Genomic DNA, 288140 nt, shown 5'->3' with positions numbered 1-288140 from the left:
TGCTAATTATTTTTAACAGCTTGCTGTCTACTGGCTGCGTCCCAGATTAATTTAAAACTGCTTGTGTCCAGCCAGTCCTAAAAAAAACTGGGCTTAATCCCACCCTCCTGGATAACAATCGCCCAATCTCCAAACTGCCTTTTATTTCGAAAAACTCATCTGAGCAGCTTCTTGCTGCTGTGGAAAACAATAATACCTTTGAAAAGTTCCAATCTGGCTTTCGTCAACACCACTGCACTGAGACAGCCCTTCTCAAAGTCACTAATGCTCAATTCTTGTGCTGCTGGACTGTAAGTGCTGCCTTTGACACAACTGATCATGGCATTCTCTTAGATAGACTGAGGCACTGGGTGGGCATATCTGGCATTGCACTAGACTGGTTCTTATCTTATCTGTCCAATAGGAAATTCTGGGATTTACTCTTGTCCATGATCACATGCCCCAGAAAGGGCACCTCCTGTTTTACCCATTGTAATTTGCTAAAACTAACTTTGTGATAGTTATCAGCCACATGCTGTAATAGTTTTGTTGTGTCTTTTTCACAGGCCTCTCTTGTTGGTGAGCAGATCATCAAATCATCAACATATTGCAAGAGAGCACTCCCCCCTGGTAAGGTTGGACCCTCCAGGTTTTATTTTAATGCTGCAGCAATGGATATTGAGTTTTACATGGTCTGTATTTCACACTTTGTCTTAATGTTAGTAATGTTTTATATAAAGCACTTTGAATTGCCTCATTGTTGAAATGAATGAATAGATCTGTTTTGTCCTCCAAAAGGACAAACGCGGCAAAAGCGGCTCAAAACATACCAGGTTAGGTTTTCATTATATGTAAAGAAAACAAACAGTTTTGAATGGTGCCCTTTAAATAAATATGCCTTCACTGGTTCATGTGTTGACATCCCATCCTCATCACCAAACTGTGGTGGCACTTTAAAGATGAATTCACAACGAACGAGTTTATTGTAATATTCAGTCACACATTTGCAATTGGACCACTGAGCTTGCTAGGCTAAGAGATACTGAATGAAGTTTAGATAATGGTACTTACATACATATTCTCACCCTTGGCAAGTGTCCTTAAACACACAGTGTATTTTCTGTATATTCACAACCTTATGTCTTGAGAGTCTCTTTCTCACTCTGTCTGCTGGATATCAAGAGTTGCAGATAACACTGGCTGAGAAGCAGAAGGCTGAATTCCAGACCTTGTATGACTTTGCTTTTGACAACAATGGCTGAGAAGCCAAAAGATGAAATCCACCGGAAGCAGAAAAAGGTTCATAGACAGTATTATGTCTAATATATGACAGTATAAAGTGAATACAGTTTTAAACTGCCAATACAATTAACAAGAAATGTTAAGTCACTCCAAACAGAGGTCTGCATGCCCTGATGAATTAAAAGGGAAGGGAAGGAGAAGCATATGGCGAGGTGTCTCATTGTACTTACACTAAACTATTAGTCTACCCCCTGCTCATAAAAGTCTTTGAGCCCACCATGCAAAAAAGGACATGAGTCATTCCAGACATATTATGAACTCTGCCAGACAAGATGGAGGACAGCCTTTGAGCCTTGACAGCGCTCACCCCTTCAGTGAAATTGCCCTCCCTCTTCTTCTGAGAGTTTGTGCAGGGGGTCACTTGCCTGTGCTTCTTTGAAATGACACATAAGTCAGGCCAGGAAAGAAATAAATTCCGCTCATTTACACAGAAAGGCAGAGAAGTTCCACTTTCAATCAAAGCAGCTGGAAGGACCATGCATCTCGGTGACATTTCAGAAATCTGTGAATAAACTTCTGCCCCTCCCAGAGCAGCGGGGTCATGTCTATCAGCTCCATCTTCTCATGTCCAACCTTGGGGGAGGCCTCGACCTGCTGTCCCAGAGGGCAGACATAGACTGACAGACACAGAGGCAGACCCGGAGAGGAACCTGTCGCTATGCTAATGCAGTGGCAGCTATCAGGCGCCACAGTGACACTACCCTGCCCGCCCGACTCAGCGCACTCAGGGGACAGCCAGCAGATTTTTTCACTTCCATAGGCAGCCTTCATTTTCCACACTACTGGAAATTGGACACTGTCATCTGTTATTGAGTGTCTGGGCTTCAAAGACTATCTCCGTATGGGAAAGTGAATGCAGTGCTTTCTGTTATGAGCAGGATTACAGGGTTCTGTGATGGGCCAGTAAGTCATACCTGAAGATAGGCTGTTAGCAAATGAAAGACCTCATTCATCCGTTTTTATTCTATGTGTTGTTTTAATGGAAAGTGGGTTAAAACAGAAGTCTACAGTCCCTATAAAAACTAATTATACCTCCTTGGAAATTATCGTGTTATATTGTCTTAAAATACTAAATCAAAGTACATTTTACGTTTTATTTGATCAACAGAAAAATATCCTTTAACATCAAAGTGAAACACATCTCTACAAAGCTGCTAAATACTTGTTTGCATAGGTATTCATGGCCTCAAAGTCAGTATTTAGTAGAATCACTTTTTGCAGCAGTTACAGCCTTGAGCGTATGTAGATAGAGACCTATCTGCTTTGCTGCAATTAAATCCCATTCTTCTTTCCAGAACTGAAGCTCTGTCAGGTTGCATGGGGAATTTGAGTGAACAGCCTTCAAGTCTTCAAGCCCAGCCACAAATTCCACCACTACAGGACATTAATATTGTTTTTGAGCCATTGTTGTGTAGCTTTAGCTTTATGTTGGGCTCATTGTCTTGCTGGAAAACATGCTGCCACCATCATGTTTCACAGTGGGGATGGTATGTTCATGATGTGCAGTGTAACATTTAGTGTGACATTTAGTCTGATGGCTAAAGCCAAGGGTAGGCTTATGTTGGGATTCAGGTAGGGCAGGTGTGGTTATAAGCAAAATATTTATGAATATTAATAATGGTTTAATAAGAACAGGGCACCACCCTGGGATCAGGGACTAATAACCAAACTTGAAAAACAGTCTCAAAAGGTGGCTGCCCCATTAGAAATGCTGATATTTAAAGTACTATCTTATATTAATAATGGACAGTGAAGGGGAAATCCGAGCACTGACCGTCACAACCAGCTCTTTACAATAGTTTATTTAACTTTAGCACTAATTAATAATCAATAACATCAGCCAACAACCACTATCATCTACTCGAAACACAACAAGCATACAGCAATCAGCAAGCATGTAAAATGCGTGTGTATAGAAGTGTAGGTGCGTGGGACAATAGAGAAGGGGGAAGCGAGGAGACCATGCACAGCACACGTAACCACGTGTGTGCGTGGTCGTCACACACAGATCCAAAATGGTGGGCAGACCCATGAAACGCAAATAAAAGAGGGAGAGCTAAACTGGAGGACACGATCTATTTGTCTTCAAGATGGCATGGAGCGTAACTCCACATTAACTGGGTTATTTGAGATGTGTGTAGATGTATGCAAATGCATGTGGGTTAGTGAAGAGGAGAGAGAGGAAGAAAAGCACACAGAGTAATAAAGGTACAGAAGATCTGAAATGTCATGGTAAGACAATAGCTGTCCCTTTATCACACAGGAACCCGACAGCTAACTTTCATTCAGCAGCTGTGTTACTGGACTTTGGTCTGAAAGCACAGTTATTAGCTTCCACAGTGGCTAAAACTAACAGTTAAACGGCCCAGCGATATGGTACTGATACACAATAGAAAGTGCTAAGCACAAAAACACAGCAGAAACGCAACACGTTACTTTCCACAATAATGCTAAATACAATTCACAACAGATGAAGCTTAAATTAAATAACAGTTATAAAAATCTATCTCTGCCCAGACACAAGCCTCTTACTTTAGATCGCTCTTGATAGTGATTTAATGCATCAGGCCGTTGGGATTATCCTCTCAGGCTTGGATGCTGATGTAGCCGGGTCCCGCGCTGTCTGTGGATTCAACGGCAAAACTGTTCCTTGGGGCGGCAGCAGGGGGAAGCAGCAGTCGACTTTTAGTGGGGAAGAGGGCAGGGCTCAGCAGTTATTCTTCTCTCCGTGAAGAAAAACAGTAAATCCGTATCTTCGTTCTGCAGGTAAAGATTGTTATGTGGAGTATAACAATCGGGATACAAAAAGTGTGGAAACACAGCAAACACTCTGTTGCTTGTTAAGAATTAAAGTTCAACGTTGAGCGCCTCCTTTAGTAACTGGAGTTACAGTGGAAAGACGGGGTTTGACCAGTGTGCTGTGAGTTTACAGGGTGTGATATGATGATGTCATCAGGGCTTCCTGCGCTCCAGTGATGGCTCGTCCAGTAGGAATCCAGGGTTTGGATTCAAGCTTAAATCTTGCACACAGGTGTGACTTAATGGACCTGCAGGGATTTGGTGCTATTTTACTGTTTGGCCTTTGTTTTCCCATTCAGGCCTCTTAGTCAAGGCTTTACCTTTTCCATGTAGGCCTCAGTCTTTGTTCTCCACACGTAGAGGGAAAGGGGATACCCACCTACCACCATACAAGTCTGTGCCACTGCAAGCTCACTGCAAACCAAAAAACACATTACTACATCGCCACCTTGGAATGATATTATATCTGCGTTCTGAGCAGTTTTGAGATAGAGCTTCAAAGTTTTTGCATTCCAATTAGTGAAAGTGATGTGTAGTACGAGTCTCTTTCATACATGAAAATGACAGCTGCCACTGAGCAGTCATGACAAAGAAGCAGAACCCGATTAGTCCTCTTGTGTGAATTCCAAGTGCTGATTGGCTCACAAGTAGACCCAAGTTAGAGTTTGACTTTGGAGATAGAACCTTTGTTTTCCCAAATAAAAAGTCCAAAAATGCATACAACTTAAAACAAACACCCTCACATGATGTTAATAAATTGTCACAGAATAAGAATAACTAATTTTGACAAAAATGTCAGATCGAACCTCATAATTTCCATGGTGACAACATGTTAAAATATGCATAGGTTCGCCACATGCCATGTAGAGGGAGGGTGGCCCTTAACTTGTGCTCCAAGAACTAGATTAAAGAGAAATCAAATGAGAAGTTAGGTAGCCTCTAATACTACAACAAGAACACAAATAAAAGCAAACAAATGGTCCAGCACAAAGATAGAATAAATCAAGAAGCAGGACAGCAGCTATCAACAGGCAATAATAAATCAATTAAAAAAACAATCCTGGGGAAATAAAACCATTGTATTAAAATGTCTACCTGACTTCTATTATACATCCCCAGACGACTACAGGACACTGTGACACAACTGCTCCTAGAGCAGTCACAAAAACATTACTACAAGCAATGATTTAAAAAACACAAAACCAGTGTTAAAATTTAATTAAACAAAATACCTCACAACCTGCAGTTTGTACTCTCTTCAAGTAGGCTTGGCCTGTTCAAGGTGTGAGGGTAAAAACAAACAGAACTGTCAGTGTACAGTGGTTGGAGTTGCTAATTAGTTAGTTAGTTCCAAGCCAAATGTTAACGTACCTCACCACTGCAAAGGAAGAGAAAGAACCATCTTAAATCAGTCAGGTAGCATTAAGTTTGTCAGGACAGCAACTAAACACTACCTGAACTGAGCTTAAACAGTCACACCTATCTAAGGGCTTCCTAAGGCCATAAGTTACCTGTCACCCTACAATTAACTAAAACCCCTTGACTACACACAGGTGATCTATATTAAACCAATCATGTGACTTCTAAAAACCAATCAGCTGCACCACCGATTATTTATGTGGGTCCTATTAAAGGGGGTCAATAGTTTTTTGTATTTTATAATTGTAATTAATTTAGATCACTTTGTAGAGATCTGCTTTTACTTTGACAATAAAAAATATTTGTTGCAGTGTGGAAAAAAGCCACATTTAATCTACTTTTACTCAATGTTGTAATACATAAAATAAATAGGCACATTTCAGTGGCAAATATCACATGACACGCAGAGAAACAACAACGATACAACTTCAACAGCTTTTTCCCATTTCCTCCAGGCATCAGTTAAAGTCACTATAAAATTTTGAGATCCAGTGGATGAATCAACATAATAAAAGAGCAAGACATCCATCATCCACCTAATTACCTCTCAAGCCAAATTAGAAGGTGTCAACAAAAAGGTCAAGGTTGCTTTAGCACCGGTGTTCATCCTCACTAAAATGTAGCAGGACGTTCACCTGTTTTTGATGCTTTGTTTCCTCATGCTTTTCCTGTAGTGGTGGGGCTTTTCACACATTTGGTGCTGTCAGTGGCAAGAAGCCTGAAATGCCTTTAAATCATAACTTAAATAACCCTTCCTGTGACAGCCTTCACAACCTGCGAGGGGATATATATGCCATGCTACCCAGGGCCTATTTAATAATACTCAAGGGATTGCATCTTGGCAAGCAATGATTGTGTTCTGCATGAATAGTAAATGTCACACTATGTACAGGTGTGCTAAATCAACAGTAAACCTTTGCTTGCCAGGAATAAAACACACTAACCCATCAAGATTAAAAGTTTTAGCTCCATGATTAGTGTTCCCTGTGTATTATCACAGCCTCGCAGATTGTGAACTGTGCAAAAAATGCACAACAATCGTCTCCCTTAATTAATCACTGATTCAGTGCACCACCCTGGGAGCACGCTAGTGACCCAAATCAAACATCCCCACAATTGTGCGTGACCAACAGGTGCATTTTGGGTCTGGCAAAGATGCTCATGGTGGATCCTCATGGAAGTTTTTATTGGACTTTGTTAGTTGAAACCCACAGAAGACAATCCACAAATGTGCACCATGACCCACAAATATTTCACTATGCTACACTACAAACATGTATTTTGTATTTGTGTTGTGTAAAGTCATATCCACAAAAATACAGAGCAATTTGCAAATATGCATAACTTACGCTGGAAAAACGTATTTTAATTTCACATGAAAATGCTATAGGTTTTACAAATGTAAATAGTTTCACCACAACAAATACATGTAAAGTGATATTTACACATTTGTAGATCCATTTTTGCCAAAACATAAAAACACAGATACACACACACACACACACACACACCACCATAGTTACCATTGAGGTCTCCATGGTCTGGATGTCTGGATAAAAGTGAATTTTGTAAATTACGTCATTTTAAGTGCCCCTGTGGATATTAAGTATTTGACAGCTGTAATGAAACGGTCAAAAGTGAGTGAATCTATTGAAGCACTATTGTGTAAAAATCCATCTAGAGTTAGATTTATCTCTCAGTAAAGATGTGCACCTGCTTGGGTTACTGGCAGTAACACAGGAAGGTCGGAAAAAATCAGAGCAGTATGAATAACATCAGGCAATTTTGGTTGATAATGTAATTTCTTAAACTTGGTATATATTGTGTGTTGTTTGTAGATCTATGTAGTATACAGTACATTAAAGTGGTCATATTATGTTTTTGGCTTTCCCCTTTCCTTTATTGTGTTATATATCTTTTTTTGTGCATGTAATACGTTTGCAAAGTAAAAAAGCCCAAAGTCCACCCCAAAGGGAGTTACCCTCTTCCACAGAAAACACTGCTCCTGAACTGCCTGAAAACAGCTCGACTGTAGTCCAGCCTTTACTTCTGTAACGTATCTACGTCACTATGTAACATCATGCACATAATGCACAAATTGAGCAGTTTCCACAAGTACACCTAAATATGAAATTAAAATAACGTTAGATACCCTCCAGGCAGTCAATAGGCATAAAGTTGTTACTGTGATGTAGAAACAGTGCACAGTTAAAAGGTTCCATATGAAAGATAAATTAGTTACAAATTAATAACTTACCACTCTGAAACATCTTGCTACAGTCTAGGTTGTGAAGCTGGTTCGGGTTGTTCTGCCTGTTTTTTGGTATCAGACTCGGGTTCGAACATGTACGGCTGAACCGAAGCCATAGTTACTCGCTGAAGCGCCTTTGTTTTGGATCACACTACCTTGCTCGTCAGGACCCGCCCTACTCTGCTTCTGATTGCCTAGTAGTCCTTACCTAGGTACTGCGCATGTGCAACTCTCAACAAAGATCGAATAGAAGTTAAGATGCCTCACTCAGTAGCTGAAACGGAGCGTTCAAGACACACAGAGAAAAGAGGTGCTGCAGCAATGTGCAGTGTTTTTTGAAAATGAAACCATGTAAACCTATTCTGGTACAACCCCAAAATAAAATTATGAACCTGAAAATGAGCATAATATGATCACTTTAATATGTAGGATAGCAGATTTCACCAAGGGTTGTTTGGGCTTGAGTTAATAGGCACGTTAACCAACCACAATGGAACGTAGACACATTAACTAGCCAAATTGAAATGTATCAATGCACAGTAAATATGGAGAAACAAATCTGATCTACTGTATTGTAAAGTGTTAGCTAATGTTATTTCACAGATAGAAATTGTGTTAACTGTTTTTAGACTTGATCTTTAACTTTTGATTTTGCCAAGGACTTCTATTGAGTCAGTGAATCAGCATTTGGTTTCCATAGTAACACTAATGTGACTGGAAGAATTACAACTGTGGTGCTGATTTGTATCAAGCTGCATAGCGGGCCTCTAGGGAATTGTAGTTTTTTGGAAATATTAATGCTTTTTAAAGGATTGGAAATTGTAAATAGTGAATTGAGAGTACACTGGGGCATTTAAGGGATGGTTTACACATTTGTGTAATCAGATTTTAAATATCTAATTGTTAAATGGGCGAAAATTGATTTTAACCATAACCATATTTATTTGTCCTGTGCAATTAATTATATCTATATTTATCTGCAATTTATATATATATATATATATATATATATATATATATATATATATATATATATATATATATATATATACACAGTGGTGTGCAAAAGTGTTTGCCCGCTTCCTGATTTCTTAATTTTTTGCATGTTTGTCACACTTAAATGTTTCAGATCATCAAACAAATTTAAATATTAGTCAAAGATAACACAAGTAAACACAAAATGCAGTTTTTAAATGAAGGTTGTTATTAAGGGAAAACAAAATCCAAACCTACATGGCCCTGTGTGAAATAGTGATTGCCCCCTAAACCTAATAATTGGTTGGGTCATCCTTAGCAGCAACAACTGCAATCAAGCATTTGCGATAACTTGCAATGAGTCTTTTACAGCGCTGTGGAGGAATTTTGACCCACTCATCTTTGCAGAATTGTTGTAATTCAGCCACATTGGAGGGTTTTCGAGCATGAACTGCCTTTTTAAGGTTATGCCACAGCATCTCAATAGGATTCAGGTCAGGACTTTGACTAGGCCACTCCAAAGTCTTCATTTTGTTCTTCTTCTTCGTCTGTCAGCCATACTAGAATGCTGTATCAAACTCACATCTGAATCCATATAAGGTTCAGCTATTATGCAACAGATGTTGAATAAACATTTGCAAACAGTTTGCTAAACTTTTCTCCACTAGGCCACTCCAAAGTCTTCATTTTGCTCTTCTTCAGCCATTCAGAGACCCCACAACAACATCCAAAGAACTGCAGGCCTCACTTGCCTCAGTTAAGGTCAGTGTTTATGGCTCCACCATAAGAAAGAGACTGGGCAAAAATGGCCTGCATGGCAGAGTTCCAAGACGAAAACCACTGCTGAGCAAAAAGAACATTAAGGCTCGTCTCATTTTTGCCAGAAAACATCTTGATGATCCCCAAGACTTTTGGGAAAGCTCACTGCACTCCACGAGCGCAGTGAGCTTCTAGCAGCACAAATGAACCAGCTGCTAAGGGATGGGACACACCCTGAATGGCTTACCAAAGGGCGTACAATACTGATCCTGAAGGATCCCGCAAAGGGTACAGTCCCATCCAACTATCGGCCAATAACCTGTCTCTCCACAACATGGAAGCTCATGTCAGGCATCATCGCGGCTAAGATAAGTGGACACATGGATCAATACATGAGCAAAGCACAGAAGGGCATCGGCAAAGGAACCAGAGGAGCAAAACACCAACTCCTGGTTGACAGAACAGTCACCCAAGACTGCAGAACCCGACACACCAACCTATGCACTGCCTGGATTGATTACAAGAAAGCATATGACTCAATGCCACACACATGGATCACTGAATGCTTGGAGATGTACAACATCAACAGGACTCTAAGAGACTTCATTGCAAACTCGATGAGGCTGTGGAAAATCACCCTTGAGGCCAATGGCAATGGCAAGCCACTTGCACAAGTATCCATCAAATGTGGCATATACCAAGGAGATGCTCTGTCCCTACTGCTGTTCTGCATAGGTCTGAACCCCCTCAGCCAAATAATCAACAAGACTGGCTATGGATACCGACTCAGGAACGGGGCCACCATCAATCACCTCCTCTACATGGATGACATCAAGCTATACGCTAAGAGCGAGCGGGACATCGACTCACTGATCCACACCACCAGGATCTACAGCTCTGACATTGGGATGTCATTCGGGCTTGAGAAGTGCAGTCGAATGGTGACAAAGAGAGGGAAGGTAGTCCACACAGAAGGAGTCTCACTCCCAGAAGGAACAATAGCAGACATTGAGGATGGTTACAAGTACCTTGGCAACCTCGAAGAGGCAACAAGGAAGACGGCAACGGCCAAATACCTCCAACGAGTAAGGCAAGTCCTAAGAAGTCAGCTCAATGGCAAGAACAAGGCCCAGGCAATAAACAGCTACGCCCTGCCAGTGATCAGATACCCTGCGGGAATAATAAGGTGGCCAAAGGAAGAGATACAGACCACAGACGTTAAGACGCGAAAGCTCCTCACCATGCATGGAGGGTTCCATCCCAAATCCAGCACCCTGAGACTGTACGCTAGCCGTAAGGAAGGCGGCCGTGGACTAGTGAGTGTGAGAGCCACTATCCAGGATGAAACATCCAAGATCCACAAGTACATCCAAGATAAGGCCCCAACAGATGACGTGCTCAGGGAATGTCTCAGGCAATGGGGAACAGAGGAAGACGTGCTGGAGGAGGGAACATCATGGGAGGACAAACCCCTACATGGGATGTACCACCGGAACATAACTGAAGTGGCTGATATCAAGAACTCCTACCAATGGCTAGAGCGGGCTGGATTGAAGGACAGCACAGAGGCACTCATCATGGTTGCACAGGAGCAGGCCCTGAGCACCAGAGCAATAGAGGCCCAGATCTACCACACCAGACAAGACCCAAGGTGTAGGCTGTGCAAAGAGGCCCCTGAGACAATCCAGCACATAACTGCAGGGTGTAAGATGCTGGCAGGAAAAGCATACATGGAGCGCCATAACCAAGTAGCTGGCATAGTGTACAGGAACATCTGCACTGAGTATGGACTGGAAACCCCGAGGTCAAAGTGGGAAACACCTCCAAAGGTGGTAGAGAATGACCGAGCCAAGATCCTGTGGGACTTCCAGATCCAGACTGACAGAATGGTAATGGCGAACCAGCCTGACATCGTGGTGGTTGACAAACAGTAGAGGAAAGCCGTTGTGGTTGACGTGGCGATACCAAGCAATGGCAACATCAGGAAGAAGGAACATGAGAAACTAGAGAAGTACCAAGGGCTCAGAGAAGAGCTGGAGAAGGCCTTGAAGGTGAAGGCAACAGTGGTGCCTGTGGTCATTGGAGCACTCGGGGCAGTGACCCCCAAACTGGAGGAGTGGCTACAGCAGATCCCTGGAAGAACACCAGACATCTCGGTCCAGAAGAGTGTAGTACTGGGAACAGCAAAGATACTGCGCAGAACCCTCAAGCTCCCAGGCCTCTGGTAGAGGACCCGAGCTCGAAGGATGAGACCACCCGCGGAGGGTGAAGGACAAAGTTTTTTTTTATATATATATATATATATATATATATATATATATATATATATATATATATATATATATATATGCATATATATATATATGCATATATGCATATATATATATATGTATCATTTAAATTATACTTACCTGTGAAATTATTTTCTGTGCAATTACATTTATTTACACTGCTGTATCCTATGCATTACAGAATCAACTAACTCACAACTGATTTGCATTACCTGATATGTGTTTGGAGAAAATTGTTAATCAGTTGCTTCCTTGATTATATTTACTGGCAATGTTTTGTTCCGAAGCAGGAAATGTGACAATTCCTGTACCACAGCTGGGAAGTATGGGTTGATGGCGGGAAGTAGCTTCCTCAGAGAAATGTTTGTTTTCTTTTAATGGATGTAATCTTATGCAGGGAATAAAACCATTTTGTCTTTCCTGTAAAACAAAGGCAGTTATCGCAGAAAGTATCGCCTCCTTTAGTGAGGGGAAAGAAGAAATGGTATGTCAGTCGTGGAGATGGAGATTAATGGCTGTTTAAAATGTTTCTGAAGAATGTGAGCGGAGTGAGAGAGGAGGACATCTGGGTACCTAGCCCTGTGAGTGCATTCCCATGTCCAACACCTTGGATTACAGCCCTCTGGGTCATTAACAGAGCTACTGCGGGTGTGTTAGAATTGGAAATCTATTCATCTGCTTTTTTCATACTGATTTGTGGTGGCTGACCCCCCCTCCCGTCTTTTAGCGGCAGAATACTGTTACTGATCAGTAACAGTATTCTGGACAGAAACAGTACAGGAAGCAACCTGGCAAGCCTCAACAGTGCTTTGTAAGCCCCTTTAGCTCTCATAAAACTCCCACTCTTCTACTTGTGTGGCAACAAAACTTCACACATGTAGATAACAAAGCATTGTCATTCTTCTTCGTCAACACATCTCTGCACTGGCAGTCGGCTGCTCCGCCATGCTTCAGTGCACAGTGACTGTAGAGAGGCTGGGAGCCATTTCCAGCCATCTCTGAGAGCGTAACAGAGATCCCTTCCAGTAATTAGACTATAAATGGAGCTGCCTGGTTTATCTTCTCTACTGCATTCCCCTCCTCTTTAACACAGTTCTTCTCGATTATCTCAGGATGATTATAGTAGCACTTTCTGCTACCACAACCATTTAAAAAATGCAACAGAGGATTGAGGGAGCAACGTCTGTAGGAGGAGAGGCCTCATGGCTATGTAGTGTGTGATGAGGGGGGTCAGGGGACACAGGGAACACTGACTGACCACTGCTCAGTGTAGCATGGATAGCGACGTAGAGCTGGTAGTCAGAGCTAACCAGCCATGCGCAGCTACTCTCAGACTATCTGTTTCTCTGCTAGAAAGACAGGGAATCGGGTGGAGCTTTGACAGTCACTAGAAGCATGTTTATGGTCCCTTTGATAGAGTCACTGTGTGCGTACCTGTGTTGTATAACATTTTTGTTCCTGGCATTTATCAGACTTGTTAATGCTACCATCGCCTACAGTATGTGTGAGAGGCACAAACTGGTGCTAAGGTCAGCCAATGTTCTGCCATTTATACTTTTATACATACATTTATACTAGCATGGCAGCTGACATATGTAATAGAACCTTGGAGTCTTGACTATTTCATCATGGTTAGGGAGGGGCGAGAGAATTCGGCGAATCAAACTTTCAAATCCAAGCAGACACATACAAGCTAATTTTAAACAGAAAAAGTTTTTACAAACAATATGTGTACATTGGAAAAATTTCCTGTATCAACAACATATGCCAACAAGAATGCCTATGAATGCCTCTTCCTCTTTTAAGGGTTAATTCACCAAAATTAAAAAAAAGCATATTTTATTACTAACCTCTATCAAGGCATGCAGATAGATTTGGTTTTATTTGACCAGGTTTTGAGATATCTCTCTGAGTTTTTTTGCTCCAGCCCAATACAATGGAGGTGAATGGTGTTTTGCTTGTAGTGCCCACAGCATTGAAAAACTGCATTTAAACTCAACAGCAACATCAGAACAGGAACAATGTACCAGATTCAGTTCTCAAACTAAACACAGAGAGAAAGATTGTGAAATGTGTACAGATAAGATCAGTGAAGGGCTGATCGTTATGTTCAGTGGAGCTGAATAATCTCCCTCCTCTTCATCATTTTGTTGTTTGTTCTTGATTTACATGTCTCATTTTCACACAAGACAATTGCTGCCATTATTGCTCATAACAAATAGTACTGTTGCCATTATATTACTTTTAACTTCACTTGTCCATGCCCATTATTATCAAACTGTTCATGACACATCACCATTGAGGGAGAAACTAATAGCAATTTTATGCTGCTGTAATTTGTTCCTAAGTGCTGCTCTTTGCTACTGATTTCACTGACAAATAAAATTGCCCAGATATGATAATATTTATGGTATATTTATAAGTGCAGTAAAAGGAGGTTTTGGGAGAATCAGTAGGTGAAATAATTGCCAGCTGCATGGCAGTTGCCCTGCTGCGTATTGCAGATGAAACTCAGTTCAGCCTGAGTGTGATTCTGTGCAGACGTCCTGCTGCTGATGATAATGGGACGTTGGGCCCTTATTGGCCTGTCAGCTGTTACAGATGTGCAATTCCCTCCTGTAGGTCACCCCTAGGCTGCAGCAGCTGCCTCTGTCTGCTCATCGCTCCTCGCCTACGTTTCCCCGTCCTCCCATGATGGTGGCACTGAACGCCAGCCAAGCCAGCTCGGCCCTCCAGGTCAGTTGCTCCCACATCCGCCCGTTGCCTCAGGATGAGATGGGCGCTCATTTACAACTGTCACACATCATGGGGAAGCTTCACCACTGCAAAACGTTTGCTAATCAAAATCCCATTACTGTTTTTTGCCTTTGATTTCCCCAAAGTCTCTCTCAGACTGGAGGTTTTCAGTAGCCAAGACTGATAGGGTGTGGCAGAAAGCCACTGGCAGCAGGTGATGAATCAAGGGGATGTACGAGCCAGTGTGAGCTGTAATTTTATTAACTGCAGCCCATGATGGATCATCCTCCCCTCACTCTACCCCCCAAAATAAATGTCTGCTGCATAAACAAGTCTTAAAAAAAACGCAGGAGCAAGGTGATGTGGTTGTTAACATTATGCTGAATTCCCCTCTGTCTAATGAGCAAACAACAGTGATGTGATCCATTTCCACGGGCCCCGGCCTTGATTTCCTGGGGAATTATGGGCCTTGGTAGAACCGTAGGGAGAGTGTATACTGATACTTCAGCTTCGGCTTCTAATGTATTCCACTCTCACTCTCCCTTAATGTGCCTCTTCATACATTCTACTTGTCAGCTTATGAAGACCTGTCCATTCCTCTCTCCCCCTCCAAAACATAAAGCATTATTCCATCATCTTTACGTTCCTCTTGGATCGCCTGCAAAATTACCACCATAACTATTCCAAAATAGTACAGGGGTCATACAACGACTGCAGGGAGCTTTCACCTGCCCTTTTTTCTTTATTTTACAAGAGCTAACTTCTTTTTCATGCATTTAAATGTCTGTGTCTTTTCCAACGTACTAAAATATGATTTTCTGACAGGTGCAATGTCATAAACACATACAAATACTAGGCCTATTGCTACAAAGCACAGGAATCATTACATTGCCCAGGGGGGGGTTTCTTTGAAATCCTACTGGAATGAAAGTTAATGTATAAACTTTGGTTGCCACAGCAATTCACAGGACAATAGTCTCTGTCAAGTAATATCTTAAAGTGAGTAGTATGACTGACCGACCAGCTCTGGTGCAAATGGAGCAGGAAAGAATTCTCCATGCATTCACTACACTTTAATATTGAGCTTTTGGCAAGTGTGCAAGTGCAACTTTGCACACAGCAAGGCCATTATTTTCAATGGAGAGTGTGCTGTGCTCTCCTGAGTCACTGCCAGAGCTGCGCACACTGCCTGGATTATTTTATTTAACCATTATTTAACCAGGATAGGTCCTATCGAGATTAAAAATCTCTTTTTCAAGGGAGTCCAAGATAGGCAGTAGCACTAGATAAAAACAAGAGATTGTAAACAGACACAAAACAGAAGAACATACAATACTACAATATATAACATCTCAAGGAACAAAGTGCAGTACAAGCCATAATATCAGTTTAAGCACCGACACCCCAACGATTCTGTCTCCACGTCCTTCAAAATGGATTTAAAAGCATTCAAAGAAATCAAATCATGGCAAAAAATTCTGCAATATATTCCAGTCTGAAAGTGTAGAATACCTAAAAGCCCTTTCCCACTCTCTGTATGAACATTTGATACAGACAATATATAAAAGTTCTATGACCGCAAAGAGTACTGTCCATCACTTAACGCTTTGCAGTTCATGGTGAATCTAAGGGAAGCATGGTAAGTTGTTTCAATCATGTCATGGTTTTCGGTTTGTGTTCTCTTATTTCCTGTTTTATTTTGAAATAGCCTCCTTCCCTCAAGTGTCTTTTAGTGTTGCTTCCTGTGTTTGATTGTTTTCACCTGTGTCTTGATCAGTTTCAGCTTAAGCCTTCTTTTATTCATAAAATAATCAAACTGCATCTGCTCAGCCTCCGTTGTCTGCATTTGGGTCCTACTCCTGCTTTCCTGCTTGACATACCACACCAAATCATGTGCAATGTGGCAGAGGCTTGCATATATAAAAGATGCCCATAGACCAACACAGGTAAAAATGTGGCAGCAACAAGTTTTTTTGTTTTTTTTTTACATTAAAGAGGCAATAAGTAAGATTTGGCCAGAATTGCAGTTTAAAACATTAAAAAAATGAACTAACCTTATCAACATAATGTGAAGAAGTAACAGTTCTGACATCATGTCAAAAACATCTATGGATTGTGTTGCAGAGATATCTACTGTAATTAGCATGCTAAACCACTAGCCCTGGCCCATCCTGTGTTGTAATACCACTTGAGCCTCGAGAGATGATAGTGACGATAGAGTCACTGTAGCATCCAGTCTGCCCTCAGTCCAACATGAGAGGACGAAGAAGTAAAGCTGCACCGAGCTCTTGATGCTGCTGCACTATGTTCGCTTCTCGACCTCTCATTCCACCGCTACCACTATTTGTCTTCTGCCAACACTTGATCTGACTGTAGCATTGATAAGCTCCAACTCTACTGCTTCTTTTATTTGTACTTTTTTTAAGTTTTGGTGTGATTTATTATCACTCTACAGCGACGCAGCATGTTCCCTGCTCTCTGGTCGGGAGCTCCTCCATATAACATTACACACACACACACACACACTGTAATAAAACCTTTGCGAGTAAAGACTAATACTTTATCAATACACCTGTTCAACAAGCATAAACATGTAAACGTGTAGAAAGTGATATTTTAATCTGCTCTGTCTGCAGCCTCTCACAAGCACAGCACGCTAGCTCGGCTAATAGAAAATTGTTACAAGCTAAAACGAAAGCTGTATGTATGTATGTTAGTCTAACTGTTTAGCCATGTATCTTAAAATTTAGCAAATTCTTGTAAACTTAGCTGCTGGCTGAGACAGAGGGGGAGGTGAAATGTGCCCTATTTGTTTGGAGCATGAGGCCAGGAATATTGCCCCTTTTAAAAGAAAAACACAACTCTAAAATAGAAACTTAATTTAAGCTTCAGTTTTTTCACTAAACACTGTACATGTAGCTTCACCAAGCACTGTACATGTGGCTTAAAAGTAAGGGAATCATCAATCAGAATTTCCAGATATTTAGAGGAGTTAACCTTCTCAATGGCCTTTCCCTTAACCACTGAATGGATATTTTGTGGCCTACACTTGGCATTAGAAAATAACATAAGCTTGGTCTTATCACCATTGAGAACAAGTTTCAGTTGAGACAGGGTGTTGTGGACAACATTAAAAACACTTTGCAAGTGGTCAGCTGCTTCAGCAAGGGTTGGCGCACAGCAGTAAATAACTGTATCATCAGCATAAAACTGAAAATGAGCATCTGTCACATCTTGACCCAGATCATTTAGGGACATGGTGAACCACACTGGGCCAAGCACAGAGCCCTGTGGAACACCATTGCCCTGTGGAACATCAGAGCAATGACCATCATATCTGTTGCACTGAGACCTATAAGAGAAGTAGTTGGTCAGGTCCCGGTTGCCCTGAGAGACCTATGTTAAAAAGCCTCTGTTTAAGGATATTATGGTCAACCGTGTCAAAAGCCTTAGATAAATCAATAAGAAGTGCCAAGGAAATGTCATTTACCACCTTCAAAACTGCCGTAGTGGTGCTATGTTTTTAACTAAACCCTGACTGAGATGTGGATAAAATGTAATTTGAATATAAATCAAACCTTCAAGGATCTTGGATAATATAGACAATTTTGAAATTGGCCTGTAGTTTGTCGTCCCTTTTAACAAAGGGAGAACAAAAGCAGATTTCAGGTTAAAATACATAACCTTCATTTAAAAACTGCATTTTGTGTTTACTTGTGTTATCTTTGACTAATATTTAAATTAGTTTGATGATCTGAAACATTTAAGTGTGACAAACATGCAAAAAAATAAGAAATCAGCAAGGGGGCAAACACTTTTTCACACCACTGTATAAGAGGCTGCAATAAAATCAGCTGCCAATTTTAAAAAGTAGGGATCAATAAGATCTGGCTCATTTGCCTTTCCTGTGTTGAGAGCTTTCAGTGCTTTATGTACTTGCTGCCGAGTAAAAAGCTAAATTGAAGACCACCATTCATGGGAACATCGGGACAGGTTTTCACAGGTGCAGAGCAGTATGGATCAAACAGACAGCCAGAAGATATAAAATGTCCATCATAATGCAGGTAGGATAAGGGGTGAGAGATATTACTTACAGAAAGGAATTTAATGGCTTTCCAAAATCTCTTTGGATCATTTAGATTTTCAGTGGTCACTGACAAATAAAACTTTGCTTTTTTGATTGGAGAAGAGCATTTGTTTCTCAGTTGTCTAAAAATAAGCCAGTCAGTGCTGGAACCCCTGAACTTTGCCTTAGCCCAAGTTAAGTTGCGCTCACGAATGACATCCGAAAGGTCAGAGGAAAATCAAGGTTTATCCCCCCCTTAAACTTTATATCTCCTAAAAGGGGCATGTTTATTCATAATATGGGTATAAAAAAGGGAGCTGCTCAATTCTGCGATTTTTTAAATAAACAATTCATGATAAAACCTTTGTTCATTAAAATGTTTCAGATTTCTCTTGCAAATCAAGCATGGTTTTGTTTTAGGAAACCTGATATTCCTAACGACAGCAATAACACAATGGTTACTTAGGTCGTTGCAGAAAACACTGATAACAGAAAATTTATGTGGAACATTAGTCAAAATCAGGTCAACTAGATCGGACTTGTCAGGGCATTCAGGATGTGGGTGAGTGTGGGAGTTAATCAGCTGTGTAGGGTTCAAGGAATCACAAAGAGATTTAAAATCATCAGATACTGGGTTAAACCAATCCCAGTTTTATTCACCAGCTAAAATAATCTCACTGTAGTTGAGCCTAGATAAAAGCTCTCTCAAGGACTGTAGCACAGTGAGTGTGGCGGAAGAAGGCCTTTGTATGCGTAATTGAAAGCCACAACAATTGTACAAAGGCCCTCGGCAATTTCCACTTGCATCGTGTATACACGCATAAAGTACCCTTTGGCATTAGTAGGAGATGCCTTCAGAAACGATGTAATGTGACCCAACCTGGCCATTATAAAAACTGATTAATTCAGCATGTAGGAGTCAGGGATCCTCATACAGCTGAGAAAAGTTCCCAAGTCCAACCAACCAATTAATCAAAATGATGATGAATGGCTGTGTTGTTTTTGTAATTCGACACTTCAAGAACAATTTTTAAGCTCCTGAGATTGTGGTCTTGACTAAATACTGAAAAAGTTAGTGCTACAGACTTGAAACATGAGACTGGCTGACTGTTTCAGCAGTTAAACAAAACCAGTCTTTCTCTAACCTTAACACTAGAACTACCAGGAGTCGCTGTATACCTAAAACTGCCAACAGGTAAAATTTACCCACTATTAGAATGCATGGATTTTGTAATTATTTCTGCTACGCATTGCTCAAACACACTTTGCGCAGACATTCATCACCTTGGGTGTGCACTTCCCACAAACAGCATCCCAGCACTTCAGGCATTTACAGAATGTTTTATTGTATTTGCATTCCATCGTCACAGGTAATTTTCTCTTACGCTCTTCTGCATCTGTGAAGGGCACACCCACGCGTGGTGGCTCTTTTGATGCCATCCACTCTGCGCTGGTGTAGTTATATTTTAAACACAGTATGAATTTAAATGCAGCATACAATTTAGAAAAAAAGATTGACTATTGCACTGTTTTTATTGGCCTACATGATAATGTTGTGATTTACAATGTTTGAAGGGGGCACCCATCTGTGTAGGTGAGATCAATGAATTCAGAATTATCAAATAACTTTAATTAATAAAGTCCCCGGGGGCACCACTCTTCTTAAAGAAGACAAATGATAGCCAATTAATTGATTGAGTCTCACAAAATACACTAAACAATCAATTTGGAATTCAGATTAATAATTAAATTAATAACCAAAATTACCATTGATAGCTAGTAGTGTCACAGCCTGTCATGTCCTCACCAGCCGGTAATCACTCACACCTGTCATTAATCACACACCTGCATTTCATCAGCACTCCACTATAAAAACCTCATCCCACACCTCAGTCAGTGTCCGGTCTTGTTGGAAATAGGACAGAGCTCTGCAGCCAGCTTATTTAACGTCACAGACTCCTACCTCGCTTCATCGAAACGTCCTCCCGGCCTTCAAGCTCCAGTTCCTGATCCCGTGCTTCTCCAACCTCCCGAGTGTGTTTCCTTCAGTCCCAGATCTCCGGTTCAGCTACCCAAAGGATGGTATCAGTAACTTTCCTACACTGTCAGTTTGCATCGTGAACAATAAAACCTCCTGTCTCATCTTGGTGTCTCCGGTCTCCTCTGTCCGTAACAAGTAGGTTGAATGATAAGGAGTTCAACATAGAAGGTTGGCAAATTAATCACTATTGTGCAACATTAAAGAAGCCAGCATAATTATACACAAGCAGTTATTAAAAAAAGATAAACAAACACACAATATGAAGACTAACTTTAAACACTAACAAAAGGTGTGTGTGTTTGCGCGCAGGTCTTGTTCTACGTCCGTATGTCTCGCGTGCACGAGCATAAACCCATGTGATCAGAAACAAAGGAACATGTGAAGCGGGAGCTTTAAAGTTTCTCTCCACCGTGTGTGATTGTGTTTGAGTCAAATTAGGAGGTGTATGATCTGTTTAGTATAATGGTGCCAAGTTAAAAGGAGCATAACATAAACTAACATCAACTTAGCGGTGGCTACCAAATTAACCTAACAGAAGATCACAACAATAGAACCTCAGAAAAACACATCGGTAATGTACATGTGCAAAACTGAACAGTCATTTGCTTAGCTATATACACTGTTACTCTATACCATGCCCAGTTGTAACATTACCCACCCGTGGGAAGGAAAGAGAGGTGGCTTTGGTGCTGCTGTTAGCTGGTGGTCATTCTGTTATAGACGAGCCAAGATGGGAAGAATTGTGGTTCCGCAGTGGAAGCAAATTTTGCTGTGCAGAGCCCACTTTTAGGAAGCTGGAACTTGCTTTGTGCTCCTGTTAGCATGGGAAGTTAACTGTCAGGCTTTGTGTGTGGCAGCTGTTTGCGCTAAACTTTGTTGCAGAGATCTTAGAGGCCTTTGCAGCGCTTTAGTAGATCAGGAGGCTTCGGTTCTGCTGCGTGTTTCTGCAGATTACACAGCGAAGCCAGGAGGAGAGCCACAGTGAAAGATTCCAGGAGAAAGCGAGTGAACAAAGCATCGCTGACCTTTTTATTGACCTAGTGACATCTGGGTCACAGGTCAGACTGGCCAATGCTGCGTTCAATGGCTCTCAGGATTGTGGGACAAAAGAGAATGCAATTAACAATCACTTGTGGAGTACCTACAACAATAATAATGTAGAATAATAATCTAAGGTGGTCTTCCTGCTTGTTTGTTTCGGACTGGCGTGCATTCCAAACAATTTCACATACAAAAATATTTATTGAAAAGAAACAATTCTTGGCTCCTTTGGCTGCGGCTACCGGCATGCGACCATCCCATCTGACTCCCCTGACTGCTCCACTCCAGTACTGGACAATGATCCCACTCTTCCATGGCTCAGTTCCATCATCTTTGACGTATGAAGCCGTTTCAGCTAAGCCTGAAGATCTGTGACTCCTCATGGGTGCAAAGCCCAAGGCAATGGCCATTTCTATTCCTTACCAAGCCCCAGTGGATGCACGGTCACTCGTCAGTGGGGGTGGTGAGAAGGCTCCAGTGAGTTCGACTCCATGTCTACCGAAGCACTGGACTAGAGCCTGCAAGGACAGACATGGTGCAAAGCACCCGCCTCCCCTCCTTCACATCGGGACCTCCCGCTGGTCAACAGGTTTGACATCCTGGATACACAGGACTTTCCTCCACTGGAGGGACGCTCCCACTTTCCAGCAGTCAAGTCTTCCTCCTCCTCTCACTTATTACTGAAAGAGGCTGTGATCAGGAGAAGCTCTGGAGGTCTCACTCGTCCAGAGACAGCAGAGAGCCCCTCTGCTAAGAAGGACGCCGCACCCTCGATCATGAAAATCATAGTCCATGTCGGCACCAATGACACCGCCCATCAGCAATCTGAGCTGACGAAAGCAGACTTCATCCGCCTCTTTGACCTGCTCAACACCAGTGGAAAGCATGCTTTTATTTTGGGTCTAATTCCTACACTGGGTCGTGGAATTGACCGTTTTAGCAGGATCCTCAGCCTTCATACCTGGCTTCAGTCTGTCTGCAGTACCCATGACATTGGTTTTATTCACAATTTTAACTTATTCCGGTATTGTTCTTCCTTATTTGCACGAGACGGTTTTCACCCAAACAAGTCAGGTAATCGCATGCTTGAGGCTAACCTGCAGCATGCTGTACTGTCCTCCTCACATAATTGACTATTTACATCACCTGTTTCCCCTTGCTCTTCTTCTTTCTCTTCTCTGCCCACCATAAACAGCCACACACCCTCTGCTGTCACTAACTCCCCATTGTGGACTGAATATAGTGCTACTATTTGAAGCCTGGAGCCCTCTAGCGCTACTTTTAAAATTCCTTGCATAGGTCCTTAATACGAAACAGACACTGCCGACACAGCAATAATATTAATTTAATAAAGATCCAGGCCAGAACCCTTCCTCCAGTCTTCAGCTCTAACCGCGATTTGGTTGATTCTTTTAACTATCTGTGCTTTGCAACCTTAGATCTCATAGCTCCTCTGAAAAATAGACCAAACTCAAAGACTAGAAAACAGCCATGGTTAAATGACAGTACTCAAAGCTTTAAAAGGAAATGCAGGAGCAGATCAGAGATGGAAGAAATCAGGTCTCCAGGTCCACTTTGTGGCTATGAAAGAGTTATTACTCCTGTATAATAGGATGGTGAAGGATGCAAGAACATGCCATTTCTCTGCACTTATTTCTGCCCATCAGCACAACCCCAAATTCCTATTTAAGACTGTGGATCAGTTAGTTAACCCTGCCTCCCTGTGCCTCTGCTGATTATGATGCTGATTGTGAAAAGTTTCTTTTGCACTTTGCTGGAAAGAGTTAATAAGATCTGGTATAACCCCCAACCCTGCCTTTTTAGATGCGGAACACCCACTCAGGGATTCTTTGAGCAATTTTTCTGGCCGTTTGTGTTGATCAGCATTTACAGTGCAATTAATTTCCTGAACTGCATCTGAATTAATGACAAGCCTTGACACATATGCATGTGGCATTATGTGCACAGTAAACCCTCCAATGTAACAGATTTAAATGTGTAAACCTTTTGCAATCCATGTATAAATCCGACAAATGACTACTAAATCATCTTCTCCTTTTTGTTCTTTAATCATATCACCTTTGAAAGGATTTCCATTTCATCAGCAATGCTGTCCAAGTAGAACCTTGTATCTGTATTCTCTTCACTGCAGGTCTATTCACTGCAATCAATACAAAACCTCTGCTTCTTTTGTTTCTCTTTTTTATTTTCGTATTGCATCCTGCACAACTCTCCAACCTGGTGACTGATGCAGTTGGAATGGGGTGCAGAAGCTGTAGGGAAGTTGTTAAAAGCTTTCACCAGAGGCTGGTGAATTACGGCTACAGCCGAGGACTCAGAAGAGAAGAAGAAGGAGAGCCTTCACTTTATCTCTCCTAGGCCGGGGTCACAGGAGTCACAGGGCTATCATGCATGTCAGGATCTCCAGTCTTTAATCACAGAGGAGACACTTTCCTATTTTTTTGTCAGTCTTTGTCGTCTCTTACTCCCAGATCAACCAACCAATCTGCCAGCTTCCTGTCCAACCTGCTGCTGAGTCAGCTAATGAATGGGTGTCTGAAGATTTGCCCGCTGCACCCTCTGTGATTACACAATTGCCACTGCCGGCCCGCTGCCACCACATTCATGAGGTATCAGCCCAAATTTACAGTACAAGTGGATGACAGAGATCAGTGTGAGGTTCATGGGCTTAGTTATTAATGTGCGCTTCTTCTAGTTGTTTAAAGCCTTGCTGTATGGGGAGCAGTGTTAGGAGTAACGCGTTACTGTAATTCCACTACTTTTGGCAGTAAATAGACATAGAGGTAATTACTTTTTCAAATTAAATAAGGCAATTACAATTACTGAAATTTAAATGGGCTCATTACTTTTGTCTTATCTGAAAATAGTAGACAACTACATAGGATAGAAGACAAAGGAAGCCTGTTCCCTGGATTTTCAGGTTTATGATCTAACATCACCCGACCTTATGTTGGCACAAGACAGTTCTTTGAGCTTGCTTTTCATAATAGTGATTGTAATATTTCGAATTTAAACTGAAGAAACTTGGGTTCTTCAACTCTTGTAGCAATCCTCGGTTAACACACTCTTTGTGTGAGTCTTCTACTAAATCCTACTGTCTAACCACCCTCTGGTGGTCTGGCGTATCAATAACTCCTATCGTTGATAATGGGTACAATGATAGATGTAATTTGACAGTCACTAAAATAATATAGCTATGTGTGCATTAATAAGAGAATTGAAGCAGACAAAGTAACGCAAAAGTTACTTTCCCTAGTAATTAATTTACTAGCACTTTTATATTCAGTAATTGGTAATTAAATTACTTGACAGAAGTAACTAGTAACTGTAACTAAAAACTGTAACTGTAATTTCAGTACCATGCCCAACACTAATGGGGAGTGAAATAAGAATTTCACCAAATCTGTTCAGCTTAAATGTTCATTCTTGATCTTGAAAATAGTAGTTTGACAAAAACCGAAAAAACTCCATCCACTGATGAAGGCCATAAGGTGTGGCTGAAAGCTCCTATTTCGTAAGTGGACCTTATAAAGTCATGTTTGTCAAACAAATCAATTCAGTTTGGAAGCTCAATGCCAGTAATAATCAGCAGGAAGTTTTTTCATGTCAGGAATTGTTTTGTAGTATTACCATGAGAGGAAACTCAGCTCTTGAACAGAAAGGGGAGTAGAAGCCACTGGAGCGATGTTTGGTATGAACACTTTATCATTTGTTATATACAGTATCTGAGACAGTTCCCCAAGTGTTTCCCAATTCCCCAAGTCAGTGGAGGCAAATACATAGGTGAAGCAAATAAAATTGTCCTAAGGATTAAGAAGGACAGCTACTTCTGTTTTTGCTCTGTGATGACAGATTTCAGAGCAGAGATTCACAGATTTTGCGCTTTACTGTAATCAGCTGAAAACCAGACTGCTACAGGTGGTCTGTGTTTCTCATAGTGTCAGTAAACATAGCACTATGAAAACTTGATTCTGTTCCTTTTCTAATCCTAAAAGCGGAGTAAACATACTGATATTCACTGGACCTATATGTACTTTAAATTTAAAAGAATAATTAGATTTTTGGAATTACACTTAATTGCTTTCTTACAGAGAGTCAGATGAAAAGGTCAATACCTGTGCATTAAGCACAGAGCTAGAGACAGGAGGTATTTAGTTTAGCATAAAGACTGGAAGCAGGTGGAAATAGCTAGCCTGGCTCTGTTTAGATTCAAAAGTACTCCTAGCAACACCTCTAAAGCTCATTAATTAATATACTGTATCTCGTTTGTTTAATCTGTACACAAACAGAAATGTAAAAATGGCCGTTTGTGAGTTTTCATGAAGAATAGCTAGTCAGCACTGTTGTTTCTCATGCCTGGATTCCACCGGCATGGCTCTATGACATTGTGTCTGTGACGTGGTTTTGTTCCGTCCTCCATGTCTGTGTGTTTTGCCTGCCCGATTTCGTCTCAGAATTTGTTGATTTGGTCATTTTGCCTTGATTTTTATGCTTATACCATGGGTTAGTAGGCTTTCATTTTTTGTCTGTTTTAATTGTGTTTATTGTTGATATTTGATCGGTAGTCTGCACAGGATGTTTTATTTTAAAAATTGACCGGATACTCTATGCCATTCCTCTGTCTGACTTCCTGCCTGGCTCAATCTGCCCTATGCAGATTCTGTCAAAAGACAAGGTGCGTATTTTAAGCAGAAACGCGCTGTGGCACATCTGGTAGAATCACAAGCATTGTCTAGAGTGGCTGCGATCAGCTCCGGTGGCTGCTGTCATATGTGGTGTAGTATGTGGACCCAAATGCAGATGACCAGGAAGCGATATGAGGATGAAGTAGCCGGATGGCTACAGTGTTTATTGGGGTTAAGTGGCTTAAAGAAAGGTACAGGCAGACAGACCAGTAGGCAGACAGGCAACAAACAGGTAACAGGCAAATAGGCAGATACAGGTGCAGGTACAGGGAAAATGGGTTACCGGCTGCAGTGGTGGAACCAAGGAAGTGAGTCTAAACAAATCCAAAAGGGAGCATGCAAATTCAAAGTCCAGAATCCAAACACGGTCCAAGGGAGACAAAGAATCCAAACAGAACTCATGGTAAGAATGCCAGGGAACTGGGCGCGGAACCAAGGTATAACGTAAATTGCACCAAACGGTGACACACACAAATGTCATGAAAACACACAAGACAAGAACAATTCAATTCAATTCAATTCAATTTTATTTATCTAGTGCCAATTCATAACAGAAGTTATTTCATTGCACTTTTCCTATAGAGCAGGTCTAGACCGTACTCTTTATAATATTAATTACAGAGACCCAACAAATCCCACCATGAGCAAGCATTTGGCGACAGTGGCAAGGAAAACCTTCCTTTAAGAGGCAGAAACCTTGGACAGAACCAGACTCAATGGTGGGCTGCCGTGTTAGGTTTTGAGAGAGAGAGAGAGAGAGAGAGAGAGAGAGAGAGAGAGAGAGAGAGAGAGAGAGAGAGAGAGAGAGAGGTTTTGAGAGAGCGAGGGGAGGGGTTTGGGGGAGGGAGTGTGGGGGGAGAAGGAGGCACAATGCAAAGACCACGTAGAATTATTATTATTTTTTAAAATAATAGAATTGTGATTGTAGTGTTAATATTAATAAATTAGTAATAATGGGAATGACAGCTATTGGAAAAAATAATGTCAGAATCAGTAACAGAGCCAATAACAACAACTGTAGTAGCAGTTGTTGAGCAGGAACACAGGGGCAGCAGGTGGCCCACAACCACAGATTCAGTCTCTGCAGCTCCGGAGGTGGAAATACCTGCTTAAAGCAACAGAAGGAGAGAAATGAGAAAGCACAAAACTACGGGAGAGAGAAGATGCTGAGTTAGTAACATGCAGTAAAAATGCATACAGATGGAGAGAGAGAGAAGGAGAGAGGAAAGAGGCGCATCATGGGAAGTCTCCCGGCAGTCTAGGCCTATAGCAGCATAACTAATCATTCAGGACTCTGGAGCTTGATAACTGAAGGCTCGGGCTCCCATTCTACATTTGGAGACTCTAGGAACCACAAGTAACCCTGCATCCTGGGAGTGCAGTGTTCTAGTCGGATAATATGGTATTATGAGATCTTTAAGATACGATGGTGCCAGACCATTAAGAGCTTTGTAGGTGAGGAGAAGGATTTTAAATTCAATTCTGGATTTTACAGGGAGCTAGTGCAGATAAGCTAATATTGGAGACATATGATCTCTTTTCCTAATTTTTGTCAGTACATATGCCGCAGCATTCTGGATCAACTGGAGAGTCTTAAGGGACTTATTCGGGCAGCCGGATAATAAAGAATTGCAGTAGTCCAGCCTAGAAGTAACAAATGCATGCACTAATCTTTCTGCATCATTTTGAGACAGGATGTGCCTGATTTTTGCAATTTTACGTAGGTGAAAAAAGGCAGTCCTTGAAGTTTGTTTCATGTAGGAGTTAAAGGATAAATCCTGATCAAAGATAACTCCGAGGTTCCTTACGGTGCTGCTGGAGGCCAGGGCAATCCCATCTAGAGTAACTATATCTTTAGATAATGTGTCTCGGAGGTGTTTGGGACCAAGTACAATAACTTCAGTTTTGACAGAGACTTTAACAGAGTTTAACATCAGAAAGTTGCAGGTCATCCAGGTCTTTATGTCCTTAAGACATGCTTTAAGTTTAGTTAACTGGTTAGTTTCATCTGGCTTGATCGATAGATATAATTGGGTATCATCCGCATAGCAATGAAAGTTCATGGAGCGCTTCCTAATAATATTGCCTAGAGAAAGCATATATAAGGTGAATAGAATCGGTCCAAGCACAGAACCTTGTGGAACTCCGTGACTAACTTTGACGTGCACGGAGGACTCATCGTTAACATGTACAAACTGAGATCGATCTGATAGATGGGATTTAAACCAGCTTAGAGTGGTTCCTTTAATGCCAATTACATGTTCCAGTCTCTGTAATAGGATGTGATGGCCAATGGTGTCGAACGCAGCACTAAGATCTAACAAGACAAGTCCATTGTCTGATGCAATTAAAAGGTAATTTGTAATTTTCACCAGCGCTGTCTCTGTGCTATGATGCACCCTAAACCCTGACTGAAAATCCTCAAATAAACTATTGTTATTTAGAAAGTCACACAACTTATTGGCGACTGCTTTCTCAAGGATCTTAGAAAGAAAGGGAAGGTTAGATATAGGTCTATAGTTGGCTAAAAGCCCTGGATCAAGAGTGGGCTTTTTAAGAAGCAGTTTAATTACAGCTACTTTAAAGGACTGTGGTACATAGCCTGTTAATAAAGACAGATTGATCATATCCAGTAAAGAAGTGCTAATTAAGGGTAAAACGTCTTTAAGCAGCCTAGTTGGAATGGGGTCTAAGAGACAGGTTGATGGCTTAGATGAATTAATCATCAAAGTCAGCTGAAGAATGTTGACAGAACAACAATGATCCGACAATGAACAAAGGAAAAGACCTGGACTTAATACCCTAAGGGAGGTGAGACAACGAGACACAGGTGTAAACAATCAACGAGGGACCAACAATCAAAACTGGAGGGAAAGCAAACAAAGACAGGAAGTAAAACCACAAGACACACAAAGAGAGGAACACACTACAAAATTAAACAGGAAATGACAAAACCTCAAACTATAACAGCTGTATCGCAGCCGGGATGTGACACTGGGGACACACAGGAGGTGGAAGTGCCGCGAAGCACCAAGCTAGGTCATTTTTCCTGCGAGCAGTAGCTTGGCTGTTCACACTAGAAGCTCATTTCTCCGCACCGGTCAACAAGCGATTCTGCTCCTCTGGTCTTTTCTAATCACAATAAAGAGCTGATCTTTATAATAACCTCATGAATTTATAACTTAAAGCTTTTAATGTTGTTCTGCGGGGCGTAGCTTGAAGTTAATCACCTTGTGTGATGATCTGCTCAGAGGGGCACACACTGCTCATCTCTCTTGGTCTCTGTTTAGAGACAACTAACAAGTATATGGAATAAGTATGTAATTTAAAAAACAATGCAACTGTAAGGGGGCACAAGCCAGTGTCTTCTTGTGCCTGTCCCAGTCTGGATAAATGCAGAGGGTTGTGTCAGGAAGGGCATCCGACGTAAAACACATGCCAAATTAAAAATGCGAATCGTGACAATGACTTCCATACCGGATCGGTCGGGGCTCGGGTTAACAACGACCGCCACCGGTGCTATTGACCTACAGGGTACCGGTGGAAATTGGACTACTGTTGGTCGAAGACGAAGAAGGCGAGGAGGAAGGTGTGTTTGTAGGCAGAGAGAGGAGAGAGAGAGAGAGAGAGAGAGAGAGAGAGAGAGAGAGAGAGGAGAGGAAAGCTAAGAATGTAGGACTGACAGTAGGGACTTTGAATGTTGGGACTATGACAAGGAAGGCTAGAGAGTTGATTGACATGATGCAGAGAAGGAAGGTGGACATACTGTGTGTCCAGGAGACCAGGTGGAACGGTAGCAAGGCTAGACGCTTAGGAGCAGGGTTCAAGTTGTCCTACCATGGGTCAGATAGGAAGAGAGTTATCCTGAAAGAGGAGTTTGTGAGGAATGTTCTAGAGGTGAAAAGAGTATCAGACAGGTTGATGAGTCTGAAGCTGGAAATTGAAGGGGTGATGTTCAATGTTGTGAGTGGTTATGCCCCACAGGTAGGATGTGAGTTAGAAGAGAAGGAGAAATTCTGGAGTGAGTTAGATGAAGTGATGCAGAGCATCCCCAGAGGTGAGAGAGTGGTGATTGGTGCAGATTTCAATGGGCATGTAGGTGAAGGGAACAGAGGTGATGAGAATGTGATGGGCAGGTTTGGTCTTCAGGACAGGAACGCAGAAGGACAGATGGTGGTAGACTTTGCAAAGAGGATGGAAATGGCTGTAGTGAACACTTTCTTCCAGAAGAGGCAGGAACATAGGGTGACATATAAGAGCTGAGGTAGAAGCACTCAGGTGGACTACATCTTGTGTAGACGTTGTAATCTGAATGTCGTGTCGTTTTCAGGAAGGAGCTGAGACAGACTCTGGGTGGTCAGAAAATGCTTCCAGATGACTGGACCTCTACAGCTAATGTGATCAGGGAGACAGGTAGGAGGGTACTCGGTGTGTCATCTGGAAAGAGGAAAGTGGACAAGGAGACTTGGTGGTGGAACGAGGAAGTGCAGGAGTGTATACAGAGAAAGAGGTTAGCTAAGAAAAAGTGAGACACTGAGAGTACTGAAGAGAGTAGACAGGAGTACAGGGAGATGCAGCGTAAGGTGAAGGTAGAGTGGCAAAGGCCAAACAAAGAGCATATGAGGACTTGTATGCTAGGTTGGACACTAAAGAGTGAGAGGTGGATTTGTACAGGTTGGCCAGACAAAGAGATAGAGATGGGAAGGATGTGCAGCAGGTTAGGGTGATTAAAGATAAGGATGGAAATGTATTCACAGGTGCCAGGAGTGTGATGGGAAGATGGAAGTAGTACTTTGAAGAGTTGATGAATGAGGAAAATGAAAGGGAATGAAGAGTAGAAGAAGTGACTGGTGTGGAGCAGGAAGTAGCAAAGATTAGCAAGAGTGAAGTGAGGAGGACGTTGAAGAGGATGAAGAGTGGAAAGGCAGTTGGTCCTGATGACATACCTGTGGAGGTATGGAAGTGTCTAGGAGAGGTGGCAGTAGAGTTTCTGACTAGTTTGTTTAACAAGATCTTGGAGAGTGAGAGGATCCCTGAGGAATGGAGGAAAAGTGAACTGGTGCCAAGAACAAGGGAGATGTGCAGAGCTGGGGCAACTACAGAGAAATAAAGCTGATGAGCCATACAATGAAGTTGTGGGAAAGAGTAGTGGAAGCTAGGCTAAGGGCAGAGGTGAGCATTTGTCAGCAGCAATATGGTTTCATGCCTAGAAAGAGTACAACAGATGCAGTATTTGCTTTGAGGATGCTGATGGAGAAGTACAGAGAAGGTCATAGGGAGTTGCATAGTGTCTTCGTAGATTTAGAGAAAGCGTATGACAGGGTGCTGAGAGAGGAGCTGTGGTATTGTATGAGGAATTCTGGAGTGGCAGAGAAGTATGTTAGAGTGGTGCAGGACATGTATGAGTGCTGTAAGACCGTGGTGAAGTGTGAATGACATTGTGATTTGTAGACAGAATACAGAATGTGTGTCAATGAGAGGGACCCAGGTGGAACGGTGAGGTTACAGGGAGCAGAGGTGAAGAAGGTGCAGGACATTAAGTACTTAGGGTCAACGGTTCAGAGCAATGGAAACTGTGGAAAAGAGGTGAAGAGGCGAGTGCAAGCAGGTTGGAACGGGTGGAGAAAAGTGTCAGGTGTGTTGTGTGATAAAAGAGTATCAGCAAGAATGAAAGGAAAGGTGTTCAAGACGGTGGTGAGACCAGCGATGTTGTACAGGTTAGAGACAGTGGCACTGAAGAAAAGACAAGAGGCAGAGCTGGAGGTAGCAGAGCTTAAGATGTTGAGGTTCTCTTTGGGAGTGACGAGGATGGACAGGATCAGGAATGAGTACATCAGAGGGACAGCTCATGTTAGATGTTTTGGAGATAAAGTCAGAGAGGCCAGATTGAGGTAGTTTGGACATGTTCAGAGGAGAGACTGTGAATATATTGGTAGAAGGATGCTGAGGTTGGAGCTGCCAGGCAGGAGGTCTAGAGGAAGACCAAAGAGGAGATTTATGGATGTAGTGAGAGAGGACATGAAGTTAATCGTGTGAGTGAAGAGAATGCAGAGGACAGGGTTAGATGGAGGCACATGATTCGCTGTGGCGACCCCTGAAAGGGAACAGACAAAAGGAAAAGAAGATGTAATTTAAAAAATACAATCACAAACAGCAGTGATACTACTTCTAATAAGTGGATGGGCAAAACTTGATATTTTATCGGGGTGGGGGGGTCACTCCAGGAAAACTGGAGGGAGAAGGGCAGAGAAATCAAATGGGTTGGCAAGCATTCTGATATTATTTATCAGAATCAGATCATTTATATCCTATATACTATTAATATATATAATTTATAATAGTTTATCAGTGTATTTGCATGCCAGATTTCCTCGTGGCACGTGGAAAGAATAGACCAAACTATTGCTGCTGAGTGCGAGCTGACCGCGAAGCTCTGCGCTGCAGCGCGCTCTGTCTGAACAGCCCAATTTGTTAACATGGGTGCTAAAAGGAAGCGGGCAGCACTTCGAGGCTGGCAGACAGGCAGGTTCTGGTTTAGACAGACAAGCAGGAGACAGACAGGCAGGTTCAGCTACAGGTGTGGGGTCAGGTTCAGGTGCAGGTTCTGGCTTGCAGGCAAAGGCATGAGTTCATGGTAACTTTGACAAACTGGCAGAGGAACAATGTAAATGAACTGGTATAAGTACTACTGGGCTGACTGGGGGAAAGACATAACAGCTATTGAATAGAACGCCATGAAATTTGGTTCAGACATTCATGTTTCTTTTAGGATGAATTGTGACCGTGTTGGTGATCCCCTGCTGTTTCATCCATCACGTCAAAATTTTAATTTGTCCAACAATTGTGCTAATTGCAAATGTTAGCATGCTAATACACTAAACTAAGATGGTGAACATGGTAAAAATTATACCTGCTAAACAGCAGCATGTCAACATTGTCAATGCATGCCCATAGTCAAGTAAAGTTAAGCAAATTTTATTTATATAGCTCAAATTCAGAAAATTTGCCTCAAAGGACTTAACAATCTATTAACTTTAAGGCTCAAAATACTGTTGTTTAAGTACAGCCTCAAGGAGCCGCTTGCGTGGCTGAAGACTCTTAAGTCCTAAATCCATACTAATTATCAGCAGGTTTGGAGTATGTAGTGTGTCAGCATGTGTACTAAAAAAATTTTAGATTTAGATTTTTGAGTGTGCAGTTAAAAGACACAATTGTCCCACAATGCTTTGAGGAAATGGAGAAGCTGCTCAGAGCTGCAAAAATTGAAATAAATTGGAGTTGGTGGTGAGACAAATTCATTAAAAACCAAACAAAAGAACAGCATTTTTAGAGAGACATTTTGCTCTCTCTTAGGTTTAATTGGCAGTGACTTTCTACATTCGCAGTTTGATTGACATCTGGTGTACACGTTGTATCATTTGCTGTTATATTTAAATGGTAAATGACATTGATTTCTTTTCTGCAAAGTATACTAAAAATATTAGTATATACTGTATGACATACTGTATACAGTTAGTATGTATTATGGAATTAGAGCACAACTTTAGTCTTGTTGTGTTATGTCCATATCTGCTGCTGCTACTTTTGGTCTGAGCAGTCACCAGAAGTAATATTCATGCATCCGTGTCATGTTATACCATCTCATGTAAATAAGAAATAAGTTGTACAAATAAGTTGTACTGAGGCACCAGGTCATGTTTTTAATCAAGGTTTTAATTTATTTTAATCAGACTGACCCCTTATCTTTGTTTCTTAATGTCTTACATGGACCTTTTAACTCTGTGTATAATGTTGTATATTCTCCATTACTGTGCTAAAACAGAATTCTCTTCACATCTAATGTAATATTCAAACAGGAAAACTGGCATGACATCTTCTCCCTGCGTATTTTTTTTTTTTTTTTTTTTTAAGATGAACACAAGCAGATGAAGTAGCAGTCTGGCTTCCTTCCAGTTTGCAGCCTTCTGTGATATATTAATCATGTTTCATAAGACCCAAAAGTAGCAAAATAAAAGACAAAATTAATAAAAGAAAGAATGCTCCAGGGTGACTTGTGGAGCTCTGCCTTGCCACTGCACAGATATCACTATCATTATGCTCATTATGAGTCTTGGCTATAATTGTTTTCAGGTGATGCTCTGCACGACCCATTTATTTCCTGAATAAATCACACATAGAGTCTTGAAGTATTTTAATTGTATACCACAGCCTGGTGGCAACAGACTTGATGGATTTCTCTCATGCCAAGCAATGCGAACAATGAGACAGCGGCGCCTCTGAGGGAGGAGATAACACTGTCTCACTCTTTAAAGATCCTCATTAGGAGCATTTAAATGTACAATGCAGGACATTTGAAAACCAGCGGCGGCATTTAACGATGAGCTTCTCCTTGACCAGGCCTGATCCGACCATGCCTGCCTGCTGTTAAGACTAAACTCTGTCATCAACCCCATCAAAGCCATTACACCTCTGGGTCTCATTCAGCACCAGAATGCCAGTTTATGCATTAGTCAAAGATGTGCACTCAGGGTAAAGGTGTTTAATTTCACATTATTGCATTAATTGTGTAAGACTCCTTCTCATAGAGCAGCAGTAGGAGTGAAGGCTGATGTAAAGGATGAATATAGAAGGATTTCTCTGCACTCTGTTGTTTTTGGACCAGGCTATATCTTGATTTATTCATTAGAACATAGTGTAATAATGTGAGTGTGAGTCACTGTCTGATGTCTAGAGTGCTATTTCACTTACTTTCACTCACGCACACACTTTCTCTCGGTTTCACTCCTACTTTCTCTCTTCAGTCTGCAGTCCAGTGGTGATTACAGGTTGCACTAAATCAGCCACAAGGCCAAACAGCAAAAGGTGGAGGCAAGGAAAGATGAAAACCTCTCATGGCTGGCAAAAAGCCTCTCTCAACTCAAATGTATAGGAAATTAATCAGCCCACAGTGAAAAGCTGCTCTGTGGTGAGAGCCTTGATTACAGTACTAAATTTATATTCCATACATGTTTATTTAGTTTCATGTATCAACACTAGTAACCTTTAATAAATTAGACAGATTATGCAACCATTATCTAAAGCTGCACTGATCAAGATTTATATATTAACAATGGATCAAATAACTAAATGTGTAAAGGTGTTGCTTGTAGTGACAAACTCACAGAGAATTATCACCTGACTGCAGTTCCCTTCCCTTTTAGCATCTTTCAGCTCATTGTTTTGGTTTTATGGAATGCAACTTTACTGTTTTGTTTCAGCCTCATTTTCAGCCACAGCTGTTTCTAAGAAAAAGGCTCTGATAAACCCACTGAACACTACCTTCTCAGCACCAAACAAACAGACAGACAAAGTTAGCGACTAGCTGGTGAACATAATGGAACATTTAGCAGCTAAAGAGACAGATATTTTTTCTTTTTAGACCAAAAACAGAACAAAAAGGAGAGTGAATATTGGACTTACATTCACCAGGTGGCCAGAAAAAGGACTCCAAATTATTTCTAATGTTGCTCTGTAGGCTATCTGCTGGATATGTAAATAGGTAACTGTTTGCCATAACAACTTCAGAAGGTGATAAAATGTAAATGTTGTGTTTGCGGATGGTTGTGCTGCTCCCAGGAGGCCATATAATCTGGTGCAGCTTTAAATAAAGGCTACGTATTTTTAGCCAAACAGTGAGGATTGTGGGATAATAAAAAAAATGCTAAAGTCAGTGAATTGACTCAATAACACAGCGATATCTAACTAACATTTGCAAACATTATCCACTAAAAGTTACTGGTCATAACAGATTAATAAGTATAAATCAGGATGTGTGTATAAGATTGGACAGTCACAACTGATGTCACAAATGTGGGGACAGATCTGTCTAATTAGCCACTGATTTGACACACCAGGAGAGCAAGATGGGCAAAACATTTCAAACCTATCCTTTAAACCCTGATGACAGCCATGTGCTGACATGCTTTGTTGAATGCAGACTCCTCCAGAACATCAGTTAGTCCTGCCAAGTTATCTTTTTGTCACAGAGGTACCTAGTTGACAGGTGATGTAACAGCAGTACTTCTTTTAGTACTTCTTTCTAAGCTGGAAAAGTAATCTTTTTCACCTCTAAAAACTAAAAAAACTGTTATATACTGAATATAGAATATTCAGCAGAACCATTAATACATGGTCTGTTAAATTGTCTCGTGCTGGAGCCTCAGACACAAATTAAAAAGCGAAGTCACCGAATGAAAACAGCATGTAAAACAGTTGACAGAAGCCGCAGCCACAAGCACGGTTTTATTTTCATACTATCTGACAACAGACGCAGCATTGAGCTAACTTTAGAACAAAAACATGTTCATTTTAGACGCCTCAATCAGCGGAGCTCTTGTGTTCCGTTTGACTGTTACACAAGTCAGTTGTCTTGCTCTTATCTGGATTTCTAGCTTTCTTTTAATATCTCTGCCATGCCAAGAAGTCTTTTCATGCGGGTGAACTGGGACATATTCACTCATAGTGCTTAATCTGTTTTGGCAAGATTAGTTTCACAGCGCTTGTTTTTTCTAAGATGGTTCTGACAGCGAGCTTTAAGATGGGAAACATACCACAGGCTCTGCTGTCATTACTGCAGCTTCATTCCTTGTGTGGATTAGTGCTACATTGTTACCTGAAACAGGGCGCAGGTGTTCAAGCGCACATGAAGAATATCTGCTGGAACTAAAAGGAGTTCATGCCGCTTTAGCACTCTGACCTAAATTAATCATTCAGTGCCCGTGCTTCAAAATGTACCTCTTGCACACAAGCTATTGCGTCGGTGCAGGGCAATGGCCTGTTTAGAGGAAAGTACCTGTTCTTCAGATTGTATTGTCTGCACTGTAAAGGTCTGGGAAGCAGAAGCTGTTGGATCACAATTCTGCGCTTGTGATGAAATGGCCATGCATGGCTTGCTGGGCGGCGAGGAGGAGGCTCATGGTTCACTTACACCACATTTGGACCCGCTGAACACTGCAAATATTTGAAATGTCAGTCCATTTGATAATGTCAGTAGGCCTCAGAAAGCAGAATCTGCACTACAGGCAACTCACACTGCTGAATATTAGCAGCTCTCTCCTCCCTCTTCCCCCATTTTCTCTCTTTTCCCTGTTTACTAATCCCTCTCTGTAGCTGCTTCAGTCCAGATTACCAGCAGAAAGCAGGGAGCAGACCGGGCAGGCCACAGATGGCTGCTCAGCCCTATGTAGCCCACAGTGAAGGTAGGTAATAGAGGTTTTAAAAAGCCACAGCAGGACATTTACCACAAAATATCACGATGATATATTAATGGGCCCATGCAGAGAAGGTAATTGTTAGTTTAAAGGAATCTCATTTATATCAGCACAAAGGTGTCACAGGTAAAATTTAAATATTACATTCAACTGGTGACCTCAGATGTCTGGTGTGTTTTCATGCAGATGTGGACTGGTTTGTGGATTGTAGCTTCATATTTATCCTTGCATCTATTTTCTATCTACTCATACAAAATATTGTATTTCAAGATCCTTTCATGTCTTAGCAGTACAATATACTTAATCTAAGAAAATTTGACAACAATTAAAGCTACCTCATTCTAGTCCACATGTAGCTTTTATGGTTGTGGATAGTTGTGAGATTTTGTTGGTTGTATAATAATTACCTGGATGAAAGCTGTGCAGATGAGGGGCTATTATTTAAGTTATACGTTATCATGTTACTATAATATATATAGAATGTTAACATTATTGTTCTGACAGGACAAATATCACACTCAGTACATATGTGGTCACAATTCTTACTCACGATTTGTGTTTTTAGCCATGCTAACGGTGTGGCTCTGTGGATAGCAATGCCCATCAGTCGGTCTACCACTTTGGTCCAGACTAAAATATCTCAACAACTATTGGATAGATTTCCATTACAGACATTCATGTCCCCCTCAGGATGAATTGTAATAACTTTGGTGATCTCCTGACTTTTCCTATAACACCACCATGAGCTTGATATTTTTGGTTCAGAGCAAAACCTCTTGACAGCTACTGAATGGATCGCCATGACATTTGGTTCAGACATTCATGTCTCCCTCAGGATGAATTGTAATAACTTTGGTGATCCTCTGACTTTTCATCTATCACCTTTACTTACCCAAATTTCAATTTGGGTAAGTAAATTTGTCCAGTACTTTGGTTTATGATCAAATACTGCAATGACATTCCCAACAGCCTCAGATGGACTTTGTGTTCAGTGCTGCAAAAATGCTAAACTAAGATGGTGAACATGGTAAGCAGTACAGCAGCTAAACATCAACACGTTAGCATTGTCATTGTGAGGATGTTAGTATGATGACATTAGCGTTTAGTTCAAAGCACAGCTCTGTCTAAGTACATGTTGACAGAGAGAGGGCGGCAACCACGCTAAGGACAACAGTAAAGGAGTGTATTTTAATGGTATCTGAGTTCCCCGATCGCCACACCTCTTCAACATCAGCTTTGAAGTTTGATTATCCATTCTGGGCCAATAAACAATGTTTCTAATATTAGTTAGCTAAACTTGCTATATTTCATGTCTTATTTTAACTGTGTCACATTGCCAACTCATTTCCTCGGTTTTAAGCTACAACCAGCTCTATTATAGTAAGCTTTGCTTTAAGACAAATACAGATGGTGATATTTAATGTTTTCAGTTTGGTGTCATATTGTTATATCATTATTGTGTTATATGTTGGTGTTTTATTAAACACCTTGTTTTCCTTTCACTTTGATAAAAAAAAATGTAACTACTAGAGAAACAAATTCATCACGTCCTGTCCTCAACGGGTACTGATTTAACACAGGAACCTTAGAAACAGCTGTAAAACCTGATATATATTTAGACTGCTTTTCCTATCGACCTTCTTCAACAAACTTCAACGATTTCTTCATCTAAGCCATCAACCTGTCTCTTAGACCCCATTCAAATTAGGCTGCTTAAATAACTTTTACCCTTACTTAGCACTTCTTTATTGGATATGATCAATCTGTCTTTGTAAAACAGTCTTTTAAAATAGCTGTAATTAAACCTCTTCTTAAAAAGCCCACTCTTGATCCAGGGGTTTTAGCCAACTATAGACCTATATCTAACCTTCCCTTTCTTTCTAAGATTCTTGAGAAAGCAGTCGCCACTCAGTTGTGTGACTTTCTAAATAACAATAGTTTATTTGAGGATTTTCAGTCAGGATTTAGAGTGCATCATAGCACAGAGACAGCACTGGTGAAAATTACATGCATACATTGCATCAGACATGGAGCTTCTCTCTGTACTTGTCTTGTTAGATCTTAGTGCTGCATTCGACACCATTGACCATCACATCCTATTACAGAGACTGGAAAATTCAGTTGGCATTAAATGAATCACACTAAGCTGGTTTAAATCCTATCTATCAGATCAATCTCAGTTTGTACATGTTAACAATGAATCCTCCATGCACACCAAAGTCACAGAGTTCCACAAGGTTCTGTGCTTGGACCAATTCTATTCATCTTATATATGCTTCCTCTAGGCAGTATTATTAGGAAGCACTCCATAAACTTTAATAGCTATGCGGTTGATACCCAATTATATCTATCGATCAAGCCAGATGAAACTAACCAGTTAGCTAAACTTCAAGCATGCCTTAAGGACATAAAAACCTGGATCACCTACAACTTTCTGATGTTAAACTCTGACAAAACTGAAGTTATTGTACTTGGCCCCAAACACCTCAGAGACACATTATCTAAAGTATTGCTAGTCATCTAGCTGCTCTAGATGGCATTGCTCTGGCCTCCAGCACCACCATAAGGAACCTCGGAGTTATCTTTGATCAGGATTTATCCTTTAACTCCCACATGAAACAAAGTTCAAGGACTGCCTTCTTTCACATACGTAACGCAAAAATCAGGCACATCCTGTCTCAAAATGATGCTGAAAAACTAGTCCATGCATTTGTTACTTCAAGGCTGGACTATTGCAATTACTTATTATCAGGCTGCCCGAATAAGTTCCTTAAGACTCTTTACTTGATCCAGAATGCTGTGGCACGTGTACTGACAAGAACTAGGAAAAGAGATCACATTTCTCCAATATTAGCTTCTCTGAACTGGCTCCCTGTAAAATCCAGAACAGAATTTAAAATCCTTCTACTCACCTACAAAGCTACTACAACTACAGTTGTTGTTAATGGCCTTGTTACTATTATTGTCATTATTATTCCTATGAGTATCATTCCTATTATTATTACTTTATTAATATGAGTATATATTATTACAGTTTTAAAATTCTAGGTGGAATTTGCATTGTGCTCCCCCCCCCAACCCAACACGGCAGCTGCAGATGGCCACCCACCTTTGAGTCTGGTTCTGCCTGAGGTTTCTGCCTCTTAAAGGAAGTTTTTCCTTGCCACTGTCACCAAGTGCTTGCTCATGGTGGCATTTGTTGGGTCTCTGTAAATAATATTATAAAGAGTACAGTCTAGACCTGCTCTATAGGAAAAGTGTGATGAGATAACTTCTGTTATGAATTGGTGCTATATAAATAAAACTGAATTGAATTGAATATCAGTAAAATCAAAATGCTCAACATACATTACTGTGATTACAACACAGGGACGTATTGTCAGTGATGGCTTTGTCCACTAAGACGAGAGTTGCAGCCACTATGCTTGCCACTGCAAAAACACCATGTGAGATCTGACTGCTAACGTGGACACCAGGCAAGTGTCTGCGGTTTGTGGTATGATTGCATTTATGGAAATAATACTGCATGTTTTTCGAAACAAATATTATACGTTTGTACTATAACAATAGATTGTACAAATATTAATGTGTGCCACCTTACATTCAAACAGCAGAGCAATCAGTCACTGCTTGGGCCAAGACAAACTGGATTCAGAAAGATGATTCCTCCCCCCCGATCCAGTATGAGCAGGTAGGAATCCGAGCACTGCATTAATCACCCTGAGCCACTTTCTATTGTGGTGTGCACAGACTCAGCACCACATAATTATCAGGTTTCTTAATATTTGCAGCATTAAATATATCTATATGATGTTTGGATTGAAAAATGGTTCACTGCAAAGTGTTTATGATCTTGGGTAAGATGCTTTAGTGTGTGTGTGTGTGTGTGTGTGTGTGTGTTCCGATGAGCCTCATCGCCTTTTAGCTGAACATTTTTTACCTTCAGCTATGAAGACAAATGATGTATATTGTCATCTTTGCAAACTTTGCCATCACTGCGTAAAATTCCCTGCTCTTCACATGAAGTCAGATTCACGCTCTGTTTGTTTTATCATCAACTTGAAAAAAGAAATCAACATAATGTGCAGAAAAAGATGAACCAGTCCACAGCCAGAAACTTCAATCCCTCTAACACAGTTAATGATAATTATGACAGACATATTAATCTCTCAAGTGCGGAATGCGAGTGCACCTGAGGCATTCACAGATCAACGCGAAATATTGGGCTCAGTTTTCATTTGGGCCATCTCATCTGGCCTCTGACAGAGATATGAACAACTGAGGCCCAATAAGTTTCCCTCAGGCCTATTTCCCTTTTTCATTCATCCTTAATAGAGGCAATAACAGCACATTCAAAGTGACAACACATCGCACAGCAAGATTAAAAAGCCCGGCTGTTGATCTGCACAAATGTTCAACATGCCATAGCAGCAGGGAAAAATGACCAGAAACCCCAGTGTTTAGGATTATCATCTTTGTCACTGACAGAGATAAAGATGATACAAAACAAACTGTTACAAAACATGCTACATGCTAAGTGTAGAGACTCGAAAAATGTCCTTAATCTGTCACTCACAATTTTCTGAATCGAGCTGATAAAAATATTGATACGCTGATCTACAGCAGGTGGCCTTCATTTGTTACTATGCACAATAAGCTTTACAACCAGCAGCTAGTGCTTTGTGGACTTTTTTGCCCCAGGTTTAGCCTCTCAGGCTACAGACTGCATTATCCCTGATTGATCCCAGACACTACTCAGGACTAAAGAAAATTACTTCCATCTCCTCTGCTTGTTTAATGTGTTCCATTATTATGTGTTTTTACTTACAGTTAATTTTCTCCAAAAAAGATGCTAATATTGATCATCAAATCAAAGTGAGTCAGTAAATGTTCTTTTCAGTAAAGATGCAAATACATCATTATCTATTATAACGAATCAGGTCTCTCTCTATGAAACAAAAATTTTAATAGTTTTAGTTAATTAATAATAATCTAATTTATATAGATTATAATTCTTCTGTTGCATTATTATGGAACGCACAATTACCTAGTACATTATAATGTGTTATATACCCGATTGATTTAAAAGAAAGCAGTTCTTCAGTTTTGTTTCAGTCATTTATTTCTTTTTTGGTGTAAGAACGCCGGCCTTCATTGTGTCCCCCACCACTTACACAACCCCAACCCCTGTCTTCAACAGTTTCCTTTTCACCTTGCTTAATTTGTGAAAATTTGATCGCTGAAGTGTTTGCTGTCTGTCGCTGTCTGTTAGCAATGTATGCACTGACCATTTGTACTGGGAATGTCACGCTTGCGTTGGCTGAGGCATCATCCATACATGATTCTCATGGCACATTCATCAGCTGTTTGTCTACCAGTTGACTATTAATGTCCAATTCATGTAGGTGTATATGTCTCACTATTACTCTGCTGATAAGCTCATGTGAATTTGACCACTGAACTGTTTTTATTTTTCCCTGGATGTACAGATGTTAGCCATAACTTGCTAGCAATGTTTGCACCGACTATTTTGTTTTTTCTGTCCTTTTCCTCCAAAGCCCTCTGCTTTTTTCCCCTTTTGTATCTGTACATTCTGCAGATGTCTCTTTGCTTCACTTCCCACTGCTAGAGCAAATTTGCACCTTTGTGCATCAACTTGTGTCTTAAAGTGACATCATATCAAATTTCACTGCCTGCAAGATTTGCTTTATGTTCAGTCTGAAGGAAAGGAATAGTTTGAGTTAGATGAGAAGATTGATACCACTCTTCTGTCTGTACAATGAATATGAAGCTACAGCCAGCAGCAGGTTAGCTTAGCTTAGCCAGACTGTTTCTTGGTCGCACTTTGGTCACTTTCTGGAGTCTTGTCATTACTGTTGCCAGGCAACCAGCAGAGAGTCCAGGAAGTGACTGTGCCCGGCCAAGAAATATTCCGGGACCCCAATGTGACATTTGAACAGTTTGTTTACAGTTTAAACAAACAAAATATAACATGTTAATTCAGTCTTCTTATCTAAAGTGAATAAAGTGTACTCCCAAAACTACAAATTTAACAAAAATTAAATACACTGGCTTCACCAGTTAGCTGAGGGGATTGATCCTTGGTGGTGTTTGCTCACACATGACTGTACGCATAATAAAAGGAACAGACTAAAATCCTTCCTTCACTCAGAAAACAAGAATTTGGGACTGCACAGACCAAATGCAGCAACACTATGATAACTGCTATAGTAACATGGCTGTGTGTCATTCAGGTGTGGGAGGAGGCTGGCAGCAGAAGGACGAGATGGATCTGCATTACATTCATGTGGACAGAGAGGCCAGCAGCAGCCAGTCTCCTGGGCGGCTGGTGTTTGCAAAGAGCACACACAGACGGCTGCCGTGATTGGATTCAGATCAGGTGTCTCAGAGAGGCTGAGCTCCATGGCAATGAGGGCTTCCTCAGAGACTGCAGCCGTGTGGATCCATCTCTTCCTGCAGCTGCTGGAGTTTACACAGCAGCAGAACAGACAGAGAGGCTGTCTCTGTGGTGAGTCACTGACCCCCGAGGTTTATTTCCTGCCATCAGAGTCACCTCTTTGTTTAACGCTGACTTTTTAAGGAGCTGCACAATATTTCATCCATACATCAGACTTGAATAATAGTGATAATACACTATAAGTTGTAGTCCCTTATATTCTTCTTGTTCTGAAGCACTTGCTGTGGTGTTTCTGCACTCCACCTTCCAAGATCAGTTGGCAGTCAGACAGAGTTCTCTGCTGTAACTTCTTTTTCCTTGGATTTCCTGTTGATTAAGGTTTAGTGTGGGTAGGGGGTGCTCCTTGTCTGTCTAGCCATGGTCATATTACTGTCCATTCTGACTACAGTGATGCTTCTTTTTACGCAGTCTAAACAAACCACTATTGCTGCTGGAAACACTTGCTATTAATTATGTGTTCGTGTCTGCATGATGGCTGGCATTGTGCGTTCCTTCGGTTCGTTGGTTGAGTGCGTCTTCAGAAATAATGCTAAGTGTCTGAATGGTGCAATTAGAGACTGTCCTCCCAAGAGACTGTCCTTGGCAGAATCAGTCGTTTCAGAAGTGCCCTAAAACGATACATTTACATTTAAGTGGCAGTTCCCTCTAGCGACCGTAGTAATTATGAGGGGAGCAAAGGAGCAAGTCAAGTGACGTTGTTATACAGCAACAAAGTCTGCATAGGGAGGAGGTCGGTGTGGAGATTCAGATTTTACATGTAAACATATGAGAAGCTAATAGAACACAACACATTGTTAAAGATTAAACCAGTGGTTCCCAAACTTTTTTGCTCGTGACGTCTTACAAAAATCAGTGTGTGGTTGTGGCACCTTGTCATGTTTCGGATATCTCAGAGATGTTAGCAGTTCCACCAAAGAGACATTTCCCCACTAAACTTCTCGCATGGTTTCATTTAAATGATTGTTTTTAGTCCAAAGAGGTAAAATTATCTAACATTTTACAAAAAAGCAAATATTAGAGAAGTACAAAAAGAAACTTGTTTTTTTCTTCTTTCTTCTCCCATTAATCATCTCATGACCCCTCAGATTTATCTGGTGACCCTTTGGAGGGGCCTGACCCCTAGGTTGGGAACCACTGGACTAAACTACCTAACTATATATAAAGTAGCTAAAACTAGCTCCACCTCGAGCAGCTACAACAGTAAAATGCTGCTCAAAAATTGATGCATCAGTATTAACAATCTAACAATGTCAGATAGAATCGGGTAAAAATGTAACAGTTTTGGAAGGCACGGACAAATGATGTCGTCCAGCTGATAGATACGACAGATCAGATGTGTTGTCCTAGAGGGCATGGACAAATGACGCATTTTGTTGTTTCATTTGGAGGACTTGTTTTGCAATTAAGCCCCTGAACGGAGAGGGCAGTTTATCAGGAGCAGGAACAGCTGAAGGACAACAACAATGCGCACATTCTGACCTTTTGTATACGTTCAAAATGGCATGTGCATGTTGTACCTATATTTATAGCTGACACACTCTTGATCAACCTTTTGCATATTGATCTGCCTGTCTCACCTTACATTTCATCTCCACCTTATCATATCACCTGTGGCTAGCTGTAGAAAACCATATGTATGCCGGTCTGAAATAAGGTGTGTATTCTCACTGCACATTCTGTTTCTATAAATACCAGTTTGTGTGTGGGAAATGGCGTATGCATCGTTTTTATGCATAGGCATCATTTCTACTGTACATCCGGCCCCAGGTGTTTACAACAGCAAGAATAAAAGCCATGTATGTTCACGAGTACGTGCTCATCAAGACCTTTGCTTTCACGTGTTATTGTTCTTTGCACAAGCACTGATACTTTTTGGATGGTCCCGAAGACATTTGGGCTTATTTGTCCCTTTTTCACTATCTGCACCAGCTGTTCACCTGCACCCCCACGTCCCACACTCTGTCATGATTCATCTGCACAGTTTGCCCTTAAAGCATGCAACAGCATGCTGTTAATTCTTGCCGTGCTGCTTGCCTACAGATGCTTGTAATTTGTATCTGCTAATTATGTATGGGTTGTGCTACAGCAAAAATGCAAAATCATAAAAACGACAATTCACTTATCTTAAAAGCAATCACATATTTTTGCTTAACTTGTTTTCTTTATTATAAAATGCCACATAATTTGATCATTTGGTCTCTGCTCTTCATTCTAATTAAAAGCATACACGTGCTAAACACAGAAGGAACTGTATGCTGAAAGAGATTCCACCTTTCCAACTAATTTGAATGGGCACATGTCAGTTATCCTTTATTCGTAAGTTCCACCCAACTCAAAACTATCCAGAAATACATGAACCATTTCCAAAAGTGTTAATGCATTGTTCCTGTTTTAATTAATTTATGTAAAGAGACAAACAGTGGACACAATGTCCTGATCTTTACCAGTCGTGTTGTCCAATTAGAGAGATCTTCAGGAGCTGAATCTATAGATCCTCTCCCTGCCCCTTAATTAATCCAGCCTGCTGTAGATTGGACTCAATTACCCTCTGCTGTTCTATCGTTATCATTGATTCTCATTTTCTAGCAAATCCATTCTTTCATTCTCTTGCATTCGTTCACTCTTTGATAACTATAAAGCAGTAGACAGGAAAAGCAGGGAGAAGTGGTTTGTGGGTAGATGTGTGTTTCAAAGATGAAGACTTCCAGCTGTGTATTGTTCTATATTTCTCTGTGTTGAAGAAGTTTTGTATTTTGGGTATGAATTTGAGGTATGAAGGAAGATTTTTTTTTAAACTAACCCCTAACCCTAACACCCATCCACAGGTTTACTAAGGACAGAGACTGTCCTCCCTAGAAGAATGACAGCATTAGCTGTTTAAGCAAGAGCCACAAAATGACACATGTTTATGTCCAAGTCACAATGCCCTCTAGTGGCTGTAGTAATTATGACAGGAGCAAAGGAGGAAGTCTACATAGGGAGGGCAACGAAACATCTGAATTTGATACGGGAGACTGCTGTTTGTTTCCCGTTGACCATGATTGTTCCCTAACCTTAACCACATGTTTATTTCTGTAACCAAGACGACAAAGGTCCCCACACCTTAACTAAGTAGTGATTTTTAAAGGTTATATTGATAACGTTTTTATGTAGACAAATATTTAAAAAAAAATAATAGAAAGAATAATAGAAAGGTGCGGAATAAAAAAAAAATGAATATAAATAATATAATTATGATTGTGAAAAATCATTGAAAAAATTTTGACGGGTCCAAAATGAATGCTTTGTTTATCTCTGTGTGAGATGTCTGATGTTTGGTTCCTGCTTCTAACAAGGCAACGTTGGTATCACGTGGTATAGTTGCCAATTGGTGTGGAAAACATGGACACTGACCTTAGCACATATTAGCTATTGTAGCTTAATCGTCTGAACAGCAATAACCCATAAAATTACAGTTCTGCATATTTAAACAAAATAAACAACAACTACCGGCAGCCATAGTCCTTAAAACCTTAACTAATGTGTTGTCACCGGTTAGATTGTCAAAATTAGAAAAATAACAGCTTCAGTCCCCGAGGAGTAACGTTAGCATTAGTGACGGCTGAATCCAGTTACCTAACTTTATAGTTCCCTCAAACAATGTAACGTTATAACGAAGATGCGTATCAGAGGGGATTTAGAAATGGGCCAGGGTCTGACATAAGCGATCGCCCACGGCCAGTACAAGTTTATGCACGGCAAGTTGATTGACCAGTCACCAGTCCGTCCGGGCCGGTGGCGGACTGGTCCGCTTATGAAAAGACAGTTGCTCTTCTTTAAGAATGGATTGGGTGTGGGATCCCAATATTTTACCTATGTGTCATGTCGAAGGTAAATTTAAAGTTCAGAACTCATTATAGTGTTTAGACCCAAAACGTGACTGTTATTGAGGGTGTCATCTCATATAGCAGTCTAACGTTAGCCCTATTAGAGACACTTTGCTGAGGTACTTGTGGCTAGTTAGCCATGTAGCCAGGTGCATTGAGCTCAACAGCTATAGTACTCACGTTAATATAAAAATCTGAAAATACTTATATGATCATATAGTCGTCCTTTCTCCCTGTAGCCATTGTCGCTGTGTGGTGTTCGGCTCTTTGTGTATAATTATGCTGGTTTCTGTAATGTTTCATAAGAGTGAGTAATTTGCCAACCTCTTCTATGTTGAACTCCAAATCCTTCAACCTACTAGCTATTAATGGTAATTTTGGTAATTGTGATTCATTTAATTATTAATCTGAGTTCCAAAATGAGAGTCTAGTGTATTTTATGAGACTCAGTTAATTGGCTATCATTTCTCTTCTTTAAGAAGAGTGGTGCCCCCGAGGAATTTATTCATTAAAGCTATTTATTATCTTTGATAATTCTGATAGCCATAAATTAATTGATCGCACCTACATAAGTGGGTGCCCCCCCTCCCCCACCCCAAACATTGTGAACAACTCTTTGGTTCAGTTTCTTTTTGCTTTTTCTACATCCTTTTCTTTTCTATTCTTTCTGGTCTATTCTGCCTCTTCATATCTCCTTTCTTTGCTTTGCCTCTCTCCTCTGCTTTATCCCATGGTGGTCCACATGGGGAGGAGGGGTTTGAGTGACATGCGCTGGCCTGTGCACTGCCTTCAACTCCCTATTTAAACTGCCAAGCCAGAGGGCTTGCCAGGGGAAGTCTTAAAAAAATCTTTTAACCTAATGCCTGACCCTAACTTAACCCTAGCCCTGACCCTAACCCTTTTCAAGAAGATAAAAATCTTTTCATACAGAGGTTCTTTGACTCTCCGATCACAATATGACAATCCGGTTTGTAAAATAGTTGACGATCTGCACTTTGGTTGATTACAGGCAGCTTACACACATCCTCACCGAGTCATAATATTTAGACCCAAGTTGGAGAACTCATCAGCATGTTTCCAGTGAGAGCAGTGCTTGTTATGATTTATGGGCCATTTCCTGCTCCCATTTCCTTTAGTAGGTAATATGTGTCACTTTTATAACACTAAGAAGTTGAAGTGTTGAGGTGAAATGTTAAGTGATGTTTCAGCGATATGCACAAGGAAGAGATTGGCTTGGCCTTAAGTGGATATTCCAGCACTCATCCAGCCGTCGGAGGGATCACAGCCATTTTCTGACTCCAGCATAACAAGGCCGAATGGAGCGTCTGCGTCCTTGACAAGCCCTCGCAGTGCTTTACAGCCTGTGGGAGAAGGACATCCCACTGTACTGTCATGCAGTGCAGTATCGTGTGAATAGTTTGTTAATCCTGTGAGCCTTATTTGGTTTTTATCAGTGCATTTCAGTCAGTTTACCTGCACTTTTGCTTGGTTTCTTGTGGGTGTGCAAGGTGGCACACATCAATATCCCTTTTCCCCTTGTTTAATTTTGGCCATTATATTGAATTGCTTCATTTTTATCTTCATTTTTATTGTCATTTTACTGTATGTTTCACAGAGGCTGCCATGTGTCTTGCAGTTAACAGAATCAAATCAATTAAAGCTTATGTTGAAATAAAAAAGTACAGTATTTTTTGCAATGTAGACATGGCAGACTGCTGTTTCTTATTTGTTTAATAGACAGTCAACATTGGTTTCATTTAACATGATCACAATCATTCATGGGCACTGATGGTCACTCATGCTGTCATTAACCTTTTATCATTTATTTTGTCATAGGCCTTCATGATCATAAAATAGTGATTTGATGGATGTCTCAGTCAGCAGTGCAAGAGTTTAGATCTTTACACAAACTACCTGAAAACATTGACACATAAAAAGCCTTTTTGTGTAAACTGTAATATATAGCCTACACTAGAGGTAAAGTTAAACTCTCCATAGATCGTGTAACAAAGTTAACATAAATAATAAAGACAGCAGTTGTGTGATATTTCAACATTTAAAATCAGTGTTCACAGAGAAGATGTCTTCTTAACTTTCCATCGTGGATAATATTTCCACAAGCAAGTTTCTAAAACAGCAAACAAACACTGTAGTTTCTATCGAACATTACTCAAACAGCAGGAAATTGTGCATCAATTGAGGACTATTTCAGCAGCGGATTAATCCACATTTGAGTATTTCTGGCATCAGGACATTGTATGTAGGATTGGGAAATAAACTACTCTGTGTGTGTGTGTGTGTGTGTGTGTGTGTGTGTGTGTTCTGACCCTGATGATATCATCTGGGTTATTTCAGCTTGGGCTAGGAGACTAGAGCTTCATGACAATAGAAACTGGGCATTTGCCAGGCAGGGAGAGTAACAAAAGATGCTTTTGGTTGCATTGTGGGAAATTGCCCACAATTGGAGCTTGCCCCGTACTAGTTACTAGTATGGATAGAAAATAAAATGTTAAATGGCTACATTTATATAGCACTTTTATCCAAAGTGCTTTACAAGGTGTTTGCTGCTCATTCACCCACTCACTCACAGACCAATGGCAGTGAGCTACCACACAGGGTGCTGGCCAACCATCAGGAGCAATATGGGGTTCAGTGTCTTGCCCAAGGACACTCGGACATGTGGACAGGAGGAGATGGGGATCCACGCTACCTTCTGAGCCACAGCTGCCCTGTTAAATATTTCAGGATATCTACAATGCCAGATCTGGGCCATAGACAGGCATGTATTTGGAGCTTGCCCCCTTACTCTGGGCTAAAAGTCACAATCTCGGCTTATACTGCTTCAATTTGTTGCCCTGTTACAAGGTGGACCCAAGCGCAGGACACGGTGAAGTTAGGAAGGTTTATTGTAGGTAATGGAGGTGGAGAGGAAAAGATGGCTGGCTGAGGCAGAGGGGCGATGGAGGAACGCATGGGAGAAGTTTGCCAGAAAGGCAGTTAATAACAGGCTAGAAATCAACACAAGGAATTGTTTTCTGAATTAACGTAACTAGACAGGCCTGCAGTGTGTCACTACCACAGTAGTTGAGACAACGATCTGGAGAAGAGTTGGGGTTGATATTCAGGGGAGATGATGAGCTGATTGATGGCAGGTCAGGTGTATCGGTTGAGCAGAGATCCAGGAGCCAAGAGAGAGAGGGAGCGCCACACAAACACCACACACACAGACACAGAGAGACAGACAGACAGACAGGGGAGCACAGGAGACACAGGGGAAGTGGGAAACACAACAGAAAATACTGGGGCACGGCCATGGCCGAAACACAATATTGATCACTTTTAAAATCTGTTCCTTGTTAGTCTACCAACCTTATACCTACTAAGCTGCTGGAGTTCCCCTTTAAATGGTTTCTCTGTCCCACTCCAGAGCTTTTATAGTCAGATCGCAGGGCTAACATTTTGAGGTTGTACTTAAGTGATATTCACTGAAATCTATTGTACTCTACTTGGATTTCATTGTGTTATTGTTATACTTGTACAGTGAATTACAACCAGTGCTCTTTTTATTCTTGTGTATAATCTTCTCTTCATGTTTTCAGTGCATTAACTGACTTTGTTGATTATCTTGACTGTGAGACAGCTACATGAATACTGGCTAATCACTCAAACAAATTAAACGAATACATTCTTCTTATAATTTTTTGTGTGTGCATCAGTAAAAACAAACACAATGAGGATAATTTTTACCCTAATGAAGCATATTCCCTCTTACTCTTGTTAAAGGTTGCTCCCAATGACAGCAGCTCCAAGCGAGGCCATTCAGACCCAGAGTTATTTTCACACACCCGGTTTTTTAGCCGTGTTTGCTCATTGGCTGTCACACACTGTCATAAGCTCTTGACTGAACTGACCTTTCAGCTTCATTAACAATTAAAGCCTGACATTCCTCAGTCTATTTGCAAATTAGCATGCAAATAAACTTGGGAATTATGGAAATGGTTTAATATGGACTAAACTTGAAAGAAATGTTGAGCAGATGCAGAGCTACTTGGAAAGTGACTGTTATGCTAATGTGAACCAGTGCCGCAGAAATGGGTTTAGCTGTACAACCAACTGCTGAAAGACCAGTGCTATATTTGGAATCAATAAGAGAGAGAGAGAGTTTTTGTTTGTTTGTTTGTTTTTTATGGGCCAAAGTGCAGTCTGAACAGATTTCAGTTTTCAACGGAAGATGTATAGAGTTTCTGCAGTCCTTTGCCAGGACAGCAAACAGTTGTGATTTTGTTGAGCGGCAGTTGGGCCCCCCTCGTAGTGAGGGTGTAGCAAGCTGATTGGCAATATCAGAGCATATTGGACAGGCTGGGGTATATGGTTTGACCATGTCCTGGATGTAGGATGGGCCTGAGCCATTCGCAGCATGTTAGGAGCCACCGGTAGCCAGTGCAAGGTGTGTAAGAGCAGTGTTATGTGGGAGAATTTGGGTAGGTTAAAGACCAGCATAGCTGCTGCAATCTGGATGAGCTGCAGAGGTCAGAAGGCACATGCAGGCACACCAGCCAGGAGTGTGTTGCAGTAGTCTGGGCACAAGATGACAAGAGCCTGGACCAGAACCTGTGCCATCTCCTGGGTGAGGAATGGACATATCCTCCTGATGTGAGGATGAATCTGCAGCGGGTTGTCGCAGCGATGTTGGCAGCGAAGGACAGCTGGTCATCCAGTGTCACACCCAGGGTCCTTGCAGTCCGAGCCAGGGACACCAGAGTTCTCAATGGTAATGGAGAGGTCATGGACGGGAGATGCCTTCCCTGGAAGGAAGAGCAGTCGTGCAGACATCCACTGAGAGATGTTAGCAGGACACACACAGAGATTTGTGCTGCCACCTGGGTTTCAGACCGGGGAAAAGACAAAATTAGTTGAGTGTCATCTGCATAGTTGTGGTAGGAAAAGCCATGTGAGTGAATAACAGAGCCAAGTGACTTGGTGTAAAGAGAAAAGAGGAGGCTGCTCTAGCAGTGTGGAAGTCCCCTTTGATGGGAAGGAGGGCAGTCTCAGTTGAGTGGCCTTGCCTTAGTGAAGCTATGTCAGTGTACTGTATATGTTATTCTGTATCTATACTTGCGCTACTCTTGCAGAGTATTTAATTTCATATTCAAGATTTGGACTGAAATACTTGTGAAACTCAAATCATTACACACTGTGCAGTTTTCATTGACTGCCACTATACAGTAAAGAACTGTTTGAGGGTATTTCTGTTGAATTTAAGTTTTTCGGAAAGCTGTAGGAAGCTCACATTTCTTGCCTCGATCAATACCCTATGGCATTTGTTTTAATCTGTTTTGTTCCCAGCTTTATTGCTGAAACATTATTGAATGATGTCTGACTGGATCTGATTTAAAGGGCTAAGCCAAAATTGTTCAGATCAACTCAGAAGATTTTGACTATGGCAATGGCTGCGCGTGCAGATGTTGTGGCCTGTGGCGCCTTCAAACTCTGCTAGCTACATTCTTCTTTTTCATTTTTAGCTTTATTGCTTAAACATATATTACCTATGACAGTAATACATCATCATTGGAAAAGGAAGCCTTGGTTTTAAAGAGCAGCAGCCCTTGAGCCAGATCAACCGGACCAGGCAGGCACCACGGCGGCTTCTGTGATCACGTAGGAGGAGAGGAAAGTGAGCCGGGATAGGAGCCATGCTGTCCCAGCTTGGACTTAAGGCTGCTCCTGGCTAATATCTGGACTGAATGAAATGGGACTCCAACTGGAAAAGCAATGGGAATCAGCTACTGTTGTGCCCACATCTTTACAGATACCTATGTATATATGTTTAGAAATAACTAATTTATTTTACCCTATTTTAATATGAATTTAATTATGTTATGTTCTATGTGTGTAGCATGAAGGGACTACAGCCTTTCATTTTGTTGTACAACCTTGTGTTGTAAATTAGATAAATTACCTCGTAAACTGTTCTTGCCAGAGTCCATTTTTCCAAATCTCTGTTTAATAAAATGTTTCAACTGGTAGTCACAATGGACAAAAATTAAACAATTAGACCCATGCTGACAAATGCTGGAATTTTCCTTTAAACACAATTCTGTCGTATAGTACGATCTTAAAGTTGAACCCACAATGCAGAACACTCGTGAGGTAGTGAAGTAAGTCACTCTTTATTGACAAGCAAAGCTGGAGGGGGAAGATCTTCAGAGCAGAGTCTTCCGCATCATCTTTGAAGGTTTCAGGGAAGGTAATAGTAACCTCGGTGAGGAGACTGGTGGTGGAGTGTGGAGACCGGCCGTCAGCATGATCACCAGTACAGAGCAGGACGGATCCCCGGGGTCTGGCTCCGTGGAGAGGTAGATGGGGAGAAGCACAGCGGAGTACCGGAGAGGCAGGCAGGCAAACAGGAATCCAGACAGAAGCAGAGGCGACTGCAATCACCGGCACAGGATAATCCTGTGGCAGAGCAAACCAGGATTAACACGAGATACAAAAAACACACTTAGTAATAGGTACTTAGCTTGAATTTTTCAGGAGCCTTGACATAGTGGTCGTACTAGTGTACATGGACGATCTGGCGTTGGTGTTGTGGGAGAGCCTGGTATTTAACTGTAGAGACTGATGAGTGATTGAAGACAGGTGAACCAGTGATCAGCAGCAGGTGGAGAACCCACAGAGCCAGACCAGGTGACATACAGACACACATACACACACACACACACACATCCAAAGACAAGTTGGGGATGCACAAAACACATCAGGAAGGGGAAAACAACAGAGAACACAGGGCTGGAGGAGATAAGGTGGCAAACTACCACAAATTCAGTACACTCAGCAGTTTTACTGCTACAGTGTTACTTAGTCTGGTATGACCAGTAGCTTATGGTAACTTTAGATAGATATTGCTGTGTAAGTTTTGCTGTTCAGCAAAAGTTACATACTGTAGTCCTGCTTTAATGTAATTTACTGGAATATTCACACTTGGCATACTACTCAATTTCTTATAATTTCTATGACTTAGAAATTTAGCATACCGTTTTTTCTTATTTGAAAAGTGCTATTCAACCATCAATTCAAGATCAGAAAACATATTTACATTATAATTTCAGAGCGGAAATGCTTCCTACTTTAGAATGATTTGAATAACCCAACAAGCACTGTGTTTTTTAAATATGTCTGTCAATTATTGTATCTGCAGCTACTTTAGTACAATGTTAATTTGTGCTCCCCTCTTAACTGTGTGCCCGAAAGCAACATTACCCATGTCATCACTTGTTGGGATGTAGACCCAGCATGTGAACCTGAGGATTTGCTCCAAATATCATTTGTTATGAATCAGTTGTATGCTTCTCTGAACTTTCTTTTTCAGAATGGAAAAGTATGCATCAGTCAAGTTTCAGTGTTGGAGAGGCAGAGCGATGGACCATACAAGGCTCATGTTGTCATTTTTTATGAGGTCATGACTGGGCTCACCAGGCGGCGGTGTGGCTAATTGGTATACAAGGCCACAGTAAAGGGAAATGGATTTTGATTGTCATGCTCTGTTGCCCCACGACCAATTTCCTGAGTCATATTTCTCTCTAGTATTGTTCGACGGCAATAACTCTTAAGAGGCAAGTGACAGGGCCTGCTGGTCTTAAAAGTGATGCACCAAACATGACAGCTTGCAATACTGAAGCAACTCATGCCTGTAATTAATTTCTATCCTTAATTCCTCTGTTGAAATCTTTCAAATGAATTACATACTTAGCATTGCAGTGAACAGTGACCAACAACCATTGATCCACTTTTTCATGAATGTCCAAAAGGTTTTGATTGTCCTATAGACCCACACTTGTCATGGTTTACATTACATCACTGCTGAAAACCTGCTTAAAGTTTGAGATCCATTTCATACCTTTCAGACTGCAATTGATTTTTCATATAACTAAGTCAAATGTAAATTTGAAAATACATGGAACTTTCTTGAGATTGGAGCTGAACACTTGTTTCCTCACCAAGAAGGTACAGCAGAGGATATACTTCCTGCAGCAGCTGAAGAAGTTCAACCTGCCAAAGTCAACCATCTGGTACGCTGCTGCCACTGCCAAGGACAGGGGCAGACTGTAGAGTATCATTTACCAGGGGCAATTCTAGGATCAGACCTTTAGGGGGTCTCAGTTCCTAATGAAAATGTAACATATAACAATCCTCACTTCACTATCTGTCCACTTTCTCACCTGGTTCTTCCTGTTCTGGCTCTCTCTCTCTGTCCTCTTTCTCTCCATCCTCCTCTCTCCCTCTTTGCACTGACAATCACACAAACATATTATATGCAGCTAGAAAATGACATATAATCTGATAACAGATAATGCAAACAGAGTATTTATGATGTAAATGAATGTAAGAGGAGGTTGGGGATAATCCACATTTGATATGTCAGTATACCGCTTAGTAATATCAAATCATTGTGGAGTGCACTGCATGAATGTGGACAAAAGAGTACCTGACTTGGCATTATAACTATGTGGTCTTGACTACCTGTCCACTTCCTGGGTCTCTCTCTCTCTCTCTCTCTCTCTCTCTCTAAGAAACATTGTGACTACTTTAACTAAAATAATAAAATGCATCAGTTAGCTTGTTAGCTGGCAAGTGTGCAATGCAAGCAGACTCAGAGAGCTAATATGAGCTGATAATCTCTGAGCTAGCTAGCGAACATCAGCTAATGTTCTTTGACACTATTCACACCATGGAACTATAGCCAGAGACTTTCTAAGTCTTATATCGACTTTGCTGTAACTCATGATCCACACAAACAGCGTTAACTAACTTTAACAGTACCCACACAAGGAAGTGTAGGAAGTGTAGAACAGCGCTGATTTTCAATTTACAAGCCCTCAGACAAGTTTGCAAAATCTAACAGTGCTTAATTGTAAATCAGGAGGTCCTGGAACACATCAAAAATCCACAGTGCCTGGAGCACATTGGACAACGCCTAAGTGCTAGCTGTTAAAACTCAACAAAATTGTTTTATTTTATTTATATAGCGCCAATTCATAACAGAAGTTATCTCATTGCACAAAACTAAACAAAACTGTCATCACAAACAAAGCATTATTTATTTACATTTATTAATCAGAGCATTCACAATAATCACTCAAAATCAGCGCGGGGAGGCGCGTTACATGTACAGAAAATGAAATAGTAAATAAAATCAATACGTTAGTATTAATATACTTCGAACAATTACGAAGAGAGAAGTCAGATTTCAGATCTGAAGGAGTGGAATTCCATGGGGTCATAAACGGTGTTGCAGTGTGTTTGTGAAAGTTTGGGAGACATTCAACCAAACAATGCAAAACGAATTTTCTTGTTGCTTTATTCAAGTGAGTTTGACCACTGCATTGTTTTTGCAGACTGTGTTTATTTGCCCCAAACAGCCAATGTACCAATTTTTCCAGTGTTAGCTATAAGCTAGCTAGTAACGTACACAGACAGAGTGTGTCCACTCCCCTTTACATGAACAGTGTACCAGTAACGTTACTACTCTAGTCAGAAACTGTCTGCGACTCTCAGCACAATGGTGGGTGTACTTGATTACTATCTCAGCGTACGCTGGTGTAGCATCAGCTGGGTTGGAGTTAAACTGTTTTCTATGTATGAATTGCATTCAAGGCAAGGCAACTGTATTTACATAACACATTTCATACAGAGGGTAATAGTAAGTACAGTGGTGTGAAAAAGTGTTTGCCCCCTTCCTGATTTCTTATTTTTTTGCATATTTGTCAGACTTAAATGTTTCAGATCATCAAACTAATTAAAATATTAGTCAAAGATAACACAAGTAAACACAAAATGCAGTTTTTAAATGAAGGTTGTTATTAAGGGAAAACAAAATCCAAACCCACATGGCCCTGTGTGAAATAGTGATTGCCCCCTAAACCTAATAACTGATTGGGCCACCCTTAGCAGCAACAACTGCAAATCAAGCGTTTGCGATAACTTTCATCTTTGCAGAATTGTTGTAATTCAGTCACAGTGGAGGGTTTTCGAGCATGAACTGCCTTTTTAAGGTCATGAACATTCATTTTGTTCTGCAGCAGGACAATAATCCAAAACACACCAGCAAGTCCACCTCTGAATGGCTGAAGAACAAAATGAAGACTTTGGAGTGGCCTAGTCAAAGTCCTGACCTGAATCCTATTGAGATGCTGTGGCATAACCTTAAAAAGGCAATAGTAAATTCAATGACAAAGCAAAGGGATATGGCGTCAACCTTGTGTAATGTTTACAGTGCAGATCATTGACATTAGGTGCGGCAATACGAGTAATTTAGTGCTGCTAAACTAGTCCACAGATGTGAAATTAAATTATATTGGTGGGATGTCTAAGTTTGAAACTGATCCAGATCTTACCCATTATCCTAGTGATTATTTTGCAGATAAACCTAGTAACCCCCGCCCCCTAAAAAAGAAAAGAACGGGAAAGGAATGGAGCCATAAGATCCAGCTCCATTCAAAGAGCCGTAATTCCCATCGCTAAAACCATCCCAGGAACAACTATCCTGCATTAGTACTACATGTGTACAACCCACTGGCCATCTCACAGCCATCGCTCTGCCCTCCGAGAAAAACAGAAGCAGAAAATAGAAAAGGATTAAAACATTTCAGCGATATAATTTTAATGCGGTGGCCACATCTGCATGCACTCTGACTGTATGTGCTTTGATCTTTACAGAAAAACACTTAAACTCCATGCTGTGCTCCATTCTCCATTAGAGAAATCCTTCTCTAGTCTCAGAATCTATCCAGTTAATTGTCTGTCATGCTTACACACCACAGAAAGAGGATGAGCTGGCATTAAGTCAGCCCACTTGAAAGATGACTTGTGACTTGTGCTTGCACATCATTTGGTCCTTTGAACGCTGATCCAGAGTAATGAAATCAAATGAAACCCCATCAATCCCCCTGAATGTGTTTCAGCTCTATCAATCCATGTTATGACACCCTCGTCGAACACTAACAGTGTCCAATATGCTATTAAATGAACATGACAGATATGTTTCTTTTAAACTAATTGATTTATTAAAGCCTTTCACTGCATTCTAGTAAAAATGATACAAGTCAGCAAGTTTAAATGGCTTACTGATCCTCAAAACTGCACTGTGTCAAGGTTCAAGTGTGCTCTGCCAGGTTATTAGTTCACTATCCAGCAGTGAGTGAACAGCCATCACACAACACTGTCCCTTAGCTCCTACTGGTCATACTGTCTGGTGACAGTCACAGGGGAAAATGTGAGTCCATTTAATTAATTTTAAGTTTTATGGTTAAGTGTTGTAGCTTGATAGAATGATGTCTGAACACTTAATTATCACTAACACTATGTTCACATGCACAAATACAAACAGTATTTAAAAAATGCAATAAATTGTTTTCAGTGGAACTGAAAGTGGAACTCATGCTGTGTTTTGGGGGCCCTGGACTCCAAGCTAAACATGTCTTGCTTTATATATTGCAAAGAAATTAGAACAACATTTAAAAAAAATGTATTGAAGAGGAAATTCTCAGTTAAAGTATAATTAATTTAAGTAAAATATTTTTATAAGAATGACATTATAGTAATAAGTTGTCCTGAACTGAATAATGTAGATGAAAGTGCAGTAAAGTAAATTATTCAATCAAAGGCATAGGAAAACAGAAGCATTTTTAACTCATAGAGACACTGCAGTCAGCTAGCAGTACAGTGGAAATTACTAAGATACGAAGAAAAATACTAAGAGATCTCTTCAGTCACTCCAGACTTTGCTAGATAGTTTGTCTTCACTATCAACAAACTCTTCTGGCATCTGAAACCTGCAAGAGAAAACATCAGCAGTTCAAGCTGAACAATCAATGTGGTCTCCACATAGTACCTATGTAGCCCAGAGCTGTAGCCAGGATCAGGATTTTAGAAATACAGAGTTCATAACTCAATTCTATTTTATTTATATAGCGCCAATTCATAATAGAAAGTTATCTCATCACACTTTTCCTATAGAGCAGGTCTAGACCGTACTCTTTATAATATTATTTATAGAGACCCAACAAATCCCACCATGAGCAAGCAGTTAGGGGAGAGAGAGAGATGTAGACCCACTGAGCCACAAAATATTTAGAAACAGCATCAATTTCAGTTAATTATATTAACCAATGCAAGCAGAGTCGATTTGTATCTATTTCAGACATTTTGCAAGTGAACCACACCTCTAAACTTCAGGATTTTGTTAATGCTACGATTGAAGTCTGTCTAAACCTGTCTAAAAGTGTTTGACATATTTTAAATGCAGTCCTTAAGTGTGCAGTGCAAGTTATAAAATGATGGAGAAAATAGTCAAAAAAGTATCCCGGCCACTGTCCGTATCCGAGCCTGAGAAGACTACGCCGGATAACCCGAATGGACTGAACGCATTAAATTGCTACCAAGAGCGATCTGAAGTACGAGGCTTGTGTATGGGCAAAGATAAGTTTATAACTGTGTTATTGTAACCTGAGCTTCATTGTTGTGATTTAGCTTTGCTGTGAGAAATAACGGACCACCACATCCTGTTTACTGTTTCCTGTTTACCAGTGCCACGGCTGTCAAATCTAAGTTCGCTTGTCGGGTTACTGAGTGATAAAGGGACAGTTATTGTGTCTTGCTTCCTCCGTTTTGGCTCTAATCCCCTTGTTTAAGGCCCAATTCCAATCCGGCCCCTACACCCTGTGCGTACTTTGTGTGGAGTCACACTCGCGGCTGTGGAGGGGGAATACAACGGCAAGCTTTGGGACAGGAAACAGGAACATTTGTCCAATCAACATCTTTCAGATATGGGAAAGGTTATTGTAATTAAATCTAAAAGATAATCTTATACACAACAATGACAAGATGTAGCCTAGGTGTATGGGCAATGACTCATTACATTCATGACATAATAAGCTTGTGAAAGGAAAACTGATAATAAAATATATGAATAAATAAAAACTCACTCCCATGCTTCTTTGGCCGCATTTCTTTTTTTTTTTTGGTCAATTTTTTAATCTGATTAGGTCCTTGGTTTTTTCCACAGTACCTCAAATTACACAACACAGGCAATCAAGTCAAATAATTAAAATCTAGTCTTCTGTTATTCATGTAAACTGCATCTGTGATAATACACCACACTTCTTTTGTGAAAAACTAGTGTATACTGTTTGTTTTCATGGGTATATGACACATCAGATGATGTCCTTTATGGAGCTACTTCTGCCTGGAATATGCTCCCCACCAACACCAGACACATCAAAAACAGATTTGCTTTCAAAAAGTCACTAAACAAAAAGTTATGAATCTCACATAGATGTTCTTTTATTATTGCTGTTCTGGAACCTTTTTGTTGTTTTTGATTTATTCATTGGTGCCATGTGTTTGTGCTACTTATTGTTTCATGTGTAGAATCATCTCAGTTATTATATATATTTGGCTTATATTGCAGTTTCTTGTCTTATTGATACTGTGTGATTTTAAATTGTTGTCTTTTTTATTGTTTTTGTTTTTGTGTGGCGTACTAGTGACTAGTGACCACTTTGTGGAAGCTAATGGGGATCCAAGTAAATACCAAAGAAGAAATCAAATCAACAGTGTAGGCTACTGTTTTCTCGGGTAGGCATGTCAATGGCATGTCCATTCCAAAATACAATGCAACAATATTTCTGTCATGTGTGCACAAAAATAGTCTTTCAAATGTCTGTTTGAAGTAAGGCAATGTATTATTTATCCTTTGGAAGTAACCGCACAGAACTCACATTAAGAGGCATGTGGCATTTTTTCATACCAGACTGTTTGTAAGCCTGCATCAATGTAGACTCTGTGTTGGAGGGCTTTATAACCCACTCCCACTTAATAAGGCTTATTGGTTTGGAAGCGAGAATGGGTAGGGAGAGGGTGTACCTGCATCACATGCTGATTGTTGAATGCTTTTGTTAGACGCAACCAACCAGGGGAAACATTCACCGATTACAGATATGGCAGCCGATATAGTAAATGTTTGAGCTGGAATGGAAATAAACTTTTTCTATGTGGATTGTGCACCGATTTTACACCAATACGACTATGCAAAGGAACTCAGAAGTCAAATCACTTTATTAAAGAATATTTAACTTAAATATCCTTTAACACGTTAAATAATTTAATATATACATTGTCAACCAATTCTAGTAATGAACACTGAGAAAATAAAGAATAAATAAAATAAAATAAATAGCTAAATAAAAATCAGTACTGTTCAGTATCAGTCAGAAAATGCCATGGAAATACTTAAGCAGTACAAGTACCTCAAAATTGTACTAGAGTACAGTACTAAATGTACTTAGTTCCATTCCACCACTGAAACGTTCATTGTATTCAGTGAAAAAACATTATGTTCCAAAATGCAAATGTTACTTTTTGTTAGTGTTTGTAATGTGTCTGTTCAAAGCGTGGTGGTTTATGGAGAGTTTTATATCGACTCATATCGGATAACATAAACGCCGATACCGATATATCCAATATCGTCCGATAATATCAGTCAACCGATAAATTGATCGGGCTCTAGTTTAGAGTTATAGAATTTTAGTGGCTGATGTTTATTGATTATCGATCAGTGCTAAAGTCAAATAAACTTTTGTACCTTTTTTAAAGATTAGTTGTCTGTGGTTATTTGTGTATGTGTTAATGTGTTATAACAGCTGATTGTGACGGTCAGTGCTCAGATTCATCCTTCACTGTCCACCTTATTAATGTAAGTAGGTAATGTAATTCAGAAGCATTTTTGTTACATTTGTTGAAATTCTCTTTACATCCCGACAGCAATCAATAAATGAAACGCTTTGGGAAAAAAATAAAAAATCTGCCTACCTGCATGGAGCATACCTGCTCTACCTGTGCACTCATTGTGCATGAAAATGTGTTTTGGGGGAGTGGCTTTGGAGAGGGGCCTGAAAGGAGGGGTTGGGATTTTTTCAGTTGGAAACTTTCGAAATCTAGCTGTCTCTTGCTAGTTTCTCCATCATTACCTACCATAGCTTTAAATATTGGCATTTCTAAGTGGACAACGCCTTTTTGAGATTGTATTTGTGATCCCAGGGTGGTGCCCCGTTATTATTAATACTTATTATTATATATCATATTATTGATATTCATAATTGTATTAATATTAATAATTATCTTTGCTATTTACTAATAACCAAACCTGCCCTACTGGATTCCCAACAATAATCACATAATACCAACAGCTAAGTACAAAAATTACAGACTGACTGTGATTGTGAAGAGTCAGACATTCCTGCACAGATGATCATATTGGAATCATACACAGATAATAATAACTAGGTTCCTTATCATATCTAAACATGATTAAAACCAGGACACACAGTAAAAGGGACTAGAGTTCATGTAAAATTACTAATTGACAGATGATGCTGATGACATGACACAGACCAGAAGTTTAGAGAAGTTGAATAAAGTAGAATTTAAGAGAGTAAAATATCAAAATATTATATATTATAATGCAGATAATGTGGGGATCCAAAAAGTCCAGAAATGGCCTGCTTTCCTGGATCCTATTTCATTTTCTTACCTGTACCTAAAACAACATGCCACACCACCACAGACACTTGTGTTGTTTTAACGCAGTGCTGTTTACAGTCTTACCACTTCTTTTCACTGGTTCTGGTTACAGCGGTATTCTTCTTCCTGTATGATCAGTCTTATCTGTGTTACAGAATTCACCCAGCGGTTTGATGTCAAACAAAAACTAAAATTTCAAAGAAAAGAACAACAGACTGAATGAGTTGACAACAACAAGGGAGACTTCAGGACTGCTCTCAAGTTTTCACATTCTGCAGAAAGTAGCTCAGCCCACTGAGGAGTGATGAGTTTCAGAGGCTGCTGTGTAGTGTTCCATATGTAATCTCATCCTCAGTTGCTCCCCGGCCTCTGTGGACCTGGGAGGAAGACCCACCATCATTCTGTGTGAGCAGCTTATCGTTTATAAGATCCCTCCCCAGCTCTGCCAGCTCTCACACTATTGATCCACCGGACCAAGTGTTAGAGGAAAGCTTCCGTCATACATCAATGCTCCGCCTCAGTACAGCTGATGAAAAACTCTGGCAGCCCATCTCATCCTTCTCCCTCATCCCTGAAGACGCAGAGCTCAAGTCGCCCCAGCGGCCAAGGACGTCAGCCTGTCCACCCTGGTGGTTCTCTGGCCTCCTTCCACTTGAGGGATGGCCACAGGGCATCCCCAAAATCAGCCCGCGTTAGTCCTCATCTGTCTTCATTGGACTCGCTGTAGAGATCCTCAGCATGCCAAGATAAGACAAAGATTTCAGATATCCATCCTGATCTGTCAAGTGAGATGACTTCCAGTGTCCGGCTGTAACAGCTGGTGACCAAGGACAGAGCCTCCTCTGGCCTTCATGCCTCTCAGAGTAAGTGTGAGGGATGACGCCACCGGGCTCAGTTCAGTCTCTCAGATCAGCCGTGATGTCCAGTCTTGGCCATGGGGATTAACAATCTTCATTTGTCTTAATCAGGTCAAAGGTTTGTGATGAGACAGGATTTAGCAGAAATGTACAAAGACTATTTGGTTTTAGGACTACTTATTTGGTACATAAACAGATATTAGGTGTGGTTATTGACTTTTTATGTTAAATTAAAGCTGCTGTTGTACTAAATCAGACTTTGCTAGCAGCTGCAGCTGGTGGAAAATTTTCTAGTTAGGGCTGTGCCACATTCAATCAATTTCAGCAAACATCCCAGTGTGATTTAATGCAGAAAGTTAATCAAAAAGGAATTACTACTTTGAAGTTAAATATTTATTAGTTATTTATTTATTTATTCCAACATAAAATAAAGCAGTAAGTAACACCTTGGGGCGATAAAATAATCACCCTTTTCGGATTAGATTTGAGGCCACTGATTGGTTAAATTTTATGTCATATGTTAATATCTTTGGCTAAACTGATATTCAGACCCGCCTCCTGTGGGCGATTTCTCCATTGCCCCAGAGCTGTTGAGACATGCAGACAGTAGGAGGGGACATGTAGGAAACACATGTATGTTGCGCAGATGATTTTCTATCATATTTCACACATGTTACTGGGTGAATTCCATATTTCAAACACTCAAATATTTAGAATTTGTTGAAATTATTATTACTATTATTGGGATTTTTTTGTGGCTTGAGGAGGGCAGCCCCTTAGATTGTGGCTGTGTTTCAGCAAATGTGATGCATTCCTCCCTAGACATGTGGTGTACGTATCAAACAAAAGAGCAGGTGTAAAAATAGCACAGAATGGATAAACACGAGCCACAAGGAAGGCTGTGGTTGAAAAGAAACTGAATGAATGTAAAGTGAATTCACTTTTAATCTACAGGAATATCAATCACATCAGACATAAAACTTAAATATACTTGAATTTGAACTTGATGTTCAAATAATTGTAATCATCTCACCATCTCACTTCCACCTGCTGCACTTAGAGCTGTTGAACCTCCTGCTCTGACCTCGTCACTCTATCTTTCTCTCTTCACCGGTTGGGATGGTTTGTGTATATCTTGCGTGTCTTTGATGCGTCTCATGATGTCACTCAATGTCATTCCCAATGAAGCTAGCTTCATGACTCCTATTACATCAATAATATAATTCTCTTGTAAAGGATGTTACTCTGCACTCTTTACTTTTGTGAAGTAAACTCTGTACTCTGTACCACTAAAAAGCTAAAAGTATGCCCACATACAAGTGTAGTTTTGGTATGGGACTATTTCATGGTTTTGGTCCCTTACCTCCAATGAAGAGAAATCTTATGGCAATCTTAGTGTTTTAGTTGCCTAACCATAATCATACCTTGCCCATCTTTTTTTTTTTTTTTTTTTTTGGTCATTAATCATAATCAGGGGTTTTGCAGAATATGAGTGTTCTGTTCAGGCGATATAGTTGCCTCCACCCCATCCAACACCTTTGGAATGAACTGGAACACAGACTATGAGCCAGACCTTATCACCCAACATCAGTGTTGGACTTCACTAATGCTCTTGTGGCTGAATGGGAGCACATCCCAGCAGCCAGATTCCAACATCTTGACAGAAAGCCTGAAACCAGAGGAGTGGAGGCTGTTATATCAGCAGATTGATGTCCATGGTTTTTCAGAATCAGAATCAGAATAACAATTTTTATAACACGTTCAACTATCACATATGGGTGTAATGTTGGGGTGTCTTTTGGCCATGTCATGTATCAGCTTGCGGTAAAACCTGGTGGTTGTAATGAATTCACGAGGCCAGTAGCAGGTGAATCATTAAAAAAATGCAGCTTCTTCATTGCCAGCAAATGCATAGAACAGTGTAAAACCAAACAGAAACAGCATCTTTATCTATGCCTCTAAATTGATTTTCCAGTTGCCAGCTACACAAGCGGTGTGTGTGATATTGAAATAATGGCCGATAGATAGAGAGAATTTCATTTCCAAGTTCCTTTCATCCCAATGAAGGCCAAAACGGGTCACATTTCCGGCACAAAAGGGCCTTGCCAAATGATGCTCTCTTCCTATAAGAGGAGAAGACAGAGAGGGTAATTTCATACTTGTTTAAGCCCCACATTCTCCGGCTGTTCTCACATCAGAGTAAATTGATTTCACTCCTCTTATTGCAGCAATCCTCCAGTTTGCTCCACTCAATGCTGAAATTAATCATGGTAATGTCCCCCCTAAGTGAAAAGAAAATTAATTTTCACTGCCATACTGATCTAAATAATAACGGGGTACAAGTAAGGAGAAAATGGGAAATCATTACTCAGCGAACATTATCTTTATTATTTGTACCCACTTCTGAGCAGAAATGAAGGGGCAGCCATGGAGGAAGTTAAGGTGGATGGATACCTTGAAGTGTGTCTGACTTTCACCAAGTTCCTGGAGAAGGCATTAAAAAGGCAATTGACCATTGATTGCTTGCTAATAGCAGAAAGAGGAGGGTAAGAAAAAAATTGCTGCAACAAATCTATCTTTAAAAAAATGCCTATCCATTCATGCATGTTATTAAAGCCATTGAGCTGAAATCCTCAGTTGAAAGACACAAGATATGGAAGATGGGATCTTGGCAACCCGAATCACCAAAGCCATAACTTATTAATGTGTATTTGACATCCATAAATCAAAATGACACCCTGCTAAAATTGTGATCCAAAGCAAATATCCCTCCAGTCACACGCTGGGCTTCTCCATTTATCCGTTATTTCATTATGAGCCAAAAGTCCTTGTTTTCCTCACTAGGTAATTGCCTCACAATCATTTTAGTCATTTAAGTTTTCTGTTGTATCCATTAAGTCCACATTTACATATTCACAGGATGTAATAAGATGAAACATTAATTATCCTTAATAAGGACAGTGGGGTTTACAGCACCAAAATGAAGCATGTTTACTAGTCATGGTTAATATTAACTATCTGTAAAAACAGCTCTGCAAGGCGATGATGTCATAACAGAATGCCTGTGTTACAAACTTGGAGTGTGGAGTATGAACGGGCATATACCAGGCACAGTGAGTCTAACAAAAGACGCTGTTGAGATGCATTATGGCAAATGTAGGATCCAGCATTTTTGGAGCTTGGCTCACACTAGGGACTAAAAGTAAGACTATCCAACCCTCTGGTGCATGGATTCTGGTCCATGGATTATGTCTCTTGTGAATCCCCAAACTTTACAGAAGTACAATATCAAATTACTGAAGTACACCTTTAGCATGCATAACTGAGGGATTCAACATTAGAATATGTTAAGCAGAAATTAAACAATAAAAGAATTTAATAACATAATTTACAACACTGAGATGATGGGAAAAAGAAATAATGTTGAGCTGCAATTCATTCATTATCTAGACAATACCAGCTTATCCTATTGCAGAATCATGGGGGGCTAGAGCCTATCCCAGCTCCTACTGGGGAGAGAGTCAGAATTCATCCTGGACTGGTTTCCAGTCTGTCACTGGGATGACACATACAGACAGACTGTGGTCTTTGGACTGTGGGAGGAACCTGGAGCACCCAGACCAAACTAACGGGGGAACATGCAAACTCCACACAGCAAGGCCCCAATTTGCTGGTGGATTCTCGCTGCAAAGGAACAGTTCGATCCACTGAGCCACCATGCCATCCTCTAATGTAGAATTTGTTAAGATAATTAATGATGATTGTTTGCCTTGTGAAAACCAATCAAAAAGCTCCACCTCTGCTGTCAGCTTGGGATACCTCAGCATTTCCTTCCTTAGTGTCTGTCTATACTGTATGTCTATAAGCTCAACAAAGTAGCTACACAATCCACAGAGTTACAGGTGGCCTTAGTGCTACAGTATCCTGCAGCATTATCAGATGTGTTCTCAAATCTACAGCCAGTCTCTGCTTAGCCTTCACTGCTCCAAAACTATGCCTTAAAATGGTTCTCTTAATCTTTTCTCCTGCAGGGACAAACCTGCTGACGGCTTTTAGTTTGTGTCATTGACAAATTGATTTCTGACCGTTGTAAAGTAGCTACTTCAGCGCCTGGTAATGTTGCCAGGTGTATTGGTGGGTTTTCCTTGCGACAGACCCAGTCTACATGCTGACTAAACATGCAGTAGGAGGAGTCACTGCCTCCAGTATGTGTTTGGGGCAAACGGTGTCACCTTATCTGTCTGCTGAGTTTATGGAGATGGATACATACAGTGGCCAGTTTGCATCTACACCAGTATAAAGTTTATTTGTATATCCATGAAGCACAGTTACAATCACAGGCTTGCCACATTATAGAATAATATATGAAAATGATCACCTTAAGCTTAGACCCTCAAACTATAAAGAATTAGTAAAACCCCCTAAAAACTCCACCACAAATTCCCTCCAGCCAAGTTTCTTCCTCCTGCTAAAAAACTCACTTCTTCAGGTTGGCTTTTTCTATGATTCCAAGGGTGTGCTCTGGGTGGTGTCTGGTAGCGTCGTGGTCATAGTGCGTTGCGTTTATCTGTATTTTTGAATGTTTTTCTCTCGTATGCGCTTTGCGTTTGTGCTTGATGTTGATGTAAAGCACTTTGGAACCTGTGTTAAAAAAATGTGCTATGTAAATAGTTTTACTTATTTACTCTCTTCATCCTCTGACCTGGTTGGACTCAGAGACAGCCTTGGTGCTCCTTACTGGTTCCTCCTGCTGATGGATTTGCTGCCCTACTCCATTAAGTTTCTTTGTGCTCAGTTCTGAGCCCTCCTGACTTTGTTGCACCTGCTCTAAAACAACCTTAATTCTGTGTGCTGACTTTGTGCTGAAAGATTTGTATATGAATAAAAATCTGTTTTGAAAGTTAGCACTACATGTAATAGTAGATATCGTATTTTATTTTGTCAAATTTAAAGGATAAGTCTGGCGATACTTTATATTTAACAAATCTCATGTGCAGACCCAAACCAACTATCCTACTAACAAGTATTTTGTGTGTAGCCAAAGCCTGATATATCTTCTTCTTCTGTGCCATAGAGCTCCATTGTTGTCCAAAAACTATTATAAAAAACCTCATTAAGGATGACATGCTCCTTCATTACCATGAACACACACACTGTAGTTTATTCTGACTCAATCCCACATACACCGTCCTGCTGCCCCAAACACTCACTGAGGCACCAAATGTGGATTAATCCACCGCTGAAAATAGTCCCCAACAAATGCACTATTTCTTCCTGTTTGAGTTACGTTTGTTAAAAACTACAGTGAGCAGCTGTTTTAGGAATTTACTGAGCCCTTTTTTTTTTATTATATATTTGTAAATATTTTTTAATGATTTTCCTCTTCAGTAAGAACCAATGGACTCAGAGAGACACAGACAGGAAGTCATTACTGAGAGACGTAGAGTTGCGAAGAGTTGGGTTTGGTCTTTTCATGGTATTTGTTGACAAAAACAAAAATGTAGAAAATTTCAAGACCTATACTTTAAAACTTATATTATAATATAAAACATTTTTTTGTGCTTATGCCACATTCACTTCATAGTGTTCAGACCGTAATTATTACCAGAGTGGGGAAAACTGTCCTCCTTAGCTTCATACAAAAACCGAAAAGAACTATTAAAGTGTCAACGAACTGTTGACAAAATTGCTGCAAAGCCACCATCACTGGAAGTTACATCTAAAAATCCATTTTAAATTCAGTCAATTCTGCAAATTAAAATGGAGTCATACGCTGTTTGTTAACCAATACAAACGAAGCTCTAGCGAACGTTCAGTCAGGAAGACTAGACTTCTGCATGCTAGGTTGTAGTTAATTCTCATACCATCCTGCCATTCACTCCACTCACACATGCTCACTCACATTTCCTGCTGTCATTATCAGCTGTTCCATCAGCTGGTCTCATCTATCCAACAGCACAGTGACACACCTTCATCATTAACCTCATCTTACTACCATCAGTTAACATATGATTCTCTCTCTGCCTTCAGTACATTGATGCACCGGTTGCGTGCCCCTCCACCTCCCCATCTTGGCCCAGTCTTCGCAAATCCATCGGCTCATCATTCCATCAACCTGTTCAGCCATCAGCCGCCACCGCCACCAGTGTCCGGACTCCACGGGGGGATTCATTCTGCTGCAGCTCAGGGCAGACGCCTCCATTAACAAAATCTCCCCGCGGAGTCTAATCGCCTAAAAAGACTCTGTCAAGCGGGAAATCATGTTTTAACATTTGTTTCATAAAGAAAAGAAGATTCTTTCTAAGCCTCATGAAAGCTGATTGATTCACAGCTCCATCAGAGATGTTTCTTCTCGGTGTCTCTGTTTGGACCAGTTCTCGGGGGCAATTAACAGGCAGGTCCTAGGCAGTGTGAGAGGAATGGCTTGCAGGGGATAATGACAGATTTCTGAGAGGATGAGGGAAAACAGGCCATGGCCCCTATCTGCCCCCCTATCGGCCCCCCTTCTCTGAGATCCACCGGTACATCAGCCAGGGTTCATGAAGCATGACCAGAACAGGGGCCAGAGGAGGAACATCAGGATGTACAAAGTGTCTCAGGCTCTGCTGCTGCACGCTGAATGCAAAAAAGTACAGCGATGTGTATATCTTAATATCTTTGCCGGGCAACAGTAAAAACAGGTTCTCTTCTATCAATGTATTGATTGTTCTATTGAAGACACATTGAAAGAGAGTGTATAAAGGTCTTATGAAAGCAATTACAAGGCGGGTGCCGTTCAGTGTGGATGGGTAATTATTACCTGAGAAAAGCACCACTGTCCACAGGAAATCAATAATCATAAGCACTCAAATGTAGTTACATACAGTATAGATATTATAGTCTATGCTGTGTCTTATTAGTATAGTATAGTACAACGTGACTCATAGCAATCACTATGGATCTGCTCCTCTACAACCCTGAAGAGTAGAAATGTTCAGAAGTACCTTGAGGGTCTGTATAAAGAGACATAAATCTTCATCAGATTCCTCGGTTTTCCCCTCAGGAACAACACGTTTGTCTCTCTGTTTACAGTACAAGATTGAACAGATAACTGCGTGAAAAACTGGAATTAGACATAACAGGGGATTTCATTGCCACAGGTGATTTTTTTTTATGTATGCCATTTAAAGGAAAATTATGGTTTATTGCAACTTGGATTTTATTTTTGAAACATCAGTTATGATAATAAGCATGGGTCGGTGAGGGTTGATTACATATGTACAGTATATATGACAGTCAGTTACAGTTGTACATATGTATATGTATATGATTTAGCACATCTTTTCATTTGTTGTCAGTAAGTAAGGATTAGTAAGAACGTAAGATTTGTGCTGTTTTATTTTCTCTGAATGATAATAAAATAACTAACAATTTCCAGAATGTTATTTACCTTGAAAAAAAACATGACAAAATTTGATAAACAATTTAATATCCATCTCAGTGCTGCTGGCCTCCTGAGGATGCCCAAACCGTATGTCAGTGTTTTTACATTTGGAAGCCTGTGCCTCTAATGCCTGCTTCCTTTTTTCCTCAATTTTTTTCACCCCTCCTTTACTTTGACATTTGTCTTGTCGACCCTTCTTGTTGGCCGACAGCGGCGGACGGCCGGTAAAACCTTATGGGTTTTCTGATGGCCCGCGGGGACTTGTCCCAGTGTGCCAGGTGGCCAGTACACCACTGGCCAAAGTTGTTGCAGGCAGTCGGTCTGTAAACTGTGATTACAACAGATAGTTTGGGTAATCATTTTATTATTCACCTTTGGTTTTGTCACGTTCAGAGGACCCAAATGCAGCACTCAGGCAGGCAGGTTGGTTGAAGAACAAAAGATGAGTTTATTCCTTACTTAAACGGCAACACAACACAACTCAGAGCAGCTGAGAAGTCCGGGTAAGTAAGCCAACAAAAGACCAACACAAAAAAATAACAGGAGCCCAACAAAGGTAAATCCACACAGAGGTACAGGAAAAATACAGGACTGAAGCTCACACGCTGAACTGGTGGGGACAACCACAGGCACACGATGCAACTACAATCTGACACTGAGCAAAGCAAACACACTGACTAAATACACTCAGGTAGGGGAGACATCGAGACACAGGTGGAACCTGTTCCCCACTTTTTTCAAATAAGCAGTGGTTCTCCAGCCTGGGAACCAGACCAATCTGCAGAGCTCATGTTTCATTTGCTCTGGCAGATGCGTCTGGCCCCCCTCCCATTCAAACGGATTTCCACCCGTTCTGGATTCGGTCAGGTCAATCACAGCCGTTTATCTTATATGGGGCCGAGTTGATACAATGACTGACAGAGAAGCGTTGCCGGTCCAGATTTGAAGTCCCACGTCACACGTAACGCTGCTGTGATTGGTTGATACAGCGAAAGGCACCAGGCTCACGAAACTCAGATCAAATTGTCAAACTAGGCAGTGCTGATCAAATATGACTAAAGATTGTTAATACATTGCCTATTTCCCACCTCATATGTTTTCAGAAACACATTTTAGTGGACTGTTTAGCTGTAATTTGAAAAAGAAATTCTTGCTAATCTAGTACACGTCCAGGCATTTCTCGCATACACAAAATCCACACACTATACAGTTAGAACGCACTACACACTCAATTTGACGTCATACTTAGTATGAATAGTACGTTAGTATGCGATACACACACAGCCTGTGTCTGTGGCTTCCTGTGTTTAGTGAGTGGGAGAGAGCAGTAACATGTTCAGTGGACCTCACAGCAGCCAATCAGAAATAAATGCGCTGTGAAGGCAACGACCAATCACTATGCTCCATTGTTTGCCTGGGAAACCTTTTTTTTTTTACTGTTTAGCCCTGCTTAATTTTTTCAGTTGATTTTCTTGTTTGAAAGTGTTAACAAGGTTTAAGTGAGCGTAAGTCGCACAGTTTGCTGATTTCACCTCTGTTCACGCAGAGTTCAGGTGACATTATTTTGGTCAAAGCCGCAGGATTTCATATGGGTTTCAATTTTGGTGTCAATTCCTCAGAACCAAAGAGCAAACAATGTGATATGATGGAAAACTTCACCAAAAGTGTAACCTCAGTGGACCATAATGCATTGCAGCCTCAGTTACTGTAGCATTTTGAGAAAGTGGTGTAGCTGCAATCACCCACAATTCTGGCATCCATCATAATGGCTGATTTTTGCATCCATGCAAAACGTGCATTTTTGAACAGACAAAGTGGTTCTCTGGGCTTTGTTAAAAGGCATAATCAGGGCAGGTATAAGCAAACACTTGTAAGGTGTGAAGCAAGGATCTTTCCATCCTCCATTGTGCATATAATGATGAGTGGGATGTGAGAGCCCAGGATGGAGGGGATGATCAGCATGGTCCCGTCCCCTGGAGGAACTGACATCAAGCAGGAAGGAGAAAGGGCACCTCTTCCCACATGATTGAGGTGAGGCAGGGCGGTCATTGGACGTGAATGTCATGTTTGAGAGATCAATGGAGTGACAGGAGCCAGCAGAGAGGCACGGCGTGCTGACAGCTCCGGCATGAATATTTACAGCCTTGCCTTTCTCTGCGTCTGCGGCAGCCCGGCACACCCTCTTCTCTTTGAGTTTGACGCATGCAGCCTCTTATGTGTGCAGGTGCCAGAATGTGTGTGTTTAACGAGCAGGTTTAAACAACAGACTAGTATATATATTTTGGTAAATTTTATAAATATCAGCCATGAACAAAACCATAAAAGCCAAAAAACAAAATCAGAATTTTTTGCTTCTACAGTTGAGACTTGCCTTTGTGTAATTTTTTATTTTCTATTTACTCTTATTTTAATTTACTGTTATATGTTATGGTGTTTTATTCTTCCAAAGTCAGTTTATGTCTGTATTTACGTTGGTCATGTTCTTAATATGATCAGCGCTGAATGATGAATGTGTGGATGCGACCGAGGTGTTCTGGATACGGACCCGACTTTGTGAGTCCTTTTAGTGTCCTCTGGAAACACTGGGAGCGTTGTGTGTATTAGCAGCATGTTTTCTAAATGCTGCGCATGTGTTGTAAAATGAATGAAGATGTTTTCTTAATTTGTCAGTGTTTTGTCTTTTTGCACGTGTTTTCTTAAGTTGCAGTGCGTTTGCCCTTGTCAGCCACTGTGTTTTCAGCAGAAAGGTGCTACCTACCCAGCACCATAACAGACAGACAAAGTTAATAATTAGCTGGTGAATAAAGTGGTGAAGTCAACTGGTGAAAACAAAAACAAAGCTAAAATGAAAGTAATACTAGACTTACATTTGTCAGGTGGACAGAAACTGGACACCAAATGAATGCTAAAGTCGCTCTGTGTCCGCTGGATGTGTAAATAGGCAACTGTTTGCTAACAAGTTCACCACATGAAATTTTAGAAGAATTCTCCACCGATTTAGCATCGCACTCACACAAAAAAGGATCAAAATCGATGCAGCCTATACATTACCCACAATGCAACTCAACCGCCGACAGTTCAGTCTGAGATTCGGGTGTGTTTTGCTAGTAGTGGCTAATGTAGCCTCAAGCCGAGATGGGGAGCGGGCTACAGAGGTCTGGTAATCTCACATCTTTCCGACTCCACACCCCCAGATTTTTTTTTAATTTTCAAACTTCAGCCCCAACTGACGCGGACTCAAGTGACATCACCTAAGGCAATTTATTTGGTTTCGCACAGCTCCCCCTGAAGCCACAACAGGCTTTATACAACTGTGCAGTAGCACTCTGCATCGCCTGTAAACAGACTTTGATGTGTAAAATTGGTGGTTCCCCTTTAAGGTGATAATATCTCAGTGTTGTGTTTACAGCTTTGCACACGTGCCTAAACAAGAGCCTAAAAATTCATTAATGCTGTTTAAACTTAATTAAGCAAAACTACAAATGAATTGTAATGTTATCAAAACTTTAGACTTAGTTTCCACTTTCCAGAAGAAAATGTGGTATGTTGCTTTAAATGATTTTTTAATTCTCTACTAACATAGAGCAGTATTGTTAGACTGTTTGGAATAAACACACACTGTATGTGCACATAGACATTGGTCGGATGCAATTAGCAGACACTTGCAGTAAAGACCTTTTGCAATTACAGTGTAAGGATCTGAAATGGTTTCATTTTCTTTCACACAGGTTGTTTTGTAGAGTACATAACTACCTTGCTTCTCTCTTGCAAAGAGGCCCTCATCTGAAATTGGACCACTTATTCGAAATGAGCTTCACGTCTAAGCAGTGTGTACGAGCAGGACAGCCCTCTTGACTGAAGATGCGCTATTAATCCATTTCACACAAGAAGTCTCCTTTCTAATTTTAAGTGATTCTTAGCAGAGGAGGTGAGCACGAGCGCTTCGCTGTAGAGCCACTCGGCCAGAGATCAAAGCACCAACCCCCAACTGGATTAATGGGCCGCTCTCAGGGTGATTACACCACACACACTCAGGTATACACACAGCGCCCTCCATGTGAATTGGATTTCTTCATCTTGTTTGGAAAGGATTAGCCCCCCACCCACACTTTTGACGGCTAACTAAAAATAGGGACGAGACCACATACGTGTCGTTCAGTTCAGATCATCTCAACCTTGACAAAGTGTGGCCGGCTTTAGCTGAAGGCAAATGAGGAAGGTATGAGGATAAAAAGAAATATGGAACACATATCATCCCGAATGTGTTGATATATTGTACAGCAGTATTTGGTAATGGCATGTGTTCATAGTGTCAATGGCTCTGTTAAAGTGACAGGAGTTATCCTGCTAAATTATGACTCTAATCATGATCCCTGCCATCAGTAAAGCTTCACTCTAATATCACTAATGGCCAGTATGGTAATTGTAGCACATTAAATGTCTAAGGACCCACATGATGTCTTTCAGAAAATTTATGACAATGTTTTGGTTTATGGCTTTTCACGCGTTCTTGTCCAACTTTAGTCATTCCCATAATTGTGTCTGACACACTCTGACTTAATGTGTTGCATTAGAGAATGGCACAAACAGATACAGTGTATCTATTAAAAAGCTTAACTGCTTGTTTCTGGATGTGCCAGCGCCGCTGTAAGCTCAGCATTCGCACATAAAAGCCGGACCAGGTGAATAATTTATGATTCTCATCCCTCTCTGTGAAAGTATAACACACTTTGAGTCTGATGCGAAAAAGAAAAAAAAAAATCATTCGGTGTCTGTCGCTGCAGTAAATTGTGAGCCAGGCCTAAATTGTGCATCGGTGAAATTTGAATGTGGAGTTGCATAACCTGGGTAGCGTCTCTGCAGAAGCTGTTCACGCTCATCCGCCGGTGTTCCCCGGCACAGGAAGAGGCCAGCCAACTTGTCTTACACATGACAGCTTCAATCTGCTGTGGGATGGCTGAATAATTCAAAGTTCTTACACAGGACCATCTGGCAGCCCAAAGCCGGTGCGCGAGACACCAGCCTTCCTCAAATAGCTTTTGTAAAGCGAGTGTGGGATGAAGCAGCAGGACCCCTGCACAGGCAGATTGAGCTGCTTACCAGCACACTGAAATGTGCTGTGTCAGACTGATGGCTTATTTGGGAGGATATAGGCAATCAGAGAGGGAGCTCAAATATTGTTGATATGACATAAAGTCCATTTCACTCCACACTCAGGCTGTATATCAGCTCGAATGCCAAATCTCCTCCAGTCTCTTACTCACACACACACACACACACACACACACACACACACACACACACACAGGTGTGGTCAGGAGTTTGCAGACTAACAGTAACAAAGATGTCATTTGAACTCTGACTCTTTGGTTGTTGACATGATAGTCTCCACATCAAAAAACGGCTTCAGTCTTTCCTTCTTTCTTTCTTTTTTAGATTCATTCTTTATTCATTTTTTATAGCAAAAAAAAAAAAAACTATAAATATGTGCCATGCAGCTGCACAGCAATTTATTAATACATACTGTGTTGGTGAATACATAATTTATCAAATATTAATCATTCACCTCCCCCAATCCCCATCCCACCACATTTAACTTAGAAATAAGGAGAATCGATATGGAAATGAGGAAGAATACAAAAGCTCTGCAGCTACAGATATATGTTTGAATATTAACTTATGTATGTATGAGAACATGCACACACGGTCAAGCTTATGCATGCATCCTCAACAACTTTCATGCATATCTTCTCATCTTCGGCAGATTCTGTGGATGAAACTGTGTAGATTCCGGGAGTTTGTGTGTACTGTATATGTGCGTAGTTTTAATGCAGGTTTTTGTGAAGCACTGTATCTGCATGACTACGTGCACCTGCACCTGCATACATACAAGCTTTAGCATTTGTTGATGAAAGAAAGAAGCAAACAGAATAAGGGAGCTGAGGTCTTATCTGTCTCATTTAGGCACATTTAAGTATTCAGTATTCAGCTACAATGTACTTAAGCTGCTACAATATCCAGCATATACTTCTCCCATTTCATAAAGAGCGACTTAAAGCTGCTCTAATCAATATGTTTATATTAGCAATGGATCAAATGACTATGTGGACTGTGCAAGGGCTCCCTCATAATAACGAGCCAACTCGCCGAAAAACTGTTAAACTAACTGGTGGCGATCTAAAATGAAGACAGATTCAGCAGCTGCATGGCTTATTTCTCGCCGAAAATGTTTTTACAAACACATTTTGGAGAACTATTGTCGTAATATAAAGCTGCCTTTCCACCAAAAGTACCAGGAACTTTTATCCCAAGGAACTACTTTTCAAGGAACTGAAAAGCTCTTCAGCCCGTTGTTGTGTGCGTTCCCACCGCGGACTAAAGACCTGGGAAGATTAGGCAAAGTACACTCATTAGGTTACACCCGTCACACAGCTGCAAAACTATTTCATCCTGTGCACTCTCACCTGTTTTAAATACCGAGCTCACCAGTGTATAATCGTGAAATTGACAGCCACTGCTTCCTCAGAGTGTTGTAATATTAGAATATGGTAACACGAGCATAAACGTTACGTGTCTTTTTACATATATACTTGTTTAATCTATTAATCTGCAGAAATATAAATGTGCAAAATGCATCAGCCTTTGTGTGCTTCAGCAGGAGACATGGGACGAGGGCTGCTGGTGGTCGCAGGAGGAAACGCACTGATCTGCAGCCGGCGGTTCACTTTACCTGTCCGTTTCATCTGGAAAACACGGTGGAAAAAAACAACAACTTTGTGTCTCACTGCGGCGACATTAACAAGAAATCATTTTGTATGATCGATTTAGCCAACCCTTGTCTTAAGGAGCACTATGAGCCGCCATGTTGGTCCGGTTTGAAACCCGGGAGCAGACAGTCCACGAGTGAAAGCGTTCGTCCAATCAGGTGCAGCCAGGAAATGTTTCCCTGTTGTGTTTCAGGGGAGGAGAGCACCTGTCAATCATCTATTGTGACATCTAGTGGCACGCCTATCAGGCGTCCAATGCTGGGAAGCGGCGTGACCAAGCCCACAGGAAGTGCGCCGGGCTTTGAAGTCAATGTGACATAGCAGCCAAACCGTGGAATTACAACTTCCAGGTCCGTCACGTGATGCACACTGGCCCCCCAAGACTTTCCCCAAAGACTTACATTGTGAAAGAAGTGGCTGTAAAACGGTGGCTACATTTGTCACAACCCCTGCGAAATGCCTCATTCCACTATCCATTCGATCCGATAACATTTGGAAAGTCTAGAAGAGCCGCACGATTAAATCATTTTCTCCCCATTCAAGTTAGCAGAGGGCTAAACCGAAAGTTAGCCAGCTAGCACAGCCCCGATCCCCGCCTCCGACACTGTATCCAGTTCTCTTTATACATCCATGGGTGCGACCCCTGTCCAAAAGTTGCCCCTGTGGACACCTAGATGCTCCTTGTACTGCACGGCTACAACCACGACTGGACTTTTTTCAAATTTTCAAATGACTTTTCCCTGACTGCTGATAAATTCTCAAACTGACCATCATAACGTTGTACCGGAAAACATGTACAACTAAATAGTGCTAAAATATATTGACATTTAGATGGACTAAGTTACGTCCAACAGCACAAATCTGCTCAGAGGTGGGGTCTGTATTCTGATATCAATGTAGGCCAGTATCTTGCAGCAATAGATGTCCAGGTTTACAAGGCAGACTATCAGTTTCCATGTGGGCTACATAGGTGTGAGACCAAATATACAAATTATAGGAAAACGTGCATGGTAGGCTATATTCTGTATGCCTTCATGCTTGACATGCATCACCGTGCACCCAGAGCATACGGGAGCTCGCCGAAGCGTGCACGTCCCGCGAAACCACGCCCATCCGGGTGAAATACCAAGTTTTTCTGGAGTCCCGCGCAGCCTCCTCCAGGCAGCAGTGCCACGGCGAGCTCCGCGCGTCTCCACCGCCACGCCAGTCCCCGGGATGCTGCAGGAGTGCGCTCCGGCAGAAGCGGACATCAGAAGGGCTTCCTGTGTACTTTAACGGTCCCGTCAAACGAGAGAAAAGGTAACAACCCCGTCGCCACAGGACGCCTGTCACTGAGCGCTCCTGCATGTTCTTTGCGCACCCAGCCGTCCTAGCGCGCACGCCGCACGCTGAGCAGCGCGTCCGAATTGGAGCCCTCTTTACTTCCACGCTACTTGTCCGGTTTAACCTGAACCCACGCGCCGTCGAGGGAGATGTGGAGAGGTTTTCTGACCTCCGCCACATCGCGGCTGTGCCTCCTGAGCGTCTGGCTGGAAGGGTAGCCGCCGTTTCCCGAGGAGGATGCCGAGCAGGTCAGAACCCCACTCATCTCTCCGTAGACTTTTGTTTCGTGCAGGCATTTGCAAAATAGGCCTGCATGCAGAAGGCAGGAGTAAACATATTCAAAAGATTTCTTTCATATCCACATAGTGTCCCCATAATGAGTTTATAGTGACCTTATGGCACTTTATGGTGTGTGTTTTGACTGTAAAATTAGCAGGCTACAGCATTCTTGCAGATACTCGAAATTCTGCTGTGTTATTTCTGTAGTTTCCAAGCCTCATCAGGATGGAACAAGTCTTTTAAATTCGTATTCTTTCGCATGAATGATCAAGTTGCAGCTACAACAAACTTCTCTCCTGGTGCAGCAGCTCGGGGATCAAACATCATGTGCATGTCTGTGCACAGAGCAGCTCAAACCGCTAGATCATGAACTTGCCTCCACATCCAGAGCTTCATTTAGTCTTTTCCTGTTTTTTTTTTTTTTTTTTCCACTTTTCACAGGCACAGTTACTCTCAGACTCCCTTCAGAAGGTGGAGAGGATTAGTTCAAACTGAATGTTCCAGTTAACAGTTCAGTGCCTCAGTGTTTTTCTTACTTTCTCCCTTGTGTTTGTGTCAGTGCACAATTGGTCTTGTTTCAGGCGATTTATTATTGTCTCAGGTACAGGTGGTATTTTCAGTGCTTGCTGCTTGTCATCATTACTCTGCATTAACTCTCTAATAGGCTTTTGCTATTAGTTAAGTGCCTAAAGCTCTGTGGCAGCCTGTGAGAATGAGGATAAAAAAGACGATATTAGGTGTGTTGGATATTGCAGTGCTTTGGTTTAATAGCAACAGCATGATACTGCAGCTTATGTAAGCTCCTCAAGATACTTGGTTATCCCAGTTCTGCACTGTATCTACTGTGTTTCAGACTTGAACATGCACTGCTTGCACCACTGGACTCCACACCACCCAACAGCTCTGAGAGTGCTCTGAGTAAAAATCACTGGGGAATAAAGGCTTGGATACAGGAAGTAGCATCAGTTTCTATCAGTGCAATCATTTTCCTTGCACCTACAGTCACTTTGTAATCTTTCTTTAAATGGCCATGATCTTTCCCTAACCTTAACCAAGTAGTTTTAGTTTCCTAAACTTAACCAAACCTTAAACATAGGGATAGCAGATCAGAAAACGCTCCTCATGCATATATCTTTAAGTTTAACTCAGAACAGAACAATATAATATTTTAACTGTGTACCTGAATGAATAAAATAATAAAACATGATTTGTATTTGAAAAAAAGGAAAATGTAAGTCTAAACTGAGTCTAAATAAAAGCTGTGTAACTGTTAATGGTCTGGGTAGAAATCAGTTTCAACAAAAAAACGTTTGGAATGTCTGTTTAAAAAGAAAAAAAATGAGAGAGCTTTTGACAAAAATCTGAAAAGCTCCCTTGGCCCATTTGCACTTTTGAGACAGTCCCTAACTTCTGTCTTCTGTCAAGTCGTGCACAGTACCAGGCTTCAATATTGGATCATGAGGTAAAAATTAAACCTGTGGAACATCAGTTTATACCCACAGCACAATTAATCTGGTGAAAACTGCTGCAAAGTTACTGAGGATGACCGTGACTGAGCGTCTGAGTACTGAAATCCAAACTATTTACGCCTGTGTTTTTAGCCTATAACCTATAATGTGTTCAAAACGCATATGTGCATATATCAGTAATATATTCTTTTACACCCCTATTTCAGATTAAAGGTTAGAAAATGTGACTATACATCTATCAGTGTTTTACTATCAAGTTCTACATTTACATACACAACAATATACACGAACGAAAACTGATGTATTGATTGTATTTATTTATGTTGTCCCTAAAAGTAGTCAAATTTGAATATATTAAGTCTAAAAATACTGTATCAGCCTAATATCCCACTCCCACCAGGTTGCTAAAAGTTCACAGGCAAAATACAGAGGTCAAGACCTCTCTGTCCACAATAGTAGTATCGCCTGTTTTTGTTGTTTAGGTCAGAGGAATTGCACAATCCATATTTAGTCCCAGTTTAGTCATCTTTCACCTCAACCTAAAGGCAACTTCCACATCACCCACAATGCATCACAGTCCCTGAGCATGGATTTCATCAAAGGATGAGACTAGATGTGTTCCTGAAGGTCTAATTTGAGCTATCGGAGGTCATGACGGCACACAGTTAGCAGCAGCCAGGACAGCATATTGTCCTATTCATCTTAATGACTCCTGTGGGCAGGGCGGCAGCGGGCAGTGAGGAAGAGCCTGAAAATGCTCTCCGATGACCTTCTGGGAGTAACAAATGGAGCGCAGACGAAACGACCGAGCCCGGCCGGCCCAGGAGGCTTCCAACTGCAGGAAATCTGTGAAAAGGAAAGAGAGCAGGAAAGAGTTAGTCTATCAGTCTGATTTTACAGCAGCCTTTCCAGTGCGTCAAAACGGCCGCTCCCTTACGCCCAAACCAGTTATTACATTTCACTCACGTTCGCCTTTGCAGAAGCACTAATTGAATACATCCAATATTCAGGCAAAGACCTACCTACTGTACCAACATGACCTTGGTTACCGGTTCCTGATAACTATAGCGAGCAAGACCCTGAAGGCCCTGAAGCGTGCTGTGTCATCACTCCAGATTCATGATGGTTAACCTGCTACGTCCAATTTACAAAGATGTGTTTGGGTAGCTACAACAGGGATTAATTTCTGCCTTAGCAAGCAATTATGGAGGCAGGAGGTGGCAGACACAGAGAGGAGGGTTGCTCTGTGGGAATGAAATCTAAGGATGGTGCAGAAATTTGTCAGCCCTCCATGCTGACACCCTTATCCAAGTCATCTTCTCTCAGGATATGATATATGACTAAGGTGACTGTAATCATTATTCACAGACTGGTCGTCTTCTTTCCCCTGGCAGGCCTTCCTCCTGGGTTTGATCAAGCGTGTTCTATTATCCCGCAGTAATGATTTGTGGAGGTCTGTGGCACTGTTGCATCTGAAGGACGGCGTGTTGCGGAGCCTTCCAAAACAATATCATAACCCACATCCATTAGCCATATGGGTTCCATTCCCCAGATTTGTTTGATGCAATCTCGGTGTCCTCCATCAGCGGAGTCGCAGTGCAAGCCTGGGATTCATTTAATTAGAAGATTGTTTGTTCTTCTGGTTTCTACACCTGTTTCCATTTAATATTTATCTTGTGGTTAGAATAAAAGTTGAGAATTATTTACATTACTGATCATTCTGACGATAATTTTTTCGATTGCTCATTTAGTCAGTAAAATATCAGACAAAAGTCCCATATCAGTTTCCCAAAACTATTAGTTTTTTCTGGTCCAAAACAGTACAGTATTCACATTGTAGAAGCTGGTAGCAGAGAATGTTTGGAAATGTTGCTTGATTTAAACGATTATTTGATTATCAAAGTTGTCAATTTTCTGGCGATCCATTCGTTGATTAATCGTCTAATTGAGCTTGAAGTTTAATTCTGAAACTGAAAGCTCTGGCAAAAATCTGTTTATTGGATGGAATTTTTTAGTCAATTAACAAATCGTTTCAACACTAGTTAGTATCGCTATAAAAAATATAAACCATGTCTTAAAGGACCAGTGTGTAGGATTTAGTGGCATCTAGAGGTGAGGTTGCAGATTGCAACCAACTGAATACCCTCACCCTCCTGTTCCAAGCGTGTAGGAGAACCTAAGGTGGGCGCTAGACATCACTCTTATTTTCAGGTGATTATACACTAATGAAAACATACTGAATATTATATTCCATTTCTGCCAGTATTTCTGCCAATATCCTCCTAAATCTTAAACACAGGTCCTTTTTAAAGCTACCCTGTGGATTTTTCTCGTAAACAAACAAGTTATGTTTATATTCATTGTTACTCACTAAAACTCATTGTGTTCGTCCTTCAGGTGTAACAAACATGTCATGCATTTCCTTCTTTATAAAACATTTTGCAAAGCCAGTTTGTGAAAGAATTTGAAACCTTCACTGTTTAGCTCCATGTTAACTATGGTAGCTGTCTTCTTCCTTCCTGCCTTTGTTGGTGCATTGCAACGTTTCTTTGCGTGTTACACCGCTGGAACAGCGGTTCCAGTGGAACAGCATGAAATCATCAGCAGGAATGTGAACCACAGTGCCGATGTGCTTGCGTGTGCATCCTCGTGCGCATGGACCCATTCCTACATTGCACCTACTAGTGGTCAAAAACTCCACAGGGTACCTTTTTAACGTTTTACAGATACTTTCAATGTGGATTTTTCAAGTAAGATTTTCATCTTATAAGACTAATGAAATTTGTAAAAGACACTCGCAAGATTAGTTATATATATCTGTGCTGTGACTTGAGGGTAATTCTTGTTTTTATTGGAAAATAATATAAAGTTTGTCTTCTTAAAATTGAACATAGCTGACACCATTTAAAAAAAAATGTATTTACATTTTGTCATAGTGTTGTAAAATCTTTATCTGAAGCTGTTAGATTTGTATCATCAACAAATAATAGTGGGAAAAGATCTTTACAAACCAAAGGCAGGTTATTAACATTCTTTTTTTTTTTTTTTAAATGGGCCAAGAGTAGATCCTTGCAGCGGTGGTCGAGGGAGCAAGAGAGTGAATGAGGAGAGGGAGCGGCGTTAGTGAGAACAAAGCACTGAAACAGATAAATAAAACATTATTTTCTGATTGTTTCACAGCGGTTATGTTCTAAAGCACAAATAAACATGCCCACACCTCCGCACAACCCTGCGGGAAAGATGTTGAGCAGAGGAGAGAGACAGAGACAGCGATGTAACCTGGTCCCGTTGTTTTTACAGAGTCCTGACATCACAGCCTGCGCGCTGTTGGCTGGGGGCTACCACTGCCCAAAGGTTGACGCCCAGAAACGTCCCAAACACAGCAAAATAAGAAGAAACTAAAAAAAAAAATACAGGCAGAGGGCAGCGTCTCTGCAGATACAGACACCGCCACACACACAGTGGGTCATGATGATTGAGAGAGATTATTTTTGTATGAGTCTGTACGTTGTTTTTTAGCAAAATCCTACTCATTCTACCTTTTTAAAGATAACATATAATCAAGTGTATCAAATTGCTAAAAATACAACAAGGGAACATTTCATGTTAAGCAGGGCAGAGAAGATACTTTGAACAAGTTGCAATGGCAAGTTTTCTACGAGATACTTTTTTTCTGATCTGTATACAGAATTTTATTTTTAGTTAAAGGATGACAAATTCTTGAGTAAACCAATTTCTCAAGAACCTTTTAAAAAAACAGAGAAATATAGAGAGTGAACCTTTGTTTGTACATGTATCATGGTCATCACCAGACTTTGTGTTTAACTTTGTAGCCATTTTAAAGCCCCGGGTACATCGCCTGGATGGAAAGTTGATAGTGTGTTTTGTGTTTTATTTTTGCTTCAGTGCGAACAATGACATGCAATAGCTCTCCCTCGCTCACATTTTAAAGCCTTTGATTGACGTTGCGCTGGTGTTTTGCATGATTCCATATTTATTACCGTTGCTGTGTGTGCTGTGTGCTTCTGAACACATAAATAATGACAGCTGTTATGGCTTCCCTTCACCCCCTGCCTGCTGGCTCTCTCTGACTGTCCGTTCTCTTCTCCGTCTCACTTCCAGCTCCTATCAGCCACATCAACCACAGCCCTACAACGAGCAATAAGTTGGAAACACAGAGCAAACAAAGCCGTTGTCCAGGTGGATGAGGTGTCTGGAAATAAAACACGATTTTACATTTAGCGGTAAAGATTGTTTAGGGCCTGTGTTGCTCAGTGGATCGAGGATAATAGAGCCTGACTGTTATGATAAACACATAACATATACCAAAAATGTGATAATATCCCTTTAAATGTGGTTATTAAAGTCTTGGCCATTATATGTACTCAGCAGGACATGTAATGTTGAGCATGAAAGTTCATTCTGTACCTTAGAAAATAAATCGTACATAAGGCCCAGAGTTTCTCCCGAGCTTTCAACCACATCTCATGGTCTTCCACAGCAGATGGAGTTTGCTCCAACACTAACACTAAAATTTTGAAACAATAAAATTAGTAACAATAAAAACTTAAAATATACTTATGAAAGACTCAAATATATGAAATCGCAGCCTGTAAAAGTATAATAAAGTAAAGAGAACTATAATAACCATCAATTAGTGACACTAAAGACATCCTTTTGTATTAATTTATCCTGCATTTACTGTTCTTTTGTCTCTTCTTTGTCTATGTGATACAACTTGAAAGCTTTCCCCAAACTTATTTATGTCAACGGATTAAACTGTGTGGCACAGGAATAAGATCAGGCTTTGTTTACACACACACAATACTTGTTAGTAGTGTTCGTTCGTTGTTGGTCGAAGTCTTTTCATGAGATTATGAGTACAGTGCACACAGGAGACCCTTCACAAACCGGCACGTTTGTGCTGGCCCCAGGTTTGCTGTTTGCCATTTAATTAGTGGTAGGGATCTACACCATGTGAGCACTATATAAATTCAAATACTAGCCTTAAAATAGGAACGTATCTGTTACGTCAGACATCCGGAAGACGAGCAACTGAAAAACGTGGCTGAAACGCCTCCTGTGAGGAAGACATTCTGGGGCGTCGGGGCATTTTGGTCAGTTGGTAATCCAGCTTTGTATACTCCGATATGATGTATCTGTGATAAGCTAAAGTCATTAATACAGAGCTCTAATCAGTACGTAGTGACAGGCTTCATTCTGGATTTCTGTTCACTCGGTGCTCAGTGTTGCATCAAGTCCAGCGGATTCAAGTTGACATGCCTGAACTTCATTGTATTCTGATCTATTTCATAACCAATATACGTCCAACTCGCGTTTCATCTCGTTCATTTTTGCCAGTGTGTCGTGTCAGCTTTAAGCCCAGTAAAGATGTCTAATTTGAACACAAGCAACCAGAGCAAAGAAACGGCAGAGAAAAACTCAAACCCTGCAGTCCTCTCTGTCTGTGTGAGCTTTTTCATTCAGCTCACTGTGTTGCCAAAAAGCTGATGTCTGTCTGCTCCAGCTGTCTGCAGACAGACATACAGAGAGGCAGAGGCACCGTTAGTTCATTTTTTCTCCCGACTTTGGCTTCTGTCGATTCATGGCTCAATACTTTCTCTCTCAGCATTAGCCCTGCTGCTGCTCCTGAAACACAGCCATAAAAAAGACTTACCACTCAAGCTTTATTGACATTCGTGGACATAACGCTGCCATACTAAATACAAAAATCATTCATAATTATACTTCTAGCAGCGAGGCGATTTACTCCGAGTCATTTCAGCAAAGTAATGGCATCTCTAACTAAATGAGAAGCAGGTTCATCAAATTTTGTGGGAAGTGCTTTTCCTGTGGGCAATTCAGAATTGGTAGAAAAAACACAGAATGGCAAATTTCTTTTTTCAACCTGAAAGGTTTTTTCTCTGCTAAAAAAAATACAAGCTAAAGGACGAGATCATTAGAAATGACGGTTTCTGACATTAATGTATCACACAAATGAAAAAAAGAAGCAATTTTAGCTTTAAAAAGTAGGGTTTTTCTTTAGGAGTGAACATGACTTTAAAAGGGGGGTTATTTAAGGTTTGTCACAGGATTTTGGGTGCCGATTTGTCCCAGCAGAGCACCCTTACATCTGAAGCCTGGATTGGCCACACATGGGTCTGCATGTGGGTTTTGTCTGGCTGTCACTGCCTTTGTGTGCACGTAGTGCCAGTGATCCGGGCGCGATGCTTAATTCTCTGCAGCTATCTGCTGCTATCAATTAGAGCTCTTATGGGGAGGTGCTGTCAGCGTTACCATGGCAACCAATGTCTTTGGCAGTGCGTTGCATCCCCTGCAGGGCCGTGGATGGAGCGCTTGCAAGTATTACTGCACAGTACATTTTAAAGATTCAAAATCTTCAGCGCCTGGGGACAGAAACGATAAGCATGAAATACTTAGCAGTGTTGGCAGACTTGTGCTGTTCGTGGACGCAGCTTCTCCTCAGCTTCTTGGCTTTGTATGAGTTGCTGAGGCTGTTTGAATGTTAACGGATAGCTTTGACAATTTGAGGAAGTTGCAAAAGTGTCTAGCAGGCAGAAGCAGTAATTTACTGGAAGCAAGCCCGGAGTTATACAGCATATACTTGCGAATTACCTGCTTACACACTTTTACAAGATGCTTTAGGATTCTGTCAAATGAAAATGTCTGACTTAACAACTTACTATAACTATACTATACTATCTATAACACACTTTATGACCAGTCAAGCCCAGATTTCTTAAAATATTTGGATTTAGTGGTGAGTTTTACATGAGTGTTAAATTGAAATGTCAAGAGATTGTGACTCAGGGATCAGAGCCAGAGCTGCCATTTGAAAAAGCAGAGGTCATGTCCTCTGTATTTGGTCTCAGAATTTAGGGGTTTTAGGGACCTAGAGGGAGTTTATATTCTACAATTAAAACTTGTACATGGTGGGTATTTTACAGGATGGTCCCTGTATCTTTCAAGTATAGGAATTAGATTATTTTTAGGCCAACAAAAAATAAAGGGTTCAGGATTTTCCCACCAGAATTGTATTCCTCTCAGTGAAGAGACAGCATAATTTTGACCAGGGGAGTGTACCTCTCCCTCTGAGACTGTATGTCCAGTATGTGCAGCAGATACTGTACATGGTGCATGATCTGATAGAAAATGATTACAGGTAAATTTGTAACAATATAATACACTCCAATTATATGTTGTTGTTGTAAATAAAACAGCTCAGCTCAGTTGTTGCCTTCAGCCGGGTGAGTAGGCTACTTTGCAAGTACCATTAGCTGCTAACCCTAACGCTACTCATCTTGGGGTGACGCGCTCTTGTTGACAACTTAACTGTCAGCGCACACGTCACCTTGTCGAATGATTGTGGTGCTACTGGCATATTTTACGTTAACGCTGCGCAGGCTCACTGCGGTTTATAACGGATCGTTTGAAAGCAGCCATGTGGCAAATCGAACTGCTCAAACTGCATACAGTCGACCAAAATCTCTGGCCTTCCAGAAATCCCCTCCGATCGTCCGACGTTGATCATTCACGTAATTAACCCGGCGTCGGGACTGCCCTCAAACTGAACTTCAAATGACAACAGATCTGGCAGAAATTTGGCCTTACTTCGGGGTGAAAATCGGGCTAAATCCATACAGTGTCTTCCCCCGGATTAATTTAGACATGAGGGGTAAAAAAGCAGAAAATATATTTATAAAGTTATTATTTCTTTGTGTCATCAAAAAATTCTGAGAGGGGCTTGTGTTGCATTGGAGGAACTTGATTCATGACCTGAGTATTTCTAAAATCCCTGATGTGTGGCTTTGACAGCTGATTTTGACACTTTTTAAACTAAATATCTTTAAATGTGACTGTTTTTAGGCAAAAACCACTACATCAAGTAAAATACAATGAAGGGATTTAGCATATCTCCGCCGGAAATCTACACCGGCAGTGGGGAGAAGCTTTGGAACAGCATTTAGATCTTCATGTAGGGAGATAACATTTTCAGAAAATATAATAGGAATATAAAATTTGAATTCTTTTGGTGGCAGGCTACGGCTCTGTCAAGGATCAGCAGATAAAGAGTGGCCAACCTCAGCCATCCTGGTTGAAGAAGGAAGCATTTAGAGTCTGTGGCTGCCTGTCTGTGGAGAGTGACACTGATGAGCAGTAATCTGAACCTTCATTAGAGTGAGGAAAACACCAGCAGCCTCCTTCTATCCCGACTGTGACTTATGGCTCTCCTTTATCTGATGGAGCACTTAGTCTCTAGCCCAGCCTTGTTTTCAAGTATTCTTTTCACTTACGCCTGATCGATCGCTGTTGCCAAGTGTTAATGATGAGTCATACTATTAAATGTGATGACCTGCGGCCATATTCTATTACCATGCTTTCTTGCACAGGCAGACCCCTGTAATTCAGGTTCAAGTAGATGCAGCAGGGGAAGCAGGTTGGAGCCAACACTCAATTAAAAATAGTCTTCGCACGCATGCCACAGAAGAAGAAATGTTGAGTGCAGTTTAAAAGTTTTAATGCTTTATTGGTTTCTGTCGCCCGGGAAGATTAATGTTTTCTTTATACTGATGCTGAGATAAAATGCTGCTGTACGAGTGGCAGGATAATCATTTACTGAAATTAACGGCTAGTACCGGCCTTTTTAATTCATACCGTTTTCATTTTTCTATGGCGTCCGTTGGGAGTGTGTGGTGCAAGCCTGTATTCAGGCAGAGAGGTTGTTATCCTCATTAATGATATAATGTGACAAAGCAGGATGTGACAGTGTTACGTAATAAACAGGCGGCTCACTGTGCTATTGGCGGCCTGTTTTTAAACTGTCAAGTAAAAAAAAAAAAAAAAAAAAAAAAATGCGATGGAGTTGATGAGTGATCTTTTTTATCAGCATGATGTCAAAGGTCAGTGAATCCCTTTAGAGTTGCTGCCACAGGGGATAATAAACCCACAGGACGGAGTCGTTTCCTCTGCTCGTATGTGGGTCGTCTCAGATGGGGCCTGAGCGACTTTCATTTAATGCCAAGCTGAATTATTACACATGATAAGAGCGAATCAAACACTTTAATTAGAATTAGTGATGTCTGGCTGTTATCAGTTCGTGTTCTCTTTTGATGTAAACAGTTGATACCCCCCCCCCTTTGAAAACCTACATGTGTTTTAAGGATTACTTTGATATGGCTTTTTTTATTGTGTTACAGCGGAGAAAGAAAGTTTCAAAAGTCTGGGGTTCTTCATCCAGACAGAAAACAAGAAAACTATGTGAATGCTATTTATTGACATACATTTACAGCCAGTGACATAGTATAATACAATCTTTTGTTTTCCTTAAGTCTAACAATAGAATTTGAGATGTGGCCTGTATCATTAATGCAATAAACTCCTGTTTAGTTTTATTAGAGAGCTGAGGCTGAGCCAATGCTGTAATCACATCTCTAACCACAAACCACAATAAAATATTAGGAGCAGAATATAGTTTTAGTCACTAAAAATCAATTTTTCAATTATTCTTCAATCAGGCATCAGGAAAACTGTCCTAATCAGTTTCCTTCAAAGTGTCTCTGTACTACAATAATAAGATTACACATTGTCTCCTTTAAATCAAAATGTAAATATAACGACTTTCTCCCAAAAATATGCACTAATCAGCAGGCTGGGGGAGCCTCTAGGTGGCAGTTTAGATGAGTGTACCAAAATCTTAGTAAACTCTGGAAAATGGCCGCTGGACAGACTGTTTAGAACCAGGAACTGCCTCTTATTTTGAAAAAATAGGATTTTTTAAAATTCCATCTCTAGTGGAAATTACACCGTTGCGTTATTTTTTTTTTAAAGAAATCTTTGCACTTTTGCTTGTGTTGGATTGCTGACAGTACATACAGACATGGGAAGAGAGAGAGAGGCCAGAATCGAACTGGCGACACTACAGTTACAGGGCATTCGTCTTAACCACTAGGCCACGAGAACACGTTACGCCCAGATTCTTTATCTGCTCCCTCCTCAGTATGCTTACAGTTCATTCAACTGTAAAATCCAGAGGAGAGGAAATGAATTCTGTGAGTAGGAGGAAGGTAAAAAAAACCCACTAGATTTTATAGGATACAAGCTTTGTTCAAGTTCCATATTATATCCTAACACTATAAAGTACACACTATGCTCAAATGTTCATAGCGTGCTGTTTTGGTCGTTAAGAAATCCATGAAATTTTCAAGTTGTACCGAAAGGAAACAAAGTGCCCGCCCACAGAACACCACTGTCATCTTCAGTTTGAGGCTGTTGGTGTAACCAGAGATCATTTTCTTGCCCGTGAAAGTTTGCATTCCTAAAATATATGATTTTGTCTAGTAACATTAGTTCTTTATTGTGTTTTTAGTTGAACGCATATATTGTACAGTAAGGAATCCTAATAACTACAAACTATATTTTACATACCACTGATATACAGTGAGAAAAAGAAATAATCATGACTTGCCTTTGCTTGTGGATTAATATCCAAGCTTGCAGACTTTCCAAAAGAAGGCAGTCGTCCTCACAGGTTTATTGCAGTCTCAGGTCAGTCCGCTCTGCATTCAGGTCAGCTTTAAATGCTCAAAGGGATTTAATAAAGGACGTGTCAAAGGCCTTAAAGGCTGGAAAACTGGAAATATTCTGCAGTCAAAATAGGAAAATCCTATTAATATTTAATGTGTTCCACTGTGACAGAGCTGGGCTGAGACAGTTTTTCCTTTTTTTTTCTTCTTTTTTTTGTCAATTAGTAATTGTATCAGCTGTAATCACGAGCCAGACCTACCCGCTGTGGCAGGAGGACAGCAGCTTTCAGAAGCCACGGCAGTGTCCCGACTGCTCTTGGGTTTTCAGAGATGTTAACCAGATGAAGGACATAGACATAGGACATAGAGTTTTGCTACATGTACAGTAGGGGAAAGACATCAGCACATCAGTGTTTCCTGATTCGTTGTGCTGTAGACTGTAAACCTGCTGAACTAGATCTACCTGGGGGGAAAAACAACATAACCCTGGTTTAGAACTTAGAAACAGCTGAGTTACTGAATGAACTGAAGTTTTGGATGTGAAAAGACTTGAAGTGAAAGATAAAAATGAAGGTAATCAGAAACAAAAGCTATTTATCATATTTCTGTTTTCTTTTTTTAATAGAGCTCTGGACATCTCTGAGGTTCAGGGTTTAGATGGCTGAAGTATGGACACAGAGGCACACCTTTTGAGACAGGTTTGGGGATGACTGTACAATATGTTATTGGTCATGACGATCTGAAATAGGGCTCAAAGATGAACCATTTTCAAATCAAAATCACAGTTTTCAATAGAAAAACTTACGTCATTAACAGTGCCATACCAAGCTGCAGGAGGTGAAGGTTTTAGTTGGCACCCGTTGACTTCACCAGCTATAATGATAACTGTCAGCTAATTAACGTTCATTTGTTGGTCAAACATTAACAGAAAAAAACAAACAGAAAAACCTCGTGTATGTTCACTGCATGCTGGGGTCTTTACTATTTACACTTGGCCAAAGATGGAGACAGCACTTTGTATAATTTTGGAGTAAAAAAAAAAAAGAGAGAGAATGGACGTTGTCTTTTCGTCGTTCAAAAACACCAACATAGTGGTGGATTATAATCACTTCACATTACCGTCTGACAGGTAGCTAGCCGGTGTTTTGGTTATTGTGAAGTGTAAAAAACAGACAGCTGGTGGACAGAGTTGTCAGAATCTCCTGTTAAACCTTTTAACTGTCAAACCGTATCAGTGCTTGAAGCTTATCACCTTTAAAAGCTTCGAAACAGAACTTTCTGGATGCAAAGCTGTGAAGCTGTCGGTCCTGTCGGTCATCAAACGTCAGACGCAACATACAGGTAGTTCAGTTTTCTTTTTTCATAAAACAGTCACCACACTTGTTTAAAACCAGCAGTTGGTAATTATTACTATGGCTAACTGTGTAGCTGTTATCAGTAAATATAACGCCACATTTTAATTTAATGATTATATCTCATCATTATTGAGTAATTTTAAGTATACTACTTAATATAAAGCTGTTGCCAAACAGATTCATGTTTTATAGAAAACTTGACTTAAAGGTTGGCTTTTTGACCTAATCAACAAACAGCTAGGGCTGTCACTTTTTATTCGAAATTTGAATGTTCAAACATGAAAAAAAAAAAATTTTATTCATACTGTAATTATGTTCGATTTCAAAATTTACAGTCAATAAGCACTACAGTACAGACCGTTTTGAAGTAGTTTACCTTGTGGTCCAGCAGAGGGCGTTCTTAAAATTCACCACCAGCTTGACTTATTGCACGCCCTATTGACCTATCAGTAACCTAACCTAATAAATAAAAATGGAGACTAGCGAGCAAAGCCGTGCTGATCAAATAATCGCCACACCGAAGCGTCTGAGAAGCAGTGCGTGGAAGCATTTCGGGTTCTACGCCATAGACGGCAAAATTACAGACAAGCCTGTTTGCCCATTTTGTAAAAAGCAGCTGACTCCCATGCTAGCTAGCCGCCCAAGTCAGGCAGCGGAGGCACCAGAAATGAGTTGAGCAACGTCAGCTGTACAACCGCGTCTGGAGGCCTACTCAAGACACACTCACACTCCGGATCCTCGCCAGAAGCTGGTGAAAAGGCCATCACCAATAAGATAGCGAGATTTATATGCAAGCATATGAGGCCCATTGGCATCATTTTGGGAGGTTTTCAGATTAAAGAAATAACTGGAGCTGTGGTATAGAATTCGCACCACAATCTCTCCCCTACTTAAAGCCCGTTCACATAAGACCCTGGGAACATAGGGATGGACCCCTTTTTTTAAAGATTAAATACGAGCCCTGGTTGTTAAAGTTGTAAAGTAGTGCATTTTCAAATAAACATTCAGTATTTCTTCTTTGTTATTTGGGAAAAAAAAGTCAGCAACATTGAAATAATCCTCTTTTCAAAAAAATACAACCAACTCTAGCTGGATTCCAGTTTTCTGAAATATGGATAATCCACAGCCAAAAACCCCACTATGATACTATAATGTCAGCTGTCAGTTTCCACCTCATCATAAAACTTCAGTAGTGAAAAAAGATTCAGCAATATGCAACCTGTTACAATAGAGAAACAGGTGCGAAATGCTTCTGTGTCCCCTCAGGACAAGACTTTCTCCTCAGAATCACATACAATAACATCAAGAGGTTTTTTTTTTTTTCACAGAATAGAATGAAGTGGAAATGTGTTTCAAGTCAGGGTACAGAACATCCGCTGGGATGTAACCTAGATGTTTTATCTGCACAGATCTGCTACCATGCCTTGCCATATCTCTGACTCAATATTGTTGCTCTGCTGACCTGGGGGGGGGAGGGGGAACAGAGGAAGATGGATACACTGCATGTGTATGAGCCAGTTTGTTTTAGGTTGTATTTGTTCACACGTGGGGAGAACATTTACACAAGCATCTGGAGACTGTCTGCCTGGCCGATGCTCCTCTTGGGGAAGCTGTAGTTGTATGCTAGGTAGTATAAAATCTCTGAGGCTGCAGTTATAAGTGCTGAAGGAACCACAGCAGGGCCAGAGTTCTCATTCTTCAGTGCTGTTCTGCTGAGTCGCCTCTTTCACTTTCCTCTCACCTGCACAAAGAACAGCGATGAGCCTTTCCCTCCCTCAGCACACACTCGCTCACCTTGTTTTAATTTACTGGGAATTATATCTAAGATATATTAATACACATATATTAAAGTCATTATTCATGTGCCAGTCTCACTGATCCAATTAGCGCCGTATTGTAAATAGCTGTCGATGTTTGTCAGACTGCTGTGGAAGAAGTCCTTCAGTCCTCCACGCTGCACGTTCTGTTATAAAACTGGTCAGATATGAGTGAGCTTATGTTGATGCATTAAGCTACAGCTGCTAACTCATCACTTTATGCATGTTTTCACAATAAATGCATTTTAATGTGAATGCAGTGGTAGGCCTTTTCTTGGAAACCAGAAACGCAGTGCTATTTACGGTAAGTAAATGTTATTGAAAAATGACTTGATACGATTTTAAAAGTACCCTTTCGGCCTGTGACCTTTCATGATTATGACTGTCATGGTCATGAATGACTGAAAATGTGCTGTTTTTTAAATGTATTTGTTATATGCTTAATTTTTGCAATTCTAGTTTACTTGTTTACTACAGTTCGCTTTAATGTTGTTGTCGGAAACAATGGCAGTAAAGGTTTCTGCAATACCATTTAACATTTTTTGACCTGCTAGTAGTAAACCGGCCGGTGCTGCGTTATCTCGGTCAGCCTGGCTAGATGAATGAAGGATAAACCAAAACAGAATAATTAGGAGAATGAAAAAAATATAATACATATGCAAACTGTAAAAAGCGGGAATGACGTTTGGTTGGTGGAATAAGAAATGAAAGCAAGGACAACACAGAGGTCCAGCTCTTTAAAATAACAGTTCGCTTGAAGCGACTGACCTAAGGGTCAACAAATGCATTCACAGGTCATGAGCGTCCTCCGTCTCCGCTGCTCCCTCCATCAAGCTGAGGACACACCGGCATTTTGCATGATTAGGTGCTGCTTCTGCCTCACAAGCACAATGGAAATGAGGGCGGCGGTGGAAGATGAAAGGGGGGAGGCAGAGGAGGAGAGTGTCGAGCAGGGATTGGATTGGAGATGAGTGCGGCCGGGCCACGCATTCTGAAACGGCAGCGAATGCCTGGATCAGTACATCTAAGACGTGGATGAATGTCTCGACCTTCAGTGGTTATCTTCAGCAGAGACCGCTGACCCGCACGTCGCTTTCTTTAATAAGATTTGCTTGAAGCTGCACTAGGCAAGTAAAAATAGACCCATTCTACCAAGTTAAATCACAAAATAGGGCTGCCGTAGAGATCTGATTCCCTCCAATAGAAGTGCTCTATATTTGCCCTAATTTCCCAAATTAAATTCTGGTCGTGGGCGTTATCAGTCACGGGAAAACTTTCCACCCACAGGAACTGTATGGCTATATCCTAAACAGAAGTGAGTGGGTGGTTTGTCTAGAGAGAAATCTGCATTCACCAGCATGATCTGATATAAAGCATTACTGATGGTGTGCGGCATGACTCTTGGATAGTGAAGTTGAGATTTTAATGAGATTTTCACTTTAATGAACACGCTAAACATCATGTCAGTCATTTGTTCATTTGTCAACCTCCGAATCAGAAATCAGTTTATTGCCAAGGAGGTTTTCACATATAATGAATTTGCTTTGTTTGGTTTTTTTGGTGCATAACAATAAGACAAAGTAAGTCAAGAATCATAAATATAAAATAGAAACCATCACTTTAGTTTTTGAGATATTTCCGTCTAGACCACTTGATGGATGGACATGGTCCCCAGAGAACTCATCCTACTCACTTTGATGATGCTCAGATTTTTCCTCTAGCGGCACCATGACTTTGACATGTTTTGCTTGGAGGGAAACTATTGAATATATTTGCCAAGAAATTTGGTGCAGACATTTGTTTTTCCACAAGATGAATTTTTTAGTTATCCTCACAGAGCCGCTAGCATCTTTAGTCTGGTTTTAACCATGATTTGGTGGTTTGTTGTTTGTGATTGTGGTTGTTTTAGGCAATGGCAAGCAGCCTGTTTTGTCAGGGAGGTATGAGGACTGTTGGAAATTTTAGAACAACGGTGGTGCGAGAGGAAAAGGTGTCATTCAAAAAAAGGTGTGGATCATGAATCTCCATAATACAATCCATGGCAGCAGTGATATTTTGCTGTGGACCAAAGTGTTGGAATAACAGACAAACTGAATGACAAGGGGGTTCAAATGTCAAAAATCTGTAATTCAGTAATCATATTCTTTCATCATATTGTGCAAGGATATGTTAACACATACATCTGAATCAATATATACACTATATTGCCCATGTATGATAATATGTATTACTGAGACAACAGACAATCACAGTCAATAAATTAATTCATACTTGTATTTTAACCTTGTATTTCAGTGTGAGACATGTGCAAGGCAGGTCACCAGTCTTTATGGATCATGTATTGTATTCTTGTTTATATTCCTAGCATTAGCCTCCACATATTAGCGCACATTTTGGTTTTCTCTAAAGCTGAGCATCTTTGTTTTTGTTTTTTTGGCACCACGATAGATATGTTGCACAGTGAATGCTTACCGTCCCAGTGGGATGATCATTTTCCACTGATCTGACTTCTGTTTAATGAGGCTGATACATTCATACTCCCCACAGGTGGGTTGGCATTCATAATGAACCCACCTGTGACTTTGCTAACTTAGGCAGTCTCAGTCTTTAGATATAGGTGGGAAATATGTGCTGCTGCGTTGCATTATTTACATCGATTGCACCATGCTTGCTATGCATTTGAGGATGTAATTTCAACTTTCACATTTTCAACAGCCAACGGAGGAGAGATGTTTAGCTTCAAAGGGATAAATCCTGAAGACTCTGTCTGACTTTCTTTCACTAAATCCTCTGTTTAGAATGTATGTATACAGTGCCCTCCAGAATTATTTGCACCCTTAGTGAATATGAGCAAAACAGGCTGTGAAGAAATGTCTTTGCTGTTTATCGTCTTGGTCTTTCACTCAAAATCTTACCTTTAGTAGTTCCAATCATGATTCTTAAGGGATAATTCTAGCGTGGCATTGCCAGACTAATTTGCAAATGCGTATTAGTCTAGAACCACTCAACGGCGCAGACCAAAATGCCTCTGGAAGCAAATGGATAGACTTACAAACAATCAAAGCAAAGAAACGTGTGATGCAAGTTGGGGCGGTGCTTGGTCCTCTTTCAAGCAGGAAAAAAATGGCGTCCTGGTCACACACTTTCTCAAATTACAGCTAAACAGTCCACTAAAATGTGTTTCTGAAAACCATTTAAAGAGACAGTTCACCCCAAAATCAAAAACATATTTTTTCCTCTTACCTGTAGTGCTATTCATCTAGATTGTTTTGGTTTTGGAGATTTGTAATGAGCAGTTCAATTTAGGAACTATTTTCTTTCTACCTACTGAAATTGCTCACAACAAATCTGTGGATCATCTTGAGTAACCGGGTCGTGATTTCTGGAAAGAGACATTGCTGTTGAGTTTTTCAAATGTATTTTTTTTGGCGCTTTGAGCAGCACAAGCCGAGTGCCGTATAGTCCCATTATATTCCAGAAATGCAGACATCTCTACGGCCGAAGTCTCCAAAACTCGGCAACTCACACCAAAACAATGTAGATGGATGAATAGCACTACAGGTAAGAGGCAAAATGTGTATTTTTGATTTTGGGGTGAACTGTCCCTTTAATGCAGGAAATAGGCAATGCAGTAACAGAATCTCGATTCATATTTGATCGGCACTGCCTAGTTTGACAGTTTGATCCGAGTTTCGTGAGCCTGGTGTGTTGCGCTGCATGGACCTGCAGACTGGACGCAGGTTCAGACCTACAACCAGTCAGAGCAGCGAAAGGTGTGACTTTTCAAATCTGGACCGGTGACACTCCTCTGTCAGTCATCGTATCAAACCTTCCCCTATCTTAGATAAACGATTGTGATCAGCCCGACAAGATCCAGGACTTGTGGGAATCTGTCTGAATGGGAGGGGGGCCAGACCGATCTGCCAGAGCAAATGAAACATGAGCGCGGCAGATTCGTCTGGTTCCCAGGCTGGGATAGTTCTGGTTTATTACAAATTGGGTCTTATTTTCATGGTTTACAGTTTCAGTTTGATTTTCTTACTGAAATCTCTGAACATTGTCCTTTTTCAATCCCACTGCTGAAATCCAGATGAGGGAAGTCAGGGAAGTCGATAGAAATGTTCATATGCTCATCTGAGCCACATTCGATTACTGTGCACGCACAGCAACTTAACTGTATTTTTATTTACAGTTATTATTCTCCAAAACAAAGACACTAGAATTTAACATAAAATCAGACATTCAGTAACGGACAGTGCTCTTTGTTGTAAAGATGCAAATACAACATTATCATGAAGTCAGGTCAGTATCAGTATCAGAAATGAAACATGATTTTAAGTAGGGTTAGTCTATTAACAGTTTTTCATACAGATTCACATAGATTTATATATATTTACATAGTATTTCCATTTTTATACTACCACTATTATGCAAGGCACAATAACCAATCTCTTCATAAGTTGTTATTTGATAGATTTGTATAAATGCTGGAAATAATATACATATGTTTTGGTTTCTTTTTCTCAACAACCTCTGACTGCATTTTGTCTTCCCCTCTTGTGAAACCAACCCCACACCCTTGCTCACCCTCTGACTTTGTTGTAGCAATGTCAGCATGTTCCCAGATCTCAGCAGTGACTTTGTTCAACAAGTACAATGTTATCATAATGGATAGAAATGATGGCCAAAATTACAACATAAAGTCCAGGTTGTAATAAACCGAAATTATCCTTTTAATATTAATTTCTCAACGAGTCTTTAGTTGTTTTTTTTTTCTCTTTTAATAGAACATCCACCTTTTTTAAAAGATTCTTTATGAATCTTAAAATCTGTCAAATAAATCTGAGAAATCTAAACTGGCCAGAATCAGACATGGAGAGAGAACTTGGCGTAAACCCTGCAGAAGTCCAGACTTGGCTTCAGCTCACACCAGTGGCCGAGGATAATGGTTTTGGTCGAAGTAAAAGAAGAGTCATGTTAGGCCTCAGCTGCTGTCCATGGTGCTGAATTAGCCTCTCCCACAGGATTATACTGCCTGCTGACACACAATGAGAGGGGGGAGCTGAGGGCATATGCTCATCAGCTTTGTGGCACAATAATGGGTTTTATCGTTTAGGAGAATTCATGTAATGATTCCGTTGACAGAAAGGTATTTATATATTGAAGGGAAAATATTCTTAACCAAACGCTGTAGCTCAGTAGCATGGCTCGTAGTCTGGGCTAATAAGCTGTTACTGTGTTGACAATTTAGCAGGCTACAGCTGCATCCTTTTTTTGTTGTTTAAAGGTAAGTAATAATGAACTAGCATGTCAGTGGTACATTTACTGCCTGTGTAATTGGTAAAGAGATGTACTTTGTGATGGGTAGAGTATAAACCCATTTCTAACCCTGGGAGACCAGGATACCGTGGCCAAGATACATGTCTGCGGTTCTGTACTGCATATTGCATCCTTTCAGTCCATTCAGCACTAAGCAAGAGGAAGTTGTAAATAAATCTGTTAGGATGTGACATGGGCTGCACATAAAGCGTGTGGCTGTAATATTGTTGTATGTGTGGCACAAAGCAAATAGATGACGATCAAGGTCCGGGTTATGAGGCAGAGTTTATATGAGCTCTGTGATCACTGGGATGCATTTTTATACTCCGCTGTAAATAAACTGGTGCTGAGAGTGGCCATGGGCAGATGAGTTTCTGTAAAATAACAGAATAGCATTTTTTTAATTTTTTTTTTTTTTACAAAAGTGGCCATGTTTTATGAAACCAACATGACTCATTATTGTTTTCATGGTCCATAGCTTAGCATTGGGATGAAGGCGCAGCAGGATCCCATTATAATGTGTGTTGCACAGGCCTGTACAATAACAAAGCATAGATCACCGGCTGCCCAGACATGTACGCTGCTCTGCTGTCCTCTATCAGTTGTCAGCTTCTTTTATCATGTGGCTTCTGCTTCCTTTCTGTCATATCACAGACCATGAGTGATGGCTCTGTGTTGAGCCTTAAAGGAATAGTTCAACATTTTAGGAAAATATGCTTATTCACTTTCTTTTTTGACAGTGACGTGAAAGGATTGATATCTAACTAATGTGTGTGTGTGTGTTAAGTATGGAGCTGGAGTCAGGATGTGGTTAGCTTAGCTTAAACTGGAAGCAGAGGGAAACAGGTTCCCTGGCTCTGTCAAAAGGGGAAAAAGTACGCCTACCAGCACCTCTAAAGCTCACTAATTAACACCTACTGTATTCTGAAGTTTTAATCTGTACACAGACAGAAATGTCATTGTTACGTGGTGGTGACTGCGCGCCGCTTCCCAGAGTCTTTTTTTTTTGTCACATTGAGGTTACCAACATGCCTGCACACAGAGGTCTACAAAGAACATGTAGGTAAATACACGTATGTACTGCCCCTCATCAGATGTTTACATTCCTAAAAATAGTACATGCAACCTCAGCTACATTTTGGCACCAGCTAGAAATAACAACCTGGTGAACAATCCCCCTGCAATGCACTGCCGAGGTAATGCAATAAGGAAATTAAAACTAAATCACAGCTATAACGAGCAGCTACTGACGTGTCCACCTCTCATCCATATCGATATGAGTTCAAGTTTATCCCACGCAATGAGCCCCATCTGTTCTTAATTAGCTAACACGAGTAATGTTGGGCAAACACACATCCTGCTGCAGGCTTCATATGACTGTAACATGCATGCTATGGTCATTTGAAGCCTGGCTTATGGCTAATTGGACAAAAACACTGGTCAAACGCATTGTTCAGCATAGTCGCAGTTGAATAAAGATTGGTGTGTGAAAAAACCTAACTGATTCTTCTTTAGCTCAAATATTAATAGTTGACTTTTAATAATATGAATGTCACCATTTAGAACATGATCACTGCAACGCCTTGTGACCTCTGCAGGCTCTAAGGCTCTTCTTCTTCTGCAGTTTTCTCCATCACCACATTGCTTTTATTTTCAGATATCCAAAAATCTCAATGATATTTATTGAAAGGAATATAATGAAATTAAACTTGGGGTTTGTTACTTCATCTATTTGTGCAGTTTTTTTTTACACCTAGTTCCACGCATAGTGAAAATTTACTGCGATAAGACTGATCTGAAATAAGCTATCTCAGCAGTCAGTATTAATGCATTTACATGATATCTGGACTGGGAATGGAGTGTTTTCTGCCCAACAGTATGGTGGCTGTTAGATGCTGTAATGTCAACTGCAGGACTTCAACAGTTGGACATGCTTCATAGAAGTACTGGTTGAATAAATACACAGTGGTTTGTCAAGAGGTTCCATCACATAAGTCCCCCTAAAACCACAAATTATAGTTTTTACATTTCTGTTTGCGTATGGATTAAATAACACACAATGTGATTAGTGAGCTTTAGAGATGTTGCTAGGCATAGTATTTCACTGTAGACAGAGCCAGGCTGGCTGTTTCCCCCTGCTTCCAGTCTTTATGCTAAGCCAGGCTAACTGCACCTTGACTCCAGCTCTGTATTTCACCCACAAACAGAAGATTGATATTGCTCTTCTCATCTCACTTTTGGAAATAAAGCAAATAAGCATGTTTCTCAGAATGTTGTGCCATTCCTATTTCTAAAAACTTCATATATACTTACAGTTTTCACAATAGGAAGTGAAATAGTCTGCACTGCAACCAGCAGGAGGATCTTGTGAGTTTTCTACTGCTAGTGATGCATCACAGTACACAAGACAGGCAGAGCTTTCTTCACTGAAATAACTCCTCATTTGGCTTCAGTGACTTGATGTTTGGCTGCTCATGTTGACAGGATTTACTCCAGGCCCCCAGCTGATGCTCTCCACATTATTTGTCAACACAGCAGAGCATTACTTATTAATGAGTTCTTCATGCTTTATTAAACTTACTGTCATAACACCTCATTGGGGACCGTGGAGTTCACATGGCCTCCTCCCACTGGTGAAAAATAACTCTTTTAAGCTGAAACCTAAAGCTGTTTATTTCTCATATTTACTCCATTTTGCTCACAGGATGTGACATCCCACCGTTTACAGAGCCTGGAGGAAGTTAGATCAAACTTCAAGGAATGGAGCTGCTTGCCAACAGCCTGCCTGATGTGTGCTGTCCATCTTAGAGGAGACTGTGTTGCTTAAGAGGTGTGTTTGGATCTGTCAGGCAGGCAGGGCGTCGGCTTTGGCTCGCTTACTCATCACCATTTATCTTTCCTGTTGATGTCCATTTACAGTGCTTCATGCCTGATGATTTCAGCAATCTAAAGTTATCACCACCTCACTAGCGAGTGCAGTTATGCCAAATGGGCCCAGTGCCTGCCAACAGGACCACAGCTACCCCTGCCACTTCTTATCGGTAGGCACTGCCGTCAACCCCGATTAACCAGCTTGGTTATTTTAGGGCAGGCCTCTCCTCCTGTGTCCCCTCCAGTGTCTCCGGCAGGGCTGCCGTCATCTTTAAGGATGTCACTCACTGCAGGAGGACGCAGTCATGCTCGCTTTGGCCTGGAAGTTCTCTGAAGGGGCTCAGTGCCAGGGTCACATTATCTGAGACCCCTCCTAAGCAGCCCGTCGTGACTTTATGCCAGCTCTGCAGTCACTCTGTCTTTTGAGACTTTTCTAATACACTCACCCCTCTATTTAATCCACTTCAAAGCACGGTGGGTTGATAAATATATCCTCAAAAGCATGTGTTTGTTATTTTTACTGCTGGAATCTTCTTCATCTGCTGTGCCACGATGTATCACCTGGACAGTATAACGACAGAATAGATGTGATCTGTTCTTAATGTCTGCTTTTACACGCAGACAAAGGAGATAATCGCATCATCACCTGAGTGTGGCATGATGTTGCACCATCTCAGCTCGGATGATCAAAGACAAGAAAAACAAGCTAATTGGCACTCCCTGGAGACTCGGAGCTGGAGGATAGATCCAGCCTGTCTCAGAACAGTAAAAATATTCTCTTTGAAATTATGCAATGCTAAAGTTTGCAATGCTGCACAGTATGTCATTTAAACAGGCAATTTAAAAATGAAACCAGACAGAGGATTCTAACATACTCTGTTAACTCCCTCTAAGTTTTTACTGAACTTGCAAAAAATGCCAGCATTACAGAATTAAAGTTGCACTCAGCAAGATTTCTGTACATAAAAATACAGCTGTCTTGTTAGCTGAAATCACAAAGTGAGGCTGCGATAGGGAAGAATGTCCCACCTCCCATAGATTCTTTCTGTGTGTGCCCAAATGAAACGTTTGTGTCTGATATAGACATCTCATCAGCCCACAGGAACTTCTGACTCAAAACTAACAGGACCATACTGGTCCCTCTGCATGCTTTCCCTCTAACTATACATTATAAACTTTACAGTGGTGCTGAATATTGTCCAGACTACTGTTTTGCTTGGTTAGGTTAGGTTAGAAACTTTATTGTCCATGATGTGGAAAATTGTCTTTGGCTTCACCACAATCAACATGGATTATAAATAATAATCACAATAGTAAAAAAAAAAATAGTAAAAACATTGGGAGAGCTTCGAGTTATTTCATAAGCAATCAAATACAGTTCAATAGGCCTATTACCAAAAGGACAAAGTGCAAATTCTACAAACATAAGACAAATGTACAAATTCAGCGAGGGGTGAGGTAAGGGAATGGCCCTGTCCTATTGACTATGTATTTAATAATTTAGTTGTGCTTGGGACAAATGATTTCTTGTAGACATTTTTGGTGGCTCGTGGCAGTCTAAAGCGCCTTCCTGTGTCCTGTCATTTCACTACATTGCACACTGACTTGTCACTTACTTGATTTGAAGTCATACACATGGCCATATTATCCCACTAAGGGACCCCCGTGGCAAAAATGAGCTATCGAATATTGCTGTGGAATATTACATGGTCCAAGTTTTGCTGTGTAATTTGACTAAACACAAATTACATGGTGCATCTTCCCAAATTAAACATAATATCATCTGGAATAATGAGAGTCCTAAAACTAGATTTTGACGACCAAGACCATCTAATAAAGCAGTGCCCATCTGAAGGCCCTTGTCATGTCAGTGATAGTGTGCTTTAGTAGTGCTTATTCCCATATTCCCAAACCAAATCGCTACAAAATACTACACAATAAAACTGAGGATTTTGCAGGCCCTGGAGATCTAGGGGACCGGGACAGGTGCCTACTTTTCCTGGTTGAAAACCCAGCCTTTGTCATCCATCACAGTGAACATTTAGTTGTCTTTTTTTTTTTCCGGCAAAACGACTTTATGTTTGCGTATTAACTGTTGTGAGTAGAGAATCTTTGAAAAATACTGCCGAACAATAAACTTTTCACAGTAAGACATGGACAAATTCACATGACCCTTTTTCACAGTGCCCAATGCTTTTTTTTTGCAGACAACTCTCGAATCTTGAAAATTGAAGTGTCTGTGACCCTTTATTGTGTTTTTCCTTCATCTATTCAAGCATCTAATGGGCAATCTACACAGGCAGTGTTTATGGTGTGTTTTTTATGTCTATCACTCCATCACATTACTTGTAACAATCCACATTGACTCAGAGACACACATCAAACATCACGTTTTTTTTACGGTCAGTGTAATTTTGTATTGAAGCTTAATCTCCACAGGTAGCTGTTCGAATCACATGAATCTCCAGCTGTCTGTACAGTGGTGTGAAAAAGTGTTTGTCACACTTAAATGTTTCAGATCATCAAACAAATTTAAATATTAGTCAAAGATAACACAAGTAAACACAAAATGCAGTTTTTAAATGAAGGCTGTTATTATTAAGGGAAAACAAAATCCAAACCTACATGGCCCTGTGTGAAATAGTGATTGCCCCCTAAACCTAATAAATGGTTGGGCCACCCTTAGCAGCAACAACTGCAATCAAGCGTTTGCGATAACTTGCAATGAGTCTTTTACAGCGCTGTGGAGGAATTTTGGCCCACTCATCTTTGCAGAATTGTTGTAATTCAGCCACATTGGAGGGTTTTTGAGCATGGACTGCCTTTTTAAGGTCATGCCACAGCATCTCAATAGGATTCAGGTCAGGACTTTGACTAGGCCACTCCAAAGTCTTCATTTTGTTCTTCTTCAGCCATTCAGAGGTGGACTTGCTGGTGTGTTCTGCTGCAGAACCCAAGTTCGCTTCAGCTTGAGGTCATGAACAGAGGGCCAGACATTCTCCTTCAGGAGTTTTTGGTAGACAGCAGAATTCATGGTTCCATTTATCACAACAAGTCTTCCAGGTCCTGAAGCAGCAAAACAGCCCCAGACCATCACACTACCACCACCATATTTTACTGTTGGTATGACGTTCTTACCCCTACGGGGATCAATAAAGTATTTCTGATTTTTCTGAAATGCAGTGTTACTTTTACGCCAGATGTAATGGGACACACACCTTCCAAAAGGTTCAACTTTTGTCTCGTCAGTCCACAGAGTATTTTCCCAAAAACCTTGGGAATCAAGATGTTTTCTGGCAAAAATGAGACGAGCCTTAATGTTCTTTTTGCTCAGTCAAGTCGTTTTCGTCTTGGAACTCTGCCATGCAGGCCATTTTTGCCCAGTCTCTTTCTTATGGTGGAGTCATGGAGTCATCACCTTAACTGAGGCAAGTGAGGCCCGCAGTTCTTTGGATGTTGTTGTGGGGTTTTTTGTGACCTCTTGGATGAGTCATCGCTGCGCTCTTGGGGTAATTTTGGTCGCCGGCCACTCCTGGGAAGGTTCACCACTGTTCCATGTTTTCGCCACTGTGGTTCACTGGAGTTCCAAAGCTTTAGAAATGGCTTTATAACCTTTTCCAAACAGATAGATCTGAATTACTTTCTCTCTCATTTGTTCCTGAATTTCTTTGGATCTCGGCATGATGTCTAGCTTTTGAAGATCTTTTGGTCTACTTCACTTTGTCAGGCAGGCCCTATTTAAGTGATTTCTTGATTGAGAACAGGTGTGGCAGTAATCAGGCCTGGGTGTGGCTAGAGAAATTGAACTCAGGTGTTATGTTATAACAGGTGGGGCAATCAGTTTTTCACACAGGGCCATGTAGGTTTGGATTTTGTTTTCCCTTAATAATAACAGCCTTAATTTAAAAACTGCATTTTGTGTTTACTTGTGTTATCTTTGACTAATATTTAAATTTGTTTGATGATCTGAAACATTTGACAAACATGCAAAAAAAAAAAAGAAATCAGGAAGGGGGCAAAAACTTTTTCACACCACTGTATGTTGTAAAAAAATATTAACTATACCTATACTAATAGATCAAGGTCTCCAGTTTCACTAACCGCTTTCAGGTTTCACTGTGGGCATGTATAGCTACAGTGGGCAGGGGATATAAATAAATGAATCAATAAAATAAAATAAAAAATGCAGTTTTCCTCCTCTGTACTTCTCATGGAGCCTACTTGAAAACTAATTTTGTCCATTGAATTTGTAATAGTCAACCAGGGGAAGACTGCTTGTTAGTCCACTGTCCTATCTGCTCTGACAGAACAGCTGGTTCTGACGACAGTGATGCTGTGTTGGTGTGGACTGAACGGAAAGACATTGACCTCTTGAGTTTTGGATAAGGATAGAGGGTGTCATATGTTGTACACATTGTTAAGCTCTCTGAGACAAATTTAGGATTTTGAGTTTACAGAACCATGTGACAAGAACAATAAAGGCACATTCCATTATCTAAATCATTCTAAAATGGTATGGTGAGCTTGGAAAAATGTTCAGCAATAATGTAAGTGGGTGTAATTTGTAGTTAATGGGCTAAAAAAAGCAGAACCACAGACGGGGTCTTTTTTATGAGCAAAACACAAACTGTCCCCTAAAGGCAACATGCAAGAGAAAAATTGACTCACCAACTTTAGACACTGCGCCTCATCGCCTCTGTTGTTGCTTTGATAACAAGAGATTCAATGAGCTTTGCATTGCTAAACACAAAGACAACAGCAGATGTGCTGAGAGTCCCTGTCATTATAGATAGTAACTGTTCTAATATCAGACTGTGATCTAGTGTTCATCATTTAACAGTGTCATTTCATTCATTTATCTCAGTGTCTAAAGCAGTTTGTATTATCTTGTGCATGAAATGCCCTCTACAAATAATGTTGCCTTATTTTGCCCTGATATTCATCAATCACAAACTTGCAACCTACTGATGTGATGAAGAATTTCTGGTTACTGCTCACATTTTTCTTGTCTTGTGGAATTACCGGTATGAGCAGTGAAATGCATTCATACAGTCGGATTCAGATACGGCAAGTGCCTCTCCTGCCGCCTCCAGAATTGTTGAGCCACAGTTAAGCACAAGTTTGAAAAAGTACTTAGGTCTGTCTGTGTGAGCAAAACAGGAAACGGCAAAATACAAAAGGCCCTGCTGGCTTCTTCGTACTAATGAGCCTAAATGGGTCTAAATGTCAGGGAACAAGAACACCTGCCGTAGCCAGGCAGGTCGCTGTCATACTGGTAATAGTTGACTGGCACATACAGTCTGCCACAAGAGCTGGGCAATTACGTGGGCAGACAAACTCCCTTATCTCTAATGAACACTTGCAGACGCTTTAAAAGCGTTCACATCTGTCCTGGCAGGGAGAGTGGGGGGGGTGCTAGTTGTCTCTTACTATCATGCAGTCTCCTCGAAATTGCTTCAGCAATTTGTGTCTTTTTCAGAGAATGTGGGCAAACAGTTGGTCGTTACTGCAGAGGGTTTTGAAAGGTGGAAAAGTTTAGTTGTCATGCTGTTCTCTAACGTATGGGCTTTCAGTCAAATAATCTTGGATTGTTTAAAGGTGCTGTTTTATAGCCCAACCCCAGCTCATAACTTAAGATGACTGAGCTTTTGCAGTCTGGCCCCTACTTCCCTGCCGGAAGATTTGAGACTTGCAGAATCAGTGACATTCTCAAAATGTATTTAAAAAAAAAAAAAAAAAAAAGTTGCAAGTACACCATTTTACTTCCAACATGTCTTGTTTGTATATTTAAATGTTCTGATTTTGATTACTTACCAGTGGCATTACTGGCTACGTTGGAAGAGCGCAGCTTTTTGCGGTGTGTATGCGGTCGGGGGGCTCCTCATCTCTTGTCCACCGCCTGAGTAATCGGTTACCCCTTCCTGCTGCCTCCTTTTGAAACCTAGCTTTACTGTAATTCCCCAGCAGGCTGTGCAGTACTGGGGGGATAGCCGCTCTGGCCGGGTAAGTGAGCAGGGGCGGGGTGTGTCCTGTCGGCTGCACCACACTTGTTTTAGCTTTTGTTTTTATCAGATTTATCCAGTACACAAGTCCGATCATTTTTAACCATGATGCCGCACAGCTCTCCGGCTGGTCCGGACACCAATAACCCAAAAGTAATGAAATGTGAACTGTGCAACATGTTTGTCATAGTACCTGAAGAGGATTTTACTGATAGTGCTTGTATATGCTCCAGAATTAACCATTTACAAGACCTCCTTATTGAACTAAAAGGACAAATGAATCTGCTAACTGAGCGAAATGTCATTTTAAAGGAGCAGTCCAGAATGCAGGACACTTTTAACAGCACTCCAGGACCCTCTTGCCATCACCACCATGCACGCAGCTCTCCAGGACCCCTCCCTGCCACCACAGTTACTCCCCTACATCTCCCCCTGCTCACCTCCCCATGGTTGTCCCTCCAACTCTACCCCCTGGCTTCTCTCCTGGAAGATGGTACCTTGGCGCCAGGGAAGAAGGTCACAAGGACAGCCTTCTTCACACCACCCCTCCCTCCAGCTGTCAAACTGGTTTGTAGCACTGGCCTTAGATGAGAACCGGTGCTCTCAGTCCTCATTGTCTCGCCCTGCCAGTCCCACACTTCCCACCGCCCCCCCATATTTTGGTCTTTTAAATATAAGATCCCTAAATAATAAATCTTTTTTATGTCATGACTTCATTATTTTTAATAATATAGACTATTTTGCTATCACAGAGACATGGTTATCCCAGTGAGACTGTAGTCCTGTTATTGAGGCAACCCCCCCTGATTTTACACACCTCAATCAACCCCGGCTGTCAGGCAGGGGAGGGGGGATTGCTGTTCTTTACAGAAAAGATTTTAGATGCACTCCCATTTAACATAGTAGTTTTACATGAGCATCTTGGTTTTATGGTAAACTCTAAAGATCCAGTGATAATTGTAATAACATACAGACCGCCCAGGCCAAACAATGCTTTTATCCAAGAGTTTGCTGAGCTGTTATCCCATTTTATGTCAAAGTATGACAAAATTCTTTATTAATTTTAACATACACGTCTGCTGCCCTTCTCAGACTTTTGTCACCGATTTTATGGATACTTTGGAATCTTTATTTATAGAGATTTTTTTCATTTATCAGACAAGACTTTAACATAAGCTATTGTTTCAAGGTACAAATATGTACGGAAAGATAAGGAATACTGGAAAGAAACAAAAAACAAAACCAACAACATCATCCAATACAGACAGAACAAGAACACTCACACACACACGTGCATCATAGTGTATTTAAGCATATATAGGACAGACCACCTGATATTCATAGTTTATTAATGGGTCCCAGGTTTTGTAAAATCTCTTAATTGAGCCATTGAGGATGCATCTGATTTTTTCCAGCTTGATGTTCTCCATCTACATCTTTGATCCATTGGTTATGTGATGGAGGGGTTACATCCTTCCACTTAAATAGAATTGAGCGTCTAGCAAATAGAGAGGAAAAGGCAATGAGTTTCTGTAAGTGAGCAAGGAGATTGGAATAATCTGGAACTGAGAATTCACCAAAAATAGCAATTGTAGGAAAAGGCATAATACTACAGCCATAAGTCTTGGAAATAGTGTCAAAAAAGGATGACCAGAAAGGGGCAGGTTTTGGGCAAGACCACAACATACGGTAGATGATCGCTGGGGTCTCTTTGCACCTGATACATATAGGGCTTAGGTTTGGGAAATATTCTTGCAAGTTTAGATTTAGAGAAGTGTAGTCGATGTAGCACTTTGAACTGTATTAAGGCATGTCATGAGCATATAGAAGAGGAATGAACCCTATGAGACATGCCCCATTCCTCATTTGACAGTGGGACCCCTAGATCATTTTCCCATTGTTCTCAAATATGAGATATACAGGGATTATAGCTATCCATGATCTGAGCATAAATCATTGAGACTCTACCCTTATTTAGCATATTGACCCGTAACAAAGAGTCCTGACAAGTTAATGGTGGGATAGTTGGAAAATTAGCTAACTTTTTGTGTACAGTCCCCGATTTGTAAAGAACAGAAAAAATTAATACTAGTCGGTCTGAATTTTCTGGATAATTGTTTAAAGCTGGCAGAAGTGTTATCAATATATAGGTCCCCGATGCTACGTATACCTTTCCAGATTTGGAAGCCTTTGTCAAATAAAGATGGTTGAAAAAGGTGATTGTTTACTATAGGTGAGTGAATAGAAATATTCTGAAGATTTTTTCAAATTCTTCCATAACTCTTAAGGACTTAAGATATGGTTATGATGGGGTTGGTGACATATAATAATAGATCATCTGCATGAAGTGATATTACGGCTTCTGGGGATGAAGTGTCAGATTTAGTATAGATTATGTTGAACAGTCGTCTCAAATTGAAATAGGACACTTTGTCAAACTGATTGATCTGTAGGATGAGCAGTCAAGTGGGTCCTTATTTGTCTTTAATAACAGTATAATAGATGCCTGGCAGAGTGTGGATGGGAGAATGTTATTTTCTAGTGTATCTGTATAAACTGAAAGAAGAAGCAGGGCTAGTTTATCTTTAATTTTTTATTTTTTTTTGAAAACTTTTGTGGGGAAGCCATTTGGACAGTGACAATTTCCTCCAGTGTGAGATTCTGTTCTAATACTGCTTTAGAGTCAGAGTCAATTGTAGGAATGTTCAAATCAGAGAAAAAACTGTCAATTGGTTTATCAGGTTTATCACCCTCTTTGTAAAATCTACTAAGGGACTTAAAGATTAGATTCTCTGCTTGGGTGGTGATTAAGAGATCAACCTCAGTTTGTGATTGCACTTAGTAAGGGTCAACCAGAAAAAAATACATCCTAGAAAATGACTTGTGGACATTACAGAAAAAAAATTAGTACCTTTTTAGTGGGATTTTTTTAACCTCCATGGGTCTATGCATTTATGTGTGTCCATGAATGGCTGGATTGTATGTACTGATTTAGATGACTTTGACATGGAATGAGAGGAACGATCCAAAACCGAGTCCATCACAAGGTTGTAATCACCAGATAGAATCAAGTGATGACTATTCAGATTAGGGATAGAGCTTAACATCTTTTAAAAAAAATGTTTGTCATCAAAGTTAGGGGCATAAATATTAACTAGTACTAAACTGAGTTGAAACAGCTTTCCCACAACCATTACATATTTACCATTTGGATCAGAGATAATGTTTGATGCAATGAAAGGAACATTTTTATGAATGAGTATAGCTGCTCCTCTGCTTTTTAGAATTATATTTTTAATGAAACAGCTGCCCTACCCAATCTGTATGAATCCTAAAATGGTCATTATTTCGAAGGTGAGGTTCCTGTAAGAATGCTATACCTACTCCAAGATGAACCCTCTTTCTTTTCTACTGTCATTGGAACTAGTCGGTTCAAATATATGTGTCTGTTCAATCTGAATGATAAATAACACAAATGAGTGCACAAGCTAAATAAAAAACATACATAATACAAGTACAACTACATTTAACAAGTAATGAACAAGACATATATCCCAGTGCCTTAAGATGGCAACCACCCCTTAAACACTTAAAATGTTGGAAAACCCTAATTTTTGCCCTTCCTGCAGTAACAAATGGTTTTCAAACAGTGATGAACCTCTATCACAACATGGTGTCTGGCCTGCCAGTGTTTGAACTGCAGTGTGGCCGGATAGTACAGACTGAACCTGATCTTCACAGCGTGAAGCTTCTGTTTGGATTCAGAGAAAGCGGCACATCGTTTGTTGATATCCGGGCTGAAGTCAGGGAAAATGTGGATTCTTGATCCATCGTAGGTAAGAGGGTCTCTCTCTCCCTCTCGGCACAGGTCCAGCTCTTGAGTTTGAAAGTGATGTATCTTTACTATGAATGGCTGTGATTTATTGTCATCTTCTCCTGGTTTTGGGGCTGAACTTCTAAGGGCTCTGTCCACACACAGCGTTCTCTCAAAACTTTCTTCCCCAGTATTGGGATTTACGGTGGTTAAAGGGGGGCACCCACTTGTTTAGGTGCGATCAATTAATTATCAAAGATAATCATAAATAACTTTAATAAATAAAGACCTCGGGGGCACCACTCTTCTTAAAGTAGAGAAATGATAGCCAATTAATTAATTCAGGCTCATAAAATACACTAAACTATCAATTTGGAACTCGGATTAATAATTAAATTAATAACAATAACCAAAATTACCACCAATAGCTAGTAGGTTGAAGGATTGGAGAATTTGGAGTTCAACATAGAAGAGGTTAGCAAATTACTCGATCTTGTGCAACATTAAAGAAGCAAGCATAATTATACACAAGCATTTATTTAAAAGATAAACAAAGCATAAACAAACAATGAAGACTAGCTCTAAATACACTAAACTACAGAACAAAGGGTGTGTGTGTGCACGCGCAGGTCTGGGTGCGCGCCAGAAGGAATGTGTGTATGTTTCTTTGTTCTACCTCCGTATGTCTCACGTGCACAAGCATGAACCCACGTGGTCATAAAGAAAGGAAAAAGTGAAGCGGGAGTTCGAAAGTTTCTCTCCACCGGGTGTGTGGTTGTTCCTATTCCGAGCAGATTACACGGCGAAGCTAGGAGGACAGAGTTCAGGTGGGTGTCTGCTGGTGAGCAGGCCACACTGAGAGGGAGACAGCCACGGCTGTCCACCACAATGAAGGATTACAGGAGAAAAGAGAGAGAACAAATGATTGCTGACCTTTTTATTGACCTGGTGATCCGGGTCACAGTTCAGACTGGCCAATGCCGCGTTCAATGGCTCTCAGGATTGGGGGAATGCAGTCTCCTAACCAAAGTTCAGTTAACAATCACTCAAATGAATGAATTCATCTGTGGAGTCCCAACACCAAACTCCTTGAGAAGTAGTTTGGTGATAAACTCCGTAGGCCGTGGTCTATCTGTGTTTTCGTTTATCCCCACAATGCGAATATTCTGCCTTGTGGTGTAATTCTTCTTCTCTCTCAGCACACCATTCTCTTTAGCCAGCAATGCTTGTGATAATTCCCCACTGCTGTCTTTTATCAAACTCGTTCATTCCATCCTCTACATCTGTAATTCTTTGGCCATATATACTCAGTGTCGAGTGTAGAGAAGCAATAGACGCCAGGTTTTCCTCACGAAACAAGTCAACTGAGGCTTGTATAGCACCAATTTTGCTAGTGCTTCCATGTTTTTAGCATTAGCATCTGCTTCCTAGTTAGCCGTGGAGTTTGAGGTGGTGTTTCGCGACAACCTCTTTGCTCCTTATAAGACTTATGTGGCATTCACTTAATATGCTTTATATCAAAGTTCAAGTAATTCCAAGGTTCACAATATATGAATTTATTAGAATTTTGCAGGAGCTGTGGTAGACGCATCTACTTTGTGAACATGCTCAACAGCGCCCCCCACGGAATCTTTTAACCTCACTCTGGCAATACAAGAAACCACACATTAATCACAGTATATCTGTCCGCTGCCAGGTTTTTAACTTTTAACACGTTTTCTGAGCTTTTTACTGCTGCTTCTTTAACTGCCTTTAATCCACATTTTAACACAGAGGAGCTGGTAATCACACCTGTCAGACTGTTGCCCCCTGCAAAGACAAAAAGTAAAATAGAACACCGCAGCCCTGGCTAAATGAATCCACCCAGGAATTAAAGACTGTTGGTGAAAGGAACGAAAATGGAAACATACTGGTTTACATGTATTTTATGATATATGGAAAGGCTCAATGAAGAATTATCAAAAGGCAATTAAAGAAGCAAGAGCATTCTTCTTTTTCTCATTTAATTTTAGCAAATCACTCTAAATCCATAATTTTATTCAAGGTAATAGACTCAATCATCATCCCTGTCATTTTATCGATGCCTCCGAAGAGATGCGTGATAAGTTTTAAAAAAAATTTATTGAGTCAAGGATATAAGGCAACAAATTACATTACCTGTGGTGTACCGCAAAATTCAATTTTAGGTATCAACCAATCAGAGCAGCGAAATATGTGACGTCTGACTTTAGATCTGGACCAGTAACGCTACTCTGTCAGTCATCATATCAAACATGCCCCATATTAGATAAACGGCTGTGATTGGCCCGACTGAATCCAGGACGGGTGGAAATCTCTCTGAATGGGAGAGGGGCCAGACGTATATGCCAGAGCAAATGAAACATGAGCTCTGCAGATTTGTCTGGTTCCCAGGCTAGTATTTGTCTGGCCAGGCATTCTGAATAGAGCTGGTGGAAGTCTTTTGCTGGGTCATCCCAGACATTGAAAGCTTGGTTCTACCTCTGAATCACCACCCACATCTCCGATTTGTTAAGTAGCTCTGGGTTTGAGCTAATTGATGGCTGTTTTGCTCCGATTGGAGAAATTAACCAATCAAAGCTTTGTAGGCAGGAACAGCATTTTCGTACATAGCAAGGTACAGTTACTCAGCTACGTCATTTACACAAATATGGCAACAAGTCTGGATGACATCAGTGCAGCTATACAGGTTGTTGTAAGTGGACTTGCTACTGATTGGTTAGGGTTAAACTAATCAAAATATCTGACTCTTTAGCTGCTTAATGCTCCACTATGTTCATTAACTAGTCTCTAACTTTGTTTGTTTGCTGTTTGGTACTGGGCAGGTAGTGTACAGTGGGTTTATCAGAGCTTTTTCACTGAAAACAAAAGAAAAGTTGTGGGCCCTAAAACCAAAAAAATGAGCTTAAGAGCAGTGCTCTGTAGAGCAGAGGTGAACTGCAGAGATGGGTAATCATTTTCTGTGAGTTATCACTGTACACATCACACATAGCCAATTTACCCGTTGTTATTATGAAAATATTGATTAGTGCAGCATTATGCAGTAGAGATAAGTGATAAAATATGGTGTCTTGTTATTTGGGTGAACTGACCCTTTAAAGAACAAACCTGTAATTAACACATATTCACAGTATAATCAGGCTGCCAGTCTTATCTGTTGCATGGTAGATGAGGTATTGATTCTAACAACAATGTCTTTGTTCATTTATTCATCCACCACGTCCTGATTATGCTTGTCCTTGCATACGCTAACAAGGCTTATTTTCTCTTTAAACCTCAAACCCTATCAGCATACAAGACACTTGAGAATAGAGACTCAACAAACAAACAGAGAGAAAAGAAAAAACCCATTTATATAACTCTGCTTTGACTGGTCGCATCTATGTGCCTTACATATTGCATCAGCTAAGCTCATTAACATGAATCAATATGGAAGCCTACCTAACACGGCAATATGAAAGGGTGAGCCAGAAAGGCTGAAGAGAGGATGATTATATGGAATCTCAGAGTGGGCCTATCTCTGGCACACACACTCCGCCGCTCGCTGCACACCACGCTGTCACAAGACAAGTTGTTGCCAGTCAGCAGAGGAGTGTGTAGACGGCGAGGAGACAGAGAGCAGGTGGTGTTTATTCTCCATGAAGGCGGTGCAGTACGACTGAAGGCCGGGGCTGCTGCTGGTGACAGGGCAGCGCAGCATGACTGACTGCACGGCCTGTGGAAATTATCAGTGGGGGCTGAGGAATAAAGCAGAATAAGCCTGGTGCTATCACATGTCACCGTCCCCTTTGCGGAGGAATATGCATGTCACCCAAGTCTGACAGACTGTCTGGGCAAATGTAACGGTGCCGTCTAAGATAGCAAGGGATTACATTTTTCATTAAAGCTGCACCAGGCAGCCTGGAATGTTAGCAGCTCTGCACATCAACAAGAGGTCACATCATGTAATGTGATGTCAGTAAACTACACACAGCATGCTCACATTTACACAGCCAGATTTACACCAAAGACAGCGAAAGGACAAGAGAGGTGAAAGGTCAGACAGTTTGTTTCAATATTGTTCACTGCGGGGGCATTGTTGTACAGGTGCAGTGCAAATGCAGGCCTACATGTCTTCAATATGTTTTGTTTATTTCTTTCAGTTCATTTAAGAATTGTATTTATTTTTAAAACTGTTTTAGGATTGTATATGATGTAAGATGTAATTTAATGTCATGAGGCCTAACAGCATCTTATTTTGAAACTCATTTGGCAAAAACTGACTTATATACACAAAATGATGTTCTGTGTTGCAATATGAGACTAGAGATGTAATTGATAAGCCTTCTTCATTTACATTTGAAGGAAAGCGCTGTTGTTGTTGCCATTTCTGTTTAGCTGCCACCTGTTAGTGTTGTGGGGAACAAATCTGTTATGGTCTAAAAATGAAATGAATAATCATGTTAAATTTTTTATGTAAACTATAACTGGTAATTTGTCAATGGTGTACACGGTCTTCACTAAAATTTTAGTTGGACCAATAAGGCAAAACTATATGACTATATAAAATGTTAGGCCTCTTGCCTATTACAGCTTTGGTATTGCTCACAGTAGACTCATTTTCTCAGAGTGGACTCCTGCACTGTTCTAATATGGCGTCAGATTGTAGAGATGTATTCCTTCTGAAAGTGTTGACTCTGCAAAAACAAAGATGTGTGGTGATCTTGTTTTTAATCACGTAGCCATTATAATAAAGGCTTGTTAAATTCAGTGTGCCTTGACTTTTTGGGGAAGTTGTTGTTTAAGAATGATTTAAAGGAAGATTTGGCAAGCCAGGCCATTCCACAGCTGGGGGGCCCTCACAGGAAAGACACAGTCCCCTCTGATCTTAAACCCAGACAGAAGAACAGTTAGCAGGTTCTTGTCTGTGGCCTTTAGGCTGCGCTGGTACAGAGAGCAACTCTGAAATATAATCCAGAGCCTGGCCATGAAGAGCTCAATAAGATTTTAAAATCAATCCTAAAACAAATATGTAACCAGTGTAGTGATGCTGTGATGCATTTAGGTACACTTACCTTATGCAAAAACCGGGTCATGGAAAGATGAATGTGAATTTGGTGATGGTTTGCAAAGGCTGCTCTCAGATGTCAAAGCATCCTCAAATACACCGACAGTTTCAAAAAGGTCCCTGCTCACATTTGCTTTGCAAATATTACACAAAAGTAAAGACAACAAAACGTCTGGATTACCTATCTCAAGTTAATTTCCATACTGTACTGAAATGAACTGAAACCAGTAAGTACCATGAAGGTAGGAAACTGTGTTGCATAACCATTGCGTTGCATGAAGGTATTTAAATACAATTATTTTTTTTAAATAAGCTTTCTTTTTTTTTTTTCAAAGAAAATCCTCATTTGTACACATGGATGCATGGGTTTAAGCATCATTAAGTCGGGGCAGTTTAGCAGCATCAAACATACTGAACGACCAAAGGCTCTTGACCTTCAACAAGCATGCTCCTAGACGTGATTGTTATGTGAATACATACATTACATCTTGCACCATTATATGGTACAGTGTCGGTGTTGTTCAGGAGCACAACACCCAGCTTTGTGGTTAACAACTGCTCGTATTTTCTGCTCCATAAATTAGATTGGATGATCCAAGTTGGCTAATCCCTTGAAGACCAGTCGCACTGATCACTGGGGTCATATACCTGATGGGAACAGCTTGTGAAAAGGATTCCAACCATTTGCCTCAGTTACAGGGCACTTATACAGTGGATCTTTGCTGATTGGACTGTGTTGGGATTCACAATGGTTAAAGGAGCACCAAACTAAGTAGGTGCAATCAATAGTGTAATTATCAAAGATAATCATAAATAATAACTTCAATGTCCTCGGGGGCACCTTTCTTCTTACAGAAGAGAAATGATAGCCAATTCTCATAAAATACACTAAATTATCAATTTGGAACTCAGATTAATAATTAAATCAATAACTATAACCAGAATAACCACCGATAGCTAGTAGGTTGAAGGATTTGGAGTTCAACATAGAAGAGGTTGGCAAATTGGCACAAGCATTTATTAAAAAGATATTAAAAGCAAAAACACACAATGTGAAGACTACATCTAAATACACTAAACTACAGAACAAAGGGTGTGTGTGTGTGTGTGTGTGTGTGCATGCAGGTCTGGGTGCTCGCCAAAAGGAATGTGTGTATTTTTCTTTGTTCTGCCTCTGTATGTCTCGCGTGCACAAGCATCAACCCACGTGCTCAGAAACAAAGGAACATGTGGAGCGGGAGCTTTAAAGTTTCTCTCCGCCAGGTGTGGTAGTCTTTAAGGGCCAAATTAGGAGGTGTACGTGTATGATCTGTTTAGGATAATGGTGCAAAGTTAAAAAGAGTTAGTTAGTATGCAAAGACTCTGTCTGTGTGGAGCATAACATAAACTAACATCACAACAACAAAACCTCAGAAAAACAGTAAAATCTGTAACATCACATTTACAAAAGTTAAACAGTCCTTTCCTTAACTATATACACTGTTACTCTATGCTATGCCCAGTTGTTAGGTTACCTGCCCATGGGATTGAAAGAGAGGTGGCTTTGATGCTGCTGTTAGCTGGCGGTCAGTCTGTTATACACGAGCCAAGCTGGGAAGAATTGTGGTTCCTGTGGAAGCGTCTTTTGCTGTGCAGTTCCCGCTTGTAGAGATCGGAGGAAGCCGGTCAATCACCCTGTGGTTGTCCTTACAGAGTTAACAGCTTGACGTTAACTTGCTTCGTGCTCCTGTTAGCATGTCAAGTTAGCTGGCAGGCATTGTGTGTGGCAGCCGTTGGTGCTAAACTTTGTTGCAGAGATCTAGCAGAATCTCGTGTCGCTGCAGTAAGATCAAAGACTTCGGTTCTGCTGCGTGTTTCTGCTCTGAGCAGATTACACGGCGGTGGTAGCAGACAACCGTCTGTTGCGTGCTGGAGGCAAAGCCAGGAGGGAAGAATTCAGTTGGGTGTCTGCTGGTGAGCAGGTCACACTGAGAGGGAGACAGCCACGGCTGTCTGCTGCAGTGAAGGATTGCCAGAGAAAGAGACAGAAGAAATGATCGCTGACCTTTTTATTGACCTGGTGACATCTGGGTCACAGGTCAGACGGGCCGATGCTGCGTTCAATGGCTCTCAGGATTGTGGGGTGAAAGATAATGCAGTCTCCTAACAAAAGTTCAGTTAACAATCACCCAAATTAATGAATTCATCTGTGAGTCCCAACAACTGGCAGCCTTTTTATCAATGCCTCTGTGATTTCAGCTACTAAATTAGAACAATATTGATATACTCATTTGTACACATGCATGCATGGGTTTAAGCGTCATTGAGTCGGGGCAGTTCAGCAGCATCAAACATACTGAATGACCAAAGGTCTACAAATCCTTTCAAATCAAAATCCAAATTAAAATAGATTGTCTTTGATAGATCCATACAGCTCATCAGGGATCAGTAAACCCAGCAACACCTTTCACCAGGTGCCACACAAGAGCAAATCAATCCCAAAGTTCAACCATTTAAGTGTTTATGGAAGCTACCAAGTAATTGGCTATCCTCAGTCATGAGTCTCCTACAAGTCTGCTTGGAGACTGACCATGTTTTATTGGCCCAACTTTAAAAGACCTTCATATAAGACTGGGTCATGCTCCCATCTCAGCAGGACGGGACAGAGACTGGGACAGGCTGATAAAGTTGGAGGGTGCTTTTTTGATGAAGCCTCGGCTGATGATGGTGAGCTGGACTGGGCTTTGATTGAAGGCTGTCACTTTTACAGCTGACCTTGAGTAGAGATCCTCTCTGAAATTTATGGCAAATAATTTTCTAAGGAGTCCCATTTCCAAGATTCACTAACACTTTGCACTCAACCATCACTCTGCCTCAAAAGACAATCTGCACTCCTGACAGGGCAGTCCCATAAAAAAAAATATTGCCAGCCACCTTGGTGTCCTATCCAATTATGTGAAGAGGGAATTAATACTTTAAAAAGCTGCTAGTTTTTCACAGTTATTGCAATTTATGCTACCTGTTTCACAGGCACATTAAAACTGATTGACTTGAGGCATCACTACTTTCTGTGTGGCACCAGGTTGGCAGTTAACTGATGTAATAGTTACTGAATATTCAAATCTTTCTCCAACCTGAGTCTTACTGCCGGCAACAAGGGGAGCTGGAGGAAGTGTATTTCAATCACGTCTCAGCTGAGCTCAGCTGTTTATTATTGTTGCTGATGTTTGTTAAAATACACTGACAAACACCTTTCTGATAACTTTCTGATCTTTTTTTGTTTGACGAGAATGTTGTCCTGAGAGACAGCTGAGCCTGAGGGCAATGCTCTTGATTTACTAGTTGAACTGCACTCCAACGCTCACCTATGGACATGAGCTTTTGGGGAGTGACCAAAAGAGTGAGATCACAGGCACAAACAACTGAAATTAGTTTCCCTCGCAGTTAGCTGGGAATGAAATTACTTTTTTGATCAGTCGTGTAGGTGTTGTACCAGATCGTAGCGCTGAAGAGGGAGCTGAGCCTGAATCAAAGCTCTCAATTTGATCTACGTTCTAACCATCACCTATAGCTATGGTCTTTGGGGAGTGTCCAAAGAATGATGTTGCAAATACAAGCAAACTGAAATAAGTTTCCTTCGCAGGGGCTGAGCTCGGTCCCAGTGTTAGATCTCAGAATTTTTATAACAAGAGAAATTAGAGAGCTGTCAAATTGTCATGTGAATTTTTTAATTGGCAGAGCCCCAAATCGATTACAAAGAAATGCTGATGTAATTCAAACATATTTAACCTATACTTGAGAGAACACCTGTGACCCTGTCTGCATATTAAGCAACCCCAATTTGGGCCCCGACCCCAAGGATGACAAACCGTGTTGAGTATGGGGGCTCTGATATATAATTATCCACTGTACATCAAGACTCCTCAAAATCCCCCTTTTCATTGCTTAAGTTGAACTGGCATATATACATATACTGTAGGTTTCCATAGTTTTCGTTGGAGGTTGAGGTGCTTAATCTTTCCCTTTTTAAAGATACAGATGCAGCTTTTCACCCAGAGGCAGGATATGCATTGTTTGCCCCTGCTTAACCTCACTTTGTCAAGTTACCCTCCTGACACTTGTCACTCATCTTGATGAGCTGTCTACCGAAAAATGTCATCTAGCCTGAGGCTGAGGGAAGAGGCATCTGTAAAGACCCCACAGGTGTTTACTAAAAAATATACGCAGAACCCCTGTGTTTGGCCCGCTTCACATTTAGCTTTGCTTTTCTGACATTTCTTGCTGTTTTCCATCATTCTTGTTGTTCCTATAACGTCCTTACTGATAGTCTCAGTGACGCTCAATGCTGGCCAGCCTACAGAAAATGGTATACACCCCAAAACGGACTAAACATCACTATAAGGCCACTTACATTCATGTTTTTGTAATTTAGAAGAGTTGCATATTGCATTTGGTAGGACTTTTTTTGTAGGATGCTCTTTCAGGATGTCCTTTTGGATTTTCAAAGTGAAGGTTATGGGTAAGGCTGCATTATATGATCTTAATATTATCCTAATTAAATAATTTCCCCCTTTACCTGAAAAATGATCAGTGTAATGATAATAATTTTCCAATGTATCGGTATATGATGTGTTATTTCACATGTTAACCCACTCCTGATATGTTTAACATAATTAATTACAGCATGATCAGTTAAGGAAAAAGACCAAAGGATATTGTGTGTGTATCAAAGCCTGATATATCATATTTCTCTGTGCCATAGAGCTCCATTGTTGTCCAAAAACTATTAAAAGCACATCAATGAGCCACACTGTTGCACTGGGTGACATGTTCCTTCATTACCATGAACACGCACACACTGAAGATTATTTTGACTCAATCCCACATACATCGTCCAGTTTTCTGAAACTACAGTGTATATTTGCGACCTGTTTGTAAAGATTCACGTCTTCACTATGAACCAATGGGTGTGAGTGCAACAGACAGGGTAGGGAAGAGAGAATTTGCATCAATGCACTATTGGTTTTAGTCTTATCCCGAGAAGTATTTTTGTTATTTAGCCTACGGCGGTGTAGTCCCTCATTCGTCCAGGAGTGTTCCATTGTAGAACAGGTTTCAGTCGTAGTCATCTGGACACTGTTTTCAGAATCAAGACGTTTCGGCTCCCATCTGGAAGTCATTCTCAATTGTGAAAATGGTCTGAGAACTCAGAAAAAAGTTAATTAATTAATTAATTAACAATTAATTAATTACATTTCTGAGTTTGAGTGGGAGCCGAAACGTCTTGATTCTGAAAACAGTGTCCAGATGACTACGACTGAAACCTTTTCTACTATTTAGCCTGCGCTTATTAATATAAATAGGGTGGACAAAACATCTGTCAGTATAACGCAATACAATTCAACAGCGCCACTAACTGCAGCCTCCAAAATGATCATACAGTTGAATCACCACCTGTGTAAAACAGTTTCAACTAAAAATGAACATTAGAACCTTTATAAAGGGAGGATTTGTTGTGAGACTGTTTTATTAGACTGCATTAGTTTTAGCTAGGTGGACCTAATAAACTGGCAACTGAGTGTAATGCTGTTATGGCAAAGATGTTAGCAAACAGTGGCCTAGCACCAGACACAGAACAATATTAGTCCAATATACACTCTCGTTTTAGTTTTGGTCTCCACCAACTTCTGAGAAAAAGATCTGTATCTTTAGCCGCAACAATAGATTCATAATACCTTTGAAAAGTTCCAATCTGGCTTTCGTCAACACCACAGCACTGAGACAGCCCTTCTCAAAGTCACTAATGACCTTTTAATGAATGCAGACGCAGGCATGTGTTCAATTCTTGTGCTGTTGGACATAAGTGCTGCCTTTGATACAATTGATCATGGCATTCTTTTAGACAGACTGAGGCACTGGGTGGGCATATCTGGAACTGCACTAGACTGGTTCGCATCTTATCTGTCCAATAGGAAATTCTGTGTTAGCATTAATAACTTCAAGTCATCCTTTTCCCATATCAAGTATGGTGTGCCTCAAGGTTCAATTCTGGGACCAATATTGTTCTCCTTATACATGCTTCCCTTGGGTGATGTAATCCGCAGACATGGTATTTCTTTTCATTGTTATGCGGATGACACACAGTTGTACCTCCCTGTCAAGCCCACTGACCTTAGTACGCTGAGTTCTCTGCAGGACTGCCTGTCTGACATAAAAAATTGGATGTCGATAAATTTTCTTCAGCTCAACTCAAATAAAACTGAAATCCTTGTTATTGGGCCCCAGCACATCACTAAACAAATACTGCCATCCACTGGTAACCTGTCACAACATATCAAGCCTGTTGCACGAAATCTTGGTGTCCTGTTTGATAGCAATTTATGTTTTGAGCAACATATCACTAAGCTTGTCCAATCATGTTTCTATCACCTCAGAAACATTGCAAAAATACGATCTATTTTAAATCTTAGTGATGCAGAAACTGTTGTGCATGCTTTTATCTCCTCACGCCTTGATTATTGTAACAGCCTGTTCACTTGTCTTAATCAAAAGCTCTGACACGACTGCAGACTGTACAAAACTCAGCTGCTAGGCTGTTAACCAGGACCAAGAAGTATGACCACATAACACCTGTTTTAGCCTCTTTACACTGGCTCCTGTTGGTTTTAGGATTGATTTTAAGATCTTGTTGATTACTTTTAAGGCTCTTCATGGCCTGGCCCCAGATTATATTTTAGACCTTGTAATCCCTTATGAACCTTCACGTAGTTTGAGATCTTCGGGCAGGGTCTCCTGTCTGTTCCTGAGTCCAGGATGAAAACTAAAGGGGACAGAGCTTTTGCTATCAGGGCCCCGAGGCTCTGGAACAACTTGCCCGAAGAAATTAGGTTGTCTGAGTCAGTGTCTTCGTTTAAATCTCGTCTCAAAACACATTTTTATCTGAAAGCATATCCTGATTTTACGTGAACTGGCTGTTTATTTTACTGTTTATTTTATTGCTTTTCTGTATTTCATGTGTTTTATTTCTTTATATTTCGTCATTCACTGTGGTATTTTATTTTTCTTGTTGTGAAGCACTTTGTACTTTGTTTTGATAAGTGCTCTATAAATAAAGTTTTATTATTATTATTATTATTACTATGTTCAGCTAGTTGCTAAATTTGTCTGTCTGCCATTTGGTGCTGGGCAGGCAGCATGTAGTTGATTTATAAGTTCTTTTAAGCTGAAAACAACTCTCTGCTGAGGTTGCAAACGGGGTTGTTGAGTGATTAAAACACTAGTGGGCCGTAAACCAAAACAATCAGCTAAAATCCGCTAAAACGCTCCGTAGAGCTGAGGGGAACTGCAGTCTTTCACATTACACAGTCATTTGACCCATTGTTAATAAAAATATTTATTTGTGTAACATTAAAGATTTTGGATGTCTGGACTGGCTTTATGGCTCACTGTCATTGGCTTATGACTTTATTTCCAGACTTTGCTAATTTACACAATCCATATGTGCAGGTGGTGAAGATGTGCCAGGTGAGTCCAGGTGAGAAGGCAAGTGTGTGTGTGTGTGTGTGTGTGTGTGTGTGTGTGTGTCTCCAGGGCGCTCTGTGTGCCTGGCAGCACAGTCGTGTTCACTGTAGCGATTTTACACACAAAAACTATATAACAACTAAAATCGTACTTGATATATGCACAGTATTCAAAGATATATTATTAAAAACTACTGACGCTGAGATAGTTATGGCTCACTACGTGCAAGATGTTTGGTTTGAATGTTTATGGTAACGTGGATCTATAATTAACGTTTGATACGAAGTGAAATCAAACGTTGTGTCTTCAGTTCACCACCTCACCATCTGCGTTGCCAATTTCCCCTGTCTCCAAAATGTTCGTACGCATGGGTCAGAGTTTAATTACAGGTGTGCACATTTTCCCATCAAGTTTGTTTTTATAGATCACAACTATTGCGTGGGAAGTGGCGTACGCCTCTTTCAGGCCCTGTTTTGTGCGTACACGATGGTTATAAATGAGACCCCAGATTTGAAAATATATTTAGGGGGAAAAAAGAGATTTATAATTTCAGTAATTGGACAGATTCCTTTTATTGTCAAGCTCTACTTCTTTCTCGGGGCTCAGTTAGATAGGGCGCTAACTGACACATTCGGTTTGAACGTGACCTGACTTGACCTTTTTTATCCTGCCATCACTCTGTCTCTTTCTTTCTCACCCAGTCTTTCCAGCCTCTATCTGTTCTCACAGTAAGGCCAACCATGCTAAATAAGTTGTAAGTTATAATGACTTGTGTTGCTGTGTATAGTCCTCCTGCCACGTGGCGCCACACGGCTCAGGCTTTGATGAAACCAGCAAGTTTCACCCATTAATAATTACAATCCGGGACACAAGGACATCTGTTTCCTGGGGCTGTATCAGCTCATACACAGTAACCTGATGCAAGAGGGCTGAAAGTGGACTTGTGGTGACACTGCAGTTTTTCACCCAACCAACCTCTCTCTCTCTCTGTCTCTCTCTCTCCCTCTCTGAGCCGCTGTCTCAGCCTGATGCCAGGTCATGTTATAAATTAACGCATTAGCAGTTTAGGTTTGGCTCCCGTGGCCTGATAAAAACAGGTTGCAGAATAGCGAGATCCCCACAGCTGTAGAGGTGGGATAAGCGCTCATGGACACGAACGCTATTTGTCATTGTTAATTATTTGACTGCTATAGCCCCACAAAAGACATCCAAACTAATTACCAAACACAACTAGGAGAGCAGCAGGGGACATTGTGGACGCATTAACACAGGGGATTGTTTTGGGCGTTCTTGGGAAAGAGTTTGACTCCAAAAAACTGAATGACTTTATAAAGTGAACTTTCAAGTACTTTGGGAAAAGGATTACTTAAAATCCTGTTATTTTAATCCCAAGAGAGCAATTTTTTTGCTTGTAATACAGTAATTTTATGAGACTAAATATACTGTACGTCTTTGTTTACCCCAAAATGTATTAGTTTTTTCTCTGTATCGGAGGTGTCTGTTTGCAATATGACAGTACAATTAAAGTCAATTTTATTTATATAGCCCTATATCACATGTGATGTCATACACCACTCCAGGCTTCCTCTCGAGGAGGGGGGGCGTTGGTTCGTTCTTTAGGGTGTACCAGCAGAGATCTTAAGGTGCTAAATGGTTTCTCTCCTCCTTGTGACTTGAAACGTCTTGCTATATGTTCTGAAAGCCCAGATACGTAAGGGAGAATTTTAATCATCCATTCTGTATTGCCATTGGCTGCTGGACATGCCCTCAGACCTGCAGCACCGGCCTCTTTCTATCCTGCTCTTCACTGATAACATGTAGGCGGGCCCTTACAACTGATATGTTGTGTTGTAAACTGTGGTCTTTCTACACGTCCTATGAACGCTGATCTCTGGAAATGCCAGCTTACTGCCCTGTTTGTGTTCACTGGTAAACTGACGTGTGGGTTATTACTGTTGATGTGTCAGGTGATATGAAATCTGAACCAGCTCCATTCGCTTTGTGAGTGGACCTATGAACTTAGAATGAGTATATATATGAGTATATTATCCCAAATGGTCAAGAACGAACATCAACACACAGAGGACAAAAGGTTGACTCACCAGCATTTGTTGTTACATCTGGATTGAAGTGGTTGGGTTGGTTAAAGGTTCAGTGTGTTTCACACAAATACTTCGTACAGATATCGTCCGAACACATCTCTGCTGTCACAGAGCAGGGTAAGACATGATAACGTGACACACTTTCAGATAGTCTCTCCTCAAAACCATTCATGCTATTGCACTCAGTTGTACACACAAAAAATGACAGAAGTAGTTGTGTGAAGAATTAAACTAGAGACCATCCTCCGAATGGATCGCACCATGTTGATGAGTACTGAGTACTCGTGGGTCGGACCACATCCATCTTCAAACTCTTCGTGACTGCATCTTGCACGGTTGTGACGCTATCGCGTTGACAGAATCTGTCCACAGACAGACAGACAGACAGACAGACCTGGCAAAGTACTCAAAACCGCTTCTGTGGTAGTTCCCGCTACAGTAGGTGTCTCCAGGACCACATTTTGCCATGATGACACGCACACAGACACACAAGGTGAAAACAGAGCTTGAGAGAAAAGTTCGCATCTTGCCTGCAAACAAACAAATTTGCCAGCGTGCTTGGCACAATACAATACAATACAGTGACTTACTTGTAAAAACATTACTCCATAGAACTTCTAGTGGTAGAAGTATAGAACCCCCCCCCCCCCGTGTTTTTTACACAGGGTACCTTAAATAAAATGTACGGAGACAGATGCTATGTCATATCATGTGACATGATTACGAAACTAGCTAGTACTGTTACTTAGGGCAGCCAGGGTGAGTCTTTTTATTCTACATCCCCAGTGTGGTCATTTCTAGACACGCTTACTGAGTAATTCTGGGTTTTGTGTCTTGCCAAAGGACCCTTCTGCTTCTGGACTAGTTATCTGTGCCTTGATAAACTACCTGGAAGACAACTGAGCTCTGCTTGAGCACTTTCTGCCAGTTATCAGTACAGCAGGTGCATTGGTTCCAGATGTACAAGCTGTTGGGAAATGCTGTGGGGACACATTCTCAACAAGAAGATTACAGTAATCCAATGAAAAAAGGCAGAAAGGGTAGTTTGACCAGAGCACAAAGTATGAAAACACTTCTTTGTTCAACTTAACCAGCTAAAACTGGGGTGGTGATTCATCTAGAAAGTTCAGTTCTTTAAGTGTGAAGCAATAGGTAGTTGTGTAAACCACATTCTCCGGATAGTTTCTCCAATACTTAATATGATGACATGTAATAAAACTTACATTTTCATCAGAGGGAGCCATTTTTTTTATAATGCAAGATCCTTATCAGCACATCCAACAATAGCTTCCATTAAATGACTAATAAATTAAGTGCCATTGTGCAGCTGGGAAATGTTTGTCAAATTAATCTTGCTAATGCTACTTATAGTAATAGCAGGCATGGATTTTTTATTTTTATACTGTATGCATGTTGTTTCACAAGCATTAGTGGGAAAGGAGGAGTTGTCTCTCAGCTTATTGAGCATTCATCCGTAATGCAGTGATAAAACTATTCTTCTCTCTCTGCCTTTCTCATTCTCTGTCTCTCTGCCCCATTCCCTCTTTGGTGCTTCGCTGTGATACTAAAATTCAGCCATGGGAGAAAGATTCTAATGAACACAACGGGACACTCAGATTAAAAGCTAAAGAGAGCAAGTGCAGAGGTTGACATATAGTATGAATCACTTAAAGGATAAATCCAGTTCATTACAACTTATTTTTGTAGTGTACTCACCAAGTAATTACTGAGATCTCGGACAAGTCCTCAAAACCAAACAACAAAATATGCAGTTTCTCATTGCCTTTAAAAACAACCCATATTAGCATTTTTAGCATTAGTATCTGGTACCCCTACAGACCTTCTTTCACATCAGACACCTTTACTTGTCATAGCAGGAAAATCACAGATGTTACTAATAACATTAACAGTGGCTCTGGTGTATTAAAGTCGAAACGTTGTTTGCTACACCTTGTTAAGACGCTCTAACCTATAACCCCGTGCTGCGGGCCTCATCTCCCCAGATCCTGTGTCTGTTGTCCTGTCTGCTGAAGCACCGCTTAAAGCTCCGAGTTGGCTGATACACAAATATTTTGGTTAAAATAACTACTTTGCTGTAGGCGACCTTCATTTTCATTGTTTAAAGAATAACTAAAGACAACCGCGGTCATCGTAAACAGAAACCAACGTTGACTGTTGGTAGAAAACAGTAAGCGGACATTCTCTGGACTCACAGTCCCACGGTTTGTCGACCTATCCAACCAGCCCAACCGCCACCTTAGATGGTTTTGTGGCTCTGTAACAATGTCTCACTACTTCCACCTTTGCTCCTTGTCATAATTCAAACATAGTTCTATTAAGAATCTGAACAAACTTCTGATTTTCTTTTTTTTTCTTTTTTTTTTTTGGTTGGTCTCTCTGTGAACATGGCAGCATTGTAGCTCTTTGATCACACAATATACACATCACAGTATACGAGCAATCAGACAATCAGGAAGGCTGCAAACAAGCTAACAGTTTAGTCTGATTATCTTTACCACCTAATTGTGAAGTAAAACCAAAAGTGAGCTCACCAGAAATTGGGTCTGTAAACTGTTTAGAAGTTTACATCGGACAGTTTAGGTAATAATTCTACCGTTCAAATTAGTTTTCTCTTCAAAATGAGTTTGACTAACCTCCAGGTTTGTTAACAACTTGTCTTCGCAATGTCACTGCGTTCCCAGGTCTCAGTAACTAACTCGCTGTGTACAATGATATAACCAATAGAAATGATGGCCAAAACTAGTAAAATCAAATTGTAAAAAGTTTTAGCTTGCCTGTGCACCAAGGGGAGTTTAAGAGAGAGACTGACAGTGTGAGGGGAGAAAGAGAGAGACCCAGAAATCAACACTTCATCAGAGAGTGTGAAATAATGTGTTATCTCCTTTTGACTCGCATTGTGTGCCAGCCACAAGGAATCCTGCTCTCTCCCATTTCTGTTCTGTCTCATCCAAGTACAACGTTGCTGTTAATAATTAGAGAGGAGGTGTAAGATGCCGCTGATTCACCAGCTGAACAATCTGTTGCACACAGGGCTGTCTCATTTTAATAATTAAAATGAATCTACTCTCTTGCATATTTGCATAAATTAAATTAATATTTGTTCTGCAAGGCTTGGCAAACACATTCCCGTCACCGCAATGTGTAAGCATGGTCATGATTGGCAGAGTCTGTTGTCCTACAGGAGCGGTAATCTCCACACTGCAGCAGTGATCCCAGGGAGCAGCACAGCTTCACTGCCTTACGTACGACCCTACCGTGTGATTTACTGGATTTCCTCCCAATGCAGGCACTCTTTTACGTGATTAAAGTGCTCCATAGTCCTCCTGGGCACCCCAGCCGGTGGGATTTGACCCTGCACTGCCTGACCTCCTGGGTTAGCCTTCAGTGCTGTAATCACAACATACCGTACACTGGCCACCATCTCCAGCTCCTGACCCCCTTTTTGAAGCGAGAGGAAATGAACTGAAGCACAATATAATTCTTCTTGATTGCTAGTGCTTTGACTTCAAAGTTGATGTTGTAATATTCTCATAATTGGGTATTGCTGCTCTAAATAACCCTGCATGGGATGACTTATAGCCTGATTTGAAGCGGAAAATCAGAAAGAAGTGGCCTGCAGATTATTTCTTGTGTCAGTAATATCATTTTTTTTCTTTGCCCTTAGTAAGAAAGGCATATATTCTTACAATATTCTTCTTTTCTAATACACAAACACTATGCCGATTAGAGCCCAGCCAACACTGGATTTTTGAGCCTTTAAATTTGGTTTGATTTTCTTAAAGGCCAACTGAATCACAATTAGTGATTTACTTTTTAAAGTCAACAATAATAAGTCATTTTAAAATGTATTGTAAATATTTTTTTTAATATTATGACGAATCTTTGTAGAAATATCACAAATGTTTCTTTTTCTCTTAGCCTCTGGGTGGGTGAGCCTGTGCCAAGTAAGAGCCAAGCCAAATGTGTTCTTAGCAGTGGTAATGAAGAGTAAGGACCACACCGGCATCTAAACTGACCAAAATGACATTTGCAAGTATGTTTTTGAGCTGTTTAATATGCTGCAGCTGACCAGCCAATTAGCTAACTAGCCTGCAAACTGTAGCAGTGCATTTCTTTCCAGTGGATGTTTGTTTGTTCACTTGTTCAATTAGCTAAGGTGCAGGACAAGACTTGCCCTTTTTTGTAAGTTGAAGATACACACAAACCTCCTCAGTCAAGCAAGCAAGTTAAAAACAGACCAGAAAAAAGTTGTACGTACAAGTACAAAAGAAACAGCCATGCCAACATCTCCGAATGGCCTCCGTCTACATTGAGCTATATTCTGCCTGGAGAAGCATGTTCCAGTTTAGATAAGAAAAAGACATTAGCAGGAAAGCTAATCTGGGTAGACAAAGTGTGTGATTCCTGTGGCTGTATGATGTGTGACCATCGGTTACATTACTGCTTTATACAAATATGGTTTAAAATTAAACAACTTGATGGGTTGTATGAAAACAAGTCCCTCATGTATAAAGACGGAGAACTAATGGCATTGTGACTGGGGGCTCCATCATGAAACCCGAAAATATTGAATATAAATTTCTCCTTTTGGTTTCTCCTTTTCATTACACCAATGAGTTGTGCTTTATTCTCATCTGTGGGTATATTCTAACTCAGAAAGCTGTTTCCCAACTGGATGCCAGGCGCTGCATATCATTTGTCATGCAAACTAGAAAGTGGGTGAGCCTTTCCCTGGGCTGGGAGCTGAGAATCAGTCAGTTGGTTTGTTCAGACATTTCAATGGTGTGATGGTTTGTAATTTAAAATTTACAGAATAGATCTAAAAATAGTGATTATCCATTTGCTTTGGTCTGAATATTACTCTCTGTATTATAGATACTGGATCTGCGTGTGTGCATAAAGAAGTATCGAGGTGCAAATCACCACCTCTGGCAGTCATGAGGAACAGAGGGTATGTATTGACATCTCTTATTCACACGATACCACATCCATCACTCCTGCTGAGAAGCTAAATAAACTCACTTTTGCTGATATCAGTGGTGCTATTGCAGAGAGATAAACAAACCAATTTCTTTAAAAAAGTAAAGGCCATGAGAATCCATAATGGTTTAATTTACACAACAGTCAGTGCTCTGTTGACACTGAAATGCCAGACATTAAGTTTCATGACATATAGCTACTGTATATGTAGCTTGACGCCAGGGAAGAAACAGTGTCTAGATGCATTCCACCACCTCAGCCTTTCAGGATAAAAGTGGAGAATTTGCTGCTTTCCTCTGTTTTTAGTTCATTGTAAACTGAATATATTTGGGTTGTTTACAGCACACTGTGCTCTTGTGATGGCCATTTTTCATAATCTTCTGACATTTTTTAGACTAAATAATTGAAAAATTCAGCAATTAACTGAGCGATCAAAAAATAGTTGCAGACAATATACAGTATAGCCTAATATAACACCGATAATTTAACTGCAGCGGCCACGCATTATTAATCAATGCAGTGTTTAATCAGACAATGTACCATTTCTCTGTGATTGTTAATTCACAATTTTTATGTCAAAATACTCTAATTTATGCAGGTTTTGTGCTAAATTTGAAAGGGTAATCCAGTGATTTAGTATTGCACTTTCTAACACAGGCTTACTGTTATAAATGTGTAGTCTCCAGACCCAAGCCGAGATCACCCTATTTTTCAGACTACAGAAAGCTCCTCCAGAGCCACAGAAGACATTTTACAGCTGTTTATGCAGGCTGAGTAGTACTCCACATGACGAGTAAACAGAACTTTGTGTAAAAGTGGTTGCCCCCTGATAAACACCGAAGGAAATTCCGACAGGATATAATACCTGGTCCTGTTTTAATGAAGGATTAGTGAGTCTGATTAAAGTAAGCAAAGACAGTATCACTTCACATTGGTTCTCTTTACCTCAATCTTCAGCACTCTATGAACAATTTTGCCTGGATTCTCGCTGAATCTCTTTTTTTGCAGTTGACAGCAGCTCTTTACCTCTTCTGTTTTCATGTTTTTTGGGAGTGACTGCGGAAACTACGCATTTGGTGATATCCCCGTCTATTCCCTCTATTCATAGAACCACAGTTAAATTTATAACTCTTGTCTGGTCTTAAAGGATAATTATAGATAGATTAGAATTCCAACTTGGATCATATTTTCGTAGGTTTGCTCATCATTTGAGTATGTTTGCTCATCATACAGGTTATGATTTTCACACTGCACTTAGCCCAGGGCTAAACGCATTCTTAGAACCTTCTTAGCTCCAGGCTAAGGAAGCTGTTTGCCCCAGGCTAAGAAAGCTTTCACACTGGCACAATCCTGGCACATTCCAAAGTGGGTTAGCCCCGAGTTTGCGGGGTTATCCTCTGATAATCGACTAAACACGGGGCTAAAAGGTGCCAGTGTGAAACGGGGCTAAAGTAATGTAATGTTAACTGCTGTTTCCAAGGTTATGAGTGAACTGTCAAGCTTGCCTGTAGCTTTGTTTTCCTCATAGGCTTCCCAGTACAAATGAACAAATTGGGAAATAATAAATATTTATGTAAAAGTTTAATATTTATACTTTGTGGAATATTCAAGAACAGTCCTAGAAGTTACATCATTTTGAAGGTGGACAACTCGGATTAATATTTTGGTCTAGTCTCTGGCTGGTAGACAGTGGGTGACTGTACTTCCCTCCCTGACCTTGGCTTTTGACTTTGCCCTGTTTACCTGTCCTGCTTAGATGATGAGACCTGCCGCTGCCTTGCCTGGCATGTGTTGTTAGCTTAGTACCAACCTCAGTTGGATGGTGGTGGAGTTGAGCGTAGGTAGGCAGAGCAGTAAACCCACACCATACTCATCCATCAATGTGCCCATGTTGCTCCTCTCTCCCTCCCTGCCTCCCTCTGCCTCTTTCCCTCCAGCTTAGCTGAGCTTTGTTCCTCCTTAAACACATTCTGTGGCACATGATTAATCCTACCTCTCATACCTCTTCTCATGTGTCAGCACCTTCCCTGCTTTATAGGCTTATTCTGAAATGAAGTGACAATTCCGCTCTGAAATATCACCAAATTAAGACTGCTGGCATGTGTAAACAACGCAAATATACATAAAAAACCATAAATCAAATGGAGGGCGATGCCTAACTCGCCCATTTAAAACTTTGTTGACCCTGTAATATTGAAAGGTTGTTTTGTGTGGTTGAGCCTTTTTAGCTGATTCTATAATAGTCATCTCTCAGCTTCTCTCAGCTGACTACTCATTATTGATGATAGTTGTGATGTTGTGTGCATTAGTTCTTGAAATATTGCATTCATAAATCACACATGGATTTATTGTAGGGTAGGTCACAAATAAACACGGGCATTTGGGAAACGGTAGATCTTAACAGGCCACTGATATGACTGAATTTATGTGCAGGAGAATAATATTAGCCATGGAACAGAGATATCAGTTGAAAATTCAATTGAATTACAAAAAGTAAATACACAATTTAAAAAAAATGGGGTCGCTTCTTTATATTTCCTTGCATGAAGTCAAACTGAAATTTGAATTCTCTTCACTTTTTGTGTACTATAATGTTAACATTTTCAAAAAAGGAGATTTCTCTGAAATATTTGTGGAAACAGTGTTTAAATTTTAAGCCTCTGAGTGGACATTTCCCAAAGCAGAGGTTGACTGACATCTGAGAGGCAGCGTAGCTAGGAGTCGGCTATCAACTTCTGTTGTGCACTACTGACTGAAAAACGTTGATACATGGTGTCTTTACCCCTTTTTTCAACAAGCCCACATAGTGTTGGTTACATACCAGCAGCGATTTAAGACATCTGTCCCTTTATGACATTAAACATTTGGAAGGATCCATTTTGCTTTAAGTTTGTAAATTTGGAAAGTGGGAAGCTTCTTTAAGTAGCTCCTGCAAAAATGTTTTCTGGTTTTCCCTCTGATGTCCTGCAGCTGCTTTGCCTCGACTCATTGGGATTTACAGAGTTTCCTGATGGACAGAAAGCTTTACTTGTTGCTAAAGTAAGTTAACCGTTAACTGCTGCTAACCGCCCTCAGCTAGTCAGCTTAGTCAGCTATGCTGACCGACGCCGAACTGGCATTCTTGCTGTTGGACTATTTCATTTCAATTCAGTTCAATTTTATAGCGCTAGGGCTGCACGATATGGTAAAAACAAGTCATATTGCGATATTGCTCGTTGCACTTTTCCTATAGAGCAGGTCTTGAATGTACTCTTTATAATGGGGGGTAGCACAATGCAAATTCCACATACAATTTTAAAATAATAATAATGTAATGGTTGTGGTATTATTAATAAAGTAATAATAATAATAATAATACGACTAATAAGACTAATAATCATAATTGTAATAACCAGTGTTGAGCAGGAACATGGGGGCAGCAGGTGGCCCGCAATCATAGATCCAGACTCTACAGCTCCGGAGGCAGAAATACCTGCTGAAAGCGACAGAGGGAGAGAGGAGAGAGATGAGAAAGCATAAAATTACGGGAGAGAGAAGATGTCGAGTTAGTAACATGCATTAATGGGATAAGAATGCATACAGATGGAGAGGGAAAGGAGGAGAGAGGTGCATCATGGGAAGTCTCCCAGCAGTCTAGGCCTATAGCAGCATAACTAAGGGATGGTTCAGGGCTCACCTCATCGTCATTTTGAGACAGGATGTGCCTGATTTTTGCAATGTTAGGTCGGTGAAAGAAGGCAGTCCTTGAAGTTTGTTTCATGTGGGAGTTAAAGGATACATCCTGATCAAAGATAACTCTGTGGTTGATTACGGTGCTGCTGGAGGCCAGGGCAATGCCATCTAGATCAACTATATCTTTAGATAATGTGTCTCGGAGGTGTTTGGGGCCAAGTACAATAACTGCAGTTCTGTCAGAGTTTAACATCAGAAAATTGCAGGTCATCCAGGTCTTTATGTCTTTAAGGTATGCTTGAAGTTTAGCTAACTGATTAGTTTCATCTGGCTTGATCAATAGTTATAATTGGGTATCTTCCGCATAACAATGAAAGTTTATGCAGTGTTTCCTAATAATATTGCCTAAAGAAAGCATATATAAAGTGAACAGAATCAGTCCAAGCACAGAACCTTGTGGAACTCCATGACTAACTTTGGCATGCATGGAGGATTCATCGTTAACATGTACAAACTGAGACTGAACAGATAGATAGGATTTAAACCAGATTAGTGTGGTTCCTTTAATGCCAATTGAATGTTCCAGTCTCTGTAATAGGATGTGGTGATCAATGGTGCTGAATGCAGCACTAACGTCTAATAAGACAAGTACAGAGACTAGCTCCTTTGTCTTTAGCGTACAGCACCTGGTATTCCCAAGCAGTCTCCCATCCAAGTACTAACCAGGCCCAACCCTTCTTAGCTGCTTAGAGTGGTATGGCTGTAAGCATATGACTAGTAAGTAATATTAGCTGGCTTACTATGTCTTGTGCTGTTGCACTTGCTTGATGTTTGGCAAATGTTAATGTTAGCAAAACTGTCGACTCTTTAGTTTTTGATCATAGGTAATGTAATCCTAACAAATGCATAAGTGATTTGCACTCTTAAACTTAATTATTTTTAAATTACAGTACTGACCAAAAAGTCACTGGTTATTTTGGCTAATTTGACCAAATAAGTACACAAGTCGAAACAAACAGCCAGGATATGCTGTATTCTGAGCAAAAATGAATTAAAATTTTAGTGCGACTTTAACAACAACATCTTCTAGACATGATTCATTTATATTAATTTAGTTTCTGTCAGGAGTACTGCAAAAAACCTTTCTTAGTTTGAAGTCACAGGAAGTTTTGCAGGTTTATAGAAGAAGCGAGACACTTGAATGGAAAGGAGAGGGAGGGAAAAATATCTCTGGAGCTGTGGAGATGTGTGTGTGCAGCCTGCTGGGGACGAGACAGCTCTCTGAAAAACCTTAACTGGCTCCTGGCTTCTGAGGCTGACTCGCCTACATATGCATGAGGTCAAACGTTGTGAGCGGATGCAACTGATTGAAAGGAAATATGACAAGCTTCATCGTACAAGCACGCACATATGGGCTGAAGATATTGCGCATGTACACACACATAGACACACATCTACTCAAATGTAGGACGCAGCTCTGAAACCAGCTGTTCCACTGTGTTTAAATTATCACCTGTCAGCACAATTTTTGCCTGCTTCTGAAGGGGCTGGAATTTAAATTTTCAGATCTGCCATTGAAATCACCTACCACCCCTCCTTCCGCTGTCATCCATCAATTTTCCTCATTTCCTTTTAAGATCACAGGATTTAGTTCAGTCTTACTCAAGCAGCTCTGCACAGAAAATACTTTTTCTAACATTTATTTAAATCAGGTTTGGTAGATCTAAAATGAATCGTGATTCTGTATGTCTTATTTCTTTGTTGAAATCTAATCAGAAACTGATTTTAGTGGGTAGTAATTTAGCTGCCAAGTTTTTTCCAGTTTGACAAGTCAGAAAAGACCAATGACAGGCTTGTCATGATAATTACGTTATCGACTTATCTTACAATATATGGACATGACCTTGATCATTTTTGCTGACCTCGATATTGCCCATTGTGTTTACATGCGTGTTTGTTTACAGAAGAATGTCACCAATATTTTAGCCAACATGATGTCAGAATAAACAGCAGGGTTTTCCCTACCATTATAAGACTTGGGGTGCAGTGCTTAAGCTTAAGAAAAAACTGAGATGCGTTTTTATGTCATTTCTGGTTATGCAGCTTCTGTCCTCTGCTTGTCATCTGCTCTCTGTTTGGAGTTTTACCATGGGCGGGGATCAGGCAGCTCCTTAACGCACACACACACACAAACACACAGTGTTACCAACTTGACGACTTTCTTGCTGGATTTAGTTACTTTTCAGACCCTCTTAGTGACTTTACTTCTAAAAAGCGACTAGTGACAAATTTAGCAATCTATTCAGACCATCATAAATGTGAGAAATATATTAAAATATATTAGATTGTAATTCATTCCCATGCATGCTGCTCAGAGTAATCGCTGTCCTCGGCTCTTCTGCCAACAGCGCCGGGGTCTCGTCTCTCCCTCTCCTCTTGCGCCATGTCAGTAGGTGTGGCGTGTGGGGCCGGCAGGTTTGAGCTTCTCTCTCACTCTTTCTCTCTGGATCACTGGATTACAGTGTTCCTATAGCTTATAAATATGTAAATAGTTGGTTGAAGCTTGTAAATATTTAAATAGTTTGTTTGATCTTCTCCAGATATACTTCAAATATACAATTTCCCTGTAGTGAGTTTGTGATTATTTGGCTAATAATTTCTCTATCTACCTTATCTCTTTCTTGCCTCAACCAACAACCTCTATGCTTTATGCAAATGAATGCGATTCAAATGAATTCCATAAAATTACAATAAAGCCCCTTTTACACTGGACAAAAAACCCGCTAACACCCGCTAACATCTAGCTTTTGTCTTTAGTGTGAAAGGGTACAATCGAGTATTTATTGGCTCCGGTTCCGATCGGCAGTGATGAAACCCAGTTGGACACACAAATTTTTGCCCCTTTTCTGGCGTGACTTGTTCATCTCTTTCTATTTGCAGGTGTCTATAAACGTCTCATCCATATGTTTATGTAGTATTAACATGGTAGGCTAACAGTGTATTTAAATTCAATGGCTCTTAGTAAAATTGTAAGAAGGGTTTGCCAGAAATGGGTTTGCGAGAAATAGAAGTGATTTATCCCTTTACATTTCACTCAGCAATATTAGTATTTCTAAATAACCGATCAAGCATACAGGATCAGCCAGGCCATTGGTCTTTGGCCATGTGGTGAGCGAAGCATCTTTCTCCCAGCAGCCCCGGAGTTGAAAGCAAATCAATAGTGCACATCCTCAAAGGAATCATCATTTTGATCCTGGTTGTGACTCTGACTCCTGTCTGTTTTCACTCAAGCCTCTGCCTCCTGTGTAGGCCAGTGGCAATGAGAAAGTGGTAATAACTATAATGACACAATTATGTCTAATTCAATGCAAATGCTGCACCTTAGACCCACGGCGCTCCATCTGCCCCAGGGCATCAAAGATGGCCATCCTGTTGTGGCTTAAATGTTCGACAAGTCACTATATAGGGCTGAACACTTCCAGGCCTCTAGATATTTCACCCCAACACAATAGAAGATATTGTGTAGTCGGCTTATTTATGGATTGACGCTGTTCCCTTTTAGCTTGCAGGGCAGAGCTCTGCCACGGTCTAATGAGGCAGAAGACAACCTGAAATCAATAGCTGCTCCCAGGGCAATGCAATGAGAACAGCCCAAACAGAGGCCAGACTCCAGTAATTAAAAGTATTTCACTATGTATAACGGCCAGCTGGTTAAAGGTTGTAGAGCAGGAGAGTTGTTTTGCAGAGTTTGTCCAAATGTAGGTTAAGTATATTATAGTATATTTTTTGTCTTTTCAAACCTTATCTGTCTTAGGGTAACTCTGGCCTGGTCTTCTGACCTTGTTAGTCTTAATGCATAGAGGATTAGTACATTTCCATGTAGTTTGCTACTTTGGCCCCAGTGTAAATGCTTGATGTTGTGCAAATGACTGCAGCAGTGCAATGTGTTTATGTTGGTGCTTTTCAGTGTCCACTATGGACACGAACTGGCCTTACCACTCACCAGTCCACGGATAATAGTGCTGCAAAGTGGGAGGTTTTAGAAGTATTTTTTACTCTATAAATTGGCATTTGAAAAATTTCTTTTAATGACAACCTCGATGTTCCTCAACAGAGCAGCACAGTCTTATTTCATAAGTAATGCTACAGATGAATGTTATGGCCATCAATTAGGGCCAGAGCGGCTCCTGCCCACCACTCTGTCCACCCTTCACCATCCACATCTCATCACTGCAAGCCTCCACTGCACATTACGTCCCTGATTGTCGGTGATTCCGTCGTAAGACATATATTAAATCAAAAACTACAGTGACTTACTGCCTACCAGGTGTGCAAATTGTAGACGCCATGTAGCAGATCCTGTGTCTTCTCAGCAAACACCACAATGTTATCATCCATATTGGCACTAACAATACCACCAAGCAGCAGTCTGAAGTTTTAAAACAGGATTTTAACCCTCTTTTTACCAAACTCAAAAACTGGAAAGTCCGTCTTCATCAATAGATGAAGACCTATTCCCACATTGGGCAGGGGCATCGGTAATTTTAGCCGACTGCTCTCTCTTCACACATGGCTGCAGTCAGCCTGTCTATCTCACAATGTGAGAGAATGTGTGTTATATCAACAAGTTTAACCTTTTTTGGGAATGAGCCTCCTCCTCACACCACTGACTAACCGCTGCTCATTCCACAACAGCTCTGGACTACACACCGGTCACAAATTGCTCCTTTTCGTCCCCAGTGACCTCGTCACCTTCAGTCTGTACTACCAGCTCCCCCTACAGCCCAAATAATTCTTGTGATAATCCAGGACTGTCTTCCGCTTTGTTCCTTCATATGATGGACTTGTCCCTCCTGTCAGAATTACTATAGTAGACCAAACCATTTTACTCTACCCCCTACTGGCAGTGAATGTAGGTAAGTTAATCTACATCCCTCTAAACCCTCTCCCTTCTGCTCTCCCAAGCATACCTGTAAAAATCAGCCTTTTAAATGTAAGGTTGTTGTTTAAACAACAAATTCATTTTATGCGACGATTTTATTACATCTAATGATATTGATATTTTTTGTATGAGGTAGGTTGAAGGATTTGGAGTTCAACATAGCAGAGGTTGGCAAATTACTCACGCTTGTGCAACATTAAAGAAACCAGCATAATTACACACAAGCATTTATTTAAAAGATAAACAAAGTTTCTCTCCACCGGGTGTGTGGTTGTGTTTGAGCCTGTGTTTGTCCTTACAGAGTTAACGGTTTGGCGTTAACTTGCTTCATGCTCCTGTTAGCAAGTGAAGTTAGCTGGCAGGCTTTGTGCAATAGCCGTTTGTGCTAAACTTTGGTTCTGCTGCGTGTTTCTGCTCCAAGCAGATTACACAGCGAAGCCAGGAGGAGAGAGTCCAGGTGGGTGCCTGCTGGTGAACAGGCACTGAGAGGGGGCCGGCCACGGCCGTCCGCCACAGTGATTCCAGGAGAAAGAGCGACAGAACAAAGCATCAGTGACCTTTTTATTGACCTGACTGGCCAATGCTGCATTTAATGGCTCTCAGGATTTTGGGACAAAAAGAGAATGCAGTTACCCCCCCAAATGAATGAATTAATCTGTGGAGTCCCAATACTGTTATCTACAGAGACAATTTTTTCTATAAGGGGAATTTCCTTCCTTCGAAAGCCTGATATTTTGTGTTAACAAACATCAGCCTATTTTATTTCTCTTAGCTCATCACCCTTTAAACCTAATGGTATTTTTATCTCTGAATTCTCAGACCTGCTCCCTCTGCTTCTACCTAATTATGACCAGGTCTGTATTATTGTTGTCCTAGTCATGCACTTGTGGGGGAATTTCTTAACCTCCTAGAATCTATTTTGTTTTACACCCCCACATGATAAGGGCCATGTTCTGGATCTTGTTCTATCATATGGCCTAAAGATCGATAACATGGAACTTATTATTTTCTGTGTACCAGATCATCATATTATGTTTAATCTGTATTATTCTCTGCCGCCTAAAGTTACACTGGCCCCCATCCGCTCTCGCATCATCAACTCAACAAATTTTCAAATGCATTCTCGTCCCTCTCTTCTGAGCTGCCTCTCTTCCATGACACTGACCTTCTGGTAAACTCCTTTAATGACTTCTGCCTGATAACATGGTAGGATTTGTTGGGTCTCTATAAATAATATTATAAAGATTAAGGTCTAGACCTGCTCTATAGGAAAAGCGCAATGAGATAACTTCTGTTATGAATTGGCGCTATATAAATAAAATTGAATTGAATTGAATAACACTGGACCAAGTTTCCCCAAACAGAACCAGAACCAAATTGTTGAAGAAAAACTTCTGCTGAAGAGATGTCCTCAATTGATTAAAGGAATAACTCGATGAGCCCCAGTTGGCGTTACATGAACATATGTACTAATTACAAACAAATCTGTCGACAGAGAAGCAATGTGGCAGCGTGTACATATGGGCACAGCCTACACAGAACTTAGCTTGCATGGAAATACATTCAGTTCTTATAGAGAAAGAGGGAGGTACATACAGATCATAAATCAGAAGATAACTCTGAAGCAGAGACTGATTCAGTGTGTGGAACTAATCAGAACAGTTGGAGTCCAGGAGATTACGCCAAGGCCCACCTTATCCACAACCTCAGACAGCTGGCTCCTGTTGACCCAAAATCACATAAACATATGGCCTTAGTGTCTTTCTTGTGAAAATCATTTGTCAGACCAAGTACCATACATTCTATTGCACCCCTCATAAATTCTATAACACCCATAAACCTTTATTGACACCCCAAGTTCCCATGCAAATCAATTTCAAAAGTCCACCTGTGGTTCAACGATCACACCTACTCCCTGAAGAGAGAAGTACACAAAGCAGAATGCAAATGGAAGACATGCAAACTCCACATATATTATGATTACATGAAGGACTTCATGAAGAAATACAATGCTGCAGTTAATGATGCACGAGCAGAGTGATAGCAGCCAGCCCCAAAATGTAGCTGTCTTTAACCCATAGATCATTTGATGTCTCATCCATCAGTTCCTTTACATCAGTGTCTCTTTCTGCACTCAATGATATGGTTAAGCACATGAAGTCATCTGCTTGCCCCTTGGTTGTGGTCCCTACCAGACTACTGAAGGAGATTATGCCTACTGTTGGCCCTTTCATCTTATCTATTGCAAATAGCTCCCTGCCCTCTGGCTCTGGTCGAACCCGTCTTTAAAAAACCCAATTTAGATCCCTCAACTCTGAATAACTACAGATCTGCTTCAAAATTCTCATTTTTATCCAAGATCCTAGAAAAAGCTGTATTCAAACAATTAGTAGCACATTTGACAGATAAAAAATTATTCTAATTGTTCCAGTCTGGTTTTCGATCCCTCCACAGTACAGAGACTGCTCTTCTCAAATTCTGTAATGGCCTTCTGTTGGTGCTGGTGAGTGCTCTATTCTAGTTCTTTTGGACCTCAACACTGCTTTTGACACAGTTGATGATAACATGCTCATCGACAGACTGGAAAGGTGGGCAGGAATCACTGATGTGGCCTTAAACTCGTTCGGGTCCTACCTATCTAATAAATGTTTTTCTGTGACTATGTTTCATCCCCCACGAACATGCTCTATGGTGTCCCCCAGGGTTCAATTCGGGGTCCCATTCTATTCTTCATCTATATGCTCCCTCAAATATAATGTCCAGTTTCACTGTTATGCCGATGACACACAGCTCTATATTCCAATCAGACCCAGCAACCAGTCTAACATAGCAACCCACGACAAATGCCTTGCTGAAATAAAACACTGGATATCACAAACCTTTTCCAACTAAATCTGCCGTCATTGTATTTGGTTCTCCCGCAAACATATTTCAAATTATGGCAAACCTAGGTGAACTAGCAACTTATGCAAAGCTGTCAGGCAGAACACTTGATGTAGTTTTTGATCAGAACTTGTGTTTCAAACCCCATGTAACGAAAGTTGTTCAGTCATGTTTTTAATCATTTGAGAAATATGGGTTAAGGTTATAAGGTTAAGACATTTATTTTACCCACAGATATGGAGAAACTCATCCATGCTTTTATTTCTTCCCGCCTCGACTACTGTAACTCCCTATAAAATTATTTAAATTATTTTTTAAGCCAGGCATGGGCTGGCCCCTCCCTGACCTTTTAACCCCCTATGAGCCAGGAAGCAGACTGAGATCCTCTGGTAGGGCGTTGCTAGCCATTCCAAGGTCTAGGCTGAAAACCAAAGGAGACAGGGCCTTAGCTGTCAGGGCCCCTACACTGTGGTTCAATCTGAGATCAGGCTTGCAGAGTCAGTCTCCTGTTTTATTTCACTTTTTAAGACACATTTTTCTAAAAAAAAAAAAAAAAAAAAAAAAAGCTTTTTTGTGTGATGCCAATTTTTATTTTAACTTTTTTTTGTTAAACAAATTAGTTTAAAAAAATGCCAATGTTGTTGTTATCATTATTATTATTATTCCTAGGAAATGTTCCTTCCCCTGCGTGAAAATAAACAAAACAGCAACCATCTAAAGTTTAGTAAGACTCCTTTGGGGAAGGTAATTCACTGATTATTTGGTAGGTTTTGTTTTTTCTTGTCGTTGTAACCAGTTGAATTAGAAGACCAAGTCTTGGCTATTCCCACCTCTTCTGTTAATCTCATTATCATGACAAGACCCATAACTCCAAAGGGAGCCAGAGAGTCTCTGTACCAGTCTGGAAGGTGTCGGAGTTACACTTTTACTTGTTGATGAGTAATAAGTCATTTATAAATCCAGGGAAAGTCAAGGAAGGATTTTATACAAATCCTAGAGGAATTTTGCAAGGCCATAAATAGTTCCTCCATTTTGGCCTTCTCAAAACACTCACCTCTAGTCCTTGTGTCAGGATGATGAAATTTGAACATAGAGGACTGATCCCTACAATGATGAGGTATTCTAGTCAATTTCTGTTTTGGCTGGTTAGTTATGTTAGTTATCAGATATCATTCATGTTCAACTTTTACACTGTAAAGGACCACTCACTGCCAGTCCACCATCTTTTCCTATCTAACAAACTTCATTAGAAATAGTTAGAAAAAGGTCTACGAGAAATAATTGTAAATATCAGAGAAAGACACATACACACATATATTTCAAATGTATTTTCAAACTTTAAACAGGTTAATTTTAACCAACACAGGGGGTAAATTATACATATCCACCACTTTCACCCAGGTAGACTAATATTTCTCTTTAATTCCTTCAAATTATTTATTTATATTGGTTTTTATAAACAGGTTATTATTGGGGAGATGATTCACCTTCTGTAAAGTTGTGAAATAAATGGCAGAAATACGGTGATGACAGCCACACAAAAGCAATATCCAGGGCTGTTGCCTCAGGCAAAGTGGCTTTTTATTGTTGCATATCGCTGCTGGGCAACTCAGACAAGCTGCTGGTATTGGACCATAATCGAAGTTGATATTAAAAGACAGGAGCAATGCGTAAGTCATGAGAGGAACACAGTGGGGTCATTGCAGCCAAATGATATGCCGGTGTAACTGCAGTCACCTTCCCTGTATACTTGACAAACTGCTGCCACTAGGCTACACAGGGATCAAAACAGATACATAAACCACTGCCCTTCACACAAGCCCTTGACTTCAGCGCTTTGGCATAATGGCATTGTCACCACTTAAGATGTACTCACAGGATAATAACTTGAAGGAGAGACTAAAATGTGAAATGACATCAACCTCACCTCGAGCTTTTTGCATGTTATGTGAAGGGTAGCTGCTGCATTAATGAAACACCTGCTGGGCATGGGACACATTATATCCCTCACCCATCATTTTTCAGCAGCATCAATTTTTTGCCATGCTGATTTCAGCCTCAGATTTCTACAGAAAATAGAAAACAATGTAGTAAGAAAACACTCATCCCAAACAACAGGTGTGCAACAACAATAAGATGTTATGATGTCTTTGTACATAAGTTACTGATGTATTATGCTGAGTGTAATCCCAATAGTCACACATTCCCGAGCCAAAGAGAACATATCTTTGCACTCCTTGACTTGCACTGCATCACTTAGTGCTCTGACTCAGTCTATTTCTAGGATCATGTGCTGTAAGACAGGTGGAGCAGTTCACTGTAATCTGTCATAGTGGGCTACTAATGTCACTGGCATCCGGCAGTACAACTCCCAGTGTGTTTGCATAAAATAAGTTATTTTTCTGTAAAAGAGTTCAATCCAATTTAACTTGTTTGATACATTCTTAAAACAACTTTATTGGAAAGTTTAAAGCACTTTTTGAAAATCAGATTAAAGCTACATTTATACTGTAGGTGGTTTTGAAATGTGATTAAACCCAAATTTTAGAGATGCTGCATATCTCAGACCACCTACTGGAATCACATTTCCAGCTGTGCTTTGTCACTTTGCAGCACTTAACACTGACATCAAGTCCAATGTGTGGCTTGGCGTGACATCACTGCATCATCAAACTCACTGATGCTGTATGGGCCATTTTATTTGCTTCTACTGCAGAGAACACCAGGCCTTTTATTTGAAACAGGCTTCTATTAGAGACAGTTCTTTAGTTTTAAATTCAATCTAACTATAGTTAATCATATCTTGAGAAGTCTGCCTGTTTTCTGATCTGCTTCTGTTTTAATTTGCTATTGATCCTGTTTGCTTGAATTTTCCTCCTTCGTCCTCTTGATGAATTCAGTATACACAGTAAGGGTGTAACTGTACACAAAATTCATGGTTCGGTATGTACCTCGGTTTTAGGGTCACAGTTCGGTACGTTTTCGGTACAGCAGGGAAGACAAAAAAAATGTATTCATTTATTTTGAAAAATGTTATGTAACATTTAACAGTGGTGCATTCGCCATGATTCTTACTGTAACAGTTAATACACTCAAATACTGTAATATTGTCAATAAGAAAAATAAATAACATATAAATAACACAAATGTCAGTAATGCTCCATCGTAAGACTCTGACCTGTTCAGCTACAGCTTGCTCTGGTTTATACAAGGCAGGCACAAAAGACTGACTAAAATGCACACGTGAAGGCACATTGTAGCAGGGCTCAAGCACTTTGACCATGTGCTTAAATTCTGTATTCTGTACGAACCATGCACTGTATATATAGATGGAGTATGGTCGCACATCTGCAGCGATAAATACTCCTATAGCATTAGTTATTTATTTGGCATGGTCTAAATCTGCAGTGAGAGACTGCCTGAACGCAGTGGGGAGAAGGACTTGCCTTCCAGTCCATTTTTTGTCTCATTCGGCCAATGAATACATACGGGCGCTCTCATTCAGTGGATCAAAATGTCACGGGAGGATCCTCCAACTCTGGTCTGGTCTCTCATTTGGGTTTGCCGTTTGGAGCTACATTACATGAGCTTGACTAACCTGGCTAACTGGGCTAAGCCGACTAGCATGCCACAGCTGATAGACTGCAACTGGTACTCTGCCAAAACGTTCGGTAAAACTCGCACTCTAGAATTTCTGTTCCACGGGTGCGAGTAATAGACATTAATTAATATTACTATTTTGACAGTAATAGTTTGGGTCACAGGGCGTACCAATTCGAGGAACTCACGTATCGAACCGAACATCCTGTACTGAACGGTTCGGGACGAATATACATACCGCGTACAACCCTAATACACAGAGGTTTCACATTAAAAGTTGGCTCAAGGGGCATTATCCTTACAGATCCTGGATGGCTTTTAATTTGAAAAAGACAAGAGAAATGCACTCTTGACTGTTTGAGATGCAGACCATTAAAGCTTTAAAACTTAAAAACATTAACAGTTTGTTTCTGGTCAAAACATTTGTAATATTCTTTGTATTTTCATTATGACTGAGGAATGTGTAAAATGCTTCTTTGATGTGCATTGATGTAATAGGTGGGTATATGAATGAATGGCTGATTGACCACCTGTGTAAGCTTTGAATGTAATGTCATGTCAGAAACCCTGATGTTTTAATGCTTTAAATTTGACGGTAACTCAACAGCTCTCCCAAAAATGGCAAATAAGAAGCGTTTTGAATTATATAGTGCATTAAATCGGTATCTCTCTTCAAAAGAGAAACTGACAGCAGCAGAGTGGTGAGGGATGACATGACTCTGTTGTTGTACTGTACTGATGTAAATAGTTCTGTGGAAATAAACATTATACTGAATTTAGTACCAGTGAGAACCAGTGCAGTGAGAATGGACTTTTCAGTGAAGTAGGAGACATCTTGTGTCCAGCAATTCAAAGAATAATAATTGTGTATAGATTCTGGATTTTGCTATGAGGGGAAAAGGAGGACATGTCATTTTTTAACAAAATGATTTAACTTTTTTGTGGAAAACCATATCAGACACAAATTATTATTCCAAGTGGAGTATTTTCATGTGTCTTTGAGAATTTATAGTAATAAAGTTCAAAAAGCAAACAAAGTTGAGCTAGCCATCTTGAACCTGCTCATGACTAGGTGTAGATGAAAACAGCAAGTTCTCACACTAATTTCACGGGCTGTGGTTTATGGTTTGACAATGTCCTGGATATAGGATAGACCTGAGCCATTTACCTGTGTCTTGAATCGGATTCGAGCAGCCACTGGTAGCCAGTGCAAGGTGCAAAGAAGCGGTGTAGTGTGGGAGAACTTTGGTAGGTTGAAGACCAGCCGAGCTGATGCATTCTGGATGAGCTGCAGAGGTCGGATGGCACATGCAGGCACACCAGCCAGGAGCAAGTTGCAGTAGCCTGGACCACAACCTGCGCCGCCTTCTCAGTGAAGAACGGACATATACTCCTGATGTTGTGGAGGATGAATCTGCAGGAGCGGGTTGTTGCAGCGATGTTGGCAGTGAAGGACAGCTGGTCGTCCAGTGTCACACCCAAGTTCCTTGCAGTCCGAGACAAGGACACCACAGAGTTCTAATTGGTAATTTAGAGGTCATGGACAGGAGATGCATTCCCTGGAAGGAAGAGCAGCTCAGTCTTGTCGAGGTTGAGCTTCAGGTTGTGAACTACTGACCAGCCTGCAGTCTGAACAAATAGTCTGTACATCACTTCATTGGCAGAAGAACTCAAGATGAGAAGTTAGTATTCAGCACAAAAAGGTATGATGTGCTATGATCTGTATTTTTTGCAGCGTGAGGCATCTGCCATTGTCTCCAAATTTGAAGTGATAATGGAGATTAAAAACAGCCTGTGAGTGCTGTATTCATAAACAAAACAACGCGGGGGGGCGTCATCATTCAACATCAACATATATCATCTATTATTCATGGCTCGTGTACTTGCTTCAGTCTTCATTGGCTGTAACAAGGCTTTTCAATTCTGTCCTCCCCTGCTCTGACGGTAGTACCCCCGCACACACTCCATGCCTGCCATGTGAAATTGTGGATTTCGCCTAGCTAATGAAGTCAAATGAATTATTAATTGTAATAAGTGGAACTTCCAGGCTCTGTGTTTTATTGCGTCCTCCTTCATGGCTCTGTGACATTACAGAAATGGCAAATGTGTCCAAGACAGACTGAGCCCATTAATAACAGAGCTGAGCTTTGTTTCCTCCATGACTCCAGACCTCTTTTGACTTGAATAAGGCTTCTAATGTCTGGCTGTGTGGGATCTGGAGCCTTTTAATGGATTCCACTCCAACCCTTGCATTGTAATCTTATGAAGTGTTTATTTAAGGGCAACAAGAATGCTTTTAAGACACAAAGGTTATTTGTGCCAAATAAAGCGGCAGTGTGTGTAGCTTCAGCTACTGCAAATTTGTGAACCTCTTTAGATCTTTTAATGTGAAACCATTTCGGCTCCACTCCAATTGTCTGTATGTCTAAAAGGTGCATTATCATCTGTGGTGTCATTCTCTGAAGATAAAGCAAGCTTTTTTTTAGATGGATTCTTCCCCTTATTGTCACTTAGATAAATGCTTTCTCATAAGAAATTATAATTAAGAGAGGGACCTACACCTCATGTCCCGGCTAACTAGAGATCAGAACACAGGCAGAGCAGACGCAAAGTCTGTGATTTATTACCTTTTTTTACTAAATGAGCTCTCATATGCTAAGGTCTCCAGAAGTTAATATAATTCTTAGTTAAAGATAGTACAACCTATTAACAGAGATACAAAAAACAGCATTCATATAATGTAAATATGGATTTATACTAAGTACAACTATTTTCAAAAAAACATGAAAAGCTGTTCAATGGTCAGGTAGACACAGTACAGACAGTGAGTAAGCCTGAGTCCCTTGGCAGTTGCACAAACAGCCAGGATGAATAAATATTTTATTCTGTCTTGAGTGGCATTCCAAGAACAGCAAAGCATAGGTGTCTATATTTGGATGCAATATTAATAGAGAATCGGTTTGAATCATGTAGTAAACTGTATGCTCCAGGCTTTTGTTGAATACAGAATGTCATTTTTAATTTGCTGTTCAAGAATTATGTAAGACATATGGGTTTACATTTTTACATTCATAATCCACTTAGACTTTTTACACTTTTATGATTTGGAAGATGATATGCAGGAGTAGATACCATGAATCCATTCAGAAAACATCTGGGAAAAAGATATCACGTACATACTGTTTGATAAGACATACTGTTTGATTGACAAGTGATCAGCAATGAGATTTGTAATTATTTTAAATTCTTACATAAATACTGTTTAAAGCTGCATTCATTTTTATTATATTTTATTTGGCCAGTTAGAGGCAGAGGAACTCCACAAGGAGTTTAAAGCACAAACACATCTGACATATGACCACTTTTGGGTTGTTGCAGCAAACGCGTTAGAAACCCTTCGCTAAGCTCTGCCCACCTTATGTACTGCTGCTATGCCCGTCAGCACATATGCAGTTTCCAATGATAACAGTGGCAGATTTAGCACTTGAAATGTGTTATCATTTTTTAAACAATGGGTCCTTCATTTCAGACAGAGCTAGACAAAGGCAGGCTAATAAAGCATCTAATTTTTAACAAGTCATCCATTTTTCTGCTTTAATGAGTACTGTTGCTATTAGATTCTATCAGCTGTAGCTAGACAGCTAACTTTAACTCTGTGAGCTGATTAGAAACACTTTCTTTGCCTCGCTTGTTTTAAAACGAGAATCCTGGAAAAGCGTCTTAGATATGCATTGGATGGCTACAGTACCTTACATGATACCATGCAAACAGACTTAGGCTAAAGTTGCATGACCCAGGTAAGAAGTAAGCATCCTCACCAGTTGATGATCCATGTAGAAGACATAGAAACGAAGGAGCAGTATTATCGTAGAAAAGGTTTCAGTCGTAGTCATCTGGACACTGTTTTCAGAATCAAGACGTTTCGGCTCCCATCCGTCTTGATTCTGAAGTCCAGATGACTACGACTGAAACCTTTTCTACGATAGAACACTCCTGGACGAATGAGGGACTACACCGTCTTATTTTGAAGGAGCAGTATTGTTATTGAATTGCAGGGTAAAGCTAGTTAGCCATAGCAATGTAGTACAGTACATTGTACTACATGTGCACGTACCTTATTTACTGTCGTTGACTTGACAAACCCCTCCTGAACTGCTATCCACCAAGTCATGCAATGACTTTGCTCCTTTTTTAAACAGATAAAATTCTTAAGATAAGACAAACAGTCTGTAACTCCATCTCAGGCAAAAAGGCTATGTCACCTGAGCCTACTTTTAAGACTACTCTAGTTAATTTGACACAAACCTGAGGCCTACTACCTGCTGCCTTCACACTCTGCCTGCAAGCTTCTTTAAATTTCAACAGCCACATAAAGACAATTACAAAATCAGCCTACTACCACCTTAAAAACAGCAAGAATTAAAGGATTTCTGGATAAACAAGATACAGAAAAACTTGTTCATGTGTTTATTTTTAGCAGACTAGACTATTGTAATGGTGTCTTCACAGGTCTCTAAAAAACAATCAGACAGCTGCAGCTTGTCCAGAACGCTGCTGCCAGAGTCCTCACTAACACCAAGAAAGTGAAGAAACTCAGGAAGACTCCTTCCTTAAGTAACACAGAGTAGCTTAAATTTCTGGGTTCCCAGACCATTTTCACAATTGAAAATGACTTCCGGATGGGAGCCGAAACATCTTGATTCTGAAAACAGTGTCCAGATGACTACGACTGAAACCTTTTCTACCAAGAAAGTGGAGCACACTACACCGGTCCTTAAATCACTGCACTGGCTTCCTTCGTGTCAGAGGATAGATTTTAAAATCCTATTACTTGTTTATAAAGAACTAAATGTTCTCAGGCCTAAATACATCTCCAATTTACTTGTTCACTATGAAGCATCCAGACCACTCAGGTCATCCGGGACAGGTTTACTCTGTGTTCCCAGGATCAAAACCAAGCAAGGTGAAGCAGCTTTTAGTTTCTGTGCTCCACACTTGAAAAACAAGCTTCCTGACTACCTGAGGTCTGCTGAAACTGTCAGCTCATTTAAATCAGGGCTTAAAACATTATTGTTTACTGCGGCTTTCCAATAACTCAGATACATAATTTCATTTGTCTGTAACTATTTAGTTGCTTTTGTTTTTATTGTCTTTTAAACATAATTGTAATGTTTTCTTTATGTATTATTTTTAATGTATTCCTGTTTTTAACATATTTCTATGCCCCTGTAAAGCACTCTGGATTGCCTTGTGTCTGAATGGTGCTATATAAATAAACTTGCCTTCCCTACATTTTGGGTGCTTACTATAGAATAACACACTTGGGCAAGCAACACATCTGTTAGATTTGGCTTCACTGTTCAAATTTTCAAGCAATATGTTTCACTTTTGTGAGAGAAAACTGAGGATAGGGACCAATCACTGAATTTGGAAAATATGCTATCTCGGGTGACAAGTTTGGCTGGGTTTACTGGAGTGTAAATTTAGCATTCATTATCATTCATATGGAGTTGTGCTTCTGGCAACCTCATGAACTAAAAGGTATGCTGTGGAGTTTTGTAAACAAACCAATTTCCGTTTATGTTCAGTGTTCTTGAGGCCTAACAAAGATACTGTGAGCATTTTATTTCACATATAACATCATTAAAGGATATTAAACCTACATTGTTTATGTCCATGTTTGCTAGTTAGCAGTCTTCTTCTTCTCTGCCTTTTGTTTACACATTGCTGTGTTGCTGCCACTGACTGTGAATCAGTGGAATAACCTGAAACTGGCATTGGAAAAGTGTATTGTGTCGCTGCACACCCACGTGCATGCATGTTCGTCCTGAGGGGAATTGCAGAGTTTATAATTCTTTGTGTGTTCGTCACTATGAGCAACACCTTTCACATGACACATAGCCATTTGATCCATTGTTTATATGAAAAATAGTTCAGCTTTAAACCTCACAAATATCAAATTCTCTTCATTATTCAATTAGTCTTCTTTTGAACATATGTTATCAAACTAGAATGCCCTGGGTTTTGGTGTTGCCTCTTCTCTGGACTGAAATCTCTTTGGACTTGTCAGTTCATACTTCAGTAATGCCAGGCTGAGGTTTTGAAAGGGAGACACAGCGAAATGAACATGTGAAGAGGAATCTGCCGAACCAACAGTTCCCTGAGCACATGATGGGCATCTCATTGCTGCTTTCTCCACTCTTACAGCACTGAAGTGGGATCCTGTTGTCTTTGAAAAACCTCTGTTTTTCTACTTAAACCATTTTTAGATATAAAGTGCATATTCAAAGTCACCTCATCTTTCAGGGGCATCTTTAACAAGCTTTGTGAACAGATAAACTGCTTCCTCTGGGCAACACAAAGCTGTTTTTGTCCCTTGGTGTTTTTGCCCATAACACCCTTGTGGTGTATTTACGGTCATTTATCCATTCAAGTGCCACTCTGTGATACATTTTCTACTTACTGATTCAAAGTGGGAACTGACAGAGTGCACACACACACATCCTGACTTTGAGTGTCTTTCCTCTGCCTATAAAAGTCCTCATCCAGATGTGCTCCACCCTGTGTCGGAAACTTACTTCCAGTTTTCCCAGAGGATGGAGAGGAGGATCTCAGTTAAAAAGACGCTGATCCCCAAATCAGTGTCTGTCCACATCCAGACAGGATCCTGTACACACCACTGCATCAGAAGCTACTCACTAACATTTGGTCACTAATAGACTTTATTCTGCATCTGTGCCATTTGAAAAGAACACTCCTATAGTAGGAAGCTGAGACAGACATCCTCAAATTCTTATATGATAATAATACAGTGATTAATATATACAGTGGTGTGAAAAAGTGTTTGTCCCCTTCCTTATTTCTTATTTTTTTGCATGTTTGTCACACTTAAATGTTTCAGATCATCAAACTAATTTAAATATTAGTCAAAGATAACACAAGTAAACACAAAATGCAGTTTTTAAATGAAGGTTGTTATTATTAAGGGAAAACAAAATCCAAACCTACATGGCCCTGTGTGAAATAGTTATTGCCCCCAAAACCTAATAACTGTTTGGGCCACCCTTAGCAGCAACAACTGCAATCAAGCGTTTGCGATAACTTGCAATGAGTCTTTTACAGCGCTGTGGAGGAATTTTGGCCCACTCATCTTTGCAGAATTGTTGTAATTCAGCCACATTGGAGGGTTTTCGAGCATGAACTGCCCTTTTAAGGTCATGCCACAGCATCTCAATAGGATTCAGGTCAGGACTTTGACTAGGCCACTGTAGGTATATAACCCCGGTTACTCTATGCTATGCCCAGTTGTTACGTTACCTGTCCATGGGAGCGAAAGAGAGGTGGCTTTGGTGCTGCTGTTAGCTGGCGGTCAGTCTGTTGTAGACGAGCCAAGTTGGGAAGAATTGTGGTTCCACTGTGGAAGCGTCTTTTGCTGTGCAGTGTCCGCTTGTAGAGATCGGAAGAAGCTCCATCTGTGGTTGTCCTTACAGTGTTAACTGCTCAGTGTTAACTTGCTTCGCGCTCCTGTTAGCATGTGAAGTTAGCTGGCAGGCTTTGTGTGTGGCAGCCGTTTGCACTAAACTTTGTTTCAGAGATCTAATAGGCCTTCGCAGCGCTTTGGTAGATCAGGAGACTGCTACAGTGAAAGATTCCAGGAGAATGGCCTGAGGTGAGCTGAGGCGGCGTGTAGATGGATGGCAGAGCGAAGGCACTGGAATCCTGAGGCACAGGAGAAAAATATGTTATCCCAGAGAACAAGTAGAATCACAAAAAGCACACTAGAACAATCTTCACAAGAGAGGTATGGCCGAGAGTCACACCACCACTGGGGGAGGACAGAACAATCTAGCGATGGCTAGATGGCTGCAGAGCTGAAGTACTTGAGCTGGGAGTTGATGAGTTGATTGAACAGGTGTGGAGCTGAACCAGGTGCCAGGAGAGGTAGCTGCACCCACAGCACACACACATACACACACACAGGGGAGGAGGAGACAGGGAAAAACACAGGGGAACGCAAGGAAAACCTGGAGTCACAGCCGGAGCCATGACACATTGTATTTTATATCATGTGTTTTTTATGTTAAATCTTAATCTGAAAAGTAACTTGAAACTATACCTGTCAGATACATGTAGTGGAGTAAAAAAGTACAATATTTCGCTCTGAAATGCAGTGGAAAAGATGGATGAAGTAAAATAAAATGGAAATAATCAAGTTAAGTACAAGTACCTCAAAATTGTACTTAAGTATAGTACATGAGTAAATGTACTTAGTTACATTACACCACTGGTGCTGTCACAGTGTCTTTGAGAAGGACGCAGCACTGCTTCCTGTTCACTTCCCTGTACGTCTCTCTGGATCAGTCTCATCTGAATGTAAATGCAGATCATGGGAATGGTGATCAGCCCAGGCAATCTGTGACTGACAGGAGAAAATGATGTGACTTGACAGATTATGATAAAGATGGAATAGCTCAGGTCTGGAAACTCATGTAGCCAATGTAAGTCTCAGTATCAACATCATTTATTGCAATACAGATGTAGTGTTCCTAGCAGGCAGATACTGATTATTGAATATTAACATGACAACTACCTGGGAGATGTGTTGAATATGATCAGTATCCTTGGAACAAAGCTCATGATCAGAATAAAAGTATTTTGACTTCATTGGGATGTGTTCACAGCAAGCATGTTTGGAATGGTTTTATTGGTCTCTTTAGTAGTTTATTCTCCATAATTCTTGTGAGTAATCTATACCAACCACAGATAACAACCTTAAACCTCAAGGTCTTCTTGGTACATTGCCACCTGATAGCCAGAATTTACTTATACTTACTTATACTAAGACAAGCATAACAAAATGAACAAAGGGAAAACAACAGATGCTGATATTTAGTTATATCCTTAGGTGTTAACAGATATGAAAGCCAAAGAATACAAATTGCAGCAAACAGCACAGACAAGGTCATCAGCTTACCTTAAAGGATAATTCAATGAGCCAGTGATGGTGAAGTATGAATGAACAGCAGATGCCAATCAGCTAATGCCTGCACGACTTCAGCGCTCTGTCTGAAATAATGCTGTTACATGTACGATAGGTCAAAGTCAAACCAGAAAGTTCTCTGTAAACTACGTTGAATGTTTACAATAGACAGTCATAATTTTACTGCTCCCCTTTGTTTTCTCCTCCTAACCTGGGTTTTGTTTCAATTCTGTCTGATTGTCTGACTGCCCAGTTTGCACTTCTTGTTAGCAGTGTTGCGGCATTCCTAGATCTCTGCAATTAACTTTGTAAGCATAATGTTATTATTATTAATAGGAATGATGAAAAATACAAAAATAAAACCCAGCAAATCAGCAATCAGCAAATCTTCATATTTGAAAAGCTGGAACTATAGAATGTTCATGCGTTTTGTGCTATAATAACTTATACGATGAATTATCAAAAAATAGTTGGCAATTAATTTTCTGTTGATCGACTTATTGATTCATTGATTATTGACTAATTGATTGTTTCAGCCCTACATTACACCACAACATCATGACCATTTGGGCGTTATGTTGGATGGTTGGATACATCTTCAGCTCTCCATTGTCAGACATTTCATTGCTGTCTGAGAACCAAGCAGTATGCCAATTAGCCAACTGGGGAAATAGCTGGTTGGTCATGAGATCAATGGAGACTAACACACTTCCTCTGGTCAACATATAAGATTGTTCCCAGTGTATGAGGATTCAGATAGAGTTGTGACACTAATTTTCATTTTGAATTAAATCATTACCCTTACATGCTTAAGTCAAATCTTGATATTAATTATTGATATTGACCAGTCTCCCAAGAGAAAGGTAGTAGACCATCTGAACAATCTGGGAAAGGGTTAATGAATCACAGATGATAGGTATGCCCTGCTGAGCTATGCTAGTTGCCAACAGCCTGATGGAGAAATGATCGCGGGCAGCGATAAGCCTCTGCTGAGGGAGGCGGATGAAATTTTAATCACCCACGCTGGCGTCTTTATGCAAAGCAGAGCAGAGGGCCTGTCAGAGGGAATCACAAGGTGCTTGAAGGTTTTGCATAAGCGGTGCGTGGCTAATTAGCTCCACGCATATGTCGACTCCTGCTGCAGGGCTGCCTGTACACCTAGAGCCACCTCTGCTTCCCTATCCCCCCCTTCTTCAACAATCCCCAGGACGTTCACACAGGCTGTCAACCCCCCACTAACATCCTATCTGCGTCAGTGTCACTTACAGTTGAGCAAATCGGATGGACGCGCTTTGGATCTTGATATGGTTTTCGAAGGGCGTACACATAAAACATCCATGCCTGAGTCTTTGATTGGAGCTGCACAGCAAGGATGGCCCAAGGTTGCTGCATTTCAAATCAACAAAGAGGAGCTGATCAGAGGCTGAGCTGACGAATGAGGAGGTGAATGGCGTGAGCTGGTCGTTCAGCAAGGAGATATCTCAGCAATCCCTGCGGTGTTTTCATGACTCAGAGTCTCATCACTTACACATTACTCAGCTTTAACCTCTGTCTGCCACCTTCCTCCCTCTACACCCGAGGCCTCTGCTAGTCCAGCTATGAAATGAGATGACAAGGTTTTTCCTGTGTGGACAGCAGCTGTCCCTGCTTCAGCCTTAAAGGGATGATGCTGTTGTTTACCCTGGTGTGTGTATGTGTGTGTATAATTTGCTGATAAAATCTGGTCATCTTATTTCTCTTTCATCTGTGTGAACAAAAGAAAAGCGCCCAGCATGTTTTTCTACCTCCTGTTGGATTTTGGGAAAGAGATGGTTGCTGTTCTGTTGGATGATCAGGTGATTGTATCTGGAAGTGAATCTGTTTCAGCCAGCACACGGACAGGGGCCAAATGAAAGGAAAAACCGGAATTAAAGAGTGGAGGAACATATCAAATCCAGACGCTTCCGTGCACCAGGGCTCACTGAATGGTTTGGTGAGTTTGAAAATGACGTGAATAAAATGCTACGGCCTTTACAGTCACCAGACTCCAACCCAGTTTCACACCTATGGAAGATTTTGAACCAATGTTTAAGACAACGCTCTCCACCACCATCTCCATACAACCAAATGATATAATATAAACTTTCATCTTCATTCTATTTAGCGATGTCCTTTTGTTATGTCTGGCTATGTTTGTTTTTCTTTGTGTCTGCTGTACTCAATGAGATGACCTGATTAAATAAAGAGTGCATATATAAATGAGGGAATATCTTGTGAAGGAATGGTGTTCATCCCTCCATCAGAGTTCCACAGACATGGCAAGGAGCACTGAAGCTGGAGGCTCGTGGTGGCCTGACTCCATACTGACACATTGGGGGGGTGGGGGGCTAGCTGCAGCTAGCTGTGTCCTCAGTTTTAAAGGAATAGTTTTGATGAGATGATCAATGTCAATCGGTCAGTGTGCTACGTAACGAGCTGGAGTCAGGATGTGATTTGCCTAGCTTAGCATCAAGACTGGAAGCAGTTGGAAATAGCATGTCTCCACTCTCTGAACACACCTTAAGAATCCGTGCAGCAACAAGTATTCTGCCAAGAGAGCTTATCCCCCTTAATAAACATAGAGTACATGAATATTAAATATGTGTTAACTCAACAATACCAAAAGCTTAGCACACAAGAACAAGGTTTGGGTGGTGGAGTGAGCTGTGGCAGCAAAAGGCAAACATGTCTGACTGGAAAGTGGTGCTTAAATTGATGAGAGCCAATCAGGACAAAGTTCAGTTGTGATTCATTGACTAGAGTTGGTCATAAATAGCCTGGGGAAAAGATAAATTGTTGAATATGTAATCTTTTTTATTTCACCACTCAAAATAATAAACAAATGTTAGAGACAGGCACAAATTACAGTTTCTATAAAATTGGAGTGCAACTTTTGCAGAAAAAAGTCAAGCATCCATTGGATCAGGTCTGGTCAGCAGAAGAAACAGTTATCTGTGTGGGTGCTAGAATTTCCAGTTTGAGTGCTTATGGTACTTCACAAGGTCTATAAAATCAGCACACGTTCAAGAAGTGTGCTGACTGTTTCTGAACTTGTCACGCTGAGTAAATCGGACTTATCTGGATATAGATGTTAGATAGTGTTTGGAAGGATGCCCATTCTTGTGGCTTCTCCTGCCTGTACATGGTGAGGAGAAGCAGCAGTGCCTAGCACGAGGAACAACACGCGAGGTAACAGAAGAAAATCAGATGAACTGAAGCTACAGAGGCAAGTTGCTGCAGGGAGTGCTCGGAATTGAATGCAGACACGGCAGGCAGCGCTCGCAGGACTGGCAAGACCGCACACCTGTCTGTTAGTCTGCCCGTAGGGCCAGAACCAGGCACCAACAGCCCCCTGCTCCACCCAGAGCTGCAGGAAACAGAGGACAACAGGGAGCTGGTTGGCATCTCCTCTAGGGGTGGGGGGTGTTAGCTCAGCAGCTGTTAGAGGCACACAGCTGCTCTGGAGATATCTCGGCTAGCAGGTGTTTGTACCTGATGGGATTCAGGATTCTCCCAGAGGTGGAGAGAACAGAGAGCCCCTCCCATCATACACACACGCACACACATAAACACACATCCTCTCCAGCACCTCCCTTTTCACCATGACACATGCCCTCAGCTAACAAATCCCATTAGTGCACTTAACTCTAAAGCTAAAAACAGGCCTTCTTACTTAATCTTGTTAGTTGTCACCATGTACAGTGATACAGGCAAAGATGTGACATAAAGCACACAATCACATCAGCCTCAAAAGACACACATAGTCACAAGCCTGGTAAAGGATGAAATTGGACAATTGTTATTTAGGCTTGAGCAGGGTTTATTACTTTACTTTCTGTTCACTGTAAAAACACTAACTTTTGGTAGATGCAGAACAGTAAATGTACCTTGGAAGAATAATATAAAATCACAACCAACATTTTGCCTTGTGTGAATGTAGGATTTACTGTCATGTACTCTAAGTCTGACCATATTATCTAGATACAGTAATATAGCATATGCAATAAAATAAAAAATGTACATCTTCAAATTCGTCTCCACACATTTGTGCTCATTGTTGTTTGTATAGTCTTTGAGGACAGACCATTGCATACTCAGTTTTGATGATAATTATTGACAGCTTAATTTGAAAATTTATATTTTTTTAATTCAATTCAATTGTATTTATATAGCACCAATTCATAACAGAAGTTATCTCATTGCACTTTTCCTATAGAGCAGGTCTAGACCATACTCTATATAATATTAATTACAGAGACCCAACAAATCCCACCATGAGCAAGCACTTGGCGACAGTGGCAAGGAAAAACTTACTTTAAGAGGCAGAAACCTTGGACAGAACCAGACTCAATGGTGGGCCATGTTAGGTTTTGAAAAATTCAATGTTGAAAATATGCCATTTTGTGATGCCCTGATAAACTTGATGCATTATAAATCACCTGATTAGATATAGTTGTTTTCAACTAAAATTCAAAATGAGATACTGAGCACAAAATTAGGAGCATATAGCATTGTGGGTTAAGAGTTTTGTATAGTAAAAAGTGAAAAAAAAAAGCCAAAGGAGATGTATAATACTAAAAAGACCCTGAAATACACTACATTAAATGAGTATGAACACATATTAAAAATGTTCAAAATTCACGTATACCTAAATGCTAATACAGGAGTAGACTGGGGAGGTTAAATTTCTGCTAGCATGTAGCGTTGTTGTATGCAGACTGAATGAGTGCCAAATGTTTGTATGGACCGCATATTGTGAGGGATAGGTTGTGGACATACATGATTAGAGGGTGTGAACTTGTGATATAACATGACTTCCGTGCCTACCTGAACTAAAGACTCATCACTGTGTATGTAGTTTGTTCACTTTTTTCTAAGCTAGGCAATTGCATCACTGTTCAACTGCACTGCAGTACATATATCAGTAAGCAATTGTATCACCGTTTATACCAACGTGACTTGCTTCTGTCTTCAGTTTAGCAGTAGGTTCAACTTTTTGCTGGTTCAAACTGCTCCGCTCAGTTCAGTTATTCATACTAATATACAAATGTTTCATGTACACCTGTAATTAGAATGTATGAGTTCTTTTAGATAAGAAAAAATGTACCTTCTTCGAGTAATTACAACACATGATGCTGTTTCAAGTGCGTTTTTGGTTAGTACTCAACCCTGGCCTATTTTGAGAATGTTTTTGTTCCCTTTTGGCTTGTGCTCAAAGGCTGAGAGTAAAGTGGGGAGAAGATCATGATGACAGGATAATGTTTGAAGTGATATGTACTCAGATGTTCTCAGAGCTCTTAAAAGGATATATCTTGTCATTCATCTAAACCTCTCAAAGGAGTGTCTTTGTGTTTGTCTTTGTGTGTAGGGTGCCTGCATGTGTGTGTGCATTTGTGTGTAAGAGTTGCAGTGTTAAAATGGGAACGAGTGCACACTACACATAGGACCTTGAGATAAAAAAGCAAAAACCTTGTGGGGAATCTCCTCCTGTTTGTCTCCTGGCTCAAAGTTTGATGATTGCTGTTTTATTTGGTGTTTGAAGGTCACACAGCAGTCGAGAGTAAAGCCAGATATTCCACAACATTCACTCCTTGTGTTGTATTCCTCTGCTGCCATGTCAGAGCTGTGTGAGACACACTCAGAGGCTCGCTGTTAGATTTAGCAAGTAGTAATTTGTGTTTGGGGATGAAAACGAGGTTCACTCTGGGATTACATGAGTTCAACTGCTCTCACAGCTGCAGAGCCTGCGAACCCAGAGAGCTAATCAGGTTTGGGATTTCTGTCTGTGTCTGTTTACTTAGAAAATGCAGAAGGAAGAACACTCACCTCGTTACATGTTGATATCTTTCTGAATGTTGTGACAGTACTCATCATGCTGTTAGAGTTTGCAATTCACACAAGGACACTGAGAGGTACTTTGATACACTTTGATAACTCTTCCTGCCTTTGTAAGGGTGGTATCTGAGGTTTTTTCTGGTTTCTATATTATCTGTTATGTGACTACAAGATAAATAAATCAGCACAAATAAAGGTATACAAAATGACATTAAAATATTTTTTTTCAAAATCGTTCTAACACAATACCATATTTAAGCTTAAACACTCGATGGGTAAAAAAGGCTTACAAAAGAATACACAGATGATGATACATAAACAATACATTTTGGATTTCTAAAATGGGTAGGGCGATATGATGGTATATACCGTGCAACAGTAGAAATGTGTCCACCGGTAGAGATTTGGCAATACCATTTCCACCGTGGGAGCCATCCCTTAGTGGCTCTGCTATATATTCGGGACAGGCTATATAGCAAATCAGGGCTCTCGTGTGATCTCGCGAATCCAGCTGCCTCACACTGTAAAGGGATTTGGGCAGCAGGACTACTCACGAACGTTGGTGGCGGCAATGCACCTCTAAAGCTGTATTCCCACCAAATCAGGCGCTGCGGGGAAAACGCCAGTCCTCCCATTCATTTGAATGTGGGTAGTTCATTTCGGCTGCAGTGGTGGGGACCGCAGGGGATGACGAAAAAAACGGAGCGGCCCGGCGGCGAAAAGTTGAAACAGAATCAACTTTTGGAGAAATGCACTTGTTTCATAGAGGTTATGTTAAGCACAAATAAACACGCCCGCACACCGCCGCACAACCCTGCTCAAATCACAGCAACGCCTGATTTTGTTGGTTTGCCAGTAAGATTGATTTTGAAGTTGGTTTGCCAACTGCCGTAGAAGAAAATGACACAGTGCAATTCATCCAGGTGTCGTCACAAAATAGGTGGCGCCAGAGGCTTTGTGACATGACTGACTACTGGCAGGTCTAGTTGATGAACTACTGTTGCTGGTGAGCAAACCGCTAACACGTTATCTAGCTAGGAACATGTTAGCGCTGGTCTTTCACAATTGCTCCCCAAGCTAACTGGCTTTGCTGTCAGCTGGCTAGCTAGCTCGGTCGCTATAACTGGACAATAAGCTAACACAGATTATTCAAAAGACATATTTGTACCATTGACTCCTGCCTCTGTAAACCACAGGGCTGCCAACTCTCACGCATTGACCGTGAGACTCATGCAATTGAAACTTTTCACACACTCTCATGCCACACGTCCATTTTCTCACGCAGTGAAAAACAAATGTATAACTGATAATGTCACGGCGCAAATCAACTCCGCCCAGCTGATACGGCACCAGAGTACGCCGGGATAGCAATCAAGTGGACCCACTCTCGCACTGTGAGTCGCAGACAGTTTGTCACCAACAACAGCAAGTTTAATGAACTGATATCTGTGTGTCATTGGTTGATCTTAATGTAAAGTTAAGTATGGATGAAGGTTAGAAGGATTATGATCCTATATAAGCCATTCAATTTAAGACAATGAGATGGTGGCTTCTGGCTACACAAAAGGCATGTATTTTGAGTTACAGTGAGAAGATATAATCATAATGTATTCCTCAAAATAAAGAGTATTAGACACTGGACTTGAACATAAACAAAAGCTAACACATTCATTTACAGTGACATTTGATAAAACTGACAGTGTGTGACTTCTTAAAATATATATACTATATTTCATATTTTGATACATTTCTTATATGTGTTGACTGAAGTTGCAAATTAAACATTATGCCATAAATAATGTGCCATAGATCTACCAGTCCTGTTCTTCAAAGTATAGCTTAGTATATCCCTAATTGAACACCACAGTATTCAGTAGGGTAATAGGTTAAACATGCAGAGAGTGAGACAGCTTTTTCTGGCAGAATTATTCAACTAAGCATCATATCCATCTTAATCATACTGTGTTGCTTTTAAGTAGCTGAGGATATGATAAAAGAGTGTAGAAATGCAGAAAATGGTATTCAAATTTTTCCTCTCGGGGAGGACCACCCCATTTTTCACACCAATGTTACAGCCTTGAGGTGAGTACTACAGATTAGAAAATCAAATCACTAATAGCAACCGTTAACAATATGTGAATAAAATTCAATCATATCAGTTCATATATTTACCCTCCAGATTAGCCTGAGCGGCCCATTGCGCCCTTCCCCCCGTCTTCCCGACTCCACACTTCTGCAACAAAGTGACTCCATAAATTCACTAGAATGCAGGAAATTAACAATTTTCTGGGGCAAGATACCCTGGTTAGGTTTGGTCTCCCAGTTTAGGGTATGATGTCTGGAGGTTGGCAAGCATGCTGATCAACCATACTTTTTCATCACTGACCATGATTACTGACTTGTCCTCTCATCTATACATGCTTTAAACTTCCATGCTTTAAAATTCCTGGGGGAATGTTGACCCCGACCCCTGCGGTTGTTAATGTCACAGAAGGCCTACTCATAAAATGCACCGACTTCACCCATACCGAATCTCATTCCAAACTAAATAGAAAAATTGGCAGCCCTGGTAAACCATGTCTCTTTTGTTGAGCAGTTTATCCTCTGGGAGAGCAAGGTTATATAAAAAGAAATAGTGCAACGCAGCTAATAGGCTATGATAGCTTTCTCTGATGTGTTAGCACTATCAAAACAGATTGATATTGGTATTGTATTTATGAATATTTCTATTCCTCTTGTAAATCTTGTATTGTGTAAAAACTATTTTGAAAAAGATGATTATAATGATTCTAAGATTTTATATTTCTTTTGTGAAGTCATGTAACTAATTGATTGCCTATATATTAAGAACCCAGAAATAACCTCAGATGCCACTCTGATGAAGGCAAGATAATTGAAATAATTTTATAAAGCAAATAAAGCATGGTATATAAGAGTTGTGCGACTTGTTTGATGGACTGGTATTGAAACTCAAACTGGTCTGCACCTTGCTGTGTGTGCATTCTTAAAGTTAAAAACACTTTGAAGTGTGGACAAAGTTATTCAGATTCAGATACAGGAAGCCTGGTATAGTGAAGGTGTTGATTGCAGGTCGATTATATTATGAGAAGTATATAAGCAGACATATCAGATACATGCCTAAATGCATACATGTGCCTGTATGTTTTTCTTACCTAGATGCTTCTTGTAAAATCCACAGTGGCTGAGGATAAGAGGATGCCAGAGTAGAGTTGGAGACAAAGGGATCTGCAGCGACGAGTGATAAATAATGGAGGTGTAATATCACAAAATGGACGGCTGGTTTAGAGGAGTGGAGTGGAGGTCAGCGGAGGGCGGAGCTCTAAGCTGAACAGCAGAATCATTCCCTTGTGCATAAGCAAAGATCAATAACAATAATAAAGGACATAGTGATGAATTATTCATCAATGCTCTGCCCTCTCTCTGTCTCCCCTTCTCTCTTCTCCCTCCACACAATGTCCCCAGCTGACTCAACTCCAGCAGTAAGAGCTACAGCACGCCGTCGCTGCTGTCTGCCTTCACCAAACTTTGGAGAATTTATTTTCACCAACAAAGAGCCAAATGCATATTATTAACTTTGTTTCTTCTTACATGTAAATGCCTTTGATGAGTGGATAACTTTATCTTTGATCGCAGACAGTCTTTGGAGTGTGCACCAGTTCTGTCAGAGGATACAATTTGTAAGGCTGTGTGAAGTAGACTGTGGCGACTGCCATTTATAGTCGCTCCCTGGCTCTCTCCACAAATAAAAGCAGAATGCACTGTCCCCAAAAATATCAGGAATTCAAATAGTTTAAGGAAAATGATCGTATTTTTCAACTTGGGTCTTACTGTCATAATTGTATCCATTATTTTTATTGGTCATGATAACAATGTAGTCACCACCTCTATTGTACAGCAGATATTTGGGGAAAGTGAACTCAATCTCAAACGTGATCTCAAACACTTGTCTCTGAGTCTGACAGAATGAAAACACAGGAAGTAGTGGAATAGCTATTGTAGCTCACTGTACATCATCTCGCGAGATGACATTACTGCCTGCTGTATTCATGCACAAATGCCGCTTTGTTTAAGACTGAGTCCAAATTTCACTGCAGCTAGTGTGTTTTATGCAAATCCTAGGAAATGTTGGGCAATAGCAATCATGAGTCATTTCTCATTTTTCATTTCTCCTTTACTTTCTCTTTCACGTAGGTAAAAGTAGAAATACTATATTTTAAAAATACTCATTACAAGTAAAATTCCAGCATTTAAATAATAGTACAGAAGTAGTATTAGAAAAAGTTACTTTAGTATGCAATGCAGAAAAATTACCCCCATGAGTGTTATACTATTATATATTATTAGATTATTTTGCTCATGTATTAATGTGTAAGCAGCATTTTGCTGTTGTAGCTAGTTGAGGTGGACCTTACTTCAAATACTTTACTGTTGGATAGTTTAATATATGATAGTTTAATCATATTTAAATAAGCTGATCATATGTTTTGTGTGGAAAATATACATTTCTAACTAGTAACTAAAACTATCAGATAAATGTATTGGTGTAAAAAAGTACAATAAAAAGTATAATATTTCTACGAGTAGAAATATTAAGGGGTGTGAAGTGGAAGTACTCAAGTAAAGTAAAACTACCTCAAATCTGTACTTAAGTTTAGCACTTGCACAAATGTACTTAGTTACAGTTCCACTAGTTGATGCTGGACTTAGGAAATCTAGACATGTTGATGGAGTTTTGAGAAGTACTACATTATTGAGTTGTTGCAGTAAGGTTATTTATTTTTTCTGTAAGAAATAGTGTAAGAGATTAATATTTGGAATTCAATAATTACATTAGTTACCAATCCCAGAAATGTGCTGTTAGTTTGACGTGTTGGGGGCCGTATTGTTTGCTGTCTTACCAAGAGTTCGATGTGAGGGTTGATATCGATTTCATCTGTGCAGTCAGAAGACAGACTGGTCTGGTACATGTTAGCTTGGTGCAGGGGCTAGAGACGGGGGGGGGGAACAGCTAGCCTCCACCAAAAGAGGAGGAATATACCTTCCGATAACTCCAAATTTGTCTTGTCTTGTTGTTCATGCTGTGTCTTGTTAGCTGGCTAGCTACTCTAAAGCCTCATTTGGACTGGATTTATTTCTCTAAGGGAGGTGGGGTTTCTTAATCGTTTTGACACAGCCATCAAATGTGTAATCTCATTGTCTAAACAGATCCTCAAAACCACACACCATTAACGCAGTTGACCACGGCACTATTTCATTTCTCTCTGTGTTCGTACAAAATGCGAATGCTAAAGCACAATTTGCAAAACACTAAACGCAGTTGTCATTGTGTAGATGCAATTCCCATTCAACTATGACATGACAGCCAAAACAGACTGTACTTTTCTCAATCGGCTATGTACATTTCCTGCTCGCATTGACACAGTTGTTCATTGGGTAAATCATTGCATGCAAAATACTATGTACAATGAGCATTGCAAGAGAAGGCCAGCATGATGTGTAATTGGAGTGAGTCACTTCCCTTACCACAATTGACGAGTGATGGTCCCATCCCACAGGTGCAAATTGTTGCAGTGCTAAACATCCACAAGCACTTATAATGCAATGGGTTCCAGTGCACAGTGTTGCTGAGAATGGAGGGAGAAGCAGGTGCTGCAAGTGATGTCCATGTGTTTGGTGGTATGGCAGGGGAGAGTGGGCCGAACAGAGGACGGGGAGGTAGGGAAGGACAGGGAAGAGGGAGGGGAAGATGTGTGAATATTTTGAGATCTGGGTCACTATCATAGACCACGTAGTGAACCGTGGCTTAAGTATGGCTGAAGCAGGTCATAGAGTGCAGCCTCAGCAGAACCCATCTACTGTAGCATCGATAATTCGGACGTTCAAGAATGAGAACAGGTAAGCCTTCTACATAAGTAGTATACATCAGGTCACGTACACATTACAGCACTGAATCCCTGTAACTTGGTCAGTGTGGTGTAACATCTCAGACTTTACTGTATAATTCATGGACTTTCCCATCAATTCATATTTTTTTTCCACTTTTACTATAATAGTGAACATGGTGAGAGCAAACAATGCCAACAGACTTCGAGATATTCACAGTGCCGTTATACAAGATGATGGCATCTTTCAGAACATCGCCTCTGTGTGTCTCTCAACCATAGACAGGGTGCTGAAGAAACATGCCATGTCAATGAAGCAACTGTACAGAGTTCCATTTGAAAGGAATAGTCAAAGGGTGAAGGAACTACAGTACCCATTTGTACAGGTAAGGCCAGACAGTAATATTTGTCTTTCCAATATGTAACAAAATGTGGGACAAGGACAGTAAATTGTGTTTGGTATGGTATCCTACACTTTTGGTTTAATATAAACTTCTGTGTTTTTCTGTATTTTGCAGAGGGTGATGAAGCTGGATGCAAATGACAACCCACACGCTCGTGTATGTCAACAAGGCCGGGTTCAATCTGAACAAAATTAGACGACGTGGCAGGAGCATCATTGAACATCGTGCCACAGTGGATGTGTCAGGCCAGCGTGGGGGTAATATAACAATGGTGTAATCCACCATGTTCCTGCCATTGGACCCTACAATACAGCCCGTCTTATTGATTTCTTGGGAGGGCTTTACAATGCTGTCATCACTGAGAATGAGAGGGGAGTGGTGAGGCCTGACATGCCAAATTTTGGGACAATTTGGGACTATGTCAGTTTTCACCGCTCCATTCTTGTCAGGGAATGGTTTACTGCCCGTCATCGGATGTTGATGGGAGTTCTTTCCACCCTACTCACCCTTACTCAATCCAATTGAGGATTTTTATATTTTTTCAGCATGGAGATGGAAGGTCTATGATCACCAACTGTACAACCAGTTGTCTTTGCTGAATGCAATGAATGCTGGTTGTGAGGGCATCACATCTGAAAACTGCTGAGGGTGGCTGAGCCATGCCGAAAGGTTTTTCCTTCTGTGCCTTGAAAGGCAAGACATCAATTCAGTTCAGGTGTGATGTGGACGAAGTCTTGTTGCCTAACAGGGAGGAAAGACTGGCTTCCCAATAATATATGTATACTGTACATGAATAAACAAGTTTTCTTTTTGTGTGTCCAGGAAATCCTTTGTATTGACAGCAAAACTATATGTACAGTTTATCCAGTAAATAGTGTTTAGTGTCAGGGTTTACACAATGATCAGAAGGTGCTATACGTTTGGTGACATTGTTGTAGCTATTGACTGACTTTGAGTGTTTTGATGCATGCGGTTAACATTTTGAGTGTTATAGGCTATTTTGCACAGGTTGTATAGTGTTATGAGAAAGTTTTACTCTTTTGGAGATTGCACCTAGGGTTTTGAGAATGGGGTTAGAGTTTGAGGATATGCATCTAAGCGATTGACAACTGTAAATACAGAAGACATGTGGAGGCTTTATTGGAAGGCACCTCTGACAGAGCATGTTTGATTAACAAGTACTGTAATGGGACAAGTAATGTATCTAATTACTTCTGCTGTTGAATAATTCCCCAATAAGTAATGAGTAATCAGTTACATTTTGCAGGTAACTTGCCCAAATACTGTCCATGAATGAGAGTTGTCCTTTAATAGTTATATCTGGTAAAGATGAATACAAGATTCAAGGTACATTTATTTGTCATTCTACAACACAGTGCTGCACAATGAAATTAAAGTTGGAATAAAATAGGTCAATATTAGAAATATTTTCATGCCTTGAACATGAAAATATTCTCACAGAAGCAGTTCTTCAGTTTTCTAATGTCCCTGTCCATCTGTCTGGATATTTCGCAGTGCTGCTAACATTAAAAACAGCCCACTGATAAGGGAGAAAGTAACAATAAAGACTCAGTGCATTATGTGAATGGTAGAAAATGGCATTGATCCTAGATCTGGGTGCATTAAGCATTTTTTTGGGGGGCGGGGGATTTTTTCCTTATCCAAATCAAGGCTCTGAGGACAGAGGGTGTTGTATTCTGTACAAATTGTAAAGCCCCTTGAGGCAAATTGTGATATTGGGCTTTATAAATAACATTTGACTGAATATGGCATGAATCCCTACAAAGGTTTTCCCGTCACACCACCTAGCTGTTGCCACTGCTGCTGTCCTCATGACCGACTCCCCAGGCCCCACACTCTACAGTGTGTGAATGTGCGTGTGATACTAGAGACTTGTATTCTGAAATGTCTGCTGGTCCTCTTTGCTATTCCAACAACAGTGTTTTCAGTAATACAGTGAATTAACAGAATAGGAAGAAGTCTAATGAGAGCTCACCTTCAGTGGTCTATTTTAACCAGTGCCCTCGTGTACGCCTCTAAAAATGAGAACTGAGCAGTGCAGATTATTAGCACAGCAAATGCCTTAATACATTTACGATCTCCTCATTCCTCATTCCACTTCTCCACTACTCCTATCCTCAATCCTCAGCTTTTTATCCATCCCCCGCTCCAACTGCAAAACAAAGGTGATTGCACCTTTGCTGTTTTAGCCCCAACGCTCTGGAATCATCTATCCCAGTTACCAGATTTGCTGAACCTTTAGCGGCTTCTAAAAACCTCTTCTTTATAGACAAGCCTTTTTATAGATCTCCATCCCTGTTTTATGTTTTGGTTCGTTTTAGTTTGGTTTTGTGCTGTGTTGTAATTGTATTTTATCTTTACTTTGTTTATTTATTCATTTATATTTTTTCTTGCGTGCTTGTGCAGCACTTTGTAAGTGTGTGTTTTAAAAAGTGCTATATAAATAAAGCTTTACTTACTTACTTAATAACTAAACATGTTTTTGTGCAGTGTCACCACAAATTTATCAAGCTCATATATTCCACGTTCCAGTATTTGGAAACTAATTATAGTTATCAGGCCTGTAAACAGCAACGCTTTTCAGAGTTTTAATTACACGCAAAAAGGACAGTCAGCATTTCTCTCTCTTCTCTCATAGTGTTTTGTTCTAAGTGCTTCTGCTGCGCTTCTCCTCAGCCCATTAGTCCAGAAGGCTGTGAGCTCCTGTATGATTGATCACTCATGACACATGTCGGTCAAAACTGTGGTGGGGGCTTTTCATTTCATCTCTGTTTTGTGTGTAGTAAACTCAGAGCAATGCAGGGTGATCTGAGAAATATAGAGGTCAGGAGCTGAGATGAGAGAAAATGACAAAATGACAGCCGGGGGGGGGGGGTTGATCTCTGTTGTGGACTAGAATATTAAAGTATTACATGTTTTTTGTCATTGAGCCCTAAAATGCACTAAAAGTCACTAAGACACTCGTGTCTGTTTATTTTCATCTAGCGGCAGGTATAAAGGTGATGATGTCACTGTCCTCCAAGATGTGTCAACAACTACAGACTAGATTATCATTTCATGGTCCCCAGAAGATGATTCTTAATCATTTTGTTACCCACTGAGTTCTTGTTTAGTGCCATCATTAGGTCAAAATTTCCACTTGAACAACATTTTTGTCCAAGGTATTTTGAAAAAAGTGACCATATTCCTATTAAATATATATAATATTATATAATAGATATTCATTGTTCCCGGAGGATAAATCCTTGGGTGTTTAAGGATCTCCTGATCGTTCCTAAATCAGGTCATATATTCTTACTTACAAGAAATACAAGAAATATAACATGCAAAGGGCCATGATATTTCCTGAGCACATTCATGGTGCACAGAGGATTAACACATTTCATTTTGTACATTCCATGAGCTTTCCTCTAGGTCAACCATCAAGTTAAAATTTACAGATGTACACAAGATTTTTAAGATACCATCCTTTTTTTTTTTTAAACCTATGCCAAGGTAAGGTAATGCTAATCTTATCCATAACCCATAATGGCATCATCCTTACATTTATTGCATTTTTGTACTGTTCACAAACTGCTAGCCCCGGCCCTGTTGCACAGCACCCTCACCTCCCCCTGGCGATTTTGTTGATCTCCCAATTTGTTTCCAAGGCAAGATATCGTGAAAAATAATAATCTTCTTTCCATAAAAGTGTGCTGTGAGTCCCTACTCCCCAGAAGATGAACCTTTTGTCAGGCCAAATATTTCAATATCAACTTTCCAAAAGAAAAATTTAACTCTAATGGGCAGCTTGCCATGATATTCACCAAGCACATTCATGGTCCACATAGGGTGTACCCTTTCCATTTTGAACACTTCATTGTGTTAAAAAAACACAGGTTAAAGTGAGCCTATGTAACTTCTGTAGAATAGTGGTCACTGTGGCCACGTTACAATTGCAGGATAATGGTAAATGGTTAAATATAGTGCAACAGTAACTTAAGTGAACAATAGTTAGGACACTCTGGTCGCTCACCTGGAAGAGTGCACATCCCGTTTACAAGGCTGAGCCCTTACCGCAGAGGCGTGGGTCCGGATCCAGCCCGCGGCCCTTTGATGCATGTCATCCTCTATCTCTCTCCCTCCCTCTCCCCCACATTTCCTGTCTCTCTTCAGCTGTTCCTATCAAATAAAGAAGCCTCAAACAATAATCTTTAAAAAAAAACTATAGTCATACAGTTAGCGATCTTGCTCAGAAATGGCAGTTATAGAGCAATATCTACCTAAAATGTGCTAACGTTAGCCACCATTAGCTACTGCTCATACCAGACCAAGTAAGTGTCACGGGGGTGAATTCAGGCAGCAGTGGAAGGACCCAAATGCAGAAAGTGACAGTTCAATGATTTATTGCTGAAGTGAAGGTATATATAGGCTTATAGGCAGGTACTGGTAGGCAGGCAGATATAGGTACAGATTCCAAATAGCAGGATATAGGGTAACAGAGACTTGAAAGCAGGGAATGTGCAACATTGTAACTTTGACAATCTAGCAGAGGATCAAAGGATCTGGGCTGTTATATAAAGAGTGACTGATGAGGGAATGGGATACAGGTGAGGAGGTGAGTAGGGAAAGCCAGGCAACCGTTTAGCAGGTGAGGGAAGTGGGAACAGGTGTGAAGATGGGCGGGGCAGACAGGTGATGGAGAAAGTCCGAGGCCATCTAGTGGATGGACGGAAAATGACAATGAAGGGGTCTGGGGAATTAGGAATGTGGCTGGAGAGGAGGGACAGAGCGACTGACTGTGACAGTAAGACTAGCAGCACAACCCCTGAGTGTATGGAACAGAGCAAGGCTGCGTTTTATTGGTTATGAATTCAACTTTTAATTTGTAAGAGGAAGAATGTGTCCTTTCCTCGCTGAAAAATGAAATAGCCTCGCTTTAAAACATGTACACAAGAAAGTTATATTCAGTAGATTGCCATGATGTTTGCCGAACACCCATTTAGACTTCAATGACCTCATGACCTTTCCATTAGTGCCTCCCTCAGGACAAACACAAGTGAACTCTCAGCAGTGCAGCATCCTTGCATATATAAACGAAACAGGAGGAAAAACTATAGTAGTTTCCAAGTACACCTCCCCTACAGGCAAATATACTTTACGTTGCCTTTTATTTGATGGTTTACCATTTACAATGTGCGCTTCCATGGTGCTGCCATTGTTGTGTGACGTAAGACAACTGCTTCTTCATGAAGTCTGGATAGATGGATTTGCCCCGAGTTTACAAAATCGGAACTCAGACTTTGAGATGCGTTCCATTGTACTTTTTCTAGTAGTAGGTCGGAAATGTTTGAGTTCCAAGTTGTCTGGAACACAGCATGGCAATAACAGAATCAACAGGATATTGTTTGTTTCTTGCAACAGTTTATTTCAGGGTATAATAAACATTACTGGCTTTTCTTTGCTTTAGTTACTAGTCAGTTTCTTCTTGGCATATAAACTGTATGGCTGAACACAACTTATTGCACCTGTGAAATTGTAAACTAGGACCCATCATAGCTCTCTTGCAAATCCCCCACACTCATGTCAGCTCCCCCTGCAGTCTTTTAAATTACTTTTACCAGAAAGATGTTCTCAATACAGTGAGAAACATTTCAAGTGCTATTTGATTTTTCTGGTCAGACACTGTGCCCATCTACTGCATGGAGAAATCCTCCCAAGATTGTTACTGAGAGCACACTTTAATCTAAAGCATCTCCAGATAAATTTAGTTTTCCTTGCTGAGGATATCTGTGCTCAATACATCATGCCTAGCAATTCTGAAAAAGATTGTCACCATTTTGTCTTCTCTTTCCCAGCGATGCAACACAAAGTAGTTTCTGGTGAGAGCTGCTATGAATCTCGGTAGGTCATGAAAGTCAATGGAAACAATGGACAATTTAATATATTTAAATTAGCATTACTACTGGACTATATTTTGTGCGATTACAGGTTATATTTAGTTTCCATATTGAATCCGTATTCCATATTGCACAGTCTGTATTATCACATCATGTATGAAGCCATCAAATGTGTATTTAAGACCCTTTTGCAAGGTTCTGGTTTTCAGCTAGAGACGTTAAAAACGTTGCATTTTCTTGCCAACTCGTGGGCTAATGTTAATTAGTTAGCTAGTTACAGCTGATCAAATCTGCCAGGGACAGCTGTCATTTCAGCTGGCAAAATTGACGGTTGTCGACCAAAAATGAGAAGCCTTCCTTTGTATAGGCTACCTCAGTCAGAAATCAACGAACCATTGTTTCAAATACTTCTACAATTGTACAGCGGAAAATATGCCACCGTTTTCATTGTAAACTGCATATGTACAGTGCTAGATTGTTGGAAAACTTGATAGACATAACTAAGGGGGGCAGGTCTTATGCCATGATCATGTTATTGGAGTTACTGTAATGCGTTTCTGACTGATTATTCACATCAACGGCCAGGTTTTTCTGAAGGCTCTGATATAGCCAACTGGTAATAGTACGAAAGTGCCTGAAAACCAAAAAAAACTGGATGCCTCATTTAGCCTCAGTCCTTTGTTCAAGATAATTAAAATGAATTTAGTGTTTTATTGTCAGTGTACAGTATTTTTAACCCACACATTGCAAATCTACAATCATACAACTGTATTGAGTTATAAGGTGACTGGATTGCGCGCAACATTAGCCACCACAGGCTACTGGTCAAACCAGACCAACTAAGGCTGTAGCAGCAAGTGTATTGAATTAAGCATGGGTGCATTTTATTGCTTGGGAATTAAACTTATTAATTTACGACAAAAGAAATTGTTATTTTTTCTTTGAAAAGTTACGCAGACTTGCTTTAACGGTGTTATACTTCCTGTTTTGTTTCTTAAACAAATGAGACTCTGAAAGAAGGTGAATTACTTAATTATTATCATATGGTCAGATTATACGGTGTGTCTTGCTACAATACAAATATTGAACAGACTTCCTTTTCATTGGAAACATTTGAATTTATAGCTCCCACTTGTTTGAGAGATACAGGCTGTAATGAAAAACATTTATTTTCTAAATGGGTCTCCACAAACACAGGGCTGGCCCCTGGCTAACTGGCTTTATTCTTCTGCTTTGTCAGACTGATGAAATTGCAATTGCTCTGCTGGACTCCCTTCAGAAGTCACCACAAGGCAATATGAGTGAAATGTTTTCCCATCACACTGGGGTAAAAAGCTCTCTACTTGTTTATGAGATGCTCTAGAGGATCTGCTCTACTGGTAATGGTAGGCAGTTTTAAAGGCTGGGTTAGAGTGCAGTTGACCCTTTTGTAATAGTGCTACGGCTTCTGTATGGATCTCTTATTCCATAATGTGATTTACCCAGTCACACTGTGGTAAGTTTGCAGATGCAGGAAGGGCTCAGGTATCGATCTGCAAAAAAAAACTGAAGAAATCCTTTCTTTAATTACAATTGAGACAAACATTTCTGTGCTCCATCTGTATGAAAGGATGTAGTGCCCTCTCTTGGATAAAGAGATGAAGTCTCTCTTTTTCTTTGAAGGTCAAAAGAGCCATAAGCATTAACAAAATGGGATTCATTCATACACTTTTTCTTATCTGAACCTGTTGTCTGAAGATTTTTAGAGATGGAGATTTTGACGTCCATCTTGTCACTGAGGTCAAGAAGAAAACAAAACAAGAATGTAGATGGAGTTGAAAAAATAATGAGTTTAGATACTGTACTTCCTCTGAGAATTGCTTTTGATTTTGCATACATTAAAAAACATATTTGCATTCTTACATCACTCTCCTTTGAACCAAAGCATGGTTACAAGGAGAGTGGTGACACTGAACCAAACAATAAAGTTACAGGCAGTAAAACCAAAACAATTAGCATAAAATGGCAAAAAAAAAAAAAAAAAGCTGCAGTTGAAAGTAGAGACTTTCTTTGTAGGTTTGTCACTTGAGTGACCCTTTTCAGAATACACATTTGATCCATTCTTAATGTAGAAATATTGATTAGTGCAGCTGTAACTTGGGCAAGAACTTCCAACTAGTACATACAGAGTTGGACTATTAACAATCAACTTCTGTCCAAGCCAAAGCGCTATTTTGCGGCCATACTTCATTTTACACATTCCCGTCTCGAAGCACATCTGTACATTAGATCAAATCTGATTCTCGAGTTGGCAGAAACAAATGAATGTAACAAAGTGGCGGTCGGTAGGTGAGCATTTCCTCTAATGGCGCTGCAGCACTTTTCAGGCATGTGTGAGTGTGGCTTAATCACTTGTAAGACTTGATTGAGTGTGTGTTAATAAACATTAGGCTGTCTCTCTTCCCCTGGCGATTAGTGGTTTATGTGCTCTGCTCTCTACAGGCTGAAGACGCAGTCCTGAAGATTGATGGAGGGCCATGCTATTCAAACAGCAGGCATTGCTGAGACAGAAGCTCTTCGTTCTGGGCAGCCTTGCTATTGGAAGTGTCCTCTATCTTGTGGCCAGGGTTGGGACCTTGGATAGGTAAGTCATCACTATCACATTACAGTACTTTTATTTAAGTAACTTACTTAGTAAAGTAATGATCTGGCATAACTTTTTTGTTACTTTTCTGACATAATTTTTTAAATTTCACACTATATTACTGATTAATGAATTTGTGAATAAATTTGGCAATCCTCCACTTCATGAAGTTGTTTAAATGTTCTAGGTTCTAGGTTGACGTACAGTATTTTTTTAGGGTATAGTACATATAAATTATTTTTAAGGAATAGTTCAATGTTTTGGAAAATAAGGTAATTTGAGATAAGAAGATCAATACCACTCTCATGTCTGTATGGTATGTACCTCGTTTTTTTTTGTTACGTTGTGTGACTATTTCCAAAATGTCAAACTTTAAGATTTTGGGAGAGTTTTGGGATGTGTCTGAAATCACTCCCCATTTACTATGCATTGCACCATTTCATTTGAGTGTCTGAATTCTGAGGGTGAAATTTATTCAAGTGCCCTCAAAAATTCCACAGTGGAACAAAAAAGGTAGTGTCCATGGTGTGGACACTACTTTCTGCTAACAATCCCACAATGCCGCAATGCATTTCATTTTATAGATATCAATATAAATAGATAAAAATTATTGTTGTGTGACACAACACCTGTCAGTGATGATGGAAAATGATATTGAATCAATAAGTCTCCAAAAGCTTAATTTACTGCTCTCTATAGAGTTAACTCCTGAGTGTCTGCTGTCCATATAGGGAGTAGTGAATGAGTGAACGAGGGAGTGATTTTGGACACAGCTTTGGTCATGTTCTTTAAAAAAAATAACACCCTCACTGAGACTACATGGTCCACTTCTCATACACTGCACTTTTGTCTAATATTAAATCCTAATAGTCTTTTTTTTTAAAACAAGTGATGTAAATCTGGTCCTTCAAATCAAATTGTTTGAAGAATTTACAAGGATCAGTGTCATTTTTCTTGACTCTAGTGCAGCAAGTCTTGTTTCATGATACACTAATTTCTACAAAATACTTGGGTTGATATAATCTTACTGCACAAGCAGATTTTTCACTTGTTTTAAGAAAACAATGCTTTCAAGTTTCAATAATAGACAACAGAGATTTTTTGCAGCGTACATATCAAATGATGGCATGTATTTTTGTGCAAAAAAAATATTAATCTCCCTTGCAATCAGGCTGCGTTGTTGGCATGGATAGCCATAGCTGCTGAGGCTGAACAGGCAAAGTACCACCTGCAGAATCTCAGATTCAGCATCATTTACAAGGCACGATGTGTGTCTAGCGCTTTCCGAGTGCTTAGCACCAGAAAGTTGCTAAATTAAAAAGGAATTATTTGCACTCTAGTAGTTTAACCAGCCAAAGAGTTCATTTGAAATTAAGTTAAGGATTCTTGTAATGAATAAGTTATAAAAGTGTTAAGACTGACGATGTCTTTTTTCCTTTTTTTTCTTTCAGGCTACAACCCATTTGCCCCGTTGAGAGCCGAGTGCCCCCTCCTGAGCCAGAGCAAATCCCCCTCCGCACCCTGCAGTTTAAGCGTGGACTGCTCCATGAACTACGCAAGGGCAATGCCACCAAAGAGCAAATCCGCCTGCACAACCTGGTCCAGCAGCTGCCTCGGGCCATCATCATTGGGGTGCGCAAGGGGGGCACCCGCGCCCTGCTGGAGATGCTCAACCTGCATCCGGCAGTGGTCAAGGCCTCACAGGAGATCCACTTCTTTGACAATGACCAAAACTATGCCCGGGGCATCGACTGGTACAGAGAGAAAATGCCCTTCTCCTTCCCTCATCAGATTACCATTGAGAAGAGCCCCGCCTACTTCATCACAGAGGAGGTCCCTGAACGCATCTTCAAGATGAACTCCTCCATCAAGCTGCTGATCATAGTCCGCGAGCCCACCACCAGAGCTGTGTCCGACTACACGCAAGTGCTGGAGGGCAAGGAGCGCAAAAACAAGACGTACCACAAGTTTGAGAAGCTGGCCATCGACTCCAACACCTGCGAGGTGAACACAAAGTACAAAGCAGTGCGAACCAGCATCTACACCAAACACCTGGAGCGCTGGCTGAAGTACTTTCCCGCAGAGCAGTTCCACATCGTGGACGGGGACCGCCTCATCACTGACCCGCTGCCGGAGCTGCAGCTTGTCGAGCGCTTCCTCAACCTCCCCTCCAGGATCAGCCAGTATAACCTGTACTTCAATGCCACCAGGGGATTTTACTGTCTGCGATTTAACATCGTCTTTAACAAGTGCCTGGCAGGCAGCAAGGGCCGCATCCATCCAGAGGTGGACCCGTCAGTGGTGACTAAACTGCAGAAGTTCTTTCACCCCTTCAATCAGAAGTTTTACCAGATCACTGGTAGGACATTCAGCTGGCCATGATGAGCTTCGGACTCCTCCAATGAGATTCTTTGGATTGGCGTTTTTTTTTTTTTTAAACACCAAGCTACGATATCTCAAAAGATATTAATAGCACTTTGATTGAATTTAATACAAGAATGACAGTGTGACCAAATATAAAAGGAACTTGATGTAGGTTTGTTTGTACGTGTGAAAATAAAACAAAATAGTTTGATGGTTTGACTAAAAGATTGCATTCAAAGCACTTGATCTTGCAAATGAATTCCCCTGACTCTCATTGTTCCCCCAAAAAGAGAAAAAAAAACCAGTACTGAACTGTGTGATTAACTAAAGAGATTATTTTTGTTGCTATTTAAAAGACTATCAAACACTGACATTCATGCTGTTAAGATAAGCTTTAAGTGTGATGCTTTTCTCATGATAAAACACCTGACAAAATGACATTTGATAAACAAAGTTGTTCATTTGTTCTCCATCATGTTGTTTATTTGACCACTGCATGTGCAATCAAGATGCCATTATAACATTGTAGACTCTTGTATTAGTTGTCTTCTGTTGTCTCTTCATGTTGTTTTTAATCACATTTTATTTCGAATTCATGCTGTGATAAATCCATTAGAAGTTGACCTCTTTTAATTATCAGCACAATACCCAGTCTGAAGATCAGAACAGAACAGGAATAGCTCATCAGAATAGGATATAATGTTTCAAACTTGATTCAAACCATGTCCAAAACCTTCAAAGCATTTAAGACTCAATCTTGTGTTTTTTATGTAAGTATGTTGTTTCTTCCCCCTACAGCTCTTTCATGGGTTTGCGAAATACCTGGCAAAAAAGCCATAGTGGAAAAAAAAAGTTATCCTCTGATGATTCTTGTCAAAACCGACTGTTTATTCTATGATGATTAGCAAAATGTGTCTGTTTCTGTGCAAATATTCATTCTGTATCATAAGCGTGTTGTTAAAAAAGGTGAAATTAAAAGAATGTGAACATTTGTCAGCTGATTTATTGTTTACGTTTGTTTCACTTTTGCCATTAAAAGGAATAGTTCAACATTTTGGGGAAAGAGATGAAAATATCGATACCACTCGAATGTGCGTTAAGTATGTATCTGGAGTCTGGGAGTGATTAGCCTAACTTAGCATAAAGACTGGAAGCAGGGGGAAACAGCTAGCCTGTTTCTGTCCAAAGTAAAAAATAATATGCCCATCAACACCTCTAAAGCTCACTAATTAACATGGTGTGTCTTGTTTGTTTATTCTAAAAATGACCATTTGTGGTTTTAGAGGGTGTAACACGCTGTAATTATTTCTCGGCGAACAACTGCCGGGCGTAGTGACTGTGCACAGCTTCCTGGAGTCTTCCTGTCACAGCGAGATTGCCATGTTTGATACCAGGTGCCTGTACAGAGATCTATACTAAAGGCTGCCCTCCCCGACCATATCTAGCAACCTGCACTGTAGCCGGAGACGCTCCACAGACGTGCTGGGTGGATGGAGATACTGTTGTTTGTCAGGAAATAGGTTCAGCATCTAACTCCTCACAAAACCACTAATTGACTGATTTCACATTTCTGTTTGTGTACGGTTTAAACAAATGAGATACAATGCGTTAGGTGTTGCTAGGCGTATTTTTGAAAGCCAAGCTAGATGTTTCCCCCTGCTTCAAGTCTTTGTACTAAGTCAGGCTTTGTGCCTGGCTCCAGCTCTCAACACGCAGACATGAGAGTGGCAGCAAACTTCTCATCTGACTCTGAGAAAGAAAGCAAATAAGCGCATTTCTCAAAATGTTGAACTGTTACTTTAACGTGATGAAGTCAAGGCATCGTACTTCAGAGATCCTTGAAGAAACATAATCAGGACTTTCTTACCATGATGATGGCGGCGCGTGCAGATGCTGCTGCCAGTAGCTCCTTCAAACTTCGCTACATTTTTGGTTTCATTTGTTATTTTTTTCACGTTGATTGCTGAAGCACGTATTACCTATGACAGAAATACACTAATTGGCATTGGAAAAGGAAGCACAGGGATTGGATTAAGTGCAGCGAACCCTGGGACAATCACTGCCCGCGGAGTCTTCCGACCGCCCAGCCAGACCAGCGGGACCAAGCACTCCAGGAAGAGAGAAGGGATAAGAGCTAAGCTAACCCAGCTTGGACCTATGGCTGCTCCACTACCAAGCCTACTCCTGGCTAATGTCCGGTCGCAGGAAAACACAGTTGATGGCGCACAGCAGCATTACTTGACGTTAGCAATAGTGCGACGCCATTGGTTGGACTGTGTATCGCAACCTCGTGCGAGTGCACAAGATAAACAAAACGGGGACCCACTTAACGAAAAACAGCTCCATAGCCTACTAGGGACTTTAATTTAAATCCAATGAACTTTATATCCAGCAAGGCAGTTCCATTCATTTTTGGGGGAGAAAGTGCACCACTACAGCGTAATATAAATTGAAATGAAGGGGAACTAAAGGCTCCTGAATTTACCTAATTTTGAGGCCCAGTCTTGCAGAGGGGCCTTGTGTCAAAATCTAGTTTTAAGACTTTTATAATGTTACTCGATCTTGTGCTTATATTCTGTGTAATACTGTTATGTTTAATCAAATTATCACATAATTATTGACACACAGCAAAACTGAGACAGGGTATAATTTCAGTGTAGGAGCTGGTTTCTGGGCCAAATCTGTGTTCTCTCATTTGTGTTCTGCAGTGCATGCTGTAAATGACAGGTACTTGTAGGCAGCAAGATAAATAAACACCGCACAAAGATGGGGAGGAACTGGATGTCAGCGGGGGCCCAGAGCTTATTTTTACCCTAGCGCCTCCTGGCAGGTTCCTACCGCCCTGGCCCTGCCCCAGATCCATGAGCAAAACTCTGCTTGCTTTGGAACCTTTGCTTGGAAGCAAACCCTGACCTGACCCACAATAGAATTTCTCTAAAGGAATCAAGTGAATAGTTAATGACAAACATACCTTGCACACTACCAATAGCTGCCTACTTGCAGGAAGCCTCAGTGATATATGATTTAAACATGTTGGCCATATAGTGTTTCACTTGTTGTGGATTGTGGGTAACGTTAGACCAGGAACTAACAAAGATGATGCTGACACCTAGTGTTACTTTGTTTCAAAAAATACTTAATACTCTATACAGCCTGTCTGTCAGCCCCTCGCGTTTCCCCTAGGAATCCCTCTCTTTATACACTTACTTGTCCTCACATAGGCCCACAGTAAAAACAAATTTACGCATCATGTTTTTGCAGCTGCATAAATTTGTCTCCTTTCTGCTGTCTGTGGCCCGGGGCCACTTTATAACGTAACTGGCCGCTCCACCCTGGTGCACTTGCGCCTCCCATTTAACAACGCTCCGCTCCGCCTTGTAGCCTCCTGTGTTGATGCCGTCCATCCTAATCGCCGTCTGCTAAAGCAAATTCAAACCGACTTTTTGAAAAAGTGCTCCAAACATGGCTTACACGACTGCGGGCGGTACTAAGAAGAAGGTCTGCTACTACTATGACGGTATGAAACATCCTGAGTGTGTGAATGAGGAGTCCAAACTGAGGCATCTGGCAGGCTAACGTTAGCCGCTTAGCTAAGTCTGTTTAGCTGGTGCTGCTGGTGAATGTATGGCGTTTAACACAAGCTAACGTTAGCTAACGAGGAAGCTTGCTGCTATCGTTAATGACATCGCTTGAGTGGCCTCCGTGGTGCTAACTAGTGTCGCCCTGCGCGTTAACTGGTTAAAAAAAAAAGCATGAAACGTTAACAGTTAGCTAACCGCACCTTACGTAGAGCGAGCAAGAGTGTAAAAAATAACTCAAGATAAGGATACATTAATGTTGAAGGTGTTGTAATTAGCTAGACGTGAATGTGAACTGTAATCCCAACACTCATTATCATCGTTGTTTGAGCCATAACTATTCATTGCAACCTGGAAGAATTAAAGCGACAGAGGGTCCAAAGTTACAGATTTGAAGCCACAAAGCGAAATGTGCAACTGTATAATATATATAATATAAAATGAAATATAATAAATAAAGTTGAGGGGGTGGGGAAATCAAGGATGATATGGTACAATGTTGTGATCCCCAAACACTGGAGACAACAAGAAACTCTACTGAATAATGGTGACCCATTTTGAAGGAATTCTGTCTTCAGTAGGAACCAGTGGGCTTAGAGTGGAGAGCCGGACAGGGTAGGGAAGTCAAAGTATAGGGAGACAGACTAACACATCATTGGGTCTTTTCATGGCATTTGTTTACAATAAGAAAAATATAGAATAGCGACAACCTTGTCCTTTAAGATCACCTTATGATTAGGGCTGTCACGATTATGAAATTTTAGTTGACGATTAATAGTCATACAAATAATTGCGATTAACTATTTAATAGTCTCTTTCTGTTTGTTTTGTTTATTTTATGCCACCATTATAGTATAAACCAAATAGTTTAATAATACACATACACCTTATGAAGAAGAAAAGCCATTTAAATGGCATTTAACATTAAAACGTGTTACCTAGAATTATTTAGATATTTGAATCTGAAGCATGTGATGCATCTTGAAGTTGTTTTGGTTTGGCTACACAATGGAATGAATTCCTTACTCCTACTTGCATTTAATATTGTCCCACTTGCTTCAATGGCTGCTTTTTTTAGCATGTATTTGTCATTAATGACCCAATTTGAGGCTGTTGTATGTGCTCATTAGCAATGGGCTCATTGGCATTGGGATATATATTGATCAATATTGTTATGAAGCTAGATAGCATCAGGGATTTTGGTCACTGTGAAATATGATATGATTGGTGATGTGTATTTTTCGTCTCTTACAGTTATAAGTAAACAATGTTTCCAACTCCCTGGTCAGCATATCCATTGCTAATTATTATTTCTCAAAACTTAATCACATGTAAATGTATTCTGGGAGCCCCACTATTCATCCCTAAAATGTTGTCACAGTGCTAGCATTTGTTCAGAAATATTGTGATATTTGATTTGTGTCTGTATCAGTCAGCCCTCCTTATCGTGGTCTTTAACTGTTTTCCCCGGTTACGTTTCCCTTTGCAGGTGACATAGGAAATTATTACTATGGACAAGGACATCCCATGAAACCCCATCGTATCCGGATGACTCACAACCTGCTTCTGAACTATGGACTGTACAGGAAAATGGAGATCTATGTATGTTTCTAACCACTATATTAATACATTCCTTTATTGTATGCTGTACTATTATAACAGAATGTGCGATGTTAATAAAACATGAACGTAGCTGTAGTCTTCTTTGCTCCTCTTGTTTTCACTCAGCAGCTTTGTTTCATGTTTCAGAGACCACACAAAGCCACAGCAGAGGAGATGACAAAATATCACAGTGATGACTACATCAAGTTCCTCCGTTCCATACGGCCGGACAACATGTCTGAGTTCAGCAAGCAGATGCAGCGGTGTAAGTAGTGTGCGGGCTCCTTGTATAGGGTTCTCACTAGGGCTGAAAGTAACAATTATTTTCATAACCTATTCATTTCTTAGTCAATTCATTGTTTTGTCTATATATTGTCACAAAAAACCCACAATGTCCCTGTAGGCATGTATATATTTATGTTTATTTATTGCTCATCTCACCTATTACTTATGGTGTGATGTCACGTGGGTTGGACCAGAAAAATCATTGTCTATTTATTCACCTGTTCACCTGCATGGCGAGAGTAGAGAGGGGGTGAGTTTGGGTTCTCACATTTTCTGTTGACCGCAAATCTCACAGCATCCACGTTCACATTTGCACATATCAACTTCATGTACTGGATTTTCTTAATTTGAAATGGACAATTAATCTTTAAATGCATTATAGAACTGGAGTATTCAAAAGGCGCATCATTTAGATGTTGTTTGTTCCCCGTTTCCGCCTCTCAGCAGCTTATGGTAGTGGCAAGAAGTTGCTACAGTCCCAGAGCTCGAGATGACATCTTCAAAATGCCTTGTTATGTCTGACAAACACTCTAAAGCCTATATGTAGTCAGTTTACAATGACAGATGAACAGAGAAAAGCAGCAAATCTTCACATTGGAGAAGCTTGAAGTAGTGAATCTTTGGCATTTTTGCTTGATAAATAATTTAAACAATCACATTGATCACATTGCACATTTATTTTGTGGTAATTAATCAGACCAGCATTGCGCAATGTCAGAGGGGAAAAAGCCTGAGACATCCTGTTGCTAAATCCACCATGTCACCAGCTGAAAAACAGCTGAAAAATTCACAAGTGATTACACTTTAATGGTTGTGGAAGCACACTGTTTCAGTAGGAAAAGTCATGGAAAACTCACTGATTTCATCAGTGTTGCGATGGGAACCCTGTCCATAGGACAACACTCACAAGAAGCTGTTCTTGCTCTGTGGATGTGCTCATGTCAGTAATTGATCAATTATTGCTTTAATCTTGCAGTCAATGTTGGAGAGGACTGTCCCGTGTTCGATGGCTTGTTTGAGTTCTGCCAACTCTCCGCTGGTGGATCTGCTGGTGAGTTAGAAGAAAATAGATATATAGAAAATTGATAGACTTTATCACGTAGAAATGATATAACTAAATGTTAAGTACACACACAGATAACATTTTTGCACCACAAGGAGAATGGCTGAAATAGGTTGATGTCAATCTGTCTGTTGCTTCAACTTTTTGGTCCGTGCAGGATATCTATACAAATATTAGCCAGATTTCTGTTCAGGATCAGCCATTGCCAGTGAGATAGACTCCAGAAAGGATTTGATGAGAGGCAGGGTATACCCTTCTAGGGATGGATTCTGAAACCTGGAATTAAACGGGCCCCGGGGCTTGATTATTAAAGACCGTAGTATTGATAAGCTCCGACGTTAACAGTTCTTTTATCGGTATTTGAGAAGTTAAGAAAATAGATTTTCTATTTATTTAGGCTACATAAATGTTGTCTTGCACCTTTTTAACTCCATTTCTAATTTGCAATACATTTTTAAGGTATTCGTCTATGGTGTATTTTCACTATTCCCAATCCAGAAGAGAGCGCTCTCTCTCTCTCACTGAGCCTGTCTTATGTGCGAGGGACGGGGCCACCACTATATCTCTCTCTCACACTCACACTCACACACACACACACACACACACACACACAGAGAGAGAGAGAGGAAACCTGCTCTTAGTGACAATGGTGGAAAGAGATAAACGCTCAAAAGTTTGGTTACACTTTACCACAGTCGATGCTAACAATGCAAGTCTTTTGCATGTAAGGGTGGAAACATAAACAATCTTTTGAAACATCTAGTGCAGTGCATCACATACAGGTGGAGAAATGTACAGTTTTCAACTGCCTAGCTCGTAGTTCATCTGTCTTTGCCCCATCCACCTCAGGTATGTTGTTGTTGTTGTTGTTATTATTATTATTAGCTTTATTTGTATAGCACTTTTCAGGTAAATGCTTTACAACAATCAATATAAAACACACAAACAAATAAAAATTGGCATCGCATAATAAAAGCTATTTTTTATATATATAAAAATGTATTAATTATTGTGTATGTATTAAGAAGTGAAATAAAACAGGGCACTGACTCTGCAAGCCTGATCTCCTCTAGCAGAGTGTAGGGGCCCTGAGCAAAGGCCCTGTCTCTTTTGGTTTTCAGCCTAGACATTGGAATGGCTACCAGAGCCCTACAGGGGGTTAAAAGGTCACAAATATAGGGAGGGGCCAGCCAATGCCTGGCCTTTAAAAGTACTTAAAATAATTTTAAAATCAATCCTGAAATAACAGGCAGCCAGTGCAAGGATGCTAGAACAGGGGTGATATGATCAAATTTTTTTTGATTGAGTTAAAAGCCGAGCAGCAGCATTTTGGACTAACTGTAGGCGGTGGATTGATTTCTGACTGAGATATAGGGAATATACGGAGTTACAGTAGTTGAGGTGGGAAGAAATAGAATAATAATAATAATAATAATGAGTTTCTCTATATCTGTGGGTGAAATAAGACTTAACCATGGCTATATTTCTCAAATGATAAAAACGTGACTGAACAACTTTCTTTACATGGGGTTCGAAACACAAGTTCTGATCAAAACCTACACCAAGAGTTCTGGCTGAGGGCATTGCATAAGTTGCTAGTTCACCGAGGTTTGCCATAATTTGACTTTTGTTTGCTGGGGGACCAAGTACAATGACGTCAGATTTTGTAAGGTTTAGTTGGAGAAAGGTGTGCGACATCCAGTGTTTTATTTCAGCAAGGCACTTGTGGAGGGTTGCTATGTTAGACAGGTCTGATTGGAATATAGAACTGTGTGTCATCGGCGTAACAGTGGAAGTGGACTTGATATTTGCGGATGATGTCACCAAGAGGGAGCATATACAGTGGTGTGAAAAAGAGTTTGCCACCTTCCTGATTTTTTTTTTTTTTTTTTTTTGCATGTTTGTCACACTTAAATGTTTCAGATCATCAAACAAATTTTAAATATTAGTCAAAGATAACACAAATATTAGTCAAAGATAACACAAGTAAAGGTTATTATTATTATTAAGGGAAAACAAAATCCAAACCTACATGGCCCTGTGTGATTGCCCCCTAAACCTAATAACTGGTTGGGCCACCCTTAGCAGCAACAACTGCAATCAAGCGTTTTCGATAACTTGCAACGAGTTGAAACATGCAAAAAAATAAGAAATCAGGAAGGGGGTAAACACTTTTTCACACCACAGTAGATGACTAATAGAATGGGACCCAAAATAGAACCCTGGGTGACACCATAGAGCAGGGATGGGCAAACTCTTTGACTCACAGGCCACAATGGGTTCTAAAATTTGACAGAGGGTCTGGGAAAGGTAAATTGAACAAGGATTACCTGTACCTATTTTAATATAATTTGGTCACGTTCGGTGGGCTGTGTGTGGTCCGCGGGCCGTAGTTTGCCCATGTCTGCCATAGAGCATGTTCGTGGGGGATGAAACTGAGCCGGCCATAGTTACAGAGAAACATCTATTAGATACGTAGGTAGGACCTGAACCAGTTTAAGGCCACATCAGTGATTCCTGCCCACCTTTCCAGTCTGTCGATGAGCATGTTATGATCAACTGTACCGAAAACAGCACTGAGGTCCAAAAGTACTGGAATAGAGCACACAGCAGCACCAACAGAAGGTCATTACAGACATTGAGAAGAGCAGTCTCAGTACTGTGAAGGGATCTAAAACCAGAGTTGAATAATGAATAAATTATTATCTGTCAAATGTGCTACTAATTGTTTGAGTACAGCTTTTTCTAGGATCTTGGATAAAAATTAGTTTTGAAACAGATCTGTAGTTATTCAGAGTGGATTGATCTAAATTGGGTTTTTTAAGGAGAGGTTCGTGCAGAGCAGATTTAAAACAAGCGTGGACAGAGCCGGAGGGCAGGGAGCTATTTACAATAGATAAGATGAAAGGGCCAACAGTAAGGCTTTCAGTTGTCTGGAAGAGACCACATCCAAGGGGCAAGCAGAAGACGTCATGTGCTTAACCATATCATTGAGTGCGGAAAGAGACACTGATATAAAGGAACTGAAGGATGAGACATCAAATGATCTATGGGTTAAAGGCTCTGGGACAGGTAAATTATGGGGATGGCTGCTATCAGTCTGGGATCTGATATTTGTTTTTTAGTGAAAAACATTTTAAATTGCTCGCAGAGGTCAGATGTCGCAAGCAAGTTAATGTTTGGGGGGGGCAACAACAATCCGGTGTTTTAAACAGTACTTTTGAGTTTTGGGCATTCTGAGAGATTAAAGTGGAAAAGTAAGTTGCAGCATTGTATTTCTTCACGAAGTCCTTCATAGTAAATGTGGAGTTTCTCTTCAGGGAGCGGGTGTGGTTGTTGAACCATGGTTGGATTTGAAATTGATTTGGTTCTGGTTCTGACTGGGGCAACTGAGTCTAATGTTATAAGGCAGAAGTCATTAAAGGAGTTCACCAGAAGGTCAGTGTCATGGAAGAGAGGCAGCTCAGAAGAAAGGGACGAGAATGCATTTGAAAATTTGTTGAGTTAATGATGCGAGAGCGGATGGGGGCCAGTGTAACTTTAGGCGGCAGAGAATAATACAGATTAAACATAATACTACGATGATCCGATACACAGAAATTAATAAATTCCGTGTTATCGCTCTTTAGGCCATATGAACAAGATCCAGAATACAGCCCTTATCATGTGTTGGCCCTGTGGGGTGTAAAACAAAATTTAAAAGACTCTAGGAGGTTAAGAAATTCCCCAGCAAGCACATCACTAGAACATTTAGGAATATTAAAATCACCAATAATACAGACCTCTTCTTAATTTGGTAGAAGCAGAGGGAGCAGGTCTGAGAAATCGGAGATAAAAATGCCATTAGGTTTAAGAGGGCAGATAAACTAAGAGAAATAAAATAAGCTGATGTTTGTTGACACAAAATATCAGGCTTTCGAAGGAGGAAAATTCCCCACAGGATACAGGCTTATAGAAAAAACTGTCTGTAGATAACAGCGATTTGCAGTTAGTAGCGTCTTGAAAGTATCTGCGGTCCTCCTAGAAAGTTAGCTCCCACGCAATGCTAAAGACCAGCAGGTTGTGCTTCGATGCACAACCCAGGCAAATTGAATAAAACAACTTCAAATTCACGTCCGATGATTAAAATACTTTATCCGGTTAAAAGATATAGTTAAAAATGACCAAGATCTAAAAGGAGTATCATAAAATTCTGGGTAGAAACAAGATAACAAGTCAATTTATAACAGAGCCTCTGGCAGGGAGACACAGACACCAACGCATGTGCGTTTGTCATTAACAATAAGGTATGCTAGCAGCCTAGAGCCCACATGGAGTTAACTAAATTATACAAACATCTGTTAAAGGTTGAGTAGGTAAGCCTAACGCACCAGCGTTAGAGCCTCTAACGCAGTGTCAATCACTGCTCGTGCACACACTGTGCAGCCCCGCTCCCCTGCGCATGCTCACTCAGTCAAGCTCAATATCTTCAGTGCGCGGCTTCAGGAGGAGCTTCATAAACACAAGAGAGAAACAACCACCAGCAATGAAAGAACTGCCCAGTTTACGGGACCTGAAAGGATTCAAGGCCGAGTTAGCCACATTTCTGCTTGACAGGTAACCCCTGCTTGATTTCTATTTGATTTGATTTTCAATGTAACCACATTGCTAAAATGGCTACGGTTATTGTAACACTGTAGCATGAGAAGGTGTGGTGGAACCTCTCCGAGCGCTATCAGGATAAGGACGTTCAAGCCTTCCTGCATGAGGCCAAAGCAATGGACCCCAGATTTAAAGGGAGGCCAGTGAGTGACGCCACCTGGGACAGGCTGAGAGGCAGTGTGACAGGAGCAACACCAGGGCTGTCAGAGGGGCCGGAGCAGACAGACCCCCAGCAACAGGAGGAGGAGTCTGAAGGAGGAGGAGAAGAAATGGAGGAGACAAAACAAGGAGTGCCTTGGAGGAGCTGTTCTCAGAGGAGGACAGGGAGTTGAGGTTGACAATCCAGAACACCGTATCCCTCACCCTCAGTACGCGTGTTGACCTAGAGTTCGAGTTCTATAAAGGCCTGCCTCCCATCCCCATGGCTGAAGATCCTGTGATAGTATTTCAACCTATTTACCAAACCAATCTTTGAATTTTTCAATTATTAATGTAGAATTAATCATTTGTGCCATTAAACAGTAAAGCCCCTGAAATCTCTGTATCAAATCCAAGTATTTCTTAGTAACATAAATATTCATGACTAAATAAACAAAAAATCAAAGTTAGGAATATAATGTAAATCGTTATTATTTATTAAGAGTTTAACACCCAAAATTCAGCTAATCTGCTTCATCATGACTGTGCGGGTGTGCTTTCTTCAATTTGATTGACAGTGGCCTGGTAACATCAGCAAACACCCCGACAACCTGTGATTAAGATGTTGCTAATGCTGCGTTCCATACAACTCGCAACTCGAACGTTTCCGACCTCCTACTAGAAAAAGTACAATGGAATGCCACTCAAAGAGTTCCTGCGTGTAAACTCGGGTCAAATCTATCTACCCTGACTTCATGAAGAAGCAGTTGTCTGACGTCACGAAACAATGGCAGCACCATGGAAGCGCACATTAGGCTACATTTCAATCAATAGGGGAGGAGGGGAGGATGTATTTGTAGACTACAGTATTTTATTAGGCTAGTGAATGGAATATTTAGATACGTTTCCGATTATAAAAGTGCCGTTAAATAAAATGTATAATGGCGTTTTTTCCTCCTCTGTTTCGTTTGTATATGCAAGGAGGCTGCACTGCTGAGAGTTCAATTGTGTGTACACTTGCCAAAGAAACATCAGTCTGTCACGGTCAGCCATGTTTTTGATTAAGTTTGACATTGTGCACGTGGAACGCTCAGAGGTCGGAAATTTTTAACTGGGAAATTCCAACCTCCGACATTTACTGGAATGCAGCATAATCTTGATTGGTGCATGGAAGTACATGACATCACGTTTGCCCACTTAAAATTAGTGAGAAGAGTACAGACAGAAATCTATCAATTAAATTAACCAAAACTGTTTTCACTTTGGAGAGAAAATCAGAAAATTGTGTGTTCATGAAGGACCCCATGTTTACAGGGCCTTTTAATGCTGGCTGCCGCTATTCCTTTTTGGAGTAGTAGTTTGAAGGAATGACGTGTCCTCTTGTGAAAGGAAGCCAGCCTTTGCTGAACTTGTGCTACCAGCCAGTTTCAGTGGTCAGAAGACTTTGTAACTGTGAATACCTAGTAAGCTGTGGTTGGATACTACAGGGTACAATGGTTTTAAACCAACATCTGTTCTGTAGAGTCCCACATTTGTGCATTTGTGGCAACAATAACCTTAATCACCAATTTATTAGAACCAGTTGAGAATGCATGACATCAAGGGACTTAATGTGCCAGTTAATGTGAGCCCAATGCCGTTACTGGCATACAATACACCAACCAATTTTTACATCCTGTTGGGAAATTAGTAAAGTATAGTCGTTGTTAGATCGGTCATATTAGTGATTAAGTATCAGTTGTGTACATATTTATATATTTTTTTGTACAAATTTCCCTAAACCAAATGTGTTTTCTGTTGTGCACAGCTGGGTCAGTGAAATTAAACCGACAGCAGACTGATATTGCAGTGAACTGGGCTGGAGGACTTCACCACGCAAAGAAGTCTGAAGCCTCTGGATTCTGCTATGTTAATGACATTGTGCTGGCCATCTTGGAGCTGCTCAAGTGAGTTTCACCAACAGCTTGAGAAATTTCCATTTGACATAATGTTCAATCGCATGTAAGAAAATGCAGTAAATGAAAGCAAATACAAGAACTTTCTTCAGAACGTTCTGCAGAAGTATAGTACTTTATATATAGTATATAGTACTTATGCCAGCTGTCTGTGTTGTCCCTCTCTCCCAGGTACCACCAGAGGGTGCTGTACATTGATATAGACATCCACCATGGGGACGGAGTAGAGGAGGCCTTCTACACCACAGACAGGGTCATGACTGTGTCCTTCCATAAATATGGAGAGTACTTCCCTGGAACCGGAGACCTCAGGGTGAGCCTCAGTCTTTGTTCCCACTTCGATATTTAAAGCAAGCTAGAATGTTTGCATGTAGACAGCAAAACATTCAGTTGTTTGGGTGGGGAGTTTATATGCATTCAAGTAGATGGAAATGAAATGGCAGATAAGAGGATAAATACTTGACTTAGAAAACAAAATTTTTTATGTTTATATTACTGTTTATATTTTTTGTGCTTATGTTTGAAAACGCATAATAGTCTTGTTGGTTGGCTGCAGCTTGGCTATCAACTCTCCCACTGATAGGATAAGAGTGTTCAGATAGTACAAGAATATTCATATAGTATAAGAGTATTCAGATCATTTAGTGATGGATCTGTTTCTCTGTCTTCTACTCCATTGTCCTTCTCTTTATGTAGGATATTGGAGCTGGGAAGGGCAAATATTATGCTGTCAACTTCCCCCTGCGTGATGGCATCGATGATGAGTCATACGAGCATATTTTCAAGCCTGTGAGTATGACCCATGACTAGGCTTTATACATTCTACTGCAAATATTGTTGACATTTTTAAAATCCACAAGATCTGATTTAGTCATCCATCATGAAGCAAAATTAAAATGTTTTCATGTTTGCTCAGAAGATTACTTGAACCTTTATACCAGAAAAACATGTTTATACCTGAATGACCTTGACTAGGACTTTTATTGCATGTTATTCCGGTGTTTATACCTCGCACTATATGGAGGTTATGAGACTTAAGGCTGCAGTAAACAATATCTTAATGTTAATGGTTGGATACATTGACTATATCTATGTAAAAGGTATGTGATAGTGACAACTCTGCAGTTCCTCTCAGCTTTATAGAGCCTTTTAGAATATTTTAGCTCATTGTTATAATTTTCTAGCATGCAAAACTCTACTTCTACTACCTGCCCAGCACCAAACTTTGGGTGGCCAGAAACACGACTCCAGATAAATGCTAATGTTGCTCTGCTGGAACTGTTTTCTAACTTGTTTGCCAAAAAAGATGTTACAATATGTCAGAGTTTGTGTTTTCAGGTTCTGCTGCCAGGCCAAAAAAATCTATAAATCCTCGTTACTAGGGATAGGTGACTGGATCAGAATTGAGTGGCATTCCAAAGTCAAAGATTTTATTACCTTGATCATTTACAGTTAAGCCCAGTGTAAGGCGTTCAAATGGGACTGCACTCGTAGGAACCAAAATAGTTTGGAAATTGATTTTAAATATATTTAGAGGCAGCACAGAAGGTAGCACAACACTTGAAGGCATTTCTTAGAGTTGTTCTGAAAAGGATAATTCATACTGTAAATCCACCACAACATTGATAGTTGTTCATCAGTTGTTTTTTGTCATGATAAAAAAAAATATCCTATCTTTTCACATTTAAATGCTACATTTCAATTAAAGGGATTATATTCATGTCACACCTGGTATAGGTATGTACAGTGGGTCAGGTGGTTGACAGGGGGGATGCACACTATCTTTGAACACTTCCTGAGTGTGACTTTCTGCTGTGGCCCTGCAGGTGATGGCCAAGGTGATGGAGATGTACCAGCCCAGTGCCGTGGTTCTTCAGTGTGGTGCAGACTCTCTCTCAGGAGATCGCCTCGGCTGCTTTAACCTCACCATCCGCGGTACGGATGCAGAGAAGATAATGCCAACTTAATGATGAATGGGAGTCATAAGCCATGCTGGAAGTGTTACATTGTGCCTCTTGTTTTTACTAGGCCATGCCAAGTGTGTGGAGTACATGAAGTCCTTCAACCTCCCGCTGCTCATGCTGGGTGGAGGAGGATACACCATCCGCAACGTGGCCCGCTGCTGGACCTACGAGACCGCTGTAGCTCTGGACACAGACATCCCCGATGGTTTGTCACCGATTCCATGTCTAAATATCAATGAATGTGAAGGATGCTAAAAGTAGCACTTTTGTCTTTGTTGTGATAAGCAATAGATAATAGCGATAGAGCAGAGCAGCAAGTCTCATCCTTTTTGGCTTATGAGCCTTAGAGAAAACGTCTCTGATCCCACCACTTCTTCAACCTTCCTTCACAGGCTAGATGTAGAATCCTGAACTGTTCAACATTTCATTTCCAGCCTTATTTCATTATAAGAGAAAGTCAAAAGGCAAAAAATGGCAGTATTTCACAGGAATAAAGCAAAATCTTAAATCAAGACAATCATATCAAACATGATAAAAAAAACTTAAGGCAGTGAATATGTTTTCTATCCCATAATTCAGTTTGTGACCCCACAAAAATACCTTGCCACCCCTCTTTTCTAACATTAGAAGGCTATTCTGAGCTCTTCCCTCTACCAGAGGAACCAGTTGACAGGTTACTGCAGCCTAGAAACATAAAGTCGAGTGCATATCTGTTTAAACCAGTGTATTTCTTTTCAAAAATGTTGTTATTTTTCAGTGAATCTCAGACATTTAGCCTCAACAATAATGTTTGGGGATCTTACTGTATCTAACCATATACTGCTTATGTACTGTAATTAGAATAACATTTTTACTTAAAGGGCACTCCCCCAACTTTACATGTCAAAGTCAATGTACGAGTCGTGGCTAGTACTACTTAGCTTATGAAAACAGTTCTTTAATGTCTTCTGTGGCTCTGGAGGAGCTTTGACAAGTCTAAGAAATCACTCTATTGACATTCCTTGAGCGATCTCAGCTTCTATAACAGAAAGCCTCTGTTATAAACTGGAGGTGTGGAGTTTGATAGATTTAGGCAGGGATAGTCTAATGAAAGATATCAAGTTGCCTTATGGAAAGTGTAGGATTGAGCATTTTTGGAGCTTGACCCACACTAGAGACTAAACGTCAAGATATCACAGCCTCTGCTGCTTTGATTTTGACCATTCTTTTTTAGACTCCCCTAATGGGCCCTGCAGGTGTCAGTGAGGAAAAAAAAAGTGTACGCAAATTAATAAACTGTGGATATACTGTACTATACCCATGAAACAACATTGTGTTATCTTTGATGTCCCACAAACAAATGTTAAAATGTCAATAGTATGTTTAATGCTATATTCTGTCAATTTGTGTGCCCAAATTATTAATTTGAGAGCACAAATTCGTTGTTTGTGCACAAAAGTAGTGGGGGGGGGTTTCTACATGCAACTGCTGGGCTCCATACTTCCCCAGTGCATGGGAGAGCAGTAGTGAACTGCTGTAGTAAAGGGCCACTGAGACCAAAGTAATTTTTATTGTCTGCATAGTTTGATTTTTTTTTTTTTTTTTAAGGCATAAAACTGTGTTCACTGAAAAGTTCTAAAAATGATTATTTACAGTGGTGTATTTACAGTGTTTGCCCCCTTCCTGATTTCTTTTTTTTTGCATGTTTGTCACACTTAAATGTTTCAGATCATCAAACAAATTTAAATATTAGTCAAAGATAAGTAAACACAAAATGCAGTTTTTAAATGAAGGTAGTTATTAAGGGAAAACAAAATCCAAACCTACATGGCCCTGTGTGAAATGGTGATTGCCCCCTAAACCTAATAACTGGTTGGGCCACCCTTAGCAGCAACAACTGCCATCAAGCGTTTGCGATAACTTGCAATGAGTCTTTTACAGCGCTGTGGAGGAATTTTGACCCACTCATCTTTGCAGAATTGTTGTAATTCAGCAACATTGGAGGGTTTTCGAACATGAACTGCCTTTTTAAGGTCATGCCACAGCATCTCAATAGGATTCAGGTCAGGACTTTGACTAGGCCACTCCAAAGTCTTCATTTTGTTCTTCTTCAGCCGTTCAGAGACCCCAGAACAACATCCAAAGAACTGCAGGCCTCACTTGCCTCAGTTAAGGTCAGTGTTCATGACTCCACCATAAGAAAATAACAACCTTCATTTAAAAACTGCATTTTGTGTTTACTTGTGTTATCTTTGACTAATATTTAAATTAGTTTGATGATCTGAAACATTTAACTGTGACATGCAAAAAAATAAGAAATCAGGAAGGGGGCAAACACTTTTTCACACCACTGTATCTTTCATATTCATTCAACCACATACTCATACTATTAAGAGAAGCACAGGCCATGTGTAGATTTGACTCAAGATATAATTTACTCTTTTGTGTACTGAAATTAGTTCTCATTTAACAATGAGAGGCATCAAAATGAATATCGGCTTAGAATTAAACCATAGGAACTGGAAACTCCACTGAAAAGTCTGAAGCACCTCTCTGGCTTGAATTCTCTCCCTCTTTAGCCTGTGGTGTCGGGGAATGAAGGGTGGAGATGATGGGGTATCTGGGGGCTGGTTGTGAGGGAATATTATATGACTTCACCTCTGGAAAGGAGCTGCCTGATTGCTACCTTTCCTTGCGGGGCGCTGACTCGGCAGACTGTCTCCTCTACTGAGTGTGTGTAACATAAAGAGAGGGGATGTAATCACAGCTGTCGAATGGGCCAGTAGTTCTCTTAATGGAATTTCAGAACATTAACTGACCTCCCCACTCATTCCAATCCATCCTCCCCTCAGTGAGGATCAGTGTAGGTTATAAAGCCTCAGTAAATCATATTAACAGGTGTGTTATCACTGCTTTTTCATTCCAAACGACTGATAATTTGACACTTTGTTTTATCTGCAGCGTATAAATCTCTTTCAGCTGTGTTCATCTTGGCTCAGTCTTTACAGTTTGCTTACTTTTCTCAATGATGTTTCTATTGCAGAACTGCCATACAATGACTACTTTGAGTACTTTGGGCCTGACTTCAAGCTGCACATCAGCCCCTCCAACATGACCAACCAGAACACACAGGAGTACATGGACAAGATCAAGTATGTAAAAAAAAAAAAAAAATGTATAGGACTGTTTCTTAACAAAGCTGCAGTGGATTTTAAAAGTATTATGAATATTATTATTATTATTATTATTATTATTATTATTACTGATGATTATGCAAACAGGCTTTGTTTATAATCTTAATCTTAAAATATTATGAGCAAGAAAGTTCATTCTTGACCTTGGAAATGGTAGTTTGACAGATTGGGCATTTGACATTCTTAACTGTAGATCCACTTACTAGCTTTTTCCAGAGCTTTCTTTTTTTTTTTAAATTATTATTCTTTATCACAATAAATAACAGAGACACACATTACAAGACAAATGTATTTACAAAACAATCAACAGAAGCACAAAAACATTAACATTAACCAGAGATTGCCTAAAAGATGAGAGATTTTCCGGAGCTTTCAACTATCTCACGGCCTTCTTCAGCAGATGGAATTTGCTCAATATGAGAAAATATACTGAGTAACATACACAGTACTGGTTGTTGATATTGTTCATCAAAAATACCATTCAAAACCCTCAAATGGTTTTTATCATTAAATTACACTGTCTAGTTTTGAATGTGTTCCAGTGACCATACCTCAACTACTGCCACTTTACCACCCAAGCTACTCTAAAAGTCGGTAAAAACATATCTGTAAAGGTGACTCGTGTCTCCCATTTATCTCAGTGCTCCATTCTGTTCGTTTCCACAAGTTCACGATATAGCAAAGCCAGAGCATTTAATGGGGTTTTTTTCTGTTGTAGTTAGTATGTACCAACCAAATAACATGAACCCATATTTTCATCAAGTGAAGCAGTTAGGCAGTATTGGCAGGTGCAGTCTGACAAACCTAATCAACAGTTTTTCATCACACATTTCAGTCTTACATGAAGCTGACGAGTCAAACGGAAGATTTAACCAAATTTTCTGCATCCCCAACATTTGATTGTTCAGGCAGCGACTGTTTGAGAACCTGCGGATGCTGCCTCATGCTCCTGGAGTGCAGATGCAGGCCATCCCAGAGGACGCTGTCCTGGGCGACTCTATGGACGAGGACACAGAGGATCCTGACAAACGCTTGTCCAGTAAGACTGCTGTTGATTCTCACACAATATCCGTATCTCTTACATAGGCCCACAGTAAGAATGAATTAATATACCCAGGTTTATTTCCTGTCATGCTCAGCTTTGTTTGTTTTGACTACATGAAAGCCTACGACTCAGTGCCACAGGAATGCTTGGAAATGTACAAGATCAACAGGACACAAAAAGCCTTCATCAAGAACTCAATGGGGCTGTGGAAAACAACTCTAGAAGCCAACTCAAAGCCAATTGCACAGGTCAATATCAACTGTTGCATATACCAAGGTGATGCATTATCCCTGCTGTTGTTCTGCTTTGGCCTGAACCCCCTCAGCCAGATCATCACAAAGAGTGGCTACCGATACTGGTTCCGAAGTGGAGCATCGAGCGAGACATCGACTCACTGATCCACACTACCAGGAACTACGGCAACGGCATTGGAATGTCATTTGGACTGGACAAGTGCGGTCGGATGGTATCAAAAAGAGGGAAAATGAACAGAACTGAAGGGGTTGAACTACCTGAAGGCAACATTGCTACAGATACCTTGGGATCCCACAGGCAAACGGAAACCATGAAGAGGCAGCAAGGAAGTCAGCCACAGCTAAACACCTACACAGAGTAAGGCAGGTCCTGAGAAGTCAGCTGAATGGGAAGAACAAGATCCGAGCCATCAACATATACGCCCTGCCAGTCATCAGATACCCCGATGGTATAATAAACAGAAATAATAGAGGAGGAGATAGAGGCCACTGACATCAAGACAAGGAAGCTCCTCACAATTAAACATGTTTCAACATGTGTAAATATTTTAACATCGCTGATATGCTGTCAAAACACATTAAGACTACATGCAGTCTATATTCTATATTATAAAACTCACCTCACACGTAGTCCAGTTTTAGAATCTTAACGTTGTTTCAGCTGCACCACAATCATCCTCACTCAGAAATATTCACATAATCTCTAACATGATATGCTATGGGCATTTTTTTAATTTTGCGAAATGTTGTGTTTTGAACCTCAGGGTCACTGTAGTTTTCCCTTTATTTGTCACCCATCTGTGTATATATATTTGTGTGTGTGTAAAACTGTATATAGTAGAACTATGTAGTGTATAGTACCACTGAAATGCCAATTGATGGCATAACTAAAATAATACGTGACATGACATGACAAGAAAAATCATCAAACTGAAGAAGCATGTTTTACCTGGCAAGTGAATTTATAACAACAATTACCTGCTAAAAGATGGGCAGGTGTAAGATAGATGCTCTTACAACTCAGAAGTAAATTCTATCAGCGGTGGAAGTCACCAGGTTCCCCCCATGCACAAATCATTCTGAAAAGTCCTCTGAACATTTCGTCAAGCACGACACAACTGGTGTACGTCTACAGGTTCGCCACCTGTACCGTCATTAATCAGTGTCTTGTGTGATTGCAGTTCGTGCCACAGATAAGAGGATAGCCTGTGATGAAGAGTTCTCTGACTCCGAGGACGAGGGGGAGGGAGGCAGGAGAAATGTGGCCAATCACAAGAAGGCAGCAAAAAGGCAGAGAGTTGATGAAGACAAGAAGGACGGAGAGGAGAAGAAAACTGGTGGGTATTCTCAACTTAGACACATCGAGGAATTATTCCACAGTGGTGAAATAACTTATTCATGTTATTTTTATAAATGTTTTTTTCTCCATCCTATCCCAGAGATAAAAGAGGAAGAGAGAACAAAGGACAGCAGTGCTGAGAAGGCTGACTCAAAAAGGTGATAAGCCTCTCTATTGGTATTTGTCCAACAACTAGTCTTCACACACACGTCCCCAAAACATTTTTCTTTCATATTTCTGTATTACCTCACATTTACTCACTCCTCTGTGTTCACACCTGACTGCCACTGCTTTTACATGCACTTAAGTAACATGGTTACTATTGGCTTTCGACAGTAATGGTTTCTGTAAACCTGGTTTCTGTAAACCTGGTTTCTGCAATCAGCAATTCCACAGTATGTAAAGGCATTGTCTGATTTCTGACAGTAACCTGGTTTCTTGTGTGCATGTAAATATACTGTAGGTCGCTGTTGTTGAGACACTGTGATGTGTTTACTGTAATGGCACGAGGCGTTTCAGCCGCATTTTTCAGGCTTCTGTCTCATGCGCATCTGACGTTACAGCTGTCTACACAGGCAGTGTAACGGCTGACACTATGTGCACGTAAATGTGAGCTGAAGCGTATTTTTACACTTCAAGTCTATTTCTTTTTTTCCTGTTTTACGCGTATAATGCACTGCCATATTGCGGGTGACCTTACTTTGCCTAAACGCACGCTGTGTAGCGGGCTGCTCACGCTACGCCTCCTGTGTAGACATTGTGTACAGACTGTGTTATGCTGCTCAATACATTAGTACAGCTCTTGATTGGTTTGTAATGAAGTGTGAACACTAAACAGACACTTTCTGCTTTGGCCTGGACCAGTGGCTGTGAAAATAGCCTTAGACATTCTGAAACCATATTAGAATCACAAATGTTTGTTGAATAGTTCTCTTTTGTCTCTAAAGTGTACGAAAAGAGAAAGTATTATGGTCACTTCATGAAGATTTTCTGCTATGAATTAGCATTTGCATTTCAAATGTTTAATTTGATCAATTAAAATGTTGGCTGTTTCTACGTATTCACCTTTCCCCTAAACCACAGAATAAATGTACAGCTGAGATCAACTCTCATTTGTCTTTGGCAGTGTGAAGACTGAGCAGACCAGCAGTGCCTGAAATGTTGTTCTTATCCACACACACAACTCACCGGTGCTGCCCTTCCTCAAGGATCCAACTCTTTACTAAATCACAGCCAGAAGCATTATATTTATTATGACTCTCCATTTTCTACTTGTAAATCTCTTGTGAATTGTAAGCGTCTCTCTTTGTTTAGTGTATCAGTGGATTTCTTGAATCCGCTACTTGAATTTGCCATACTATGTCCTTTGAACAATTTTATTCCAATGTGCTTGATCTTCTGAAGGAAACCTCGACTTTCTTGTTTTTAGGAAACTGTGGGAAAACCTGTAGATGAACCCATAATGATTACATGTTAATATTTTGCATTTGTCAATAAAACTTTTTATACTTGAAATGTTATTTACTTGAAATATGCTGCCTTCTCTTTCTCCTTTGAGGTCTGTGTAATGAAAATGCACAGCCACATGGGGGCGTTGTAACCCAAGAGATAGCATCTCACTAGCTTAACGTTTGTTGTTTATTATTTCTACATGTAGAGATTCATGCTAAGCCATCCTGGAAGCCACATAGGACGAACGTCAGCCATGACAGGTAGGATAATGTTTATAAATGTAAGATGATTGTACTGGAATAAAACTGTATACCGTAAAGTGGTGCCAGGTGAAATCAGGGACTGATATCTTAGCGCAAACGTCCGGCTTCAGTCTGCTTTTGACGGGGCAAATTTGAAACCTTCAGTGCTGACTGTGAATCCTCCCCCTTCCTCTTTCTGATCAGGATCGCCACTTTCGGTTTTGGTCATCTATTTAAAATATAACCTACTGATGGTAGAATAGCACTACTGTCTTTAAGCCTTTTTACTTGCTTGATCTGATCATACTCTTGATTTTCAGGAACTCACTTTTCATTTTGCAGGAGTAGTAAAGTTAATTTGTCAAGGCCATTGGGTCCCTGAGTTTCACACTGGTTTTCATGTGTAGATAGAACAGTGAGAGAAAGGTTGGCTATACTGTATAATATACCTGTCCATTTTCCTTGCTGTCTTTATTCTGTCCAAGGTAAACGTCCTATCAAGCTATGGTCCATGACCAAAGCATATTGATTTGGAGGCCTTGACATAAATTACTCAGGTGTCTCTGGTCTGAACTACATCCCCCACTCCAACCAAATCTTCAAGTGGAAACATCCAGATCTCTGACCTTGCATGCTGAGATTTACGTCTGAGTTTATAATCTAATCGCTGTGCAGCTTCTATGTCTTCTTATTTGCATTTGACAGTTCCAGGTCAGCTGTGTATTGTACCCGTTAGGCATATGCCCAGTTTTAATTGGCAGTCTTTATGTATTGCATCATCTTTGTGAAATTGAGTTTTACCTCCTTCCAATGAAACATTTGTAAATATCCAAAATTCAGGTGAAAAAAGGCTGATGTAAAGGCTTAAAGGGATTATTTAACTTCCTCTTTTGAAACCTGTTATCATTGACGATGACTCATGGTTGCACTTGTCGTCAGATAAAATGCGTACTGTAGTAGGAGGCTGGCACTGATTGCCGTTACGTTTTGAAATCAAATTGAAGGTATTTAAATGTAGTCACATAACGCTATTGCCCTATTATTATTATTATTATTATTGTTAATTATATGTTAATTCATGGGGCTGTGTCTCTGTCCCCGAGGCCACTATTCTACATAAACAAGCTTGCAATGAAGCCAGTTTATCTTCACTATATGGCAGCGTATTTATGCAACACACAAATAACGACAGATGCAGCTCAAATTTTATTCACATTTATTTTTGCTTTTAGTGTGCTCACAGAAAATTAGAACACCTTAAGCAGAGGAGTTTAATAGCAATTTTTTTGTAAGCAAAGTTACATTCCATCTCTAAGTCAAACTGGTCAAAGCTTCTCCAGTATTTACAAAAGGAAAAGAAAGAGAGAGACAAGATGCTACACAAACATTTGCATCTGATAGATTCCTTAAATTTGGTCAAAGACCACTGAAAAAGCATTGCCTGCTGTAATCAAAAAACATACCACAGTATATAAACAGTTAACCATTCCACTTATCACAGCTTGGTTTTTGAGTTCAAAATTGCTTAAGAAGGTCTTTCGGGATTACTTTTTTTTTGAGTGTTATCTTACAAAAATGAGCGGGTGGAAAAAAGAGCTGCAAACTTCATGTGCTTCTTGAGATCAAGATTTCATTTTGTACAATAATCACAGTTAAAAACACCCCGCCTATACATACTTACATTTTTATTAAGGTCATAAAACCAACGATAAACAATAAAGCCTATACAACTTGAATTTCTACTGAATCACTGACTGGTACAGCTAATGAGAAGTGAGAAGCTCCTATGAGTTTATATGACTTCCTAAAAACCTAACTCTGGGATTTCTTGTCGTCTTACTGTAAAAAGGACTTAGTGTTGCAAACCGTATGGTGTGTGTATAGATGTTGGTCTCGTAGTTTTTTAGACTACTCTTTTCATAATAGTCTGTGGCACATCTCCCAGGCCCCTTCCTGCGCTCCCCCCTGCCCTCCCTGAAGTCCCCCCACCCCACCCCCTTCATTTACAGCTCAACCCCTCTCCTTCATACTATGGGCATGTCCATACCATTTTGTTTACATGTTGTATAAAAATTCAAAAATTAAAACAAACCTTTAATACTGATGAAAAAAAAAAAAGTGTGGGTGTATTTAAGCTGTTGTACATATTGAAGCCACCCACCTCCCTAGCCCGTTGGAATGGAAGTAACAATGGGCCGAGATGGGTTTTGTGTAAGGGGAATGGAAACCAAAAATAAAGAAAAGCTTTAAAATATCCCTGGTTGTAGACAAGTTCTTCAAAGCCAGGACCTGGCGTCACTCCAACATACAAACAGGGAAATGTTCTTTGATTATCTTTTTATCTCCTTTTTTTCCAAATGTATTCCTCTTTCCAAACTTATTCAGCCGCCTCGGCAACCGCAGCCGGAGCCTCTGCTGACGCTGCTTCCTGTGAGGCCGGGGCGGCCTCCTCTGTTTTGGAAGCCTCCTCTGCTGGCTTCTCCTCGGCCTGTGGCTCCTCTGCGGGCGCGGCCTCCTTGGCCTCCTCGGCAGGTTTCTCTGCTGGTGCTGCCTCCGCCGCTGCTGCCACTGCCGCCTCTGGCTTGGCCTCTACCTCCTCCTTAGCCTCCCCCTCGGCAGGTGCAGCCTCCCCCTCGGCAGGCTTTGCCTCCTCACTAGCGGCCGCTGCTTCCTCTGTGCCCTCGGCCTTGGCCTCCTCTGTGGATGCTTCTGCGGCCGCCTCCTCATTCTCTGCTCCCTCTCCTGTCTCCTTTTTGGTCTTCTTGAAAGAAAAGCCGCTGAGCTTGAACGACTTCTTGAAGGAGAACCGCTTCTTCTTCTTCTTCGGGGTTTCGTTGCTGGTGGAAGGCGTGGCGCCGTCCTCTGCCTTCGCTGCTGCCTCTCCCTCAGCAGGAGCGGGAGATGCTGCCTCTACCTTCTCCCCATCTGCAGCCTCCTTCTCAGCGGCGGCAGCCTCTGCCTTCTCTGCCTCCTCCTTGGGGCTCTCCTCGGCCGGGGCGCTGCCGTTGGCCTGCATCTCCTCTTTTCCATTCTCGGCTGCTGCAGGAGAGGCATCCCCGTTCGCTTTAACGTGGCCGTTTTCCTTTTTTAAAAGAGAGAAACAGGGGCTGTTAATGCCATGTAAAGAGCTGGCATGATTTCAAGACTCAAACCAGGCAGTGCCACTGGTGGACACCAGGGGCAGCAGACACCATCAAATCAGCAGTGACAAAAGCAGACTCTCACTTCAGCCTAGACCCAGTTTCTACTCTCAAGCTCTTAGAGACTTCACATGAAAATGATCAAACACAAAATAACAGTCATGCATTAGACAAAAAAAAAAATAAAAATATGCAACTTGTTCCCTCGTCTTTTCGCCCTGGATTTCATTCATATCTTGGATCGTAAGGGGGTCGGTGCCTGGTCGCTCAACAGCGGCGCGCCAAAGCAAAGCAGCTGCTCATTAAAACAGCAGATGCTCATTAGTCCCGCAGATAACGGAGGGCAGAGTTTAGATGCCTTTCCTAAAAATGTATCAAATCTAAACGGGGTTCTGCAATATATAAGTTTTTTTCCACAATCCAAACTCTACAAAGGAGCAGGTAAGAAGAACCCATGCCTCTCTCTCTCTCCGGGGCGCACCACTGGCTCCGAGCCTCTCTCTCCCCTCCTGGGGGATAGCAGGCTGCCATCTCCACTTTCTAGTCGAGCATCTGTAACAAAGGAGTGGTGCTCCGAGCGCACACGGCCTTTGTTGGCGCCGTGCATCTTGTCTTATTCAGCAATTTCCAAATTACAATCAAGAGGCGACTTCATTCAAAGCCAAACCAGTTCGTTATTATCCTTAAAATTATTTTTGGAGTCAATTTACCAATCAATCGCTCAACACATGACTTCATTCAAATCATACAGTTCAAAGTGATTTTAACAACAAGAGATCCAACCAAATTGGCTTCCTCCTCAAAAATAAAAGCATATTTCCTTTAAATATCTGCTCAATATATCACCCGTTTTCCATGAAAAAAAAATGGAATTATCAAATGATCGACTGTTGTTCATGAACTATATTCTATTCAGAATTAAAAACAAGTCTTTCCATTTAGTTTAAACTCCCACCTCGGATCTCCATTCAATCTCTCCACAATTACGCACGGATTGCGCCCTCAGAGCGCAGCCCCCTCCAGAACGACCAGATTCTCCCCTGATGGATGCGAAGAGCTGGATGTTAAAATATCATTTACCTGTCCATTGGTCTTGGTGGGTGAAGCTGCAGCCTCTCCGGGCTTTTCAGCCACGGTTTCAGCCTTTCCAGTTGTCTTGGACAATTGCGCTCCCATGCTTTTCGCTCCAACAAAGAAACTCAACCGATCCAAAAACACGAACAAAGACCTACAAGCCTCTTTGTTGAAACGCAAAGCTCTTCGGTGCTGTCTCTCTCTCTCTCTCTCTCTCTCTCTCTCTCTCTGCACAAAGTTCACAGGAAAAATTTAAAGCAAAGTCCAGTTAGAGTGAGGAGGATTTTTCAAAATAGCAGGAAAAAGCTGGCAGGTAAGTAGAAGTAATAAAATCCCAGATTGGTGGCCGTGTCGCTGTAGACAGGCTGCAAAATGGAGAAATTTCCCTTGTTGCTAATAAGATGCGGAGTCCAACGCCCAAGTGAAGAGATGAATGGGCGCTTCGAGCGATGACGGCACCGCACTCAGATTCAGCCAATCACAGTCTCCGCTCAGGGCGTGGGCGGGGTTTGGGAAAGGGAGTGAACAATAGATTGTAGCGCTGCGTTCAAGATACATAGAAATATTGAATTTCGAAAAAATTGGTAACATTTAACTAAATCACGGGAATAGCATCTTACCAAAGTGATCATTTGTTTTGCATTTAAATGGAAAATGTCATTAGCCAATCGAAATGAACAAACATGATAGTTTTAAAAACATTTTATTTTTTCCTTCTTTTTGCAATATTAATTTACGCTATCATCGTTAATTCAAGGTCCACTTAGAAGTTTTCTGGAGTTATCAAAGATAATAACTTTTGCACACAAGATATTGATCTTGTGCGCTACAAGATCAACATTTTAAAAAATCATTTATCAGGACTTCGAGGCTCCAAAATTCAAATAAATCAATTAAATTAATATTATTATTTTTTTGTTATTTATGTTTGATATATAGTTTGTCATAGTTCAGTTTTTTTGGTAGCATTGTCATGTAAACTCATTTTTCCAGACAAAATGTGAATAGCTGCACTCATTTTAAAAAGCTAGGACATTTTCTGTGGACGATGGCTGCACTTAATTTATGTGATGTAAGAAATTTTATGCCATGTCAGTTTTGGATCAGGTCAGAAATTGTGGACCCAGTTGCAAAACTGACCTGCAGAAATCCCGCCCGAACCCTAACATGTAGAAATACATTTTCAACGAAAAGAGAGACCCGATCCTAAAGCGACCCGAGGAATGTCAGATTAGATTAGATTTGAGGATGAGTACACCTGATCCAGAATTCAGCGGGCCCAATCAGACCGATGACCCATGACATGATCAGAGGCGATAGATGGGGACCCTACACAGTCCTGATTAGGCTGAATGGACAGTCATTTGGACCTGGCCTGGCTTGAGTCTCAGCGCAGGAGTACGCAGGAGTCCAGAAAACTTCTAGACTACATAACAGTTTATATTTTACAGGCAATCAACCTACGCAGTGTTAATACGGTAAATAAATGTTTCACGTCGCATTTTCCTAAGGCTAGGGATCGCAAATGGTCTGTGTGATGAAATCATTCATTTTGTGGTTTGACATCACAAATCAGCAGTCCATTGAATTATTTTGAAGTCATTCGGCATCTGAAAGTCACATGATCCGTGTTCCCTGTCAGATACTTGAATCTACAATTGTTTTAGTGTGCCTTGAAGGCAGCACTGAAGATTGTCGCATCAAGTTGTGGCCACAGATTTTCTGCTTTCTAAACCGTGTATTTAAATAAAATCACTGAACTTTTGAATTTAATTTTACAGCCTTCTTGAGGTTGAATAGAACACACTTTATATTTACCCATTTATAGAATTACCTGGATTAACTGATAACGACATAATAACTTGTAATAACGCTGTTCTAACCATTCACCTGGGTATGTTTTCCATAATGGACATTTATGTAGTTTAACTTGCCACAGTGTCAGTTACCATCTGCCTCCACTTTTTCAGTTATCACTTGCACTAAGATGTGTCTGTGTGTTTGTCTGTTTTTATTTTAACAGGCACACAGAGTGCGTGAAGGATAAAACATTGGAAACAGTTACAGTTTCTGTTAGAGTTCAAGTTAATCGAGTTTTGTTTTGTTTCAGGAACTGAAAAACAGTTGAGAAAGTTGTGCGTGTGTGTTTCATGTTCTTATGTCCTGGTGGGGACTTCAACCTGAATGCACACTAAGCCATGGGGACTTGTGTCACCGTCGGGTAGAGACGGCTTTTTGAGGGTTAAGACTTGGTTTTAAGGTACAGGCTGCTAATAGATTCTGGTCAGGGTTAAGGTTAGGCACTTAGCTGTGATGGTTAGGGAAAGCATTATGTCAATGACTGTCCCCCACAGGGATAGTGAAACAAACGTGTGTGTGTGTGGGGTACAGGGGTTGGGGGGTGGGAGCGTACCCAGTGCAGTCTTGTTGAAGACCATGTGAGTGAGTGTTCAAACAGGTCCCTCAGCTCACATTTGCAATGCAAATCTGTCACACAGGCAGAGTCAACTGTCCTGTGCTGCACTGAGAGAAACAGAGCTAACACACCCAGTACGGCACAAACCGAGGTGGGCTTCCTGGAGCAGTTTCACTCTGCTGCCTTTAAATGTTATCAAGTGCAATGCAAAACAGCGCTGCAGGGCCACTCTCACCCGGGATGCAAAATACAATACTTAATTCAGTTTCTGTTAATGACCTGTATTATGTGTTCATCTATAATCCTGTGTCCTACCGGAGGGTCCATTAACAGGACACCAAAATCCTACTTGCCTTCTTTTGGGGTGGACAAAATAACTCGGATTCCTGACAGTATAATCCCATCCGATACAAAACAACAAACTGTGGCTTCAAAACTTCAACAAGTTTGACGAAAAAAATACTTCTCACATCTCATGGTCTTCCTCAGACTTAACAATTTGCTGAGGAAGACCACGAGATGTGGTTGAAGGCTCTAAAAAAGCTAGTAAGTGGACTTTGTTTTGGGTCAAACTCATGTTTCCATTGTCAAGAGTGAACTTTCATGCACAATAACATAGATAAGACTCAAGACCTGTCCTACACCATCTCTTACAATCATTGAAGGTATAAAAAATTAATAAGTCTTGGTAAATCATCAATAATCATTTAAGTAATTTCAAAACAAAAATGCCAAAAAATTCACTTGGTGATTCTTCTCAAATGTGAATATTTGCTGGATTTCTTAGTCTTTTATAATAGTAAACTGAATATCTTTGGGTTTTGGACTGCTGGTTGGACAAAACAAACATCTGAAGACAGCACCTTGGGCTCTGGGAAATTGTGATGGGCATTTTTCACTTTTTTCTGACATTTAATAGACAATCAATCCAATATGACACATATGTGATTTGTGTTCTGGAAAGACCCACAAAAACCACCTCTGAGCCGCCAGAGGTTAAAAGGACTATCAAGCTGTCTTTCTGTGGAAAATTTTACATTTGCAATGAGGGGAAAACCAAGAACTTTGAAAAGATGTGGGGTTAATTCAAGGGCTTCCTGAAAAACAACCTCATGGAGGATTTCCTGAAATAAGAACTGTACTGAATTAAGTGATTGAGTTGTGCACCCTCTGTAATGTGTTTATTTTGAATGTTTTTGGTTTTCTTTCTTTCTTTAAAACATTTTCTATTCTTTCTTTTTTTTTGACAAAATCTTATCTCAGTGTCCACTTACTAGCTTTTTATCAGCTGCTAGCTGCACATTATCTCTCGATTAAATCGGCCACAGTGCACTCAGTGCGCTCTACCTGGTAGCCTAAATTGCCGCTAATTAAAGTTACACAACGTTGCCAAGCAAATGAATTCCTGCAGTTTGACCATTTCTTTTTCGCACGTAACTATCAAGTATGTCTTACAGCTTTCAAGTTTGAAGTCGAGTCATGGACAGCCGGTATCGATCTATCACGGGGGGGGGGGGGGACACCAGCGACTGTCTGACCAATGAGAATTTGGTCAAATCAATCGACCAACCGACCAGAAGGTGTCAGCCCTACAAAAATCAGCTAAAAATGTTTTATTAAAAACGTCAAGCATTATGAAAATTAGCTTAATAGCTATTGTGGTTGTTGTATTGGATTGTTTTTCCTCGTAGTGTTCCTGTTATTGTGTTGTCAGCTGTAACCTCTTCCTTATTGCCATGGTCGGATGAAAACATGGGAGCTCCAAATTTGCAGTTTCAAAAAACGAAATTTATTGAGTCATAAAACCTGTGGAGTATTGTCAAAAACATGTTATTGAGCTTAAATTTCTTTAAAAAAGAATAATTTTATGATACATGGTTGTCATCCAACAACAGTATTTATTATTTTAATGGAATGGAGTGGTTTGTTGTGTGTACTTGCTGTTTCACTCACTGTAACATAACATCTGAAGAAAGCCGACGTGTGTGTATGCCGACTTTCACTAGGTCCAGTTTTGCGATTTTTTTTTTTTTTTGTGATTCTGAGTTTCAGAGCAGAATTTTCTCACAAGCTGAGCTTGGTACACAAGCGAGGCAAAGACAACATGCGGATAATGATTTTATTGTTGTGCTAATTACAGAATTAGTGATGGTGATGATGGTGAAATGCCAAGCACTAATTACTGAAATGCAGTCATACTGTATATTTCCACTAAAGACATTTCATTGAGACTCTTTTACAGACTAATATCATGGATTACAGTTACTTTACATGGCTATTTTCATTTATGCTTTTTATACATTTCACTAAACTACTTAACTACATTTCAGAGGCAAAAAGGGATCATACACCTGTACTGTGAGACGATAAAAATGTGGCCACCGTTAGATTTTGCCGTACCATTTCTAATGAGGTAGCTTTCCCTTTGACCTCTGGGTGTAACAGGTCATTGTGGGTAATATTGCAAATGTGTTAATGGAATCGGATGTATAATTTTGGATTTACAGCATTTGTGCATCAATGTGATGAAGTACCTTGAGTTGTCAGGTATTTTATTCACTTAACCTGCCAAATAAAGACCATCTGGTTACTTTATCCATAAACTGGTTCTCAATTGATTGATGAAATATACGAGCTGTGGCAGAAAGCCTCGTAAAAACCAAGTAAGTGGAATTTTTTTGTCATTAAAAAAATTACGCTTTTAACTCCACCACATTTATTTGATGACCATAGTTACTAGTTACTTGACAGATTAAGATTTTACACATAAAATGGGCGATGATATTATAAAATATGCTGCATTTCTATAGATTGAACTACCAACTTATTCTATAAAAGGAGTTAAAATGCCCCCTGCCCCCACCAGCTACAGTATTAAAATGCATGCTTGCATAGTAATGCAGCATTATTAATAATCCTATTAAAGCAATATACAGTAAATTACAGGGGCCATTCTGCTGCATTCTCTAACAAGTACTTTTACTTTTGATATTTTAAGTAAGTTTTGCTGATAACACTTGTCTCCTGCTTCCTGATGAACCAATAGGTAAACAAACAAAAAAATATGTTTGGAGCAGTTATAGGTGTTATCAGCAGGCCCTGCTGTCTGTGACATTATACCAGTGATGTATGTGTTGACAAAACGCACATAGTCAGTTTGCCAACTAACATGAGTTGTTAGTATACACACTTTGGAGTCACTGAAGGTGGAGGGCTGCATGTGAGTCGCAGGAGGAGGAACCATTCTCTAACCAAAACTCACCGCTTAACTATTCAGAGTGTGGACATGCAGTCTGAGTTTTGGTGAGAAGGAGGACATATACATGCAAGGCAGGTTGAGTTTAACAGGGACCATCTGATAACTGTGCAAATCTACATGTAAAGAGGATATCTAACTAGGGGTGGGTATCATCTAAAATGATCAACACTAGTGCCGATATGATATCTGAGTTTCCGAACCAGTACTGATTTTTTATGCCCTATTTGAGAGATATAATCATGTTTTCCAAACCGTCTTGTGCATTTCACAGGAGCAGCCAAACGTATCACATATTAAGTGTTATTATGTGTCTATACACAAGTAGTCACAACAATACACACGTTTGCCTACATAAAATGTTCTAAAATTTTAATTTAAATGAGGAACAGTCCAATCAAAGAATAAGCAAACAAGATTACAAATCTGAACAAGCATTTGATGCCAGCTTTTGGTACTTGGCAGTTTTGGTTGGTGCCAAACAAGTAATGAGATTCAATGACCAGCCCTTGGAGCAACATATATTTTTGGCATTATAGACATATATGAAGGCCAAAATGCACCACAGAGCGCCACAGGAAGTCATTCCTGCCTGTGGCCATCAAACTCTTTAACTCCTCCCTCTAAGTGTGAGTCTGTATGACCCTAAGTCATTAAACTGGACATTGGATCATTAACATCACTGCAATACTTGAAATAATTGTGCAATATTCTCTGTTTAATTCTGCTGTGCAATATACTCTTTTCAGTTTAAAATTCCCTATTTTTTTTTATATTTATCAAACCGGTAAATCCACTTGTACTTTACACTTATTTTAATTTTATACTTTATACTCCACTTTGTACTTAATTTATTTACCTAGTGTATTATATTCTGATTTGCTTAGAACTTCTATTCCTGTGTGCACTGACGTGACAGTGAGCACCTGTAACAAAAGCGTTTCCCCTCGGGGATCAATAAAGTATTTCTGATTCTGAAACGTTATATAGATTATGTTAAGAAAAATGGGTTGCTACAATAAGGTGAAGTGATACCTCTAATGATGCAGTAGAAGTGAAATATTCTCAGATATTGTCACTTGGATGAATAAGTGTCAGCCAATCACAATGCGAGATCAGAAATGATTGCGGCATTAAAACAGACAGTCTTTGCATGCTAACTAACTCCTTTTAACTTGGCACTGTTATCCAAAACAGACCACACACATACACCTTTAATTTGACTTGAACACAACCACACACACGGCAGAGAGTAACTTTAAAGCTCCCGCTTCACATGTTCCTTTGTTTCTGACCACGTGGGTTCATGCTCATGCACGTGAGACATACAGAGGCAGAAGAAACATACACACATTCCTTCTGACACACACCCAGACCTGCACGTGCGCACACACACACACACACATACACACACACCCTTTGTTCTATAGATTAGTGTATTTAGAGTTGTGTGTTTTTGCTTTGTTTATCTTTTAAATAAATGCTTGTGTATAATTATGCTGGCTTCTTTAATGTTGCACAAGAGTAATTTGGCAACCTCTTCTATGTTGCACTCCAAATCCTTCAACCTACTAGCTATCAATGGTAATTTTAGTTATAGTTATTAATTTAATTATTAATCTGAGTTCATAAATGATAGTTTAGTGTATTTTAAATCACTTAATTGGCTATAATTTCTCTTCTTTAAGAAGAGTGGTGCCCCAGAGGCCTTTATTCATGAAAGTTATTTATGATTATCTTTGATAATTCTGATAGCCATAATTAATTGATCGCACCTGCACAAGTAGTGCCCTCCTTTAACCATTGTAAATCCCAACACTATATATCAGAGGTTTTCACACTGTGAGACGCGTCTCCCCAGGGAGGCTCGGGAGAGTTGAAAGGGAACTGAGGAGGGAGAGACATGAGGCAACGATACTGCGTAAAAGGGACAGTGTTCTAAAAACACAGGAAGTTAGAAAATATAGTTTGGCCGCTGATTTGGCCCGCTTAATTATACTCTCTCTGCGTCATACCTGTCAAATCTGAACATGTAGATGTGACACATACTTTTAGATTCAGTGTGAAGTTTTCTTCAGTATCAAAGTAATCCAGTAATAGTTGTGCAGTGTTGTGAAAGTTCATACTTCACAAGAGCTAGCTCAAAGTTCAGTTCACACAGATTAAAATGAATGAGTTCACAACTGTAATAGCAGTTTGTCGAGCAGGAACTCAGGGGCAGCCGGTGGCCCACAACCAAAGATCCAGTCTCTGCAGCTCCGGAGGTAGAAATACCTGCTGAAGCTACAGAAGGCGAGAGGAGAGAGACGAGAAAGCACAAAACTAGGAGAGAGAGAAGATGTTGAGTTAGTAACATGCAGTAATGGGATAAAAATGCATACAGAGGGAGAGGGAGAGAAGGAGGAGCTCAATGCATCATGGGAAGTCTCCCGGCAGTCTAGGCCTATAGCAAAATAACTAAGGAATGGTTCAGGACTCACCCAAGCCAGCCCTAACTATAAGCTTTATCAAAGAGGAAAGTCTTAAGCCTACTCTTAAATGTGGAGATGGTGTCTGCCTCCGGAACCCAAACTGGGACCTGATTCCACAGGAGAGGAACATGAAAGCTGGAGGCTCTGGCTCCCATTCTACTTTTGGAGGCTCTAGGAATCACAAGTAACCCTGCATTCTGGGAGTGCAGTGTTCTAGTGGGGTAATAAGGTATTATGAGCTCTTTAAGATACAATGGTGTCTGACCATTAAGAGCTTTGTAGGTGAGGAGAAGGATTTTAAATTCTATTCTGGATTTTACAGGAAGCCAGTGCAGAGAAGCTAATATTGGAGAAATATGATCTCTTTTCTCTAGTTTTTGTCAGTACATGTGACGCAGCATTCTGGATCAACTGGAGAGTCTTAAGGGTCTTATTTGGGCAACCTGATAATAAGGAATTGCAATAGTCCAGCCTAGAAGTAAGAAATGCATGGTCTAGTTTTTCGGCATCATTTTGAGACAGGATGTGCCTGATTTTTGCAATGTTACGTAGGTGACGGCAGTCCTTGAAGTTTGCTTCACGAGGGAGTTAAAGGATAAATCCTAATCAAAGATGACTCAGAGGTTCCTTACCACGGCGCTGATGAAAATTACTGATGCACTCCTGACTGAAAATCCTCAAATCAACTATTGTTATTTCGAAGGTCACACAACTGATTGGCGACTGCTTTGTCAAGGATCTTAGAGAGAAAGGGAAGGTTAGATATAGGTCTATAGTTGGCTAAAACCCCTGGATCAAGAGTGGGTTTTTTAAGAAGAGGTTTAATTACAGCTATTTTAAAATACTGTGGGACATAGCCTGTTAATAAAGACAGATTGATCAATTCCAGTAAAGAAGTGCTAAGGGTAAAAGTTCTTTAAGCAGCCTAGCTGGAATGGGGTCTAAGAGAAAGGTTGATGGCTTAGATGATGAAATCGTTGAAGTTAGTTGAAGAAGGTCAATAGGCGAAAAGCAGTCTACATATATATCAGGTTTTAAGCTGTTTCTAAGGTTCCTGTGTTTGAAGATAAATCGGTACCAGTTGAGGGCAGGACGTGATGAATTTTTTTAGTCCAAAGCGTAACTGAATCACTGATAGCTAACCCTAACTGGACATGTTTGCAGACTATACAGTATGACTCTCTAGTCAGTAGTACACCATGGAAGTTGACAACACGTCTACCTGCAACGCCAACCCTCAGTTTTCACTGAACCGCAGCTATTAGAAACAGAGGTTCGCAGGTTGATGTAAAAGTCTCATCAGCTCTCAAATCATCAGTTAAAGTCCAGCTCCTCAAAATAACAGAGCAAGGATGTTTTTATATAGTTACCGTTTTGCATCTGAATTCAAGAGTCGAAAAGGCTGTAATGCATTGTAGAAAGACACATTTCTCAATGAGCAGTTGCCTCAATACACCAGAATGCAGAGCAGTATTATGTCAGGTTGTGACAAGAAGTTGGCTAACTAGCTGTGTTTAAAGGACGTTAAAGTTTTACGCCCACTTTAATTGAAAGCAATTTGGTGAACATGCCTTCTGTGAAAATTGTTGTCTCTATGAAAAGTATCTCAAGGAAATCAGCTAGGAGATACAGAGCGAGTTGATAAAACTCTCTAGAAGTCCTAGGTGTTCAGAACAATCAGTAAATACTAAGTAACTAAGGATAAACAAAAACGAAAGCTTATTTGTGCTACTTCTCTGAACATACACAACACTGTGCCTATGCTATGCAAAATGATATATTGACCAAACTCAATTGACACATGATATGTTGACAAAACTCAGCTTGTTTGATTTTCTTGGGAAATATGATGAAACTGATATCATCAAATTGAAGCAAATAGGAGGTGACCTATGTCCTGCGTCCTTAGATGACATAAACATGACACTGGTGCTGATTCTGTATTATGAAGATAATAAATGAGAAACTTCAGGTTGTGATCATTGTGCACTCTTCTGTTTTGTCACTACCAAAAGCAGCACATTTTAGTCCAAGCAGCCAATCCCAACCCCTTTCTTTCAGGATTTATTTCCCCAGGCAAAACCTCCCTGGTCCTTATCTACATTTGCTGCCTCATACCTTCATGTTATGGCTCATCTCTTACACCTGGCATATCAGTCCCATATAGAATAAGGAATTAAGTTAAACCTGATAAGAGAATATAACCTGAACAGGCAACCTTGTCCACTACAAAATATGTTTAAGTACTACTAATTTGTTTTGCCAAGTATATTTTGGACAAAACGTATTTTCTGCCTGGATTATGTTCACTGGCAATGTTTTGTTTTGTTTTTCAAATCCAGGAAGTGTTACATCCTTATACTTGCACTCCAGTCAGTGATTAGCTCAGAGAGGTTGGTGGGCGTTTAAGCACAGGGCAGTTCCCATCCTGCATCCCATTTTTAGAAATATCACCATGTTCCTAAATCTCAACAGTTACTTGGTGGGTACAATTTCATCATAACCACTAGTTCATTGAGATACATTTACGTCAAGGAATTGACCATTTTATAGCAAGTGGTTATACAGTTAGATTTGGCAGAAAAGGCTCTGCTGTTTGAAGGAGCTCTCAAAGATTCCAAGCAATTAGGTTTCTGCTGGACAACTAAAGATACAGAATCAGAGATAACTGTAAACATACAACAGAATCAGTTGTTTTAGGAAGTGCCCCAAAATGTCATCTGTCTCCTAGCAGCTGTAGAAACCATGACGGGAGGAAAGGAGAAAAATTGAAAAAATTGAAAAATACAGCGATGGAGTCTGTGTAGGGAGGAGGTCAGTGTGGATGGATGGGTCAACAAAACATCTAAATTTAACATGGGAGACCACTGTTCACGTTGTACCACTGTTCACGTTGTACCCACCAAGTTGAGATTTAAAAATAGGTCAGACAAAACGATTTCTTAATGCATGGTGATGCAGGAGAATGTTTTGTATTGGTAGTATTAGATCTCAGTGCTTTTGATGTGTGTGGATCACCGTATCTTGGTTGAGAGGCTCAGGCAGTGGGTGGCTATCTCTGGATCCAAGTAGTCCAAAATACTGCTGCCAAGCTTTTGACCAAGTCCTCCAAGAGGTCTCATGTAACACCAATTTTGATGTCTTTACACTGGCGTCCCATCAATTTCAGAATCCAGTTCAAGATTCTTGTGATCATGTTTAGAGCCTTGCATGGTCAGGCACCTACCTACATTAAAGTGCTACTGCAGCCCTATATCACCTGAAGGAATCTGAGGACCTCTGATCAAGATTTGTTGGTTGGTTCCTCGCTCCAGGCTCAAGACAAGAGACTGTGAGGTTGTAGCTCCTAAACGTTGAAACTCTCTCCCATTGGACTTAAGATCTGTGGACACTGTTTATAGTGCCGTCAGATCAGAAAACACTTCTATGTGTCCTTCTAGAGGGCATGGACAAACAATATATTTTGCCATTTAATTTATAGGACTTGCAAGACAACAATATCAAAGCTTCAGTCACATGAGGAGGTTAGGGTGGTGGAGATAGTTGTGATAGCAAGCAGTGTTGGCATTAGAGAATCAACAGAATAACAGCGAGCAACCCTTAAATGGTTTCTGCATCCTGGGGGATAGTCATTTGACAGGCTGTGGGGGGAAGGGAATTAAGTGGGTGCACTTTATATCATGAGGATGGGTCAAGTACTCAGGTCATGTGACTTCATGCCAATGTTCAAAAATATACTCATCGTTTGTATCAAAATCCAAAATGGCGGCATACGTGGACCCTGAATGGGGGATGGGTCAAGTACTCAGGTCATGTGACTTCATGCCAACATTCAAAAATATACTCATTGTTGTTATTTATTCATGTTTATTATATTGGTGAAGTCTGTAGTTTTGCCACCTGATGATTCATCAGATTCAGAGGATGGAACCAGTGAGGAAGATGAGCTATATACAGAGGGACAGTGTGAGGATGGCAACAGCAGCAGTGACAATTTGCTAGCTCTAGTGATGAGGCAGAGGAGGGAGCAAACCAGAATAATATATATGAAAGATCTAGTGGTTTTGCTGTACATATTGTATGTGTCTGTCTGCAATAATACATGTGTAGTATGATGATGTGTGTTAGTAATGCCATGATGCTTCCTTACAAAGGCAAAAAAGCTAGAAGTCTGCAGTAGTATCTACCCAGCAAACCCAAGAAATGGGGGTTAAAGATCTTTGTGTCTGGCTTTGTGTATGACTTCATGGCTTACACAGGGAAGGCTATATTTGATGATGCTACTCAAACTCCAGACAGACAAGAGTTTGGGTTAGGTGCAAATGTTCTGAAGCTGTGCAAAACCATCAGAAACTCCTCTGACTGCGTTGCTGAGTTTGATAACTCATCTAAAAGAGTCTATGGACCTCAGAAGTTTGGGTACCATTCGAAAGAACTTCTTGATAGGTTGTAGATTGGAAGAAGATCGAGACCTCCTATGAAGAGTAAGAGGCAGTTTTGACTTTCATGTAGACGACGTTGCAAAGCTCGCTATGGTCAAATAGGCAGACAACAAAACAGTCACCTTGGTGAGCTCCTGTGTTTCTGTCAACCCTGTTGGCCAAGTAAGATGCTACTCAAAAGAGGAAAAGAGGAAGATAAGTGCGCCATGACCTAAGATTGTGTCTCAGTACAACACTCACACAGAAGGAGTGGATTTGGCTGATCGGTTGGATGCTGCCAAAGGACTCATCTATCCCGAAAAGCAGAAAAGGGGACGGCCCTCCAAAGGAAATGAAGACAATACACCACAAGGTTTCCTTTAAGGTTAGCGGAAACAACAACCAGAAGTCCCCATGCTTGCCCATTTAAGGTTTAAAAATACACCCTATTACACGTCAATGTAATCTATCAATGTAACAAGTTTTAACTAGTCAGCTGGTATCCAAACAAACAGATGACGTGTTGATAAGCCAATGATCTTGAGCATGAATTACACTCAGGTCAGCTGATGCCAAACTGCTGATGTGAGTGCGACTTCAGATCTCTGCCTGAACTATTGCAAAGTTGTAATAAATGAATCGTTTTCCTTTTAGTTTAGCGGAAAATTGTGACTTTCAAAAAAAAATATCAAACAAATCAGTCCCATGAGATAGCATTTGAGTTAGCACTAACTTTTCCAATATTTAATAAGCATCTTTCAACATTCTTTTAACCAGGGGCTTTAGGTTGTCTAAACATAACCATAAAAATATTAATCATGCTGTAGTCGCCATGAACAGATATTGTAGGAAAACAAGTATTTTTATTATAAACATTTAGCATTGCAGATCAATATAAATGTTCCCTTATTATTCTGATTAAAGACATAATCTGAGTGACATTATGTGTCCTACTAAACATAGTTGCTAATTCAAATTAGTTGAACATGAACATGGTTTGGTAAAGAGGTGGTAAGATTTTGTTGACATAGATTTAATAAGTTTAATATTCCCTTTCTACATTGGAGAGTACTGCTTTTCTTTCTTTACTTCCTGCTATTTTTTTGATTGTGTCTTCTCTAACAACGCCAAAGCCTTGCTCTAAACTCTTTTCCTTGCTGAGAAACCCCAGAGTTAATTTGCCCACAGTCAGTGTTGTCCAACTGAGTGAGCAGAGGACAGGGGAGCGAGTTGGAGGCACTGAGTGATGTAGCGCTGTGAATGGTGTTGCACAAAACACCAGGGAGGAGCCCACTGACCTGTCTGAATGGGACAGGGGGAGAAAAGAGCCTCTTTAAAACTCGATCTGGCCAACCGTAAATGTTTGTCCACAGCTTTTCTGTAGCCATTACAGGAATGCTATTAGCTGGGCCTACTGTGCCTTGTGGGAATGGCTTGACTCAACCTGGCTGCTAAGACTGGAGATTTGTCTATGTGGTTCCTATTATGTGCTTCCTATACAAAAGGTATATGAACCAAACACTCAGGCCTGCACAAAAGCTGCGGAAATGTGATCTTTTTCATAAGGCTGATTTTTGTGTGAGAGGGAGAGGTAGCTGCTTCCGCTGGCTTGTATAATTACAGGTCTCCACTACCCACTGTGGATCTGGCCCCAATTCCTGCTCCTGTCGCTTTGTTTCTTCCTCGGCTCAGGTCCCCCACCCTGGCTGGGAGCATTCAGGGAATATCTCCTTCTGTTTTGGGTGTGCCTCTGTACCCACACAGATGGCAATTCAGGCACCCCGCATGTCAAACACCATGCCGGGCTTATAGTGGTGATTTCATGCTCCACACGGCTGGCTTTGCATATACCACGTGTTTAAACAAAACAAGGGCTGTTTTGCCAGGGGGGGAGAATCTGATAAGAAACAAGAGGGTTTGTCTTTCCGCTCTACCTCTCTGCTAGGGCCGCTCGCTCATGATTAACCAGTTAACAAGCAGTGTCTGAATACTGTGCCAAACCAAGCCAGATCTCCCCACATCTGTTAGTGTAAGCAACCACATCTGTACACTGTAAAAACCCATAATTTTAATTCAATTATTTCAATCAACTTATCTTTTATCATTAACTAATTAGATCAGTTTTCCAGTTAAATTGTCTATTTCTCACATTCTGAAACGTTTCACCACGTAAAATCACAAGTTCAGGTCTTGTAAAGGTGGGGACACACATTACGACTGTTATGAATATGATTTAGGCGTGACCACTGATTGGCCAGTTGGTGTTGACACAGATAAAATCCTATAGTGTGTGATATGTGAAGATTCACATTCAGATCCAGTCGCTGCCAGTCATTCTCATAAAGATTTTTAAAACATGTTTGATTGTTGCGACTGATATCGACAACCAATGACTTCACTTGTGTGACGCCCAAGGGAGACTTTTCGGTAAATAAACAGCTTTACCCGAAGTTAGCTTCGTTTTACAAAGTTCTCTCACCTCCAATTTGCTCAGTAGGCTGTACAATTTTACACACTTCTCCATCCAGGAGCTTTTTCCCGCAGTTTTTAGCCTTTTTCAGTACAAAGACAAAAATTACACTGGATATAAACAGTGCACACTGCTGGTTGCATCTATGTTAGTTTTGATACAAAAACAGTTGGCGTTCTCGCAGGATTTGTGGGGTTGTCTATCGCCAAAACTCCAGTCATTACTGACCAGTGGTTCAGTGTGTTGTCTAGTGTATTTACTCACTCGCAAAATTTATGCTCCTTCCTGATTGTCAAAGACTACAAAATCTGTTTAAGTTGGTGGAAACAAGCTTAGCTCAGTTTAGCTTAGCACAAAGACTGGAAACAGGGGAAACAGCCAGCCTGGCTCTGTCTAACGGTAACAAAATCTGCTCACCATCAGCTCTGCAGCTTACTTATTACCACGTTATATCTCATTTGTTTAAACTGTACAAAAACTGAAACGTAAAAATGACAATACTGTACACTGTTTTACGGGTGTTATGTCCCGGACTATTGCTTGGCTGGGACCAGTAACTTCCTGGAGTATCTGCTGGTTGCCTGGAAACTGCTAAGAGCCAAGAAATAGTTAAAACTATGAATTGCCATTTTTACACTTAAATTTTTCTATGGATTAAACAAACGAGATATAACAATTATTGAGCTTTAGGGAAGCTGGTAGGCAGATGTTGTTACCTTTGGACAGCCAGGCTAGTTGTTTCCAGTCTTTATGCTAAGCTGAGCTAACCGGCTGTTTGCACTAGCCTCATTGTACTGTATAGTCATGAGAGTGGTATCAATCTTCTCATCTAACTCTCCGCCAGAATTCCTTTAAAGGGTAATTCCAGTGAGTTGTAACTTGGGTCTTATTTTCATAGTTTTGGCCATCATTTTTGCCAGTTATGATAACATTGGAATTACTAAATTAATTGCTGAGATCTGAGAACATGGCGACATCGCTACAGTAAAGTCTGACGGGACAAGAAACACGAGCATTCAGACAGTCAGACAGATTGTTAAAAAAAATGACACTTTCGACAGACTATCTAAACCACTCTGATGGATGGTTACAATTGACAGTTTGGGCAATGATTATACTCTTCCAAATAAGTAACTGTCTAATCTTCTATTAAACGTCTTTTTGATGAAATCTCAGTAATTAACTTGAGTATACATTACTAGGAATTATGGCCCAAACTACAAAACTAATATCCAAGTTGTAATAAACCAGAACTTTTCTTTAACAAGCGGTCTTGTCTCATCATACAAAGGCATGTACCAAACCAAGCCAAATCTCCCTACATGTGTGAGTGCGAGCAACCACATCTGGAGGAGACGCCACATGCATTTACCACAGATATATCTATTAAATCTACTCTGTGAATGTATATGTGTGAGCTTGTATATCAGCGAATGAGACCTGGAAGTAATAGTAGCCCCGCATTCCAAAACTGATGTTAAGTGTTTCTCACGGCTGCAGTCCTTCAGCCCATCCTCAGGCTAAACGCACTCCATTTTCATCCATAGTGCTCAACCTCCTAACCTTGTCTAACAGTGTTATCATCCAAACAGCAGGTCACAGAGTGTGTTGTGATCTGTGAAAATCTGTGCGTTGTCGTTCAGTGATTGAGGGCATTTTGGTTTTGAAGAACTGATTAAAAGTAGGCCTACAGTTAGAGAGACTAAACACTGAGGGTGTTCTGAAAGATGCAGAATTCATCATGTGTTTTGATAAGTTTGCATGATAATTCACCATGCTCCTTTTAAGGATTTGATTTAAAGCAGGCCTACAGGCAGAGATATATAGTGAACGACAGTGTGTGTCTGTTCTGTTGTGTTGCGGGGGGGCACAGACTGTTGTTTGCGCATGTTGATAAGACTTTTGTCTGTGCAGATTGCTGCCTCAGCACAGGCTGCAGCCACAGGGATGCCACTGGCGGACAGATGCAGTAGAAGCAGCATGTGTCTGGCAGAGTGGATGTATAGTCTGCCAGTGCATCACATGGCAAGCTCATACACTGCAAAAATAAATCCATGAAGTCTGACAGTCCCATATTTTGTCAGAATCTTGTTGGTTATTTAAATCCAATGAAAATGCGTCAGTTTAGTTTGTTGGAACAAGGGCAATTATTTTATCTTAAAAATAAAATTCTCATGTTGACCTTAATGTGGGGAAGTTATCCCACACCCTTCACGTATTGATCCTCTTTAATACTGGCTTTAGTGTGACAGGACAGTTTGGTTACATGAATGAGCCATCATGTTGTCAATATCAGCTGATCTGTTTTCTAATGGTATGTGTCCACAGTATCCATCATTTCCATGCCTCCCATTCATTGTCTATGTAAGCAGCCCTGCAATACATTCTGGTAGCGCTGAGGTACGTTTCTAGAGACGTTAGCCACTCCTCATTTGCATAAAGTTGAGGTCTATGCTACTTTATGCAAATCAAGGGCATCCAGTGTGACTTGCTGTCTCTGGAAACAACTGAAATGGGATGCTCAGGAGAATCTGGAGGGCTAAATACAGTGGTGTGAAAAAGTGTTTCCCCCCTTCCTGATATCTTAATTTTTTGCATGTTTCATTTGACTTAAGTGTTTCAGATCATCAAACAAATTTAAATATTAGTCAAAGATAACACAAGTAAACACAAAATGCCATTTTTAAATGAAGGCTGTTGTTATTAAGGGAAAACAAAATCCAAACCTACATGGCCCTGTGTGAAATCCGGTAGCAGACATACGTTTGTCCAATCAGGTGCAGCCAGGAAGTGTTTGCACAGTTGTAGGAGTGTGTAGCATGGGGTGTAGCCTACTATGCTGTCTTTGTTGGTCTGTAGTCATGGAAGAGCCTACACGCCCATCAAGGGTCCAATGCTGGGAAGCGGCGCGACCCCTCGCAAGCTAATTTTGTTTGGCCAAGCATTATTCAAACCCACAACTTTATTCTACATTTGAGTAAAGATCATACATTTTACAGATACCAAATATGTCGGGCTGAATTAGGGTAGAGAGGTTTCATGATGTAGACTATTTCCATGAGACAGAATGATACAGCTTGTGAAAATAGTGGAGCATTTAGCTACTAAAGAGCCAGATATTTCCCTTAGGTGTTAGTAGAGACCAAAACAGAGCTAACAGGAGAGTGAATATTGGACTTAAATTCATCAGGTGGCCAGAGTTTTGATAAATGAATGCCAATATTATTGTCTGCAGGATGTGTAAATGGGCAACTGTTCGTTATCATGTTCACCATAATAAATGTATTAAATTCAATTAAATTCAGTTTTATTTATATAGTGCCAATTCATAACAGAAGTTATCTCATTGCAATTTTCCTAAAGAGCAGGTCTAGACCGTACTCTCTATAATACCCAACAAATCCCACCATGAGCAAGCACTTGACAACAGTGGCAAGGAAAAACTTCCTTTAAGAGGAAAAAACCTCAGGCAGAACCAGACTCAATGCTCAGCGGCCATCCGCCACTGCCATGTTGGGTTGAGAGAGAAGGAGAGAGAGAGCGAGAGAAGGGGGTGGGGGGAGAGGGAAGCACAATGCAAATTCCACCAATTTTAAAATAGTAATAATGTTATGGTAGTGATGATATTACTGTTAATAAAGTAATAATAATAGAAATGCTAGTCATTGGAATAATAATGACAATAATAGTAACAAGGCCAATAACAACTGTAGTAGCAGTTATTGAGCAGGAACACAGGGGCAGCCGGTGGCCCACAACCAAAGATCCAGTCTCTGCAGCTCTGGAGGTAGAAATACCTGCTGAAAGCGACAGAAGGAGAGAGGAGAGAGACGAGAAAGCACAAAACTACGGGAGAGAGAAGATGTCGAGTTAGCAACATGCAGTAATGGGATAAAAATGCATACAGATGGAGAGGGAGAGGAGGAGTGAGGAGCTCAATGCATCATGGGAAGTCTCCCGGCAGTCTAGGCCTATAGCACCATAACTAAGAGAAAGTTCAAGACTCACCCAAGCCAGCCCTAATGATAAGCTTTATCAAAGAGGAAAGTCTCAAGCTTACTCTTAAATGTGGAGATGGTGTCTGCCTCCTGAACCCAAACTGGGACCTGATTCCACAGGAGAGGAGCTTGAAAGCTGAAGGCTCTGGCTCCCATTCTACTGTTGGAGACTTTAGGAGTTAAAGGATCAATTCTTATCAAAGATAACTCTGAAGTTCCTTACGGTGCTGCTGGAGGCCAGGGCAATGCCATCTAGAGCAACTATATCTTCAGATCATGTGTCTCGGAGGTGTTTGGGGCCAAGTACAATAACTTCAGTTTTGTCCGAATTTAACATCAGAAAAAATTGCAGATCATCCAGGTTTTTATGTCCTTAAAGCATGCTTGAAGTTTAGCTAATTGATTAGTTTAATCTGGCTTGATCGATAAATATAATTGGGTATCATTTGCATAACAATGAAAGTTTATGGAATGTTTCCTAATAATATTGCCTAAAGGAAGCATATATAAGGTTTATAAAATCGGTCCATACACAGAACCTTGTGGAACTCCGTGACTAACTTTGGCGTGCACGGAGCACTCACCATTAACATGTACAAACTGAGATCGATCTGATAGATAGGATTTAAACCAGCTTAGTGCGGTTCCTTTAATGCCAATTGAATGTTCCAGTCTCTGTAATAGGATGTAATGGTCAATGGTGTTGAATGCAGCACTAAGATCTAACAAGACAAGTACAGAGACAAGCCCATTGTCTGATGTAATTAAAAGGTCATTTGTAATTTTCACCAGTGCTGTCTCTGTGCTATGATGAAAATTACTGATGCACTCCTGACTGAAAATCCACAAATAAACTATTGTTATTTAGAAAATCACACAACTGATTGGCGACTGCTTTCTTAAGGATCTTAGAGAGAAAGGGAAGGTTAGTTATAGGTCTATAGTTGGCTGAAACCCCTGGATCAAGAGTGGGCTTTTTAAGAAGAGGTTTAATTACAGCTATTTTAAAAGACTATGGGACATAGCCTGTTAATAAAGACATATTGATCAATTCCAGTAAAGAAGTGCTAATTAAGGGTAAAAGTTCTTTAAGCAGCCTAGTTGGAATGGGGTCTAAGAGACAGGTTGATGGCTTAGATGAATTAATCGTCGAAGTCAGCTGAAGAAGGTTGACAGGAGCAAAGCAGCCAAAACACACATCAGGCTCTACAGCTGTTTTTAAGGTTCCTTTGTTTGAAGACAAGTCGGCACCGGTTAAAGGCAGGACTTGATGAATTTTTTCTCTAATAGTTAAAATTTTATTATTAAAGAAGCTCATGAAGTCGTTACTACTGAGAGCTAAAGGAATACATGGTTCAATAGAGCTATGATTCTCTGTCAGCCTGGCCACAGTGCTGAAAAGAAACCTGAGGGTGTTTTTATTTTCTTCTATTAATGATGAGTAGTAAGCTGCTCTGGCATTATGGAGGGCCTTCCTATATGTTTTAAGACTATCTTGCCAGACTAAACGAGATTCTTCCAGGTTGTTGGAACGCCATTTCCTTTCAAGTTTTCGTGATGTTTGCTTTAATTTGCAGGTTTAGGGGTTATACTCTGGAGCTAACCTTCTTTGTTTTATTATCTTCTTTTTTAGAGGAGCGATAGAATCGAATGTCGTTCGCAGTGAGCCTGCAGCACTATCAACTAGATGGTCAATTTGGGAGGTGCTGCGATTTGCGTAGGAGTCCTCTGTTATATTGAGACATAGCATTGAATTAAATGCAGATTGGATCCCTTCCTTGAATCTAGCCACAGCAATATCAGATAGACATCTAGAGTAAGAATTTTTGCCTAATGGTGTGTAGTCCAGCAATAGCAGTTCAAACGTTATTAAGTAATGGTCCAATAAAGAAGGATTCTGTGGAAAGACTATTAAATGTTCAATTTCAATGCCATGACCATCAGAGTGCAACTACGACAGGCGTTCCTACCTGTAAGCTACACTTGGTTAGAGAGTAGGATTTTGTAGAAGACGACTCATTGATATGGTAGCTCACATTGCCTGAACTGTCTTGCACCACCGTAAGGTTGGGTGACGTTAGATCATAAACAGGAAAATCCAGGGAATAGGTTGCTTTTGTCTGCTATCCTCTGCAGTTGTCTACTATTTTCAGGTAGCGAGCCAATTTAAATTTTAGTAATTTTAATTACATTTTTTAATTTGACAAAGTAATTAGTTACACGTCTAGTTACCGCCAAAAGTGGTGGAATTACACTGGTAATTAACTTACACTTTGGAATGTCTTGTTAACAGCTGTGTTTGTCAGGTCACCAGTTTTTGTTTTGTTTTTTCTTTGCAGATGCCTGTACTGTCAGAAGGAGGCAAAACAAATATCTAAGAGAGATCTGGAATGAAAGTTTTAATAAAGGATTTGTTGGCCGCAGAACTTAGGAAATCCAGATTTTTGTAACTAAGCCAACAAAAGTGTATATCCTATACTTTTTCCCTCAGTTAGGCCAGCCTGTCTGTGGCTTTTGGGTTATGTACAGTAGAATGGGGAAGATGACAGCTGAGTGGGTTGATCTGATCCAGGTAGGTCAGAGTGGTGGGTGTCAGAGTTCCCAAGCAGGTGCATGTACTCTGTGTTTTTTCATTGGTTGCTGAGAGGCCAGCTGGGGGGATCTGAGAGGGAAGGAAAGGCTCTGTGGCTGCTGGCCAGCTGGCAGCATGCTAACCTTGGAGGGGTTGTTTTGGGTGTTGGAGGAAGCAGTTCCTGGATATTTGCTCCAGGCCTCAGCACTGCCCTGCTGCACCTGGTATTTTTACACCAACAGTGACTGTGGCAGTAATTCAGCTCAGCCCACACCACATTCACAGTACACAGTGTGTTAGTCCTGTTCTTTTAACTAAATTTGTGACACTAAAATGATGTAATGAAAAGGATCTCATAGACCTTTTAAGCTTCTACACAAATCTTCTGATGTTGCCCATCATAAAGAAAGCAGATCCAAAGAGAAAATTGTTTTCCGTACTAATGGGTTGAGTTGGATGAAGCAGCTTACAATGTAAAGTGGAAATAGGGCAATCATCTACAGTCAGTGGGAAAGGTCAGAGCAAATCAGGGCAGCTTCTCTTTTTGGCTGACCTTCTCATCCATTGTGTCACCATAGAAACTAAGTGAGGAAGCAGAAGATGGCAGGGCACAGGACAGGAGGGCTCTGCAGCAGGTGATTAAAACCACCCAGAACATCATTGGTACCCATTTACTACCAAGCATCAGTGATATCATTGAGGTGAGGTGTCTGCTCAGAGCCCAAAGGATACTAAAAGACACTCACTCCAGCCAAAGTTTCAAAGGAAATCCACTAAGGTGAAATGTACCCATATGCATTTTTTAAGAGACATATAGGGCCATATGTAGGAACAATTTTCTTTCTACCGATAGTTCCTATATGCAACTGCTCACAGCAAGGTCTGTGGATTATCTTGAGTAACCGGGTCGTGATTTCTGGAAAGAGACATTGCTGTTGAGTTTTTCAAATGTATTTTTTTATCGCTTTGAGCACCACAAGCCGAGTACCATATAGACATATATAGACAACTCAACCACCGATATCGCCAAAACTCGGCAGCTCACACCAAAACAATCTAGATGGATAAATAGCACTACAGGTAAGAGGCAAAATGTGTATTTCTGATTTTGGGGTGAACTGTCCCTTTAACTTGAACAAAAATTATTCCAAGAGGATTTTATGCAATGTGGTATGTCATTTTAAATTTGGGAAGAAGAGGGCCGTAGAAGCGGAATCGGTATGGGATGTACGGCAGGGTAGGGATATACAGAATTCACCAGAAAAGGTCAGATTGGTGCATCCAACCCACAACATCTCCACAGCGTCAGGTGCTTGAATGGGAGCTTCATATGTGAACTAACAAGATTGTAACATGAATCTGAGTTCTCTCATGTATAGAGCAATTATGAAATATACCAAAAGGGCTACATTTCACAATTGCTTGTCCTAACAGCGTATACCACTGACCTCCACAGATCCAAGTACTTAGTTCATGTCTTGACTTGAAAAAACAACCTAGTTTATTTGAAGCATACTGAGGCTTTAACCCAGAGCTGCTGAGCTGAGAGACAACTTATTCTTCATCAGAAAGTCACTGGTTTAGAGCTTGGCTTCATTTATTTTCACATGATTTTTTTGTTAAAAAGGTTGAAAGGATGTGCATATTGTTTTGAGACAAATGGTTTTATTTTCCATTCACTTGTACTAGCAGTGATGCCAGTTCTAACATACGGATAGGCAAATGCCAATTCCTCTAAAACAAAAACACCAGTGTGAAAGCATCCTGAATGCCTGATTAGTGAGCCACAGTGTATTTCCTGATTTGTTTTTTTAAGAATGTCATATTCTATGTAGAAATACACAGAGTGATAAATAAAATCTAACAGTACAGTTCAACACATTTTAACAAGCCTGGATGTAGTGTAGGGATGTGTAGGGAGGGCTCACCAGCAGAGCACCTGTCGATAACATAAATAATGCTAAACCAAGAGTAGAACTGTACATAACAGCATGCACTGGAGGAAATTATTGTCTTCCACAGACAGAAATCAATGTGCTCCTCTGCATTACAAGATTAAACAAACAAGATTAAAGACACAGCTGATGAATACTGCACAAGACTGTGTTTAGGCATTCTGTTGAATATTCAAGTTCCCGCAGTCAGTGAAATAAGGTTTTTAGTAAGGGAAGAGCTAAAGAAAAAGCCTGCAGATCTCAGCAAAAACTCAGCAAATGCCTTAATGGTTTATGAACATGCTGTGGCAGTTTTCTAATAAAAGAGTGTTATGAATTTCTTGTCGAACCTTTTCCATTAGCAAAAATCCAATGTAAAAAGTATTCTGGTAATCAGTTAGCTAAAGAGCAAATTAGTAATTTATAAGGTGTGTTACTTAAAACCATTACCTAACCTAAACCTAAACATAAATAGATTCAATAAAGGAATTTGATAGGATTTAGATTTGGTGAGTGATTTCCATACTGGGTTCAGATTTGATCAAATGTGTATGTATGAAAGTTCAATGCATGATTACACCCCACAAAAGTGTTATTATTCCAGTAGCGGGACAACAAGGGTCAATCCCCTGGAGACCATGAATGTGTTTTTCATGCCATCTGCAAATCAGATTTTGAGATTTCTTTCATACAAATTAACAAGTTTGGCCTGATGTTGGTGTAAGAAGAACGGTCAGGGAGTCACCAAAAACATTAGGAATTACCCTTTGGGGACCACGAATATCATGGCAGTCTGACCTGTAGTTGTAATATCTTGCTCTGGAACAAAGTGTTAAACAGAGTGATAGTGCAACAAATGTGTGAAAACAACTTTTAAGGCCAGATGAGTTTCCCATGTAGAGTCAGTCAGACTAGGGGTGGTAATACTGAAAAAAGAATCGTTTTTTAATGAGCCCTTTTGTTCTCTTGTCTGTTTGGGTGTAGTCTGCGTCACCTTTATCCACAGGATATAGGCTCATTTATTCAATAAAATGTGTAGTGTGTCTTCTTTAACAAGCCAGTGTTATCATGCTGAGACACAATCAGTCTTCAAATACTTGTTGTGCTTCAGCTTTTCAATATATTCACGGCAACTGGCTGTAGTGATTCACACAGTGTGTAATTTTCACGAACGTTTACTGCAGCAATCATACAGTTTTTGTGTGTCTTTGTTTGGACATTTGGTAATCCTTCCAAGCCCCACACTGAAAAGTGCCAAATGTAGTATTGGCCTGTAGTTGGATTTGGAAATAATGGACACTCTTTGAATATAGATTTCAGGGAAGCATGGAGTGTAAGATTACAACTTGGCTGCAATAGTTCCTTATATTTTTACACTGAGATTTGGAAACAACAAGAAAGTTGTCATCTGTAATTTTTTTCTGTCAGGACATTTAGTCTGTCCTTGCTTGATCAAAGTTGCAGTAAGTGATACTGACAGTGTCCTGAGTTATGACACTCTTAAGCAAAATAATAAAGGGTGCTTCACACGTTCTGTGCTGTAAACATATTGTATACTGTACATGTATGGGTTTCAGATGCAGCTTTGTGAGTTCCTCTTGTAGTGAAAAGATGCCAGCAATTCACCACAAAGTAAGTCTGTGCTTATAGTCTGGCATGTGCATCTCAGACCATTTGTTATCCATACCTAAACTGAAGGGGAAAAAATAGAAATCTTCCGTAATGGAGAGATCACCAATAATTGAGTGACTGGTTTGGTGATGTTATTGGGGAATGACTATAATATATATAATAATGTAACAGTTAATTTTAATGTGAGAGAGAACTTCAAGTCCAGTAAATGATATGTTCCTGTAACCATGTACAATAGATGTCTCAGATGACTGTGTAAGTGATGTGTTCATTGTAGGCTCCCTGCCCCTTAGCCCAAACCATGACAGTGGTGTCTCCTTGTTCACACCTGATCACAATATGCAACTGACATGAGACAGGTAAAGTCCTTACAGGAGTCTTGCTTCTCTTTTGCAAATTACTCAAAACCCAAAGTCTTATCAAGCTTATCGAAGTCTCATCGAAGATTATGATGCAAATTCATCATTTACATTTTGCAAAACGTACAGTGACTTTGTTTAGGAAATTAGTCTGATTTTTTTAGTGTCAATATATGATCTGACCAAACACACTGATGGCTTGGCCCTGCCTTGCTCTTCCCATTGTTTTAGACATTGATTTCAACTGATTCTCCCCTAAGGCCCCTAAAATCAATTCTGGTTTGAAACATTCTATTTATTTTGATTTAAACTAAAGAAAGACAAGTTAACATGTCATTTCTGAAGAGTGATGTTCAATGGCAACGTTCAGAGCTTATTGGATGAGGTCGGAGTGGTGATGGGTGATTATAAAAGACTGCTTTCAAATCTTGCGTCTCGGGTTTGCATCTCATCTCATACTAGAAGTCAGAAATAACATTTGTGATATTTAATCAGAAATTAACTTGAAAATGTTTTAGTTGCCTAATCTTATATGTGTATAGGTTCACATTTTTTTCAAGTCCCTATATGAACATTCAAACAGGTTTTTCTTGCTGTAATTATTTCCACTTTTAACACTAGCCATTGAAATATACCCTTTTATTCTAATGAAAGAGATAGGGGGGAAAATCAGCAGTCCCCCTTCTGTGTAAAAACACATTCCAAAGTTTATCTGAAGTTAATAATAGCAGTCTGAGTTAATCAAATCAGGTGGGTATCTTCCAAGGTTACAGTCTTTTTAGACAGAATTCCTTCTTTGTGTTCTCAGTGTTCTTTTGCTGAGCTGTGGTGGAGGGATAGTAACAAAATGGCCAGTATAAACAGGAAGAATGATTACAGCAAGCAAAAACCATTTCAATGTCCATATGGGCACCTGCCTATTGTTTCAAAACAGACTTGAAAAATTTTGAACCTATCCTGTAACAATACTTAAGTTGCTACAGATTGTGTCTAAGGAATTTGTTGAACTTGACCTGTTGTGACCTTCAGTTGTAATGTCCCTATCAGACTGGTCTAAGTATTTTTCTACATTGACTGGCATAAGAACAACAGAACCAAAATTTATTTTCCACCCACATATTTTTCCAAAATGATCTCGTGGTATCTGAAATTGTGCTGCAACTAACATTTCATTGTTGATTAATCTATGGATTTTATATATATACTGTATATATATTTTTGGTTAAACATTTAGTTTATAGAAGGACAGAAAGTAGTGAAAAACAGCCATCACAATTTCCAGAGTCCTGGCTTATTTTGTCTGCCCAAAAGTCTTGTTACTGATTAATTTTCTGTCCATCAACTAATAGAATTATCGTTTCAGCTCTAGACTGAAATGTCAGGTATGATTTACAAATTTTAATTATGGACCCTCTTTTAGGTAAGTCAGTGTATTTTTATGGTTATCTGGATTGAAAAAAGATCAGTGTCATCTGTTGTTTGTTCATCTGAACACAGTGTAAAAAGGAGTTTTCTTTCCAGATATTGTCCAAGTCGTCCAGATCGTTTGCTTTATCGCTTGAGAGGCATCATGTTTGATTTGTAGTGACACCCCAATCCATGTTCTCCCCAGATTTCCTCACACTGGGGACAAACCGTTTCCTTGTGTTGACTGAGAATGCTAATAAGATGCATCAATGCACTGTGCTCATTTTTTTCAAACCTGTGGTAGCTCCCTAAACCCCTCTATGGCATTCCTCTCACTGAAGATAAGATGTGATGCTGTAGAGCACAATGAGCACATTATGCCCCATCACGCTTGTAATTTTCTTTGACGGATGGAAGGAAATTCTTCATTATGTGACACACATGCATTGCTACCCATGCCTGGATTTAATTCCACGTCTGGAGCTACTTTTTCTGCGTCTGGTTTATGGGAAACAGGTTGAACATGTGCCCCGTGCTCTACAGATCATCAGAACCTTATTGACTGGAATTAAACAGTTAATATCAATTGGGCTTTTTCATCCTTGACAAGACCTCTATGACCACTTTCTGTTGTATTCCAAGGGCTGAATGTAAGCTCTCCCCCTTCTTCCTCTAGGGCATATGTACATATTCTCTGTGGAATGCCGGAAAGGCACTGTTGTCTTCTTTTGAAAGGTCTTCCAAGGTCTATGAATGTAATGTTCTCAAGCCCTCTACGTAGTATAATTCACAGTCCACTAATTGCTGTACTTAGTTTTCATGAAAAGAATGGCAAGGATGTGGTCACAGTTGCTCGGGATTTGTCTGGAGGGATAAAGGCATCAGTGGGCACATGAACAATGTTGAAGAGGGATACAAAAGGAGTAGCCATGAATCAGGAACCATTACTAAATACCATGGCCTCTGAGCTGTGAGTCATTCAGTTTGTTCAGGAAAGTCCTTACAGTCACTCACACAGATAGAATTGTAAAAGTTCTTGACCTGATTGTATTATTTATTATACTTTGTGGTTGTAATTTTGCAGTTTTACTAGGCAAAACACCGGACCAAATATCACAAAACCAAACCGTCTTATATTTGACAAGGTAACACTGACAGTTACTTGTCGATTAAAGCTGGACCGCGAAACAGCACATATTGGTGTTTCCAATTGGCAGCAAGATGTAACTGTGTTTACATTTTTATTTTAATACCCAAAAATCATGTGACATGGCATCAGTAAATGGCAAACAGTGTGGTCATATTTACTACAGATAATCATGCCACCAAAGCATCTGAAAAGTAATGTGTGGAAGCAATTTGGTTTCGACACCATGGATGGAAAAGTTCTAGATAAAGGAAAGGCTATTTGCTGAGCCAGCGGAGGCACTGCAGTTGAACTGAACGACCATCCTACAATGTATTTTCGGATTAGGCTATGCGGGTTGTGTTTGAATTAATTATATTATTTATTATATCATATATTTATTTGCTCTTATTCATTTGAACTTGATTTTTTTGAATAAGTGTCAGCGTTAACTAGTGCTAGTAAGCTACTCTGTGCTTAACACATTTGGCCTTGCCAAAAGCATTATCCATCATCCGCAGATGAACAGTAAATCCCACAAAACTGTAGGCTATTTGCTTAAACCAAAATGTTTTTGTTTGTTTGTTTTTTTACACGTATTAAATACAGAATATGCGATGTGTGATTGTGGAGCAATGTTGTTTAAAGCCAGTTTAACGGACCTGAGCTGAGTAATGGATGTAAAATAACGAGTCAGAGTGTAATGTCTAAGAAGTAATTGATTACAGTTTTCAAGTAACTTGCCAAACACTGCTAGCAATTAGCTCACAAGCAAACAGTAGTTCACCACTTGCCTGGTGAGTAGTCATTGCATCTCCAAGCTTCTAGCACCTTCTATTTCTCTAGGACACGTGGACTTTTATTTTTTGGACCAAGTATAGTTTTATTTTGATGGAACAGTACAGGACAGATTTGAGAGAGAGCGAGAGTAGAAATGCAGCAAAGGTCCAGGCTGAATTAACATGCAGGCTGTTACAGTTAGTTGGTGCGCGACAAAGCCAGAAAACCATAATTGGTGATGCCTTTTTAAAATGCCATAATGACTCTATACCCATATTCACTTATCCCCCTTCTTTCTAAGATCCAATCTTCTTGGTTTGAATAGCAAAATGAGTAGTTACATCATATCCAGTGTATCTGGAGAGTATATCGAGGATATTTTGATGAAATATGTGAACTAATCAGGCTTTGTGTGAGGAGAATAGATGCTTTATCTCAACTCATTTTGTTTTGCCGCTCATTTCTAGTTGAGAATAAAAGGTCTCCCGGTTTCCCCAGTGATAGGGCCTTCACTGGTTACACGTCATCTTGTGTAAATGGGAAATTCAGTCTCTGGCTTGTGTGTCAGCAGTGTCTTTGCAAGAGAAAAGGCAATTTAAGACAGTAGAAACTGCCTGAGGCTGTCACAGCTGCTCTAACAATCTCCATTAAAGAGAAGATCTATCTCTTTAATGGAGATTTATCTTGGTCTTGATGCTTTTTTACAGCACCCATCAAATCTAGAGCATGAGATGCTATGTAGCCATTATTCTTTAATGCTGTTTGGTTTAGTAGTGTGTATTTGTTGTAACCATGGCAACAGTAGTCAGCCTTTTTACATGGGCTTGACATATTCAAATATTGAACTTCATCACTTGTTGCTTTAAACAACAGTATGCAAATCACACAGCTGTAGTAAATGATGACATATCAGTGGTTTTGCATGTTTAATCTATTCACTGCAAATCACAAGCTCCTGGCTTCTGTGCTTGGCACGTGCAACGCACGGGCTCTGGGATGACTCGTTTAACGTTTCTAATGGTACCATTTTGCTGATGATTACAACAAAAGTTGAGCTCCTCAGCCAAAGTGCCAACTTAACGTTAATGTTAGCCCCTAATGGTTCCATTTTCTTTATGTTAAGATAATATTAGCAAGGCTAATACTGTCATAACCACGATGTAATTAAACAATTTGCTTTTGGATTTGCTTTGGAACACTAATTCATGAGACAACGGTTTAGACATTTAACCTAGCTAAAATGGCCCTATGTTACTTATGATGATGTATCTACGTCCTGTCTTTTAATTAACCAAACAGCAGTTACAATAGCTGTCAATTAACACTGCTTTCATTTAGAGAAATTCTTGAAACAAGTTAACTTAACAGAAAGTTAAATTCAAGTTTTCTTAATATCTTTTCCCAAAGATATTAAGGCTTTTGAAGTCGAAAGTGGCAGCATTGATGTACTTCTATCAAACCTACTCAGTGACTCTCACTCCTGCTTGCCAGTAAAGAAGTTAGTCAATTATTTCTCCTGTCAAGGTTGTGAATCAGAATGACAATTGCTACACCATGCAAGTTATACCGCTTCCCCCTTTGCTCAGCACCTCATTAGCACTTTCCTTTGAATGAAAGATACTCAAAAGGAAAGGGTAGCAATCCATCTTTCCTCACAGGCTTTTGTCTGTCTGTGGTGCTGGAGAAAGAATGAGAGGATTTTTATCCTACACTGTCAAAGATTCACCAGAGGTTTGAATTAGGTTTTGCTGAAGCAGTATGATGAGCTGTGTTGTGTCTCAGTGGTTGGGAAGACTTCAGTGTCTGTATCAATCTCCAGCGGTGGCTGTGGCTTAGTGGTAGAGCGGGCCGTTCACCAATCGGAAGGTCGTGTGTAGTAGTGTGTAGTGCTTAAAATAGTTGGGAGACTTGAAATACAAATACAGCCTACAATAGAGGACTGATTTCTCTGTCTTTAATTTCTATGTATTTATACAGGGTTGCCACCAGCCTGGAAAATACTTGAAAGTGCTTGGATTAAAAAAAGAAAGAAATCAAGACCTTGAAAGTGCAATAAAAATTCCTTAAAAGTGCTTGGATTTAGCCTACAGGAATCTCTGACTTTCAGCGTTGTGCACTTTGTTATCTTTAAATTCACCTATGATACCATTTTTATACATCTGGATCACACGTCAGATAAGATTGCATAGCCAACAGCTCATGTTCTTACTTTTGATATTAGCTAGCTTGCTATGTTTTGACCATAAAAATAACTGTATAATTCTATGGTTTTGACATTTGCCATGTCTCTAATGTTGACCCGCCTAGTAAGAAGGAAAACGGATGAGCGAGGAACTGGTCATGGCTAAACTACTCGATTAGATTAAAATGACTTTTGTGTAGTTTACAAGTGCCTGATGAAGAACACGAATTTGTATGAAGCAAAATGTCAGTGAAAACACACAGGAGTAGCCTGGGAAAGGAAAGCTAGACAAAGGTAAGAATATGATGGTATAGCTAATTGTGCTGGGTTATGCTGGTTGTTTGCATTGTTTTTAGTGTATTTGTGTCTCTCTGCATCAAGGCTAGGACCAAAGCACGCACACTCTCCCTCCCTCCCCCCTTCAACAGTAATTGTAGTGCTTTTTTTCCGACAATAAAAACGTGTTATATTTCTCATGTTGCTACTTCGCCCCTTGAAAGGAAAAATATATCAGTAAACCGTAAGAAGGTTTTCCATTCATATTTGCTACAGGCGATCGCAAAATAGGTTTTGGGTTTTTGATGGTAGAAAAGGTTTTGGGTTTTGGATGCTTGCTGGAGATTCCAAGTGGCGGGCGCTACTGCAGTGCTCTATACCAGGGGGATTGTATAGATTTAAGGATACGTTTAGTATCAACATTTTTGTGACTTGCCAGGTACGTTAACTAACATTTCCTCATTATGTTAATAGAAAACATAATTCGGTTGGCATTATGTTTACCTCAAAATGTAGGCTATCTGCTGTTGCAAATTATTTGTTCATAAACAGAATTTCTAGGAGACAGGGCTGTAGGTCTAAGTAGCACACCCAGAAAATCTGTTTAGTATATAAAGTGTTTCTTTTGATGCAAGATGTTAGTTTAGTTGTTCGTTTTAGTTGATGTACAGTTTGTAAACCCCTAACAATGTGATACAAATGGATGAGTAGTTGTAAAGGCCATGTTCTACTAAATAATCTGGTGTGGATACAAATGAAAACAAATGAAAAGTATTTCAAATATCAACACCGTGTCTGTTAAGGGTAGGAACCACCTGGGAAAAACCTATATTTGGACCCTCTCATGAATTGTGAGATTTCTGGTTATTTTGTTCTTGTAACATGTCTTCTTTAACACTGATTTTATGAAAATGTCCAAAGGGCACAGAAATGTGTTATTTTTAATATATGTATATATATATATATATACGACACAAATTCACCAAAACTGATCAAATGTTATCCTTTTTGAGTGATGTATAAGTTCCACAATATTTGGCATAACCATGAAGTAATGAGTATGGTTGGAAAGCCCATTTTCATCTGAGTATGCGTAGCATGATATCATATCCAAATATGTTGATTTGTTTTGTAGAGGTAACTATTGATGAAAAAAGAAAGGGTGCACTAAGGCCAGACACGAACATTCCATAGCAACAGCTGTACATTCCGTGGCCATTTTCTCACTCAAAACAATAAATCTCTGGATTCGTAAAAGGTACAGCTACCAATTTTTACATTCAATTTCTTGAAGAGATAGCTAGTAATGGTCAGAGACATTTTTATATGTATATTTTTTTTTTTCATTTTCTATTTGTGAGGCATATTGTGTCATGTTTTCCAACACAAAAAACTTAAAACAATATTTTGACAAAAAGCCTCTGACCATTACTGGCTTTTAGTTATTGATCACAATTAAACAAGAAAAAAAGTTGAGTCTTTATTTGTTGGGCCTAAAAATTGTTTCTACTGATATGCAAATTAGTGCATATGTAATACATATTACCTAATTTGTATAATTTCCTGAAAAATAAATATGTATTACAAAAACGTATTGTATGTGGGTCTATATTGATCTGGCAAAGTTTCATCCTAATGGAAAAGGATTTTTCCTCCCCTATTACCGGGTGGTGTCTAATTAAAGTAAAGCATTCAAGTCTTTGTATAGTACTGTGCTGGGTTAGACTGGTATATGTGAACATCTATGTGAATAATTGGCCCTTCATTTTGAAATAATTTGTTCTTGAAAAGTGTTTGAAAAGTCCTTGAAATGTATCATTACAAAAGAATGGCAACCCTGTTTATATTTTGTATATATATTTTAATTGCCTTTGGAGGAACTCTTTGAAATCCTCCTGTCTTCCTGATGACATCTTATGAATTTATTGTAGCTGATGATTCTTAGATGCAGGTTTCTGACTACTATAGCTATATGTTTTTCTGGACATTAAACCCAGCCATCTCTAGACCTTAGTGTTCACTTCTTACATTACAGGACTGGGATATTGACAAATGGCCAAACTGAGAAAAAAAATCACTATGACTACCTGCAAAAAGTATAAAGGTAAAATCACCAATCACATAATAAGCCAATGTGGGAAATGGCTGAAAGCCACAAAATGCCATCTTTTGGAGGTGCTGTGTAGCTTACTGAAAACTCTGTGTGTTTTTCCACTTGTAAAAGTACAGATGATTATATCCTCTCCCCTTGTACTCACTCTTAAAATGATACTACATCCAAAGTCTTACCAAAATTCCCCCCATGGTGGCTTAAAGAGTGGCTGCTAAAACTGAATACAGAGGCTGTTGTCAGCTTGAATTCATATTGGTCACAATCGATTCAAATAGACAAGTTACATAGAAAATCATCCATAGAAATGTCTCATACACTTGTGCAGCAATATACACCATAGTCCACTTCTCTCAGTATGTTCCAAACACTCAATAGTTTTGCTAAAATATGACAAAATGCACTGCTTCTAGGGGCACTTCTAAGCTTTGACGAGGGTTACAATTAAAAAAAATAAACTTGGCAACTTGTGTTACCAGTTTCACTACCAGTTTTGGTAAACTGAATATAAATAACTGTAACAAGACGAAGAGACTACAGATGTGCCAGCAGCTCTGGACGTAGACACAGTAGTGCTTTGAGCTTAATGCTAACAAGCATGCTAACATACTCACAATGGCGATGTTAACATGCTGATGTTTAACAGGTATAATGTTTACCATGTTACCAGCTTAGTTTAGCATGTTAGCATGCTAATATTTGCTAATTAGCACTAAACACAGCTGAGGCTGATGGGAATGTCATTGGTTTTGCAGGTATTTGTCAGAAACCAAAGTATTGGAGAAACTGAAATGAAAAAGTCAGGAGGTCACAAAAGTTGGAACAATTCCTCCTGAGGGGAACATCAACATCTGTACCAAATTGTCTGCTAATCCATCCCATAGTTGTTGGGACATTTGACACGCACTAAAACAAAAAATATCCACCTCATGGTGGCTAGAGAATATATTCAGGGGATCACCAAAGTCATTAGGGCTCATCCTCTGCGCCACAAATATTTGTACAATATTTCATTGCAATCCATACAACATCCGTTGAGACGTTTTAGTCTGAGCCAAAGTGTTGGACTGACTGACATTGCCATCTGCTGGAGCGGCTAAAAATTGTATTTTATAAAAAATTAAGTCATGAAATCAAATTTCATTGTATTTGCTTAATTTTTAATAAAATATATTTTTATTTCACATTTCATCGATTCATTTATATATTTCGTGTACATTTTTTTCTGTATTCATACAATTATTTATTTCAAAACGTCTTATGTGTTTAGTTAATGCTAGACATTTTTGACTTCCATAGTTTTGAGGTCAAGACATGTCCACTCAGGTTGAAACTATTTCAACTTGCATGCAAAATCTGCATAACCTCTGATTCCCAGGAGAAGCCGTAAATGTTAAACTATAAACTATCTAGTTTATAGTGTAGTTGTTGTATCTGGAGTAGTTTGACTCCACTTGTACAGAGGCAGAGGAAAAAAGGGAGAGGACCAGGAAGCAAATAAAAGAAACAACATGAGTTCCTGAGAAGTTAAACAATAACCAGTATTAACTTTCTCACAGACATCCGTAGAATCCACACAAGTGGAGTCAGTGAGTGTTGTTACAACAAATATCCCAAAATGTCCATTGGTTGTTTGTGGGTTTACAAAAACTGATTGCAAAAGCATGTCAAGGTGAAATTCATGCAACATTAAACCATTTATGAGTGAGCTGGTATTCCCCAGCCCTAGCACCCCCCCCACTCTGCAGTAACTTGTGGCTCAGCCTGCCTCTGCTCTGGAGAATCCCGGTGACCTACATTCAGCCGGAGTTTACTGCTGGCTCCAGCCTGGCCTGTTTGCACTCCACTGCTAGCATCAAATCCACGCTGTGCTTGCACATCAGTGCTCTGACCCATGTCTCCATGGCAACAGCTCCACAATGCCCCGATGATGCAGCAGCGGCAGCGGCTGGCAAAGGGGAGAGAAGTGTAGGGCTCCCTGACCTGCAGAAAAGGAATGGTGGGGCTCTAACCCCTCTCGTATTGATTTTACCTCCCCTCAACCCCCTTCACTCTCACCCTCCGTTCACTGCCCTGCATGTTGATGATGGGAGTGTTTGTCTTCCCCAGTTTTGAGGTAGACTTTTCATCTTATCATTGCCAGTAATAGAGGTGATATATTTTTCTTTCTCCTTTAAGCCACACTGGTAACTCCCGTGGCTCCTCCCATCCTGCGCCATATGCTCCCATAATAACTGCCAGTTGCTTTTTTTCACCCCACATGTTGAGTTGCTCTGTCAGTGGTCTGCTCCCTTTCTCCATTCTGATTATTCTATTGTTATATTATTCATGTTCAAGCCAAACCACACTCAGGAATATTACATTTTAAAACAGGTCAACGTGTTTTGTTTGATTTTTCACTTGAACTGATCCAGATATTTATTCAGAGGTAGGAATTGGAAATGAACAGCGACAGTAACAGGTTTTGCTGCTAGCTACAGCAGTTTTTTACAACTCACACAAAGGGAAGTAGGCAGTTTGGGTTCAACTCGCATTACAAAGTTGGCCCATATCAGTGTCCCTGTCTCTTGCCAACAGAACCCCCTGGAATAAGACTGGCCCTGCTCAATTTTATCACAATAACTGTCACTTTACATTTACGCTGGGTGAAACCTACCCTGCCAACTGCCACCACCCGGCTCAGATAACACTGGTGACAGTCAGGACTCTGACAGGTCTGTCTGTCTCAGGTTACCTGCTGGGGCAGTTTGTAACATGGCTAACAGCCACACGGTGGCTGCCAGGCAGAGTCCCAGGACAGGCAGATCCCACCCTAATATTTTTCAACACTAGAAAGTCATAACTGTAACTATTACAGTTACTATTATCTTTCAGTCTGATGATCGCATGGTAAACAATAGAAAAAAGGCATTCACATTACAAAGTAATCTACCAGGAATGTTTTGCTTGCATGCATTTGACAGGCCCATGCAGTGCCTTGCCGGATGATGTTGCATTGAGTTGCAGCAAAAGTTGAGCCAGGCTAAACTTTTTTGTCGGACGATCAGTGTCAGACGTCACCGGACTGGCCCCATTCAAATGAATGAGAGGACTGGGTTTTTTCACCCACAGCTACTGCCGGTCTGAACACATAGTGTAAATTTTCAAATAGTGGCTGGGTCCTTTTTTTTCCTCAACTGCAGAGCATACCACGCCTTTTTTTGAAGCAGGCTTATGTTAGAGACAGGCCTTTCTTTCTAATTCCCTCTGTTTGATAAGTATATTTGGTCATATTTTAGTATAAAGCCTCCTTGATTTCTGATCTGCTCCGGTTTTCTCTGTTAAATTTTTGTTACAATTTCAAATTAAAAGCCCTCTAGCGTTTCAGAGGACAGAATGTCTCATTTCCTAACAAGGCTTTTATTGTGAAACATTTGCAGGTCCGTGTTGTGGAAAATTCAGTGACTTGCACGGTTCCCATATGGTACTTCAAATTTAGCTATTGTCATCTTGTGGCACTTGTATGTTACTACAAAATATAGTTTGGCTGGGACATTAACACACATACACCCGCAGTGACCGAAATGCAACAATAATACTTAAGATGAGTAATCAGCAACCAGTTTTCTTATAAACAGGTCAAATGTGGGTAGAACATTCAAACACAAGCTTTATATGTTTAAGTGGATTATTTATTTTAAAAGTTTTTATTTTCAGTAAAAGAGTGCATTGGAGTATTTATATATGTATACTGTAGATAGCTTGAAAGTGCGCTCACTCTTTTGTGCGTGTGGAAAAAGGAAAGCGTTTGTCTGGGCAAGAAAACTTGGTTATTGTGAAAGTCTATTTAAATACTAGCTGTATCTTGAATAATACTAGAGCACCGTGTTCCACTTCATTACATCATGGTACACTGACATTGCAGCTAAATCTTATTTCTCGGGTGGATCCCTTGGTCTTATGGTGTGTCAAGAAAGTCCGAAAATAATAATTTTCCTTCCAGAAACTCCCTATGTGCTTATCTCAATTTTATGGTCAAATGAGTTCCAGATTATATGCTTAAAAGAAAAGTGGCAGTATGCATAATGGTCAACATATTTATCCACAAATTGCAGCAATAAAGAGCTGTTAATGTGATACAGTCTGCCTGTACTGGCTGACAATGTGTGAAATTGTCAGCCAGTACAGGCACACACACTCTCACACACATAACCTATCCTTGGCCTCAGGGTCATTGGTCTGATATTCCATCTCAGCCACCTTTCTTTGCCCTAAACAAGCTTTTCCAGTCTGTCAGCCTTATTCCATGGCAACCAGAGAAATAAAGGTCCACAAAACAAAGACTCCAGAAAACATAATGTGTTTAGTACAAATCCCCCCCGAATGCAACTAAATGCCTTTAGTTGTGTCAGAAACCCTATAGAGAGGTGGTACCTACTCCAGTTTCAGTATAACCTCTGAAACTAAATCCTTAAGACTAACTTTCAGCCCAAGGCCCTAAGCAAGGTCTTGTAAGATTTTTGTCCACAGCTTATTTTCATCTGCTACACAAGCTTTCACTAGTTAAATGATCATTCCAGTTAATTACAACTTAGGTCCTATTTTTGTAGTTTTAGTCGTCATTGTTATTAGTTACGATAACAATGTGCTCACCAAAGTAATTGCAGAAATCTAGGAATATAATTTTCTTTTCTACACAAGTTAAGGCTAACCTGTGGGTTTGTTTTAAAATCTGTCTGTTTGTATGACTGCTCATATTTCTGACCCATGTCATCGGCACATTCTGAGATCATAGCAAATATGTTGGTGAATAGGTATGATTGCCAAAACTATGAAAATAAGACCAAAGTTGTAATAAACCAGAGTTATCCTTAAAGTGCTGACACCAATCTTTGATATTAGTTGCAAATCTTTTTTTGATACCTAGTGCCATGTCTTATATGGTGGTAGTACAGGTAACAATATAATGGAGTACTGGGGCCCATAGCTAAATTTTTCCCCAGGGTCACATAGCAAGATAACTCGGTCCTTATTATAAGTACATTTGTCTGGTCTCTTGCTCTACAGTCAAATCCTGATTTCTTGGATTGTAATGGAGGCGTTACATCTTGGTGAAACTCTGTAGAATTTAATGCAAACTGACACTGAAAGACAAGCCATGAAGTCTTCTCTCAAATGATCTGTTAATCCTGTTAAAGCCAGAACTGATGACTTGAGAGTAAGCAACTTCAACCAGCACAAACGTGTCTATGATATCTATTTACAGTCACTGTTCTTTGTGAGTCTTTCTGCCAAAGCTAGCAACTGGGTTTTAGCTTCTACCCAATATTACCATTTTGGGCAAGTACTTTCCTATTTTGTGTGTTCATATACACTCATAAATGGATGAGAAATAACACAAAAGTCTGGTGTATAGCAGTTTGTACGAACGTCATCCAAACACATCTAAAGGCAAAAGTGTATAGCTCTTTCAAATGGATCCAAACGAGCTAGGACGAAAAAACTTGCTTCATATTTAGGAGTGAGACGCGATGAATTGTTCAAATTCTTATGATGGCACACACTTTTGAACAGTCTCTTTTCAAAATTTGTGGCGTTCCACTTGGTTTTACAAACAAAAAGTGATGGATGTAGTTGAAAGAGAGGTTCAACCCTGTTTACTTTCTTACCTTCTCACACCTGCTCAATCCCTGGTTAAAGGGGGTGAGCTTGTCGTTGGTTTCAGAAACTTATAAAAACTGTCAGCCCTCCCACTTTGGAGCCGGAAAGGTGTTGGGGGAAGGGGTTTCAGATGTTTTCTGAATGGTCCGACAAGCTCTTACTTTGAAGCAATCTTCGCCTCATTGCTCTTGTACTTCTCTCCTCTGCATATTTGGAAGGACTTTCAGCATTAGACTGATCCCCCAGCCCCCAGTTCCCAGCACCTCTAAGCCTTATAATGAATAAAGAATCGCCCCAAAGTAGTCCAGCTGTTAGGTGCGAGTTGTGCCATGATCACAGACTGATGTGTGAGTTAATGTGAGCACAGGCTGGGGGCCGAACACACCACTTCCATACACAATGAACCACCCAGAAGCCCTTAAAGTGTCTAATCCTTTCCCACCATTGTCCACATATTCCTATTAATACGAATAACAACCGTCATTCATATGATTCCAATTTTTGTTGCTAGTGCTGTAGCTGAGAGTAGTGCTGACCACACTAGTTTGGTTTCCCTAGTAGCTGTTTGTGCCTAAGAAAATGCTGGCCTCCTTCACCCTGCGCTGTTTTTCAAATGGTTAGAGCCTTGTCTTGTCTTACAAAACCAGCTTGGATAGCTTGGATTGGTCCTCTCCTGCCAGACTCTGTTCTCTTTTTAACAGGTTTTTGACTAACCTTGGTGCCACTGTTGCCAGGGCCCAGACATCCAAACAATTTACAATTTGGGCTGCAGACTTGTTAACCTACTCAGTAACTTTCAGCTCTCTTTCTTTTGCCAAGTTGTAACTTTTTAGAGGAAGTCTCATGTATTTTTCGACCTGTCACTGTTCAAATTAATGGGCTTATATATGGTAGGATCCATATAGATGAGCTCATTGTTTGTTTTGGGATTAGCCTGCTCACATCTTTTTCCAAATGGATGATTTTGACCAAACAGGAGCTTGTCAAAATTGGATCACAGCCCAAGACCACAGAAGGCAGTATTAAAACATTGAACAGAGATATTTTCAGCACAATCCATAAATTATTTCTGCAGTTGTCTGACTTCTTCCTTTTTTTCATCTCAGACAAAACTTTTGCTGTTGTCTTCTTGTAGCTAACCCCTCAATCTTGGAACCAATTGGCTATCATCTGACGACGATTTAGCCTCTGGGGTCTTTGGCCAATTTTTCGGGGCTTCTGGATATCCGGATAACGGATATCCAGGCCAAGGCTTCCTCTGTGTGCTGGTCATTGTTTACAGCCCGATTAGCGATCTCAAAACCCATTGGCTATCATCTGACAACAATTTGAATGCAGATACTTTTTTAAAAATCGAATAAAAAGCTTATCTCGATGGTTCTGAGATTCTTAAAAAGCAGTCATCAGATGAAAGCTGTTGGGTTCTGCGATTGCATTTCGACCAGTGAGCTCCATCTCTTTTGCTCTCCACACGGACTGTTTTCCTGCATGCAACCAAAGCCCACTCAAACATGATTGGTCAATGCTACTCAGACTACAAACGGACTACAAACGGAAACCAGAACGCTTCTGATACCAAAATCTTGTCCCTTGACTACAGATTCTGCATTCATATGCATTCATATCTGTTTATAGAGATTACTAACCCCTTAACACAGTTTTTTTCCTACCACGCAGACCTGACTCTCAGCTTTTGAGAGGGGGAAAGAGGGGGAAACAAATCAATTGAAGAACTTGATGTGCCAGCCTTAATGGCTTCAGCATTGTATAGTTTTGTCGTGTACCATCACTGCCTTCAATGGTGCAACGTTAATGTGAAGGGGCATTTGGCAGATGGCTGCTTTCTCTTCATGAAAGGATGTGAATAGGGATATTTTGCCCCTTTGCTTTCTCTTATTGTGATCTCTCCACAAGGCACCAGAGGCACAGGATGAAATAAGGGACACACAAGAGACAGAAACACTCAGCATTAGGAAGTCCTCTAAACTGTATTTTGGTGGGTGAACTCCTATTTGTCATTCCACCTGTGCCAGATTCCACCAGATTTTGCAATTTAAAAGCCATTGAATTTATAGCACTGAATTTCTTTAGCTTTGAAATTATGTAGCTGAACTTTTTGCCTCTGAATTCAACTCTTCAAATTTTCAATAACTCATTTTATTTTTCAATGTTCACAAATTCAGAATCAAAAAGTTTTAAAAAAATCAAATAACAAATTTTCAAGGTGCTCAAATTTAATAGGCCATGTTCAGATCCCAAAATTAGAGTAAAAAAAAAGATTAAATATCCAGGATACCAAGGATAAGCAATCGATTCTGTCTAAAATTGAACCAACATCCAGCCAATCAAAGTTATTCTCCATTGGTCATGTGACACCAATGCTTGAACTTACAGGAAGGAGGTCAGCTGTGGCAACAAACCCAAACGATGGCACTTCACGCATCGTCTTAAAGATAGTGGGGCGCAGCCAGTGGTGATGTCACAAATCAAGATATAGGGTTTAGTATTATACTTCAATTCATTTATATATGGCTTATGTTTAATTGTCAATTGTAGACTTATTGATGGTTAATGAATATTCTTGGATACAATCCTGCAGAGAACAGAGTCAGGGAGGTCACAATGACATTTGAGCCCATAGACTGTATATAGAGGGACGACCCATCTTCTCTTCCTCCCACTGTACAAAAATGAAGCCAAAAAATCCCGGAAACGGGATTTATGTCCTGTACTGCAGCCAGCCACCAGGGGTGATCAAGATGTTTTGGCTTCACTTTTGGGGAGCTGTCATGTTGTCCATCTTTATATAAAGTCTATGGTTCAGCCCTTCAGCTAGGAAGACCATCACTTCAAATGGAAATGACCAAGTAAAGACTTAAAGGACAAGTTTGCTATTTTAAATGCATATGTATAATATGTAAACATATTTTGGCATGCTGTTGATTTTTTTTTTTTTTTGATTTTTGATTTTTACAGGCAAGATTCCACCTGTTACTTACAGTAAGTAATGATAGACATAGTAGGCGATTTATGAGGGGGACAAGGGAGGGATGCCATCCCCCTTTTTAGGAAAGGGACCAAAATCCACCCCCTTTGTTAACCTGCTCAAAAGATGCTCTGTGCTTTGTCTCATAGTGACGCTTCACATTGGCGCTTTTAATAATCGCCACAATCTCAAAACATATGAGACATATGGTTTTGAACTGCCTGTGGGAAGATTGAACATGTAAGAGTCTGAGAGTCTGTCCATTCTTGATTAAAAGCTCTGTTTCTGCTGTCTACTTTTTTAGAGCACGCAATGTGATATTATTTCTCTGACTCGTCTCAACCTTACGCTCCCTGTGTGTGTACCTCACTCTCGCGGGGCGCTAAACCAGTGCCGTAAAGGCTAGAAAAGCTGTGCTGGTTAAAATAGAAATGCTCCGTCAAAATAAAATTTATCTCAACAATTTTCACTATTCTCTAAAGCCGACGGGAGGAAAGAGAAAGTGTGGCAGCAGCATGACAGAGGCCGGGTCAGAAATTAACAGAGCTTGGACCAAAAGTGCCCTTGAATGCTCATATTTAGCTCACACAATGCTCATAATTAGTAAACCCTGGAAGAAACCATTTGATGTTTTGTAGCCATTTATTTAATCCACTTTAATTTTTTCCATAGCAACGCCAACTGAACTGACCAGTCTGGTCAAATTTGGATGGGAGATTCTACCAGCAAGTCTTTGTAGAGATAGTTAAGGGCAGATACCCCACGGCCTCCACCTGCTATGAGACCTTGCACATCCCGGGGCATTACAAGGATTATACATCTTTTAAGAGTGACATCTTGGCCTTAATTTGCACTTGCCAGAAAAGATTTGATCTTGTACTAAAACATGTTACTGTGACTTATAAAACTGAACGGAAATCACCACTGGCTGTGCCCTGTTGTATTTCGATGTTAGTAAGTACAGTCAGCGCCTGGCTGACTGTACAATATCAGCCTGATTATCAGTAGCACAAAGATGAGTTTTAAACGGTTAAACGTTGCTAAACTTTAGTAAGCATAATATGAAGAGTTTGGTTACAGTACAGAAATTCATGGCGTGGCATGGGGACTTTAAGGGGTGGCAGAAATATATATGCTGATTTAATAGTAAACAATCACATATATCAATATTTGTTTGGAAAAGCACAAAAATGAAGATATTTTAACTCAAAACATTACATTATTGTGGCACATGAGTAAAGCATTTAATAGAAATATCTAAAGGTGGCATTAGAAATCAATAAACAGTTTTATTTCTAAATCTAAAGACATTTTTCCAAATAAATGCTTTTTTCATTGAACATCACATCAAGCCCATCACGTAGCCTAAATTGTAGCCATAACAGATCATTAAATTGTGTTAATTTACGTTTTTCAACATGTTATATTTAAAATGAATCTAAATTAATGCGCTACATTTGACAGCCCTACCATATATATATATATATATATATATATATATATATATATATATATACACACACACACACAGAATCATTCCATTTTTCTTAATGGTTTTGGATGTTCCAAAACTAAAACCAATAAAAGGACAAGGACAAAACCAATCCCTTTAATCCCTCTCTTCAGCCTAAAAACCAGGCCAAAGCATGGCTAAAACCCATTGAGTTATCTGTGGATGAAATTCACTACATAAAAAAAGCAGACTGTGTTGTTTTTCACTTATCGTCTGTTTCAACCTCCTGCATGCCCCTCAAACAGATTTCTGAAATATGATTCAAAATGATCAGTAATTATGTCAATGCAAGCTTTCTTTAAGGGTTTAAATGATCTCCTATAGGTAGAGACCTACATATAAAGATGATATTCACCAATTGTGTCACTTATACTCTATGAAGCCACATATTTAGTGTTGTCAACAATCCAAAATATCCAGTGTTTGTCCAGTAATTCTGATTAAACAGCAAAAGTCCTTTTCTCTGAGCTTCAATTTGAACATATGGTGAAAGTGCAAACTTTCAAGTATTAAGCTTTGAATGAACTGTCACTGCATTGCTGACTAATGTGGCTTTTTGTTTGGGGCTTGGAGCAAGTGATTTTAGTGCTTTTTAAACTGGGATTAGTCAGGTTTAATCTGTCCGTCACGCAATTAAACACAAGTTACTATTAGCTACTGAACAAAACACGCTTAAATAAAACAACCCCGCTAATATCCATCTGTGCCATTCTGTATTTCTACTAGTGGAAGTTGGCAACCCTATACACACATTTAGCAGAAAAAAGCAGGAGATCCCAGTCCTGCCCTAATACACAGACAGAGTGCTGGGTACAGGACAGAAAAAAGAAATAGGCAAGCCTGCACGTATCACCAAAAATGTTTTTCCTGTTAAGCTAATCTCACACCCTGGTGTCCTCAGAACTGACCTTAAAATACAGGTTTTTACAAATGTAGTATCAATCCACATTCAGAAGCAGTTTTGGGGGGGCATTGATCTGTGGAATATGGAATGACAGAAAGAAAGAGCCAAAAATTAAACCCTAAACCCTTATTTCCTGTTAAGATAATTTCACTCCCTTGTGTCTGACAGCACTGATTTTAAAATGCAGGTTTTTATAAATGTAGAAACAATCCACATTCAGAATCTGTTTTCGGGGTGCATCCCTATGCTGACAAGCTTACCTGCATAAGTATCGATTCGTGGGATATCGAATGACAGTCCATTTTTCAATACTTCATAAAACCGAAGCATATTGGTTGGTACCATGGTACCATTATGGTACCAACCTTAGATAAACAATTTTTATGACAAACTTATTTTAATTTGCCTACATCAGTGGGCCAAGGGTATTGGAAAGTAAGTAGGAATGTTGATGAAGTACCTCTAGAAATTGTAGGAAGGTGAAAGAATAGTTAGAAGAAAAAGAAGAACAAAGGAAAGAATTAACTCCAAAATTATTTTATTAGTGTTTCTTTATTTTGGCTGTTATTTATTCTCTTCATCAGCCAGACCTCACAGATGTATCTATGTGCATTTCAGTGGTTGTCAATCTGTCATCCATTTGCTGCAGTCAACACAGTGTATATTGCTGCAGATAAGTTGCTTAGTAACAAATTGTCTAGACTTTGTTTAGAAACTAATTGTTGCAGTATCATGAGTCATCATCTAGTAGCAGGAATCCATGATGCGCCTCATGCTCATGAACCTCATGCCGCTCCAGCCCATGCTCATGAAGTTTCTGTACTCTCCGGGCCTCATGTACACCATCCTTCCTCTGAAGTGGGGCTGCTCGTACATCAGCCAGTGGCCCTCCATCACGTTGCAGGACATGAAGTTGGACATGCTGTAGCGGTCCATGATATTCTCGCAGTCCTCCATCAGCTCGTACATCTGTCCCTGGAAGTTCTCCCTCTCGTAGATCCTCATCCTGTAGGACCCTCTGTGCATGGGGATCATGCGGCAGGACCTGATGCAGTCGCTCATGCCCATCATGCTCATGTAGTCGGCGTACTCGCCCCTCCTCATGAAGTACTGGTTTCCCATGAAGTTGGTGCGGTCGTGAGACCATGAAGCAGCCCCTCTCCACCCTGCAGGAGTGGCAGCGGTTCAGGTAGGAGGACATGTCGGGCAGTCGCTCATGCACTCGTAGGAGCGGCCCTGGAAGTTCCTGTCCTCGTAGAAGATGATCTTGCCCATCATGTTCATGCCGCTGGAGGTCATCTTTGCCAGGTGTTGTCAGTAGAGGCGATGCTGCTGCTGGTGGTGCTGCTCTTGGAGCTGAACTGCTTGTCTATCTGTTGGAAGCCTTCCTTTTTATACCTGACAAGCAGAGGGCCCCTTTGTGAAAACAGCCTGACCAAGCAACATACTATAGAAGCCCATAGAGCACTGAGGGTTGTCCACATTTACAGCTGTTCCCCCAAAAGACCTTAGAGAGGCAGTTTCCCTTCGAATACTGTCAGACAAAACCTTTTTCAAAGGGTAAACAAAGAACAATAGCACCTTTGTAACTTGTGACACCTCCCCCCCCAGCCCCAGGGCGTAGGTCCCACAGTGCCAGGCAGGGTCCCAGGCCAAACCAGGGAAATGTTGAACCCTGTGTCCAGCCAGCGCCCTGCACACCATCCTGTCAAGGGTGCAGTTCAGGTACAGTCCATGTACTCAGCCTAATCAGCCAAGCCGTAGTGTTGGGGTGGTGAGGGAGGACAAGGTGTTTGTGGGTGGCAGTTCCCCCATTGTGCCACCCTGCTCTAGTTTAATTGTGACTGCAGTGCCTGGCAATGTGATGTTGGAGCTGGGAAATAGCGGGCGATGTGTCCTGAGCAACCACACCTGTAACAGTCCCCCATGGACGACCTCCTGTTTTTCCGCCGTGGCCATTGAGCAGATGTAGGTGTGTCATTTGCTTATCATCCGTCCCCTCACAGTCCACCTGGTTCACCCAATGCTTCGTAGTGTGTGGTCGTTCAGTCAGACAAACACTTGTCAGTGTTTTTGGGGGATGTAGGCGGATGGGTTCATGTAGACGTTCTGTTCGGAGTCCACTGATGAAGGCCTGGAGAGCAAGCACTTCCTTCGTTTCTGCGTAAAAAGTGGGGTACCAGAGCCACATGTAGAGACGAGGCACTCAAGCTCTCACCCTCTCCTTTTCGGTGGTTGGCAAAATGATCCCTGACATCAGCGTAGACATATTGGCCAAATCAGTGTTGTATAGCCCTCTCGAAGGCTGGCCAGCTGCATCACTCATCTGATTGGAGATCTGTGAGGATCTGCAGCACTTTTCCCTCCAGGGAGAGGGCAACATGCACCACTGTTTCTCAGGCTGTCTAGGCTAACTGTACTTGAATGAGGTAAGTCTCTGCAGGCTCTTCCCCACTATAACGTGGCAGTTTTACTGCAGGCTATCAGGAGCCCTCTGGTGGCGCTGAGTCGGGCACAGCCTTATGGGGTAGAGGGGCTGTGTCACTTCCAGCTGTTGCTGTTAGTGGAGGTGCACCAGTCGCTGACGAAGGTGGGGAGGAGGTGGTGGCATGACATGTCGCTGCTGGAGGGGCTGAGTTGGTAACCAGCAGGTGGGAGGGAGAGACAGCTACTCCTCAGGCTGGAGATCACCTGCTGGCCGGGGGTGTCCTTTCCTCAGTGGCTCTTCCTCGTGTGCGCTCTTCCGATGCTCTGCTTGCTTGAAACGTCGAAGCGGGCGAGTTTTTCTAACTCTCTGAGCAAAATCATCAATTTAGGTCTCATTTCTAACACCAATGTGTCAAACTGTGGATCACTCATGGTAAAACTCATCGAGGCAGTTTTCTCTTGTTTTGAACAGGTGCTTTATTAACAGAAACAAGCAGAGTATCACTTTAGAGTAGAACGCCCAGACACTCACACAAGAAGGAATGTCACTGATAACACACCTAACCACACTTGTGGTCGAACACCTCTGCTAGTAATAATTGCATGTGAAACTACCGTAACATGGCATAACACACTGTAGAACACACTCACTTCATTAACTTTGCAGGGAGATGCATCAACATGAGACTTAGGTCCATGAGTCCATCACCCAGTAAACCAGGAGGCTGTCCCTACTGTACATGCCCACCCCTCTGGATGCTACATTACTTTTGATAAAATATTTCTTTTTGATGTATGTTTTTTACTTCTTTACTGTTTTTATACTGCTTTAACAGAAACCAGTCTAACATTTATATAACATTCTACAAAATATAAATGAGGCATTTACTCTATGTAGGGGTGGTTATTGTTAGAATTTTATCCATACAGCTATTCTTATCAATATTGCTTATTGGTCCTGTGATTTATTGATACTGCTTATTGGTTCCATTTAATTACTATGGAAGCGTAAACTGGACTATATTCAAATGATAATGTAAACTTGAAAATGAAAATGCAATTCCACAATAGCATTATAATATTCCACATATGTATGTTTTATTTGAGTAAAAATGAAAATGCAATAATCCAATTTTCATTTTCATTTTCACATACTTGTATGGGAATTCTATGACTATATTAAAATTAAAATAGAAAAGCTGTTTGACATTTAATTTTAAAAGTTGTAACCCACTGTACAGTGGACAATATTCAAATGTTAATTCTAATTTGAAAATGAAAATGAAACATAAACAATGTAACCTGATTTTCCATTTATGCAAGCAATATTTAAGTCAAAGTGAAAATTAAAATATAATTTTCTAACAATTTGAAAATGAAAACTGCATTTAACATTTCATTTTTAAAGACTTATCCTGCTATAGAGTGGACAATATTCAAATGCATTAAGCAAAACAGTGCCACCAGTCTATTGCATTTACATTTACATGTCACCATGCTCTTTTGGGGTCAACATGAAAATGAAAATGTAATCTGTCAGTGCTTTCATAAAGGCAGGTCTTCAGTTGGGACGTCACTTGCTTGAACATCTGCTGCCTTGCTCATGTGTGTAGTCCGCTTGTGGCAGAAAGGCGAGAAGGCGGCCAGGCCTCACTGGCTGCTGGATTACTGTACAAAAACACAACTTTATAACTGTATTCACTGATTTTGGTGAAACTAGTGTTACGGGGCACAGAATTTGATGAATTTACTGTTCATCAGACCACAAATGTGACAAGAATTAGGTTTGAAAAATGATACTGTAGCGTTTCTGGGGGCTGAGCCTCATAGATTATTGTACAAAAACATGCAACTTAAATAACTTTATTCACTGATTTTGGTGAAACTGGATGATGATGATGATGATGATGATGATGATGATGATACTTTATTGTCAGATCGAGTCTGAAATGTTTCTTGCATCACAGCAGCTCCAGCTATTTGCAACATCACAGAGATCATATTTTATGGGGAAAATATTTTCTGGTTTTCCCTCTGATGTCCTCCGGCTGCTCTGCCTCAACTCTCTGTGATTTACAGAGTTTACTGATGGACAGATAGCTTTGCTTGTTGCTAAAGTAACCGCTAATTGCTGCTAAACTAGTCAGTGGTCCTATAAGCTGACTCCAACCACACCTGTATGATATTAGAAAGATAAATAGATCTGATTGACAAGAGCTGCGACACTGTTGTTCGCAAACTTTTGAAGTAAAAGGCGTGGACTGGACACGGAGCGCAGAGCACCATCTGAGTGATGTTGTGTACACCGTTAGCACAGGAGCTTTAGACCGCCGAGAGGAGGTTGTTTTAAGGGCCAACATGGAATACAGTACCAAGGTGACTTACAGCGGCTCTGACCAGGACTCTGACGACGAAGACACAGTAACATTACCGAGGTGCTTTTCTAGCCGGGTTTTACTCCTGGCACCCCGGGGCCCGCTCAGACCTCCGGAGGTGGATACTGACTGATGCCCGACCTCTCTCGTGCTCCTCTACCGCTTGATGCCCCTCCTGTTCCCACCTGAACCTGGTGTGTTTTTGTCGTCAGAGTAGATTACATATAGATATAGATCAGAGTGTGAGAAAAAAAGCTTTTGTTTTTATCCTATTCATAACCATTTACTTTTAGTTTATCAAGCTCCATAAAGCTGTGAAAAACATTCCTACTCTGGATTAAGATGGGGCTGGGAGTTAACTGGGGGAGAGCAGTTGAGGATGCCACATTTCTTCAAATATATGTCCTGCTTATTCAACAGGTGTTAATAAATTGCTTGTAATGTTTCCCATGTTGTCAGATTCTGGTGCCTACGTTAGTGGGTCAAGGGTATTGGAAAGTAAGTAGGAAGGTTGACAAGGTACCTTATTAGAAATTGTAAGAAAAGGACAGAAAACAATTAGAAGAAAAAGAAGAAAAAAGAAAAGAATCAACAAGACTGCACTTGTGTTTTCCTGTTAAGCTAATCTCACTCCCTGGTGTCCTCAGAACTGACCGTAAAATACAGCTTTTTACAAATGTAGAATCAATCCACATTCAGGAGCAGTTCAGGGGGGCATCACTACGCTGAAAAGATTACCTGCATAAGTATTGATATGTGGGACATTGAAGGACTCCATTTTTCAATACTTCAAATTAAACTTTTTGAATTTGTGAAACTGGTTTTGGAACTGGAACTGTTATGATTTGTCATGTGGCCATCTTGGTTTTTATTGTCTAGTGTCTTATAAACCCATAAATATAAATCAATCAAATCAATCAATCAATCAATCAATCAATCATCAAACCGAAGCATATTGGTTGGTGAGATTAAGATGTCAGATTTCATTACCCAGCCCTAGATAAACAATTTTTATAACAAACTTATTTTAATTTGCCCACATCAGCAGGGTAAGGGTATTGGCAAGTAAGTAGGAAGGCTGACAAGGTACCTTTAGAAATTGTAAGAAGAAAAAAGAAAATAAGATTATTTTTTATAACAAAGTAGACTTTATTAGTGTTTCCTTATTTTGGCTGTTATTATTCTCTTTATCAGCCAGACCTCAAAGACAACTGTATGTGCAGTTCAGTGGTTGTCAGTCTTTTTTGTCCATTTGTAACAGTCAACACCCAGTGTATATTAGAAACTAATTGCTGCAGTATCATGAGTCATCGTCTAGTAGCAGGAATCCATAATGCGCCTCATGCTCATGAACCTCATGCCGCTCCAGCCCATGTTCATGAAGCTTCTGTACTCTCCGGGCCTCATGTACACCATCCTTCCTCTGAAGTGGGGCTGCTCGTACATCAGCCAGTGGCCCTCCATCACGTTGCAGGACATGAAGTTGGACATGCTGTAGCGGTCCATGATATTCTCGCAGTCCTCCATCAGCTCGTACATCTGTCCCTGGAAGTTCTCCCTCTCGTAGATCCTCATCCTGTAGGACCCTCTGTGCATGGGGATCATGCGGCAGGACCTGATGCAGTCGCTCATGCCCATCATGCTCATGTAGTCGGCGTACTCGCCCCTCCTCATGAAGTACTGGTTTCCCATGAAGTTGGTGCGGTCGTAGACCATGAAGCAGCCCCTCTCCACCCTGCAGGAGTGGCAGCGGTTCAGGTAGGAGGACATGTCGGGGCAGTCGCTCATGCACTCGTAGGAGCGGCCCTGGAAGTTCCTGTCCTCGTAGAAGATGATCTTGCCCATCATGTTCATGCCGCTGGAGGTCATCTTTGCCAGGTGTTGTCAGTAGAGGCGATGCTGCTGCTGGTGGTGCTGCTCTTGGAGCTGAACTGCTTGTCTATCTGTTGGAAGCCTTCCTTTTTATACCTGACAAGCAGAGGGCCCCTTTGTGAAAACAGCCTGACCAAGCAACATACTATAGAAGCCCATAGAGCACTGAGGGTTGTCCGCATTTACAGCTGTTCCCCCAAAGGCCTTAGAGAGGCAGTTTCCCTTCGAATACTGTCAGACAAAACACAACAATAGTACTTTTGTTGCATCACTATAGTGCACAAAGCCATCCTTAACTTTAGATTTTTCTTTGTTTTATGGTTTTGTCATTCTTAGCAGTTTGCCAGATCATCCATTAATATTGTCAGTGAAGGTTAATTATGCAAAAAGATTTGCATATTCTAACAAACTTACATTACTTACATTACTTATATATATATATATATATATATATATATATATATATTAGAGCAGTCACTAAAATGATATTCAGCCTGTAGCCTTAACAGACTTGACTGTGACTGATGTTACAAAACATCATTCATTTGTTGGGGCTTAGCATTAATCAATTGGCAGTTTCCAAAAGTCAGTTCATTACATACTGACAGCACAATATATAATTTCATTACATTAGAGTAATTTTCATTAATTTGAAATGTCACAGTGTTGATTAAAGGAATATTTTAAGTGCTGTGTAAAGACAGATTTTTCTCAGTTCTTAAAGTAAAGTGAGGTTTTCACGATGCCGTAGATTATAAAACTTTCAGCTATAACATACCCTAGTGTTTAAGTCTGGTGAAGAAATGTGTCTTGCCACTACAAGTGTTTGTTACTAGATGGTCGGATCACTTGTTGATGGGGAGAAAGCACAAATCTCCTTATGCATTAACATCCTGGTTATACTGCCCCGGTACCAAATGCAGCATGTCAGCAGTAGGGTTGAAGGTTTTCACATCATTTTAAAATGATTCCTTCCGGGTAATATGTCACTCTTTTCCTGTGATGTGGTGTTTTTTCACCGTACAGGAACTTTGATTTTACTGTGGATAATTAATAAACAAATGATCTTCTAATATTCTGACGTTTTCTGTAAAGTGGAACAAAAATTCCAACAACCCCTCTTAAAAGTACACATCTTTGAAGTGAAAAAAACTCTGCAATACGAACCAGACAGAATCATTTGATTCTGTTTTTCAGCATATCCACTTGGGAGCACATGACCATCTTTACAGTGCTGACCTGAGGTTATTACTGTGTACAGTTGCAGAGAAGTAATATCCATCACAAGCAGCCACTTCAACATGTTGTTTTGGTAGTTTGACAGATGGGAGTGTTGTTCTTGGCCATTGAGTTTTATCGTTCGGGCGATCTTCTGTAGCCTACTTGAAGCTCCACCTGCTGAATGTCACTCTGTAATTGTCACTACTGCTCTGATTCAGGATGGAGGACTGCATATCTGATTAAGCCACTTATTGAACCGTTTGCATGGTTTTCATTTACTGATTTTTAACTCTGCTTTGTTCATTTAAACCAAAGAATTATTTGCTATACAGCTGAACTGCATGCTCTCATTATAGCAAGAAATGTATTTGGAGGAAATTGCTGCAGGTGAAAAGTTGATCCAGTTATATTTTTGTAATAACAGCAATTTAAGGTCAGAATATATCTACAGACAGTGGCATGGAATGAGGTTAATGAGGTTTGGAGACTGCGTCTTTGTTTCAGTAAATATGATAGTCTTTGGTATGTGAACACACTGGCACGCACAGACACAGAATTCCAAGGAAATATGGAGATCTCAGAATCCGTTATTCAGCCCTATGCCGTCAGCAGCCCTATGCTGTCAGTGTCTACACTGGATGCGTTCAGCTACAGAACTGCTGTGTACTTGAAGCGTTTTGGCAGTGCTCACAGCCCAGTAAACAATTGTATTCCACATGTGAATACAGTTGTATTCATTAAAACTGAATTGTATCTGTTGCTTGAGACAGACGACTGAAAGATTAAGCTGAAAAGTGTGTACTCTGATGATGAAACTCCTCACTGTCAGGTCAACAAAAGTAATAGTGTCAGAGGAGCTACATGGTAGCTTACACCTTCCTTACGACAACAGAAGGAAGTTGCGGTAGTAGAAACCAGTGTACCAGGGATTGTTCTACACTGGAATTTGGCAGTGACTAAACTGGAGTGTAGTATTGGGAATTATACAGCCAGAAACAGTGATAAACAAATAACTGTACACCTTACTGCCCCACACTTCCTCTTTTTACCTTCTCTGTACTTTCTCTTGAAAACGTATCAAATCAGAGTTCTAAAATGTTGCATAAATGTTAAATTGAGTTATAGAAAACAACAACAATAATAATAATTATAATAATATTGAACAGAGGAAAAAATGTAATCAAAGGAAGTTAATGTAGAATCGGTGAATACGTTTTAATGTACATTTTGATTGGGTAAATAAAAATGAGGTATCCAACATTTTAGCAGACAGGATGACCTCAGCTACAGATATCAGCCTCTACAGAACTGCCAGAAATGGTTTTAGGAGGTGTTGTGCCACACAAGAGTGTGAAAGATCTGAGTTGTAGCTTGGTATCAGCAGTGGTGGAAAGTAACTAAGTACTTAAGTATAATTTTGAGGTACTTGTACATTACTTGAGTATTTCCATTTTCTGCTACTTTATACTTCTACTCCACTACAATTTAGAGGCAAATGTTGTACTTTTACTCCCTAATTACTAGTTACTTTGCAGATTCAGATTAATAATACAAAACATAATCAACATATAAATCATGATGTAAAATTATAGATTCACAAGCTACCCAGCAGATCAAATATATAACATTAAAGTGATGTACACATTAATACATCAATAATTATAATCCAGTAATATAATATATGTTGTTCTGAAATGTGCCATTCTGTATAATGAGTACATTTACTTTTGGTACTTTAAGTATATTTTGATACCAATACTTTTGTACTTTTACTTAAGTAAAAATATTAATGCATGACTTTTATTTGTAACAGTGTATTTCTACACTGTGGTATTGTGTGGTATTGTACTGTGCTACTTTTAAGTACAAAATCTGAGTACTTCTTCCACCTCTGGGTATCAGTCCTAGTCAAGCATTAAAAGTGATAATAGAAAGATTAAAAAACAGCAGGCAGCCAGTATAAAGAAGCTAACTAAACATACTAGGCATTAACACAGGAGAAGTTGTGGGTGGCTGAAACAGACTTCAGTTTCATGTCAACTTTGACCATATCACTTTCACTTCTTGTTGGTTCCAGTATTGCTTCACTCAGCACTCTGTTTAATTTTTTGAACTTTGTGGCTTAGATGTTTTCCTCCCTCCGCCATGACAGTGAAGATGAAAGAGTTTACACCCTTGGTCATGCAGGACTTGCAGCAAATGAGGCCGATCATGTTTTTCAAAAAATGTTTTACTACAGATGAAGACTCCCTGAAGCCCATAAAGCTTCGTGGCTCAGCTGTATGTTGAGTTGGGGATGTTGCAATCATCTGACTGAACCATAACAGTGGATGTTATCATACTGCCAACAACAGTTTGCTGTGTGGCCACTCCATCAAGCTCAACATGGTAGTTAAACTGAGTTATGGCATATCTGGCTGCTGTTCCAGGTTGAGCAAACAGCAAATGTCAGCACAAAGCGCTTGTATTCGCCTGTGGTGTTTGTCCACAGAAAGTATAGGGTGTGGAGGAGACTGAACAGCAGAGGAATTCCTGTGTTTTTGCTTTAGGGAATGTGCCTCGACTCCTACCACCTCTGTAATTTAAGGTCTGTAGTATAGGTTCAGTGCTGTGAATGGTGGCAAAATTACCATTAAGAAGGAATAAGCAGGGAACAGAATACCTTAATTATATACCTTAAAACTGTTTGCATGAAATAAGAAACTTTAATGGCCAAAACTATCAAATCTGATGATTTGTTCTTCAAAACTATAATGATGAATATAATAAAAAATATTGTGCATGTTTCTCAATTTACCTTTAATTGTATTTTTAAGGGTTTCAATACTGCAGCCTGTTCCAATGTTTACAAAGTAGGGAGGGATCCCATATTTATATTAAGTGGCGTGTGCATAGATTAAAGCAACTCTATGTAACATTTGAAAGAACAAATAAAACATTCTTCCTTTTACAAATGAAAAGTAATGTAATGCGTAAGACGTTCCGTCATGATAATAATTAAAGCTGCAAGAAGCATTGAACGGGCCCTCGCCACCACGTGTGCCTTGGGGAGAGCAACAACCGTGGTCTTGTGACCGGAGGCGGGCTGACACTGCTCTGAATCTTCACGACAATCACCCGTCTACTATGTGGTGGTGGAGAACACGTACTAATCATACACGATATTGCTGTGTATCAAGTGTAGATCATGTCTGAATAAGTAGGTCTTCAGTTGTTTTTTAAAAATGTCAACAGAGTTTACATATCTAATTTAACTGGGCAGGGTGTTCAACAGTCTGGGAGCGTAGTAGCTAAAAGCAGTTTCTCCGCTTGTTTTGTGACTTACTTTAGGAACAGTTAGAATACCAGTATCAGAGGACCTAAGTGCTTGAGTTATCAAGACGAGAAGAAAGGCTATTTGGGTTAGTTGGCTCGACAGAAATATATCATTGGGTGTCATCTGCGTAACTATGGAAATTTGTGTTGACGTTTTGTCTCTACCTAATCTCTAGGATAACATGATTTTCCTCCTGTGCCTCATGATTCCTATGCCAGCGTCTCTGCCCTGCCATCTACCCACACGCTGCCAGCTCAATCTCCGGCCATTCTTCCCTTTCACCAGCCTGCCTGCCTCCTGCCTTCGTCAACCCAGCTAATACCCTTCACCTTACCTCAACTGTTCACTAAACTATTTACTACTGCACCCTCTGTCTCTGCATCTGTATCTGGGTCTGCCAAAACCAAAACGTAACAGTATCGTAGGTTCAAAACCAGTCAACATTTTCAGACAGACTGACCCATCTTTCAAGATGATTAATTGAATAGTATGGTTGATAGTGTCAAATGCTGAGATTACATCTAAAAGGATGAAGATTGGCACTTGATTCAAATCAGTAGCACATCAGAGATCATTTACTATCTTGATAGGGCCGTTTCTGTACTGTGGTTGGACTTTGCTTATAAAGGGTAGGTTGGATATAATCCTGTAATTACTAAGGATGTTTTCTTCTAGATTTGGCATCTTTAATAGTGGCTTCACTACCACAGTCTTAAAGGCAGTAGGAAAGATACCTGTTTCTAGTGAAGTGTTGATTATCTTTAGAATGGAGGGAGACAAACTGTCATATACATTATTGAGGAAATAGCTAGGGACTGGATTGAGAGCGCAAGTGGAGGAGGATGTTTGAGCTACAATCTCCCACAGGTCGGTATGCGAAATACCAGTAAATCATTTAAGAGCTGGAGGACTGCTATGGGGTGCGTCGCCAAGCTTATTTACTGTACTACTAATGCCAGACCAAATTGAGGCAACCCTGTATTTAAAAAAGGTAGCAAACTCCTCACATCTCTGAGCAGAAACCTGCTCGGAGCCAGCCATGTAGCAGCCTATCAATGACTGACTGATAGACAATGATTACTAGCTTAGTTTTTCTCCATATTCTTTCAGCCGCTTTAATGCACGAACATCTTCATCCAAGGCCTCACTTTAGTTTTCACAGGAGCTACTTTATTGAGCGTGACTGTTGAAGGCATCTAACATTTCGTCTACAGGATAATTAAAAATATTTGGATTTAGGGGATGGTGACTGGAGCAGGAACAGAAGTGGTGGCTGGAGCAGTAGCAGTGGCTGGTGAAGTAGCAGCATCAGTCAGATAGGGAGCAGTATCCATCTCTTCATGGTGGCTGTGTCTCGTGTAGGGCCGAAGAGGATAGTGTCCAAGTGCCTCTCAGCCTCCTGGATTTTGTAGAGCGTGGAGATTCTTTGCTCCAACTTCTTGCCGAGACAGATGCAGCTCTGGCAGCCAGATGGTGTGGTAAGTAGAGCCATGGCTTCTTGAGCGTCTGCTCAGCCTGATAACTTTGCCGATTGCTAAAATCCTTTATCTAGTTAAAAGATGTAGTTAAAAACATCCAAGATCTAAAGCATGTATCGTGAAAATGTGGCTTAAAACTGGATAAAAATCAATTCATGACAGAGCTTTTTGGTGGACAGACACAACGCCGACGTATGTGTGATAGTCTATGAGTTCAATCAGTATTACCTTATGGGATGACAGTGTCGTCCAATAAGGTAATGCTGATTTATCTCATGTAGCCGTTTAAAGGCATGTTTGCTGCCCCCAGTGGCCGATACCTGTCTCATTTCCAGCAGCACTCTGGGAGCTGTATTATTAAAACACACTTGGCATTACCATCAGAAACCACAGGTGGCCCAAAGTCAACCAGGGCTCAAATCTTAAGGATAAGAACTTAAAGGTAATTTAAGTCCAATATTCACTCTCCTTTTAGCTCTGTTTTAGATTCTACCAACTCCTAAAAAATATATCTGACTCTTAGCTGCTAAATGCTCCACTATGTTCACCAGCTAGTCACTAACTTTACCTGTCTGCTGTTTGGTGTTCAGTGCGCTGTGACGAATACTTGCGTGGCCAATAGAAACAAGGCAGCCAGCCCAGCAGGCACGGAAGGCAAAATTAAGGAAAAGCTGATATTGTGTGTGTGTCCAATTTTCCAGAATTGTACAACACAAGTTTGTGACTGTATTGAGACCTTGGGATGAAAGCCGTATCTTGGAAACACGTTTCCAACCAAGTGGGCATATCAGGTGTTAACAAGTAGCTTAATATGTGTTAATATGTGTAGCCTATATGATAAACTTCGCGCTGCTGGAAACAACAAAATGACTTGCCCTGAAAGTTTTGAAAACCTTGACTATTTTGCGCTGGGACTTCCCCACAAACCCTAGCAGATGTGCGCTGAACCCAGCGGCAAGTGATGCACCTGAAAAGGCCTCAAGGCTGCGTCCTTAGTGCAGCGGCCTGGATTCCAACCCGCAGCCCTTTGCTGCATGCCGTCCCCCTCTCTCTCTCTCTCTCTCTCTCTCTCTCTCTTCAGTGTTGCTGTCAAATAAAGGCATAAAAAAACACTGATAAAAATGTTGTTATTTCAAGTAATTATTTGCAGTGTGTGTCCATTTTGCTATTAGTCAGTTTGTCAAAGCCTTTAAATTTGCTCATTCAGTGTCAGATAGGTCTTTGAGTTTTTTTATTTGAATTTGTGATCTTGCACTTATACAAACAGCTTCTCTTCTCTTCTCGGGGAAAATCCTCTGAAAATTGTGTTTAGCAACAGCTTTCAGCTAAAAAGAAAAATTCAAAGGAATAACATTCTCATAAAAGTGACAACATTTTAGTAGTTTAATTGCCAAACATTACTACCTCAAAATTACACATATTTGCAGTCTCTTAAGATTCCTAGGGAAACAACCAAGTGAACTAGCTTAAATGTGGATAATAAAATCCCTGAACCAAACTGTGTGTTTTAAGGCCAGAAGCCAAAAAGGTTGAGCAGCACAGCTGTTGATACAGGTTCACTGATTAACTGAGCTCTGATAAGAAGTGTTCAGCTGAGTGTGTTGGGAGCCCTGACACACATGCTGCTTTCTCAGGGATAACCGACAAAGTTCAGCAGTGGTGGCAGGGGACTTAATGTTAACTTGTCATACAGAGTAATTGCTGCTCATTACACTGTACACAGCTGGAGACCAGCCCGGCCAGCCCCAGCAGTCTAACTGCTATTCTTTAAGCTACAAACCAGGGAAAGGTTCTCCAACAGTTAACTTCAGTGAACAACTGTTAACGTTCTACAAGAAACTTTAGTCTACATTTAAGTTGGTATGGAAAGCAGAAATGAGCGCTCTTGTTCATGTTTGTTTGCATGTGTTTCCGTGTGGTTATATAAAGCTCAAAAGGAGCTGGGTAGTTATGTTATTGAGAGTTGACTCTAAATGTCTTGACTACTCATCATGTTGTAAAGAAGTGAAAGCACTTCCTCTAAATGGTCCTTTGTGTACTTTCAGAATCAATTCAGCTACAAATGAAACTTAAGTCAGTCACATTTGTAAAGGTACTTTTTATTGTACATTTAATGCACAATTCATACCTTTTACTGAAGTATTGAATTACTAAAGGTTTCTAATTTTGAGCTAAATTTATATCTGAACAATAATTTGCTTCTGTTAAAGTTCGAAAAAATATTCAATTTCAAAATGTTTCTATCAAACATGATGCAGCTTTAGTGTGAAAGTTCATGCTTGACCTTGGAAATAGTTTGACAAAAAAAAAGAAAAATCTTAACTCAATGTCCACTAACCAGCATTTTCCAGAAGATTCAACTGCAACTTCCCCTCATACAACCACCTCTTTTCACAGGACCAAAGTTCCATACTTACAGTGCCTTGCGAAAGTATTCGGCCCCCTTGAACTTTGCGACTTTTTGCCACATTTCAGGCTTCAAACATAAAGATATGAAACTGTAATTTTTTGTGAAGAATCAACAACAAGTGGGACACAATCATGAAGTGGAACAAAATTTATTGGATATTTCAAACTTTTTTAACAAATCAAAAACTGAAAAATTGGGCGTGCTTCCCTAAAAGAGAATTGCGCAGATGCTCAAAAGGGAGTTGAAATGGAAGTCCTAAAAGGAGTTGAAGTTTCAGTTTGTGTCTGACTGAAGTATCAGTTAAAGTGAAATGGCTAAAAGGAGTTGAAATGTCAGTGTAGAAGTGATAAATAAAAAGCTGAAAGTGTCAGTTGAAGTGGAAGGCCTGAAAGACGTTAGTGTAAAAACTGAAAGATGTTAATTGAAGTTTTAGCTGAAGTGTAAGTGCTGAATGTGTTTGAAATATCAGTTAAGAGTGTAAGCACTAAAAGCTGAAGTTGAGTTGAAGTAAAATGAGTTGAAGTATAAGTACTGAAAGGAAATAAAGTGGAAAAAAGCACTAAAATGAGATAAATGTATGATTTGTATATAAAAATTGTTTTTCAAGCTCCTCTCCTGTGGAATCAGGTCCCAGTTTGGGTTCGGGAGGCAGACACCATCTCCAGATTTAAGAGTAGGCTTAAGACTTTCCTCTTTGATAAAGCTTATAGTTAGGGCTGGCTTGGGTGAGTCCTGAACCATCCCTTAGTTATGCTGCTATAGGCCTAGACTGCCGGGAGACTTGCGTTGTGTCCCCCCCCCCCTCCTCCCTCTCTGTCTCTCTCTGTCTCTCTCAAAACCTTACACAGCAGTGGCGGATGGCCACCCACCACTGAGTCTGGTTCTGTCCAAGGTTTCTGCCTCTTAATGGAAGTTTTTTCTTGCCACTGTCGCCAAATGCTTGCTCATGGTGGGATTTGTTGGGTCTCTGTAATTAATGTTATAAAGAGTACGGTCGAGACCTGCTCTATAGGAAAAGTGCAATGAGATAACTTCTATTATGAATTGGCGCTATGTAAATAAAATTTAATTGAATTGAAAGTTTTTCAAGACTAGTATTTTTGTGTCATACTGCAATGTGAAACTTGCAGAACCACTCAAACTATCAGATGTAATTGCATATGTGTGCCTTTGGCTGAACCATGCTGTTTCCATTTTTGAATGCCCAGTCTGCATTATCAGGATCTTTATGTGACTTCTGTTTTTTCAAAAAATAAAGGAAGCAGTGGTTTGTGTATGGAAGTTAGCAAATTGAATGTAATATAAAACTTCAGACTATAAAAAGGGAGTTCCACCATACAAGCAGACAGATTAACTATGTTAACATGTGCATCAGCTGAGGCTAAATTCTGATGGCAAAAGACTCCCTTGCACAAGAAGACAGCTTTTTGCTGCACTATTGAAATTTCAATGCTCATATTGAGGCTTCAGTTTAAGCACTTCTGCCTGCACCTCAGTATAAAATGCCATCCTCATATTTCTCCTCCAAGGCTCTGCTTTATCTGCAGAAAAACATCCCTAATGGTGGCCTCTTCACGTCACATATGTCTGACTTTATTTGTCTGTCTCAGTCTGTGACGTAAAAGTGCAGTGAGATAGCTCACTACAATATTGCTGATGCAGAACAAATTGATCATCAGTGGGGCAGCATGTAGCTGAACACTAAAGTTAAAGTTAATGTTCAGTGTACATATGCCAAGACAATGTCGGACTCCGAAGTTTTCTCTAGGCCCCTGCCAGACTTGACCAGTGATGACATGTTTAGCAGCATGTCGTCATTCCACCGCTGGCTGTCGAGGTGGTGTACAACAAACGATGTGGGCTTTGTAGATAACTGGTGGACTTTTTGGGGAATACCTGGTCTGATTAGGTGAGATGGCATTCATCCCACTTTGGATGGAGCAGCTCTCATATCCAGAAATCTGGCCGAGTTTATTAGTGGACCTAAAGGAGGTCCAGGAGGACCAGGAGGCAGAGTTGCAGTCCTACACGCTTCTCTGCGCTTCCAGATCAGTTACCCACCCAAAACTCCTTAGTGACGGTGTCTGCCCCCCGACCACTTAAATTAATAAAACCAAAAGTTACAGAAGAGGAGTTATACATACAAACCTAAACAAAAACGTTGAAATAGCACAACAAAACAGCAGAATTAAATGTGGACTCTTAAACATCAGATCTCTGTTTTCTAAAGCTTTACTGGTGAACGATTTAATATCAGAGTATCATATTGACTTATTTTATCTTACTGAAACCTGGCTGGGTCATGAAGAATATGTTAGCCTAAATTAATCCACTCTGCCCTGTCATATTAATACTCACATTCCTCGAGGCACCGGCCGAGGAGGTGGAGTTGCAGCCATCTTCGACTCAAGCCTATTAATCAACCCTAAACCTAAACTAACTCATTTGAAAGCCTTGTTCTTAGTCTTTCACACCTGACCTGGAAAACACGACAGCCAAGTTTTTATCTGAATTCTCAGATTTTTTATCAAGTTTAGTTCTTAAAACAGATAAAGTAATTATTGTAGGTGATTTCAATATTCATGTGGACCTTGATAATGATAGCCTTAGTACTGCATTTATCTCATTATTAGATTCGATTGGCTTTTGTCAGAGTGTACATGAAGCCACTCACTGGTCTTTCCACAGAATCCTTCTTTATTGGACCATTATTTAATAACTTTTGAACTGCTATTACTGGACTACACGCCATTAGGCAAAAACTCCTACTCTAGATGTCTATCGGATAGTGCTGTGGCTAGATTCAAGGAAGCGATCCCATCTGCATTTAATTCAATGCTATGTCTCAATATAACAGAGGACTCCTATGCTAATTTCAGCCCCTCCCAAATTGACCATCTAGTTGATAGTGCTGCAGGCTTACTGCAAATGACACTCGATTCTATCGCTCCTCTAAAAAAGAAGTTAATAAAACAAAGAAGGTTAGCTCCACGGTTTAACCCCCAAACCTGCAAATTAAAGCAAACATCACGAAAACTTGAAAGGAAATGGCGTTTCAACAATCTGGAAGAATCTCGTTTAGTCCGGCAAGATAGTCTTAAAACATATAGGAAGGCCCTCCATAATGCCAGAGCAGCTTACTACTCATCATTAATAGAAGAAAATAAAAACACCCCCAGGTTTCTTTTCAGCACTGTGGCCAGGCTGACAGAGAATCATAGCGCTAGTGAACCATGTATTCCTATAGCCCTCGCTAGTAACAACTTCATGAGTTTCTTCAATAATACAGTTTTAAAAAATTCATCAAGTCCTGCCTTCAACTGGTACTGATTTATCTTCAAACATAGGAACCTTAGAAACAACTGTAAAACCTGATATATATTTTGACTGCCTATTGACCTTGTTCAACTAACTTCGACGATTAATTCATCTAAGCCATCAACCTGTCTCTTAGACCCCATCACAACTAGGCTGCTTAAAGACGTTTTAGCCTTAGCTAGCACTTCTTTACTGGATATGATCAATCTGTCTTTATTAACAGGCTACGCCCCACAGTCTTTTAAAATAGCTGTACATAAACCTCTTCTTAAAAAGCCCACTCTTGATCCAGGGTTTTTTAGCCAACTATAGACCTATATCTAACCTTCCCTTTCTCTCTAAGATCCTTAAGAAAGCAGTCACCAATCAGTTGTGTGACTTTCTAAATAACAATAGTTTATTTGAGGATTTTCAGTCGGGATTTAGAGTGCATCGTAGCACAGAGACAACACTGGTGAAAATTACAAATGACCTTTTAATTGCATCAGACAATGGACTTGTCTCTGTACTTGTCTTGTAAGATCTTAGTGCTGTGTTCGACACCATTTATCATCACAGGTGAGTCCTGAACCATCCCTTAGTTATGCTGCTATAGGCCTAGACTGCCGGGAGACTTGCCATGATGCACCTCTCTCCTCTCTTCTCCTCTCCCTCTCCATCTGTATGCATTTTTATCCCATTACTGCATGTTACTATCTCGACATCTTCTCTCTCCCGTAGTTCTCGTTTCTCTCCTCTCTCCTTCTGTCTCTTTCAGCAGGTATTTCTGCCTCCGGAGCTGCAGAGACTGGATCTGTGGTTGTGGTCCACCTGCTGCCCTCGTGTTCCTGCTCGACAACTGCTACTACAGTTGTTGTTATTGACTCTCTTACTAATACTGACATTATTTTTCTTACAGCTGTCATTCCTATTATTAATTTCTTAATAATAACACTACAATTACATTTCTACTATTTTAAAAATTCTAGGTGGTATTTGCATTGTGCCTCCATCTCTCCCACCCCCCCTTTCCCAAAACCTCTGTCTCTCTAAACCTCTCTCTCTCTCGCTCTCCCTCTCTCAAAATCTAACACGGCAGCAGCGGATGGCCGCCCACCATTGGGTCTGGTTCTGTCCAAGGTTTCTGCCTCTCCCACTGTCACCAAATGCTTGCTCATGGTGGGATTTGTTGGGTCTCTGTAATTAATATTACGGTCTAGACCTGCTCTATAGGAAAAGTGCAATGCGATAACTTCTGTTATGAATTGGCGCTATATAAATAAAATAAAAATGAATTGTATTAACACGTTTAGCACTCTTGGGTTCCAGTGTTCACAGCAGTCACAGTGCAGCAGTGGCAGCCAGGCGTTGATGTGCTAAGTGTTGGGTCAGCCAGAGAAGCTCAGCCAGCCGTTCTTAATGACATCACTCAGTGACGACGGCGCTGATTATGTGGTGCTCCTCTCGTCAGGCCGGGGAATGAGTGTTGACAGTCACATTGTGTTGTGAATGCAGGTTGAACCCTGGGAGGTTAGGGTAAGAGTTGAACTATGATCACATAGGTCAGCACATGTTGCCTCCAAGGTGTGAGAGAAGGCCTGTCCGAAGTACCTCACTTAAAGTAAAAGTTTTGATTGCTTTTTCAGTGAAGAGAATGAAAATTAAAATCTTAGACTTTGATTGTGAAACGACAAGAATGAAAAACCATGTGAAGCAATTTATTGGGATGCATATTTTGTCTGTTTGTATCTTAAATAAAGGAGCTGTTGGCAGTTTTTTCTACTCAGCCTTATGTGATCAGAATAGTGATTGTGAAACCTAATGTTTTCTGGACTTTCTGCTTAATTTGTCTTCTTAGATGTCCAGTGGTGAATAAACAGTGTGAAAAGCCCAAATTTGCATCTGCAAATAAAACCCCTACAATCCCCAGTGAACTCTATTAATCGTATACCAACTTTGCCAAATGGATAGATTACTTTAAACAACAATTGTACAATGATGTGGTGTTGGTGGTAACAAGTGTAATAGTAACACAAGTAGAGAAGACTCAAAAAGTCAGTGAAGTGACTCAGTAATGTCATTTACACAGCAATGCCTGTCCTAAATTTTCATCAGCTAACATTAGCCACCATAAGCTATGGTCATCCCAGATTAAATAAGGGTTTCACAGCAATGTATTGAATGTCCTGAGAAAGGGTGTGTTTTATTACATATGAATTCAAACTTAAATTACATTTGTAAGAGAAAGAATGAGGCAGGATGCTATTTCATCTTTCAACAGTCTCCCTTATAAGTTCAAAATTGTCTTAACATGTGGTTATTTATATACTTTTACATTCTTTTTACACCACCATTGTCACATTTTAGACTTTTGACTCACACTTTTATCCAGAGTTGCTGACAATCAGTACAACAGTAGTATGAGCTTTAATTCCTTGATGATCTGCATTACACTACACCAACAGTAAACTTTGCAAGGGCTGAACTGTGGATCTTTGAACAAATACCTTTAAGTATTTTTGGGGGCAGTAATGCCTTTTATTCGAGAGACATAGTAGAGAAATGACCAGAAACAAGGAGAGAGAGAGAGATGGGGACAAGTAACATGTTAGGATACTGTGATTCATGGTTCGTGCCTTAAATCCCTTGTTCCCCCAGGCCGTGGTGGGATGTCAGGCTAAACTCACTGACCAACGACGCAAAAAAGAGAAGGGTTTAAAGTTTTTAATAAACTGACAAAGAAAGAGTGATGCAGTGGTGGACTAGTTGAGTTTTGTCTTTACCAGGATAAATGTCTATGGCAGAGAAGATTTTTATTGTAGTTTCTGGGATCCCTCTTTTGTACTGTATGCCTCTTAACTCAAAGATTAAAGATAAAAACAACAACAAAGTGCTGCCTGGAAAACAATGTTTGCTAACAAGCAATCTACTTGCTAGCTTGCTCGTTGACATGCCTACAGCAAAAAATTACAAGTGGCGGACAGGTTGTCCCGCAATTTTCACCGTAAGAGTAAGTAGAAATGGACCACAAGTAGTTCAAACAAAACATTTCTTCTGGTGAGGTGTGTTTACTTCTTGTTTTACATTTATGATAAAACCATTGAAATGCTTCTCTGTGACATGCTAAAAGTAGTGTAACAGAAGAACAAGTACAGGAGAGTCATAAAGTGTCACAGTGATGTCAGTTACACAGCAATGTCTAGCTAAAGTTTGCTCACATTAGTTAATATGAGCCACATTTAGCTACTGGTAAAAAAGCTGTAGCAGCAAAACTGAATGTATTGAATTGAACAAGGGAGTGTTTTATTTCTTATGAATTCAACTTTCCATTTGTAAGGGGAAAATGTGTTATTTTATATTCAAAAAGTCACAGTCTAACTTTAAATGTTTTTGAAACATTCATTAAATCAAAATGGGAATGGTAGAGCCTTGAACCCATGAAACTCTTGGTGGATTCAGCTATCCATCCGTCATGTTCCTGTCACAGCTTCAGCTCATGGATAAGATAAACATCTACTGTGTATGTGTGACCACCACCCCTTCAGCTGGTACAGCTCATTACACTAGAGGTATTGTTTGCAAGGGTATGCATATACACACAAGCACATATAGACATATGAGCATCAAAGTAATGCACCACCACCATTGTGGACTTGCTGTGTTTTGGTTCATGACACTGTCAAGGTTTTTGACCTCCTAGTGAAGAAGGCTGGATGGTGACAAGAGTGTGTTAAGAGTGTGTTCTTGATGTGCACTTTTTTCCCACATAATGTAATGCACAAAGCAAATGGACAGCTCCAGAAAGAGTTAGGAAAACTAAAAATAATCAGCCCAGCATCCCTTGGAATTACGTTCGTATTAGACAATTCTGCAGCTCACAATGTGTGTCCAGTGCCAGCATTCAGTGTCAGTGTGAAGTAGTGTGATCTTTATGTAGAGAAGGACAAAGTAAGGGTGCAGAGGTTGAGTTAGTGGATGGGCGTGTACCGCATCTAACTTTTATGTGCTGCAGTACATTACAATTCACTCCGTTACAATCCAACAACTAATGTTAATTTTTATTAATTAATATTAATAATAAACTTTATTTGTATAGCACTTTTCATACAAGAAATGCTGCTCAAAGTGCTTTACAACAAAGAAGAATACATGCACTGAGTGCTTCACATAAAAAACAACAGAATGAACATAATAACAGGGATAGAATGCCATAGTTAATGTAAAATAAAGTAAAAAATAAGATGGGAATAGAATAAATGCATCTTCACATGAAAATAGACATAGAATGATAGAATACCATACTTATTGTAAAATGAGGTATGCATAACATAAGATTGGAAATAAAACCCACTAAAGAATAATAATAATAAAAAAATACAAATAAAGTTAAAAAGTGGAATACATAAAATGCAGAAAATCTAGTAAAATACAACATTTTAAAAGAAGTGCAGCAGTGCATAAATGCGAAGCAAAGAGCAAAAGAGTTTCGTGCCTGTGTCAGGAAAGTCATATCTAGTTAAAGGCTGAAGTGCTGGCTTCCCTGATATCTACAGGTGTGTGTGTTCCACAGCTTTGGGGTGTAATTGAGGCTGCATCCCAGATTTTCTTTCGGCTGTTGCTGGGAACTTCCAATAAACCAGCAGCAGATGATCGCAGTGTTCTTGAAGGCAAGTAGTGAACAAGGGAGTTAGCAATGTAGCTTGGTCTTAGCGCATTAAGGGCTTTGTATATAAAGGAGGAGGACCTTCAAATCAATTCTAAGTGTTACAGGAAGCCGGTGCAGAGCAGCTAAAACTGGACTAATGTGCTGTCTCCTCCTGGTTCTGGTTAATAGCTGAGCTGCAGAGTTTTGAATGAGCTGAAGTCTTTCCGTGGTTTTTTTCCGGGAGGCCTGTAAAAAGTGCGTTACAGTAATCGAGTCGGCTTGAAATAAAGGCATGAATCGGTTTTTCAGCAGGGAGGAAAAATTTTGTTTCCGTCACCTTGTTAATGTGGGACTAGATCTGAATCTAGGATAACACCAAGACTGGTAACCTCAGATTTAATCCAGGAAGTCAGTTTCCCCAGATTATTAAACAGCAACCCCAGAACAGATGTTGTGTTTCTCAGACACATGATCTCCAAGACTGACGTAAAACTTCCTCCCTTTGATGTATGTTTTGAACCAGTTGAACACACAGTCAGAAAGACCAACCAACTTTTCAAGACGATTGATTAAGATGTCCTGGTCAGTCATATAAAAAGCTGCGCTTAGGTCTAAGAGGACAAGAATTGAGACCTTATTTTCATCAGAGTTTAGTCTGAGGTCGCTGATTATTTTAGTAAGAGCAGTTTCAGTGCTGTGGTCTGTTCTGATTGAAATTCCTCCAGGATATTATTCTCTTTAAGAAAGGAGTTTGTTTGCACTGAAACTACTTTTTCAATTATCTTACTAATGAATGGAAGGTTGGATAGTGGCCAACAGCTTGTCAGTGCATTACCATCTAGGCTGGGGGTTTTACAACAGCTGTTCTGAAGGCATCTGGGAAGATGCGTGTCTGAAGAGATGAATTTATAATCTTCAGGACATGAGTTGAAAAACTATCGAACACCCTGTAGGTACAGGGTCAGTACATGAGGTGGAGGAGTTGCACTCAGTGACAGTCTTGCAAAGCCCAGTTAATGTACTACAGGTGAATGTTGCCATGGTTACATCTTTTTTACAGGGTTTGCTGAGGTCATCTGTGTTTACATCAGCAGCAATACTGGCTCTAACTGAAGTTATTTTGTTATTGAAGAACAATGCAAGTTCTTCACGATTTAATGCAGAGAACTGCGGAAAGGTGGGAGCAGTGTTGAGTAGTTGATCAATTGTAGAGAATAATATTCTAGAGTTTCCGGCAGCCTCTGTAATAATCTTGGAAAAGTAATCCTTTCTTGCCAGACATGTTGCTTTGTTATAGACAGTCATGCCTTCTTTGTATATATTACATATGAACTGTGAGGCTAGTTTTCCTCCATTTTCTTTCAGCTGTTCGACAGATTCTCATAATCTCATTAACGCAGTTAACGTTTAACCATGGGGAGATTCTGTCAGTCAACCTCTTTTTAACCTTTAGAGAAGCCGCAGTATTTGAAGCAGATGACCAAGGTGTTTGTGTAATTTAAAGAGCAGTCATCGCTGTATGGCTCAAAATGGCCTGAACTTGAATCTCAAAAAACACACAGTGATGGTCAGAAAAGAAAATGGAGGACACTAGCAAGCAAAGCTGTGCTGATCGGATAATCACAACACTGAAGCATTTGAGAAACAGTTTGTGGAATTATTTTGGGTTCTACTCCATAGATAGAAAAATTACCAACAAAGCTAAGGCTGTTTACTGACTTTGCTGAAGCAGCTGTCTTACTCTACAACAGTGGTTCTCAAACGTTTTCTGTCACCCCTCCCCTTCAGAAGAAAAAAATGTAATACCCCCCACCCCAGCAAAACTGGATTTCATTTTAATTAAACATTAACGATACGGCAATCGAAATAAACAAAATATTCAGGTTTTATTCATTCTTTTGAACAAATTAATTTGAACAAATTATGTGTTAGTTCGAATTCTTCGAGCTTGACTTTTTGAAAAAGTGCAACCATAGTATGGATTGGGAAAAACTTAATCCAGTCAGCAACATTTCCTCCAAAACTATTTGGCAAAGCGAATGAATGGATTCAAAACATAAATGACCTCATGCTCCTGGCATATTTCAGCCCTGTGTTTCCTGAAAAACACTGTTGAAAGCTTGAGAAACATGAGATGGAGTTCTTTGAGGTAAGTACAGTGTAGAAAATGCCTAAATTTTCAATGGAAAAACCTGGCAACCCAGCAGTTCCATGCTGGCACAGAGGGGGTGGCAGTAAAAAAAAAAAAAGCTGTTGTGCTCCTCTGTTGTTCCCCATCCGTTACTTGGTAACTGTAATTACATCCCCACATCCTGATGTGAAGCATATATATGCACCAAGAGCTTTTAATAGGCTGTGGAAAGAGCAGGAGGAACAGCCATTCATCCAAGATGCTGAGTGTGCAGGAAATGTCCACCGCAGCTCTTGGTGCATCTCGTGCTGCATCTCGTGCTGCATCTCATGCTGCAATTACCCTCATGTAGAATGACTTTTAGGCGAGCGATGCCTCTCCATGGTGCACTTACTCTGCTACCAGAATGAAGTGACAAAATGTTCCTCGAAGTTGAACAAGTAGAAACATTTTTACTTTGTCTGGACTTTCTTCACTTTAGATTCTAAAGCTTGTGAGTGAAGTTATTCAGACTACTCTGCTTCATATTTACACTACAATATGCAGTTTTTAAATTTCAGTTTTTCTGATACACTTTATTCACTTCATATTCTTTTCAAACTTGGAGTAGCTTTTCAACTAAGATTTGATTGTTTGCTGACTTAAACGTAAATGGAAAATGTGCGGCAACTGTGTATGTGGCACAAATCTAGCCAGAAAAGAGGATATAATACTATGATTAGGTCTACTTTCTGTCTATTTGCAGAGGAAAGCTTCCTTGGTAATTACAGTGGTAATATTCAAGTTTCCTTCTTCAGTGATTGAAGAAAGCACGAGAATAGAACTGGATGAGCTCATTATTTGAATAGTCAACATGACCTCATTGGTGAAGTGCCACGTCACTGAATACAGTGTTTTTTTATACAGAGAAAATATCTGGCCCTGTTATCACTACACATTTTCTCTGTTGAAAAATAAGCCAATTTAGTCTGGAATTAGCCACTAAGAATGCTGAGCACCTACAGTGTTTCCAGAGGGGGACATACAGGGCCATGTGTGGCACAGTCAGACTAGCAGAACTGACTCCTTACAAAACCACAGATATGCAGACGTGGGTTTCATTTTCCCAGGCTACACACGTAGTCTGCAACTGACAGAATACATAGAACCTATCTCTGCTAGCAGCCAGTTGAGGCCACCATGTTCTTCACACCTCATAATATGAAAGTGTCGGACGAAAGAAACAACACAGTGAAATTTTCGCTATTCTTAATGGTGCTGGGAATGGCGCAGAAAGAAATTTTGTGGGGTGTCCACAATACAAAGAGTTCATCCTCTGATGAGCGTGACTATTCTTAGTAATATTGGCAATATGACCACTAACTTGCAGAATAATATTTTGAAACCCTAGTTTGATGGTAGTGCTACAGGAAAGGTCACTACATAGTAATTCTATACTATTTGTCATAGTATACTGTTTTTGCAGTTAGTGTACAAAAGAAAACGTTTTTTTTTTCTGTTTTGTAATAACAGGAAGTGATACAGTTTCTCCTGTGATTTTGGAAAGCCACTGCCAATTAAACTTCTCATTGTTTGGCTGTCCTTTCCTCTTTTTTGGACCACCATCTTTCCCTTACTTTAAGTGCAATGAGTTATAAACATACAAAATATAACCATAAAAACATAAATCATGCTTAAGTTGCCAGGAGTGGATATTGTAGGGGGAAAAAAATTAAACACATTGACAAATGAGCAGTTTGCATATGCATTCCAATATAAACATTTTCTCTTTGATTAAAAGATAATTAGTGCAGCATTATGTTCCCTATAAACATACTTGCTAATACAAATTAGTATTTTTAGGAGACAATGTTGCATATGTATCTTATACTATGTAACTGTAGTTTTCCCCTTTACACACATTTGTTACACATTTGTTTCTAAAGCTTGTAGTGGAACTGGTTAGACGAGTAAGTTACAACACAAAATGTACATGACTTACTTTGTGCACAACAACTCTGCCTCTTGCATGAGTGAGGGAAATTTGGAGTGTGCGATCATGTAAAATGACTGATGTGCACCAGTGAGTGACTCTAAGCTCATACGGGGAAGTTGAAAAACAACCGGGATTTGCGAAGGTCTGAGGCAAACAATTTTTCAGTTGAATCTTCATTAGCAAAGATCAATGCACAAAACTTTCAGTGTTAGCAAAATTCATTTTAGCCTTTGTTGGTTTAAATGACAAACATCACACTGTTATTGGCTGTGGCTGATTATCATTTATTCCGTGAATAACTTGACAAAAGGCCAAAATGAAACTTTGCTGTTGTTTACTATGCTCTCCGCAGGCTAGTATTTGTAATCAGCGAGAAAATATTTGTGCATGGTCTTCTCAGCCACTAGGGAATATTATCTCGAAGCCCCGGTGTCAGGCATGAGCCACGATCCCATGCAGTCCACTGAGTTGCCAAATATCTTACTTCAGCAAGGTTTACTTGCAACCACAGTCCACATAAGAGAAAACCAAAAATCCATGTGTGCTTAAATTCGACTGTGGAGAAAAACATATTTTCCTGTGCTCACACAGTACAAAAACAAAAACACCAAACACAACACAAAACATCAAACAAAGAAAGAAACAGAACGCTTGGATGCGGTTCGTAGCCGTGCAGTGCACTGGAAGTTGCTAGAGCCTCAGTTAAAGATTTGCCCTGGCCACGGCAATTTGACTTTAATAAAATAAGTGAAATTGTGAATTTTTGTCTATGTCAGTTATTTTTTTAAATTTATGGGCACAAATGCTCCTAAAAAATGCACGTGGAGAGCCCTGACAAGAACATAGACCTTATTGTGTGCAAAGCAGCACACGGACATAGTGCAGTTTGGTGATGTCCAGAATTTGGACATCACATTTGGAAGAAAACACAAAAGTCCTGATTTATTTATTTCCAAAGAACCAAAGAACCAACATTTCTAACATGACATGGATGTGTATGTAGAGCACAGATGTCTTCTCTTCTCAGTGGAAAGAAGTAAAAAGACTTGAGCTGCTCCAGTTAAAGCTCCTCCTTACCCACCCCTACCCCCATCTCCAGAATCTGGGAAATTGTGACTTCTTCCTCTTATATTTCCATGCCAGGCATGCCCTCAATTCAGCTTGTGAAAGGGCACATTCCTTTCCAGCTGAGCAGAGGGTAGTGTTGCCCGAAAGATTAGCCCTTTTTTCACCCTCCTCCTGCCAATGCTTTCTGAATTCTTCCGCAGGTTGTCTTGGTGTGAGTGCTTTTTAAGTTGGGTTAGTATTTTTCTTCTGGCATTCCATGTATCCCAACAGAAAACACTCACTTTCTGTATTGCCGTGGACGGTTTCTCTATCACTGTGGTGAGACCCAAGAAAAAAAATCAAATAATTAAGACAAACCTCTAAAACCCATTGCCTCCTCATTTGCACCACTTGAATATTGCAAATGAGAAGCGAATGAATGAATTTATCAACAAGCTTTAATCGGACATCTGTTAAAAGGCGCTTTCTAGTTTCACTCCCATCATCCACTTACTTTTGAAATTCTGATAAAAAGCCTGCAAAAACACTAATTTCCTCTGGGGGTTGCTTTGGATTGCCCCCAAACTGCAAAGTCTCACTGTGAAAAGCACAGGTTAGAACCTCAAAACAGCAACAATGTAATGGTAGTGGTAATATTAATATTAATAACGTAACAATAATAGGAATGATAGTCATAGGACTAATAATGACAATAATAGTAACAAAGCCAATAACAAACAACTGTAGTAGCAGTAGTCGAGCAGGAACACAGGGGCAGCAGGTGGGCCACAACAAAAGTTCCAGACTCTGCAGCTCCGGAGGTAGAAATACCTGCTGAAAGGGACAGAAGGAGAGAGATGAGAAAGCACAAAACTATGGGAGAGACAAGATGTCCAGTTAGTAACATGCATTAATGGGATAAAAATGCATACAAATGGAAAGGGAGAGGTATTATGAGCTCTTTAAGATACGATGGTGCCTGACCATTAAGAGCTTTGTGAGGAGAAGGATTTTAAATTCTATTCTGGATTTTACAGGAAGCCAGTGCAGAGAAGCTAATATTGGAGAAATATCTCTCTTAGCATTCTGGATCAACTGGAGAGTCTTAAGGGACTTATTCGGGCAGCCTGATAATAAGGAATTGCAATAGCCCAGCTTAGAAGTAACAAATGCATGGACTAGTTTTTCGGCATCATAGATAACTAAGATAACTCCTAGTTTCCTTACGGTGCTGCTGGAGGCCAGGGCAATGCCATCTAGAGCAACTATATCTTTAGATAATGTGTCGCAGAGGTGTTTGGGACCAAGTACAATAACTTCAGTTTTGTCTCATTTTGTCTGGGCCTAATCATCATGTCTTCAACAGCCCTACAGCTGGCTGTGTGGATGTATCAGCAGGTACTAGGGTGTTGTTGGGCTGAGTGCAGAGCAGAGAGGGTGGGACAGAGACAAGGCAGGGGTTTGGGACACTGGCAGGGAGAGTCTGTGTCTCTGTACTTGTCATTGTGGGGACTGATGAGAGTTGGTGTGTCAGGTGTTGGACTTGCCTAGTGAAGCTCCTTTCTCTATTCTCAGCATTCTCCTTCATTAACTGAGCACGAAGCACACTGTTCTCCTGTATGAGTGCCTCTAGACTTCTTCTTCTGAGGTCAGATGCCAAGGCCTGGTTGTCTCTCTTTAGCCGCTGGAGCTCCTATTTAAGCTGCTGGAGAGTGTTGTCTGAGTGGTCAGACAGCCTGGCTTGGGTCAGCTATTGAATTATGAATTCAGCAAAGTCCAGCTCCAACAGGACCATACTCTCCTTCAGCTGGATGGTGGCGCTGGCAGGTGTGAGAGGAGCAGAGATGGACAAGGTGGTGGGGCCCTAATGGGCTATTATCATATTCAGACAGGGACATTGTTCCCATTGGTGTCCACCTCAGCTTTCAACAGTGGAAATGTCTCTTGGAAGGACTCCAGGTGTGCTTCTGTCTCTCTCTCTGTCTCTCTCTGTCCATCTCTCACACTTTCTGTCTGTCTGTCTGTCTCTCTCTCTTCAATAAATTACATTTCTGCTACTCCTGCATCCATTTAGCTACAGAAACCATTCAAATATCAAAATGTTCAGCTCAACATGCTATGATTGAGTTATTTTCTACCTTTGGTCCTGTATGCCAGTAATTCCCCCAAGGGGTACTTCTGCAGTTACTATGGGGTACGTGGAAAAATTGTGCAGCTCAGCTAATTTTAAGAATATAGAAATTTTTATATGACGATATATATCCACATATTTTTGTTTAGGAGAAAAATCAACACACAGGTAAGATTAGAAAGTTATGTGATGGTGATCTTTATAGTTATTATAGTCACAATAACTTACCAACTATGGTAGTCTGTACAAGACATGCCTCAGTTTTCCACTAACCTGAGTCATTTTTCAAGTTGATTAAGACTGCAGAAAGTCTATTCAAAAGATAGCTAAAAGCTAAAAGTAAAGATACTGTAAATGGTTGAAACAACCAGTTTCGGTCACTCCAAATGGCAGTAGTACAGTTGCAAACTTGGCCAAAACTACTGAAAATTACCATTGAACAATATCATAAAGCCATCCCATCTATCAAAGGAGGGGTACATCTGACAAAAAGGTTGGGAACCACTGCTGTAAGTCACATTCACTGCCACTAAATGTCGTACTAAAGAACGAGCATCTCAGACCAAAACAAATGGTAGCGACAGCCCACCAGACTCCACTGAGAAAAACAGTAATTTTACCTTGCAGAAAATTGTACACACTTCATTCAAACTGGACAGAAACAAAAAAAATCCTATTTCACAATGCAAATCTACCTCTGTCTCTCTCACTCTCTCTCTCTCACACACACACACACACACACACACAGACACAGTGTCATTTCAGATTTTCAAAATAAAAGCCCAAGATGGTGAAGCTTGTGATGTTCCACATCTTTCATACATTACTGCTACTATTCAACTTTTAAAGCCAGCAATTCAGTTGCCATTTTTGTCACCTTATATTTTGAGTAATTAAGATACTATGCAGTTATACATCAGCTTAATAATCAAAATGTGACATAAAAGAAAAGCTTTATTATAGTAACCAAACAAAATGCTTTGTAGTTTGTGTTTTATCTGATACTTTACAGAATTTCAATCTTAAGTATTATCAGTTAACATGTCCACCCTCAATTCCTGGTATACAAAATACCAGCATTTGTTTGTGATGTTGATGAGTTAGTCGAACTTTTCACCCCACAGTCAAACACCTTTATTTGCTTCGCCATTGTCTCTTGTCATTGTCTGTCCAGATGCCTGTGTGCACACACATAAACTCACCAACGCACGTGCAGCGTTATCTGGTTCCACTTCTAAATGTAACAGCAATATTTCACTAATGCAATAAATATTTAAAAAATATTAATTTTGGGGTGCATGTTTTGCTGTTTGCTGTCCCTATTTTTTATATAGTAAAAAGTGGTTGCCACTAGGGATGGGAATTGATAGATTTTATTGATACCAATGTCATTATCATTTCTGCTTATCAGTCTGATTCTTTATCGATTCTGTTACTGATTCGTGATTAATTTTCTATGTGGAAAAGAAGTAGGCCTACACCGGTTTTCAGCGTCACTGCACTCTCTGAGTCTGAACACAGTGTAGAAACAGAGTGCAGTGTTTCCCTCCCCTAGGTGGACTGGTTTGGGAGCGCGGACAAGGCCGCAAGGTAACCTCAAGATTCATAACTAGACAAAACAATTGTTTTTTCCTAGTCATCATTATTAGCTTAAGTCTATAGCATTTTACACTGCATAAATTAGACTAGCAGCTAGCAGACTTTTCCTCTGCGCATAGTTTAACAGCCCTGTGTTGGAAAATTCTCTCACTCTGACAGCTGCCTCAAGGTCTTTAGTGCAGGTCTCTGTTCAGTATCATCCTCTGTTGCACTTAACAGTGTAAGAACATCTAATGTAAGCTGTAATGTTCTCTCATCTAATATTTTCCAGACTGTCACATCCCCTGACTACCACTCATACTGTGTTAGCCATGGACCGCTTTTCTTTAAAAAAACATAAATTAATTCAATTAAATTTTATTTATATAGCGACAATTCATAACAGAAGTTATCTCACTGCACTTTTCCTATAAAGCAAATCTAGACCGTATTCTTTATAATATTATTTACAGAGACTCAACAAATCCCACCATGAGCAAGCACTTGGCGACAGTGGCAAGAAAAAAAGAGGGAGGCACAATGCAAATACCTCCTAGAATTGTTAAAATAGTAATAATGTAATTGTAGTGGTAACATTAATATTAATAAATTAATAAGAATAGGAATGACTATAGCAATAATAATGACAGTATTAGTAACAGAGCCAATAACAACTGTAGTAGCAGTTGTCCAGCAGGAACACGGGGGCAGCAAGTGACCCACAACCACAGATCCAGTCTCTGCAGCTCCGGAGGCAGAAATACCCTCTGAAAGCGACAGAAGGAGAGAGGAGAGAAACAAGAAAGCACAGAACTACGGGAGAGAGAAGATGTCGAGTTAGTAACATGCAGTAATGGGATAAAAATGCATCCAGATGGAGAGGGAGAGGAGGAGAGAGGAAAGAGGTGCACCATGGGAAGTTATTAGCATCTAACTTCATGTTAAGCCGTTCCCTCTTTATTTCTGTCATAGGACATTACAGCATGTGTACATCTGATGACACGCCATTGGCAGCTATACTATTAATATGTTTTTGGGTCCTGTTTTTGTTATATTTTTGTCCATTGATTTCCAAAAGCAGGACTTGAATGTTGGATTGAAATGTCAAAGCTGACAAGAAACTGAGTGTCCCGGTAGCTCACCTGGTAGAGTGTGTGCCATAAAGGCCGAGTACTTATTGTGGCGGGTTCGATTCCAACCCGCGGCCCTTTGCTCATCCCTTCTCTCTCTCCCACCTTTACTGTCTCTTCTTATCTTACTTATCTCCCGTGATACACTACACACCCTAATGAAGTCTGAAATATCTGGTATTCATCAGTAAGTATCCAGAGTACAACTGCAGTACACATCCTTCCAGTGTTGTTTTTCATTAAGAGCACCAACTCATCTCTGCCACTCACCCACCCACTATTTCTCTACCACAGATTAGAAATTCAAATTGTAATCTGTGAGATTCTGATTTTGGTGCATCATTGGTGCTGAGCTATCACTGCTGTGGTGTTTTTGAACTGCAGTTCAAAGATTTGTTCTCAGCGGGACAGGAAGTGTGAATTTTATTTGGGAATAATTTTCCTTAATTTACATTAACATGCTAATAGTTAATGATTTGCCTTTTGGATTCAGTTGTGTCTTGGATTCAGTAGTTCTTCATCTATCTCACCATGTGATTTCACATGAACTGAAGGAGATCAGTTGTCACATCATGCGTGCTGGGAGAATTTTCCTTGGATGGCGGCCCTGACAAGCTTTGTAGAATTTATCATCTTTGTGAGGCTTGTTAAAGCCTCTCCAGAGCTGGCCTACTCTGGAATAACGTGACTGGAACCGTACCAGCACATAACAGAGTGGGAGCTACTTCACATTCGATTCGATCATCTTCAGGTTCCTTATGTTTTAAAAACATTTATGTGCCCTATAAAGACTTAGGAGAGAAAGAAACATCTGAAATTATTACGTGCATTGCAGTTTTGTTTATTAGAAGTTGAAGTGAACATGAGAAAGGAAAAGCAAGCAAGTAAATTTGTGCAGTGCAGCATGTGTTTTACCAGAGATACTTTGCTTCACATTCCAAATTCATGGCTTAAACATTGACATGGTTTACTCATTGGACTTCACTGTCTCACTGCCAACAGCCAAAAGAAACCTGGATGCAAACACCACACTGCATATCTTTGTGTTTTTTGTCCAACTCTACATGGACTGCTAATGGATTTAACACTTGCAGTCTGTCTATGGTGATTTAAAGGCACCTGGATTTGTCATGAAGTGGATTTTAATTATGATTCATTGTTTTACAGTCCACCATAGAATCTCAAACTGTCTCGGCTTCTTTACTTTAACTGAAGTGTATTTGACTCTTTGGTCTCTACTTTGAGTGCAGTAAACTGGCACAATCAGTTGACAACACTCCAGGGCAGTGTTCACACAGGAGGCAACAGTACATATCTTCGCTTTGGGTGTTGCTGTCCTGATGTGGCAGTGGTAAGAATGTTATGCTCATAGTCTTCAAGTTTGCAGAGAAATAAATAATTTTGCTTCATTTGAAGAACTTCTGAAGAAGACAAAAAACTGAGTTTGCAACATAAACCATGCAAAAGCATCCCTTGTGTATGAAAGCTGGTCCAATTCAGTCACTACTGATAACTCAAATCAGCTAGGGTGTGACTAGTTGTCACATTGTGAGTGTCTGTTCCTTTTAAGAACTCACAACCTTGCAATGCAATCTGCATTTTTTTTCAATAGCTTGCAATTAGTTTTTCTGCAAAAAATTGTAAAAGTAGTATGAAGTATGCTTCTCTTTTAGCCTGGTTGTAGACCTCTGAATCACCGACAACATCTCCAATTTGTTTGTTGATTCAAATATGTCTGGTGTGGAGCTCAGTGATGGCTGTTTTTTCAATTGAAGAAACAGTCAACCTATTAGAGCTTTGTAGGCAGTATTAAGAATGGGGAGGTCATCTTCATAAATAGGTAGCTAAGTTGCCTAGCTATATCCTTAGTGGATAGAAGAAAAATTAGTGGATAATGTCACAGCACAGGTTTTTTAGTTATACCATAATACTTCAGCGATGAGGGTTATCATACAGTGTCCATCACAAAAGTCTCACTGAAAAGTTGCTCTTTGCATTCATCTGCAGCATGCCACTCTCAAGCGTCCATATATCTACTCTCCTCCTTGGCATCTACAACCCGTACAGGTTCGTATTAGGTAAGGCCTGCCCTTTTGAAGCTTGCCAACCAAATGACAAATTAGACAATGAGCTTGACATAGTTGTACAGGTTGTTGTAAGTTGACTCATAGAAATAGCAACTTAGCATATTTCTTCATTGTGAAAAACGCTAACTGCTCCTAGTAACTGCTACCACAGCTTCCTTGTCACCTGAAAATGACACTACTGACTGGTTAAGGCAAAACCATAATAAAACAATACACAGTATTACAAGAAAGCACAACAGTTACCTTACGGATTGGATTCAGAGCAAAAAATAAATAAAGAAATGAGTTAACACAGTAAACAGTTAATTTTCCTGGCAACCTAAATTCACAGGCCAGCAGCTGCCAACAGAAATGCCCATGAACACAGCATTCCTGATAGCTATCCGAAAAGGTTACTAGAATCATCCTTTTACTCTCATCGGAACATATTACATATTGTTGTTTTGGGGGGAATAGCTGCTGCAAATTCAGTTGAGATAAATGCTAATGCTAACATTAACATACTGATGCTTAGCAGGTAATGTGTACCATGTTCACTATTTTAGTTTAGCATGTAAGCAAGCATGACATTTTAGCTTGGCACTGCCAGACTAATTCACAAATGCGTATTAGTCTGGAACCTCTCAGTTAATTTTGGATTTCCTAAGGGTATTATCAACGGGCACAGACCAAAATGCCTCTGGACGCAATTGGATAGACCAACAACCAATCAGAGCAATGAAACACTGAGCGACACATGCAAGTTGGGGCGGTGCTTGGTCCGTTCTCAAGCAGGAAAAAAATGGTGGCCTTGTAACAAACTTTATCAAATTACAGCTAAACAGTACACTAAAATGCGTTTCTGAATATATTTGAGGAAATAGGCAATGCAGTAACAGAATCTTGATTCATATTTGATCGGCACTGCCTAGTTTGACAATTTGATCAGAGTTTCGTGAGCATGGTGTGTTGCACTGGAAGAACCTGCAGACTGGACGCAGATTCAGACCTACAACCAGTCAGAGCAGCGAAAGGTGTGACTTTTCAAATCTGGACGGGTGACGTTCCTCTGTCAGTCATCGTATCAGACTTGCCCCATATTAGATAAACAATTGAGATTGGCCCGACCAGATCCACTGCGGGCGGAAATCTGTCTGAATGGGAGAGGCGCCAGACCTATCTGCCAGAACAAATGAAACATGAGCTCTGCAAATTCGTCTGGTTCCCAGGCTAGTGACATTTACTAATTAGCACTAAACACAAACCACTGCTGAGGCTGATGGGAATTTCATTAGTTTTGCAGGTATTTGGTTATAAACCAAAAAATTGAAAAAACTGAAATTTTGACCTTATGATGGCACTACATGAGGGGAACACGGATATCCGCACCAAATTTCATGCCAATCTATCCAATAATTATTGAGACATTTGACTAAAAACCAATAAATGTCAACCTCACGGTGGCACTAGAGGA

The 288140-nt window shown here is 40.3% G+C and overlaps 4 protein-coding genes, 2 long non-coding RNA genes and 1 pseudogene across 9 annotated transcripts; 3 read left to right on the top strand and 4 right to left on the bottom strand.

The window, feature by feature from the left end:
* Positions 1-541: 541 nt before the first annotated feature.
* Positions 542-41065, top strand: LOC122862922. The gene is made up of 3 exons (XR_006374876.1): positions 542-609; positions 14398-14511; positions 40984-41065. It is a non-coding gene; the product is annotated as an uncharacterized LOC122862922 (long non-coding RNA).
* A 38627-nt stretch (positions 41066-79692) lies between these two features.
* On the top strand, positions 79693-181170 carry LOC122862918 (heparan sulfate glucosamine 3-O-sulfotransferase 5). 4 transcript variants are annotated; one of them, XM_044168789.1, is made up of 6 exons: positions 79694-80155; positions 132941-133016; positions 169161-169264; positions 169397-169539; positions 177664-177805; positions 179257-181170. In XM_044168789.1, the coding sequence occupies exons 5-6, from the start codon at positions 177699-177701 to the stop codon at positions 180185-180187; spliced, it is 1038 nt and encodes a 345-aa protein (XP_044024724.1). In that variant the 5' UTR covers positions 79694-80155; positions 132941-133016; positions 169161-169264; positions 169397-169539; positions 177664-177698; the 3' UTR covers positions 180188-181170. The 4 variants fall into 4 exon arrangements, with proteins under 4 accessions (XP_044024727.1, XP_044024724.1, XP_044024726.1 ...); XM_044168791.1 differs by lacking the exon at positions 169161-169264; XM_044168790.1 differs by lacking the exons at positions 169161-169264; positions 169397-169539.
* Positions 143106-155495, bottom strand: LOC122862919. The gene is made up of 2 exons (XR_006374872.1): positions 155460-155495; positions 143106-143380 (listed from the first exon to the last, which is right to left on the bottom strand). It is a non-coding gene; the product is annotated as an uncharacterized LOC122862919 (long non-coding RNA).
* Positions 181171-183500: 2330 nt separating the features above from the next.
* Positions 183501-202726, top strand: LOC122862912 (histone deacetylase 2). Its single transcript, XM_044168785.1, has 14 exons — positions 183501-183686; positions 185237-185349; positions 185497-185614; positions 186611-186685; positions 193284-193422; positions 193603-193744; positions 194128-194220; positions 195258-195366; positions 195460-195600; positions 198418-198526; positions 199477-199607; positions 201049-201204; positions 201307-201364; positions 202333-202726. The coding sequence occupies exons 1-14, from the start codon at positions 183632-183634 to the stop codon at positions 202361-202363; spliced, it is 1470 nt and encodes a 489-aa protein (XP_044024720.1). The 5' UTR covers positions 183501-183631; the 3' UTR covers positions 202364-202726.
* Positions 202727-204099: 1373 nt separating this feature from the next.
* marcksa (myristoylated alanine-rich protein kinase C substrate a) lies at positions 204100-207543 on the bottom strand. Its single transcript, XM_044168786.1, has 2 exons — positions 207121-207543; positions 204100-205982 (listed from the first exon to the last, which is right to left on the bottom strand). The coding sequence occupies exons 1-2, from the start codon at positions 207214-207216 to the stop codon at positions 205278-205280; spliced, it is 801 nt and encodes a 266-aa protein (XP_044024721.1). The 5' UTR covers positions 207217-207543; the 3' UTR covers positions 204100-205277.
* Positions 207544-252088: 44545 nt separating this feature from the next.
* Positions 252089-252940, bottom strand: LOC122862915 (annotated as a pseudogene).
* Positions 252941-257494: 4554 nt separating this feature from the next.
* Positions 257495-258312, bottom strand: LOC122862914 (gamma-crystallin M2-like). Its single transcript, XM_044168787.1, has one exon. It carries the CDS (start codon positions 258236-258238, stop codon positions 257684-257686), a length of 555 nt encoding a protein of 184 aa, XP_044024722.1. The 5' UTR covers positions 258239-258312; the 3' UTR covers positions 257495-257683.
* Between the last annotated feature and the right edge of the window lie 29828 nt (positions 258313-288140).

This window comes from Siniperca chuatsi, linkage group LG16 (assembly GCF_020085105.1).
Source record: "Siniperca chuatsi isolate FFG_IHB_CAS linkage group LG16, ASM2008510v1, whole genome shotgun sequence".
Classification (NCBI taxonomy): domain Eukaryota; kingdom Metazoa; phylum Chordata; class Actinopteri; order Centrarchiformes; family Sinipercidae; genus Siniperca; species Siniperca chuatsi.
The sequence above is the reverse complement of the archived record's forward strand: the minus strand, read 5'-3'. Positions and strand labels throughout refer to the sequence as shown.

Bases quoted from the DNA above. Each gene is read 5' to 3' on its own strand.
- LOC122862918 (XM_044168792.1), top strand. From the start codon at position 177,699: ATGCTATTCAAACAGCAGGCATTGCTGAGACAGAAGCTCTTCGTTCTG. The intron at 177,806-179,256 runs GTAAGTCATCAC...TTTTTCTTTCAG, and splicing joins AGGGTTGGGACCTTGGATAG to GCTACAACCCATTTGCCCCG.
- LOC122862912 (XM_044168785.1), top strand. From the start codon at position 183,632: ATGGCTTACACGACTGCGGGCGGTACTAAGAAGAAGGTCTGCTACTAC. The intron at 195,601-198,417 runs GTTTGTCACCGA...TTTCTATTGCAG, and splicing joins GGACACAGACATCCCCGATG to AACTGCCATACAATGACTAC. The intron at 198,527-199,476 runs GTATGTAAAAAA...TTGATTGTTCAG, and splicing joins GAGTACATGGACAAGATCAA to GCAGCGACTGTTTGAGAACC.
- marcksa (XM_044168786.1), bottom strand. From the start codon at position 207,216: ATGGGAGCGCAATTGTCCAAGACAACTGGAAAGGCTGAAACCGTGGCT. The intron at 205,983-207,120 runs GTAAATGATATT...CTTTTAAAAAAG, and splicing joins CCACCAAGACCAATGGACAG to GAAAACGGCCACGTTAAAGC.
- LOC122862914 (XM_044168787.1), bottom strand. From the start codon at position 258,238: ATGACCTCCAGCGGCATGAACATGATGGGCAAGATCATCTTCTACGAG.